This window comes from Phyllostomus hastatus, unplaced genomic scaffold (genome assembly GCF_019186645.2).
Source record: "Phyllostomus hastatus isolate PE091 unplaced genomic scaffold, TTU_PhHast_1.1 phas_contig_17, whole genome shotgun sequence".
Taxonomy (NCBI): Eukaryota; Metazoa; Chordata; class Mammalia; order Chiroptera; family Phyllostomidae; genus Phyllostomus; species Phyllostomus hastatus.
In genome coordinates, this window is record NW_025333664.1 from 8,028,367 (window position 1) to 8,285,125 (window position 256,759).

At 53.0% G+C, this 256,759-nt stretch overlaps 5 protein-coding genes, 2 long non-coding RNA genes and 1 pseudogene across 10 annotated transcripts; 3 read left to right on the forward strand and 5 right to left on the reverse strand.

Moving 5' to 3' along the window:
• Nucleotides 1-7,597: 7,597 nt before the first annotated feature.
• UBE2V1 (ubiquitin conjugating enzyme E2 V1) lies at nt 7,598-33,020 on the forward strand. Of its 2 annotated transcripts, XM_045832667.1 has the most exons (4): nt 7,598-7,683; nt 21,099-21,247; nt 29,888-30,013; nt 31,273-33,020. In XM_045832667.1, exons 1-4 carry the CDS (start codon nt 7,662-7,664, stop codon nt 31,417-31,419), a joined length of 444 nt encoding a protein of 147 aa, XP_045688623.1. In that variant the 5' UTR covers nt 7,598-7,661; the 3' UTR covers nt 31,420-33,020. The 2 variants fall into 2 exon arrangements, with proteins under 2 accessions (XP_045688623.1, XP_045688624.1); XM_045832668.1 differs by lacking the exons at nt 7,598-7,683; nt 21,099-21,247 and adding an exon at nt 21,287-21,433.
• A 53,507-nt stretch (nt 33,021-86,527) lies between these two features.
• Nucleotides 86,528-92,491, reverse strand: SNAI1 (snail family transcriptional repressor 1). Its single transcript, XM_045833344.1, has 3 exons — nt 92,349-92,491; nt 91,122-91,649; nt 86,528-87,502 (listed from the first exon to the last, which is right to left on the reverse strand). The coding sequence occupies exons 1-3, from the start codon at nt 92,428-92,430 to the stop codon at nt 87,318-87,320; spliced, it is 795 nt and encodes a 264-aa protein (XP_045689300.1). The 5' UTR covers nt 92,431-92,491; the 3' UTR covers nt 86,528-87,317.
• Nucleotides 92,492-104,197: 11,706 nt separating this feature from the next.
• Nucleotides 104,198-118,946, reverse strand: RNF114 (ring finger protein 114). The gene is made up of 6 exons (XM_045833537.1): nt 118,791-118,946; nt 114,986-115,136; nt 112,800-112,906; nt 112,321-112,435; nt 107,310-107,417; nt 104,198-105,942 (listed from the first exon to the last, which is right to left on the reverse strand). Exons 1-6 carry the CDS (start codon nt 118,928-118,930, stop codon nt 105,877-105,879), a joined length of 687 nt encoding a protein of 228 aa, XP_045689493.1. The 5' UTR covers nt 118,931-118,946; the 3' UTR covers nt 104,198-105,876.
• An 8,345-nt stretch (nt 118,947-127,291) lies between these two features.
• LOC123815299 lies at nt 127,292-127,608 on the reverse strand (annotated as a pseudogene).
• A 3,915-nt stretch (nt 127,609-131,523) lies between these two features.
• Nucleotides 131,524-142,009, forward strand: SPATA2 (spermatogenesis associated 2). 3 transcript variants are annotated; one of them, XM_045833428.1, is made up of 5 exons: nt 131,524-131,694; nt 135,976-136,164; nt 136,917-137,043; nt 137,159-137,600; nt 138,655-142,009. In XM_045833428.1, exons 4-5 carry the CDS (start codon nt 137,265-137,267, stop codon nt 139,873-139,875), a joined length of 1,557 nt encoding a protein of 518 aa, XP_045689384.1. In that variant the 5' UTR covers nt 131,524-131,694; nt 135,976-136,164; nt 136,917-137,043; nt 137,159-137,264; the 3' UTR covers nt 139,876-142,009. The 3 variants fall into 3 exon arrangements, with proteins under 3 accessions (XP_045689384.1, XP_045689383.1, XP_045689385.1); XM_045833427.1 differs by lacking the exons at nt 135,976-136,164; nt 136,917-137,043; XM_045833429.1 differs by lacking the exons at nt 131,524-131,694; nt 135,976-136,164 and having other exon boundaries at nt 136,849-137,043.
• Nucleotides 142,010-143,633: 1,624 nt separating this feature from the next.
• On the forward strand, nt 143,634-146,727 carry LOC123815191. Its single transcript, XR_006785036.1, has 3 exons — nt 143,634-143,738; nt 144,699-144,766; nt 145,355-146,727. It is a non-coding gene; the product is annotated as an uncharacterized LOC123815191 (long non-coding RNA).
• Nucleotides 146,728-149,927: 3,200 nt separating this feature from the next.
• Nucleotides 149,928-211,527, reverse strand: SLC9A8 (solute carrier family 9 member A8). The gene is made up of 16 exons (XM_045833204.1): nt 211,405-211,527; nt 209,190-209,368; nt 203,452-203,532; nt 189,886-189,944; nt 185,065-185,148; nt 180,510-180,611; nt 179,359-179,393; nt 174,192-174,335; nt 167,997-168,135; nt 166,465-166,570; nt 159,700-159,816; nt 157,320-157,402; nt 154,788-154,899; nt 153,889-154,109; nt 151,710-151,856; nt 149,928-150,769 (listed from the first exon to the last, which is right to left on the reverse strand). Exons 1-16 carry the CDS (start codon nt 211,416-211,418, stop codon nt 150,662-150,664), a joined length of 1,731 nt encoding a protein of 576 aa, XP_045689160.1. The 5' UTR covers nt 211,419-211,527; the 3' UTR covers nt 149,928-150,661.
• A 5,523-nt stretch (nt 211,528-217,050) lies between these two features.
• Nucleotides 217,051-217,979, reverse strand: LOC123815244. The gene is made up of 3 exons (XR_006785044.1): nt 217,905-217,979; nt 217,600-217,813; nt 217,051-217,361 (listed from the first exon to the last, which is right to left on the reverse strand). It is a non-coding gene; the product is annotated as an uncharacterized LOC123815244 (long non-coding RNA).
• Nucleotides 217,980-256,759: the final 38,780 nt, after the last annotated feature.

Below are 256,759 nucleotides of genomic sequence, written 5' to 3' on the forward strand. Positions count from 1 at the left end.
AGCCTACATGACTCATCAGAACTGGGTCTCTGACCTGCTCTTGTTTTTCTCCGAGTTGACATTGGACCAGCTCTGCAGTCTCAGTGGGACAGTCTCCCTTCCCAGTAGTTACAGCAAAAGCCTTAGGGCAGCCTCTCATTGGCCTGGATAGGATCATGTGTCTACCCTTGAACCAATCACTTTGGCAAAGGTGGTAGACTGGTGGAGAAGTGTTGTGATTGGCCAGGGCTGAAACACATCCACCGGGAGTTGCAGAGACCAACACTTCGCAAGCTGCAGAATGTGAGGAGAGAAGGATCGTTCCCAAAAGAAAAACCAAGGTGTTATCAAAGGAAGTCTGCAGTGGAAGCAGAAGACGTCTGAACCTTTTGGAGGGGCCAGATAGGCAGCCTTGGAGCTGCAGGCCTCGGTTTCCCATTCCCAGGCCTGCTAGGAAGATAGGTTTGCTAGGTCCCAGCAACCTGTGTTAGTTCCCCTGAGCCAGCAGAAAACAACAAAAACCCACAGCCTCGCCCCAGAGAGCTGAAGCGCCTTGCCCACAGCTAGTGAGGCAGAGCCAGGCCCCGCACACAGGTTCTCCCTGCTCTCGGATCCCAGGGGCTGGGAAACACTTCCAAAACCAGAAGGATGTGTGCTGTGCATCAGGTCCGAGAGTTCGAGGGCCATTTGTGAGACGGGGTGTTACAAACGAGTACCTATGAGAGCGGGGGGTGGTGGGGGGGGCGGTATCTCCTGAGCACCTACCATGCGCCAGACTGTGAAGAGCTCTCTGCACTGGGACCCATCAGGCAGTCCCTGCAGCTCTGAGAGGGAATACACTTAGCCCGGTTTCCAAATGGGGAAACTGAGGCACAGAGGTCTTGTACCATGCCCAAGGTCACAAAATGGGTAGGTGGCAGGGCCGGAATCTGAGCCTTGATCTGCCCCAGAGCCATGGTGCTCTAACGCCTGCCTGCAGCCCCAGTGGAGGGGCCGGGGCGAGGGACGTGGCCAGTGAGACGTGTCCCCTGTGAGCAAACAACAACCCAGCAGGATGAGAAACAGCAGCTGACACTGATGGCCCAGAGACATCAGGCCCAGCGGCCGGCTGCTACTCACATCAGCTGATTAACGAGAAGCTGGAAATCCAGATTTTTAAATGCTGGCTCCATACCAGCATTTTTTAAACATACCTGATGCGAATAAACATACCTTGGGCGAACAAAACAGGTACGTGTGGGCGGACTTCTGCCTTGGACTTTCCAGCTGGTGCGGGGACGGCCGGTTTTCCGTGGATTTGTGCTGCCCCCTGGTGGTGGAGTGAAGCATGTGGCAGCGCAGGGCAAACAGGGATTTCTAGCTCCGGGGAATGGCCTGCATCGTCCTCTCTGCTCACTTCTTAGAGGGGTCTGGCCGGAGCACCTGCCCCCACCTTCACCCACCCCCACTTTTGATAAACCTAAAATTTCAGGTTCCCCTCTTAAACACTATTTTGTAATAGTAATGGGTATATAAGGCAAAGAATTAGAATCAAACGATACAAAAGGGTCTAGAGCAGAGAGGTCAGCTGACTGCGGCCAGAAGGCCAAATTGGCCCAACCTGTTTTTCTTTGGACCATGAGCCATTTTTTTTTAAGTTGGGGGGGGGAAGATTTCCTAATTCATGAAATTCCAATTTCGGTCCGGATTGCAACCTTGGACTGGCACACAGCTGCACCCGTGCACTTGCATTTGATCTGGCTGCTCGTTCAGTACAGCAGTTGAGAGACCAAATGGCCCACAAAGCCTGAAATATTTACCATCTGGCTCTTCACAGAAGAACGTAACCGACTCCCGGTCTGGAGCGAAGAATAAACTGCTCCCCACTCTCGTTCCCCGAAGCCCCCGGTTCTCCAGAGGCCATCATTTCCACAAGACCCCTGCAAGGCCAGGCCTAGAGGTGTGTCTGTGCCCCCTTCTCTCAAAGCAGGGAGACCATCAGAGACACACAGCCCTGTCCTGCACAGTGCCTTTTCTCACTCGGAGTTTTGGAGGCTGCGCTGTATCAGCGCTTCCTTGCCCTGCGCAGCATTCCGACTTCAGGACAGACCTGCCTCTTTAAACTCACCTCGTTGGATGTCGGGTCGTTTTCGGTCTTGGGCCATATGAACTGTCCCTGCCATGGGCATCGGAGAACCAGTGTCCTTGCCCGCAAGGGCCCGCAGACCTGAGGGGTCCCCCCTGCGGAATGGCTGGGTCGAGGGCAAGTGTTACGTTTCAAGAGCTCGTGCCGCACTCGCTGCCTTCCACCGGGGCCGCGCCCACGTAAACTCGCGCAGCTGTGAAGGGCGCCAGTTCCCTCACACCCTTGCCAGCACGGCGTGTTATCGAGTCTTTTGTTCTTTGCCAATCTGATAGGGGGTTTTAATTTGCATTTCTCTTACTGTATTTCATTGAATCTAAGATGTCGTTGATTATAAAGATACATCCTGATTTCACGGATGTTTGAATGTAAAAATTTGCCCTTTAGAATAGAATCACTGAAATACAATATGTTAAATGAGATGGGGTTTCTTATCTATAATTTCCTTACTCTGTACATGTCCTCTTTCTATTTTGCTTGGGAAGCAGGACAGTAGTGGTTAAAAGTTTGGGATCAAATCCCAGCGCTGCCACTTATAAAGCTTATGACTTTGGGCAAGCCGCCTCACCTTTCTGTCTCAGTTTCCTGCTCCGTAAGATGGGATAATAACAGTACCTACGTCATAGGGTAGTTGTGAAGATTAAATCAATCAATACAAGCAGAACACTATGTTTCTGGAGCATACTAAGTGCTCCATAACTGTTTGCTATGATTATCATTTTTCTTTGGGGTCGTTTATCTTTTTTTCTTAATGAGTTGCAAGGGCTCTTTATAAATGTATGAACCTCGTCCTTCCCCCACCCCCCATCCAGATCTCTGGTCTCTGATTCCTTTTCCCCTCACCACAAAAGTAACAGCTGACACAAAAACTCTGACATTACAGAAATAAAGTGTATGGGAGGAAGCCAATGGAAACAGCCCAGATGCCCGGCAACAGAGGAGTGAGTGAATGAGTGGTACCACGACTCCCTGCCCGCCTACTCCGATCCCTTCCTGGTTGTGTATTTTAGCAACTACATAAAACATTAAATAAAGTATCTCAATGCCATACTTCAGACACACCCCCGGGGGACATAACTCCACGTGTGTGCCATGAGGTGCCACTAGCAAACGTGTCGCACACCCCACCAACCACAGACAGCTCCCCAGGTGTTCCACCCTCTGTCTCCTGGGCGCCCATGCCACCTCCTGCCAGCAGTTCATTGGCTGTGCTTTCTGTAGTTTGTGTTACCAAAGCTACAGCATGAGGCTGGGGTTTTCTTAACCGTAAACTGGAAATACAAACAAAATTACGTAACGTTAGCCACGACCTTGCGACCGCTCCAAGTGTGGTCTGCAGGTCAGCGTCGTCAGCCCCAGGAGCTTGTTAGAAATGGAGGCTCTCAAGATCCCCATCTGGTCTCATAGAACCAGAATCGGCATTTTAAGAAGATTCCTGGTGAGTTCTGTGCACATTAGAGCTTGACAAGTATGCATTGCTCTAAAACATAATACCGTACATTTTGTGAAGCATACTGCATTTTTTAGTATTTTGAATATGCTTCTTCAAACTATCCGTGCCTTGCATATCCCAGAGGTTCCAACACTGCCCTCGAGTTCTCCCACCTCGCTGAGAACAGTGTTTCGGAGTGAACACTGTGGAACAGTCTATACCCACGGGTCTCTTGACTGGAGCACTGAGCTGGCTTCCTGTAACCGCTAGGCATATATACACAACAAAAACGGACCTTTCAGAGCAACCTGCCCTGACCGGGTAGCTCAGTTGGTTAGAGTGTCATCCGATATGCCAAGGTTAAGGGTTGGATGCCCAGTCAGGGCATGTACATGAATCAACCAGTAAGTGCATACATAAGTGGAACAACAAATCAATGTTTCTCTCTATACAATCGATAAATTAAAAAAAGAGCAACTTAAGCAATGAGGCCCTTATTATCTAGGTTTCGTCATGATTGCGACAGCTCTAACCATCACAACCTCATTATAGCAGAGATTTTCAACCAGTGTGTTGCAAGAGGCACACTGGTGTGCCACAAGAACTTTTAAAGCACGCAATACCTGACTCTTTGGTCAGGAGCACTAACCTCTTTTCCTGTCTGGTGTAAAGGAATCAAAATTATACCTTTTTTTTCTCTTTTGTCAGATAAACAAAAAACATATATACTTTTTGGTGCACCACAGAATTTTAGTAATTAGTTTATGTGTGCCATGAGAAAATCGCTGTGTCATAGGAAGTAAGGGGACAAAAAGGCTACTATCAGGGGAGGAAAACTTTCCAAAAATGTCCCCTCCCCAGTTCATTGGCCAGAAATAACTAGGTCACAGGAACACCACGGGATCAATCAATGGCAAAAGGAAATGGCAGGGCCCAGTTCTGGCTTGGATTCACACCTGGCCACTGGACCTTCTGGCCTCCTAAACCAAACTGGGCTACTGTGAGCACAAAGGGACATGGTGACCAGACCGACAATCAGCCGTGCCCAGCACGCCTCTCTCAACTCCCCACCTCCAGTCTTGCTGCCACCCAACCCGGTCTCCCGGAGGCAGCCAGGCAGCACTTGGTGAAAACACAAAGCTGCCCACGTTTTACTTAAAACCTCCCCAAGCTCCAGCTCCCTCACCACAGAGGCAGGTGTCCCAGGACTCAGAGAACTGAATACTAAACCTGATTTTACTCCTTCCTGGTTGCGTGGCTCGGGGAAAGCCATGGAACTCCTCAGAGCCTCAGTTTCTACATCTGACAAATGGAAACGGTAGTAGCTACTTTTCAAGGGGCAATATGGATTAAATGATATAATGGCAGCTAATACTTACATAGCATTCACTCTGTGCCAAGCCCTTTTCTAAATTTTTTAGTTCTATTAACCATTGTAACGTTCCCAACAGTCCGATAAAACCGGACTCTCTAAACCTTATCAACTGAAGTTACCAGCTCAAGCAGACCTGAGCGACGGCTCAGGCACGCTAGAGGAATCTTGCAATGGGGACTGGCTGTGACCTCAGGGGAGGGGGCGGAGCCTCTCCGAGAGAGAGTGTGTGCAAGGGCGACTACAACTCCCAGCAGGCTCCGCGACACCGCAGGACTACCATAACCAGCATGCTCCGGGCCATTCTACTTAATCTATTCTCTCCTGCGAGTTTCTTTGCATGGGAATATGCTTTATTGCCGATTTTGCTTGCCAGAAACTCTCTACGAGAACCAAGGCATCTATGCAAGTAAACATTTATGAGCACCGTGGATCAGAGGCTTGTGTTTTAATCCTCACTTCTCCATCTGCTAGCTCAAAGACTCCCGTTTCTTCCTCTCTAAAATGGGGATATTCCTAGGAGTTGCCACCTTGAGTTGTGAGGATTAAAAGCTGGATATATCTTGGTAAATATCGGCTCTTCTAGTGTCCCCTCTTCCCAATGTGCCAAGCGTTTTAGCAAAGCATCTTTATCTCCACAACCACCCTCTGGGGTTGATTTGCTCAGCCTTTTCAAAAGAAAAAACTAACGCCAGGAGAGGTCCACGTCTCCTGTCTGAAGTCACGCAGCAAAGTGAATGGTAAAGGGGGACTCGAACCCAGAAAATTACCCACCAGAGCAGGGTCCACCTTAGAAGCCTAAGTGCTTTCCCACTTACTCCCTGATGCTATGTAGTGACCTAAAGGCCAGGGCAAATGTTTTGTGTTCTCTTCAAGGTAAACTTGAATCATGCGGTACACGGAATAATGTCAAGGTAATTGTGTGTGGCCAGTGATGGGAAGGAGATGCACGACAGAAACTATCATGGCTGAATTTGACCTCGGTTGTCAAAATCACGGGGTGATGCCGGCCGTGAGGACTGGAGAGTAGGAACAGCACAGTCCAAGGCCTTGAGGAGGGAAGAGAATGTGTCCAAGAGGCCTTGAGAAGGGCCAGTGTAACTGGGGAGATACAGCGAGTCTCAAGAGGTGCAGGCAGTGCCGTGGAGGCGGGGAGAAGGGAAGCACCCAGGGTGCAGATTCAGGGAGGCACTCACAGGGTTGTGCACGGGCAGCGCCGGGGCTTCGGGGCGAAAACCTTCTTAAATTTGGTGTCTTAGACACCTCCCTGGCCCCAGGTGCAGGGTTGTGGATAGGGCAGCCATCCATCCTGGTTGGCCCCGGAGAGTCCTGGTTTCTCCTCGTCGTCCCTACAAGATTATACTAGGCCCGCTGTCATTCTAATGATTGTCCTTGTTGCATGATAATTGTACGATCACTTAATTTGTAGAGTCTGTATTTTCATCCTGAGGGAACAGGGAACCACTGGAAGTTTTAGCAGATGGGCTTTTGAGCAGACTCTGCTACCATGTCGAGGACAGACCATGGAAGCCGGAATAAAAGCTGCCGGGGTCATCTGAGTGGAAGCCAAGGGCGGCCTACCCCAAGCAGGAAGAGGGGATGGAGTTGAGAACGGCTCAGGAAGCAATGCTGTCGGAACAAGGTGATGAGCTGGATGTGCTGCGTACAAGGGCTTCTGGCTTCCTTGTTCCTCTCCACTGAAGGTTCTGGTCCTCGGTCTGCCAGTGTTTCGCTGGGTGACCTTGAAGCAGTCCCTTCCCTTCTCACAGCCTGTCTCCACAACCATATAAGGGCTTCTCAGACCATTTACAGTAAAGGAGGAAATATGCTCTCAGGGCCTGTGATCAAACCGTGTCCACTCTGCCTCCTCATCCCTCAGACCTCCCTCTCATCATTCGGGGCTCCCCTGAAATGTGAACACCTCGGGAGTCTCTCTGAGCACCCCCTGCCGCCCCTTTCCTGGTTTACTCTCTATCCTATCCTAATTATGTATTTTTCCTCTTTGTTTCCTTGCTCTGTCTCCGCCTAGAACACGAACCAGTGAAGAGTGGAAATTTGCTTCTTCAGGGGTATACATCCATCCGCAGCACCTAGCACAGTGCCTGGCACGTAGTAGACGCTTGTTTAATTATTTGTTTGGATGAACAAATGAATTGATGAGTGGATGAATGAACGGTTTCCCTGCCACCTTAATGCCCTCAAATCATTTATCTGCGCCGCTGACAAGCCTCCACTGGCCCGGAAGTATCAGCTCAGGAAGCAAGAACATCTGGCCTGCGTTCAAATTCTGACTCATTTAACTTAACAGCTGAGTTTAAATAAATCGTTTAACCCCTCTCAGCTTCATTTCCCACATTATTCCCGACCTGGTCGAGACGTGGCCAGGATCCAACCAGATAGGAAAATGCCCGAAGCGAAACAGACGCTTTTTTACAGCTTTCTTCCCTTCTATTTCTTTTACAACTGCGCCCCCCCCCCAAGACGGATCACCCCTGCCCCCTCACCAAGCACCTCAATACCTCCTTCGCACCCGAGCTCGGAAGGACAAGCAGGTTGCTGGGCCCTCGCGCACACAAATATTTCCTCTCTCTAAATAGGCAGGGGGGAAAAAAAAACTCTCCCCCGCGTCGGGTCGCGTGGTCTGCGGAGCGGGCGTCAGCGGCGGCGTCTGCGCGTTCGCGCACGCCTGCGCAGAAGGGCCCGGGATCGGGTGGGGGGTGAAGAAGGGGCCGGCCTTCGAGCGACAGCGACGCAAGATGGCAGCCACCACGGGCTCGGGTGAGCGGGGGTGCCGGGGCCGGCGGGCTGAGGGAAGGCGAGCCGGGACCGGGGATCGGGGACTCGCAGAGGCCCTTGCAGCGTGAGCGGGGCCTTGGCGCTGCCTCTGTCCGCCCGGCTCTGCGGCGGCGACCCGGCCGGCCTGAAGTAGGGAGGAGGAGCAGGCTGCGGCCGGAAGCACGGGCGGGGGCCTGAGGGGCCTGTGGGCGGCGCGGCGAGGCCCAGAAGCTCCCTTGGGCGGCGTGAGGGCCCCGCTGAGAGGAAGGGACGGGCCCCGCGGCGCTACTGAGTGGCCTAAACGGGACAGTGGCGAGCCTAGAGGCAGGCTTGAGGAGATCGGGGCCGGCGGCTCTTTGGGGGAGATCGAAGGGTTCCCCACAGGAGAAGGAGGCGCCCCAAAGCTGATGGAAGTCCTCTCCTGGGTGCTGTGGGTGCGGGGGAAGGGGGAGCCTGGGGGTGTCCGTCTGGCTGGGACTTCGAGAAGGCCGTCGGGATGGGTGGGAGGAGGCAGCGAGACCCGGACGGAAGAGCGAGAGGATCCCCCCTTGGCTGCGCGGACGCTTCCAGCGCCAGTCCTGGGGACGGGGTTAAGCCGAGGGGACGTCTGTTTTAATCTGGAAAGGGGAGCCTTAGGAAATCTCCATTATAATTAGAAAAGAACGGGGAGCCTTGGGCTGGCTGCTTCTGGGGCAGGGGGTCCAGGGCGTCTCCCATGACCGGTGAGCGGGGGGCAAAGGGTCTCGGACTCCTGAGGGTGCTGGCCGGTGCGGCCGGTCGTGAAGGGAGTGACCCTGTCGTCCGCAGTCCCCGTTTGAGGACACAGATGCTAGGAGGCAGGCTCCGGTGGGGCGGGAGCGGGGAACCTGCGATACTGGGTGAAAGGCAGGTGAGCTGGCAGCCGCGAGGGTTTCAGAGACGTGTCTGCCAGAGGGGAAGATCCCCTCCTTCGTCGCGTGAGGGGAGCTTGCCCCGGAAGGGTCTGTTTTAGGGAGACCCCTCCGGCCACTGGAAATACGCATGCGGGGTCCGAGGGCCCAGCGCGATGGGACTTTCTGCGCGGCTGCCTGGGGAAGGGAGGCCGGCGAGGAAGCCCCCGCTTCTCCGGGATGGGCGGCGGGACTGAGGGGTCCCCTTGGTGGGGGGAGTCCGCCCGGCCCCTGGTAGGCCAAGAGAAGCAGCGCTTATGTTGAGACTGGGTTCCCTGCTCTGCACCCCTAAGAGGGCCCGGGGATTGGATCCCCCCCTCCCCCAAAGGCCCGTTTCAGACTTAGCATCCCACCGTTGGACCTGGGGTGGTTAACACCCCGAGGAGGCGGGGCGCGGCGGGGGGGGGGTGGCTGGCCGAGGTCCCCAGAGGGGCTGATTCCGGAAGTGCGGGGTTTGGGGGCGCCGGTGTCCCTCTTTTGTTGAGAAGGCTGTGCCCTGGAGTGCCTGCCGATGCGGGTGGCCGAGGACGCCCTCCCAGGTGGGGGCGAGCTCGCAGGGAGGAAGTGACCAGGGCCACTAGCCTGGGTCCTGAAAGCCTCGGCATTCACGGCCGCAGCAGCAGCAGCAGCAGCATTAGCAGCATTAGCAGCAGCACTAGCACTGTTGGGGCTGCCGCCCTGAAAGGAGCGGCTGAGTGGAGGCCGTCTGTCCAGGCTGGTGTTCTCTGGTATCCCAGGGAGCCATCCTTGTCTGGCTGTCGGTGGGAATAGGAGGCAGTGGATTGGGGCCGGGGGGGGGGGGTCGTTCTGACCAGTCTGACCTCCCTCGGGTTGCCTTTTACGCTAGAGCAGAGGGTCTTCCGGGAGGGCAGAGGAGACCACAGGTTCTCCCCAGACTGTGGTTTCAGTGGAAACAGTGCTGAGTCCATTCGTTACCGAGACAGCGCAGGCACTGTCAGAAGAGAGAGGCCGAGGCAGGCCAGGCTGCTGTGGGAGACTTCTCCCCAGAGCGACCCCCCTGCCAGGCTGCTCTGAACTGGGGACGGGAGGTGCAATGTGCCCGTGGCCGCCAGCGTTCTGGCGGCATCACATCCCAGCCCTGTTGCCAGTCACTTAACGCTGGCCACCTGTAGTCCAGAGTGCCAGCGACCTGATCCGAAGCCCCTGAGGCCCTGCCCGTTGGAGAGGGCTTCAGAAGAGCAGTGGTGGCCCGCCGAAGCGGTGTCAGCTGCTCTCTGGTGCAGTCAGCGGAACACTTCTGCACCGTTTAGCAGGGGGCAGGCTCCCAGGGGCCTTAAAGTGGGTCTCCCCACACTCCTCTGCCGGTGCCTTCTGCAGACACTGATAGAGGGCTGCTGCGTCTCACTGTCAACAGTGGGCAAGGCCGGCATGGCCCCTGTCCTTGTGGAGCTCCTCCGTTCGTCAGGGAGAAGGCCGTCGAGGAGCAAATAACAGAGACAATGTCAGACGGCAGTAAATGCTGGGAAGGAGACCCTGCCGTGTGGGAAAGGGTGTCTGGAGAGGTGGTCAGGGAAGACTTCGGAGAGGGCCGTCTGAACTGAGACACCTAATGGGAGGAGCCACTGGCAGGAAGGGCCTCGCGGGCAGGAGAGGGGGGAGACAGTGAGTGCAAAGGCACTGTGGCAGGACCAAGCTGGGCACATTGAAAGAAGAAAATAAAGGCCTTAGTGTGCAAGAGAGGCGTGCTACAGATGATGAGCTGGAGAGACGTGGCTTTGGATTTTGTTCAGTGTGAAGGGAAACCATTGAACTAATGTGTGGTATGAAGTACAGATACTCAGTAAATATTTGTTGAATGAATAAGAGTCTGAGAAAGAGGGAATGACAAGACCTGACCTGCGCACCCAGGCAGTGAAAGCAGCACAGAGCGCTAAGAGGGGAGGCTGAGAGACCTTAATTGGACTGAACTACAGTGAGTGTACCGACATCTTTGCTTTCTAACCCTGGGAAGTCTTTCAGGTGTGGTCAGGGGACCTGAGGCCTTCCTTAGTCAAGTTTAGAACAGGCCCCTCGATTGATCCGCCCCTGGTGGCCAGGAAGCAGCTGTGGAGCCTCTGAGTTCCTGTAAGGGCTGAACTTCGTTTTTCTGGTCACTGCTTTCACTCTTGGCTGCAGCGCCTTCACGCCTCCCTTGCTTCTGCAGGGTGTGATTTCTGCATGTATCCTAGAGGGAGGGTTGTGAAATGTCCACTAGAATCCCTCCCTGTGCCCGTGCTGTGGCAGGTGACCTCCTCCTGCCTTGTCCAGGCTTGCAGGACCTCATACACTGGCTCCTGGCTGCCAGGTCCTTCTCACCCAGCATCCCGCAGGCTTCCCTGGCAGGTAACCGGAACCTGGGTGCTCAAAGAGTAAGCCTCAGCTGGGCATGGCTTTAAATTTGCATGCATTGGCGTGGCCTCATGCACACACGCAACCTACGGAGATCTAACCGTGTGGGCAGTGGAGGTCCCATTCCATCCAAGGGTGTTTCCCAGAGAGAGGCGGAGATGATGGGAACCTGTAGGCTCTTTGTTGGTCTTGCCCCGAAGTGTCTCACTGTGCGTGCATCTTGTTGTGCCTGTGGTAGCCCAGTGCCTTTTGCACAGCTCAAGCCTGGCTTCAAGAAAACTGCTCCATCCAGTGCTCAGCTGAACAGACAGCCATCTGCCCCAGGGGTGGGGAAGGGCTTTGCCGGGTGGTACACCCTATTGCTCCCCTCGGGGACTGCCAAGGTTGATTTTGAGGATCACAATTTTCCCCTTCACGGTGACTTTGAAACCACCCCTTCCCACCAACCACATTCCCTTTCTTCCCTCTTCTCTTTCACGTGAATGTCGCTTACAGTAATTTGATGAAAGTGGAATACAAAATGTATTCCTGGCCCCTTGGTATTCCATTCTGGGTAATGTGAGGTCCACTTCTAAGGAAGCTGTTACTTAGACCTTACACTCAGTAACTCATGCTTGTTGGGCTTGGGGACCCCCACCCCATATCATGTACAAAGTGCATGCAAGCCCTTCAGACTTTTTTCTAAGCTGCACTCCTGAGGCTCGCGGCGGGCTGGACGCTGTGTTACATACGTCATCTCGTTTCTCAGAGCGGCCCCATGAAGCAGGTGACCGTTGTGAGTGTGAGGAAACGGAGGCGCAGAGCCAGTGCCTCACAGAGCCAGGGTACAGAACCAGGACGGTTCTGTTCCAGGACCTGTGCCCTTGGCTGCGTTGTCGCTCTTGCAGCCCCGTCGCCTGTTCTGCAGCTCGGCATCCCGAGTTCCTGCCACCCTCGGCAGGTCTGTTGACATTTCTGCCTCGGCTGATTCTTTCTTTCATGGGCAGGTAGTGATGGCTGTCAAGTAGGATTCCTTCCTCATCCTTGCATTCTTCCCATCACAGCCCAGTAGGTGTGGCCGCACGGCCGGTGCCAGGTCCTCCTGTTCCCCGTCCCCAATGTCGTCCCGCCCAGCCAGAACCGCCTCTCTCTCGCCTAGAGGACTGCAAAAGCCTCCTGCTTCCAGTCTTGCCCTTTTTCAATGGATTGGGCGTAGAGTTAGCTCTGTCCTCTCCTTCGCTTACTGTCCCTGCACACTTCCCACGTCCTGTTCTTCGTTTCCACCCTGTCAGAGGAAATCTGATCTTTGGCCTTGGTGTCCCTCGCAGGAAAAAAAAAAAAAAATCACAGGGTCTTGCATTTTTGTCATCAGGTGTTTGTTGTCACATTATCCGGGCTGTAAAGAATGATTGCCACCGTTTCTTCCCCTTAGATCAGTGGTTCTCAAATGAGTGTGCATCCGAATCACCTGGAGAGTTCATCCGCTCGCTGGGCCCCACCCTTGGAGTTTCAGATCCCTAGCTCTGTGGTGTAGCGCAGTGGCCTGGTGTGAGAATTTGCATTTCTAGCAAGCTCCCAGGTGATTTGTCGGTGTGGGCCTGGGGACCGGTGTGGGCCTGGGGACCGTACTGGAGAACAAGAGAGAAGAAATGTGCTCGTGGCAGGCACTAACTAGGCAGCCAGACTGCACTTGCCAGTTGCTCAGAAATAAAAGTTAACTTCCCCTAACTTTATGTCTGCTTTTCAGGAACAATGAATCCAGATGCATCACCTTCTAGGCCTCCGTATTTTCTAGCCAGACTCCTAACTCAATGCACTGTCTTCCCTGAATAGGCAACCAAACCAGTTTTAGTTAGCAGCTTTCTTTTCAGGAGAAACCTTTGAGGCTCTGCCACTTTTAAATCAATACCTAGGCCAGACCAGGGTTGTGGGAGGGGGGGTATGGGGGAATGGGTGAAGAGGTGAGGGGATTAAGAAGTACAAATAGGTAGTTACAGAATAGCCATGGGGATGTCAAGGACAGTATAGGAACTGGAGTAGCCAGAGAAACCACACAGGACCCATGGACATGAACAGTGGTGTGAGAGGGGGCTGGATGGAAGGAAACAAAGGGGGAAAAGTTGGGACAACTATAATAGCACAGTCAATAAAACATAATTTTTTTAAAAGATGGGCATGCTGTAATAGCTGCTGCTTCGTAGTCATGATTTCCCCAAAACATGTTTCAAAATCCTTTTTGTACCAGAAATATTTTAATATGTTGCTGTGTTTCAGATTACTGCATTAAATGTTATACTATAAATAAATGCATTCTTTAAAAAAAATGCTATACTATGACATGGTGTAAAACCCTATCAAATATTCATGCTTTTTCAACCCAAGTGTCGTACACGTATTCTTTGTAATGTCCTGCAGCTGCTGGCTTTTCTGTTTCTACTCAGCCAGGAGAGTAACTGGATGACTTTTGATGCTGACACAGATCCAGGGAGAATCCTTCTGGAAAGAAGATTTCTCAAGTAACAGGAACTAATGTTTTCTTTAAAAAAAAAATCATGGATTTTTCTGTGGTATTTTAGCACCTTGGTGAAGTTACCTTCACATTTTCATAGTTAACTTTTTAGTGGTTGAAGGCTACTAGCGGCAGTCTGCTTGACCTCCTCTGTGTCGTCACTTGGCGCTGTTTCTCCAGCTGCCTTTTAGGAGTCAGGGTCACAGGTTAACGTTAGGGATCTGAACATTTAGGTTGATTCAGTGGATTGAAGTGCTGTAGGAAGAAAAATATGTTAGAGTGTATTTGATCTGCCACGTTCCTGGGGTTTGGCATACGTGGATTTAATTAATTTACTATATTCAGTGAAGTATTTTGTTAAAATTAATATACCATAGTTTTGAACTTCTACTCTCCATTTGGGATGGGATGAGATCCTCACCTGTGCCTTAATACGCTCACAGGACCTTGGTCTCCGGGATCTCCGAACTCCACCAGTGTTTGGACTCATGCCCCTGGGGTGCCCGTGATGTCCTAGGACTAGGATGTGGTCGGGCCATTTGGAGTACATGCTCTTGCTCTGTAGAAAATATTGACGCATCAACTCTATGTTCAGTTTCTAAATGGTTTGGAATACCAGGAGCATGCTTTCATATGTATTTTATGAAACAAAGTTCATTTTACAGTGAAGAATCCTTGGTTTTATGGTTTGAATGAAAACCCACTTTTCCCTCATTAAAAAGTAAGTTTCCCCAAAAGTCTCGATTGTACTTCATTAAAAAATAAAACTAGAAAAGGTGGAAAGAAAGCTAGTTACCAGTGACAGTCACCTCAAGCCAGAGAACCGTCCCAGTGCCCAGGGCGCTGTGCGCAGTGGGGACGGGGGAGATGCCGTTTGCCCAGGAAGCGTTTGTCGGACACCTTTCTGCGCCAGACAGCCTGCCAGATTCGGGGGGGCGGGGGGTGGGCAGGACTGGGTGAGTCACAGCTGTACTGGAGAAGCGCAGAGCATGAGTCAGACAACACAAAAGGAAGAAAATAGAATTAAAGAAAAAGGACAGCGCAGACACTGTGTGAGGGTAAAGGTGTGTGGGGGGAGGGGGGCTCTGAGAGGACCTCTGCCGGCTGGCTTCTAGTTTCCGATTCGTGTTTCTGCCTGAGATCATTGTATTCCAGCGTTAATATGTGATGTTTCTCAGGCTCTTTCAAATTCAGCTGAGCCTGTTTGATGGTGTTTACAATGTTAGACTTCTGTCAGTAGTACTATGAGTGTCCCTGCTGTGTTCTCAGAAATAAACCAGAGTTAGAATTTTGTGACATGGAGCACCATTCTGAAATAATACGCCTGGCTTGGCGCCGAGTCCCCCCCTCGCTCGTTCAGCAAGCGTTTGAAGTGTGTGCACACTCCGGGCAGAGCACTCATCAAGGTGCTGAAGTCAGCAGTGCACAAAACCGATGAAGTTTTACCCTCCTGAAGTTTGTGTTCAGATTCAACAGACGAATTGCTGTCAAGTGGTAGTGAGCGCTGTGCAGATGGGAAGCAAGACAGGGAACGGAAAGTTACCCCTTCATGAGGATTAAGAGAGCCAGCCAGCTAATTAGAGCTCTGGACGGAGTAATCTAGGGTGAGGGGACAGGAAGTGCATAGGTGGGAAGGCAGCTGGCTCATTCAGAAACTTAAAGAAGGACGGGGTGGCCGGGGAAGGGTGCAGGAAGTGGAGTTGCAGAAGCAGGTGCATCGCTGTAGGGGAGGTTGGGAGTTTGGGTGTGTACTGCTTGCAAGGGGGGTGCCGTGGGGAGGGCTTTGAGTAGGGGAGAGGTGAATCTAACTTACCTCTAAAAGGCTCACTGTGGAGAAGGTAGGCCAGATAGACATAACAGGTATGCTGAGGCGGCGTGGACTGCAATGGTCACAGTGCAGGTGGGGAAGAGGATCATATCTGGGGTGCATTTGGAAATGGGTTGGCTATGGGACATAAGGGAAAGATTTCTTGTTATGACTGCAAGATCTTCGGCTAGAGCGATCTGGTAAACGTACGATACACTGAGATTGAAGAGTGGGAAGGTTTTAGTTTTTGAGTAGTGTAAGGGTTTTTGGAAGTTTCTAAGTTGGAGAGACCTTTTAGGCATCTAAGTGGATTTGCCTAGAAGGCAGTTGTTTGAAAATGTAAATGGGAGCGTCATCAGCTTCCCTGAGCTGAGTGGAAGCACGTGGGTGATAGAGCAGGCAGAGGAGCCCGGTCTGTGGGCCGTGCCCGGAGGCCCGCAGCTGGTGCTGGGAGGTTAGGGAGGTGGAAAGAACCTGGAGCTGAGGAAGAGTTAGAGGAGGGAGCGATCAGGTGCTGCTGAGAGCTCCCCGAGCTCGGAGTGGGGACTGAGGGTTGACTTTAAGATTCTGGCTAGAGGGTACTGCTTGGTGCCCCTGACGAGCAGTTCTGGTGAGTGACCAGGCAGAAAAGCCCGATCGAAGTAGGTGCAGGTAGCATGAGGAATTGCAGGCAAGGAGTCTAGTCAGCCCTTACGAGACTTTTCGCTAAAAAGGAACAAAGAAATAAGATGGTAGCTAGAAGGGCATAGAGGGTCAAGTGAGGGATTTTTTAAATCTTATGATGGGTAATACAGTGCTGATGGGGGTGATTCAGTAGTCTGTGCTAGGGGTTCCCTTCATTCCCTCATCCCGCCACCCACAGGGAGGGGCAGGAAGTACTGAGAGCCTCAGGGTTGCTGGGGCTCTAAGTCATTTGCACAGGCTCACAGCTAGATTGCTAGGAAGTTGTGGAGCAGAGTTGTGAGCCTGTGCTTTTAGTCCTCTGCTGAGAAATTAAAGAATTTTCTCTAAAGTATACTACACTCTGATTCTTATTGGTGAAAAATAACTTAGCCGTTACCCCGACCAACCTTTTTAAAATGGAGTGGTAGATCAGGTATCTTACTGTGGTCATAAAAAGTATTTGAAGATCACCCTGGCCAGTGTGGCTCAGTTGGTTGGAGCATGATCCTGTTAACCAAAAGGCTGCAGGTTCAGCTCCCTCTCAGGGCACATGCCTAGGTTGCAGTTTGGTCCCGAATCCAGGTGCCTGGCTCCCCAACCCCGGCACGCCCGGGAGGCAGGCAGTCAGTGTTTCCTCTCGCATCGATGTTTCCTCTAAAAAACAGTGAAAAAAGTGTCCTCAGGTGAGGGTTTAAAAAAAGTGTCTAAAGACCATTTATGTGAGTATACACTTACATGGAAGCCTGGGTTGACTTTGTATAGTCTTCGTATCAAAGATTCCTGTCTCTTTTGAAATGGAGTTTGTATGCTTTTTTATCCTTTGCTTGTTTTTTTTTAAAATTTTCAACAAATATTTATCTGAAGCCTGTGCAACATAGTAAAAATGGCATCTACCACCACAGTCATTTTAAATCCCTGCCTTAAATCTCTTAATATTCCTTCCGTTTTCTACCTATCTAGGCCAAACAAAGAAGTTTGTTAACTTGTGCTATCAACAGTATTTGCTCTAAGCAAATGCCTCTGGTTTTGGAGATGGTTGGTATTGCAGTAGCACTTTCCTAATACGGCCTCCAGGCCTCCCAGCCCATGGTGAACGGTCCCCAGGAGTTCGGCCGTATCCCTCATTTTACTCAGAGCCTTTGCAGCCCTGCACTGATCACCCTCAGGATGAAGTCCAGTCCTGACTAGTAATGGGGCCCCACCTCTTCAGCTTTCATCAAATTCAGAGGGGTCTGTGAGCCTCTCAGAGGTTGAGCAATATGGTCCTATGATAGATTATGTTTGGCATATATTTTAATAGTCCTTTTTTATTGAACTTGCTGTGTGTACATCTCGTTTCCATAGTGAGACTGCACACTCTGATGGGGAGGCCCCGTTTCTGTTTCTTTCACGGCCCCTCTGAGGTCTGGCACGGTGTGGGGTCATTACCGCACGGAAAGAAGGCGTGTGCATGTGTGTGCGGCAGGGAAGGACTTAGCTATGGAAGCTGTCGTGCTTTGCTGCTGTTCATTTGACCTAACGAGTTAAAAAACACAGTCACTAGGGAATAGCATTTGGTGAGATTCCCACTCTCTGAGAATCCGTGGTGCTTACTGCAGCCCGGGGTCACACAGCGGAAGCCCGGAGCAGGCGAGGGAGCACGGCTGACGGGTGTCTGGGGGAAGAGAGTTCCAGGCAGAGGGGACAGCGAGCTCCCGGGCCCGGAAGTAGGACCTGGCCTGCGGTGTGGTTGACGTGGGTCCTGAGAGAGTTGTTAATGTTTCGTTCACTATGCAAATAACAAGAAGTAGAAATCAGAAAAATGCAGAAAAGGGAAAAAATCACCCATGATCTTTGTACCCGGAGATACCCACTTTTGCCACCTTGGTCCCTGTCCTTTCCAACTTGAACTTAAGATGTCGCTCAGCATCTCGGTTAGCTGACTGGGGCTGCCGGAACCGAATGGCAGGCGGGCGGCTCAGACGGCGCGTTGACTTGCTGGGAGTCCCGGCGCCTCGAAGTCAGAGCCTCCCGAGTGCAGGCGGCTGCCTGCCCCCATCCTCACACCGTCATTCCTCCTGCTGTCTCTTGTGCGTCCCCATTTCCTCTTTTTTAATTTAGTTTTATTATTTGTTGTATTGACTTTATTGGGGCAACATTAGTTAATGAGATCACATAGGTTTCAGGTTGACAGATCTACAGCACAGCATCTGTATGTTAGTTATATTGTATGTTCACCATCCCACATCAGGTCACCATTTATCCCCCCTTCACCTTCTTCTCCTCCCCCAGGCCCCCTCCCCTCTGGCGGTCACCCCGTGCTTTGTCAGTGTCCCTGGGTTTTTCTTTCTTTTCTTTTTTCTTTGCTTAATCCCTTCACCCTTCCCCCCCCACCCCCTCCCCTCTGACAGCCGTCAGTCTGCTTGTTCTGTGTATCCAGGAATCTGTCCAGTTCCGCTTTTTCTAAGGACATCAGTCAGGTCGGGTAGGCGCCACCCGGGGGGTCTCACTTGAACTTAGCACCTCCTGGAAAGCAGTGTTTCCAAGTGCAGTCCCATTCTGCGGCTCGGGGGTCAGGGCTTCAACGGGAATGTGGGGGAGCACAGTGCAGCCGCTGCACCACCGGTGACAGGTGCCTCGGGTGCTCATGGGTCTTCTGTCCGTGTGATTCTGTGCTCCTTGAGCATTCATTTTTGTTAGTTCCGGTTTTTAAATGAACTGATAGTGATGCACGGTGATTTTTTTCCCTAAACCAAATTAGTTAGGATTATTAAAGATTTAGATTTACCACTTTCTGAACCAAAGATGTGGTATTCTCTGGCTTTTTGCTCATGTCATCAGCATCCTTTAGTTTCGTGTTTGTTGGAGGACATTTAATTCAGAATCACTGAAGAATCCAGTTGGCTGTTCTATGGATAGAAATGCCAGTGTTTCCCAGACAGGCCATTCAAGTATGATTTCAGGTTTTTGCTATTTGATATTTTGCTGTTTGATATTTTTTCAATCAACTGATTCTCTTGCTTAACATTTATTTTACTTTATTTATGCCCTCCCCGGAGGACATGCTTCGTGGTTTTAGAGAGGGGGAGAGAAACATGGGTCAGCTGCTGCCTCTTGTATGCAGCCCAGCCAGGGACTGAGCCCGCGCCCCAGGCATGTGCCCTGATCGGGAGTCGAAGCCGCAATCTGGTTTGCAGGACGACGCTCCAGCCCCCTGAGCCACACCAGCCAGGGCCTACGTTTCTTTTAAAAAGGAGAATTTTACCACCAGCATAAATGGGATGTTAGTATATATTACTTGCCCTAAATAAGTTATCCTTAAAAGTAGACACGTAACTGTAAAAGCAAGCATTCACTCCTGTGCCACCTACAGTCCTCCAATGCGTTGCTCAGGCCGAAAGCCTGGGAGCCGTGGTGACGCCTGTTTCTCGCATGCATCACAGGCCGTTTGACCGCAGGTCTTACCCGCCCAGACCTCAGGATACCTGGGACCGTGCTGCTTCTCACTGCCTTCCCTGCCGTCACCGGGTCCCAGCCGGTGTTACCTTTTGCAGGGTCTGACAAGAGCCTCCAGGCTGCTCCCGCCCTCGCCCCCTCACCGTGTCCTTCGCATGGTCGTCAGAGGGACCCCGTCAGAAACAAGTCAGGTCCTGGTACTCCTCTGTTTGGAACTCCAGTGGCTTTTGTGTGTCACTCAGTGACAGCTGGAGTCCCTGATTTCCTGCGGCAGCTCAGTTGGCATCTTCGCCCGTCTTGGGCGCTGTGGGCAAGGTCCTGCTGCGGGGCTCTTGCACTTGCTGTTTCCGCTGCCTGGAACACTTCCCCGCGGCCAGCCATAAGTCAGGCTCCCGGTCTTCGGGTCATCGGTCATGACACCCAGTTGTAACATGACCTTTTGATCACCCTATTTAAAGTTGTAACTCCCCCCGTCATTACTTTCTGCTTCAGAACACCACCGAGATGTGTCTTTTGTGTCAGTTTTTTTGGTCAAGTACGTGTGTCCCACTAGAATGTAAGCTCCAAGGGGGCAAGGCATTTCTGTGCTGTTCACTGCTTCTTCCCCAGTGCCTAGAAAAGTGCCTGATATGTACAGTAGATGCTCAGACAGGTGTTCAAATTGAATCACTAGTAGCGTGCACCCACACTTTGGGAAATACTGAGACATACTGGGAGTGCCTTCCACAGCCTTGAGTCCCTCCAGGGGGTCTTTGTTCACAGTCACACGTGAAGGGCTACTTGCCGTCAAGATTCTAGCCAACTGGGGTTTCGCACTTCAGGCAGAGAAAGCTGGCGGCGTGCCTGGGTCCTGAGGGTTAGCCGGAGGAAACAGGCCCAGTGCCGGGGAGCGGGGGGGGCGGGGGGGCTGCTCCGGAGGCAGCGCTGACTGGAAGAGCAACCCCAGGAGACTTGCCCCGTGCCCTCCCACAGCCGGATCCCCTCTCGGCCCCGGCACCGAGGCTCTGTTCTGGAAGACCCCTGGGAACGGCCCGAGCCTCGGCCTGAACTCGGGAGGAGTGGCTGGAGCCTGTGGGGTGTGGCTGGGTGCTTGCCTTCATGAGCTACTCGTCCGGCTCTGGGATTTGGGGGAAAGAAAGAAATCAGAGAACTGGCTACCTTCTTTTAGGTTTCTCTTCTCACAGAGTAACTTGAAATGTTACCCTCGATGCCTTCGATTGACCCTTAGTTGATCAAGAGGACGTCGTCGTTACTTGGTACAGCCAGGGCGACTCTTCCTCCCCAGGTGGTTTGAGTCACTCCGACAAATGAGCACACGCGTCCCCTCAAAAGTGTGTGTTAAGAACAAAACAGATTGTTCCTTTTCTTCGAAGGCACTTTCGTTAGCCCTTGATATTGATGGTTTTCATCTCAAATTAGTGGACCCAAATTAATCAACATTCCACATGTAAACCTTTACCAAGTTTGTCAAAGCCATTGGGGTGGAGTAGGGTATCTCTCTAGGTTTGGGTACCCCGCCCTGCTCCGGTCACCCCTTCACCTGTAACAGCACCACGTGCTCCTGGCTGGTTGTGCTGGTCAATTACCAGTAGCTTCGGAGAGCAGCGAGTCCGAAGTACGGCGACTCGCGGCAATTATGTGCATGTTAGCATCTTCGTTCCCACGTGGTTGTAATGAGCAAGTAGCTCTAGGTTTACAAGTTCCCCTGGAGTTGCTAGTATCTTGAATTTCTTTCCATTTATTTTAGGAGTAAAAGTCCCTCGCAATTTTCGACTGTTGGAAGAACTCGAAGAAGGCCAGAAAGGAGTAGGAGATGGCACAGTTAGCTGGGGTCTAGAAGATGACGAAGACATGACACTTACCAGATGGACAGGGATGATAATTGGGCCTCCAAGAGTAAGCGTCGAGCTACGGCTATAAATGTCAATGTCTTAAATTCACTGTGCCTCCTTTTAAAAATAGTAGCCTTATGACGGAAAGAGCTCACCAATGGTATATTTTCTGAAATGTGGCTATTCTTTTTTGACCAGTTTCAGTTTATATATTTGAACCTCCTCTGATGCAGTTTAATCCCTCTAAATGGTAAGCAAAAACCTGTTTAGACTCATAGTGTGAATTTACATGACAATGTAGATTACAGTGAGGGTTGAAGTAATTGTACCCTCAGATGTAGTTTAGAACAAACTCTTGGGCTTATCAAATAACAAGGCTCCAGGTACAGCCAACGTTCCCGAACACAGTGTTGAAATAAACCTTGGAAAGCCTTCACGGTTGTGGTTTTTATTCATTGTTCCCAGGTCTACCATGCATCTGTATCCTGAGTTTTTGGGCCCTTGGACGAAGGGTTACTACTTCCTGCCTGGTCCTTTCTGGTCTGCCCCAGGCTCCGTTAGGCCCAGAGGCCGTTGCAAAAAAGAAGACAGTGGAAGGCAACCTCTCTTTTAGAGCTTTGTGTGTGATACGTGAGAGTTCCAGCCTTCATAATGCCAGCTGACCTTTTTTTACGGCACATAGTAACCCCCACAGACCCCCAGAAATGTCATTTAATTCTCAGGAGAACCTCTGGCCAGGTTATCCGTCAGCTGCGTTCCACTGAACTGATAAGGAAACAGGCTCAGGGAGGCGGAATTACTTGCCACGTGGCTTGTAATTCCCAAACCAGGTTTTGCCCCCAGAGACTGTGCTCTTAACCACTCTGCCACGCTGTGTCTCTCCTGTTTATGTTTTGAGTTTCCCTCTGTCCCCGGTATAGAGTTGCCCAGTGTGAAGAAGTGATGTGAGGCGGGAGTGAGGAAGCAGATCCCCACATTGCGACACTTTTTTCGGACACACAGTAGGAGGTTTGGCTTCAGCGCAGCGGGGCCTCTCCCATGTCTGCTTGTGCTTCAGGACGACGGTGTTCATTCTTTGCTCTGCATGCAAGGCCCTTCACCTGCTGGGGGGCAGAGAGTCCCGGCCAGAGCCCAGAAGTGTCGGCGCACAGAGCGTTCGGACAGTCTGACGTTGACCTTGGACGGCCGTGAACACTCGGCAGGTGGCTGGCACTGCCGTGTGGTGTTACTTCTTGACTCATTTTTTAACATTATAGTGTTGTTTGGGGTTTTTTTAAATATTCAATTTGCTTTTACTCATTCCTTGATCTATTTTTAAACCTATGAGAACCAGGATTTTCTGGATTTGTTAAATACTGGGGAAACGCGATCTAGAAAGCTCGTTCCTCCATGGAGATCATTGTTCTTGCTGTCCCTGAAAGTCTGCTGTGTGGTGATGCTTCCTTCACTCCTCTGCTTCTCTTTCTAAGAGTGGTTCAGAATTCTGGAGGGTGAGAACCAGTGTTCCCTGCTCCTCACTCACTCTGCAGAGCTCCTGGAAGTGACTAAGAATGAAAGGGCCGGTTGTGCAGTAGGTTTGTTCGTCAACAGGCCGGTGTTCAGGTTCTAACAACTCGACGGTGAGCCAGTGCAAGATCGTGAACGCACTCAATACCACTGAACTACCGTATCTCCCCGGGAGTAGTGCCCTCCCACGTGCGATGCACACCCATGTTTTTGGCCCAAACTTTCATGGGAAAAAATCCTCTAATTTTTTAATTCAGTATTTTATTTATTTGCATTTAGATACTTGATTTTTGTATTATAAAGGAATTTTTAGCATCTTTTTGAACATATGGTACAAGAAATCTTATGCAGCAAATAATTATAAAACACAGGAACAGATACAAGGTATTTCAGGTACTACCCATGTATAATGCACACCCTTGTTTTTCCCTCAAAAATTGGGGCAACAAAAGTGCATATTACACATGGCAAAATACGGGTGTGCACTTGAACAAAAATAAACAAATAAGTGAACGAGTGAAATAAACCACTAAGGTCTGTTGAAAAGATTCCGTTCTACCAAAAACACGTTCGGTCACCCTGAGTTTTAGTTTCTCTCTTTCCCAAAGTGGCTGACGTTTCATGAGTGACCTCGGTGTGCCAGGTGCTCCCCATACAGCCTTTCAAAACAACAACAGCTTTATTGAGATACAATTCACAGGCTGTAGAATTCGCTTGCCATAGCATACACTTCTCAAATGTACAGTTCAGTGGTTTTTATCATACTCAGAACTGTGCGCCTGTCGCTGATGTCGAGACCTTTTCATTACCCCAGAAGGAAGAACCCCATCCCACTGGCAGTCACTCCCATTCTGCCCCCCGCCCCACCCTTGACGGTCACTGATTTAATTTATCTCTGAATTTGCCTGTTCTGGACATTTCATGTAAATGGAACCATGTAACATGTGGTCTTTTGTGACAGTCTTTTACTCGGTATAATATTGTCAAGGTTCGCCCATTTAATAGCACTTAAATTTTTATGATTGAATAATATTCCGTTATATGGTATACCATATTTTGTTTATCCATTAACTAGTGGATGGACATTAGGATTTTCTCCACGTTTCGACTATTGTGAAAGATGCTGCAAACATTCGTGTACAGATTCTTACATGGACACACGTCTTCCACTCTCTCGGGTGTCCGGACCTAGGGCGGGCTTGCTGGCCCCTTTGGTAGCTCTGTGTTGAGCATGTTAATGAACTGCCCGAGCCGCTTTCCAAAGTGGCCGCACTGCGTTACACTCCCACCAGCAACGCGGCAGGGTTTCAGTTTCTCCGCACCCTCGCCTGCACTTGCTGTCGTCCCTCTTGTCACCCCTGTAGTTTAGATCGCCCCCGCTCCCCAAGGGTAAAAGCAAACTGGTAACAGGAACTTTCTGCTTCTAGGTGCCTCCTGTGGCCAGTCTGTTTAAGACTGGCTTACAAGGTGTATATACGCCGTTACTGAAGCATCCAGATAGAGCACTCGGGTACCTCGTCTCCCTATTATATGTCTGTCACTGTGCGATTCAAGGGAAAATCCATCAACATTGGAAAGGTGTATCTACCACATGATCCTGAAATCCCACTAGGAGTTTACTCAGCTTTTCTTGAATGTGTTCCCCAGAAGCAAGATTATTTTTATGCAGTGTTTTCAATAGTAGCAAAATACCGGAAACCCTCAGGGTCTTTCAAGCTGACGATACTATATACTGTTCAGCTACCCAAATGAAGAAATAAATTTATGTGTGCCGAAGATGGGGTGAGCTCCATGGTGTTTCAGTGAAAAGAGTGAGGTGCACAGCTGTATGCGGAATGTGCTACCACACGTGACAGGGCGCTGCGGGAGGAAGGGAAGAGGTCACACGTGATACACGTGCTCTTGTGTGCTCAGGGTACTTTTGGAGGAAGAGAACACATTGATGATGATGGGTGCCTTCTTCAAAAGAAGAAGGGTGGCTGGGTGGCTGGGGCCAGGATGGTCATGGGACTTCCTTTTTACCATATGTTTCTTTTCTCTTTTTTTAGATTTTATTTATTTACTTTCAGAGAGAGGGGAAGAGAGAGAGAAAGAGAGGGAGAGAAACATCATTGTGAGGGAGAAACATCAATCAATTGCCCCCTGCATGTGCCCCAACCAGGGACCAAACCCACAACCCAGGCGTGTGCCCCAACCCGGAATCCAACTGGTGACCCTTTGTTTCACAGGACCCCGCCCAACCAGCTGAGACACACCAGTCTGGGCTTCCATGTACCTTTTCGTACTCTTTGAGTATGCTTTAATTATATATGTATGCTAGCTATTTGAATGCTTTTTTTTCTTTTTTTGAGAGGAAAGCAAGTTCTCCAAATTCAAACCCACCCAAGTGCCCCTTGCAAAATGTGGGCACATGTTCAGCTGTCCACAGCGTTAGATGTGGAGTAGTTCTCCTCGGACCACAGAGTATTTCTGCTCTAACCTGTGGGCTCTGGGCCTGCTGTGCTGGGGTGACACCGACAGAAACGGGAAGCGAGTGGAAAGGAGCGAGCGCCTTTCTTCTTTATTAGCATCGTGTGGTTGGCTTGACAGTTCAGTCTTCAGCTTGTAGACTGTCGCCGTGGCCCTAGGGTTGAATTAGGGAAGTGAGTAGTCGCTGTGGCCTCTCAGTGGGTCCCCTGGCTCCCTCAGAAGGATGCCCTGCCTGGTGGAGAGAGGGAGAGTTTCTGTGCAGAGCAAGCGGTGTCTAGAGAGCACGTGCGGGGGCTGGCGAGTGAGCTCCAAGCCTGGCTTTCCCTGCTCTGCTGTGGGCCCCGGGGCTGGCGCTCAGCAAACTACATTTTCCTTCGTCAGCTGGCTTCCTGTTAGGGTCACCACTCAGGACGCGGTGGGGGGACCCAAAAGGCGGGAGAGGGGACTTGCTCCTCCTGGTTTGCCGGTTGCTCTGTCTGTGCCATTCTGGTGGCACAGCCCTTCATTCTGGCAGCAGCTACGGGTTCCAGCCTCCAGCTTTTGGGGGCACTCCCAGCACCGACCGCACAGCACCCCCTCCTCAGAGGCCATGAGTCAGCTCCTGAGACCTCCCCTCTGAGCGTTCAGTCTGACCGACCGCAGCCTCTTCCCTTTGTTCCCCCAGCCTTTGGGGTTACCACCTGCTCCCTGCCATTGTTACCCGTGTTCTAGCTCAGGCCCCCTTCGTCAGTCAGTGACACAGATGTAACCCATTCCCTGTACTGACTCCTCTGTTACGGCACCTAGTGTGGTGCCCTTCCCCAGCTTAGCCCCCACTCCGCGTTCCCACATCTTCCCCAGATTCACTGCAAGCAGCGGTTTGGTGCGGCTCCTTTTGCACCTGCCTCTGATCGACCTGCCCGTCTACACCTGAGTCGGCACGGTCTTCTCGGGCCCCACGCAGCTGCACGCTCAGAGCCTGCCCTTCCCTCTAACACGGCGTGCGCCCACGCAAAACACCGTTTTTCTGTAACTGCATAGGGTTCAGACTGGGTAGCAGTTGACATTCAGTTGACCTCATGTCACCATTTTATTGTATATTAATTTAAATTTTGACATTTTCTTTGTGTAAATTTTTTTATCTCATACATTTTTCAAATGAATTTTAATTTATAATGGTTTTACAGAAAAGTTACAAAGGTAATACAGAAAGTTCCCATTCCCCCCTGCACCCTGCCTATTTCCTTTGTTGTTAATATTTTATATTAATGTAGTACATTTGTAAAAACTACAACAAATATCAATACGTTATTCTTAACTAAAGGCCATCATTTATCCAGGTGTTCTCAGTTTTTACTTATGTCTACTTCCATTCCAGAACCCCACACAAGATACTACATTGTATTTTGTCGTCATGCCCTAGATTCCTTGAGGCTGTGACACTTTCAGGTTTTTCTTGTCTTTGTTGCCCTTGACAGTTTTGAGGAGTACTGGTCGGGTGTTTTGTAGAATGTCTCTCCTTTGGAATTTGCCTGATGTTTTTCCTCTTGATTAAGCTGGGATTATCTCATGCATGTAGAGTTTTCAGGTCCAGGAAAAGCTTGTAATCAGCAGGCTCTGGAGCTGTTCTGTCGGGTGGAGGAGCAGCCCGTGTGCACATGAGTGTCCCGGAGCGGGAGGCAGGCCGCTGTGTGTGTCTGGATCGTACGTGTGTTGCAGCTTGCTGGCTGCGCCACCAGCGGTGTCGTGGTAGTGCATGCGTTCGTCCCCGCCTTTGGAAAGGCCACAGAGTGTCTGACGGTGTGAATGTGCCGTGTTTGCGGAGTCAGTCCCTTGCAGGCAGACATTTCGATCGGTTAGTTATTTTCCCGGAGGCTGACGGTGCTCTGCGTTTTTGTGTGCAGGGAGGAGTTGCCTGCGGGGTGCTCCTAGCAGGCGCCCTGCTGGCTGAGCAGGCCTGCCCGCATTCTGGTCGGCACTGCCTGACTGTCCCGTGCAGCTCAGGCCCCGACAGCACTGTGAAGAGGGTTATTTCGTGATCAAATAGTGAATCTTGAGAACTGCGTTCTTTACAGAGACAGAATGTTCTAGCAATTCTCCATCAGGCACATTTCCTTTCTGCCACAAAACCTTTTCACCAGGTCCCTAGAGCACTCAAACAAAGAGGAAAACCGGAGCCCTGTTTTCTAGAAAAACCTTACTTCGGGCTTTTCAGGGACCCCTCAGGGGTCTCTGTGCACGTGACCGGAGGCATTTTTCACTCTGTTTTAACAACGTTTCCAGCGGAACATCAGCGGTCAGAATTCACTGTGTATTTTTTTCTAAGAAGTGAGTCATAGCATGGATGTATTTAAAAATTAGATTTTGGAGCGTCAAAGTGATGGTAAGGTCTGATCTGTGTAGTAGTCAGCATTCTGCTAGTGAGCTGCCCGCCTTCTCACCCGTTTTTATGCTGTTGTTAATAGATGTCAGTGCAATTTTAGCAGCACTGGTAAGCCGCATAACAGACCAGCAGAGGGTACCTGCAGAATGTGGTATCAAAACATTTTAAAGGACTTTGTGATTTTGGCAGTTACCACAGGCTCATCCCCCAGGGACTTTTTTACAGAAGAAATTGTCTTTAAATTGTATGTCGGACAAAGCCACGGAGTGCACACGCAGCACGCACCCAGAAGAGAGCTGGGACCCACGCGCTCGATGGGTGCCTCGTGTGGTTGCTGGTGGAGACCGAGCCGGGTCCTGAGGACAGACCTTCTGTGTTGTCCGTCAGTCGGTCCGTACAGAGAGCACGTCTCCCTTTGCTTCCCACTTGCTTTGTTTACTGAGTAATTTTTTTTCCTTTGAGGAAATTCCTTAGTGGCAACAAGCTGTTTGTTCATTTTAAATTAACATGAAGGGCAACATTCATTCATTCAACAAACATTGAGTACCAGTTCTGTTGAGGCCCCTTCCCTCCTCACTCTGTGTTTGGCGGGAGGAGGTCCGACACCAGACTGGGTGTCAGCCTTCAGGTGGTGGGACGAAGGACACTTGGGAGCTGCGGGAGGGACTGGTGGAGGGGCCCCAAGGAAAGACAACTTGGCAAGTAAGCAGACCAGAGCACCTGGGGGTGGGGGGAGGCGGAAAAACAAAAGGAGAGGAAGGTGGGGGTGCACAGGGTCCGATCGGGGAACTTGGACTTCCTTCTCGGGTCACTGGGAAGCCTTTGGAGGGACGGTTTCCGGGCTGAAAAGGCCGGCCGGGCCGCTGAGTGGAGAACGGAGTGTAGGAGCCAGAGAGAAGGCAGACTTGGGAGGTGCAGATGAGGGTCCCCAGTGGAGGAAAAGGGGTGGGTGTGGGGTCTCTCTTGGGGGTAGAAGGTGAGACTGGTGGTCAGAAGGTGGGGGGTGCAGGAAGAGGGGGTCGTGGCCGGCTGCTAGGTTCCTGCTTTAACTACCTGCGGACGGTGGGGCAGGTGGAGGGCAGGTGGAAAGCCAGATACAAGTTTCGGTTTTGTCGTAGTTGGAAGCCTCTGTTAAGTGGACATGAAGGGTTTCTGTGGACATATTATGAATGTCTTCTGAATCTCAACATACCTTCCAGTTTCATTATTTGGGACAGGTCACTATTTAGACAGGGTTTTCAGGGGTTTAAGTCACATCCTCTGTCGTTTATTTCCCCCGAAGACCGCCAGATGTCGCTGTTTTCTAAGCAGCAGTCATTGGTGCCGCAGGCACTGAGGAAGGGGCCCAGGTGCCAGAGAGGGGAGCCACGGGGGTGGCCCCTGCCTTCGAGGGCGAGGGCGGCCGTCTGGTGGGGAGGCATTGCCACAGTGTGGTCCTCAGACACAAGCGATAACGCGGTGTGATAACAGGACAGCTGTGGACTGGCCTCCTGCCCTGCGCAGTGCTGGGACTGGGAGGTGCTGTCTGCATGGGGCTTTGAAGGCGCTGTGGCAGGCAGTTCAGGTGGGGGCAGGGCGCTGTGGGCAGAAGGAACAGCCTGGCAATGGGGGCACGTTTTGCTGCTCATCGGGCAGTGAAGAGTTCATTAACGTGGGGGATTGGACTTGCCCAGTGTTTCCCAAAAAGGGCATGGCTGGTGTTTGAAGAAGGAAAATATTTCATGTAGGCCCAATGTCCTTGGTGCTCTCCCCCTCACCCCACCCCCACACACTGAATGTCAGTCCCTCGGGTCGTCATAAGGACGGCGGGCTGGGGTGGGGGGTGGCACCTGCCGGCTGAGGTCCCTTGCACAGGGCACAGCCCCGGAGTGGTGAAGGGGGGAGCAGCTCTCGTATCTACACCCCAGCCCCACCTTCTGCTTAGGTTTGAAATTCTCTGAAGAGATGCCTGTTCTGTGCTTTGGACACAGTGACATTGAATGCACTGGCTGAGGACCCTGGTATACATGGACCTTTCGTGTGGCTCCCCTGAGTGGAGGATGCCTCTTGCACACCACCTCAGAATGCAGGGCAGCTCTGCAAAGTCGAGAAATTAACGTAAAAACAAGTCCTTATTGGACTTAATAGTACTGACCTAAAACTTCCACGATGCTAACTTTTTTGCCTTTTCTATTCTCCCAAGGCCAGAATTCACAGACACTAGTGTAGGGACCGATCACCACTGGCTTATCAAATGGGACAGGTGGATCCATGCGGTGGGCGCAGAGGCACCGGTTCAGCAGTCGGGGGTGGCGGGGGCTTCAGGAGGTCTGCCTGAAATGTTGAGTCTTTGTAATTGCCTGACATCTCTGTACCCTTCTCTTCCAGACAATTTATGAAAACCGAATATACAGCCTTAAAATAGAATGTGGACCTAAATACCCAGAAGCACCCCCCTTTGTAAGATTTGTAACAAAAATTAATATGAATGGAGTTAATAGTTCTAATGGAGTGGTAAGTTGTTTTTTCTGCCCCTGCCTGTTCCTCGAGGTTGAAAAACGCTCTGTGCTTTACCTTCAGGGATACTTGGGCCCGATCCCACGTGTTCCTCGGATGATAAATTAAAACGTGCTGCAGTACGCACACGTGCGGATTTGGGGTGGGGGTCTGTCTCCCAGTTGTATTTGACCATCACTCATACAGCACCTGCTCGGGGCCAGCACTGTGCTGGCCACTGGGAGATGGGCGCTCCCTCCGCCCTCTGATACCCGCCGAGGCAGAGACGAGGACCCTGAGGCACAGAGGGGGGCGATCTTGCCCCCCAGGGTCACACTTCTACCTGGTGGGCCTGATTTGTGGGCCACTGGTGTATCATATATATTTTTATATATATTTTTAATCTAATGGCCTGGCTTTTTTAAAACTTCTTTTCACTATCATAAATGGAAACTAGTCTCACTTGTCATAAGGCGGTAATGGCAACAAGAAATACGACAAAACCAAAGCAGAGTTAACTGATTCTTCCTCCTCCTGTTGCCCACCAAAGGCACGGAGTCTGTGAGGCCTGCTGTCTGTTCAGAGGGGAGGTCAGCAGGTGTTCGAGGGCGTGGCTCACGTTTGCATCACGTGAGCCAAGCCTATATTTTGAGGCACTCCAAGGATCGGGGGGGGGGGGGTGGAAAGAATTCTGTTACTGTATGTTCAGAGTTTAATATTATATCTGAGTTCCACCTACAGTCTAGAAGTCAACCCACATTTTTGAGAAATTTCTTTTAGGGCATCTGTGTCGACTTGAAGAAGGATGACTCTGAGGCAGGCCCTTGTCACTAGAGCTTGGGTCCAGGCCACCCAGTGTTTGGTCCTCCAACCACCCTGCACAGCTGTGTCATCCACCACCTGGGCGGGGGGTTGAGAAAGGACGGGCCCTGAGCAGGGTGGCGGCGGCGGTGGCCAGCCCACGGGCAGGTCACTGGTTTAGAGCTGGTTGTGCGGAGTCTTGCCGAGTATCAGGGCCATTTCTCCAGAGGTGGCTTTACTTGCCCACAATTTCCTTCTTCCAAGCAGTGAGGGTCTGGGTCACGGAAAGAGCAAAACAGACTAGACTGGCGGGAGGTGTCTTGCAGGTACTCTGCAAGCCAGGTACCCCTGTGCGATCAGCGTGTTCACCTTGACAGTGCATTCCGCTCAAGTCTGCACTGCGGCGCGACTCCGGCGTTCAGCGTTCTGTCGTTTGAGAGCCTGGCAGTGATCTGTTTCTGTTTGCCTTTGTCTAGGTGGACCCGAGAGCCATATCCGTGCTAGCGAAGTGGCAGAACTCATATAGCATCAAAGTCGTCCTGCAGGAGCTGCGGCGCCTGATGATGTCGAAAGAAAACATGAAACTGCCCCAGCCGCCCGAAGGACAGTGTTACAGCAATTAATCAGAAGAGAAGCCGCAGGCCCGCCCTTCCCCTATTCGATTTAAGCAGTCTTCATTTTCCACAGTAGTAAATTTTCTAGATACGTCTTGTAGACCTCAAAGTACTGGAAAGGAAGCTCCCATTCAAAGGCAATTTATCATAAGATACTGTAAATGATACTAATTTTGTCCATTTGAAATATATAAGTTGTGCTATAACAAATCATCCTGTCCAGTGTAACCACTGTCCACATAGTCGAACTTCTGGGATCAAGAAAGTGTATTTAAATCAATCCCCACCATAATCGGTGGGGCACATCTAACGCAACTGTGAAAAGACACATCACACAATCACCTTGCTGCTGATTACATGGCCTGGGGTCTCTGCCTTCTCCCGGTCCCCTCCCGCCGCCCTCCCCTCCCGGCAACAGCCCTCCAGCTTGGGGCGGCTTCTTAGAGTAGATGTGAAGGTGTCAGGTCACAGCCTGTGGGACTACTGCTGGGTGTGTGGGGGTGCTTCGTCTGCACCCCTGGTTTCTTTTTTTAAGTCTTAAATGATGTCCCCCTTCCAAGCCATCGTCCCTCCCCACTCTCTGCCACCACCCTTGGCCGAAGCATAGATTGTAACCCCCTCTGCTCCCCTCTGAAATTGGCCTTTGGCGAGGAATTCAGGGCTTTCCCCGTATCTTCTCCCCCCTACCCCCACCTTTATATCGAGGGGTGCTGCTTTCTCCTTACTCCTCCTCAAGTCCCTTTCTTCATGGCTCCACCCAACACTATCCGTGACACTCCCTTGCTTTGGCCGGAAGCCATCAGGTGAGGCTGGAAAGAGCCTCTGGCCCGCCTTGCTGCGTTCCGGAAGCACGTGGGTTACTCCACCAGCCTGGGAGATGACCGTCGGGTCCTCCGCCTGCCCCTCTGCTGCCCCATCCGCTGGCGCGTTTTCTTTTAGCTCAGGAAGGCCACAGAAGACACTCGTAAGCACACATGATCCCTCCGGATGAATTTCTTTCTGTCCCTACAATTGCTTTTGCTTTTACAAATTGAAGTTTTACACAGGGCTCTCACTTGGTCATCGTTGCCATCCATTCGGGTCTAGTTTGGAATCTGACAACTGGAACAAAAAGAACCTTGAATTCGGTGCATACTTTGGTTTTGGTGCTGTAGCTTCTCGCGGTCCTCAGCAGGGATTAAGAAAGAACTCGGTGTGCACCGCAGAACCCCAAAATTGGCGGGCTCGATTTCCTGGCTAAACGCTCCGATTCTCCATTTTTCTGTTCAGGACCACTAAGCGCTGACATGTGGGTGCATACGAAATGAAAACAACTCATTGTGTTCTGAAGGGGTTTTTTTTGTTTTGGGGTGTTTTTTTTTGGGGGGTTTTGGATTTTTTTTTTTTTGTAATTTAGTGTTTGTGTAAAACCACCTTTCAAAGCAGCAACTCTCCACTCTGAAAAGCACCTGATGTTTCCATTCATCTTTTTCTGGGGAAAACCTTAGTTGTGAGGATTTAACATCCTGTAAGTAAAGTTTAACATAACAGTATTCCATAAGCAGCCTTTTTATTGTCAGACCATTGCCTGGTTTTAATATAATAAAAAAAAAGTGTGCGTTAATATTTAAGCCGCTGTGCTCTCCTTCCTTCTGGCACGTAACAGGGACAGAATTGGATGTTTCGGATGCTTTGGGCTTGCCGAGGGTGTTCCAGGGCCGGCTCAGCAGACGTGCCCCACACAGGGCCCAAGTCCGCGAACACCAGGCTTTGGAAGCCGAAGGGCAAAGTGGAAGACAGTCTGTAGATATTTATGATGCGAGAAGACAAATGTCCACAATTTTCCATTGATGAAATTCAAAATACAGTGACGGAGCATAACTTCTGTAATGTCGCAGGCCTACTGATGAGAAGAGAAGAGGGGAATTCCTAGGGGAGAAGGTTCTGCCTCGTCAGGATATGGAGTAGCCCCCTATTATCAAATCCGTTGCACGTGTTTGTGTGCAAAACTCGTTCTCCGTTTGAGGGGTCGCCCGGAGGCAGACGGGGCCGGGTTTGTCCGGGGATCGTGGTCTGCCAGCCCTGTCCTGAGAGACTAGTAAACAAACGGAGGGGTGGCGTCCTTCGGTCTAAGGTGCTGTGTGTGACTGTCAGTCTCTAGAAGCTGTTCATTGGCTGGATTTAGTCTATTGGGTGGGAGGGTTTTCACACGTATTTCTGGTCAATGAAAAGAGACTCTGGACCTGCCGAATGACAATTGGTCTGCCATTCACTGTGAGGCGTGGAAACATCTGTGGCTGTTTTTACCCAGGATTTGAACTTCCTGCTGTGGACCCAACCGCCAACAGGCAGGCCTCCGTGTCCCGTGGCAGGAGCCGGGCCATTCCCTGGTGGCCGGCCAGTGGGTCCGGCTCGGTGTCTGGAAGGAGGGAGTCGGGTTGTTGCTCGTAGGCCGCCCTCCAGAGAGCACGGCCTGGGTTTCTGCCCGCGGGCGCGCGCTGAGCCCTCGGGCGTGAATTGCCGCCTTTCAGCCTCCCTGCAAGGGCCCCGGGCCAGGGACATTTGTGGGTTCTTCACCCTCAGTGGACTCTGCAAAGGGAGAATGGACAGAGAGGTTCTAACATCACTTTAAAATGCTGGAAAACCCCAAAGCAAGTTCAGGGCTCTGTCGTTGCTGGTGGGTTTACAGGCGGTCAAGTTCACAGCTGGCGTTTAGGCCTAAACTTGGGGTGGAGGAGAAGCGGGTGGCCTCCGCCGATCGCACTCCAGCCCCGCCTCCGGCCGGTCTGCTCCTGACAGAAGACCCTGCCGCCGTCGCTGCTCCTCGTGGAGCCAGCGGGTGTGTGGGAGCCCCGCCCAGGGACACGCGGTGGGCGCTCGGAGCGCGGCGGCGCCACGTGCGGCGCGGGCGGAAGGTGCGGGGGGAAACAGATCCGCGTCTCACCGAGTGCGCTCTGCCCACCGTGAGAGGCGTCCTCCGTACCACCGAGCGAAAGTGTGCAGGTTATCCGTGCCAGACGCGATTTTAAGGAACATCCCAGCCAGTTCAGGATTGAGATGGGAAAGTGTCCATTTTTAGAGCTGGCAAGAGGCAGGTGTGTTTGCCAGTGGTGACCGGGACGGAGACGGCGGCCGCCCTGGTGGGGAGGCACAGAGACCGCGTCACAGTCCCTGTTCAGAGGAATCTGCCCCTCACACCCCGATGGGCGAATCAGAGCTGCACCCTGTCTCCTTGTTCCTAAACGGAGAGCCCACGGACCTAGAAAGTACTGCGAACTGCAGAAAGGGGACCGAATGAGAGTTCCCTCCAGCTTCTGGCCCCACCCTCTCCAGGTGGGCGGGCGGCGCGACTGCCCTTTCCTCCCACCCACTTTTTTTTTTTAACCTAATTGGGAACGTGGCCTCCACTTTGCTCTTCTCTAGGTGCTTTTCTCCCTCACAGGCCCTCCCGGGGTCCCCGCAGAGCAGCACCCAGGGGACTGCCCTGTGCTGCGGCGCACCCAGTCACTGGGCGTGCCGTCACCCAGGTGGCCAGGCGCTGACTGATGGGCACCCAGGTGGTTTTGCTCACCAGCCTCAGGGCGTGGGTGGGTGTGTGTGCACGTGCACCCATGGGATAAAGTCCTGGAAGTGGACTTCCCCATCCAGGGACAGGGCCATTTTCAATTCTGTCATTTTCAAGTTGCTACAAAGAAGCATCAGCTTGCCCTCCCACCCACATGGTAGGACTGGCCGCTCCCCCCCGCTGTCTGCGTTCACGATTCTTCTCTGCCGGCCATCTCGCAGCTGGGCACGCCGCTTCCTCGTCTTCGTGTGCACGTCTTAAGTGCGAGGCTGGGTATCCTTTCTCACGTTGGAAACCATGTTTTTTCCTCTTAGCTGGGACCCACGGGGCCTGGGTGGTGATGAGGGGAGACCCTGATGGCTGGGAGGCCTCCTGCCGCCCCAGCCACTGCTCAGTAGATGAGGGGTGGGCAGCAGGGCAGTCGGCTGGCTGGTGGGGGGGCACACAGGTGGACTGGCCATGCAGTGTGGCGGTTCCGGGGGAAATCTGGGCATGGGTGGTTGGACAGAAGGACAGACACACACGAGGGAGGGAATCGAGTGAGACCTTTGATCATCTCTCTGCCTCCCTGCACCCAGCGCGGGGACCAGGGTCGCGCAGGCCAACCCCACCCAGCGCGTCACTCAGGTCCTTAACCTGGTCCGTGCCTTCCGGTATCCACTCCACAGGGTTGTTTCAAGGATAATGCAAGGTTTTACGTGACTGGGATCCTCACAGCCCTCGAGACATACCGTCAGTAAACATTAGTTAGCTATTGTTACTATCCCATTCCCGGAAGAGCAGAGGGAAACTCCCCAGGCCTCCCGGCGCTGGCGCTCCGGGTAGTGGCTCAGGCCTGCGCGCCCGCCGCGGGCCGTAAGAGGGCGCTCGCGCGCCGCGGACCCGCCCGGCTCAGCCCAGGCCCACGTAGGCTCTCAGTCCCGCTCGCAGGGCTGGGCGTGGAACAGGCGACAGATGTGGCCTCCAGGCTGGGAGGCACCATCTCTGAACGGGGCGCTCTCTCTCCTGCCTGTGTGCGTTTGGCGCACAGAAACCCGCAGAGGAACCGAGGAGGAGGGCGCATAACCCCACCCCAGCGCCATAGCTGGAGCAGCTCTCCCCCTACCTCGTGCACCGGCGCCACCGGCGCATTTTCCACACATTTTCCACGCAGATCGAGCTGAGGCCCAGGAAGGACGTGGCTAAGGCCCCGCAGCCCAGGTGTGCTGTGCTCCCTCTGGGTGCGGGGGTGGAAAACTCAAAGCCTCAGTGGGGAAGGCCAAAATCCCTCGATTTTTTGAGAGAAGGCCGACATCTTAAGTTAGTAAAAATCCCCCATGTTTACAGTGGCAATGGAGTCAAGTCTTTTTAAAATTTTCCCATCACCGGTTGCCACCCCTGAGCGGTAGCTCCCTTGGAGAAAGGCATTTGGAGACAAACCCATCTCCCTCCTTTTTTCACCTGCCCACCCGGTCCCCCTCCTTCAGGCCCCGCCCTGCAGCTGTCACAGGGAGTTTTTACTCGTGGGTCCGCCATTCACTCTTCAAGGAGCATTTACAGAGTGCTGTGCGCTGACCCCCGTGCTGGGAACAGCACAACACAACACAACACAAACGCCCTACCTTGTTGGAGCTGATCTGTGAGTGGAGAAGATGGACAATAGATGAAGTCAGCCGACAAAGTGACACGTGTAGCCTGTAGCACATACCCAAGGAATGGAACAAGAGGGCAGCCAGCACCGGGCAGGGAGGGCCTCCCTGAGGAGGTGACTTCAAGTGTGTGGAAGCCCTGCTGTGCCCAGGGCCTGGCACCGTAGACAGTTCCAGCTCAGGGAACTGCAAGAGCAAAGGCTCTGGGGTGCAGGCCACATGGTCACATTAAAAGCCCACTACACCCTGGCTGGCGTAGCTCAGTGGATTGAGCGGGGGCTGCGAACCAAAGTGTCGCAGGTTCGATTCCCAGTCAGGGCACATGCCTGGGTTGTAGGCCATGACCCCCAGCAACCACACATTGATCTCTCAATCTCTCTCTCTCTCTCTCAAAATAAATAAATAAAATCTAAAAAAAAAAATAAAGCCCACAGCGCCTGTTGCTTAGTAGGCACTCTGGGAACAGGTGGACAATGAACACGGATGTGCTGTGCTAGGCTGGGGTGGGGAAGCCAATGCCTGATGAGTGAATGAATGAATGAGTGAGTGAGTCCAAAATTTGCCAGAGTCTAGCTGTTGCTGCCCTGGTTTCATCAACTTGATCCCAGGCCTCTCCCGCACGTGTCCCGGGTCACCCCCACGGCCAGCTGGGAATGGCTCTTCCGTCCCACCTCTCGCTGGAAGGGCCCTTTGCAGCCCCAGACATCCCGCCCAGGCTGGCCTGCGCCCCCTTGTCCATGGCCTAGCAACTGGGTCACAGTCCAAGTGGCTTGTGCAGGGGTGCGGGGTGGGCAGGGGGAGCCGAGCCGATAGCAGATTTCCCCGGGCCAGGCTGGGCGGGAGGTCCCAGCATGCCAGGCTTTTCCTCGGAGGCGGGCAGTGATCTGGGGGCTACAGAAGCCCCCACTCCACCCTTGCCCCGGGCTGGAGCCCAGTCTGGAGGAAATGAGATCGTCCCTGAAACGTGGCCCAGTTGGCACAGCCAGTCCCGAGTGACACAGAGAGAGGACACGCCTCAGGACCATCGTGAAAGGGCCGTCAGTTCTTTTAGGCTCTACCTATGTCTCGTCGCACCAGCAGCCCCCACTGTTGACCCCGTGGCCCCCACCAGGGTCTGGCTCTGGGAATGGATGCCGTGTGGCAAGAGGTGGCAGCTCAGCCAGCTCCAGCGTCCCTGGGCAGCACCCCAGCCCAGAGCAGTGGCCTCCCCTCCCCAGGAGATGTGACCTGGCTGCCCGGCCCCAGCCATTCACGGTTTGGGAGTACCTGGTGGGTGCTGAATCTCGTCACCACCACCTGCCCAGGCCGGCCCTGCCCCTCCCCCATTTCACCCCCACCCCCCTCCCACCCCTCTGTGTTGGCTCCAGCACCAAAGCCGTGGAATGTGATTATTTTTCTTCCCAGATAATTCAGGCCAGAAGACTGGGCCAGCCACTTCCGGCCTCGCTGTCCTCACTGCCTTCCTGACCCTTGGCTCCACAAACTTGACACTGTGGTCAGAGGCCTAGAGCCAGACCCAGAAACCCCCTTGCCTGGCCCCTGCTCAGCGCCCAGCTCTGGAATCTGTAAACATTCGGGACCCTCCGCCGCCCGTTCCCACAAACCCCAACTGAGAACACACTGACTCAGGCAGGGCACCCAGTGAGCACCACAGTCCACAGTTTACGGGGCGACTCCAAATCCTAGGGCTCCCCAGAGCTCCCCGTTGACCCAGGGACATGGAGCAGCATCCACACTTCCAGCCTCATTCCTCCAACACACATTTGATGGGTGTCCTTGGGGAAAATTCTACTGATAGCGCCAGTGGCCGAACACCAGCCACGTCCAGGGGCTGGGCCACCGTGTCACGGAAAGTCACTCTGGGCGCCTTCTCTACAACCCTTGGAGGGAGCAACTGTTCTTAACCCCCCTGTGGCAGAGGAGGAAACTGAGGCACAGAGAGGTTAGGCAACTTGCCCAGTGTCACACAGCGAGGAAGTGGCAGAGCCGGGATTGGAACCCTCGCTGCAGGACCCAAGTCCCCACCCTCCAACCACGGGGTCCCTGCCTCTTTGCTCACTGCCTCAGACACCAAGGAAAGGGGTTTGCAGCTGGGTTTTCCCAGCTGCCTTCTCTCACACTTGAGAAGGTTTCACCCTCGCTGGGATTCGGATCACTGCTAAAGTGACAGCTGCCCCCGCGCCCAGCCGTACCCTTCTGCCTGGGCCACAGACACCCTGCTTTACGGTGGGTCCCAAAGAGGGTCCAAGACCCCTGGGAAGGTCATGCCCCCTCCTGCCCTGAGCAACTTCAAAACCCTTCATGTCCTGAGCCCTGCTTGGGTCCCAGGCATTTTCTGGGCATGAAATCTAAGCCTGGGTCCCTCTGTGGGTGCTGAGCTCCTTGCAGGGGGTGGGGGGGGGTGGCCTTATGGGGCCACTGGACAGGCCACAGGACAGGGGCAGGGCTTTGAAAGGATAGGCTGCGAAAGTCTAATTCCCCCTTCAGGACCCAGGGCTGTGTCCCAGGAGAGTGGGACCGGGGCCCACTGGTCTCAGTGGCCACCTGTGGGCCGGGGCCCCGCCAGCCCAGGCCAGCTTCATCGGGTCCCCTGACAACAGCTTCCTCGGAGCCGGGCGACTGTCTTCCAGTTACAGGCAGAGAGACTGAGGCTCGGAGAGGAGCAGCCGCTCACCCGCCACTCAGCACAGAACCGAGTTACAGGCTCTTCCCCCGCCCCCCGACACCTCCCTGTGCCCAGAGGCCACAGCAAGAGCGACTCAGGACCGTCCAGTGGCTGAGGAGTGTCCAGGCCACGGAGACGAGCACTGGCAGTAGCGTGTTTGGAAGGCATCACCGTCAGTGGGTGTCGGGCCCTCAGAACCTTGACCCGGGTGTCCGGGCTGGGCGTGGACCTGGGTGTCTGGGGACAGAGGTGACAACTACAGAACCTGACGTCCTGGTCACCTCAGCCGGATGGCCTCACCCGCCCCTCACCCCCACCGCGTCCCTGGCTGGACCGCCCCCCTGTCCTAAGGGATGGGCGCTGTCCCCTCGCCACCTGTGCCCCACCCTGGACGGCCGCCGAAATCCGAGCTGCTGCCGGTTCACTCCTCCGCTCACGCCTTCACCCGCAGGAGCAAACTCCGTGTGAGGTTCCTGCGGCTGCTGTCACAAACTGCCACCAACCTGGCGGCTTAAAGCAAGACGAACGCATTCTCCCACAGTTCTGGAGAGTTCCGAAATGCAGGCGTCAGCAGGGCCGGCGCCCTCGGAGGGCTCCAGGTGAGAACCAGGGATCCTTGGCGCCCCCAGCTTGCAGGCACCCCCCAGCCTCTGCCTCCATCTGCTCTCAGCCTTCCTGTGTGTGTCCCCGGGGCCTCTCCTTATAAGGACGCCGGTCACCCCAATCCAGCATGATCTCATCTGAACATCCTTAACCGGTGACATCTGCAGATCCCCTATTTCCAAACACGGTCACAGTCCGAGCTTCTGGGGAGACATGAACTTTGTGTGGGGGGGTACTTTCCACTCACTACAAACACCTACTATGTGCTCCAGGCCCCCGAGGACAGAACCGTGGACAAGACGGGGTGGGCTCTGCCCTCGTGGAGCTTGAGCTCAGGGGCGGGCTGGGGAGAGACAGAAAAACAGGTCACCACAGAAACGACAGCGCAGTGAGAGCCACCGAGAAACCTCGGACAAGGGGACACACGCAGCAAGAGGCCTGGCCTCCAGCTGTGCTAAGCGCCAGACCGCCAGCGCCCCGACTGACCGGCTGGCTGCCCCCCCCACCCGGGTCTGTGTGGTGGCTGACTCGGGGCTGTCCTCCCCCTCCATTGGCCCCGCCCCATGAGTCCTGGGGCCTGGGCTCAGAACTCGCCTCCTCCTCGAAGCCCCCCCCAAGGCTGAAGGAGCTCCCGCTGGGTCCCCAGGGTCCCCGAGCGTCCTCCCAGTGTCCGCAGGTGGTAGGATTGTGTTTTTTCATCCTTGGGGATTCTTCACGTCTAATTATTTACACAAAGCAAGCTTTCTGTGGAAAGAAATGCTTTAATTAAAAGCATCGACAGAAAAGTGCAGGGGTGCTCTCCTCTCCCTAAATCCCCCGTCTGGAAACCCTCTCTCTTGGCACGTAGACGCCCTCAGCAGAGTGGCTGGTACGCAGTCGGCATCCCGGCACTGTTGGGGCACGTGGTGGCCGTTGAAAGGCCCTGCAGCAGGGGGACATGACTGAGTCACCACCCTGACCCCCAGCAGCTCACTGAGGTTTAGTCTCTGTGCTGCCCAGTCCCGAGGTGGGGGCAGACAGGCAGTGCTCCATAAGTGCTGGCCGTGGCTGGGGGGTGGCCCGCGGCAGTCCTCCGTCTGTGCCGCTGCCCCGGGGGAGGGAAGCCCTTGTGCCACCAGGGTGCCACCAGGGTGGGACCAGGGTGCAGAGGGTACAGCGGGGGGTGGGGTGGGGGCTGGTGAGACAGCCACTGGGTCTTCTGTCCCCAGCTACAGCCTAGACACCAGGATCTTGGGGCAAAGGGTAAGGGGTCCACTAGTCAATCTGTTGGCATTTAGTGAGTACCTGCTGCGTGCTGGAGGCTGCGTAGCCTGCCCAGCAGTGAATGAGACCAGCCCTGTTCCTCCGTCGAGGAGCTTAAGACATCCGGCCCGAGAGCCAGGGACGAAGGCGGCAGAAGCGCTCAGCGAGTGGCCAGTATTAAATAGGGAGGTCAGGGAGGCCTCCCCAGGGGAGGTGACACTCGACAGGGTCAGGAGGGGAGGGCGGGAGCGTTGGATGTCTGGGAAAAGCAGAGCGAAGGCCTGAGACAGGAGGAACAGGGAGGCACTGGTGTGGCTGGAGCCGAGTGGGGGGGGTGGGAGAGGGGAGGCCGTGTGCACCTGCTTGGGGCCCCTGTGGTCCAGGAAGCACTCTGGCTGTTCTCTGGATGACGTGGGAGCCGTGGAAGGTCTGAGCACAAGACGTCTGTGACGTGACTTGGGCCGAAAGCAAGTTTCCCAGCCCCGGCACTAAGGACAGTGGGGCAGGATCCTTCTCCGTCCCGGGGACTTTCCTGTGCACTAGAAGACACTCAGCAGCACCCCTGGCCTCTGCCTGCCAGGTGCCATAGCACAGCCCCCCGCCCGCTGCAAACCCTAAAATGTCCCCAGACATGGCCACGTGGCCCCCATGGGTGGGGGGTAACATCGCCCTGTGAGCCAGTAAGGAGAAACCGTCAGGGAGCAGCCTGGGAGCGGGGTGACCCATGAGGAGGGGGCCACAATGACCCCCCCAGAGAGGCTGCCAGCGGGGTGTGGGGGGGCTTCACTCTCTGAATCTGCCACTTCTGTGTTTTCTAAGGTTTCTGAACAAGTGTCTCTTTTGCAATCGGGCAGAAAGGGTTTAAAGCTGCTCCCGCTCACCCACAAGAGCAGCTGACGACCTCTGTGCCTCAGTTTCCTTGTGCGTGGCTGCACTGGGGGTGGGACGATAGATACAAGGACACCAACTTCAGAGAGAGCAAGTCAGCAGCGGCTCTCGGAGGAGTAACTATGTCCACCTGGTGGTTCTGCTTCTAGGAGCTGACCCTCTAGAAAATGCTCACCCGAGCTCCCAAAGGCACGGACAAAGGTTGTTCGTCTCATCGTGCTCTGCGTCGGAAGGGAACGTGGGCAGAAACGTGAACGTCCACCAAGGCGAGCCCGGAGCACGCGGCAGGGTCGCTGCCCACGGTGGGACACTGAGCAGCCGTGAAAACAATGCGGCCGCGCTGACAACAGCCAGGTGCTGAACAGTCCATGCTTCGATACTATGTGCAAAACGAAAACAAAATAGGAAAGAAAATGCGGGGGGGGGGGGGCGGTTATTTGTGGCTCCTCACACAGTCCCTGGAAAGTTTCGGAAGACAATCTTCACAGGGGCCAACGAAGAAAACACAAAGAATAACATCGCCACCGCCCCCACTCGAGAAAGAAAACATCAGGGGCAGAACGGGGCCTCCGTGAGCCCTGCTGGCTAACTTCCCTCCCTGCCATTCGGAGCCTGCAATTTACCCTTCCTGTGAGCGTTCTCACTCGGGCTGCTCACGTAGCATCCCTGGAATTTTATTGAGTTTTGCACTTTTTTTTTCCTGTGTGGATTACCTTTCCTCCTCAGGGATGTAAAAAGCAAATTAAAAAGACGTTTTCTTGCATTGTCACCCCTCCAGATTGCTCCTGGAGCCTCGGCTTCCTGGGGAAGGGGGCTGCGCCCCCGGCCTGGACGCCCAGAGGACCCGAGGGAAGCAGAGGAGAGGGAGCTGGGGAGCAGACCAAGACCTGGGCACAAAGGCCTGAGTGCAGCTCGCTGGCTTCTGCAAGCCCAGGGCTTGGAGCCAGCAAGCTGGAGCCAGGCGGCCTCCCGGGCCTCCTCACAGCCGCTTTTGATAAAGCCCCTCTGTGCGCAGGGTGGGGGGGCCCGGCCGGCTGGAGCCAGCTCACATCTGGAGGCCAGCACAGGCCCGGGGCAGCCGTCGCGGCTGACAGCGGCGCCACCCCGAGCCACACGCCCGGCCCTGGGTAAACACGCCTGCGCCCACCCAGCGGCTCACCTTTCGCCCACAAGGCTGCCTTTCTTCTCGGACCCCAGCCGAGGCCACCGTGAACATTCCTCCTGGCACAGGGCAGAGCGGGCACTGACCTCAAGGCTGGGCCTAAATCTGAATCCAGGCAGGCGCTGGGCCTTGTAGAGGGGACTGTGGGAAAGCGCCTACTGTGTGCCGGGCGCTGAACTCTTTGCAGGCTCACTGCTGCCCTGGGAGTGGGTGCAGGTGGTTAAAGGTGTGTGGCCTGGAGCTAGAGGACCTGGGTTCAAATTCCAGTTCCAGCTGTGTGGCCTTGAGCAAGGCACTCAACCTCTCGGAGCCTCAGTTTCCTCATCTATCAAGTGGGGATAATAATAGCCCCTCCCCCAGCAGGTTAAGTAAATATTAAGAAAGTTACCATAAGGTCATTGTTCAGAAGAGTCCCCGGCCTTTAAGTTCTCCATATTGTGACTACCCAGTCACTCGTCCAACGAAGCGGTCCTGAAGGCGTGCTGTGCAGGGCGAGGGGGTTAAGATGGTGAAAATCAGGGCTCGGCCACTGAGGATCTGCGTCCTTGCTCAGCTGGGCGGAGAGAGATGACCAGCGGGGGACCCCTGAGAGCAGAGGGCCCCCACCTTGCCCTGCAGCCTGCTCCCCTGGAACGAGGCTGCTGCCCAGTCTCGCAGGGACATCCAGGGCCCGCCTGGGTGGGAGCGAGGGGGCCGGCCAGGGCTCCACACCCCTTTCCCTGGGAATCACGACCAGGACCAGACTGGGCGCAGCAAACCTGGGTCCTCGTGCCCCGTGACACCATGTGGGCCCTCGGGTTGGTAGGTGGGGCCAGAGACGCAGGCAGGTCTCCTACCTTCGGACCAGGCGCTGTGTGACCAGGAGACCCAACCAACGCTGCCTTTTCCTGGCGTCCTGCTGCTTCCCCGACACCCTGCTTCCTCATTTGCAGGGGCAGGTGGTGGGAACAATGGCCCAGGTGCCGCCTGACCCTCCACTTCCTCGTCTGCAGGAAGGGCAACAGTCTGGGGACCGGTCGTGCCTCCAGTGTTGCGGAGACTCTGTGAGAGAGGCCATGGGAAGGGCTCAGTGCCTGACACAGAGGGCGAGGTCTGAGTGGCAGTCAGGGCGGCTTCCTGGAGGAAGCTGTGGTGCTCCAACCAGGGGAAGTAGCAGGAAGAGGGGGAACGGAGCCCCTGCAGCGCAGGGAGCCGCATCGCTGACTCTTCCAGGAGGCCAACAAGGCCTGCACTCGGCCGTTCCCATTTCACAGATGGAGAAACTGAGGCCCGGGGAATGAAAATCATTTATTCCCGCAGAGGGTAGAAGCCAGAGGCAGAACGTGAACCCAGGAAGCAGTCACGCCTCCCTCGCTCCCTTCCTTGGGTCTTCACCATGTGCTGGATTCACAGAGACGACGCCCAGTGTCAGCCCTCAGGAGCCCACTTCTCGCGTCTCTGTCGCCAGCTTTGAACCACCCCTTGCCCCTTCTCAGCCTCAGTTTCTCTCCTCTGAGCAATGGGCTCAACCTCTACAACCCCTTCTGGCTCAGTGTCCCTGACTCGGGGCAGCGCGGCAGCAGGGGCCTCCCTGCCCCAGTGAGGCAGGACGGGGGTCCTCCACCTGCTGCCACCCCCCCTCCAGTCCCCCGTGAACCTGCTCGCCAGGCTGGAGCCGGCCGCCATCTGGAGCGACGGGCTGTTTATGGAGCCAGGCGGCGGCGGCCCTGGCCCTGACCCGGCCAATCTGGAAACGATTAGCGGCCCAGGCTGGGGAGCATTTGGAGTTCTCATCAGTTGGTCGGGACACCGCCCCCCCCGGGCCCTCACACCCTCCCCCACACCCCCCACACCCCCCGCCACCCGGAGCCGAGGCTGCTCTGGGGGTCTCCAAGGAGCCCCCTTTCTTGCAGGGCACTCCAGCTCGGACCTGCTCCAAGGCCTAGAGCTCTGCAGAGCAGCAGCGGCGAGACGGGGCCACACACAGGCCAGGATGCGGGGGTGGGGGGCGGAGATCTGGGGCCTTCCCAAAGGAAACTGCTTGCAAAGCTGCTTGCTGGAGGGGTTGGTTTTGAATCTACGTACAAGTGCACGGGGAAACGCGTCCCCGGCACGTCCCTCGGACAGCGAAGGTGTCAAGGGCACAGAGTGAGAAGTCGGTGTCCTTCGCCCGCCCCACGCACGCCCCCGCTCCCCCCACCCGAGGAAGTCCAGGGTCTTGGATCTCGCGAGATGGTGTGAGCATCTACACAGCAGCATCTACATGTTCTTGCCACTTTCCACAGGTGGCGGCCACTTCACATTCTGTCCTGCCCCTTCCTTTTTCGCCCCTGGGGGAACCCGCACTTCTGTCACTACCACCGCCAATAATCGCCATGTCGGCAAGAGAGACGGCACAGCAACGGGCTCTCTAGGTCTCACCCTGTGCTGGGCACAGTTCCCAGTGCTTAGTGTGGATTAATTTATTAATCATGGGGTGACGTGATCCCAGTAGGGGGTTCTGTTATTCTCGTCCTCCCCACTTCATACATGGGGAAACCAAGGCAGGGAGTAAGTGTCACGGCGCCTGGCCAGTGCCACACAGCACTGACTGGCAGGGCCAGGACTCAGGCCCAAGCTGTCGGGTGCTCAGGTCTGTGCTCCGAACCTCTGCACCTCCTGCCTCTCCCAGAAGGTTCCAGAAGGTTCTGCTGTCTGGATGCATCCCCGTGGATTTGACGAGCCCTCAGAGACGCACCACTGGGCTGTTCCTGTCTCGTGCTGGTGCCCACTGTGTGGTGAGCACCCTGGCGGGACTCACGCCGCGTGGCCTTGGGGGAAGAGCCTGTCCATCCCCAGGAGGGCCTGGCCAGTCACATACAGGACTAGCCGTCCAAGGGCCCAGGGCCACTGCCTAACTTCCTCCGTGGCAGAGGTGCCGCTGACTCCCGTCCCAGTCCCCTGGGAAGAGGGAGGAAGCGCTCCGCCAACCACATCCTGGGCCTGTGTCCCGGGAAACGCAGGCCCGGCCTGGCCCGCCTGAGCTTCTCTTCTGCACCCAGCCTGCCTGCTGGTGTCCCGTGCTGGGGGGACGGGACTCCAGTCCCCCATCAGGTCTTCCCACCTCCAGCCCCACCCCTGCAGTTCGGGCTCCACGCTGCAGCCAGAGCAAACCTTGTAAAATCTAAATCCAGCCAGGCCTCTCTCTCCCAGCTCAGCCCTATCCTTACCCTCAGGGCCGGGTCCTACCCAACCCCTCTATCCGGGCCAAGCCGTAGGCAAGTCCCCAAACCACCATGCCCACCTCGGCCCCAGGCCTTTGCACCGGCCGGTCCTTCCATCGGGAGCCTCCTCCACAGCCCTCACTGTCCACCTTCTCCTGCTCCTTCCCGCTTGAGCTCACAGCCTTCCCCAAAGCCCCCGGCTGGGTGAGGCAGGTGCCTCCCTGGTCCCCCCTGTCCGGGCCCCCGGGAGTCTTAGCTCGGGTTACTCTCGTCAGATGTCCATCTCCCCTGATAGCAGGTCGACTCCAGGGGGACAGAGATTTTTGCCTGGTTTAGTCACTGCAGGATCCCTAGAGCACAGAGCAAAGTCCGGAGCACAGGAGGTACTCGAGAAACTCCCCTCGACGCACGCATGCAGGAATGAATGCGTGAACGTGTGAGCAAACGAACGAACGAATGGTCAGTGGGGAGCCCAGAGCCGTGGACATAATGGCAGTCCTGAGGCCCGCGGGGGTGGGGGGCGGGGAAGGAGGGGGTACAGCTGAGAGAGGGGGAAACAAAGAAGAGTTTCTAAGGCACCTCATGTGTGGCAGGCCTGTCTCGCTCCTGTGGACGGCGAGGCCCACCGGACAGATGAGAAGCGGGAGCCCCTTCCTTTACCCCACACGCCCATCCCCCAAGTCTCTGCGCCCTGGGCCGGGAGCCGGAGTGACAGCAGAGAGTAAGCAGGGCTGGAGCCTGGTTCTTCGGAGCTGAGGGGGGCAGGCAGCCCAACCGGAAGTGCAGTGGGGTGAACCAGAGTCGGTACCTCAGCTCCCCAGTGACGCCACGCTCCCAGCCAGCGGCTGCGGCGAGTCCTGGCTCCGCCACGACCGCTGGTTGGAAAGGTTGTGTTCTTGCCGCAAACGATGCCTGTCCGTGCCCTGTTCTGGGGGTTCAGTGGCCACGATGAGCTCGCTGTGCACCCGGCCCTCATCTAAGCCCTTTACACAAATGAGCTCATTTAACTCCCACCAGTGCTGTGGGGGGAGAGGGGGCTTTATCACCTCCATCTCACAGATGAGGAAACCGAGGCCCAGAGAAGGTGAGTGACTTGCCCGGGGACACGCAGAGGCAGAGGCAGGAAAGTGACATGAGATTACACGGCGTGAAGTCACTGCTGGAGGGAGGGCGGGGGAGGCGCGGGGAGGCCTGCCACGCTCCGTTTCTCGCTGCTGGTGGGAACACGGGCTCTCGGGCACCGTTTCTCAACTCCTTTTGCAGCCCAGAAGCCACGGAGGCACATTACGTGGGGTGACTAACTGTTGACACGGGACAGGCCTTTGACCCAGCTCTGTCTGACTCGGGGGCCCTCCAGCGGCCCCCCCCCCGGTCTCCCGGCCCTCCTGATTCTCAGTGACGTAGCTGTGGCGGAGTTTGGCAACCCCGCCGCCCGCAGTTGCGACAGCACCTGCCTCTGCCAGCTGGGCTTGCGGAGGGGGAAGCCTGGGGGCCTGCCCCTGCCTCTGCCGGCTGACCCCTCCTCCGGCAGCCCAGCCAAGGTGCCCAGATGCCCTCTCTCCAGCCCCTCCATCCGTACCTTCCCTGAGTTCATTACCACTCTCCTCCCCAGAGCTGGCCGACGGTCGGCACTCAATAAGTGTTTGCTGAATGAACAAGTGAAAAACTGGATACACGAATTGCAACCCCTCCGCCCCTTTCTTCTTTCCTTCCTTCTTCGCAGAGATAGTTATTAAGCACCTACTATGTGCCAGCCACTGTCCTAGGCGACGGAGACACAATGGTGAACGCACCACGATCTCTGTCCTGACATTCAGAGAGGACTCGGGTCCACAAAGCAGTCATCCCACCAGCAAAGTGCAAAGGTGCTGCAGCCGGAAGGGCCGGGAGAGCCATTGCGGGCGAGCGCACCTGCTGGGAGGTGGGGGCTCCTGCACACTCCGCCCGGGCACCTCCCCCGTGCCGGGCCAGGCGGCACACCTGTGCTGTGCCTCCCGGGAAACGGGCGGAGCCATGCGAGTGAGAAGGCACATTAGGAAAGAGGAAACCGTTGGTCAGCAAGCGGGAGCGTCAGGGCCTGACCTCGCCCTCCGGCCCGGAAGCATCCCTGAGGAAGTGACGCCCGTGCAGTGCCCGGAACACGGCGCTGAACCCAAGTGGCCGGGGAAGAAAATTCCGGGCAGGGGCACCCGCCGGGGCGAAGGCAGGAAGGTGACCACATCCCTCGGAAGCTGCAGGCTCTGCACGGGATGCCCCATCTCCGGCCTCGGTTTCTCCTTTGTGAAAAGGAGGCTGTGCCCCAGTGAGGCAGGGATGCTGGAAGCTTCTCCGGGAGGCTTTTAGGGGCTGGGCAAGGCCCTCTGTTTAAATCCTGCAGGTGGCTTTGCCCAGCATAGCCCTCCCACAGCAGGTGCCCAGGGATGTCATGAGCCAGTGGCCTCAGTTTCCTCATCTGTGTGATGGGGAGAACATGGGTGTGGCCACGAAAAAGAAATGAAACACTCCTCACACTTTCATGCTGTCTCTCTCCCCACCCCCTGGTGGTGGCTCCGGCCTCTCCGGGCTCCAGAGTCCTCAAAACTGACACTCCTGGAGGGCTGGGCCAGGGGAGATGAGAGGGTGGACCGAGCGCTTCCCCAGCTGCAGACTTTGAAGCAGGATCCTGAGGTGCCCACAAGGAAATGACAAACAGCCTCACTGACAATGGAAGGAAACTGAGGCACAGCAACGATAATAACACACACCAAAGGCTCACTGAGCTCGCACTCCAGGCCAGGCGCCGCGCCGAGCCCCCTGCGCCAGGGCAGTGCATGTAAGCCTTTCATCAGTCGTCGCGGTGGGAAGCCGACGCTCCGGCCCCCATTGTGTCCGCAAGGAAGTGAGAAGACTCAGAACGGTAAGTCAGGGCCACACCAGCCGCTCATGGGGGAGCCGGGGTGGGAACACAGCTCGAGAACCAGAAGCTGAAACCTGACACTCCGTGGGCTGGGGGGGTCGGGGGGGGCAGAGGATGATGAAGGACCCTGGGAGAGATGGGAGACAAGCCCTCGTCTGGGGACCAAGTTCTGGGGAATAAATAATTGCAAGAGTGAGGGGTCAGGGGTCAGCCTCATGTTCTTCCTGTCTTGGAAGGCGCAGGACAGCTTGGGGAAGCGCCATCCCAGCAACCCGGAATTACCTCTGCTTTTCATTCATTCATTCATTCATTCATTCAACCGATCCGTCAGTCAGCCAACAAGAGACAACACAGAGTGACTCATAATCAGACACGTCCCCGCAAACAGTAAATGTGAATGGGTTAAAGGGGTCTGTTAAAAAACAAAGACTTCTACTAGATCAAACTGCACTCATTTATTTGTGGGACAAATATTTATTAAATGCCTAAAATATCCTAAGTCCTGTTTTAGAGTCTACTGATAGAACTTAAAATAAACATTTCTTGTAAAAAAGGGAAAATAAGGGGGGCAGGTGATGCGGGCAGAGAGACCCGCAGGTGCAGGTCCGGCTGGAGGACGGCAGGGGTGCGCGAGCGTGGCGGGGTGACGTGGGAAATGCCAGGCACCAAGGGCGTACACGGGACGCGGGCTGAGGCCGGCACGCCAGCCCCAAGGGGGGTCACGATGCAGGAGACCCGGGGCCTGTGGGTCAGTGACTGCTCCCTCACTCTCCCGGCAAACCCAGCCCCTACACCCCATGGAGCCGGGATGGGGAGCACCGCCTCCCCCCGACTCTGGGAAGAAGGTCTGCTGGGCGCCAGGCTCCACCAGCGGTGGTTTGCGTGTTTGATGGGCTCACGAAGCCCCGACACCGGTTTAGTGTCCTCGGCACCTTGCAGAAGAGAAGACTGAGCCTCAGAAGAGTAGGTGGCCTGCCTGAGGCCAACAGAGGGTGCGGGGCGGGGTGGCACAGCTGGAGTTTGAACTCAGGGACCCCGGCACTGCAATGGGCCTCCCTGGCGCTGCGTAGCTGTGTCCCGGAAAGTGGCAGTGGACGGAACTCAGCTGGCCGAGTTCTGACCTCGAGGCCTCAGCGCTGTCCCGTCTGAGCCGCCGCGAGGCAGCTCAGGGGCAGAACCGTGATGACTCAGGCACCCCCTTGGGGCGGTGAGGTTCCCGCAGTTCGGAGCAGGCGGTTCTCATCTCGCAGTGACTCCACCGGACAGAGGAGGAAACTGAGGCTCAGAGGGGGAAGTGATTGCGCAACGCCGTGGCCTCGGGCTCTCCTGAGGACCTGGGACTTGGGCTGAGTCTGCTCATTGGATGGTAAGAGTGGAGACTGGGGAGTGGGGGTAAGGGGACAGGGGCAAGGACACACGGACAGGGAGGGACGGTGGGCCTGGAATCCAGGACACGGCCTCCTCCCAGGCTTCTGCCCTTCACCGCGTCCTGGGGAAAGGTGGGGGCCTGGCCCCTGGTCGTCACAGGAAGGGGCCACAAGAAGTGTCCCCATATCTCCCTGCTCAGGTCATGTCCTGGGTCCTGCCCGAACAAACAGGAAATGCCAGGCGGTCCCCTCACCCCCCACCCCAGGGCGTGGGAAGGCTCCCCCTGGATTCCAGTGATTCCAGCACTAGCCCAGCCTCCGGCGGGGATCTGGGCCCTTGCAGGCCTACGTGACCTCGGGCAAGGCCCTTCCCTTCCTGGGACTTCAGACTACCCTCCTGTAGCCATCGGCTCCGGGGCAGACAGAACTCTGCCACCTCCTGGCTGTGTGACGTCAGGCAAGTGTCTGTTCCTCTCTGAAGCCCAGGTGCCTCTTCCGTAAAACGGGGGACAGTGCACAGGGCATGTGATCCACTTGCTGAGCCATTCGCAATCAGCCCAAGCAAGAGTGTGATGGGGAGGGCTGGTCTTTGGGAAGACGTCCTGGCTGCCTTGGACTCAGGACCAGTCTGGGCACCTCAGTTTCCCCATCTGTAAAAGGGGTAGAGCCGCGGCACAGGCTGAATTGCAGGCGCTGAGTGGCAGGAGGAGAACCAGGGGCAGGGGGCAGCAGGAGGAGGTGAAACGAAGTGGGTTCAGTGAGTAAGGCGGAGATTGTGGCCTCCCGGTTCCTCGCATCTCTTTCCCGGTGAGAAATACAGGCCAGAGGAGGGCTGGGTGGGACAGGTGGGCAGGACCGGGCCCTGTCTCTTGGGAGCTTGCAGGGGTTTTGTTTTTGTTTTTAAGATTTTATTTATTTGAGAAGGGAAGGAAACATCAATCGGTTGCGTTTGGTACACACCCTGACCAGGGACTGCACCTGCAGCCCAGGCATGTGCCCTGACTGGGAATCGAACCGGCGACCCTTCCCTTTGTGGGATGACATCCAACCCGACAGGGTGCTTGCAGAGTTCTAATGGGGGGCAGGGTGGGAAGGTGGCTTGGTTCCCTCCTCCTGTTCCTTCCAGGTGGGAAGCGGGTGCTCCCAGGCGCCAGGCCCTCAGTACATAGCCCTCACCCCTCTGAAGACTTGGGCTCCAGGTCCCAGACGCCTCCCAGCCGGCTGTGACTGCGCAGAGGCGTTTGTGCCCGGCAGCTCAGAGAGGCACAGCAACTCACCCCAGGCCACACAGCAGAGCTGCCACTACTTCTTCAAGCCCTCTCTGGAGGCAGCGGGACCCCAAGTGTCAATGGGAAGGAAGCCACCCACCACTTCCCTGCTGGGGGGCAACACGGGCCCCAGGCCCTAAAAGGGCTTGGGGAAGCTACGCCCCACAGAGGGTCCCCTGGCTTTGAAGCACCGGATGTGCAGCAGGCCCGCCCAGCCCCTGGCGCCAGGCCTGTCCTGGGGCAGAAGAACCTGGGAAACGAGCTCAGGTTCCCTCATTCCAGCTCGTAACAGGCACAAAGTTCCCACAGTCCTTAGAAGCCGGGGCTCTTTGTCGTGAAGCGTAATACAAAGTGCAGGGAGGATGAGAGGTGCCGGTGTGAGCTGGTGCCCAGGGCATAGCTCAGGTGGTCGGGGCTGCTGCTGTCGCTGTCACGGCCATAGACCCGTCCCTTACTCCCTCTGCGCATCCGCACAACGGGTGGGAGAGAGCCCTTTATAGAGAGTCCCACCGAGGAGTCTGAGAGTTACCCGCATTAAGCACGTAGTATGTGCCTGGCTCTCTCCTCCACGCCTACTCCGACGCCCAGCACAGTGCCTGGCCCACAGCAGGGGCCCACCACGGCCGAGTCACTGCATTATTGCCGTTGTTAGCCTTGTGCTGACTCTCCCCCTCCCCAGCTGTCTGGGCGACTCACCCACTTCCCACCTCGCTCAACCACACGTTCTTTCTTCATAAAATCGAAGTAACGACGGAGCCTGCCTCTGGAGCTGGGTGAGCAGCCACTCACGCGTTGCACAGATACGTACGGAGTGCCTACGCTTTAGGAGCTGGGGGTCTCAGGTAGGAACCAAACAGGAAAACACCAACAACCCTGCCCTTGTGGAGGCCACCCTGTCAGGGGCGACAGGGTGGACAGGTGTCTCTTATGGTGCGTCGGTCGGCGGCGGGCTGTTGAGCGCGGGCTGTGGCAGTTTCGTAGGGGTGAGGCCGGATCTGAGAGCGAGGTGGAGGGTGGAGGTGGGCCAGCTGGGCCTGTGGGCAGGGGTGGGGTACAGGGAGGGGGCTTTCTGTGCAAGGCCGAAGCCCTGGAGGGTTCTGAGCAAGAAAGACTTGGTTTCACTTAAGTTCTCTGGCCCAGTGTGGACTGTGGGGGGACGAGGGGGAAGGCAGGGCAGCGCGGGAGGTGGGACAGGATGGGGCTGGACCAGGACCCTGGAGGTGGGGAGACACCGTAGGATCCTGGGTCTGTTTCCGTCCTCCAATCTCCCTCAGGTAAATGTTTATCCCTGGCGGGATAAAAATGTGGTGGCTGAGGGAACAGAGCTTCCGAGAGGGGTGGTGGGACCCCCCCAAGAGGCCCTGATGCCTGGAAAGAGCTACTTCACCAGGCCCTTGGCTATGGCCCCATCTAGCACCCCTTTGGCCCGGGCATCCTTGCCAGACCTACCCAGAAGGGGCAGCTGAGGGGCCCGGACCCCAGGCACAGCCCCGGCCCCCAGCCCCGCAGACCGCTGCCAGTGCTCCTGCCCGGACGCAGCTTCTCGCCAGGACACCTGAGCATCGTTGCCGTGATCACTCCGTAAGTAACAAGCTACAGCGATAAGGCACAGAAAGAAAAACCGGCGGCCTGAGGATGCTGAAGGAGCCACCACCACGAGCTCCACTGGGGAGCTGAGGACAGAGTGGGGGCAGGGTAGTCACTGCCTGGGGCCACACAGCAGCGGTGCTGGGGTCCGAACCTCACTCCGCTGCTGCGCTTTGGTTCATCACACAGAACCAGCAGGCTGTCTGCAGAGTCCAGTCAGCCTCCCCCCGCGAGACAAACGGGGAAGCATGCCTGCGCGGGCTCGGGGACGAACCTGCCCCTGGCCACAGACAGACCCCAGAGCGCGTCCAGGAGACGGGGAGGCCCCTTCGCACGCTCCAAGGGGCTCCGGGCCCTGCAGGAAGTGGCCGGCGCGAGGGCAGGCCTGCTGCTTTGATCAGCTTTATGAGCCCTGCTGTTTATGGAGGCCCGGCCCCCAGCCCTGCTACTGGGACTGCGTCTTGTCACCGGCACTCGGGATATGAGCCGTCCCAGGGGGGTCTGCCCGCCGGGGTCTTGGCCCCATTTCCTCCAGCCTGGCCCATGCCCTGCCCCTTGGCCTCCACCCCTGGGAACAAGGTGAGAGGGTCCCCTCGGGCCAGATCCCCTCCTGGAAGGGCCTCCTTGCCGTTGTCGGCAAATGCAGAGCAGGCTGGTCCCCCCGCAGGCCCTTTGCCCGGGCTGTGCTGGCTGCCTGGAGCCCAGTCCCCCAGCTCCCACCAGGCTGCCCCTCCGTGTCACCTCCTCAGAGACGCCCCCGACCTCCCTGTCACCCTCTAGCACAGCCTTCGTCCAGTCCTCCGTTGCCCAGATCATGGGAATATTCTCGCTCATTCTTCCTACTGTGCATTTTGTGACTTCTTCCCAGGACAGGGGCCTCATCTGTTCACTCAGTCCTGCGCGCCCGGTGCCTAGCATGGTTTTAGCACACAACAGGCGCCCAGTCCATGTTTCTTGAGGAAAGAGTAATCAAATCTTTTGGGGGCAGGGGCAGGGATGGGCGGTGAGCAGGCTGAGGCCCCAAGGCACTTCTCCGAGCCCCCAACTCCCACCCCTGAATATGCCTAGAAACTTCACAGGCACAGACGCTGAGCAGAGAGGGGAGCTTCAGCCCCATTTTATGGATGAGGAAACTGAGGCTCAGAGAAGCGATGGGACCTGCTCAGCACCCCCACTGAGCAGAGCTGGGATTCAATCCCACATCCCACTGCACCAGGTCTCATGGTCTCTGCCCCCCCCACTTCTCCCCTCCCCCCATATCCCTCACGCCCCCTCCCGCCTTCCACCTCCCCACACTTCCAGCCCTCTGCCCCCTCTCCCCAGGCCGGGCTCACGCCTGGGATGGCTCCCGACAAGAAGCAGCAGAGACAGGTGTCCGACCAGCCAGGCCAGTTCTGGAGCGTGTGGGGGGCACTCCCCTACCCCGGGGCAATGCCGAGGGAAGACCCCGGACACCTGCTCCCACACCTGCCCCTGCCTCCTCGCCCTCACTCAGGCCCTGCGAGTCCCCGACACCCGCCAGGCCACAAAGGGCGGTTTGTTCTCAGAGCCCCCGGACACCTGCTCCCTCGGGCCCGCCTGTGCTCCGTGACCTGGGGCAGGGGCACCCAGCTCCGGCCGGGGAAGGGGTGGCGGCAGGCGGGAGTTTTCCAGCCCTCTGCGCAGACGTGGTTGGCGCCAGCCTCCCCGTGCGCCCCCACCAGCTGCCGAGGAGCCGCGGGGCCCGGGGGCAGGGGGCATGTGGGCACCTGCTAGGGGCGGGCCGGGTCCCATCTCTCACAGAATTTGCTAGTCTTCCCGGAGGCAGCCTGTGGTCATCCCTTGTTCCAGCTGGAGCCACGGCGGCCCAGGGACAGAAAGGGCAGGGCACTTGCCCGAGGTCACAGCCCAAGCTTGCAGGTTTTTCCTGTTCCTCTAACATGTCCCTCCATGGGCCAAGAGGGTCACAGCAACCTCTGCTGAAAGCCTACTCTGCGACGGCCTTTCCCTGGGTCCCAACCCATTTACAACATCAGGCAGCAGATAGGGGTTCGCCACGCACTGTGCTGGGCGGCGTGAGGTAGACGCCCCAGCCCCGGGAGGGCTGACCTTCCAGAGGGCAGGCAGAGGATAAACAGGCAGAGGAAGAACCCGGCGGGATTACTCAGCTGTGATAAGGATGAGGAGACAGAAGGGACTTTCGGGAGTGAGGTCAGGCTGCTGGCGCTCTGAGGAGGGGACGTGGGAGCTGAGGCGGAGGGCAGAGGAGGAGCTAGCGTGTGCAGAGGAGACAGGGCCTTGGAGGGCGCTGGACCCGGGGCAGCAAAGCCCCGAGGCGTGCGGGCGCCAGGCGTGTGTGAGACACAGCGGGCACGCTCCTCGCACAAACAGTTACTGAGTGCCGGCTGGGTGCCAGGGTCTGACTAGGCGCGGGGCACACAGCGGGACCAAGATGACATAATCACTGCCCTTGTGAGAGTGCCGTTTCGGCCCAAGTGTCCTGACGCCCAGGCCAGACGCAGCAGAGCTGCTTTGAGCCCCACCCCTTCCTCCGGGAAGACCTCCCTCTTGACCCTGGCCTGCGAAGACCTGCCCTACTCTGGGCTCTGTGGACGCCCCCCAACCCCCACCCACGGGTGCCCAGAGCCACTCCTCCGGAGCTGGCGCCCACCTCAGGATGGAGGCGAGGGCTCAGGCGCTGGCAGGATGTTTTATCCATTAAGGTCCCGGCAGACGCCAGGAGACGGGTGGAGCGGAGGTGGGGGTGAGAAACGACTTCTGCAGGCAGGAAAGAGCCTCCCCTGGAGCCCAGGGCTGGCGCTGCCCAGGACGGTCCCAGTCCTCCACCCAGTGTGTCCTCCGCCGGGCCTGGCCACGGGGACACGGAGCCAGGAGAGGCCTGCGACTTCTCTAGGCTGCACGGCGAGCTCCCCGCCTCTGGGCCCGGCCGACAGGCAGAGACCACACTGGAGGCCCTCGGACCGAGCCAGGTCCACAGAGGGACGGAGCAGTCACGTTGGCCTCCGCGGCGTCTGAAACAACTCCCCGCAGATTTCCAACCAAACCCAGACTTCCGGTTTTCTCAGGGCCATGGGCCCACTCTCCTGCAGGACCCTGGCTTCGGCCCACCACAGTCCCCACGAAGCCCTATTGCCCCACCCTTTGCTCACTTGAGTAACCCAGTTAGTATCTGTAGGCACTGGAGGTGTCAGACATTTGCTTAAAACAAGGAAAAGAAAAACAAATGGGGGAATTTTAGGCAGGGGTGAGGGGAAGAAGAATTTGGGCTCCTAAAAGCATCCCCTGGAGGCACTGGAATTTGCAACCCCTGCCTGGCCACTGACCTTTCCAGGCTCCACTGACCCCAGCGCTGTTCTCTGAACGGGGCCCTGCACTTCTCCCAGGAGGTTTCTCGGACCTGGTGCACACATTTTGCAGACACACGAGTTTGTGTTCACAGACACCTAGTACTTTCGTGGGCTCAGATGGTGGGTATGTCACTGCCCGGCTGTGTGATCTTGGGCAAGGGCCTTACCCTTGCTGGGCCAGTTTCCTCATGGGTAAGAAGGGCTGGTGCCAGGCAGAAGGAAAAATGACTTTTACTCTTTAATGTAAAGCCAAGTGCCTGGTATCTGCTGACATCTACAGTCCTTGCCCAGAGATGAGGAGATGGAGGCAGAGGTAAAGCACTTGGCCTAGGGCAACGATTTATCAATCGAAAGAATTTAACACCACCCTGAATGGTGTGACTCAGTGGATTGAGTGTCAACCTGTGAACCAAAGGGTCTCCGGTTCGATTCCCAGTCAGGGCACGTGCCTGGGTTGTGGGCCAGGTCCCTGGTTAGGGGTGTAGAGGCAACCAATCGATGTTTCTCTCTCACGCTGATATTTCTCTCCCTCTCTCCCTCCCTTCCCCTCTCTCTAAAAATAAATAAATAAAATATTTTTTAAAAAAGAAATCCTTAAATTGCTCAAAATGCACAGAGGACTTGTCTGCCACCCCATCTCTCCTGCTAGCAGTCACACTAGCCTCTGGGCTGTTCCTTGGAAACACCAGGTACATTCCAGCCTCAGGGCCCTTGCACTTGCTGTTCCCTCTGCCTGGAATGCTCTTCCTGATCTGCAAACAGCTGTGCGGCTCCCTCCCGCACCTCCTCCAGGTCTCAGCTCAAATGTCACCTTCCCAGTGAGGCCACTCTTGCCCCCAGCCCGCCCCAGCCCCTTGCTGAAGTGCCCACCCCCTCCCCCCTCAGCTCTAGTCTGTGACGTGATCTGCCTTTTGCTGACGCTGTTCTGGCAGCTCTCGCCGCTGCCTCGTGCGCTGTGTCCGTCTGCGGCTGGTCGCCTGCTGCACTCCTGGGGCAGGGATCTTGCTTTATTCACCGTTGTAACTCCAGTGCCTAGAACACTGCCTGGCACATAGTAGGTGCTCAGTAAATAGCTGTCGAGTGAAAAAATGAATAAACCCAATAGTAAGGAATGGAAGGCCCTAGAACCAACCCAAACATACAACAGAGCAGGAACAGTGCCATGGAAAGGACGTGATACACCAGGACAACCGACACAACCCAGCAGAGCCAGACGGACCCTCGAGGCCTCAACAGAACCGGATGGAATGGCCAAGAAACCCCTCTTACAACTGCTCGAGAACCCAGCAGGCACCCCTGGGCGCAGGTGACCCAGAGCTGTATTAGGGCTGGGCGTCTTCCCATGCCACCTCCGAGCCCAGCTCCCCTGGTCTGAGGCCTCTCCCACCCACTCCGCCCCGGTTCCTGTCCGGCCGGACAGGTCAGGCGTGGTTTCTGGTCTGGGCACCGGGGGACTGGCTGCTGTCTGTGGCGATTCCTGCTGAGTCACTGGCCACGGCTCTGGACAGAATCCCATGGGCCTGATCGTGGCGGTGGGGGTCGGCCTTGGCCAAAGGGATGAGACACTGAGTGGGGAGGTGGGGTGTTGGGCTGGCCACAGGCTGCTTCCCCCTCACTAGTGGTTTCCGCGTCACCCCCACGCAGCCCCCAGCATGGCTCTAAAAGGTCCCAGCCCCTCTCCACCAGCTGCTTTCCAGACCTTTCCAAGCACCCTAGCTGGCCTGCTGGTTACAAAGAAGAGGGAGAGGAGACTTCGGGTGTCCTCCTCCAAACAGCCCTCCCCGGGGGAGGGTGACCAGTGAGAAGTCGCCCCTGCCCACCACAGACTTGGGCCTGACCTTGGGAGCCTCGATCTATCTGTAGGGTGGGGTGCTGGCCTGAGGCTTGGCCCCACCTCCAGGCAGTGGCAGGACGGGGACCCTGCCTGTCCGCCTGGCGAGCTGGGAGGTGCTGATCCCATCTGATCATCCGGGCACCTCCCTCTCCCCAGCCCTCACCCCAATCCGTCCCCCCTGAGTCTGCCTGGAATGTGACCGCTTCTCACCCCTCCGTCACCCCTCCACTTGGGACTCTCCAGGAGCTCCCACCTCCCTCGGGGCAAAAGCTGAAGCCGCACCCTGGCCCTAACCCTAACCCGGGCCACCTCGCTCCCTCCCTGAACTCCTCCGGTCTCACGTCCCCTCTTCCGGCCACACTGGTCTTGCAGCTCCTTGATTAGGCACATTCCTGCCTCTGGGCCTTTGTATTTGGTGTTCCCTCTGCCTGAAGCTCTTCCCAGATACTCCCACGGCCCCCTCCCTGACTTTCCCCAATACTTTGCCTGGCATCACTTCCCGGGGGGACACCTTCCTTCAGCCCCCACCCAACGTGGAGGCTGCGCCCTGGGCGTCCCGACTCCCCCAGCTGAGCCTGGCTCCTCCCTCCAGACCCCGCCAGCACGCTCACTGGCGCTGTCTGCCTCCTGGGGCAGGTGACAGCAGCGAGGTCGTCCGCTCTGCGCACTGTTTTGCCCCTATCTGGGGCGGATGAATGAGAGAATGGACGAGCTGGAGGAACTGGGAGGGGGAGGAGGAAGAGCACGCTGTGAAGCTCAGGCAGCCAGGGAGAGCCTCTCGGAGGAGGTGACATTTAAGCTGAAGCCTGAGGCTGAGAAAGAGCCAGTCCCCTGAAATGTCTGAGGCAGAAGAAATAGCAAGTGCAAAGGCCCTGAGGCTGGAATCTGATCAGCAAACTCGAGGCACAGAAAGAAGGTCAAGAAGCTGGGTGTAGTCTGTGTGGTCCGTGTGAGTGCTGGAGGTGGGAGGGACGGATTAGGAAATGTGGGGTTTGAGTTTGCTGCCTGTAGCCCAGGAGGTACAAGAATCCGACTCTGACCACCCGCTCCCCCCCCACCCACCGCTGTCTATGGGACAAATGGTTCTCTGTCTGTCCCACCCAACAGCAGCCGCAACTGGGATCTCAGCTCTCCACTAACACCTCCCCCCAGACTCCCTCCCCTCCCCCACCTCCACCCACATCCCCATCCCGCCTGGTGCTGGCAGCAACGGGAAACTCTGACTCAGGAGTCTGGCTGGCTAGGGGCCTCCCTCCCCCCACGTCCGGGAGACCAGGCAGGAGCCAGCCTTGGCCGACACCAAGGGCCCTCCCACCTGACGTCCGAGGGGCTCGGGCCAGGGGTGTCCTCCCTCAGCTAGGCAGATGCATGCACCACAAGGATTCCTGCCGGCGCCGGCAGCAGCGGGACTGAGTGCGGCAGCACCAGCCACGTAATCTTTCCAGCTGCGTGTGGTGGTTATCCCCACTGTCCGGGGGAGGAACTGAGGTTCGGAGAGCCTGGGACACTCGCCCAAGTCACACAGCGGAACTGGGTGCTGTACAGGCGGTGTCAGTGCTCAGCCGGCAGGTCCAGGGCAGCGGGTGGGGTAGAGCCGAGGGGCCGCTGACCTGACCTTGGACCCCCACACCCCCCAGGAAGGAAAGTGTCCAGCAAACGGGACACAGGGTGCTTCCTGGGGTGCCTGAGCCCCTCCCTGTTTCCTTCATCAGCAACCTTCCGCCCAGCAGCTGGGGACACTCACTTCATCTTGCAGAACACGAAAAGGACATTTTTCCCCACCCTTCCCTGCGGAAGACCCTGGTGGTGCAGAGCGTGGGCTCCATCCACATCCTGACCATCTGGGTTCAAACCCCAGCGCAGCCACTTCCCAGATGCCCAGCCCCGGGCAAGTGTCCTGGCCTGGCCTCGCTGGGTCTCGGGAGCCCCATCTGTCCCGCCTTCCAGGGTTGCTGCATGTGTTGCATGAGTCAGTGCCTTCAGCCTGCGCTCCATAAAGGCTGCTGTGGTTCTGTGCTTGCCAGCCCGCGTCTGTGCCGAGGTCAGCAAAGACGCCGGGGGACCACCACCCCATGCCTGCACTGAAAGCTCATCTGTGACACGGCCCCCCCTCCACAGTCACCCTATCCCTCCTGTTAGAGTTACATGTCCGGGCTAGATTTTGGTCTCTGGAGCCCACTTAACAAGCTGTAGTTATTATTATTTCTGCTGAAAATGCAGTGTGGTTCTGGGAAATTAATGGGCCCACGCTACTTTCTCTTTTGATGAGGTGGTGTCCAAGGTTTTCTGGAAAAACTGTGCACAGTGTTCCCACCCGAGTCCTTCAGTGTCAGCAGGGGCACGGCACTTTGAGGTGGGCGCCCCTTCCGGCTGTGGGCTGCCCAACCCTTCCAGCCCTGGGCCCTGTTGCCCCCCCCCACCCACTGGAGAGGGGATTCTGGGAGTCCTGGGCTCACTTCTGCCCCCAGCTCCACCCAAACAAAGACCATGGGGTCTCGTGGGATTCTCTTAGCAACATTTCATGAGGCCCAGAGAGGTAAACCAGCTTGCCCAAAGTCACACAGCCAGGAAAGAGTGTGGGAGCCACTCAGCCAGGGCTCTAATAGAGAAACACTGGCTTTTACCTCTTTCTCCAGCTTCCTCTGCAGATGGCAACTGGTGAGGCTAAGGACAGCCTGCAGACAGCCTGGTTCTTGCTCTGCCCCCTCCCGTTCCAGCCTGGATTCAAGGAGGTTTGGGATGCAACCGACCCACTTTCACCCCTTACCAGTGTGCCCTGGGCTCATGATTGCCGCTTTCTGAGCCTCAATTTCTTCATCTGCAGAATGGGGGCAATGCAGAGGCTCCCTCATTAGTTTGTTGTGCGAATTCCCCAAGATCGTGCACAGTTTAAAGTGCTTAGCTGGCAGTTCCTCGATAAATTAAATGTGGAATTACCATATGACCCAGCAACTCCAAGGTGTACATTCGAAAGAATTAAAAACAGATGTTCCAACAAAAACTGGTACACAAATGTTCATAGTAGCACTATTCATAAGACAAAACGTGGAAACAAATGTCCATCAGCTGATGAATGAGTGAACAAAATGTGATACGTCCCCACAATAGACGACTATTCGGCAATAAAAAGCAACGGAGCCCTGACACATGCGAGGCCACAGAGGAGCCCATGAAAGAAGCCAGACACAAAAGCCCAGCAGCGCCTGATCCCATTCATGCGAAATCCCCGGCGAAGGCACAGGCACAGATGCAGAAGTAGGTTAGTGGTTTCCAGAGGGTCGGGGGAAGGGAGGGTGGGGAGTGACTGTTTCATGAGCACAGAGTTTCCTCCTGGAGTGATGGAATGTTCTGGAGAGCGATAGTGGTGACGGTTGCACAACACTGTGAACGTAGTAGATGCCACTGAATTGCACACTTGAAGATGGTTAAAATAGCCCTGGCTGAGTGGCTCCGGCTGGCTGGCACGTCATCCCATACACCGAAAGGTTGTGGGTTCGATCCCCGGCGGGGGCACCGATCCATGTTTCCCCCTCACACCAGTGTTTCACTCTCTCTCCCCCTTCCTGGAGTGAGAGCTAAAAACAATTAAAATGGTCAACATGGTCAACTCGGTGTGTATTTTGCCGCCATAGAAAGAAGTGATCGGCGCCGTGTCTGGTGGACAGCAAGGGTCCAGGGTGAGGGAGCCTCGATTATTACCGTTGTTTCGGGGCCACTCGTGGCACCCAGGGCTCGGGACCCCGAGTTGGCTTACGGTGCTTGAATGGAGTCAAGACTACAATCTACAAGACATAGGACCTATTTCCGGGCCACCCATCTAGGGCACGCACCCGAGCTTGGGTCCTTGTGGCCCCATTTCCCGTGCCACACAGCAGCCAATAGGTAACTTTGGGTGACCTTGCCTGGCTGACACTGTGACAGTGGGAAGAGGCAAACAATACATCCCCGCGCACCCAGTAAAGGGAGAGGGTGACACCACGTGAGGAGGAGAGTTCGGAGAAAGAATACAAGAGACTCCTTGAACTGGGGTCATCAGGGAAGGCTCCTGAGAGGAGGTGAGTCAGAGAAGAGTCTGGCTGAATGGAGGGAGGAGCCCGGAGGATCTCTGTTATCTGCACGGCCTTGCACAATCCGCCCTGTCCCACCTCAGCCCCACCAGCTCCCCCCACCTTCCCTGCGTTCCAGCTCTGGCCCCAGGGGCCTTTGCACTTGCTGTCTACTTTGCTGGGAACACTTTCTCTGTTATCTGTCCCAGATGTGCTGCTTCCCCCCATTTGGGTCTCTTCTCAAATGTCACTTCCTCAGGGAGGCCCTCCTGGACTGCCCTGTCTCAAGGGGCCCCCCACCGTCACTCTGCATCACCCTCTTTGTTTCCCATCCTAGTATTTTTTCTACTTGTAGTTGCCTTTTTTTTATGTGTCTATTATCTGCCTTCCCTGTCAGACCACCAGCTTCGGGACTTTTTGTCTGTGTTGTTTTCTGACGTGTCCCCTGCGTTTCATGCCACGCACAGTGCCCAGCACGTGGTCGGTGCTCAAGAAATATCGGTGGAAGTAAAGCACAACTAAAGGAATGTCTCTTTGCAGAGAGGAAGGCTCTCAGCCCAGAGAAGGGCCAAGACTCCTTTCCCAAGGGCCGCAGGTGAGAGGCAGGTGACTTCAGAGGCTCCTCTGAGCCCGGGCTTTGCCCAGGATGACAGTGAGGGGCTTGGCTTGTTGACAGGGGGCTGTGGCACAGGTGGGAAGCCACGTGGCCAAGGGAGCTCTGGTGACCGCAGCCCCACCTGCCTCCCTCTTGCTTGATGCCCCCTCTGCCCACCCAGCTCCCTAGCTCACGTCCTGGCTGTGCCAGCCTCTGGCCCTGGGTGACACAAACGGACTCCCCCCAATAGGTGAGAGCTGGGTCGGCGGCGGAGAGGGGGCAGGAGGGTGTTGGGCAGCCACCAAGCTAGCCTTGCGTTCACGAAATTGCCATCCAGGACGTGAGCAGGGGGTGAGAGCATGCCGGCATCACCGGCCCCCGCCCCCGGCACTGGGGGCCAGGCAGGTGGACACCCTCCTCCGAGTCTCCATTCCCTCCTGGGGCAGCGTGGGTGGTCGCTCTCACCTCACGGGCTGGGTGAGACAGAAGTGGGAGGTGTGACCCGGGAGACCTGCCCGAGACACACTGACACTGAAGAATGATGTGTTGTTTATCCGCACATCAATATAACTGGACCTCCTGGGATTGTGTTGTTGTTGACCTTGTTTTTGTTTTTGTTAAAGCTGGCAACCTTAGCCTGGGGGGAAGTGAGTGTTCATTAATGTTCTCTGAATAAATGAATGGAGCTAAAATATATTAGCTGAAGGAACAAATGAATGAGTGACTGAAGGCCCCTTTGTAAAGGTCTGATGATGATGGTGATGATGGTGATGATTGTCATTGTTTTCTCACATGTGGTTCAAACGTTCCTGCCTCTGAGAGCAGTCTTGTTCCTGGCTCAAGCCTTTGGGAAAAGCTGGGGCTTGCAGCAGGAAGTGACTCACGCAAGGCCCTCTGGGCCCGTTGCCTCTGAGGCCAGTCAACTGCACCCCCGGGCAGCTTCTGTCCTCCACGCAATGATCATAAAACCTGCCCCAGCTTGGCAAGCATGACCTCTCCGAATCTCAGAACAGCCCCACCGGGCTGGGACAGCTGCCCTCCCGTGGTGCCAGTGAGGAAACTGAGGCTCAGAGACACGATGTGCCTCATCCAGGCTGGTGGGGGCACCCCCTGGACTCTGCCCTTCATTCTGGGGCGGCGCTCAGGGCCCAAGAACTGCAGCCGGCAGAGCCCCAGGCTCAGCTGTAACCGATGAGTCCTCTGGCCTGGTGCTCGCCCTCCCAGCCGCTGCTGGACGAGGACCTGAGGAGGCATTACTCAGCCTGGGTTTAACTTCTCGAAGGAAATTCCTCCCCCTGGCAGCCTTCCCGCAAGTCCCCAGCTCTTTGTCCAGGAACTGCCTCCCCGAAGGCACCCTCCCCTCCCGGCAGCGCCAGCAGATGCGGAAAACCAGGCTTGGCTCCCAGCTGGCAGACGGTGGGTGGCGGGCGGGGCTCGGGCCAGACACACCCCACCAACGCAGCCAACTGCGTGTTTCATTCAGTCGTTCAACAAACTTCTATGGGGTGTCTGCTCAGGGCCCGTCGCCGGACCCTTTTGTGTTGGCCATAAGGAAAAGTGAATCAGACGATGCGTGTTTAAAAAGCCCAACACCCAGCAAGCGTCCATGTGGCTATCCTTCTCCTCTGAGCACCTACTGTACACTCGGCACCAGGCACAGCCCCGTCTGGCCTGCCAGGGAGGGGGACCACACCGGGACACCAGAGTGAGGAAGGGACTAGCCAGGGGATGGAACCAGCCGGTGCCCATGGGGCGTGTGCTGCGGAGCCAGGAGCCGTCCCATGTTATCTCGGGAGGACTGCCACTCTTCCTGCTGCACGGGGTGGCGAGAGAGGACCACGACTCTCTCCACCCCAGGGTAGGCACTCGCTTCAGCATCACCCACATTCAGGGAGAAGGAGCAATCACAGAGCACCTACTGAGTCAGCTCCCTTCCCTGGGCGGCCAATCCATGTGTTCATTCCACAGGCATTTACTGAGACCAACCAGAGACCAGGGAGTGGGGACGGAGTGATGAGTAAAAGAAACAAAGCTAAAACTGTATACTGGTCAGAGCACAGAGTCTGGAGCCAGATGCCCGGGTTCAAGTCCAGCTCTGCCACCTGCCGGCTGTGTGACCTTCGGCAAGGAACTTGACCTCTCTGAGGCTCACTTTGGCTTCTGAAAAATTAATAACTATCCACCTCACAGGGCTGTGAGGATTCAATACATTTCTCCATGTCCACTGCCAAGCACAGAGCCTGGTGTGTACTAACAGCTCAATACATAATGAGGTTGTTTTTTTTTAAACTCCATTTCTCAAATGAGTAAACCGAGTCTCAGAAGAGTTATGGCACGTGTCCAGCATGAAAAGCGAGTTGAGTTGAAACTTGAATGTAAATATTCAAAGGAGTGAGAGGGACCCTCCTTCAGGGCCCCATGCTCAGTCCATTCCAGCTGGAGGGGTGCAGATCCCAGCCCCCTCCTACCTCCCAGGCACGACTTTTAACCTTGGTCTTCAAGGCCCTACAAGGACACCTTTGTGCAGTGTCCCACGGACCACCCACATACAAATCTCCACTGGGTGCTCACCTCCCCCAGCCCTGCCCCAGGAGTGCCACCACCCCTGAGTCCATGCAGGGCCCGGGTCTGCGATTGAATTAGCGTCCCTGCCGGCTGCTGCACTGGGACCCCATGCAGCCACCTAGGCCTGGAGCAGGGCTGAGATGGAGATCACACAGGCGGAGGCGAGAGCGCACCCCAGGTGTGGGCTGAGCTGGCAGTCATGTTTCATTCCATGCAGGAGGAAGGGGGTGGGAAGGAAGGAGGAAGGAAGGAAAAGGAAAGGGAAGGGAAAGGAAGAGGGAGAGGAAGGAGAAAAAAGAGAGAGAGAGAAAAAGAGGAAGGGAGGAAAAGAGAGAAAAGAAGAGAGAGGGAAAAAAGGAAGAACCTCGTCGGTCTCAAAGCTTGCCCAAACTGCGTTCGGGGCCAAACCACAGGGCTCTCATTTCTCCCCCGATTCTTCTGCCAGAGGCAGGAAACACTGTCCCTCGGGGCGCTCAGAAATAGCTGAGTTCAAAAACCAGGCTGGGTGAGAGGATTCCAGGCCAGGGTTGGGGCGGGGGAAGGATTTACACCAAAGGGCTCTGTGGAGTCTAGAGGTTCAGCACAGAGCCACTGGCGCCAGTCAGCCTGGGTTCAAATCCCCACTCTGCCCCTTCCTAGCTATGTGGACTCGGCCTCCGTTTCTCACTCACAAAGAAGACTCCATAATGGTACCAGGCACAGCTACACCTTAGGTATCTACATTTCATCATTGTGACTCGTTTTCTATTTTTGCTGGCTCCCCTCTCTTTCAAGGCCCCCCTATTCTGCTCGTTAAGGCAAGCTGCACCCCACACTCCAGGTTTTCTCTCACCCAACTGGCAACCCCAAAAGAAAGTGCCTCCGTCCTCCCTGGTCCAGCAAAAATCCCAGGCTTGCATTTGATTGGCTGAGAGAATGCAGTGCTCTGATTGGTCAGTCCTGGGTCACGTGCTCCACCCTAACCCCTCCAAACCCAGCACCCACAACTGAGGATCAAAGGAGGGGAATGGGCGCTGAGTAGGAACAAACATACATCTGCTATAGGGGCCCACGAGGAACAGAATTTCTTGGGAGAAAGTGGACTTAACACATGTTGGGCACCTAGCATGCGCTGTCTTATTTGCGCAATCCTAGTAAGTCCTGACAATCCCTTTTGGAAAGGTTGCGGGGAGGGAGAGCCAACCTTGCCAAGGCCACCACACCCAGAGCCAGCCGCAGCTCTTACGCCTTCCCCTCCACGCCTGCCCTTTCCCAACCTCAACTTCCAGCAGAAGAAAAGTAGTAGGGGCGATTTACAGGGTGCTTGCCCTAGAATAATAGTTACTCCATTTCCTCATTTCAAACTCTGACCCCATACCCCTCCCCACACCTCCCGAGGCTCCCAGAGGTCCAGGCACTTGCCCAGGGTCACACAGCAGAGAGACAGATGGGAGCCTGCCCCCCGCTTAAGTCCACTTGGGTCCTGGAAGCGAGGCTGGCTCTCACCAATGGGGCGGGGGCAAGGGTGGGGGTGGCTGGTCCCCTGAAAGGTGGTCAGGAGAGCAGGCTGTAGGCACAAGAGGCCTGGGGCTGAAGCTAGCTCTGCCCCTGAAATCCTGTTGGCCCCAGGCGGGCTGAGTGCCTTGGTTCTCTGGGTCTCACTTGCAAAATGGCCCTAAGCCCAGGAGCTGCCCCCTGGGGTTGTCGAGAAGTTCCCATGAGCTAATGCGGGCCACTGAGACTCACTAAACAGCTGTGCTGCGCAGCTCCGGGCCCCGAGGCTGGCCTGCAGCCGGGACTGACCGTGTGGTGAGCCCTTAGACCAGGTTAACTCACCTCATCTTCGTGACCACCTGGGGGGAGGAAGTACTGGTACTATTACCTCCATTTACAGAAGAGAAACTGAGGCACAGAGAGAGGCGACTCGCCCGAGGTCACACAGCCGGAAGGGGGGGAGGGGCAGAGCAGGAGAGTAGCATCCAGGCCAGTCTGGCTCCAGAGCCCAGCTCTCCAGCACCGCCCGGTCACTGCCCAGTGCCCTGCGCACGCCGAGGCTCGCCGCCGCCACTGTCGCTCTCGCTGTCGGCATCTCCCCAGCTTTCCGGAGTCAGGGTCCCCAAGTTGGGAGGTGAGGCAGGCCCAAACTTCTCAGTATCCCATCCCAAAGAGCCGCCCTGTTGTGACACTGCTGGGGAAACAGAGGCACGGAGTGGGTGGGTGTGGTGCCCAAGGCTGCACGGCTCTGGGGTCAGCTCTGGGCTTCTCAGGGCAGCCTCACCGCCCAGCCAGCATTTCCTGGACCACCCCACCCCCAACACACACACTCACACACTCACACACTCACACACACACTCCCCTGTGGGGCAGGGCTGCCTGGCTGCCTCCCCCGGCTCCACGGCTCCACGCTGGCTGAGGGACATTTGTTACTGTGTCAGTTTCGGCTCCCACCCTGATGCGGTGAGGCAGGCAGGGGGCTTCCTGGCGGCTCTGAGGGAGGAATGCGCCCCCCGCCCCCCGCCCCATATGGCCTCCATCCCAGCCCCATCTGCTTCCCATTGCCCGGCGCGGGGCCGCCCGAGCCCGCCCGCAGGGGTGTGAAGTTTATGTGGCTGGGCCTGGAGCTGGTGGTGACAGGGCCACACACGCTCACACAGACACAAACCGGACACCCCCACCAACCCTGATGTGTGTGCACACTCATGCACACACACAACGTCCACCCTCCCATTCGCCCCCAAATACATCCACATTCTCACACCAGACGCCCCCACCTGAACGAACAGACACAGCCCAGAGACCCCCAGCTCTCACACAAACATGCCCCAGAGCCCCCCAACCAAACACACACACATACCCAATCCACTCCCAGAGTGGATCCTCCCCCAAATACCCACTCGCAAACACAGACCCACACAGCCACACCGGGCCGGCCCACCCACTGCCACAAGGCCCGTGCCCTCCCGACAGCCAGCGTCTCCGCAAACACCCCCCCCCCGCCACACCCAGATACGCACCCGCTGATCCAAATGACAAACACAAAGCAGCGACCTCTGCACCGGCCCTGGTCCCGGGGAGGCCACCAGGCACGGAAAGTTCACGCCTCTCTCCCAGAGCCCTGTTCCCACCCCCGCCCCTGGATCTCCTACAGCCCCTGGACCGGCGTCTGACAGTTGCTGTCCTCCCCTCCTGCGGCCCAGAGCAGGGGGCCCGGGGGGCCTGGCGACAGGCAGCCACCGACCAAGGCGTCCAGAGCCTGCCAACTTCAGACCCAGACCCTGGGGACTCTGTCCCAGAGCTCTCTCTGGAACACCCGAGGGCCTTCGCCTGACTCACCTGGGCTCCTGGGCCGTCCCTAGAGAGACCTTGACACTCACCCCCTGCCCCCGCGCCTCCCCCGTGGAATTCAGGGACCCGTGAACGTGGACTGGGAAAGAAAGGCACACCTCGGTCTCAGTGACCCCCGGGTGGAATCTGGCATTCCCTTCCCTTGAAGGCAGATGTGGAAGCAAACCACAGGGCAGTCGCTGGACTGTGACTTTGTCACTCAGAAGTCACAGGCATTTCCACGTCCCCGTATGGTGTCCAGAAATGCATTCATCCTCTCCTCGACTTCAAAATTACCCTGGTTATCAAGCCCACCGCTGGCTGTCATCATTAAATGCATTAACAAGGAGGCATCGCTGTCACCATATGCAGCATCTGATTATTAAATAGTTTAATAAATTGGTTTTCTTTTACACACTTTATACATATAAACCTAAATTTGTAAATGTAACAGGGGCCCGTGGCACAGAAGCAGACGAGCCCCTGGACTAGCCCAGGCACCACGTTATTTCACACATTACTGTTGTTGCACCTTTTCATGGCGAGGACCCAGTGGGCGTGGGTAGCCTGACCAGGGACCTCACAGCTCGGCTGAGCCGGGACTTGAATCCAGAGGCAGACTGGCTCACCCTTGCGCTTCACACTATCTTGTCTGCGAAAAAGCCAGGACTCATGCCCCGCCCCCCCAGGAAGAGGATCCCAGGGTCTCGGAGGCCCCACCACATACACCACCCAGCCTGGGGACCCTGGGAACCTCCAGCCAGCCCGGGGAGGATCCAGCCTGCCTGCAGCCCCAGCCAGAAGGGAGCCAAGCTGTGATTACAATGTGAGAGTTTTCTCACATGTGCCAGTGACTTGCACGGCAGGCTCCCAGCTCCCAGGCTTGCCCGCCCCGCTGGGGCCGCTGCAGCCACACCCAATCAGCCTCTCTCTGCAGGGCCCTGGAGCCCTCTGTCCCCTGTCCCTCTATTTGCCTGCCCCTTGTCTGTCTGTCTTTAGCTTGAGAGTCCCGTTCCCCACCAGCCAGAAATGGAGTCGCCAGCGAGAAGGAGGAGGCCTTCTTCGTCCTTGACCGCCTGGCCAGCTCTGTTCACTCAGGCATACATTCCTTAGCCATTTATTGAGCACCTACTGTGTGCCAGGCGGGAAGCAGAGGCTACAGCTGTGAACAAAGCCCCCATCCTCACTGAGCACACGGGCAGGTGGAAGGCACAGAAAAGAAACAAGAGAACAAAAAGGTATAAAAATGAGAATGTTAATCGGGGCCAGGGGCGCAAAGAGAAAGGCCTGGGTGGGGGTGGTATTCGGATGGCGGGGAGCTCTGAGCAGAGGCGGGAGGAAGTGAGGGAAAGTGCTGTGGGACCGGCGGAAGGATCGGCCCTGCGCTAGGAAGGAAAAGCAAGTCCGAGGTCCCACCGCCCGAGCGCCGCTTCCTGCCTTCCCCGAGTCTGGCGGGGAAAGTGAGCTCCCGCATTCCAAGGCCACCCGCCTTCCCTTCTTCCTTCCACCCTCCCGACTGTCCCTCCCTCTCACTCCTTCCAGCCCAAGGGCCGGGTGTCTCCTCCCACAAGCATCTGTGAGACCGCGTGTTCCCCTTTTTCGAGGGGTTCCCTCTGTTGTCCCCACTGGAATGGCGGTCCTGCCATCCCCCAGCCCTTGACCCAGTGCCCGGCCTGTGCCCACTATGCAGATGGGAAAACTGACTCCAGCCTCCTCACACCGCGTTGCTGGGGCTGGGCACTCAGCCCTGGTAAACTGTCTGTCCTGGGCCCATGCCCTTGACCTGAAGGCCCCCACTTCCAGGCCGCCCTGATTTCAAGCCTGGCTCAGGTTGTACCGCAGGTGGTGGGGACACAGCCCGGATGTGCCCCATCCGGATGTGTCTCCCGAATGTCTCAGCCTCTACTTGGGGCTGTTGAAATCAGAATGTGAATCGTACCCGCCAATGCCTCACTTTGTCGCGGGCTTGCCGTGCGTGGGCCACCAGTGCACCTATCAGCTCACTTAATCCCCTCGCCCTCCCGAGCAGGGTTGGTCCCATTTTATGGAGGAAGCCGTCGAGGCCCAGAGAAGCAGTGCTCCTGGAAGGGCGTGCGGCGGGGCAGTAATGAGCAGGGCCGGCTGCACGGCGCTTCCTGCTCCTCCACCTGCCCGCGGTCAGAGCGGGGGAGGCGGAGGGGGCGGTGCGCGGGGGTGGCGGCCGAGAGCCCGGCTCACGTTTCCGCCCGGCCGCAGCCCCCTCCGCCCCTGGCCGCCGCCGCTGCTGGCGGCCCCCTCATTAAGGCGCCTTGCCTTCCACCTCCGAATTTTCCACGCAGGGTTAGCCTGGCGACGCGCTGTCTGCGGGCCCCATAAAGGCCGCCGTGTGCTGCATTCGTCTCGCTGGGGGCCTGCGGGGGAGGGGCGGCGGCCTGGAGGGGCGCCCGGCCCGCGAGGGGGGCTGCACCCGCCGAGGCCGGCCTGCTCCTTGCAGACAGGGCCCCCTTCCCGGGACGCAGCCTGGAGTATTCCACATTCATAAACATACATTTAAAAAAAAAAAAAAAAAAAAAAACACCAGCCGGCATTTATTGAGCTCTTCTAAAAGTGCCAAGAGAGCTTCAGAACGGCCAGTCCCATGAGACCCCCCCTTGCAAACTCAGTGTGGGAAAGGCTTCTCCGAGCTCCGTTTTGCAGAAGAGGAAACCAGGCTCAGCGAGCTGAAATAAATTGTCCACAGCCACACAGGAGGGGTGGGGCCATTAAAATAAGTCTGAACACAACTCGGGATTCTCTGTGGCGTACCTACTGTGTGTGCCAGGTACTGTCCTGGAGACTGGGATGTGGCAATGAACAGCACACAACTCCCTACCGGCGTGTGGCTGCCAGTGCAGCGGGGGAGCCAGACACGGGCAAATAAACACCTAAAATAAAGTGTCAGAAACACAAAGTAAAGTGTGGGGAAACGTAAAGCAGGGGAGGGGGCTGGGGAGCAACAGCGTGGGCAGGGCTCTGAGAGGGGTGGGGAGGGCATGAAATGGCCCGTGGGAGGGTGGGAAAGGTCTCTTAGACTGGAGCGGCGGGGACATCTAAAGGAAGTCTGTTGCAGCCCCCGCGGGCAGCTCAGCTGGTTAGAGCGTCCGGCCTCCTGACACACCAAAGCTGTGCGTTCCACCTCCCGTCCGGGCACCTACAAAAACTAACCAATGAATGCATGCATGAATAAGTGGAACAACAAATCGATGGTTCTCTCTCTCTCTCTCTCTCTCAAATCAACCCACCAAGAAAAAATTTAAAAAGTAAATAAATAAAGGAAGGCCGTTCCAGGCAGGAGAAACAGCGTGAAGTAAGGCCCTGATGCCCGAGTGTTCTTCGCTAGCCTTTCTTGATCACTTACTGGAGCATGTCTCGGGCATCACTTTACCCACGCCTCCCAACTGCTCTGCCAGTGCCGGACTCTGCACCACTCCCCTTTCCAGTTGAGAAACTTGAGACCCAGAGAGGTGAAGAGGCCTATCCAAGGTCCCTCAGCAGGTCTGTCCCCAAGCCAGGTTTCGAACCAGGGTCTCTTGCATTCATAATGACATGGTACATTGATGTGACATGGGCAAGGCCTGGGCTCATTTCCCATCTTTTAGCACAGTGACTGGCCAGGACAGTGGGGGAGGGACAGGAGGGAGGAAGAACGTCAGTTGGATGCCCAGCCCGCACCGGTGAGCCATGAGCTTCCTCCTGGTGGCTCATCGCTATGTGAAGACGCATGCGATAAAAATGTCTAACTTTTTCCAGCCTGTACTCTGTGCCTTTACATTGCATCTGTGTATCCAGCCCTTATATCAACCACTTTACAGATGGAGAAACCGGGATGCAGGGGGAAGGACCCTTGCCCAAGCGGCAGAGCTGGGATTGGAACCGAACGCTTACACTCGAAGCCACATTCAGGCAAGTACAGTGGTGAAAATGATCGTAATGATACTCCGACCAGTGTTTCCAGACTGGGAGGAGCTACTTAGTTATCCCCATCAGCTGAGCGAGGAAGCTGAAGCTTCAGGAGGAGCAGCGAAAGGCAAAAGTAGAATTCTCCTTGATTAGAGATGTTTCTCTCTCCACACCCCCAGCTGCAGCCTCCTGAGCTGGACAGGCAGGGTCTGGAGTCCGAAACTGAAGATCGGGAGAAACACAAAGCCCTCTTAGACATCAGTAAGAGCATTGATTAGCCCAACAGGAACATGGGTAAAGGAAATGATCAGAAAGAAATCCCTACAGATTAGGAGAAACTGTCTGGAATAGACATAGCTGGTAAAGAACTTGGATCCAGAATATATAAAGAGCTCTCAAAATTCAATAATAAATCAATTAAGAAATGGACAAAAAGCCCTGGCTGGCGTAGCTCAGTGGATTGAGCGTGGGCTGCGAACCGAAGTGTAGCAGGTTCGATTCCCAGTCAGGGTACATGCCTGGGTTGCAGGCCATGACCCCTAGCAACCGCACATTGATGTTTTCTCTCTCTCTCTATCTCCCTCCCTTCCCTCTCTAAAAATAAATAAATAAAATCTTAAAAAAAAAGAAATGGACAAAAGATTTTTATATTGTATATCTTTACTAATTAACATACATGGCCTGTGAGTAAGCACATGGAGAGTGTTCAGCATCATGAATTGTCAGGGAGAATGAAAACAGCCATGAGATCCACTAACCGCCCAGCAGCACGGCTAAGATCTAAGATGCTGGCCATACCAAGTGTCGGCCAGAACGTGGAGGAAGAAGCCGCCGGAACTCTGTGCACCGCTGGCTGGAAGGAGAAACGGTGCAGCCGCTTTGGAAAACAGTTTGACGGCTTCTTACCACCCATCCAACACAGCAACTACACTCCTTTGTGTTTACCCAAGAGATGAGAACGCATGCCCACACACAGAGAAAGTTCCTATGTGCACGAACGGTGACAGCAGCTTCGTCTGGAACTGCCCCAAACCGGAAACAACCCAAGCGTCCATCAGAGGTGAATGGTAGAGCCACCCACGGTCCATCCGTACAACGGAGGGTCACGCAGCAGCAAAAACGAACACACTGCGACACAAGCGATTCCCAGAGTAGTTATGCCGACAGACAGAAGCCAGACCAAAAAAGAAGAACAGACCATATGATTCCATCGACATAAATCCTAGAAAACGCACATTGGTCAGTAGTGACGGAAAGCAGTCATTGGTTGTGGGGTGGGAGGGGAGCGAGGAGGGAGACGGAATCACAAAGAAGGGGCGTAAGGAAGTTTGGGGGAAGGTGGACGTTGTCACTGTCCTCATCGTGCGAGCTTCCCAGGTGTGCGAGTGTACATGTGTCAACACTTACCAGATTTTGGTCTTTATATAGGGTAGTTCATCGTATGTCAATTACACCCTGAGAAAGCTGGTGAACACACCTGTGTGCACATGAGCGCACACACAATGAGATACCGCTGTTCACCTCTTAGGATGGCTAACATGAAAAACCAAAACCACCCTGGCTGGCATAGCTCAGTGGATTGAGCGCAAGCTGCGAACCAAAGCATCACAGGTTCGATTCCCAGTCAGGGCACATGCCTGGATTGCAGGCCACGGCCCCCAGCAACCGCACGTTGATGTTTCTCTCTCTCTCTTTCTCCCTCCCTTCCCTCTCTAAAAATAAAATAAATAAAATCTTAAAAACAAGACAAAACAAACCTGAGGTCACCAAGAGCTGACCAAGACGTGGAGCAACGGGAACTGCCTTGGACGTTTCTGGTGAGGATGCAAAACAGCACGGAGCTCGGGAAAACCATGAGGCAGTTTTTTGTTTTTTGTTTTTTGATCAAGGTCAGCGCATACTCACTATGCAACCCAACAATCTCATCTTAGGTATTTACCCAAAACGAAATCAGACTGCCCTGATTGGTGCGGCTCAGATGCTTGGGCGTCATCCCTCAAAGAGAAAGGTCACAGGTTCGATTCCAGGTCAGGGCACATGCCTGGGGTGTAGGTTTGGTCCCCAGCTGGGTGTGCGCAAGAGGCAATCAATCGATGTTTCCATCCCTCTCTTTCTCCCCCTTCCCCCACTCTAAAAATAAAATAAGTAAAATCTTTTTTAAAAGAAGTCAACGTTATGTTCGCCCAAGAATCTCCATGTTAATGCTTACAGTGGCTTTATTCATAATCCAAAAAAACCCGGAAACATCTCAAGTGTCCGTCGGCTGCTGAGTGGACAGGCAGCTGCGGGACCCGGTTGTGGTGGAGTAGCCGTCGCCCCTCGAAAGGAACACGGTATTGGTACGTTCGGCGATGAGGCCGGATCCCACGGATGCTGCGCTGAGCAGAAGGAGCCGGCTTCTGCGGACTGGAATGTTCTGTTTCTCCTTTCCTGACCTGGCCACTGGCTCACCGGGTGGGCCCACCCTGAAGAAAACCCAGCCGAACACTTCTGATGCATTGATCTCTGTACAATTGTCAGGCTTTCGTTAATAGGTTTAAACAAACAAACAAACAAACAAACAAACAAACAAACAAACAAACCAGCAGCAGCCACAGAGAGTTCAGAAGGAAAAATGTGACGTCAGTCTTCCTCCTGCCCTGAGCCCAGCCCCCGAGTCTTCTCCACAGAGGCCACCAGACACAGGTGCTAACGCACGTCCGTATTTACTCTTGAAACACTCTGGAAGGGCCTCTCCTACAGACAGACATTCTTCCCTGTCCCTTGAGCACCTACTCTCTTTATTTTTATTTTTCTGAAAAGACTTCTGGAGGAGGAAAGGTTAGACAAGAACTATGCAGTCAGACAGGTCTAGGTTCAAATCCCTGCTAGGCCTTGGTCACCTGGGGGGAGCCTCAGGCAAAGGCCTCCGCCCTCTGGGGCCTCACTATCCTCCCCTGTGAAACGGGCATGGGACAGTAATAGCGCACGCACCTCCTGAGGGCTGTTGTGATAACCTTCATTCCTGGGCTCCAGAACTGGTTGCTCCACCTCGGCCAAGACCCTGGAGAGCCTCTGCCCTTCCCCCAGCGGGGCTGAAGAGAGACAGGACGGGCGAAAGGACGCGGCCCTCCCTTTCTCCACGTTCCTCCGTGGCTCCTAGTAGTAGAGTCTCCACCAAGGTCATCTACAGCCTTCCTTAATTCAGCAAATATTTATTGAGGGCCTATTACGTGCTGGGCACTGTCCCAGGTGCTCTTGGGAGGTGCTTGCTGCAGTCTGGTGGAGGAGGCTGTGGCAGGGGAAGGTGGTAGGGCCAGGGAGGGAGTGGAGGAAGCAGGGTATGCAGAGTCCAGGGTCCGTCCACTCGCTGAGCGGTGTGAGGCGCCAGGGCTCAGGCCCCAGGCCCCAGGCCCCAGGGCTGAACATAGAAGCAGGGGAGGCCCAGGGATGCTAGTAGAGGATCTGGAAAGAAGAGAATCGTAAAGAAATATTTTACATCATTCCCTTGCTGTCTCATCTTCCAAAACCGGTCTTGTCAACTGGCACCACCCTCCAGCAGCCCCCTTTCCACCGCTCAAGCCCACATGCAGGAGCACTGGGGTCCTTCCTCCTGTTCAGCCACCCCCCGCCCTGTCGGCCCGTGCACAGAGACATCTCCCACCCATCTTCCTCCCCCCGCCCTCCGGCGGAAGCCATGGCCTGCAGCTGCCTCCTCTCTTGTCTCCCACTTCCTTTCAGTTCCCTTAGTCAGTTTCCCACACACAGCCAGAGGGAAGTCACTCCTCCGCCTAAAATCCCCCGGTGGCTTCCCATGGCTTAGAATAAAATCCAAACACCTGGATGGGGGGGCCCTGCCCCTCCCCCACCCCACCTCCTGCGCACCTTGCTCCCCTGCAGTCGCACTGACCCCCTCGCTGCCCCTTCTTGAGCACGCCAAGCATGTCCCCACCTCAGGACCTTTGCACCTACTGTTCCCGCTGCCTTCATCTTCCTCCTTGCTCTGCAGGGCTAGCTCCTGCTCCTTCAGCATTTCTGGGAGGGTTCCCTGAATATCACCCCCACACTGCTCCCCTTGCTGGACAGTCGGCTCCCTGACAACAGGGACTGGCTTCTCTGTTTGCTGCTGCATCCTAGTGCCTGGAGCAGGGCCCCCCACGCCGTTGGGGCTCCGTGCCCACGGCCAGCGGCAGACAGGATGGAGCAGCAGTCGCAGGGGCTCACAGCTGGGGCTGCAGACCTTCCCAGGACCACCCTTTGCCCAGAGAGACCTAGAGGGCAGAGTCAGGGCTGAGGTCCCTCAGAAGCACCCGGGCCTCTCCTTCCCAAGGCAGTGGGCTGGCGGGCCGGCCAGGAAAAAGCACCCTGGCCTGGGGCGGCGCCGACCCTGGTTCAAATCCCAGTGCCTAAGCAGACACCCAAAGTTCCCCAAGAAAAATCAGAACTCATCTAAATTATACTCTATGTTTGGCAGTTTGTTGTGTGTCAGTTACAGCTTAAGAAAACGGTTGCACGCTCCCACACTTCCCTGCTCTGCTGAAAGATGAAATAAAAACCAATAATAGCAAAGACGCAGTCCAACCCAAACTCCGTCTTGCGTTGCTGAGGCTTCACCCAGCCCGTCCAGGAGCGCGCCCCGCAGAGCTCTTCACAAGGACCCCAAAGTGGACACAACCCAAGTGGCCACCGACTGAAGAGGGGACGCATGCACTGCGGTCTGTCCCCCCAGGATATCCCTGGGATGGAAGATGTTCTCACATGCACAACCATGCAGACGGACCCCCAAAACGTACACCGAGCGTGAGAAGCCTGGCACACGAGCACCCGTGGTGACTTGTGTGGGGCACATACGTGATTCCATGTTTGCAGGAAGTGTCCGGAAGAGGCCAGTCCGTGGAGACAGGAAGCAGGGTCCTGGTTGCCCAGGGGCGAGGGGAAGAGGAAACAGGGTTTCTCTCTCCCGTGATGAAATGATCTGGGATTAGCTGGTGGGGCTGGCGGCACAGCTTTGCGGCACGCGACACCCACGGAGTGCTACCCTGGACGTGGATGAACTGTATGGCATGTGAATTGTATCTCAGTAAGGCCGTTGAGAAACACCTGGTGCCCCCCTACTCCCCCTGCCCCCCCCAGCCCCCCTCTCCCCCTGACCTCACAGCTGTGTGTCCTGGGGAAAGTCCCCGTGCTCTCTGAGCTCAGCGCCAGCCTCACTCACTCGCCAGACCGACCTGCTCTCCGCCAGCGAACAGCCTGCGTGGTAAATATTTACATTCCTGGTGAATAACAGGCCCGTGGGGGCGGGAGAACGGGCCGCCCGTGGACACCGAGGCTGAGATTGGATTTGACCCACCGGCAGTGCCCGGGGTGGACGCCGAGTGATGCCCAGACGTCCTCCCACTGCCCTCAAGGAAGGGACAGCACGGCCGTGATCATCACCTAGGGTGACTCCTTTGGTCCTGCGTCATCATGGCCGAGCCCCGAGAGTGGCTCTTCAGCGAGTGTGTTTCCGTTGCCGAAAAGAGAAAAATGCACGCTCGTCCCAGCACATTCAGAGGGAGGGCACACGACTCCCTCCCCAGGGGGGCAAAGCTGGGAACATTTTGCGCAAACGGGACCACACGATTCTTTTCAGGCAGCTCCGCTAGCTGCTCCCTTCACCTGGCAGCAGGTGTTGGCACCTTTTGAAGTAAACACGTGCACATCTAGTTCATCTGCAAAAATATCGATTGATTCATTGATCGATTGATTGCTCACTGTGGGGAAGCAACGATAACACGGAAGCGGAAAAGGTAAAAAGTGTGATAAAAACACAATGCCCTCCTCCTCACCAGCCCCTGGACCTGCCCCCAGAGCCAGTCACTCCGAACGGCAGTACCTGCCTCACAGATGCTCCCCCTGTCTCCCCTCTTCTTCCTGCGGACAGACCGGCCTTGAGCACTCGGTGGCTCATTCATTTAATCATTCGAGAAATATTTGGAGTGCTTGTCATGCACTCCAGACACTTTTCCTCCTGTGTTCATGTGCTGCACACATGATACATAGTTTAAGGGCCGCACTGACGTTTTCAACAGCCACAGAGCGCTCGGAACAGGCGAGGACACCGGCGGACACGTCCAAGCCCCTCGCGCTGGGCACGTAGGTTGTTTATGGCATTCCACTCTTCTGAGAAGTGCTGGGGGATGTGTTAATGTGCTTGTTATTTTATGATCAGGTCAGAGGTTGAACACGGTTTACTGATGTGTCCAGTGAGACCCAGACAGGGCAGGGAACTCGTCCAGGGTCACGGAGTGCAGCTCTCGGACCCACACAGGAGAGGCAAGTTTCTCTGCAAAAGCCCTGGACATTTTCCTGGGGGTAAGATGAGATTTCTTCGTGGGATGCCTGCCCCAAGCACCACCCGCCCAGAGTAACATGTGGGGTTCACTTCTCCCTGTTTCTGCCTTTTCAGCGCCCTCCCCCCCCCAACGAAAGTGTTATTTCAGGTCATAGCACCAGTTAAATGGAATTGGGTCTGGGAGTACCCCCTGCCCTCCTTCTCTTACCCGCAGAGGGAAGGTGGGCGCCAGACGTCACGGAGAATCTCCCAGCTCCCCCGCGCCCTGGTCACCCTGCACCCCTCGTGGCTCCAGCGGGCACAGCACACCAGACCCCGGGAGTCAGCGGGCCAGCTCAGGTCCCCAGGCTTCCACAAGGGCGAGGAGACACAGATGGCCAGAAACAGAAGGGTTATCCTCTGTGGGACTGGGGTCCAGTTCTCGACCCTTCTGGGGCCTGGAGTTCCCCTATTTGTAAAATGTGCATAATAATAGCCAGTGTTTACTGAGGCTTTCCTCTGTGCCAGGCCCGAGGTCAAACAATTTGTAAACATTCACCCATTCACTCTTCACGACAGCCCTGGGGAGGAGGGGCTGTTCTTCCAATGAAGAAATGGACACTGAGAGGTTGAGCCACTCGCCATGGGTCACACAGCAGGTAGGCGATGGAGCAGACGTGTGAGCCCAAGGGCCTGGCTCCACAACCCAGCTCTCCGCTCCCACGGTGGGACCACCCCTCCTACTTGCATTGCCCGGGGCTGCTGTGAAGATTACATCAGATCAGCTTAACAATAACCCACCACCTTGGGGACCAACTTGAAAATTAAATCAGATTAGATCTGGGCAAAACGGGTAGAGAGCCCTCAGGAAACGTTTACTGCTCATCTTTTCGTTGTGATTAGTATTTGCCCAATGCATGGCGCTTTGCCTCGCTGGTCCCCATTTCGCTCAGTTGCTGAAAAATCCAGGTAAGGTGTCAGCCTGGCCCCCTCCCTCACCCATCACATCCACGAGTTGCCAACACCCCAAGTGTCTCTGACTCCACCCTTCGCTCTGCTCCCTGCCACAGGCCTTGCACTGCCCTCCCCCCTCACCGCCACCCCCGAGCAGCCGCCCAAAGGATCTTCCCAAAGGACAAATCCACTCAAGTCCCTCCCCTGCTCAAACCCTCCCTTGGCTCCCCAGGGCTCTTAGGATAAACCCAAAATCCCCCCTCAGGCCTGCGGGGCCCTGGTTCTAATCCCAGCTGACTCGGCTGGCTCCCGTCCATCCCGGCACGTGCTCACCCTGTACCTTCCGAGATCAGGGGTCAGGGCGGCTTTTGCCTTTGGCCTTCTCTGTTCCAGGAACCATAGGGGCAGAATTCACCTCCCCCTCCACCTGCTGAGGCCCCTCTCCAGGCTGCTTCCAGCCTCTCCCGCAGGGTTTGACAGGTGAGTGAATAATAAAAATCTCCCAGGTGCATTCCACGCCCGAGAAACACTGGCAGCAACCTGGGCTGTAGCCACCTGGGCTGGGTCACATTGTGTCCCCTCAAAAAGAGATGTTCAAGCCCCAACTTCTACAACATGTGAATGTGACCTTATTTGGGAATAGGGTCTCTGTCGGGGATATCAAGTGAGGCTAGGGTGGGGCCTAATCCAATCACCGGGGTCCCTGGGAGAAGAGGAAAGGACACCGAGAAACAGGAAGCAGAACCAGGCTGTGTGCAGATAGGGGCAGAGACGGAAACAATCCAGCTACGCATCACCCAACTGGGGCCGCCCAGAGCAGGTCCAGGCCCGGGGCGGGGGCAGGGGGAGGGGGGGAGGCACGTCTTGCCAGGGAGCTCCTGGTCTGGAAGCCCCGTGTGGTCTGCAGGGACCCCGCAAGCTAGCCCCGCCCCACCTAGGTACCCCCGGGGTCCAGCCCCCACCCCCACATCTCTGCACACCTTCGGCTGCCTACCTGGCTGGGGAAGGGCGTGTGGGGTCCCCAGAAGACTGGTGAGCGGAGAGAACGGGCCCCTCTCCGGGAGAGGTTCTAGGCAAAGCGAGGGCAGTGAAGTCACAGGCTTTGTTGTACTTCAGTTTAAGAGTTTTCACTATACCCATCCCAAAGGTAGAAAGAACGAAATGGCAACAGTAATAAAAGATCCCAGGGCAAACCTGTCTGGCGTGGCTCAGTTGGTTGGGCATCGTCCTGCAAAAAGAAAGGTCACCAGTTCGATTCCCGGTCAGGGCACATGCCTGAGCTGCAGGTGCGGTCTCTGGTCAGGGCGCTGACGAGGGGCAGTCGATTGATATTTCTCTCTTACCTCGATGTCTCTCTCCCTCTTTTTCTCCCTCCCTCCCCTTCCCCCACACAGAGAAGGAAGGGAGGGAGAAAGACAGTGAGGGAGAGAAACATCAACGTACGGTTGCTGGGGGCTGTGGCCTGCAACCCAGGTATGTGGCCTGACTGGGAATCGAACCTGCGACACTTTGGTTCGCAGCCTGCGCTCAGTCCACTGAGCTATGCCAGCCAGAGCATAAAATCTTTAAAAAAAAAAAAAAGCACAGGGAGCCAGAGCCCCGGCGGAGCGGTTGGTGGGAGCACTGTCCCGGTCTGCCAAGATGGCGCTTTCGGTCCCAGCCATTCGGGGCACGTACAAGAATCACAGGAGACAAACCGACAAATGCACACATCGTGAGTGGGACAACAAACTGATGTTTTCTGCTCTCTGTCTCTCCGAAATCAATCAATAATTTTTAAAAATAAATGAAAGAACTCAGGGTTCAAATCCCAACTCTATCCCTTACTTGCTGTGTGGCCCTCGGGAAGTTACGTAACCTCTCTGTGTCTCGGTTCCCTCTCTCTGGAGTCGGTCGTGGAGGTTTAACGAGTTCATCTCAGTGCAGCGCTCAGCTCAGCACTGGGCCTGGCACCTCGGGCGTGCTCCCTCGGCGTGGTGGTCGCACCGTACTTCCTAGGGTCACCCATGCGTGCCTTCATCATCCCCTCAGCAAAGTTTTACTGAGGGTGCGCCTCCCGTGTTCAAGACGTGAGGCACCAGGGACGCGGCCGTGACTGAAGCAGACACAATTGCCACCTGCGTGAGGCTGACGTTCCGGTGGGAGAGTCTCAGCAGAGAAACCGTGAGCAGTGACACGCGTGCTTTGTCCACGGTGATGGTGCCCAGTGCTGCAGGGAGCAACAACAGGGGAGGGACCTGGAATGCAAAGGTTTGGGGGGGCAGGGGAGCTGGCCAAGTGGCCCTCTGGGGGGCCCGTCTTCCTGGCAGAACTGTACGTGCAAAGGCCCTGAGGTGGCAGAAGGGCCCCAGAGGCTGCAGGGAGTGAGCGGTGGGGGAGGGGAAGAGGCGGCGGCCATGGGGCCAGCTCTGCAGGCGCCTGCGGGCCAAGGCGAGGACGACGCTGGCTCTTCCCTCGAGCGAGATTAGAGCCACGTGTGCGTGTTAATATACACGTAATCCACAAGGGCACTCGCAGCCTCCTGCAGGGACAGTGAAGACGTCGTAGTGATAGGGTGTGTGGATCACATTCACTGGAGCCTCCCATCTAATCTCTTCACCCTTTTAAGTGAAAATTAAATAAATTCCCCAAACCTGTGTGAAGTGGACAGTTTGGAAGCTAAAAGGATCAAAGAGGATCCCGATCCCTGCCTACCAGAGTGCGGCCCACCCTGGCTCGAGGGATGCCCGTGAGTGGCTGCCCAGGTCACTAATGGGGCCCAGATGTGCCCAGAGGTGGCCCTGGCCCCAGACCTGCCTGCCTGGACATCGCATGGCCATCAGCTTTACAGCCAATTTGTTTCCTGGACTCGTTTGAAAGAAAAGCCCGGGGGAGGGTCTCATGGCCTCACCCGGCCCTGGGGCTCCCTGTCCCATCTCTCCTCCCAACTCCCCCCACCCCCCACCCCCCTGGCTCTGAGCTGCCCCCTGGGGGACAGCGCTTCCCTACAGTGGAAAGCCAACCAGTAAAAACAGAAGGAACGATGGAATTCGAAAACCCCCTTTTGGCAGCCACCATAGCAGTAACTGATTCAGGCAAAAATCACCAGTGAGGACTAAACCAACGTGGGCGGAAGTTCGAGGAGCAACAGGCTATCCACATGGTCTCGGAATGTCTCCCCACAAGATACGGATTAAGCACAAAGGGGGGAAAGGGGGAACCCTCTCCAGGCGAGGCCTGGCAGACCCCACCTTCACCCAGGGACCCAAGTCGATGTCAGCAGTTACGGTTCACACTGACCTTGCGCTGGGACACGCACCGTTTCCGGGATCCTGCCAAAGGGCATGACCCGAATTTAATCTTGAGGAAGCATCCGGAAAGTGCGATTTGGGGAGCATTCTACAAAATGGCTGGCCTGAATGTCTCAAAAATGTAAAAGTCGCAACGTTCCGAGAAAGGAGTTGTCCTGGAATAAAAGAGCCAGGACGAGAAAAATGCAACCTGTGACCCTCGGTCTCACCCCACCCGCACCCTCCAGCGGCTTTGGAGGGAGGGCATCGCTGGGACAGCGGGGAAGAGTTGACCGTGACTGTGGGTTAGACCCCCGAGTCGCACCAACGCGAAGCTTCCTGATTTTGATCACTGCGCTACGGTCCTATGAAAGTCCTTGACCTTGACTCATGCACGCTCTCTGATGGTTCCGAGGAAAAGAAAACCTGGGTATGTGCCTGAGAAAGTGTTAACGTACTGGAGAATCTGAATGAAAGATTCCAGTTTGTCGTGCTTTTCTTTTAACTGCTCTGCACCATTGAAATTGTTTCGAAATCAAAAGCGTTTAAACAGATCTAAGACACAGTCTCCCTGCTTCCTCTCTCTCATCACCGCCCACCCCATTCCATCTCCTGCGACCGCCCCCAGAATGCTTTCATTAGATTATTGTAAATCTTTCTTGAGTTTCCATAGGCAAATATAAATGAGAATGGATATCATGTGCGTTTCCACCCCTCTTCTTCCCACAAAAGCAGCATGTCCTGCGTGTTACTTTAGTTCGCTTTTTCACTTAGCAGTGTGGTCGTCCCATGTCAAGTTGGGCTGTTGGGTCCTCGCTCTTTGTAACCCCATCTCCTGACCCAGGGGGCCCAGCACCCCCTTCTAATGATCCAATAACTCACCTGCCAGCACTCAGGTGTGCCCAGCACAGTACAGCTGGCCTACCTGCCACCATGCTTCTCACATCCAGTCTTCCCCAAGAACCCACCATGCCAGGGCCAGGCCAGTGGGCTGCTAGCCCGCTTCTCTCCTCCCCCTACCCTCTCGCTCCATCCTCCACCAGGGGCCAGGGAGTCTGTACAGGAGGGAAGCAGGTCTTCACTCTGCCCTCCGGGCTGCACTCGATCCGACTGACCACACAGGCTCTGCAGGATCTGGTGGACTCACTCACCCCACCCGGCCTCCCCGGCCCGCAGGCCTCTGGTCTTTCTCGGGGGGCGGGGGGGAGGCAGCTCTTCCCAGCCTCGGCCTCTGCACTTGCAGCACCCTGCCCTACTGGAACTTTCTCCTCCTTCAGGCTTGCACTGGAATGCCAGCCCTTCTTCCCAGGGCTCTGGCTCTCCAGCCCCGAGCCTGCCTTATCGGAGGGAGCCCCACCCACGGCTCTCCAGCACGTGCTTGCTTTAATTCCATCTCGGCACCGTCACCACGTAGGAAAGCGGCTTGTTTATTTCATCGTTCAGCTTGTTTTCTGTCTCCCAGCTGGAACGTCAGTCAGTTCCGTGAGAGCGGGGATGGTCCATCTGCCTGTGGCTGCAACCCCGGGGCCTAGAACAGAACCTGGCACGCACCGAGCTCATCAAAGCCAGAGGAAGGCACTGTCGTCACCCCATTTTATCGAGGCAGTAACTGGGGGTCCAGGAGAGCCTTGCTCTGGGCACCCTGAGAGTCAGGGGCGTGAGCCAGGCCTACCTGGCTCGCAGAATAGACCCAGTTTTAAATGCTGGTGGTGGTGTGGCGGGGGGGTTCCACCAGGCCAGTCCCTCTGAATAAAGTCATTTATTCATTCACCATCAACGTCAGCACCTACTGTGGGGTGGCTGTGAAGGGCAGCCTGGGGACCGGGGACACAGTAGGCCTTCAGCAAATCGGTGCCGAGCCCCCGCATCCCCCCCAACTCTCTAACTTTCCCCCAACTCTCTAACTTCCCTTCAGGGAGGCCAGCTACAATTTGGCGATTGTTAGAGAACTTTTTTTTTTTTTTTTCTTTTGGGAGGAAAGCTGCAAGTCATTAAGGGCTGCTCACGGCCTGCGGGTCACCATTTCCTGTTTAGAAGAAAGAATCATCTCTCCTTTGGAACATGAAGCTCCCCCCACCCCCAGCCCGACTCCCGGCTCCGGGCTCCGGGACGCCTGCACGCCTGCTCAGCTCCCCGCAGGAAACTGGCACCTTCAGCACCTTTTGTGCTCAAAGAGGACACTCATTTTCTCCTGGCCCCAGGAGGGCCCCCGAGGTGAGGTCACCGCACCAGCCCCGCCAGCCAGGAGTGAATTATCCTGGCCCAGGACGCAAGTGCACTGTCTTCCCTGTCCTGTCCTGGAGCAGGAAGCTGCATGACCCCTACCCTTTGGCCTGGCTTCTCACCCTCCTGGCTCCAGCCAGACAATTTCCTTGCATCAAAGGCCATTTGGTACCCAGCGGCTCGACGGAGGTGTGGGTCCAACAGGGAGGCTGGAGCGGGACCCAGAGCCCTTGGAAACAGGAAGGACATCCTCTGCCCCCCTCCTTGCTCACGGCGTTCTCCCGCGCTGGCTGGGAGAAGCGGCCGATCCCTCTCCCCAAGTCCTGCAGGGCCGGGCAGAGCCCCCAGCCTGGCCAGCTGATGAGACCCAGGCAGCCAGCTCCTTGGCCCGTGGGCCTGCTCACCCTCAAAAGGGGACAATGACAGCAAGGCCACATGCACAGAGTGCAGGAACCCGCACCCACACCCTCACTGTCCAGCCGGCTACAGGTGTTTCCCAGCCTCCGCATCACACAGGACGTGGGGCTCAGAGGAACATCCATTTGCACAAACAAGGTCCCTGACTGGCAAACCCAGGCCTCCAAAGTCACATGACGTTTGCGAGGACGTGATTTAAAGCTGTGTCAGGAACATCTGAGTTCCAAGAAGCCCTGCCCCACTCCCGCCTCCCTCCAAAGGCCCTTTGAAATACCCATTCCCCTAGAAAACCAAGCCTTTCTTATATATAAATTAACCGCTTTATTGAATATCAATAAACTGTACATATAACTATACAAAACGTTTCCGTAGTACAAAATGTTGCTTGCAATATAAATACCAGTGTACCTTTAAAAAATGTAAACATCTTCCCCCTGGGCCCACCTGTCGGGGCCCTGAAAATAGTTCTGGGAGACACATCGGTGGGGCAGAAGCACCCTGGACTTGGGCCCCCGACAAGTGATGGCAATTACTCACATTCCCTTTTGAGAAGCTGTTAAATTGCCTGTGAAACAGGTGCCACCGCGACAAACTGGAGGCCGAAATAGCTGCCCAGGCCCCGGGGCACCCTGGGGTCTAGACGGTCCTCAGCCGGTGGCCGCCCCCGCAGGCCCGTGGGTGCCCCCGGGGGCCGGTTATTGCAGTTACTCGCACCTCCTGGAGAGGTGGCCTGAGGCTTTCTGGGGTGGGGAGGAGCAAGGTCCCCTGAGTGGGGCGGGGGCCTCCCCTCAGTCTGTTGGCTTTTGTCCTGCAGCTCGGAGCGGCCGTATCCAAACAGTTTGGATACACAGGCCCACACAGAAAGGCCCGCTCCAGAAGGCGGGCGGCAGTGGCTGCCAGAGGGGCCGCCCTCCCAGCAGCCGTGCGCAGGACCAGCTGAGGCCCCAGAGCGAACACAACCGGAAGGGGGTCCTCAGCGTCCGTGGGGCCCACAGCGGGGCTCGGAAGGGAATTCCGCGGTGGTGAGGAGGATGCGGGGGTCCCTCCTTCCAGAGCTGGGGGGAGGCTGCTGCATGGGGAGGGTCTGGAGAGGCAGAGGGAGCCCCGGGGGGTCAGCGGGGGCCCCCTGAGCAGCCAGACTCTTGGTGCTTGTGGAGCAGAGACATGCGGGAGAAGGTGCGGGAACAGGTCTTGCACTGGTACTTCTTGACGTCCGAGTGGGTCTGCAGGTGGGCCCGCAGGTTGGAGCGGTCGGCGAAGGCGCGGCTGCAGTGGGAGCAGGAGAAGGGCTTCTCCCCTGGGAAGAGGGAGGGAAGCAGGAGGCCGTCAGGAGGCTGCGGAGTTGCTGGGGACGACAGCTGACGTTTACTGAAATCCCTGCTCCTCCACCCCCGAGGCTGCGGAGCCCTCCTCACCCCCGTGACCCAGGAACCCCGTGACCCAGAAAAGCCAGGCCGTGACCAGTGTGCAAAGGCCTGGTTTTCAACTGGGAGCTCAGGCCAATCAAAGCACTTCACGCTTCTCCCTCAATCCCCGCCTTGCCTCGGTTTAGAGGCGGCGGGACCCAGGCACAGAGACACTGAGCAGCGAGTACAGGGCTGCCCAGGGGGAGCCAAACGGCCTGCCTGCAGGGGCCTCGATTTCTGCCTCCGCCCAGGCCAGCCGCCTCTCAGTTAAGGAGGCTGTGGTGGGGGCTCCTTATCATCACTCCTGAACTGGTTTCATCTGGGAACCAGGCCTGCGAGGAGACTTACAGGCCTTCTCCAGGCTACCCCCTCTCCCCAGGAAGCTGGGCCACTGCTCTGAGCCAAATGGAAGCTGACCACACTCAGAGTAATTTCAAGTCTCCTGTCGGCTCCCCTGTCAGCCTGAGTCCTGCGGGGGCAACGGCCTCCCCTGAACCCATTCCGAGCCTCCAGTCCAGAGGTCTCGGGAACTTTTTCCGTCAGGACTTGTTCAAACCCCTCCCCACCTGTGACCCTCATACCACCTGCCTGGCCAAGACTTTTTCCGTTTGTTTGTTTGTTCTGGGCCAAGATTGTTTTCCGGAAGTCTGATACCCAGGGCTGGGTACACAGTAAGTGCTCAGTAAGTGCTTATACAATGAATAAGTTTTTTCTCAAGGCCTCAGAGAAACCTAACCCATCAATCACCATCAGATTATTGCACTGTTCACCAACTTTTCATAATTCCTGCCCCAACCAAGAGGACAGAGTTTGCAGGCCTAAAACGTTGATGACATATTTTGTTTTGTTTTCCTTAGGAGTGCAGCACTTCCCCCCACAAAAAAAATCAGAATAGTAACTCATTTCACAAATACTTATCAAGCTCCCACTATGTGCTTGGCACTCTTTCATAACATGGAATATTCTTTCCCCCAAACACCATTCTCCTACCCTCCCACTGCTAGGCCCCTGGACCCTGGCCCTCCAGTTAAGTCCCTCCGCTGGAATTCCAGGCAGCCAGGAATGAATGAATCGCAGGAGCCTGCTGGGTGCCTGAGGCGCTGGCACTGGGAAGGAGACGCTCCCGGTTGGCTGCCTGAGGCTGTGTGGAACCACCCATTCACAGGCTCCTCTCCTAAGGCAGTCAGGGGGCTCCCTCGCTGGAGGAGTGGGAAAGGAATGTCGTTGGGTCTCTCATTATTGATCACCCTCTGCATACCAGGCCTGCAGCGTTTGATGATTGCATTCTACGAGGCCCAAGTGAAGCTCTTCTTCACTCACGCACTGCCTCGTGAACAGAGAGCTCACTGTGAGCAGAGCCTGGGAACGGGGTGGAGGCCTGTACTCCCGGGGGGCACAGCCAGCCAGTGCCCTCTGATCGCCTTGGCGAGGGGAAGGAGCCCTGGGCTCCAGCATTATACGCCGAGACTTAGGAAAGGGCCTTCTCTGTGCCTCAGTTTCCTCATCTGTAAGGTGGGGACTATGGCACCTTGCACTGAAGGCTGGAGGCTGGTGGAGTCCCTGCGTTAACACAGGTGAAGGGGAGCCCTGGGCACCGAGGCCCACGCAGCAGCGCTCACTGAACGCCACCTGCATGCTCTGTGTTAGACAGGAGCCTGAACGGCGGGACAGGAGGCCTTGTCGGATGTGATGGGGTGGAGGTTCGTGGGCCCGCAGCAGGCACAGACCCCCGCCCCTCACTGAACCCCCACCCCCAGACGCCTTTATGGTGCTCCTGGCGAGTGTGAAATCGGCACCAGGCCGGCAGGGACAAAGGCCGCCGAGGGGGGCACCGTACATGCGATACTCCCGGGATTAAAGGGGCCTGACACGCTGTGGGCCAGCAGCTGCGGCCCGGAACAGGTGCTGGGCACCGCTGCCCTATATGCACCTGCTCCACCCCGCCAGCCCCCACCCACTGGGGCCACCATTAAGGCACACAATGGGTGTCACTGAGGATGGCAATGGTGAATTTCAACAAGCTTTTTGTGTCGGAGCCATGCCTTTACATTAAAATAATGTCCCATGAGAGGAGAGGGAAGGAGGGCCAGGGGGGCACCCCAGGGTTTCAACCCCCGGCCCCAATGGAACCCCATCAGCTGGGCAGGAACCCAGGACAGCAGAAGCAAGACAGTTGAAGTGTTAAAATCAGTGCCATTTGTGCACCAAGTGAGAGAAACGGGTAGCAATAGTCTGCAAGATGGGGAGGAAGCCGGGCCACTTTGTGGGAGTATTAGCGACACCAATAATGCCTGCAAAATGCATTACTTACAAACCACCCCCGACCCTCGTGGCTCAGAGGTCAGCCCCTGGGCCAGGAAATGCCAGAACTCAGTCTCCAACTGGACAGCTTGACCCCAAAGCTGATAATATGACCCTTGAACCTTCTCCCTCAACAGTCACTCTCTAAAAAGCAGCCCGAAGCTCTGGCCGGGTAGTTCAGTTGGTTGGAGCGTTGCCCTGACACACCCAAGGTGGTGGGTTCGATCCCAGGTCAGAGCACATGCAAGCGTCAACCAATGAATGCACAGGTAAGTGAAGCAACAGATAAAGATCCCTCTCTTTCTCTAAAAAATATATAAGATTTTTAAATAAAAAATAAAGAGCAGCCCCAAACATCAACCCTGACGCTTTGGGATGATGCTCCAACCAACTGAGCTACCCAGTCAGGGCCTAGTGTTCTGTTTCTAAAACACCAAGACATAATCTGTTTTCTGCCAGCTAAGGTGTTCCCAGGGCTGCAGGACAGGATTTGAGTTTATCTACTTCAGGGTGGGGGTGGGGAGAGCAGACCTGAGAACCATCACGATAATAACTTAGGGTAGCTGCCCTATGCAGCACTACCATGCTCTACCTTATATGACTATTCAATCGGGATCCCGAGGTTCAGAGAAGTTAAATCACCTGTTAAAGGCCACACAGCAGGGAAGCAGAACCAACACCAAGACCGTTTGTGTGCAGGCTGATCAGGTGCCAAGCCCAATCCAGAGCTTTCTGTCTTCTTTCTTTCATCTAACCCACACAGAAACCCCCCCACCACCCAGCCAGAGGTATCTCATGCTCAATTTACAGATGAGGAAACTGAGGCTCAGAGTGAAGTATCAGCCCAAGGTTTGAGGAAGTCCTCAAAGCAGCATTCAGAACCAGGTGGGGGGCCTCTAACAACATCCTGCCTGGCCGAGGAGAGGGTAGGCTGGGGGCGTGTGGGGCAGGGAGGGCCCCTTCACACCTGGCTCCAACAGCGAGGTGTTGGTTGCACCTTCCCCATATCCAGCGCCAGCCCATTTGGCCAGGCAACTGAGATTGCAGAGGCGCTTACATTTCAGAGGGCCAGGCCCCTGAACTCCCGAGCTACAAGTTTGAGGACTCGGTTTCTACCATCTGGAAGTGACCGTAAGCCCAGGCTCACAAGAGCTGGCGAAGAAGGCAGTGGGGACCCTGAGGGGGCAGCCAGTCTGCGGGGACACTCACCGGTGTGGGTCCGGACGTGGCCTTGGAGCAGCCAGGGCCTGGAGAAGGCCTTCCCGCAGGTGGCGCAGACGCAGGGCAGCGTGTGGCTTCGGATGTGCATCTTGAGGGCGCCCAGGCTGATGTACTCCTTGTTGCAGTACTTGCAGTTGAAGGCCTTGCGGGACTGGGGGTCCTTGGCCCCTGAGAGCCCGGACAGCTGCTTGGGCAATGGGCCCAAGCCTGGGAAGGCAGCATAACCTTCGGCCTCCAGGGAAGAGGCTGAGGTGGAAGAGAAGGAAGAAGGCGCTGGTGAGGGTGGGCTGGGGGGCTGGGAGCCTTTTCCACTGTCCTCGTCCGACAGGGAGGTCAGCTCCACAGCCTTGGGGATCTCCTGGGGCAGAAGGGAGGCCCAGCCAATTGGCTGGGCCTGGGGTGCCAGGAGAGAGTCCCAGATAAGCGTGGGCAGCGAGGCCGTGGGGTTGAGGACCTCAGGAGGAGGGATGGCCGCCAGCAGGTGGGCCTGGTCGTAGGGCTGCTGGAAGGTAAACTCTGAGGAGAGGCAGAGAGAAAGGCAAGGTCAGGTGTTAGATCAGCCCGTCAACAAACGCTAGCCTGGTGGGGGCCAGGGCTGAATGCGGCAGACACTCGACTCTTATTAGATAAATCAAAGCCTCGAACGGATAGGTTCCTGCCCTCGCAGAGACACCTCCTCACCCAGGTCCTGGTTCTTCCACCTCAGCCTCCAGAACTCAGAGAGAGGATCCCCTCTTTCCAGCCCCAACTCAAGGGGGTCACTCCTCGGAATTCCCCAGGTCCCCAGACTAAAACAAGACCCGGGCCCCCAATCACCCCAGGTCTGAGGCACCACCCGAGTCCCATGCCCCCCCCCCACCATGTACATCTCTTCTCCCACCCCCACCCCCGAATCCTCGGGACTCCGGACTCCTCCCAGCGCCTAACCGGTGTCTCTCCCAAAGAAGCGCCCCGCTCTCATTTCTCACTCGCGGGGTTCTCCCGCCTCTGGGCGGCTGAGAACTGTCCTCAAAGCAAGACCGTCGCCCTCGAAAAGCCCTCCCCCAACCGCCCGATCCACCTGCCGCGGGCTCCTCTACCCCTCCTCCCATTTCCCCGTTCCGAGGCCTTTGACTCGCTTTCGGCCCCTAGTCCTTCTCCCCATGTCCGCTTCCCTAAAGGATCCCCTTCGCCTGTCTCCCCCAAAGCCCCACCCCGGGGGCCACGTCCACTCACCTGGAGAAGAGTCGTGCAGTTCGCTGTAGTTGGGCCTCCGGCGGGAGCAGGCAGACTTCCTGACGAGGAAAGAGCGCGGCATGGTGGCCGAAGCAAGCCGGGGTCGCCGAGCCGCACTGGCGTCGCAAGCACCCTCTCCGGCGAGGCCGAGCCGCAGCGATTTGAGCTGAGTCCGGCCGCCAACTCCTTAAGTATCCAGCCATAGAGGGCGTGGCCTTTGTCACCTCGGAGCCAATCAAGGAGCTCCTTCCCCGAGGGCACGCCCCAAGCAGGTGCGCGAGGGGCGGGCGGGGCTGGCGCCGCGTGGCGCTGGGAGCCGGGCGGGGGCTGCTCCAACGTCCGGCTGTGGGCGCTGTGCTGACCGCTCGGCGGCGAGCTGCTGGGGAGGGGAGGGGCGGGGCTGGGCGCCGGGCGTCGGGAACCCCAGGCTAGGCGGGACCCCCTTAGGGACCCCACGCACCGGCCAGCTCAGCGCCGCACGGTCGCTGCCTCTGGCGCCCCCTGGTGCCGCGCGCACTAGGTAGGGTCTGGGCACCTGACATTCCGAAACCGCCTCCGCCTCAGGCTTTGGGAGGGGGCGGAATTTTTCCTCCGCCCGGCTGGCGCTTCGCAAAGAGCGTGGGATAGAGGAGGAACGAACACTGTACCGGTGGCGGTGGGGGGGGGGGCAATGCGAGGAGCTGGGCATCTTCACGTGGCTCCTCCAGTGTGAGATACCACAGCTTTCTTGCAAAGCTACCAAAATGTATTCGTTCCTTCACTTAGCAAGTGTTTACTGAGCGCCCACCGTGGGCCAGGCACTGGTCTAGGAGCTGTGGACTCAGCCCTGAACAATACACTCGAGGTCTCTACCGAAGGCCAGCTAGCTCACCGTCCCGTAGGGGAGACAGACGAAGTAAACAGACAATTACAATGCAAACGAAAGTGCGCTTTGATGGGGGATAGGGGGAAGCCGCAGGGCGCTGTGACAGTCAAGAAGAGGCAGGTCACCTGACAGGGGGGCAGGGCAACTTCTCAGAAGAAATGCAGAAATACTGAAGGGACAGGCCCGAGGTAAGAATCAGTAACTACTGCAGAGCCATTGAGAGCGGTTCCCAGGGGTGGGGGTGGGGTAGGCAGGCCAGGTGAGGTCAGATATGCTGGGCCTCCAGGCTCTAGAGGCGTTTGGACTTTGCCCCAAGGACACTGGGGAGCCAAGGAAGGATTTTCAGCTCTGGAGGACCTGTTGGAGTTCCATCAAGAAAGATCACTCTGGGCTAGTGGGAGAAAGTAGTAGGGAAGTGTGGTGCCCAGGGGGGTCTTTTCGCCTGTCTGGGGACCATCAATCGTGGTCTAAAGGACCTAACACTGGGCTCCACGGGGAGGGGGGGCGGTGCTGGAACTGACTGATCCAATGGGGGGTGCGCCCAGGGAAGGGACAGTGGACCCTCACCCCTAGCTCTTCTGTGAACCCACTGACTGACTCCAGACCGGGCCATGCCAGGCCTGGGGTAAGGATGGGGGTCTAACTTGGTTCCACCTGTGAATCAAGGACCATGGAAACCTGTAAGTCCCTCCACTCACCACCTAGAATGAAGGCAGGGACCCTTGTCTGGGCCGGTAGGTGCTGGGGATAAAACACTTGTGAACGCAATGAGCATCCTTACCCTGGTTGTAGTGGGTGAGCCCAGGGCAGGGTGGGGGAGACAGGCCACGTGCTGGCATTACAAAGAGCACACTTCCCTCCTGTGTCTACATAGCTGCAATCACGATTTCCCTCCACGTGCAAGCCAGAGCTAGCAAGGCCACGTCCCTCTGCTCAGACCCTTCCATGCTCCCGTCTCACCCCGATTAGAAGCCCAAGCCCTCACCACCACCCTCCACCCTGATCTCACCTCTGCTGACCTTGTCTGGAGCCCCTCCCTCCCTCTCCCCTCCCCTTGCACAGTGATTCCCCCGCCCACTTCTTTCTGTTCCTCAGGTCCCAGCCCTAGGCCCGCACAGGGCCTTGGCACCTGCCCTGCTCCCTGCTCCCTGCTCCCTGCATCTCTCTTCACCTGGCTGGCTCCCTTGCAGGCTCCATTTCAGCACTAATGTCACCAACTGCTTAGCCTCATTAGGAAGGATAGGAATGCAAATGAAAACCACAGTGAGATACGATTTCACAGCCATCAGGGGACAGAAAGTTAAAATTTGGTCAATCGCAAGTGTTGATGAGGATGCGAGGACAGCAGGACCTTTGTTGCATGCTGGGGCGAGTGTCGATGGGCAGGGCCACTTTGGAAAACTCTGGCGTGAGCTAGGGGCAAGTGACTTCCCAGAATTCTCCCAAGCCAACTGTATCCCTGGGCCCCACCCTCACAGACATCCTGATTTAACCCATCTGATAGGGAGGGGGCCTCTGGTATTCGAGTTTTTAAAAGCTCCCCAGGGGATTCTAATAAGCAGCTGAAGTTGAGAACTGATGCCCAGCTCTCAACCCAGAAAAGACAAGAGACACTCCTTGCACCCTTGTTCCTGACAGCAAAAAACTGGAAACAACCCGAATGTTTGTCAACAGTAGAGTGGGTTAATAAATCGTGATACAATCCAGTAATGGAATGCTACATAGCAATAACAATGACCTACCTGCCCTGGCTGGGCAGCTCAGCTGGTTAGAGCATTGTCCTGACATGTCAAGGTTTTGTGTTTGATCCCTGGTCAGGACACCTACAAGGGTCGACCGGTGAATGCATGAATAGTTGGACCAACGTGTTGACGTTTTTCTCTCTCTCTGGCTTTCTAAAATCAGTAAGTTGGAAAATAAATCCTACCACCCCATGTAGCAACAGGGATAAACCTCAAAAGCGTAATTTTACAAACAAGGGTGGGAAGGATGTGGAGGAAGGGCCGCTGATGCGTGGCTGGTGGGGTTGTAAATTGGTGCGGCTACTGTGGAAAACAGTAGGGAGGTTCCTCAAAGAAATGTTTAAAAATTAAAAAACTAGAACCACCACATGACGCAGCGATTCCATTTCTTGTATGTATCTGAAGAAACTGAAAACACTAGTTTGAAAAGATACACGACCCCTTTCTGTTCACTGCAGCATTATTTACAATAGCCAAGATACAGAAGCAACCCAGGTGTCCATGGACAGACGAATGGATAAAGCGGAGGTGGTCCATTTACACGATGGAATATTACTCAGCCGTAAAAAAGAATGAAATCTTGCCATTCGAAACATGCACAGACCTAGAGGGTGTTATGCTAAGTGAAGTAAGTCAGAAAAAGACAAATACCATATGATTTCACTTATGAAATCTAAAAAGCAAAATAAACGAATAAAACAGAAACTCATAACAAAGAATTGGTGGTTGCAGATGAAAGGGGTGGGGGATGGGCAGAAAGGTGAAAGGGGTTAAGAAGTACAAATAGCCAGTCATAAAAACCGTCACGGGAATTTACATCATAGGGAATACGGTCAATAAAAAATATAGTACAGCATAGGGAATATCGTCAATAATATTGTAATAGCTTTGCATAGGCTCAGATGGGTACTGGAGTTATTAGGATGATCACTTTGCAAAGTATGTAAGTGTCTGAACACTATGTTTTACACCTGAAACTAACATAATATTGTATATGTATAATATAGATATAATACTATAATAGAAAAATACATTTGTAAAAAGAAAAAAGAGCCCTGACTGGTGTGGCTCAGTGGATTGAGCACAGGCCTGAGAATCAAACAGTCACCGGTTCGATTCCCAGTCAGGGCACATGCCTGGGTTGCAGGGCAGGTCCCTGGTGGGGGGCACTCGAGAGGCAACCGCACATTGATGTTTCTCCCCCTCTCTTCCTCCCTCCTTTCCCCTCTGTCTAAAAATAAATAAAATCTTTTTTTAAAAAGCACCGAGGAATGAAAAAATAGAAGGAAAACCCATCACATTGTATACTTTAAATGTTATAATTTTATTTGTCAATTATACCTCAACAAAGCTAAAAGAAAAAAACATGTTAAGCAAACTAGTCGAGTCACAAGCGAATGCATACAATCCATTGTATTCACATAAGGTTCAAAGGCAGGCAGACGAAACCCTGTATTGTATGAGAATGTATACGGAGCCGGTAAAACTACCAAGACAAGTCAGGAAATGTTTACTACAAAATTCTAGAGATTGGTTAGCTGCGGGAGGAGGGGCTTCTGGATTCTTGGTCCTGTTCTGTTTCTTAATTGCAAAAAGATCTTTATGATTAGCCTTTAAACTGAACGTAGGCAATTGAATACTTCTGGTATAAATGATATTTTAAACAAAATACAAAATTTAAGTCACTTCCTCGATGGAGCCCGGGCTTGTCACCCATCCTGGCCAAAATAGAACCCCGCCGCTGGCAACAGCACTTTTTAAAATCCTGTCACCCTCTCCAGTTTCTTCAAAGAGCTTAGCAGAGGCTCAATCCAGTCCTTAGTGAACGGTTGATGACTGCCTGTACCTCCTCCTGGCACCCGTAGGGAGTTACCTGGCCTCCCCGGGCCTCAGTTCCCTCAACTGGAACAGGTGGGCCGCTCCCATTTCCTGGAGATGCCCGCCTGGGTGGAGAGCCCAGCGGCCCCTCGTGCTCAGAAACACCATGGCCCGCCCACCTTTGCATTTTCCTTAGGCACCTGAGCCCTGGAGGGGGTGTAAGGGGGTGGGGAGAGACTTTCTTGGATCTGGGCTGTCCTCTCCCTTCTGATTCAATGGCCCCGCTGTCCCTTCTGATTCAATGGCCCCGCTGTCCCTTCTCCTGACCAGTTCCCTCCTTCACGTTGGCGAAGGAGAATTGGAGATGGAAGGCGGCTTTGGGTGAGGCCCCGGGACCGCAGGGGAAGGCGAGGCCGCAAGGTGGTATCAGATCCTCCCGGAAAAGGGCGGGTTCCGCAGCTGGGCCGCTGTGGACCCGCCAGCGCCGAACCTACCTCCCCAGCGCCCTCTGCCGGCCGGGGCGCTCCGCGCCACCGTCTCGGGCCTGTCGCGCGGGGCTGCTCAGTCCTCAACAGGGGTAGGAACTGGTACAGCTGCCTTGGGGGGCAGTTTGGTAATATCTAATATGACAAGGAAAGGCCTCTGGGAGGAAGATACATTTAATTACAGCCCTGCATCTTCCACAGGTGTCCATTCCCCAAAAGTGAAACCAGTAACTTTAAAAAAAATGAGATTTACCAGCAACCAACCAAAAAAGAAAGTCTCTCCCTCCATCCAGGTCTCTAGGTTCCTCCCCAAAGGCAACTATTTTTACCCCTGTGTTGTATGACCTTTCAGAGATGGTCTTTATGGAAACAAGGAGATACATAGTACCTGTATTTAGTAGGCAAATCCCTTCCCTACGTAACACATGCGGGACCCTTCACGCTAGCCTACACCTTGCTTTTTCCTCTCAAGTAACAATATTCAGTGTCTCGAAAAATTGTGCCTTATCAGTACACACACGGCTATCTTTTGCAGGACAGCAGACTTTCATTGTACGGATTACACCATAGTCACACAATTTACCTAACAAGGTGATGGGCATTTAGGGTAGATCGCAATTTTTGGCTGCTACGAACATGGTGGCAATTTCAATGAAAGATCTTGTACATATCGTATATCTTTATACTCTGGCTCAAAGGTATGTTACATGGAATGCTGATAGACTTGTCCAAATGTCCTTCCAAAAGGTGAAGCTGAATTACACTTCATCAGCTGGGAGGTGAGGGACCCTTTAAGAAACTTGGCGGGGGTAAGGTATTGTTCGTTTTATCTTTGCCTATCTGAGAGGGAAAGTGAGGTCTCCGGGTTACAATTTGCATTTCACTTGAGTGGGGTGGAGCGGTTTTTTGTTTGTTTGTTTGCTTGTTTGTTTTCGAAGGTACTCCAAAGCCATTTCTGTTCCTCCACATTCTAAACTACCCTGTCGTTGCCAAGTTGATGAAATTCTTAATTGCTAAGACATCTTTGCCTGTTCGGCTAACTGGCCCCAGTGATCAGATCATGAGTCCTGGAGTGAGCGGATCAGAACCAGAGTTAATCCGGACTGGGGAGAATGCAGTGCCTATGGAAAGTTCAAGGAATGAGTCAATGTTCAACCTCCACCTTTATCCTTGATTTAAAACACAAAAACCTTCTGAGTGTCTCACACTTGCCTGAAAACAAAGAGTGATTCAGCCTTGGGCCTGACCCCACAGGCCCCCTGTGAAGCAATCAGTCACCTTCCCCGGAGACAAATGTTATCAGGGGAATTTTCTGGGTTCTGGTCTGTTGGGCGTGGTCCAGAGCTGGGGGCTCCAACAAAGGGGTACAAGCCCTTTCATTCACATTTGCCGAGCACCTGCATTGTACGAGGTTCTTGCCCTCGAGGCAAGAACCACACGGGGGTGGGGGGACCAGTTAATACATTACGGTGCAGTCATATTGCCCACCTGTCCCAAAGGAGAAAGCTTTATATATGCAATGGCTGTGGAATCTCGTCAAGGCATCAAGTGGTAAAGAACAAGGTGCAAAACAGCAAGCACAATGCGATCCCGTTTGCATAGGAAGAGGGAGGAGTATGTGGATACTTCTCAGAGACAGATACACCTCCGGAGGAGGAAGACGTGAAAACTAGTTGTCTCCGAGGAGAGGATCTGGTGGCCGGGGGGGCAAGGGTGGGAGGGACATTTACGACGTGCCCTTTCCCATGTCTTACATTTTTAAAATTACTATTTGCAAGTATTAACCTCATTCACAGTGTAGCAAAGTTGTCCATCAGAGAGGACTTTTAAAATAGAAGTGTGTAGTCCAGTCAGTGGGATATCTTGCAGCCGTTCAAGTGTCGAAGCCTGTCTGTGGTTCCCACCTCCCACAGGAAAGGCCAGTCTTCGGTGACGCCACCAGGCACCTGCAGGATCTGGCCCCTCGTGGCCCCTCTGAGCTCACCCAGCCCCCACCAAGGCCCTCCAATGGACCCCACCCAACCTGCTCCAGCCTGGGAGACTTTGCATCTGTGTTTCCTCTCCTGAATGCTCTTGCCCCACCCTGGGTCCACAGCTCACTCCCCGTCCCTCCTCCGTTTAATTTTTCTCCCTAGCACACACCACAGTTTGACACAGTGTACGTTTTACTTACTTCGCTGATTGCCCTTTAGAGCAGAGCTCTGCAAACTGCAGCCCACGCCCCCTACGGCCGAATCTGCCTGAGGGTTTTTGTGTGGCTCTTGAGCCAAGAACAGCTTTTACAGATTAATATTTGCAGTCGATTTGAGAGTAGGGCACACTAATTTGGAAACCCAATGACAGCAAAATGTCAGTCTTCAAAAGAGAATCCCATTCTCATTCATAGACCTGTATTAACAAAAATTTATATTTAAATACTATTTTGAATGTTGTCAATAAAGAAAAATGTGATTTGTTTTATATAAATACCCACTGAGGCCCACAAAACCGAAATATCCCCTCTGCTCTAGATGGTCCCACCTGGGTAGGAACTGTAATCCGTCTTGTTCAATGCTGTGACCCAGGCACCCAGAAACAGGCCTGGTGTATAGTAGGTGCTCAATAAAATTAGCTGAATGGATGATCAAACCGACGGACTTTTTAAGTGAAAAAAATACATCAAGTGAGCAGCATACTTAATAGGCTGCCTTTTGTGTGGAAGCAAATAAATAAGACAATATCCCCCACACAGGCCCAGACTGTGCAAGGAGACCGAAGAGCGTGGTTCCTTCTGAGGAAGTGGCAGACGGAAGTGGGAAGGAAACTTCTTTTTCTCCAAACCTTTTTTGAAGAGTATGATTTTTTAAATTTCAGATACCTGTGTCACCATGTCAGATGACATACTTTTTCATGAGAAAGCCCGCCACAACACCGGGGCAGACGTTCATGGCCTCTGAGACTCGGTTTGTTCATCCGGTCAATGGGGTAATAAGGTGGGTGACCAACTGTCCTGGCTCGCTCAGATCGGAGGGTGTTTGGGGACCATCCTGGGCAACCAGAACGAGGTGGTTAAAAGGAAGTTGTCCGGGGCCTACAGGTGGACGTGTGTGAGCTGAAGGGGACGGGCCTAAAACCAGATCTCTGCACCTGCTGGTGTGGCGTCTCTTAGGGGGGCCACCCTGGCACTCCAGGGCTGAGACTGGTCGTTGGGATCGCCCAAAGGTGCGGAGTGTCTCTTCCCCCAAGAATGAATCTCCTGGCACCTGCCACCAGGGACTCGCCACACTATCTCTCGGACTATCTCGCACACTCACTGGGCCTTGGCAGCCTCGCCCCGGACGGGGCTGATAGCTCCCTGCTATCTCTGCCTTCCTGGCAGAGCGCTGGACCCGTGTCTAGGAAAAGCCCCCAGGGCCTCCTCTGTCCCACACCCACCTGGGATGCCTCTAGACCTCCGAGTCTCACCGAGTGTCCTCGGAGCCAAGGGCAAGCGGCAGCCAACTGTTTCCTTAGGTCAAAGTCAGCTGTTTCGAGCACGAAATGAAATCCTGGGGTTTATCGCCCCCGCTCTCACCCTTGCTCCTCAAATCCAGCCTCATGGGCCTTTCTGCCTCCATACACTGCCTTTGTCCTTGCTGTTCCTTCTGCCCCCAACGCCCTTCCCCTCCCCAGATGTTCCTAGAGCTTGTCTCACCTAGAGATGCTACTCTCCTCTCCCTTTCCCACCTCGGTCCCATTGGCCCCTTTGAGCAAGCCCTGCGTGGCAGGCCAGATTATCAGCCCCACTGTACAGATGAGGAAACCGAGGCCCAGAGAGCTGCGGTACTGGTGTGCTTAAGTCACAGTGAACAAGTAAGTCGTGGAGTTCACTGGCCTGGGGGCCGGGCCACGTGCTAGAGCAGACAGCCCCCACTGCCCCGGAGCTCACAGGTGAGGGACCCGGTGAGTCAGGGAGGTCAGCTCCGCACTGACCCCAGGCTGAGGATGGCCCGGGGAGAGGAGGAAACAGTGAGAGGGCGTTCCGGGCAGCAGCGGCCAGTGACCTCCACGGTGAACAAGCCCCCGGGCAGATGAGTGTTCCGGGACACACAGCGCTGACACAGTCCCGAGCCCCTGAAGAGTTTTAGGGGCTGCCCCACGTTTTAAGATCAGAAATGTTCAAATGGAGTTTAACAGGTGTGGTCTCTTAGGTATTTTTATTGAACACAGGAACGCTTTTAAGATACACGCCAGATAAAATACAGATGCCCAATTACATTAGAATTTCAGGTAAACAACAATAAGCTTTCAGTGTTACTAGACTGCACAGGGCAGACTTGTTCTTTCTCAGAAATTCAAGTCTAACTGGGCCTCCTGTATTTTTATTTCTGACTCTGGCAGCCCCCCCACCCCCCCCACCCTTGGGGGCTGGCTCCTCTCAGCACTTCCAGCAACATCTCCCAGCAGGGGGTCATCAGACTGCTTCCCATCTTTTGCTTTTCAGGAACAATAGTTCCACGAAACCCTTGCACAAAGGACTCTGGCCTCGTCCGCAATTGTATCTGGAGGGTGTGTGCCTGAGGTCACTTAGTCACATCTCCACCTGGATGTTTGTGGCCCTGCCTCAGACAGGTTGCCTCAGCGGCTCTGTAGAGCAGAGCAGCGAACCTGGTCTCTCCCAGGCCCCCCCAGCCCCCTTCCTGCCACGCTCCACCGTGCTCTCTCCCCTTCTCTCTCTTTTCTGTGTGTCCCCTGACTCTGCCTGCCTGTGCCTGTTCCTCCCTATTTCTCTCTCAAACTCTCCATTTGACCCAGCAGCTCTGCAAAAATATGCAGATAAGTGGGCAAAGATACACTTGTAAGGATGCTCTAGCATTGTCTGTACCGGTCAAACTTTAACCACCTAAACGCCCACTGATAAATCAAGTACGGTCCACCCTCACCGGGAACATCACGCAGCCATTAACAGTAACTCCACATTGACTTGCAAGAGGTTGATGAACAAATTGTGGAGTGAAAAACACAGGTCACAGGCAGGAAATCAGGCACGTGGCCACTTTAAGTTTCAACCGAAAATGTGGTGACCCCAGCACCTGGAAGGGTTCCACTATTGATGAAGTGGCCATGGGGTTGTCTTAAGGGTTCGATGACGAGCAGTGGTGTTGTTTCTTTATATTTTTCTGCCCTACCTGTTCTTTCTTTTTTTTGTCTTTTCAGATTTTTTCTTTTTAGAGAGGGGAAGGGAGGGAGAAAGGGGGCGGGGAAACACTGACATGGGAAACATCGATGGGTTGCCTCTCAAATGCACCCCAACTGGAGACCGAACCCACATCCTAGGCATGTACCGTGACTGGGAATCGAACTTGAGACCTTTTGGGACAATGCTCCAACTGAGCCACACTGGCTGAGGCCCTCTAGATGGATTTTACAATCAGAAAAGGCATCAATCACTAAAGTCTTGCAACCTTTAAGGTCCAAGCTTGTCCACCTGATTCTAAACCAAGTTGCTGCCCTACCCCAGCTAGAGCAGATTCATTGCAACACACCTTACTTTACTTCCTGAACTAGCCTAAGGATGAGGCTCTCCTAAAAGTTACAGATTCCCAGGCCCCAGCTACAACTATCAACCAGAATTTCCGAGGGGCCTCAGGGTGTATTTTGTAACAAGTGCCTCCCAGGTAGTTCCTGTCTTCAGGTAGAGTTTGGGAAACACTGCATCTAACAACATTGTTGAGTCATCAAACAGCTGCTAGTTGTTTGGGCCGGGCAGGGCGGGGGACACTGGGTGGTCGCAGGAATGGATGAGAAAAACAGTGGTACCATCAGTAGCTCACATGGATTAAGCACATGTTCTGTGCTAGGCCCTGTTCTAATGCTTCACGTGGGTTATTTCACTAGATTCCCACAACCCTGTGAGGAAGACACTTTTATGAACTCCATTTCACTGATGAGGACACTGAGGCACATAGAGATACAAATAACTTGTCTAAGGCCACATGGCTAGCAGTGTGAATGCTGGGGATAGGGGACTGTGCGCTGTGCCTGAGACCATCAGTTTGGGGGGCACCTCTGCTTTGTAACGCTTGGGCAGATCACTCACCGGACGGCCGCCACTCCCTCGTCTGTGTAATGGGAGTGACGCAAGTGCCCCCCCTGCAGGGCTGGGGAAGAGGGTGCAGGAAGCCGGGCTTTTCCTCAGTGCCTGGCTTTGGTCACCTTTCAGGAGTTGAAGGAGGGAGGATTACATCAAGTTTATTTGAGGGTAGGCACCGTGCCAGAACAAGGGGTTAGAAAGATTAGCGTCGCCCTGGCTGGCGTGGCTGAGGGTTGAGCACCGTGTTGCGAAATGAAAGGTTGCTGGTTGGATTCCCACTCAGGGCACGTGCCTGGGTTGTGGGCCTGGTCCCTGGCTGGGGGCCTGAGAGGCAACTGGCAGATGTTTCTCTTAGACATTGATGTTCCTCTCCCTCCCTTCCCATCTCTCTAAAAATCGACTTTAAAAGAATTAGCATCATTGTCATTAATTCTGTCCGCATAACGCCCAGCAAGGCCCCATGTGGGACATTCAGCTGACACCATGGAAGGCCAGGGCGTAACTAGAAGAACGAAGGCAGGAGAGCATCCTGGGATCACGTCTAAGGCCTGAGCAGGTAAGGTGTCCACCTGGCGGCAGCCATCTTGTCAGCCCGCCGGTGTGAGTCTCTCCCCCTCTGCTTCAGGTGTGAGGACTGGGCTCGCCCGCCCGCCTGCCTGCCTGCCGGAGGGGCAGTGGGGCCAGCCCGAGCCCCAGGGAGACACTGCCCCCTTCAGGTTCTCCTTACCACTGCGCCGGCCCCCTCATTCCAGGCAGGAAGCGTGGCAGTGGAAAGTAGTTCCATCGAAAAAGGGTCTTATTTTAGTTCCATTTCAATTCTAGGAACATTTAGTGAGTCTACTCGGGACCGAAGGTGGAGTGAAAGCAGGCACCGCACAGCCTACCAGTTGGATAAATTATGAAATTTATTTATATTTCACCTTTTAAAAGCCAGAACATAACAAATTTCACTTTCTGGAAAGTCATCTTATTAGAAATACATGAAGTGCACTTAATACAAGGAACTCAGTTTCCTGGCACCACCAGTGAGACAGACACATGCTTTCAGTTCCCGCAAATGAAGGTTCTGCTCAAGTCCCCTCTGAACTTAGACCACGATGACCCCAGTTCAGGGAGGTCGGAGTGAACCAACACCTCAAAAACGACAGTGAGGGAGCCGACCTTAGCATCTGGGCCCTCCCAAGAAAGAGCAATCAGAAAAAGTTACTTTGTCCCAAAGGGCCCCCCTCTCTGCCAGTCACCGGAGGGCACCCGCAGTCCGTATCGGCAGGCAGGGAGAGGCCCGCGGCGGCAGCGCGCAGGCCCAAAGCACTGGCCAGGAGAAACTCCCCTATCAGACTAGAGAGGTTGGACACGCGAAAGCGAACCTAAACCCAGAGGCCCCTGGGGCGACCGGAGAGGCTCTGCTCCTGTGGACCCGCCAGCCAGCCCAGCCCGGCGGTCACTCCCATCGCGACACAGGGTGGACTTCCAGCTTCTTGAGCCGCTGCCAAAGGGCGTTTCCAGGAGACAGTTCCCACTAACAACTGCTCGCAGGGGAGGCCGTGCCTCCGACCGCGTCCCGTGGGGTCCCTACAGCCTCTCTGCGAGAAAAGCAGTGCTCGGTGTGACCTAAGGTGACAAACCCAGGACGGGAGAGCTGGCGCCCTCTCGGTCCCCGAACCTCCTCCCCCTCACTCGTGAGAAGACGCCGTTCTGCGCCTCGAGGACGCGGATGTGAGCAGGCTCCCAAGCAGAAAGGTAAACACGACCCAGACATTTGAAAATACTTCATTAGTTTGCAAACCATAAGGAAAAAGCTATGGTCTTCCTGTCTCTCTTAGCTGACCCTCTCCCCCTCGTGTGGAGACATGGAGTTTAACCTAACCTAGACGCACTTACTTCTACTGAGAACACGTGGTCGCGCCCCACCCTGAAAAGGCACAATGCAGGCATTGAAGACCGAACCAGTCCACCCGAGGGCGCGCAGGAGTGGCAGGGAAGGGTCACCAATCAGAACTCCCGGCATCAGACCCCGCGGCCCCAGAGCGTTCCCCCGGCGGGACTTTGGGAAGGAGGGCTGGGAGGGGACTCCAGCTTCCGGCAGCTGCGGCCCAGGACCCACCCACGGGGACTTCCTCGGCGGCGCGGAGGGGCCGCCACTGGTCGGAGGCGCGGTGGCCAGAGCCCGCACACCTCGGGGCCCAGGGGCCGAGACGCTGGTCTCGTTTGTGCTATTCATGACCCACGCAAGGTCCGGCTGGCTCGGAGGACCTGAGAGGTGAACGCTGGGTGAGAGGAACGGGTGTGAGGCGGGACGTGGGGAAGCGGGCGGGGCTCTCTTCCGGAAGAGGAAGCAGGGGCGCCGGAAGCGGCTGCGGAGCAGTGAAAGACACGCGGCAAACAGGGCCGACAGCAGGGGGGAGCCCCAAGGAAAGGAGGACTCTGAACTGGAAACCTGCTTCCCTGTTAGAAGTGGCCCCGTCCTAATGCCAGGGCCCACCTCCAGGTCTGCTGGACATTTAAAGTTTCACACGTAACACGGAATGGAAGCTCTGGAACGCGGGACGGACGGCAGAGGCTCTGCTCACTGGTCGATGATGGAGCGCTGCAGCACCTGGTTTATCATGTCCTCTTCATCGACGTCGTAATCCTAGGGGCAAAGCACAGACACGGCCTCAGCCCGTTGGCAGCGACAGAAATTTACTCTCTGTAGGGGCAGGACGGCCAAGCACGGGGCCCAGAGACGGCTGCCAGCTCCACGGCCGGCCACGCTGGCCACGGGGCTCTGGGCAGGCTGCCCGACCCCGCGGGGCCTCTGCTGCCTCGTCCGGACGGTGCAGGTGCAAACCAGGACGGCTCCCTCGGGCGGGGCTCTGAGGCCCAGCGGGCACCCAGGTGGACCTGGCACAGACCCTGTGCTCCAACGTGGAGTGCGCGGCAGTGAAACCAGCCTGTCTGATCCAGCGAGGCCAGTTTTCTATCCGGTCACGATACTCATCCTTACAGCATTAACGAAGATGAGGGTTATTTTCAAGTTTGAATGTCAGACACTGTATCAGACCGTGAATACATACTCTGTGACAACTGAGGGAAGAGCCGTGCCTTCCTTCTCGGTCCTGCAACACAGCCATTCAGACTGAATACTCTCAAGTTCCAACCTGACACTTACGTGTATTAGTAAGAGGTTACTCCAGGCAGTTGGCCAATCCATCTACCACTAGAATGCCGAGACGACAGTATGCCCCTTGAAACCACACAGCTGTGAGAAGAGACACAAACCCAGCGACTGTGTCTGGCCAGTGGATGTGCTCTGTGTGGCCCGAAGTACTTTAAAGAACAAATGTGTTACATTTCACATGAAACACTGCTTTCCGGCTTCTCGGGGTTGGGGTGGGTGGCAGAGACGGGCAATACTGTGCCCCTATTTCCACATGACAACAAGCAGCTGGAGCTGATGGCAAAACATCGGGCCACACGCATCCAGCCTGAAAATCCTCTGGGGGCCGTTTCCGCTACTTGCCTGGCCCCATGGGCATCTAAGCTTAAGAACCCCAAACCAGGCCCTGGCCGGGTAGCTCAGCTGGTTAGAGCAATGTCCCGATATGCCAAGGTTGTGGGTTTGCTCCCAGGTCAGGGCACATACAAGAATCAATCAATGAACGTATTGATATGTGGAAACAAATCAACGTTTCTCCCTCCATTCCCTAAAATCAATGGGGGAAAAAAAAAAGAGAATTCCAAACCTGGTTCTGTAACAAGCAGAAACTGCATATACCAGAAGAAAGTGGGCAAACACTGGGGGAAGGAAGACAACCCAGGGGCAAGCGGTCGCTGTGTCCCCGTCTGGACGGCTGGCCAGTTCATCTTCTTCAGCACCACTCAGGGCGTCTGTGGCCGCGCACCGGGCTCACGGGCCACACGGCTGCCTTTCCGGGAAACCCGTCGCCTCAGGGACAAAGCTCAGCAGTGGGGCCCGTGGTCCCCCAGGAAAGAGGGAGGGAGGGACGGGTCGCTCACCACAAAAGTGTCGTAAGAAAACTGGTGCCGCCGCTGGATGTGCTCGATGAAGTTGGCGCTGCGGTAGTTGGGGTCTCCCCAGGGCATCGAGGCACAGATCGGACAAACCTGCCAACAAAGCAGCACGTTCTCAGGCGCCTGGCGTCTGTGCCGACGCCCGCCCTCCGTGGCTGGGGCCCAGCCCCTCTCTTCCAGGGCAGCTGTCCTGACACGCCGGTCCAGGGCCAGGTCACTCCCTCGCGTGCACATTCACCCCCCAGGAAACGCTGTCAGTCTCCACGCGTCATCTGACTCGTGAAGCCCGAGAGGGGTGGGTACAGGCTTCGGTCACGATACCGTCCTTTTCTTATCCCCTACCGTGGTCAGAACAATGTGTCAGCTGTCCCGGACACAAAGGAAACCAAGAAATGACAGATGTGCAGTGTCCCAAGGAAGTTAAAACATGGCCTTATGTGATACTCTTCTACAAGTAAATACTCAGATGAGGGGGCTCAGGCTGAAAGCCCTCCGACGAGGGGCTGGCTCGGGCTTTGAAGACTGGGAGGTATCGGGATGGACCACAAAACGTGACAGGCGTCCCAGAAGAGGGGCGGCAGTAGCAAGGAGCAAGGCCAGGAGGCAGCACTGCATGCGGACAGCCGGCCAAGGAGAGTGGCTAGAAGGGGAAATTCACGGAGACGGGCACAGGGAAGCCGGGCGGGGAAGCAGCAAGCACTGGTGGCCCGGCTTCAGAGAGGGAACCCCGTCGTTTACAAGAATGAAGCTGACGAAGCAGGCGGGCAAGAAAGGAATCCAAGAAAGGAATCCGCAGCGGAGGAAGACCCCTTGAGCGGGGGAGCGGGGGAGGCACCCGGAGCTGGAGCACAAGTAGGACAAGGGACAGAGAAGGAGGCGGCTTCCCGAGGGAAGTGCTGAAACCCTGACGGGCTCGGCGTTCTGCAGAGGGGGAGGAGACAGAAGCGAGGGCCAAGGGCTGAAGGAAGAGGGGTTTATACAGAACAATCACAGGGATTTCAAGAAGCCAAAGGTGGGGGGAAAGAGAGAGAAATTAGGCTGTAGTACCAGAAACCAGGTAGTTCAGCAATATCGATCAAAATTATACGTACACTTAACCTCCAACCAAATCGATCCACAGTTAAGAATTTATTTCACAGTCAAACATAAACACAGGCACAGATACATTAAAATTTATGGCAGCCTTTTAAAATTACAATGGAAAACTTCAAACCTATAGAAAATTAGGTAATACTCTGACAAACCAGCCCTTATCCCTAAACACCTAGATTTAAGTTTGCCGTAAGTATTTCAGCAAAAAGGAAGCACTTTAAAATAAAACACATTCCACCTCTATTTCAGTACAGTCCTAAAAATAAGTATGTCCTTCTACAAATACAACACCACTATTCCACCTATCAATAGTAATTCTTTAGTAGCATTTAATATCCCGCCCTCAATCAAATTTCCTGATGTCAATTGGGACTAACCTTTACGTTCATCAATAAGGGACCAACTAAATCATGGGAAAAGTAGTGGAAATTATGAAGCTCGTTAAAAGAGACAGATCTACATGTACTGACGTGGAACAGTGGCCAAAAACATTAGTTACAGCCTCCAAGTAATGAGCTGTCATTCGCACGAAGAGAGGGACACATAAGGGCCATTTCTCCACATCTGCAGACCACTCCGACGCCAGGAGCGCCCCAAAGAGGCATTTTCTGACAGCGTGAAGGGAGGACTGGGTTAGGGGCCGGGGACCAGGCTCCAGTGCTGGCTCGGCCCTGCCTGGCTCCACGACATGCGCGACCCATTTAACCTGGGTGGCACAACGGTCCCTTATTCACGTCTAAAAATGAGTGCAGGAGAGACGGTGGTAGGAAGCAGAGCGTCTCTATCATTTTACTTAGCATCCATTTCAGCTTTCACAATGACCAAAATAGCCGTGCTTCTCTGACTAACTCCAGAACGGAAGACGGGCAGCGACGGCAGGTGCGGGGGGTGTGGGTCTGTCTCCGCACACTTGCCCTCCCAGACAGTAATTAGGTCTCCGGCACCACAACTCAAAGCTCCCGAAGGAGGAGCTCACAACCTGGCTTTGGGGCCCCGTATCTCGCCCGGTGCAGCCACAGAACATGCACTGTGCGTCTATTTTGGAATCACAGGGGCAGTAAGACAGCTGGTGCGATGACCATCCCAGGTCGGCATCCAGCTGGAGAGACTTCCAAGTTCGCTACACAATAAAGATATGTTAGAAAGACGAGTATTAGTATCAAACGATGCGGCTGTTTCTTTCTGAGTAAGAACAGCCGACTCTTTGTGACTGAGCTCCCGAGAGGCTGACCGGCCACCACGGCACGGTGTCTCATTTTATATTGCGTTCATTTCTATTACACCACAGTGGCAAGTGGTGACGTGAAGCATTTATCATATCCAAACATAGAATAAATTGCAGGAACATAAAAAAACCACTGGGAACAACTGAGGGTGTAGCGGGAAGTGAAGAACCAGGGGAAGGGGCTGGAGGGGGTTTGTACAGTTCACTTTTCACACAGTGAACTGACTACAGACAAAGAACAAAATCTAAAAATTGCCAGGAGGTGACAGAAAACAAGGACTTGGGGAGACCAGCTGGGATCACAGAACACGACGCGGCAGGGGTGGAAGCCAGACTCTAGAGGAAGTCAAGGAGAGGGTGAGGGAGCGGCGGCAGCCGCCGGAAGACCGCCAGCCGGAGGGGAGAGAGAGAGACGGAATGCGATGGAGGAGAGCTGGCTCAGACGCTCCTCCCACCAGTCGGACACGAAGACCCGGGTATGTGCAAAGGGAAACAGGAATAGGAGCAGGCAGAGAAGGTGAGAGGAGAAACACGATGAATCTTGATGAGCAGGGAGCCTTTCTCCGGGCCGGGCCCCAGTCCCGCCCCTTTGCTCCGACCTGAGGACAAGAGGCAGAGACGAGTCAGACTTGGAAAGCAGTCGTTTCCTCAGCACAAGAGGGGATGGTAAGGATGAGGCACAGGGGCTGCAAACTCAAGCGCTCACGGGAACTGGGCTGGAAAGGCCCGGGAGTAAAGCAGAGCGGGTACGAGCCCTGCCCGTCCAGAGTGGGGGGGGGGGGGGGGCAGCTGCAAAGCCAGCCGGCTCTTGCCAGAGCTTCTAATTTCTCCAGTGCAGGGTATCAGGATTGGAAATGTTCTGATTTTTAAAGGTGAAGGAAATTAAAATGTGTACAGGCCAGATGCATCCCACAGGCTGCCACTCTGTGACCTCAGAGGCAGATCAGAGAGCTCCTGCGATAGAAACAGGAAGAGAGAAGAAAGGAACGCACACCTGATGCTTTGAATTCCTTAAAAGCAGGATCCAGTGTTATCTGCAGGGAGGGTGAGAACGGCTTCTGGCAGGAACTGAGGCAGAGAACAGCCCCGAGACATTGCCTGCCTTGCAGCAACAGGGTCTTCCTGCAAGCGGGGTGCGCGGTGGGCCCAGCCAGCCCAGTGCCCTAGTACGGGAGCTGAGGGCGCAGACAGAAGAGGTTCCCTGGTGGAGTCTGTTGCAGCACAATGGTAAGAACCCAGGGAGCTCAGAGAAAAAAGTGGCTGTACTGACCAGAATCTGGGCTTGACAAGGAATTTGATAAAGTCAAGAGATTTAAGATATTCCTGAAAAGGCCAGGTGGATCTTAAGATTTCCAACACAAAAATACAGAATGCCACAAGGCCTAATCCCTCAGCAAATGCTCACAAAAATTCTCGTTCGTGCACCACCTTTTACAGCAATGGAGCTGAAGACTGCCCACAGATCTGGGTACACGGTTCTACAGAAGCAGTCTGAGATCAATGGGAAAACTGAAACAAACTATAGAGGAAGCTGTGTTAAGACCTGGAAGGAAGGAAGGAAGGAAGGAAGGACCCTAGTCTGTCAGTCACAGGAAGAGGGACAGGTGACACTGCTGAGACTGACCAAATTCAAGCCCGTCCCACCCCCGCCCCCCAAAAGAAACTAGCTCTGACCAGTGCAGCTCAGCTGGTTGGGTGTCACTGTAAACAAACAAACAAACAAGCAAACAAACGTGTCAGTCTGTGATGATTAAATGTCAAAGGACTGATAAGCACTTCCCTAATGATTTCAGCTTAAATTCGCTTTCTCCACAACTATGAAAAAGCTACTCTCAAAAAGAAAACGGCGGCAGATTTACACAGGAGAAACGTGGTGGACACCAAGGAATCCAAGCTGACGACACCAGCAACGGGACCAACAGACACGGCATGACCCCTGACGTGCCACCAGGAGGACACGTCACTACGGAGCGTCCCTGCGTCTCAGCATGAAGAAGCAGACAAGCCCAATGGGGTAGGGAGAATGAGGGTGATAAATGGTAACAGAAAAAAATGCAATAAGAAATAATTTAAAAACTAGTACCACACTTTGCAATAATATGAGTTAAAAATGATCACAATTATTGTCAATGTTTCTTTAAAAAAAGAAAAGAAGTAGACAAGCCCAAATTGAAGGACATTCTACAAAACAGTTGGCCTGTCCTGGTTAAAAATGTCAAGGTCAGGAAAGACAGAGAAAGGCCGAAGGCCGCAGAGACGTGACAACCGAACCCAACGCAGACCCAGGGTGAGGGGCCGGGAAGACTGGCACGAAGAACATCACAAAATGCTGGGATTTAAATGTGAATCCACAGCAGATGTCAGACGGTCTCACTGCTACCTTTCCTGAGTGTGACAACTAAACACAAAAAATGTAATTTTTTTTAAAAGCAAATGCTCTTGTTCTGAGGAGATGGATGCTAAAGTATTTAGGGGCAAAGGGTGATGACATCTATAACTTAGTCTCTAATGGTCAGCAAAATTTGTTTGTAGAAAGTACAGTGAAGCAAACAAGGTGAAATGTTACTAATCTAAGAATCCAGGTGAAGGATACACAAGAGTGCACTGTACTAATCCTGTAATTTTTCTGTAAGTGTGAATTCCTCCCCATAAACATATTTTTCTACAAGTTCCCCTTACCACAGGCTTGGTGTCCGTGCTATGAGATGACTTGCAGTGCTCCACAAGTCCTTCCTGGTCGAAGTTCTTCTCGGGACAGTAAGGGCACGGAAAGGTGTAGCGGTTTGGGACGTTCCTGGAGGATGAAAAGGCAGAAAAAAAGAACAGCACTTCTGTGAGTACATTCCACGCAACTTCAGCCACCGTACCTCCAAAAAGGAGCCCAGTTCACTGAACGGCTATGACAAGGACCGTGATGACTGCTTCAGCGTCAGGTCAGTGTTCTGGAAATGACTGACCAGCACAGCTGGTACTGATGCGAACACCAGAGAGGCCTGCTCCTTCCACCCCCATAAAGACACGTGCATCAGCTTCAGCCAGCAGAGCGACCACACCTCCGCTTTCTGAAACTCACACAACTCAGCCCTGAACACGCAAAGCGTCCTTTGTCTCTGTACCAAAAGATAACCTCGACCTAAAGGAGTGATTGAGTCATTTACCTGGGCTGAAGGGATGCGTCCTTGGTGGTGGCCTTCACACCTTCCATGATGTAATTCTGGTATTTGGAACAGGTAGCCACGTGGGCCCGGATCTTGGATAGGAAGAACTTGGAGAGGAAGAATCAGAGGCCACAAGTTAGTCAGGACCTTGTACCAGGCTCAACATCATCCCAAAGCAAGGACGGGATGAAAACTAGACCTATGCCACCCGGGCAAACACTCTCACCAGTGCCCTGGCTGTGCTGAATCTCTGACTGTTCGTTGCAGGGTTTCTGTTAAGATCAAGACTGATGTGCCCTGACCTGTGTAGCTCAGTTGCTTGGATATTGTCCGGCAAAGCAAAAGGTCACCGGTTCAATTCCCAGTCAGGACACATGCCTGGGTTGCGGGCTGGGTCCCTGGTCAGGGAGCACATGTGAGAGGCAACCGATTGATGTTCTCATACATCAGTGTTTTTCTCCCTCTCTTTCTCCTTCCCTTCCCCGCCTCTAAGAATAAATAAAATCTTTAAAAAAGGAAAAAAAGACTGATTATTTTACTTGACCAAGTCAGGACATCTGCTTCCACTCTATACTGACTCTCCTAGAGGTCTGTGTTACTCACAATATGCTCTCTGCTCACAGACACATTCCAGAGCCAGGGAAGCCTTTCAAGTTTTACACATTAGCATTTAAACTCATCTCCATATAGCAAGCCAAGAGCTACACTCCAGCCTGTGCAGCAGGGAAAAGTGGCCATGGATACAAAAGGGGTAAAGGCTAGTCACCCCAGTTACAGTACAAGTCGTTAGGTTGTGACGAGTGATCTTTAAAAAGACCCTAAATCTGAATCCTGTTTCTTCTATGAAATCTAGTCTTTGCAACATAGAAAGAGAAAAGAAAACCGACAGAGCGCCTCACCACGGGTGTTCTAGAAAGGAAGAAGACGTGTAAGGAAGGCAGGGAGAGGGGAGATGCAGGGAATAAAAACATTTTTAAAGATATACCGCAATACAATCACTAATCTTGAAAATGGAGAAAATCAAAAGCATACGGAGAAAAGCCCAAACTTCAGTATTTGAGTTCTGTCTGGCTTACCTGGATGCTTCCGTCTCACCTCCAGCTAAAGTACCTGACTTCAAGCTGCCAACCAGAGCTCCCGACTGACAGGGACGGGAAACAGCCCCGTTCGGAGCTGTGCCCACTGTGTACCCCTCGGGCTAAATCACCCCGTGGGAAGGAGACTTTGAGGGGCACCCGTCCCATGGCTATGCGCACCGAGGTGCCGGAGTGACGGAACTGATGCGCTAGGCTGTCTGCCTGTCCCTTAGTGAGAAGAGTTTCAAGGCAAAAAAAGTTGTAGAAATATATATTATGACTCCATTTTGTGAAAATCCTACCTCTGTGTGTGTCAAAGGGCAGAAAATACTTTGCAGCCTTCTAAACTGAACTACTTTAAAGAGGTAATCTCTGGAGCGGGGAACAAACCTACGTTGTTTTATATTTTTGTACCGTGTGGAATTAAGAAAATCATAGTGATGCAAAAACCAATAAACCTATGTGTATCTTTTGGAAAACAAGAAAATATTTTTCTTTTGCAGTTATAATAGATGTTAAAATAAACACACTGGGCTCTAACATGATTATACAAAAGAACATGGGTGCACTTCAAGTGTTAGATCTTGCTATTATAATCAAGTATTTCATATTGACCTTTGTATCATGACTCTTCTCTGTCAAGTGCTAAAAAGTTGATTAAATTTAATATTCGTAATGACCTAGGGTTTTAAATCTCCTCTCAGGCTAACTGTAGCAGGTAACTTTTTTGAATCATTGATTTAGTTTTATATTAAAATATTAAGAAATATTATTCCGTTACTATATTCCAATTAAAATTCTGCATAATGCTTTGAAAAATGGGTCTTTTATAGGAAAAACTGAGATAACTGATTTTTATGATCTTCAAGGTGAAAATATGTAATACGCTAAGTCAACTTAAAACAAAACAAAACAAAAAAACCCCCAGAAAACCCCAAGCCCAGTAAGGTCACAAACGACACCGCGCAGCCACTGCCACAGAGAACGGGCATGCACTCGTGCTACTCGGCGTCCGGTCACGCTCTGACCGCAGACGCCGCGCGGCGACAGCCCTGCGCTTTACCCCATCTCGTCACAGGCAGACTGACTCTCCCGTTTCCCTCCACATACATTTTTACGGCAGCCATGGCAAGAAGTCTCTGTGCTCTCAATCTGCCGCTCGAGCTCCGCGGCTCGCTCGCCCGGCGCCAGAGGGCTGCGGCACACGCCACAGACAGGCTTCTTCGGCTTCAGACATTCCTGCAGGCATGCAGAGCAAAAGCTAGAACAAGACACACAGAGAACCCGAGTCATGCATTGTGCGGACGGGACAACAGCAATGGGTACACTTTTAAAAAGACATCAATGAGTAATGGGTTAAGGACAGCTTACTCCCTACACCTCACTCAAATACTGAGGCCCCCTATGCCAGGAAAATGAGGGTGGGGGAACGGGTCCTGCAAAGAACAGGTAGGCCCAGCGAGAGAAACAAAGGCAGACTACTGGGGTACGACGCAAAAGGAGGTGTGGGCAGTCTTCAGACCTCAGCCCCCAGCCCTGAGGAGTCTCCTGCACTTCGCTTTTCCCTCTGTGGAACGGAGAGAGCAGCGCCCACCTGTAGGGGTGCTGGGAGACCTCGGCACCGTGCCTAGCACACTGGAAATGCACCCCAGGCAAGGGCTGCTACCATTAGAGGAGAATGCAAAGCACGCAGAAAACACAAACACAAGAGCAACTCGCTGGGACCTACGGGCAGGGCGGGAAGACTTCAGAGGCAGCATCTGTGAAAGAACCTTAAAAGATGCAGTTCAGCTGATAGAGAGCAATGGAAGAATATTCCAGACCTTCAGAGTTAAAAACTCATGACGCGTCTGAGGAGATAGAAGCCTACCGCTTTTCCTAATAAGCAGTAGGGACCCAGGTGTTTAAAGCAAAGTATCGACAAGACCAAATCCCAGTGTTAGAAAAATAACTCTGGGATTATCACAGACAACAGAGTTGCTGGTTTAAAAATTGTTTTTAGGCGAGGAAAGACGAGAGGAAACTCAAAGGAGAGACCAGCCAGATGGCTAACAGCAGAGGGTTGCGAGGGCCCCAAGGAGGCAGCAGAGGAGGAGCCCAGGAAATGACGCAGTAGGACTGCTGACTTACAGAGTCTGGAGGAGAAGACAAGAAAGCCGCGGATGGCCAGGTTTCTATCCTCAGCCTAGGCAGGTGGTGATGCCGAGACAGAGTACACAGGAAGAATGGATAACGAGGCATGAAAATACCCAGCTGCCTGTCCCACCTGAGAGACTTAAGGCAGGATTTATAATTAAAGGCTATGTGCACGCTGGATAATTTTTTACTGCCTAAAAATTTTCTTCCTCTTGGTCTTTAAGCTAGATGTCATTCTCCTAGGCAAATTCTAGACCAGGCAGGGAGAAGGGGAGGGGTCTACTGACTCACCACTGAGGGCACAATGTCCAACTGAACTAAGTCCCTGTCCTCGTAATGCTTCTGATCCAGGGTGGGGAAAATCACAGATGTCGTTTCAGTTAGTGATTAAATACACGAAGGGGAGTGAAGCAATGAGATCAGCAGGGGTGGACCACAGAAAGCTTCTTTAAGGAGCTAACATTTGAGCTGAGACCTAAAATAAGGAGAGCGAGACACAGACCCGGACGCAGCGCGCTCCACACGAAGATGACACCAAGTGCAGGGGGGCATCCTAAAGCAGAAAGGAAGACTTCTGGGGCCATGAATCATGCCCAACAAAATAGCCTGCTTTCAGTTTCCATTTCCTATGCATGGGCCTTTTTCTAGTTCGGCTCTCTAGATGCTCCGCCCTCTTCTTTTTTCACAGTGCTATGCAGAAAGTCCCTTCTCCTGGGCACCCAGCCACCTGCCCTTCTCCAGCTGTATTCCACTGCACTGGAAAAGGATATAGTCATTTAAAGCTTGAAATAAAGTTTTATGAAAACCTAATGCTCCATCCAGCCAGAACTTCGGTGATGCTCAAGTTTCCAAGTTACAAAAGTTAGCAAAAACCAACCAGGCAGAACAGAAAGCACTGGGCTGGCACTACAGGGGACTCAAGAGAAGCGCATCCACGTGTTTTCCAATCAACATGGAACTGATGATCACGTGGAACTAGTATGGCGAGCACAGAAAAAAGTCAAGGTTTGAGTCCTAGTACTGCCCCTGACCTCTGACTTAGGAAAGGTTCATCTGGCTCAAGCAAACCTTAACTTTTGCTGGGGCAAGATTCTTTATCATCCGTTACCTCCCCCCTACTCCAGGTCTGATTCCTAATACCCTCCCACCGCACAATGAATTTTCCCACTAGTCTGAACATTTGCTGAACTGTGAACTCTGAGGGCAGAACCACCTCATTTCTTGCTATGCCCCAAGAACCTGGCACACAGTGGGCACACAAACATTTAGTCTGTTGAACGTAAGATTGGAAGATGGATGCTGGCTGTGCTGAGCACTGGGGATGCAGACGGGGCAAAACAGATACGGCTGGAGCTTGTGGGGCCCTAACGTTTACCCTGTGCAAGAAACTGGAGGTAATTTAAATGGGGATGGTGTCAGGGAGGCAACACATCGGGACTTGAAGTCTGAAAAGGATTTGGGGCAGTGGTGAGGGAGGTGCAGATGGGACAGGAAGCATTCCAGGCTAACTGAACTGCAAACAGAACAGCTCAGAGCTAGAAAGAGCTTCATGCCCAGGCTGATGTGGCTCAGTGGACTGAGCGTCGGCCTGCAAACCAAAAGGTGGCAGCTTCCATTCCCAATCAGGGCACATGCTTGGGTTGTGGGCCAGGTACCCCAGCTGGGGTCTTGCGAGAGGCAACCAACCCATGTAATCTCTTGCATATAGCAGTTTCTCACGTTCTCACTGCAAAGTAAATAAATAAAATCTTTGGGGGGGCGGGCACTTGACAAAGCAAACAGCAGTCAACGTGGCTGGGGAGTTTTGCCAGGTGCCAACTGTTCTCTACCTGCCCAACAGATGCCTGTGTCCTTCTGGGAAGAGCTGGACAACGGTGAGCCTCAGTACTCGCACCTGCAAAACGGCTGTAGGTGCCTGTTGTGCCTACTGCCCAGTAAACCGTCCTAAGACCAAAGGCCAAGGCGGTGCCCATGATATGCACTGAGGGTGGCCGTGGAGCAGGTGGCCAAGCTCTGCACAGTTCTTTCAACTTAGGGTGTGTTTGTTTTTGCGTCTGATGGAGCAAGGCTGAGATGCAAAATCCCACCCAACTCAAGAGGCCTACCCCGGCCCAGGGCGGGTACTGACATTTTCGCACACACCTCCTTCAGTCGTCTCAACGTCTATTTGTAAAATGCAGGCGGGCCCGGGAGGCTTAACTGCAAACAGCATGAAACATACCCGCACCCAAGTACACAGGAATGACAACCCCTATCTGCCACCTCTCAACCCCTTTCACAGTGAAGGGCAGATTGGTCGGACTTATATCAAGATCTCCCTTTTGTTCTTTCAGCCTAGCTCAGCGTTTCTGCAACTTGAGCGCACATTAGAATCATTCGGCAGAGCTGGCGACATGACGCCAGACGTACTAGACTTTAGGAGCGACGTACGCACTACTCAAGGGAAACTGTGGCTCTCGAGGGCAGACTTCGGACCCCACCTAACGCTCAGCGGGGTGTGACACCGCCATCACCCCCGGGGAGGAGCTGACAGGCCGCCTGAAACAAAGTGGGAGCTCATCGTTAGGGCGGGATCGTCGGGAGTGAAGGGGGCGGGAGACGAGCGCCCTACAACTTCCACGGGTCGTCAGGAGCCGGGGACGGTCCTACGCAGAGGCCCTTCCAGGTCGCTCCTCTCGCCCCCGCCTGAGACCCTCCCTGTCCCCGGGCCTCTCTCTCCTCGACTCCATTCCCCTCCCAGTCAGGCGCCCCCCCGCCCAGGGCCGGGCTCGCCGCTTACACGTGTCCGCAGAGCACCCGCACCGGCTTCTCGTACACCTCTAAGCACACGGGACACGTGAAGCGGCCGAGGGGATCAGCCGCCGCTGCTGGCCCTGCCACCGGCGTAGCACCCTCACGGTCCGGCTGTTGCGCCGCCATCTTGCAGCCACGGAAAGCGGCGTAACGGCGACGGCCAAGAAGGAGGAGCCCGAGGGGCGGGGCGGAGGCGGCCAGCCAGCGCTCGCGAGGGGCGGGGCGGGGGCGGGGCTAGCGAGCGGGGAGGGTCTCCAGGGGCGTGGATTATGGGCCGTGCACAGGACTGGGGGCGGGGCTAATGGATACGCCACGCCACTTGGCACCCTGAAGGGAGAGAGGCGAGGCAGAGGGGAATCTGGAAAATGTGGAGAACGGATTGTGAGCTCGGCAAAATTGGAGCCGGCTTTCTGCTTAAATTTAAATAGTAAATTTAACTCGTTACTATTACTTAGCATTTAATTATGCACTATTACTTAACATTTCTCTTCAAAACGAGTCGATTTCTTTAGACTTAAAGCAAAGAAAAAATTTAAAGAAAACATAAATAAACTTTAGCAAACACATTTTAAAGGGAGATTGAATAACACCCCTGAGCTACAAGCAGAAAACCAGTATCGCCTATTTCTACAAGGGAGCTGTAAAAATACAATGGAAATAAAATAATATCGTTAGTTCATGCTGAATACTGTTGACGCGGAGAAAAGAGATTAGCCATTATTAGAAAGGTGATGAAGACAGGCTGTCACCACACAGAGCCTTGCTACTGAAAGCGGAAGTAACGGGGAGCACGTCTCCTTCCCTGGATCAACATTGCTTAATATTGTGTTCACGTGCCTCCTGACGCTGGGGTCCAGCTCCCGCTCCATATAAATGGGAGAGCTGAAGCCTGAAGAGATAGACTCAACTCAGTCTCAAAGACAGGAGCAGGCCTACATCCCAGATGTTTTGAATCCCAACTTTCTCCACTTTCTACTGCACCCAATTGATCCTTACACATAGCCCATTTAACGAAAGAGACATCTTTTTCAAAAGGCAGTCTGTGCTGACAATTCTACATGGTTTTCTTAACCTGGAAAGTTTATAATCAATTAAACCTTCCATCTGAAATGCCACCGTAGGCCTCACAGTAAGGAGTCTACATGGGAAAAATAAGCCATGTTGGTTAAACCAGGTTAATTGAATGCAAAGTTGTGCCTTCTTTGTCCCCTTTACACTCATCTGGATTGGTTTTGCTTGACCTGGTGGCAGCAGGAGAATTATTTTTAGCTGTCCACATGGTTGTCTTACAACAAACAACTTGGCATGAAGGCAGCAGCCCAAGGGGGCCAATGTTTATACTCCCTGGTTCTGTTTCCTGTTCCTCTGCTAGGCACTCACTCACCTGATCTCTTCCCCCTTTTTGTAGGGGGCAGGTGGCAGAGGTGTGCTGTGAGTATTTACAAACCTTCCTGTTGCCCTTGTTCCTGATGCCAGATGCTGGGGGGGTGAGGATGGGGGGATGAGCAGGGGACCCCCAGAGCTGAGCTGCAAATCCATTGAGTGCCCCATTTGGGCTCTTGAACTTTCTACTAGTTTATGCACTGAGTCGCAGAGACAAGAGGACAGGAGTGACATATTAATAGTGAACGTTTTTCGGCTGCTTATTATTCCAAGCACTTCACTTGAACAAATCCTCACAGTAACCTATGCCTTCGGTTCTGTTATTATCTCCATTTTACAGCTATGCACATTAAGCACAGAGAGACTGAATTACCTTTTAACACAGATAGAAAATGAGAGTTGGGATTTGACTATCACATGCACTCTGGCTTTGGCTCCTATACTCTTCCGGGTGCCCGTACATCAGAGTCACCTGGAAGGCTTTTCAAAACACCGACTACTGGAACCGACCTCCAGAGTTCCCGATCCAGTACTTCAGTCGGTCTGGGGCGTGGCCTGGAGATTTGCATTTCTAATTGCCGTCCAGGTGAGGCTGATGCTGCAAAACTGGGGGTCATACTTTGAGTGCCACCAGCCTGTACTATCTTTCTTGAACCCCCATCCATGCTGAGACTAGGCCCAATGTGCTACATCCCTTCCTGTTTTTCTGAGACATCCCCAAGGACAATGTGCCCATTATCCTTTTCTCAGCTTGCAAATATATAGCCAGTCCTTCCTCCTCCCCACACCCATACTCGCTGTTTTTCAGCAACAATCGACCTAATAATGTGTGTCAAATGAATGAAACTTCCTCTGCCCATTCCCCCTTAATATTTTTGAGGAAAATATTTCCCACAAGTCTCTTCTCTCCTTTAGTTTTTGGCAGCCTCCCCCAGGTTTGCCCACATGGGCCAGGCTACTCCTGGGGTTCTGTGAGCCTGGAGTGGGGGAATAGGTTCTGCTCAAAGCTTTTGCAAACTTGATTCTTACTGCCAAGGTAGACTCATTCATTCAGACAATGAAGAGTCGCTGTAGGCCTACTGTGTGCCAGGCCCTCTGCAGAGTCCAGGGAAGATTAGATACAGTGCTAAGGAGAAAGATGTGGTAATAGACAGTAAGATAGGTAGGTGGTGACTGATGCTTTAAAAAGTTTTTTTGCCCTGGCTGGTGTGGCTCTGTGGATTGAGCGTCAGCCTACCAACCAGAAGATTGCTGATTCAGTTCCCCAACAGGGCACATGCCTGGGTTGTGGGCCAGCTCCCCAGTTGGGAGCATGCAAGAGGCAAGCAGATGATGTTTCTCTCCCTCTCTTTCTCCTCCCGCCTCTCTCTCTAAAAATAAATAAACTAAAATAAAAGTTTTTCAACTAAATAATCGTCCTCATGAAAGTTGCAGGGAGATTTGCTCTGGTGTGAGTGGTTGAGCCTTGCCAGGCCCACACTCCTTACCCACAGAAACTATGAGACAATCAGTGTGTGCCGCTTAAGCCACTAAGTTGGTGGTCATTGGTTATGCAGCAACTGATGACTAATGCAAACTTTTTAGTGGGTAATTTCCCTAAGTTAAAACACAAAACCAGCTCTGGCCGGGTAGCTCAGTTGGTTAGAGCACATCCTGATGTCCCAAGGTTGGGGGTTTAATCTCTGGTCAGGGCACAAATAAGAATCAACCAATGAATGTATGAATGAGTGGAATAACATCAATGTGTCTTTCCCTCTCTCTCTAAAATCTGGCTGGTATAGCTCAGTGGATTGAGCACAGGCCTGTGAAGCAAAAGGTCGCAGATTCGATTCCCAGTCAGGGCACATGCCTGGGTTGCAGGCCAGGTTCTCAGTAGGGGGCGCACAAGAGGCAACCACACATTGATGTTTCTCATCCTCTTTCTCCTTCCCTTCCCCTCTCTCTAAAAATAAGATAAATAAAATTTTTAAGACAAAAAAAGCAAATTTCCCAGGATTATTTAAAATAAATCAATAAAAAATAAATTAAAAAAATTAAATTCCTCTGTCTCACTAGCCATATTTCTAGGGCTCAACAGCTGCATGTATCTCGTGGCTCCATATCAGAACACCACAGATACAGAACACGTCCATCGCCACAGACAGTTCTGTGGACAGTGCTGCTATAGATCTACTCACATGGGTGGGAACGGTATAGACACACGGATGTCCAGGGCAGCACTGGTTGCAGTAGCAAAGCGATTAAATATACACAATAGATGTAATCACTGGTATGTCAACCCCATGAGGAGAGGAATTTTTCGTCCATTTCGTGTACTGTATCTTTTTGATTTATTTTTTTAATTTTTTAGATATTTTATTTATTTTTAGAGAGGGAAGGGAAGAAGACACACACACACACACCCCCCAATGTGCAGTTGCTGGGGGTCACGGCCTGCAACGTAGGCATGTGCCCTGACTGGGAATCGAACCTGCGATGCCTGGATCGCAGCCCGCGCTCAATCCACTGAGCTATGCCAGCCAGGGCTGTTTACTGTATCTTTAGCTTTTAACACAGTGCCTAGTGTGTGGTAGGTAACTCCAAATATATTTGTTAAATGAATATATGGCTGATATGGAATGATCTTTGAATTATATTTTAATTAAAATGACACCCAGATGCTGGGGGTGTCACTGGTATGTGTTTGTGTATGAGGAGCCGATGTCGGGGGTTTCCCAGGAGGCCCAGCTTTCAGTGTTAAAGCTGGGAAAGTCCCGGGCGCAGAGGCTCAGGACGCTGCTGGGGAGAAGCTGAGAATCTGGCACCAGCGTTTATCATCAGGAAGGGAACCTGGGGGCCTGGGGTCTGGGTTCTGAGCCTGGAGGCAGACTAACTTTCGTTCTCTTCCCCTTTGAGTCGTCTAAACTTTTCCCCTGTTGTATTTTCTGAACTTTTCCACATCACTTTTTAAGTAAAAGTGAAAGAATATTGCATTAGGCCCTGTGGGAGAAGACTCGAGATGATGAGCTATAACTCCAGCCCTCAAGTCATGTACCCCTCACAACCCATCTCTCAGCCTCCGGCCATGTGGGAAACTTATTACAATGCTTATCTAAAGAAAGCAGAATTTACACCATTATATATTACTACACTTACTAATGTATGGGCAAATAATTTTATTTTGATTTCAAACTGGTAAGAACCATGGACGCCAGTAGGGGGCAGAGGAGTTCCTGAGAGACTCATCTGGTCCAACTAGGTGAGCACTGCCTCCCAAACTCTCTCCAGCTCCTGAAGGGTTTACTGTCCCTGCCCTTTATGGCTTGCAGTTCTTGGCCTAGAAATAAAAAATGAAACTAAAAAGGGACATAGCCCTGGATGGCAAGGAGTTTTAGCATGGGTAACACTGACGTGAAATACTCATTCGATCAATAGCTTCTACGTGCCTGGCGTTCTATTGGGATTGGCAGTGAGTGATTTGGACTAACCGGGAAGGCACCGGGGGACGGCCGCGTAGACACGGCAGTTTACCGGCTACTGCGCCAGCTCACTGTTTTCACACAGCATTTCTACAGTGTGTATCACATCAAGAGTCAGCCACATAACGAGGTAAAACAACGATCCAGTATGATCTGACAAGAACTAGAACTGAACGACGAAGATTATCGAGGCCGATTGAAATAAGGATTTCAATCCACTACCGTCAGTGGCAAACTGCAAATATTGGGACTTGAGACATTGGCTAATAACAGAGTGAAGTCATAACAATTAGTAAGACATGAAAAAAAACCCAAGTATCTGTCCTGGCTGGTGTGGCTCAGTGGACTGAGTCCCGGCCCACAAACCGAAAGGTCACAGGTTTGATTTCCAGTCAGGGCACGTGCCTGGGTCACGTGGGCCTGGTTTCGGTCGGGGGCGCGTGAGAGGCAACTGATTGATGTTTCTCTCCCTCTTTCCCCCTCCCTTCCCCTTTCTCTAAACAAAACAGAACAGAACGAAAAAACCCCCTAAGTATCCACATATAGAAGTGGAATTGCTGGGTCATTTGAATTTATTAGAAGCTGCCAAACCAAACCATGTTCCCGATACTGTCCACTGCCTCTAACAGTGTACGCGCTGCTCTGCAACCTCGCCAGCATTTGGTTGTCTGCCACTTCGATTTTAGCCACTGTAGCAGGTGTGCAGTGGGATCTCGGGGCTTTCATTTTATTTTCTGTTTTTAAAAAATATTTTATTTATTTTTCGAGAGAGGGGAAAGGAGGGAGAAAGAGAGGGAGAGGAACATTGATGAGAGAGAGCAACATCAATCGGTTGCCTCTCAAAGACCCTTGACCGGGAGGACCTGGCCCGCAACCCAGACATGTGCCCTGACCGGGAACGTTTATGTCAACCTTTAGGTCCACAGGCTGGCCCTCAATCCACTGAGCCACACCAGGCAGGGCTCGGGCTTTGATTTTCATAACGATGGATGATACTGAGCACGTGTTCATGTGCTCACTGGCCATTGGTATGTCTTCCTTTGGAGAGTGTTCAAGTCTTTTGTTCCTTTTCTTATTAGGTTGTCTTTTTTTATTCTTTAGTTGTAGGAGATGAAATGTTATTTTACACTGAGGCCATTCTTTTTGTAAGTTTTTTTGTTTTGGCATAATTTTAGACTTACAGAAAAGTTGTAAAAATATTTTAAAGAACTCCCAGAGACCCCTCTGGCAAGATCCCCCAATTTCATCACATTTGCCTTATCGTTTCATCTCCCTAAATATGTATGTTCACACACACATGCACACATATATATGCATGCATATATACGCTTTCCCCCAAACATTTGAGAGTAAGTTGTAGACATGGTGCCCCCGTTACTTCTAAATATTTCAGTGTGTGTCTCCTAAAAAGAAAGATATTCTCTTAAAAATCCATACCATTATCAAAATGTTTTTTATTATGGATACATATTTTTTATTGTGGATATATATAATTTGCTGTTTTGACTGTTTAATAGTGTATAAGTCAGTGGTGTTAATTACATTCACAATATTGTGCAATCATCATCACTGTCCCCTAAATTTTTTCACCACCCCAAACAGAAGTTCTGTACCTATTAAACAATCGTTCTTCATTCCCCCTGCTCCTCAGCCCCCTGTGTCATCTTATCTGCTCTCTGTCTCTTCAGATTTGCCAACTACAGACATTTCATGTAAGTCGAGTCCTGTAATGCCTGTCCTTTCTTGGCTGGCTTCTTTTATATAGCACGTTTTCCAGGTTCATCCATGACGTCACATGTGTCAGAACTTCACTTCCTTTTATGGATGAATGTCATTCCAACGCATGGGTATAACCACATTTTGTGTATCCATTCGTCTGTCGATAGATACTTCGGTTGTTTCCACCTTTTGGCTATTGTGAAGAATGCTGCTGTTAACGATGGTGTACAACGTTCTGTCCAGCCCGTTTTCAATTCTTTTGGGTAGATACCTAGGAGAAGGATTGCTAAGTCATATGGAGTCCTACGCTGAACTGTTCAAGGAGCCACCATGCTGTTCTCCACAGCAGCTGTGCCGTTTTGCATTCCCATCAGCAGTGTGCACCGTTTCTAACTTCTCCGCATCCTTGCCAACACGTACTAGCTCACTGAACCTCTCACTCGGTCTTGGGGGTATTTACTCCAATTAATCCTTGATAAGGAAATCAAGCCCCACCTGGGAGAGCATGCCCAAAGTCACACAACCAGAAAGTGGCAGAGCGGGGGTCTGAACTGAGGCCTTTTAGCTTCAGACTCTACTTTGCCTTCCTGCCTTGGAATGACATTGCTTTGTAACAAAGGCAACCCGTGTGTAGCTCTCCCTGGCCCGCCTGAAGGAAAGGACAAAGATGGCTGGTTCCAGACACAGTCCTTTGAAACCCAACACTTTAAGAGACCAATATACTGCACACCAGGAGCTCATAACCTCCGGGTTACTGTTTTCAGGAGCCATTTAGAATCATCCGGATGAGGTGCTGGCTGAGCCTTTGACACTTCCAACCCCATGAGTTGTGTTTCCTAGGAGCTGGCCTGGGCTGGGTGGAATCTGACAATAAACAGCCCTCAGCCTGCTGGGTCACCTTTAGAGTTTCGGTTGTCTCCCTCAGCAGACGGGAAGACTTCGAAGCAGTTGGCAGTTGGGTTTATTTTGAGAGAATAAGAGGGCAGGGCTTGCTTGCTGCTTGTGAAGAAGGCTGATTGTGCCAGCTTTCATTTGAAGACAAGCCTTCCTCGGGGTTACTAACTGCCCCCAGCCCTGCCTCCACCAGCGGGGGGTCAGAATGGATTCTGGGCTTTGAGAACCAGACGGAGTTCTGAGCCCCCAGAAAGTTAATGTTATAAAGCAATGCTCCTCATCATGGACAACCTTAGTTGCAGGCTTACTCCCTTCCAGGAACTGAGTGTTCTTTCTCTGCATTATTGCGTTTAATTAAAAAGGACCATCAATAATAGCTAATGCCTAAATGTATGATGCCAAGTGCGCACCTGAACTATCACATAACCTGTATGGAACTAGGTACTATTGTTACCTTTCTCATCTCACAGATGAACTCAGGCACAGGGAGGTCGTTACCCACAGTAAACACCAAAGTTTAACCCAGGCACGCTGGCCTCAGAGTCCAGCTTCTTAGAGGGGCTTGCCCAACTCAGAGGGCTACTAGATGCTGTCCCAGGGACTTCAACCCAGGTCTGTTGGCTGTAGTGTCATTTCCGTTCCACTGTGCCATGCTTCTAGGGACCTTAAATGCTGATTTCTTACTCACCATAGCCTGTTGCCTCCCAGCACCAAACGCCTGGCCTGGAGAGCAAGGCCTGTGGTCACCATCTTTCTTGCTCACACACCTTCAGTGGCTGTCAGGTGCCACAGGGTCAGAGCCAGACTCAACCTAACATCTGAGGTCCTCAGAGACAGACTGGGCTGATCTCGTCACCCCGATTTCCCAGCTCACCCTGTGCTCATATTTCTAACCAGATAAACTGCTTGTTCCTCATCTGTCCCGAGCGCAGGGGTCAGACCCGGTACTCAGGGCCACAAAGCCCTGGGACACGTTCCTCTGGCAAACACATCCCCCCGCCTCACAGGGTTTATTACACAGAGGGGTTGGGGCTCAGTCCTGTTCAGCTGCTGCCTCCCTCGGGGCTGCAAGGACATTGCTCAGCTCCTCTCTCTTCCCCTTGGCACGGAAGTGTGCCCCCACCCTTTTCTCGATGAATTTCAGGGCCCTCTGGTCCTTTGAGGCCTTGAACAGCTCCATGGCAAGCCGTTCCCAGGGGGCAAAGCCACACGCCTCTCGGATCGTGTCCCACGTGACTCGGTGTGCTTGGTGAGGAACCCGCGGTGGCAGCCGCGCCTCCTCTCGCTCACGTTCTTTATCACCTTGTGGCCCTTGTTGAGGCCCACAGCCATGGGGTGGCAGAGAGCCATGGCCGCTGCTCCTCAGTGGCTGCTGCGGTGGAAGCCAAACTCGGTATTTTACATTGTTATTTCACGTTTGGTATCAATATGGGATCATGATTTCTCTCTCCCTTCCCTCCCCGCTGAGGTATTATAGTCTGATACTATTGTGATTTATGTTCATGTTCATATTGTCCCAGATTTGGCCACTAGGACGTCTCCAACCTGGCTTTTGTGTCCTTTTGACACGTCCCATTGTTCTTGTGGCATTTGCTTACTTTCTGGCTCAATGAGATGGTCCAGGCTCACACTGCAATTTCCCTGCCCCAGCCCCCAGAATCAGTCTTTTCTCCAAGGGGACTTGATTCGTTCTAGTGGAGGAATGGCATTTAGACAGTAGGATCTGGGTGCTCTGGGTGCTACAAGGGGTGTGGGATCACACCCCTTGGGATATTTCCTGTGGGATCTCTTAGCAGACGGAACTAGGAAGTACATTTACACGTGGTGTTTATAACTGAGAAGTTTCGCTTTAAAATCTGGACTTCTAGCTCCTCTTCAGAAACCTAAACATCTGATCATGATCAGCAGGGAAATGGCAACAATCAGCTGAAGCATTGTAGGGGTTCGACAATATTTGTTTTCTCACCAAAGTATTTAGACCACATTAACACTAATGTCTGATACTATGCAACACGAGACTACCCTACTTGAATACCTAGTTACACCCACCTTGCATGCTCAGAGGCTGCTGAGTTTCAATTTTCAGTACTTTCTTTTGCTTGCGTTCTTCCCTCCAGCTGGAAGGAAAGCTGGAGACCCTCACGTGTCCAACTCACTCAAAGCCCAGCTCCAATGTGACTTCTTCCTTGAGACAGTCCCCAGTTTGCCCGGTCACAGGCCCCCCTCTCTAGCCTCTAAGCTATAAATCCTCATAACATTTACCACCTTCAATTCTGAGTTATGGGTTTTTAGTTCATCCTCCTCCTGGTTTATTAACATTCCCTTTCTGATGAGACTGTACACTCCTTGAGGGCAGGGGCTGTGTCTGTTTTGCTCCCAGTGGAGCCCTTTAAATCTAACACCAATAAAAATTTCCATCAGAAACAACTACAATTGAACCTCTTGCTGCATGTAGGGCAGATAATAATGGTAGGAGTGTGAGCGAAACGGGTACAGTTATGTCCTCATGGACGTAATTGACTTCTGGGGGAGAGATAAGGTAGGATCACATAAGATGTATTTGTGGAATGATTTAAAAACAGATCATCTATATTTTCATGATTGTCCCCATATATATGCACCCTTTGAAAACATATAGTATTGACTGATGTTTTGTTTCCCATTTCAAGGTGTGTCTTTCTTTTTTCATTGCTCCTCGTGTCCTGCAGTTATGTGATCCTTTTCAACAGATACATAGGGGTCATTAATATGCATTCATCGTTCCCCTACTGATGGACATTTGGGGCATTTCTGGGTTTTGTTTTTGCATTGCAGACAGTGATGTAATGGGGATCTTCTGTACTTGTTTCTCTGGTAGAGGCCAGGAAATCAAATTGCTGGGTCATAAGATTACTTTTCTTTTTCTTTTTGTTTTATACACATCTGTATCATTGGAATTCATGTGTTACTTTTGTGATTGAAAAAATACATAAAATAGAAAGAAGTAGGTAGATTGTTCGTGTTGTTGGCTCTTAGGAAGCAGAGGTGCCAATCATTACGTGACTGTTATATAATCTGCTAATCATTATGTAAGAAAATCTGAAAAAGATGCTCCTGTGATTTCACATCGCCAACCAGGAAAATCTGGGCTTTTTAACCCTGTCTAAAAGATGAGAGAAATGGCTCTTGTCAGCAAATTTAGGTTTTTTCTTCCCTTTACAATTTTTTTTTATTGATTGATTTTAGAGAGGATGGGATAGAGAATGAGAAACATCAATTTGTTGTTCCATTTATTTATGCATTCATTGGTTGTGTTTTTTTTGTATGTGCCCTGACCAGAGATTGAACCCTCAACCTTGGCATATGGGGATGATGCTTTGACTAACTGAGCTACCTGGCCAGGGCCAGGTATTTTCTGATATGAAATATCACCAAGTCTCAATGACCAGGGTTTCCTACTGGTAAAGCCCTCTTAAAAATCTGTTTCCCTTTTTTCTATCACAGAACCAGACCTGGAAGGGACTTCTTAACAGGCTCACGTAGTCCTGCAACAATTTCCAAAGGACAGTTTTGTGTTGTTGCAAAGGCAGAGAGTTTGGGTGGAGCTGGAACTGCTGTAAACACCTTGTAGGTGATTTAAGAGAGAAGCTTAAACATGAGCTGAGGCTAAAGCACAATGCACAAAGACCTTGCGCGGTGCTCAGACGGCAACAAATAAATACAGTAATCGCTGCTGTTTGAATAGCAAGTTGCTGGTTCTCTAAATGCTTCCCCATGTAGTATATAATTGACTCCTGAGACAGACCCACCGGCTTTAGCTGGGGACACCAAGGCCGAGAGAGAGAATCCTCCAATTAAGAAACATCTGTTGGGCACCTCATGATCAGGCTTGTTCAGAGCTCAGGGAAAACATGGATGTACAAGGAGCCCCAGGTCTTGTGGGGGAGTGATGTTTAACAATATATGTAATCCACTGTGGTAAGAGTTGAGATCAGATCATGAAAGGCAGTGTTGTGGGGAACCAGAGGAAGGCTAGTCTTTACCTGGAGAAATCAGAGAAAGCTTCAGAAAGGATGTGAGGGCAGAGTTGGGGCTAGAAGCCAAGAAAGCGAGGAAAGAATGAGGTGAGGAAAAGGACATTCAGACGGAAGGAACAGCATATAGAGGCACAGAGGCCAGAGGGGTAGAAGAGCATGGTATGTGCCGGGAGCTGAGAGCATGTTTGAGGAAGAGAACTTGGCCCGGAGCGGGCTCTAGTCTTTAATAAATATCTGGGATAAGTTGAGAGCGATAGAACATAAGGTTCAGTTGCAGATCTGTTCAACAGTCTTGAGGACGTACTAGGCATTTTGCAAGCAGTAGGGATTCAGTGAACGGTGAATCATAAAAACTGACTCCTCGTGGTGGGTAGGAGAAGAGACAAACCCATGAAGTGAAGTAGCAAGCCAACAGTATTGAGGCCAATGTAGGCCACACGGGTACCACAGGTGCCTCTTGAGAAGTCACAAAGCGAGGAGGCAGTATCTTGGTCTCCCCCAACGCTGGCTTCTTTTCAAGGAAGTTGGGGACAAAGAGAGGTCATTTCCTTTCACATAACCAGATTTAAAAAGCAAAATGTATCTAGATCTTTATGCCAACTATTGTAATAATCGGTTTCCATATATGAACGCGTCTCACATGACTCCCAAGAGACGGTACTATTATTATTCCATTTTGCAGGTGGAAAAACTGAAGCTCAGAGAGGTAAAGTAACCTGCCCAAGGTCACGCAGCTAGTAAGTGACAAAGGCAAAGCTGGGACCCCTCTCTCAACGACAGCTTGTACCAACAGTCCTCTGTGGGCTGGATTCAGTCTCGCGTGATCCTGGGCATCTCTTGCTCTCTTGAAGCCTCGGTATTTGCTTCCGTAAAAAGGAGGCGAGGGATCCAACTGTCAGCTCCTGCTCAGGGGCAGTCGGGAGCGCAACTCCGGGAGGCGGAGCCCGGGGGTCGCTCAGCCTGCCTATCAGCCCGTAGACTCCGCCGCCAGCTCCCGACCGGTTCCCATGACAACCGACTAGCTGCCATCCTGGGGCGGACAATGTGCGTCACTTCCTGGCCCGTTTACTTCCGGGTCCTAGCCCCAGCCCGACAGTAGCTTTTTAGTTTCCAAAGTGAAATCCCACGGCTTCTGTGCGTGCTCTTCTGTCTCCCGCTTCTTTCTCCGCCGCCCGTGGGTATCGGCCTTTCCCCCGCCCAGCGCGCAGCCGCGACCCGGCCTCTCTTTGGACCCGCCTCCTGGGGACGTCACTTCCAGGCCGATTGTTTCCGGGTCGCCACTGGCCCCGGGGTACAGGTCTCAAACCCCTGCAGCCGGCCGGAGCGGCGAGAGCCCACCGGGGCCCGGCTCCGGCGGCGGCTGCGGCTTCGGCTTCTTCTCGCTTCCGTCGGCCGAGGCGTCCTCGGGGGCAGTGCCGGGGTAGGTGTCCGGCGGCCGCGTCGGAAACGGCCTTTGGGGCTTTCCCGGGCGGAGGGGGCGCCCGACTCCGCCGGACTCGGTGGCCAGGGAGCGGGTCCCTTCGCGGACGGCGGGAGCGATGGGCGGGCCCTCCTTTTCGGCTCCCTTGGGGGGCGCAGTTTCTCCTCAGGATCCCTCCTCCCCCAAGGGCTGCCTCACAGACACCTATGACCGACCATGGGTGGCTCAAGAGGAACACCCCCTCCTCGGCGAGTAACCCAAGAGAAGGATACTCCAATTCCATTGTGAGGCGGTTACGGCGCAGTGGTCCTCAGCCCAGTTTTCGGTGGCTGACCTCGCTGTGTGACCTTGGACAAGTCACTTAATCTTCTGAGCCTCAGTTGCCTAATTCATTAGTTAAATGGGAGTGAACCTGCCTGCTAAGACCGGAGTGGGGATGGAATGAGATTTCTCGCATACAGCAGGCATTCAGTAAATGATAGCTGCTGTTTATTCATTCACGGGCCCGTGGGGAGGGCCCGAGTTTGGGACTAAGGTGATTTTTTTTTTTTTTTTGGTTGGTTGGTTGGTTTTACAACTGACGTGGTCCTTCAAGGTTCTAGGAATTACCAGGCTGGGAATAGCAGCCGCCAGCTTCTGTCCCCTGCAGCGAGGGGAAACAAGCTTCCTTCCGAGCCCCTCGGAGAGGCCGCTGCCACTAGGGAAGCCCAGTTTCAGCACCGCCGAGGTTATTTTCAGAAGGTTGGAAGGCCTTTCTGATTTTCTCTGGAATCTGGTTGGGGTTTGGGGACCCTCTGGTGTTTCACAGCCAGGAGCAGGTGACTTGGGTGTATCTCCGGAGCCTCGGGAATGAATGAATGCAAAGGAGTGAGATGCGGAGGTGGAGGGGGTTGAACTGCTCTCCCCTCGCTGCTGTAGGAGGCTGAGGGAAGTCTGAGCCCGCTGAAGCTAGACCAGGGATCTGTAAACCTGTGGACTGGGGCAGTGCTGGGACCAAAATAGCTCCTACCCCGGGAGGGAGGGGGCGCGCCTTCACATGCAGCTCGGGGAATGTTTCTGCTCGAATGGGCCAGCAGAGGTAAAGCCGAGCTAATGCTTTGCTACCCAGAACCATTTCCGTTCCTTTCGGTGGGGTTTTAAACAGGTAGTTTTCCTTTGAGATGTTTACAAATAATAATTAAAAGTCCTCCGCCTCTCTGACTGCAGTATCTGTCTCTTCATCAATGTGCTTTTCCAAAGGGGCGTAGGTTGTGGGTGCAGGAAGTGCTGACCAGGCCTTTTGGCTAGGGGCACCTGCCTGACTTTGTTAGAGGTGTTCAAGTGCCCTTTTTTTTCCCCTCTTCTTCTCCGCCAGACTGGCACATCTTGGCTTTCCAGCCTTTGGGTTGCCTGGAGAAATTAACAGCTTCTGTCACCGCGCTGTCTGGGCTCCTGTAACCACGCTGTTTTTGCAGCGAGTGTGTTTTTGGTTCTTGCAGAGTGCTGGGACTAAATTGCTGGTTCTGTGCTCAGAAAAGACACCAACTATGACCAGCTCTAATGCACCCTGTATTCTCCGAAAATGTATTCAGGATGGCTGTATTCAGAATGATGTCAGCTGCTCACCGCTGGCCGGTCTCTGGCCTTGGCCCTTGAGCTTACATCACAGAGCTTTGGGCACTGCCAGCCCCAGGGTGTGTGGGAAGATGGGAGTTTTGCACTACAGGAATTTTTGAAACTCCTCTCTGCTCTCGCTGCCATAGGGCGTTCTAGCTTAGTTGGGCCCTTTTCAGTAGAGCTGTCCAGCAGACGGAGGGGGACAGCTTTGCTCTCAAGCAGTGCAGCGCAGAGCGTGAGTCCGAGTTGTGGTATCTGACGGAGTTTCAGATCTCAGATCCACTTCTTCCTAGCCTGGTGACTTGGGACCAGTGACTTGGCCTCTGCGGGCCTCGGTTTCCTCTTCTTTAACCTTGGGCCTGTCCTGTGGATTCTCCTTGAATTTCGTTGAGCCGCAGCAGAGGGCCCTTCTGTACCAGTCCTGTCGTGAAGGCTGCTAATTTTAACAACAAATGGATGTGATAAACAGGACAAAGCACAGGCCTCAGGGTCGGCCAGCTGAGGTTCAGATTGCAGCTCTGACCCTTTGAAACTCAGCTGGGCAGAGCCCTGGTTTTCTCGTGGCATTATGGCGTGGATTAAACGGGATGATGCAGTTAAAGCAGAAAGCCCATGGCTCAGCACAGAGGTTCTTGGTAATTGTTAGTTTCCTTCTCTCCTTTAGCATTTATTTTCTCTCAGCCTTTTCCTCACCTACCTAGGTTGGTTCACAATTCTTCTTAGGTGGATTTCCCATTCTTGACTTGAGAGTTAGGATTTTGAACAGCAACTAGGCTGTTTGGATCCTTTTTCCTTGTTGATTGTTTGCCAGCAACAAACAAGGGTGTGGACTGTGGTGTGATTACGGAGCAGCAGACTCTGAGCTGGAGGGTGGATGATGCTGTAAAAAAAATCGGCTTCCGTGGGCTCAAGGCTGACCTCCTTGGAGAAAACTCACGGCAGTGTTTAGAAGGCCGGATGGCCCCCATTTAAATTGCTCTCAGGTGTACCAGCAAACAGTCCTTGGGGCCACAGGCAGGATGGAAGCTTCTGTTAGACAAATACAAAGTGGTAAATGCATCCGGGTTTTTATTAGCAAGGGCAAGTAATGTCTTCTCTCAGGTTGCAGTACAGTTTTATTTCAGAGAACAGACATAGTTTGATACTAGACAGTAAATTCTTTCAACCAGACTTGGGGGCAGAGCTGTGTCATCTTGACTGCTGTCCCCTGCTGCTCCTGGCACCCCGTATCCGTCCCCACTGCGTCCAGCCCACGGCCTGGCTTGGGGTAGGTGCTGCGTACATCCTTGTTGAACTCAGGAACCTCGGGGTGGTGGGAGGAGCACAGCCTCCAAATCAGAAGCCAGGCTTGGAATCTTGGGTCCGAGTTTTACTAACCCCGAGCTACTTAGAGCGTGCCATGCCCCGGAGCCTCTGTTCCTTGGCTGTCTGGCTGATCTCCCAGGATTCGTGGGGGAGCTACAGAAACTAAGGCATCCTGATTGCTTACATCGTTCATGTCACCTGTTTTACCACACACCTGCTAAGTGCCAGGCTCTGTTCAGCATCGTGATGAACAAGACAGATGTGGTCCTTGCCTTTGTGGGGCTTACTGGGTAATGGGGGAGACATAGAGAAGAAGCTAGTGAATGAATACACAAAGTTGGTAATCTCAGATGGTGATTATCCAGGCTAACTGGATAAGGAGGGACCGGGCAGGTGGGAGTCACTGAGCTGGGGTTGTCGGGGAGGCCTGCTGAGGGATGGCGTTCGAGCTAAGGCCTGAATGAGGGCGAGCCAGCGATGGGGAGCCTCAGAGGAAGAACGTGCGAAAGGAACACGTGCAGAGGTCCTGAGGTAGAAAGGAGCTTGCTGTGTTTGAGGAATGACAAACAGTTCTTGTGGGTGGAACGTAGAGGGAAGGGCAAGACTAGTGTGAGAGGCAGGCACGGGTGTGGCCATGTAGAGCCTTTGACCTTGGTGTGGAGAGATCATTTATTCTGAGTGGATTTATGTTTACCTCTCCAGCTCCTCGGGCACATTTATTCTATTTGTTCCTAAACATTGGGCTTTCTTGGCAGGGCAGTGGGTGGGAGGAGGTGGCCTCTCTGAGTCCCTGGTTCTCCTGCATGTCTCACCCCGCGCTCCCCAAACCTGGAGAAGTCAGACAAATGGCTCATGAAGACGTGGGCAGTTTTACTGTCCTCACGAGTGTCGCCAGGCTGTGGGTCCCTAGGACTTCCTGAGCTGAGCGCAGACCTGCCATGCACTCCACAGGCCCGTCCCATCTCACCGTGGGTTCCTTCTTGGTCCCTTCCGATTTCCCACTGCCGGCAGGAGCCTCTCACTCAGACAGCAGGTACTTCTAAAGCACATACCCTGCTTAGGTTACCTGTGCTTAGGTTACCTACTGACTAATTGGGTCATGATCCCCGCACCCATAGAGCTGTGGTCAGGAAAGGCAGGACAGGTGAGTGTGAAAACGCACGTCCATCACCCACCGAGAGATTTGTCCCACTCTGATGTTACCTTCTGGAGAGAGCCTGGCATCTTGGGGGTATAGCACCTTCAGACACCCTGAAGGGCTGCTTGTCTGTCAAGGACTTCTTTTAGAGCTGGCACTCTGTGAAGAGCTTTGTATGTGATTGCATGCAGTCCTCCCCCCAGTTCTGGACTCTGGGTACTATTACCAACCCCCTTTTTCAGATGAGAGAACGGGAGCCCAGAGAGGCTGAGAAATTTGCCGAAGTAACCTAGAGAAGCAGACCCAGGACTCACACCCAGGAAGCCTGGCTGCGGAACCTGTTTGTCACCGCCGTGCCATGTTGCCTGCCCCCGGCCCTGGCCATACCCCTCAGTGAATACAGTATTACTGGCCCTGGTCGGGCAGCGCAGGTGGCTAGAGCATCGTCCTGATACACCAGGGTTGCAGGTTCAATGCCCAGTCAGGGCACATACAAGAGGCAACCAATTAATGCATAAATAAGTAGCACAACAAATCGATGTTTCTGTTACCTTCCCTTCCCTCTCCCCCTCCTCCACTTCCTCTCCCTTCCTCTCTCTTTCTAAAATCGGTAGATTTAAAAAAATTACTGCCGGATCTGTAAATGTTCTACTAACGGGTGGCCAGGCAGACCGCAAGGGTGTATAAATGCTGTGTCCCGGCTCAGAATGTTCCATCCTCTCCCCGCGGAGCTGGAAGCTGCTGTTAAGGCAAAGGGGGATGCAGGCCATCAGAGGCAGATGAAAGCACTTGCCAGGGGCCTGCAGCCGGCATGCTCTCTTTTTAAAATTGCAAATAGGATCCTGTCCCTCTTCCCCTTGCTTTGAACTCTTCAGGCAGGCGCTCCTTGTGGCTCTTGGAATAAATGTGAAGTTCCTAGGTGCTCTGTGAGGCCTTGGGGAACGAGCCGCCGCATATGCCTGCAGCCTCCCCCCCCCCCCCACCCCAGGCTTCTCGCTTTTCATGGCCAAGCTCCTTCCTTCCGGCCCCAGGAAAGCAGGGTGTGGTGGCTAAAGGCATGGACTTCGGCCGGACCGCCAGGGTCGTTGGAGCAGACTGAGTGCCTTGGCAAGCCGTAGTAAGACTGGTGGTGGTAGCTCAGGGCCTTCCTCCCCGCCGACACCTCTGCACGCTCATCCTTCAGGTCTGTCGCTGGCTCGGGAGGGCTTCTAGCACGTCTCCTTCTCCCCACGTGACCAGGTGAGGCATTCCTCATCGTGTCTTCCACTTGTGAGCTCGGCTGTGAAGTGTGCGATCCGCGCTCAGGAAAGGTGCGAATGAAGAGCAGGGTGAAGCCAGCGTGGCGGTGCCCACTGTGCGTTAGGGTTTGCGCAGCGGCCTTTGCCACGGAGGACTGACGTGCCTCTTGCTCTTCCCCTCCCGCAGCAGTGCGCCGGTCCAGGCGGGCAGCATGTTCGCGCTTCTGCCCATGGCCCGGCGTCTCACCCAGAGGCCGTGGAGGAGATAAGGTAGCCCCTCGTCCCTGGACCGGATGGGGAAGCCCAGTTCAATGGATACAAAATACAAGGATGACTTATTTCGGAAGTATGTGCAGTTCCATGAAGGCAAAGTGGACGCCGCCCCCAGCAAGCAGCGGCCTGGCAATGATGAGTACCTGCGGGTGGCCGCGTCCACCTTGCTCAGCCTGCACAAGGTGGACCCCCTGTATCGATTCCGGCTGATCCAGTTCTACGAGGTGGTGGAGAGCTCCCTGCGTGCGCTGAGCTCGTCTAGCCTGCGGGCTTTGCACTGCGCCTTCAGTGTGCTGGAAACGGTGGGCATCAACCTCTTTCTCTACCCGTGGAAGAAGGAGTTCAGGAGCATCAAGGTAAGGTCCAGGGAAGGGCCCTCCACACTGGTCTGCCTTCCGCTTTCTTGCCCCTTCCAGGCCGCCTCGAGAGGCCTGTGCCACTTTGGTCACACCCCCTGCCTGCAGACCCTCCCAGGTTCCCCCTGCCCTCGAGATAACCACCAGAATTACCCCCATGGCTCCTCACCCTGCCTGTCTGCCCAGTGTCATCTCTTAACGGGTCCCCGCCCATGGCAGCGTACATCTGCAGCCGGGGTTTGGAAGGGCAGGTGGCACCTGGGCTCTTCAGGGCCTGGAGGCCCAGGGCAGAGAGCATGGGTTTGTCCTAAGTGGGCTGGGAGGCAAGGCCGTGCCGGGGTCCGTGTACGTTTTCAGACAATCCTCCAGGCTGGCGTAGGGCAGTAGGCTGTAGGGGGGCGAGAGCAGTCGGGGAGGCCAGTGAGGAGGCTGCCGCAGGGGTGCAGCAGTGACGGAGAGGAGCGAGGAGGTGAGTCTGGGGACGAGGGGGTTCCAAATCTCTCCGAAGGCAGTGATGGCTCAGGGGTTTCCGCCAAACGGCCTTAAGTCTGACAGACAGGGTGGGGTGAAAGTAGGTTTACAGCAGTTTGTCTGGAAAATAGTACAATAGTTAATAAAAAAACAATATAAGCATAAACACCGTGTATCACGTATCTACGACTGTAAAGCTGCTTTTGCCCCACCCGTATTCTTCAGGCCTTTGCAGAAATGCCAGAGAGAAATGTTGCTCAGCGGGCCCCGCCGCCGCCCCAGCCCTCTTTCCTCACTGAGTGCTCCCTGCGCCTCCTCACGGGGAGTGGAGCTGCGGGGCCGGCCTGGCGTAGGGAGCTCGTGGCTTCGTTCCCTCCACTTGCGTCATTCCCACACACCAGTGCGCTGAGCTGTGGGTGAGCCTCTGCCTCGCATAGTGAGAGGACACGGGGGTCATTCCCTTCCCGCTCTGCGGCTCCCGCGCTCCAGTCCAGACTCGGGCGCGCTGCGCTGTGAGTCCGTCTGTCTCCCTGGGTGTCTCAGAGAGAAAGCCCCGCCTCTTTGTCTGCCCCCTTCCTTCCAGACCTACACGGGCCCCTTCGTGTACTACGTCAAGTCCACGTTGCTGGAAGAGGACATCCGGACCATCCTGAATTACATGGGCTACGTGCCTGACTTGGGGACGGCATACAAGCTCACGGAGCTGGTGGAGAGCCTGCAGGTGAAGATGGTCTCCTTTGAACTCTTTCTGGCCAAGGTGGAGTGTGAGCAGATGCTGGAAATCCACTCACAGGTCAAGGACAAGGGCTACTCCGAGCTGGACGTGGTGAGCGAGCGCAAGAACAGTGCAGAGGACGTGCGGGGCTGCTCGGACGCTCTGCGGCGGCGGGCCGAGGGCCGGGATCACCTGCCGGCCTCCGTGGCCCGTGTGGCCCTCCAGAAGTCTGCCAGTGAGCGGGCAGCCAAGGATTACTACAAGCCCCGTGTGACCAAAATCTCGAGGTCGGTGGACGCCTACGACAGCCACTGGGAGAGCCGGAAGCCGCCCCTGAAGACCTCATTGAGCCTGCGGAAAGAGCCCGTGGCGACAGATGTGGGTGACCTCAAGGACGAGATCATGCGCCCGTCCCCGTCGCTCCTGGCCATGTCCAGCTCCCCTCACGGCAGCCCCGATGACCTTCCATCCATCTCCCCCAGCAATGGCCTTGGCCTGCTGCGCGGCACGTACTTCTCGGCCCAGGATGACGTGGACCTGTACACGGACTCGGAGCCCAGGGCCGCGTACCGGAGGCAGGACGCCCTGCGGCAGGACGTGTGGCTGCTCAGAAACGATGCCCACTCCCTCTACAAGCGCTTGGCCCCCGCCAAAGAGTCTGCCCTGTCCAAGTGCCAAAACTGCGGCCTGTCCTGCAGCTCCTCCCTCTGCCAGCGCTGCGACGGCCTGCTCCCCTGTCCCCCCGCCTCCAAGCCCAGCGCCTTCCCCGGCAAGTCCTCCACGCACGACAGCCTGGCCCACGGGCCGTCTCTGAGGGAGAAGTATGCGGGCCAGACTCAGGGCCTGGACCGGCTGGCGCACTTCCACTCCAAGTCCAAGCCCCCCGCCACAGCCACCTCCCGCTGTGGCTTCTGTAACCGCCCCGGTGCCACCAACACCTGCACCCAGTGTTCAAAAGTTTCCTGCGACGCCTGCCTCATCGCCTACCATTATGACCCCTGCTGCAAAAAGAGTGAGCTGCACAAGTTCATACCCAACAACCAGCTGAACTACAAGTCCACCCAGTTCTCCCATCTCGTGTATAGATAGACTGGACCCCGCACCTCCCTGCTCCAAGGGCTACACCACTGATCTTTCTGCTCTCCTGGGGAAGGAGTGTTCACGCGCCGATCCGGGCAGCGGAGACCTGCACTTGACCATGTAGGTGCGGGGATTCGGGTTGGCTGCCCCGTGTGGGAGTTCACTGAGTGACTAACACGTTTCACCCGATGGCTGCTTTGTCACCTGACAAGGGAGAGGGTGGCAGTTCCGTTCAGATTCATCTTTGCTAATCTCTCCACTCCCTTTCTGTTTTTGAAAAGAGGATCTCTATCTCTGGGACTCTCGCCACATCTACCCCTCCCACTGCAAAGCCAACTTGTACTGGGAAGGGCCCCCCAGGTCCCCTCCAAATGCCCACCTGGGACGGCGAGCTAGAGGCCTGTTGGCTTGTGAAATGAGCCCTCCTGCCACACTGGGCCTCTTCCAGTGGCTCATCCCTTCTGCCATCCTCCTCGCACACGCAAGGACCCCCCTGCGCACTCTGCCCCGACTCCCCGCCCCAGGTTTCAAAGGGGAACCGAGTCCAGTGTTAGCTGAGTGTCACCCAGTTGCCATCACAGCTCAGCGGAGCCCATGCCGTGTGCGAACGTGGCTCCCGCGTGTCGGAGCTTGGACCTTCCACAGCAGGGCTGGCTCCCCCATTTCTGTCGTTTGCACATGCCCCTCTTACTGTACTGTAAATAGATATTTTTGAAATTTATTTTTAAATAAATATTCAACTTGCTGTGTGTTTCAAAGTGGTTAAAACATTAATTATGTAGCTATTTATAAAAATACCCTGGGTCCTTTAGTCTTCCAAGGGCGGCCCTCATGCCCTTCCATGCCGTGCCCTCCACCGCCCCAGCCCGAAGGCAGAGCGGAGCGCGTGGGGCAGAGGAGGAGCAGAGACAGCGCCCCGAGTTGGTGGAGAGCCGCTGTCTTCCCTACGATAGATCTCTATACACCTACCTCCAGTGTGCACTACGGGGGTGAGTGCGGGCCGGGAGGTCTGCGCGCCTGCAGACTGTGACGACCTGCCGCCGGGTCGGGAACCTCACCTGCGTGCGGATCCGCAGCCTGGCCTTGGCCGCGCGCCGAGTGTGAGCCTGCACTCCGAACTTCTCGCGTCTCTTCAGAAGGAAACTCCTGCGGGATTCCCGTCACCCCTCCATCTCAGTCACCTTCTCTTCAACTGTTTATAGGACTCTGCAACACCCGTGATCTTTTTGCACTAAAAGTGGGCGGGAGTCGGCGTGCGCCCGTCAGACACGTCTCCCGAGATTCTCAGCTGAGCCGAAGCGCTTCCAAACCCGGAGGCCCCTAAACTCCTCGTGTGAATGACTGGCCCCTGGGTTTTCCCGGTGGGGGCCAGAGCAGGAGTGGGGCGAGAGTTTGAAATAAAACTGCTTCCTTGTGAAAAAATAATATATTCTAGCCATAAGTGTTTGCGATGTACAGAACGGTGTAGGAATTGACCTGTGTAGGAATTGACCTGCGGTGGGTTTTCCGGTGGAAGGAGGTGTTCAGCTCTTGAACAAATTTAAATCCGGCTGAATCCTCAGGCCACTGTGAATTTGCTGGTGTTCTAACTCAGTGGAGCGATTTTAAGGTTTTTCAGATCTATGGCTTTTTTTATATATATCTAGTAGATCACACGTAGATATTCAATGTGTATATAAAGCCGAATTTCAGCCAACTTGACTACCAAGACCACCCCATTCTGGCGCATTTTTCTTCTCTATCCCTTTCCACATTTCCGAAGTGTCAATGCCTGGCCCACTCCCGAGAGCTCTAGTTTTCTAGTTCTCCATTTCCAGACCACGCTAGCACTACAGTTACTACTCTTTTAACCAACCGTGATGCCACGTAACCTACCCAGTGGACGAGAGCAGGAGCGGAAATGTCCTCGGGGAAGAGGCCAGTGTATGTACGTGTCGGCCCGGAAATGCTGGGGTCGCGGGCTGGAGCAGGCAGTGCCCGGACCCTGCTCTCCGTGTGTGTCTTACTGTATGAGCTTGCTGTGAGCGGGAGAGTGAACTAGATGCTAATTTAAACGTGCAGATGTTTTGCATTTGATTTCTATCAAGAGCTGAAATGTTGAGAGATGATTTAAAGAAATAATAAAGTGTCTTCCATTATTTAATAAAGTGTTTGGGGTTTTATGTCCCCCTTCCCTGTTGCTTTGAAGTTTGAGTTGCTTGGGTTCTGGGATTTTTTTTTCCCCTCAAGCCACATTTAGTTCCTTAATTACACTTTCTTTTCCATGAAACTGACAGATAATAAGAGCTGGCATTTGAGTGCTTACTGTGAGCCAGGCACTTTATTTTTTAATTTACTTGTATTTTTTTCATACTTTTCTCCTTTTTTTAAAAAAGGATATTTACTGATTTTAGAGAGAGTGAGGAAGGCAGAGAGAAAAAACTGATTTGTTCTTCCACTTATTTATGCATTCATTGGTTGGTTCTTGGGTGTGCCCTGACCGAGGATTGAACCTGCAACCGTGGAGTGTTGAGACAACGCTGTAACCAGCTCAGCTACCTGGCCAGGGTGTGAACTGGGCACTTGGTGACGCTTGCTATTGTGTAATAGCCTGAGCACTCCCATAAGGTAAGCACTGCTGTGGTCCCCGTCGTACGTACAGCCAGGGAGGTGGGTGTGCGGGATTCAGCCGTGGTGCCCGGGAGAAACAACTGCCTGCCGCTGCTGACTGACAGCCATTAAATAGCTTGGAAGGATGATGTGAAAAAAATTAATTCCACGTTTAATTCTGTCGATCCATTTAAATGCCTCAAGGAGGAAGTCAGTTGAACACTAGCTTGTTTTTAACGCAGAAAGCAGGCGTCAGGCTCAGAGCCTTTGGCAGAATCTGAGCTCGATTTTCAGTTACCTTCTTTTTGGTGTGGGCTGTACTGGCTTTCCATCTACAGCAGTGATACGAGGTTCCTTTAAAAACCTATCTAAAGTGTTTCTAAAAAATAACGATGGACTCAAAAGCAAAATGCATGGCAAAAACGTTAAGGGCGGTACAAGAGCAGCTGTGGTTTGGGACATCCTGGTTTCACGTGCCCGTGATGGTGACGGTGCTGACGGCTGCGCTGGGTTGGGCCCCTCGGGGTGGCTCAGCTGCCGGGGAAGAGACCGATCGGGCTTCTTGATTTCATGCCCTCGCTGGACAAATAAATACCCAGGCCTTGGGCCGGATCAGGGTCCAGGTGCTGGGTTTGGTTTTAGCTACAGCGTGGAAATGGCACCTGTCATCCTGGCTGCAGCAACAGCAGCTTCCTAGAGGTGAACCCCGAGCCTGGGAGAGTGAAGGAAGCCAGACACACGCATCCGAAGCAGAGCGGAGACTTCAAGCAGATTGCTTAATTTGTGTATGTAAATGACAAGCATATTTCAACACCAGCAGGCGCACCAGCTGTACAACGGTAGCTCTGCTGCCAGCTCTGAGCACCAGTCTGCGGCACCCAACGCGCCTGTGCCCGTGTCGGGGATGGGAGCTGTAGCAGGCGACGCAGATCAACCCCGATCCCCATTCACCCCTTCTCTCGGTAGGGGAAGCCCTGAGTGCCAGATGTGTGGCCGTCCAGAATAAAAACTGCCTTAAAAGTTTATTGGTTTTAGAGAGAAGCGTCGCTGGACAGGATAAATGCTGCTTTCTCTTTCTTTTCGCTTAGAATAATGATGTCTTAGAATCCCCGAGTGACTAATTTTTAATCACGAACTCGTTGATTTCAGTATATTTCAAGTGTTTCGGTGTGCACTGTTATTGTTGATGCTCAACTTCCCGTCTTTGGCCAGTAGGAGCCGCCTCAGTCTCCCGAGTCCGTCGGACATGGCCCTGAAATCTCGGATTGCTTCCTCGCGACCTGGTATGACGAGGTGCTTGAGGTTCATCGTGTGGTGTGGGTGTCCTGCCCGAGTCCTGCAGTTGGGTGTTTCTCAGGGTCCCGGGTCCTTGCACAGGGAAACGACATTGGGAGACTAGTCTGAGCGCTCAGGGAGCTGACTGTCGCTGTGCTGTTTCTAGGTGTGTTCAGTGGGCAGAGGTAGGAACAGGTTTGCGTTTCAGAAAAGCAACACACAAGCCCCTGCTTACACTGAAATTGAAATTCAGGACCACAGAGTTTCCATCTTTTCCCCCACACTGAGAATCCTGGTCCTCAAGGACTCCATTGCTAATTTAGCAGGGAAGCCACTGCTAATTTTGATTTTGCCACCCGTGACTAAAGCTAGTCCTGACTGATGTGAGGGCATGGCGGGCCTGGGGTGGCCCTGGGAGAGTGTCAGTTACTCACGGGAGCAGGGGCGAAGGACGAGGCTCGGGGCGTGATGAACTGGTCGCTCGCTGCCCTATTAGGAAATGAAACGTCAGGGGTAGAGGGGAAGCCAGGGTGGGTGACATGTGGTTCAAATGCAGTTCCTCACCTCCCCTCCCCACCCCAGGGGGACTCGGGGTCCTGCTGTTGACCTTTCCAGCCTTTCTCCCCACTCTCCCCACTCTGGTCCGCATCCCTGCGCACCGTCGTTTCCCTGCGTTGTCCGGCGTGGTCTGAGGAGGGCTTCCTGTGCTGCGCCTTCTGCAGCTTGCTCTCCGCCCGTCCCTCGGCTGCCTGAGATTTGTCCGTGTCCATACGTCTATTCTCACCGCGGTATATATTCTACCGCATCATCGTACCAGTTTATCCGTTATCCTAGGACAATCATTTATTTAGCTTGGAAGTATCCAACATCTTGCTGTCACAAATATTCTTGTAGGTGTCTCCCGGTGGGTAAGTGTTTCGGTGTGCACTGTTATTGTTGATGCTCAACTTCCCGTCTTTGGCCAGTAGGAGCCGCCTCAGTCTCCCGAGTCCGTCGGACATGGCCCTGAAATCTCGGATTGCTTCCTCGCGACCTGGTATGACGAGGTGCTTGAGGTTCATCGTGTGGTGTGGGTGTCCTGCCCGAGTCCTGCAGTTGGGTGTTTCTCAGGGTCCCGGGTCCTTGCACAGGGAAACGACATTGGGAGACTAGTCTGAGCGCTCAGGGAGCTAGGGCAGGCCAGGGGTGGGTAAAATTTTCTCTAGGGCAGGCCAGGGGTGGGTAAAATTTTTTTTGTAAATGACCGGACAGTGAATATTTTCAGCTTTAGGAGCTAAGAGCCACCGCCCCCCACCCAAAAGTAAGTACTTATATAATGAGAGAAAACAATTTTCCACAGTATTTAAAATTTCAAAACTTCATTTAATGGACAATGAAGTTTACATGCCATATAGTTTTCATATGTCATGAAATATTCTTCTTCTGAAAATTTTTTTTTCAAGTTTCATCCATTTGAAAATGTTACAAACCATTCCTGGCTCTCTGGCAGCACAGCGGCAGGAGGGGCGGGCCGCCCCCCGGGCAGCGGCCCCCCCAGCCTCGCTCTGTAGGGCGTGAGCCCAGGAGAGGGACGGCTGGGCGAAGGGGGACCGGCATCTGGAACTACTGTCCTTGGCTTTGCCAGGTGCTCGTCCAAGTCACGTCGTCAGCTGGGGCTGTCACCGGAGGACGAGACTGCCCGTTGCCCTTTGCATCAGTCACATGAAATCTCTCCGTGGACCGTGCGGCTCCTCTAGCTCTGGTTTCATTTGTGATCACACTTTGAAAAGTGGCGATAACACACTGTGGGTTCTTGTCATTTCTTCATGAAAGAAATAATATATATCAACAAGATATTTAAAGTTGCCCATCGTCCTTCCACTCAGAACCGAAGTTACACCTGCCGCCTGCCCTTCCAGATTCCCTCCTCCGAGGCTGACGCGCACACGCTGGTGAAGGCGCGTCGGGACTGTTCTCGTTGTAACAGGAAACCCCGCCGGCAGCGGCACGCACAGGAGGAACACGCGTCGTCTCACACGGTGCCCCCTGGAGGGGGTCCACTCCAGGACTGCTGAGCGCACTGGCCCAGCCGGGTCACCGAAAACGCCGGGCCTTCTGTCTCTCTGCTCCGCCGCCCTCCAGCGCTGGGAGGCCTTCCCTCGCGTCTCAGCACGGCCGGGCAGGCCCCGACTCGGTGGTCCGTCATTGTGGGAGGCAGAGGCCAGCCAGTGGGAAGGGGGCGTTTCCCTTCCTTGCGTGTCTCTGTGAGGGCGGGGGAACACTTCCAGAAATTCCCCGAGACGGTGCTTCGCTCTGCCGCCAGAATCGGGTCGATGGCGCATCCCTCCGCCATTCCCAGGCGCGGGGAGTGGGAGGACCAGGAGCGGCTTGGGCTGGGGGTGGGCCTGCTTTCCCCGTGACGCGTGTGGTCGCCCGTCATCCCCCCGAAATGGGTTTTCTTAGCAAAGACGGCAGGGCCCAGGGTAGAAAGTGGTGGTTGGGTGGGTGGCCTACAGATCTGCCCCATTTGGGGGTTCATGGGTATCTGAGGAGTCATGTCTGTACTTTAAAAAGAAATACAAGATTTCTACTACTTTGATTCATTTTTAATCATTTTAGAATCTCAAACACTTAAGGAGAAGACGAAATTCTTCTCTCTAAAGATGGTAAGATGCTACTGGCCTAACATACTGTAAACATCTCCATACCCTTAAATCTTTAATCGCTGGCATTTTATTATTTTTCTCACCAATTCCCCGTCGATGGGCAGAGGCTCTTTGCGGTTTCTCCTCGTTGTAGACATCGCCAGGACGGCCGCCCTCGGGCCGAGTTTCGTGCGCCCTGCTCTTGGGCTCTGAAGGGAAGGGCTGTGTCAAGGCACAGGACGCGTCCTGGCTTTTGAAAGGTGTCCGCACGTTGTCCTCCAGAAAGGTCTTGACCAGCTGGCCCTCCACCAGCAGGTGGTCACTTTGCCACAATATAAACCAACTACGTTTTTGTGGGGTGTTTTTTTTTTGCTTTTTTGCTAAGCAAAGACCTCTTTTCTTCCCCATTTGTGTCAGGGAAATTAGAGTCTTCCTCCTTCTGTCACGTGTGCAGTGGGGTCCCTGAACACCTAACTCCACTGGTGTGAGGAATGGCAGGAACCTGAAAGGAAGGGCGTGTGGCTACCTCTTCCTTCATGCCTGTGCGCTGACCATACTGTTCTCACCCAAAACACACGCCCAGGGCCCTGGCTCGTGTGGCTCGGGGGCGCACCGTCCTGCAAAGCGAAAGGTTGCCGGTTCCATTCCGGGTCAGGGCGCATACAAGAGGCAACCAGTCGATGTTTCTCTCCCTTTCTCCTTCCCTTCCCCTCTCTCTGAAAATAAATAAAACATTAAATGAAACAAAACATATGGCCTGGGGCCTTGAGGAACAACTTAATGATTCTGGCTGCTGCACCAGGGAGGTTTCACATTTGATTTCCTACTTACCAACCAGCGGGAGAAACACAGGCCTGCATTCTGGGGGCACTGGGGCGAGGGGACCTCTCTCTCCTCTCTTCTTGGCCTTTGAAGTTCTAATCCGTGGCAGAGCACTGCTGCTGAGACTCCTCCTCGTGCTTGAATCAGGGGCCAGTCCTAAGACTGTGGCACCCCAAGTTACAGGCAAGGGCCTGTATCTTGACAGCCATGACCTGCTAAGGAGAAGCTGGCCACCACCCTGTCCACCCTGGCTGTCCCCACCAAAGCAGAAGTAGGATCCTGGCAGCGGCCACCCTGCCGAGAACCCTGCCAGATGTGCGGCCTCTGTGGGAATGTGGAACCGAGACCGAGTGAGGCCAAGTCTTGCTGATAGCGCTGCTGCTGTGGGTTCCGAGAAGGGTCCCCACTCACACAAAGGCATCTGCAGGCAAACCACAGCCTGTCTCGGGGGACCTGGGGTGCTGAGGGCCTGCCAGCGCTCCGGGGCCGGCCCTGCCCCTGGGCCTCACTGCAGCCAGGGCCTGGCTAGCACGCCCACTGTGAAAAGAGGTGGCCGGCCTGGGGGTGGGAGTCTTTCTGTTTTGCCTCTGGGCTGAGCGTCTGAGCACCAGACTGTGGCACTGAGCCACCTCCTGCCTGGCCAGGCCACACTTGATCTCTGGAGACCCAGGAAGAGCCAGCTCCATTCCCTGGGAGGCCTCGTACCCTGAGCCTCAAGGTTCCCAGGGGCCCTGCAACAACAGCGCTGCAGAGGGGGCGCCAGGGGTGGGTCCTGGCTGCCGGGGGGCCCCTGCTCCCCAGGCTGGGCACGCCTCCCAAGTTCACTGGCCGGACAGCCAGCTTCCCCAGAGGCACCGGCCTCACACTCCAGTCCTTTCTCTGCGCGCTGTGTGTGGCTCTGCTGTCCCAGTGCCCAGACCCCAAAGAAAATAAGTGCGAGAAGTTAGTTATGCTGGATTTAAAAAAATCTTATAGGCATATATTACCTCAAATAAACTTATTACATATGCTAAAGGTAGACAGCAGGAAGTTTCGATTCTCAGGCAAAGACATTAGAAAAAATCCACCAGAAAAATATATCTTGGTAGACCTTTGCCTGCTGCAAAGGTGACTAGCCAGGCAGACGACTGAGAAACACAGAAACACAGATTACTCCGTTTCCGTGGAAATGCTCTTCCAGGCTGAGCCCTCACTCGACCAGCAGGGGGCAGAAGAGGCCAGCGGGAGACCCAGACTGATGCTGGTACCTGCTGCGGAGGCGCCCCCACCCCCACAGCTAAGCCTTGGGGCCTCCCACCATGCGCCCCACATGCTTGTCTACCAGTGCCACTTTCTGGTCTCAGCTAAAAGTGGCAGGCCACGCAGGACCTGGTGACAAGGGCCAGTCTGAATTGAAAAAACCTGTTTTCACTGCTTACTTTACTCTCTGAACTCCAAAAAAATGTTTTGTTTTTTTTTTCTGTCAAGCTATTGAGTTTGCAATGCAGCTTCCGCCTCCGAGATCAGATCCTGAGTTTTAGGGGAGAAAGTGAACTGCTTGTGAGTTGGGGGTGAGAGACGGTCTGGTCTCAGACCCCGGACCACCCCCCCCCCCCCCCGCCTCACGAGGACAAAGGTCCCCCCTCTTGCTTTTCCACCACAAGGAAACAGGAAATGACGAGACCAGAGCTATGCCCACATCATCCCTCCAGTGGGGTCTCAGGTGGAGCAAAAGGATCCTGTTTCCCTCAAATTACGGAGTTAAGGAGATCACAAAAACAGAAACGACCATATTTTAGCTCTATCAAGTACAAATTTACTTGTCATGCACAAAAAGGAAACTGCGCGCTTCCTGCCTGACCGGCCTTACCCTTCCAGGGAAAGGGAAGGGGTCTGGGGAGGGGCCCGGCCTCGTGGGCTGGACGCACCAGTCCTCAAAGGGCCCCGAGATCTGTCTTTCCTGACACCCAGGGCCACGCTGCTTGAGGCAAGAGGTGGACGTGTACCTGCGGCCAGCCCAGGGTCTGAGCTGGCCCCCTGGGTCCCCACAGAGAGCCAGGGGTGTGCATGTGGTGGATGAAACCACCCAGAGGGCGACACGTCCCAGCTGTAGCTGGGACCCTGAGCCACACGAGGGAACTGCCAACAGCCTGGAGGTGGGCAAAGGCAAGCCGACAGGAGGCCTGCTACAGGGCAGGCGAGGGGCGGGTGTGAGAGTCGGCAACTCCATTTCATCTGGACGGGACCGGCCACTCGCTCGGGACCCCGGTGTGAGAGAGGGAGGGTGCAAGCACTCCGTGAAGGGACTGGGGCCCAGGGGTCACAGTGGCTGCCTGGGGACTGCAGGCGAGGATTGGATGCACTGGCTGGAGTGTGGGGAGGGGCAGCAGGCTCTGCACCCGACTCCATGCGTGGGTGGGCTGGGACCCTGGCATGGGCGACAGGTGGCACCCAAGAGTACAGAACTGGGGGAGGGAGGACGTGCCAATCAGCAGTGGAGGTGGGCGTGGGTAATTGGTGGGCAGGCCGTGTGCAGCCCAGGAAAGGGGGCCTCTGGACAAACAAGGACCCCTAATAGAGGCAATCAAAGTGAGGGAAGCGGCCGCTGGGCTTGCACCACTTGGTTCAAGTGCATGAATTTAAAGGAAATCAGGCAGTGGCTGCTGGCCTGTGTCAGCGCTGGACCTCTAGCTCTTCCCTCTAGGGGGCAGTCTGACCCCACAGAAAAGGCACTCCCCCAGCCCCAGCCCCAGCCCCAGCCCCAGCCCCAGCCCCAGCCCCAGCCCAGCTGCTCCCACAAGGGCTCCAGGGAAGGCCTGTGCAGGCAGGCGCGTGCTGGGTACCAGTGTAAACATTCACAGTATTCCCAGAGAAGGCGGTGGCCGCCTGCCACCAGGGGGACAGCCTGTGAGGTGCCAATCAGAGGTACAGAAGAAAAAGGTCACTCCGTTTTTCTTTCTCAGGATGTACAAGGAACATCACCAAGGGGAGTGTGAGGTTTTCAAGGTTTCTGGGGCTGCCACTCAGGTCAGAATTGCCGCTGCTGAGGCCCACGGCGCCTTGATGATGCGGAGGCAAGTGGCAGCTGGCTCCTCGCCCAGCGGGCTCCCGGGGTCGAGGTGGTGGCAGGAGCTGGGCGTGGCGGACTGCAACCCAGCGCCCCCGGAGGACACCCAGTCAGGGCGGCTTCCACAGCAGGGCTCCTCCTCCTCTCAGGGGCCTCGGCTGGAGAGACGACCGTTTGCCTTGGCTACAGAAGCGAAAGGAAACTTCTGCCTAGACGGGTGTTCCCTCTGACCTGCGAGCTGGGAGCCACATGTCCGGCTCGTGAGGAGTGGAGCGGTGGCGTTTCAGAAGCCAGCTGGCTCCGCGGGCCTGCACAGTCTGAGTGACGAGCGCCTTGGCTGCCCCAGGCTCTCCTCCTCCCCGAAGGGGCCGCCAAATGCAGGTGCCCTGCGGCCCTCGCTGGGCGTCCTTCCTGGGGGCCAGGCAGAGGCGCCGCTCCGTCACAGCAGCTCCTGCTCGTCATCCTCAGAGCCCGAGGGGCCCTGGCGCACCTCCTCGTACCACTTGTTGGTGAGGGTTTTCATCTGTATGCGCCCGTGGTGGAGGTCCTGAGGCAGGAGACACAACCAGGCCAGTGGGTCAGGGGCAGGGGCAGGGTCGAGGAAGGGAGAGGAGCTGCTTTGTACCTTGGGCGGGGGAGGGAGGCAGGGGCCATGGCCACACGCAGTTTCAAAGCGGGAACTAAGTCAGGATTCTTCTTTGTGGGGGTGGAGGACACAGGAGGTGTCACTCAGAAACAGGAGTGGGAGACGGTGGCAGGATGTTAAAAACTGTGGCTCTGGAGTCAGACACTCCTGGGCTCTCCTCCGGCTTTGCCTCATGCTGGCTGTGTGACCTCAGGGGGCTACCTCACCTCTCTGGGCTGCAGCCTTCACTCCCAGCTGTCAAGTGCGAGAACAGCCACCTCTGCTGGGATTGTTGGGAGGATGAACCGGGGCGACTGTGAACACCGTTTGGTGCGGCTCGTAGTGCGAGCGCACACACCGCATCGGGACCGCCGCCAGTGGGAAATGGGGGGCGGCAGCCAGAAGAGCACCCCCCCCAACCCAAAGGCCCGCAGAAGGCAGGGTGACTGGTCGGCAAAGCAGGCCCGAGCTGGCCCCTGAGACTGCCCCCACCCGGTCTGCCACCCAGAGGCCAGCGGTGCCCGGACGATGGAACGAGCGCCTGAGCCTTGGGCCCCTGCCTGCGGCCCTGGAGAGTCTGAAACTCCTCAGCTCAGATTCGGTAGCTGATCAATGTCCCGAGTCTATCATCCAGGAAAAGCAAACTGTTAACAAGTCTATTATTAAACCGGCACTAAATCCGGCAGCGAAGGAAAAACAGCAGATGCGATCCTGGGAAGGAGAGCCAAGCGGGGGCGGCGGCCCAGCCTCCCCTCCCCAGCGCAGCACGTGAGCCCTGCCTCCCTGTCCCCCGTGGCCAGTGCCGGTTCTGAGGGAGGAAGGCAAGGGACCCCCAGCCGTGCGGCGCTGGCCTGTGTCCCACCTCCTGGGTCAGCCGACGTGTGAAGAAGGGGTTCAGGTACTTGGCGTCCAGCCACAGGAAGCCTTTGAGGTCCTGCCGCCTGATGTAGTGGGCTTCATACTCCTCCTCAGTGAGCTCAGACAGGTGCTCGGACTCCACGGTGTTGCCCTGCGGGGAGGCGGGCGGGTGAGGCCGGCAGATGGGCTGGCGTCTCCCTGGCAGCCCGCGCCACCCAGCCCACCTAGCAGCCCTTCACCCCGGCCACCTGCCCGTGTCCCCAGCCCCGCCTGCACTTCCGAATCCGTGCAGTGCGTCTGTGGGCAGCAGGGGGCTTCCCGGGAGCCTGCAGGGAGGCAGGAAGGCTTGTAAAAACAGGACGGATGCCCAGGAATAAACCAGAGCTGGGAACAAATCGGAAGTTCTGGGCCGACGCTGGGCTTGGTCTGTAAGCTTCCAGGAGACTTCCTTCCTTTGCAGGTCAGTGCCGGGGAGTGGTTGGAGAGGGCAGTGGGGGGAGCGGAGACACACAGACCATCCAGGCGGGAACCACGGAGGAATGACGAGATCGCCAGCACAGGGCACAGCAGGCCTGGACGGCGAGTGAGCCTCACGCTCACTGGACCAGCTCGGCCCGGCCCCCGGCCTCTGCAGCCTGCTGGCCTCATGACCGAACTCGGGTGCGCTGCTCTGCTGCGGGAGCTGCTCCGCAGCCACAGTCTGCTGGCTGGGCCTGGGCCGGTTCACAGGCTTGTGAGCCCCCAGAACGCTGGGCCCACTTGCAGAATCCCTGACTCAGGGCGTCTGGGCCGGGGCCCAAGCATGTGCATTCCTAACAAGTTCCTTGTGACGCTGCTGGCCCAGGAGCCCACGCTGGGGACCTCCCGTGGACCGTGAAGAGTGAAGGCTCTGGACTCCGTGTGACCTCGGCTCTGCGACGGGGCCTCTCTGTGCCTCGGTGCTCGCACCTGTGCGAGGGGCATGGCAGGAGCCTCTGCTTCCTGCGGGTCCCCAGGCGACCTGCCACAGTCCGAGGACACCCGAGCACTGTGCCTGCGCCACAGGACACTCCCTGAACGGCCGGTGCTTCCGAGGAGCAAAGGTCCTGCCTCTGCTCGAGGCGGGGGCGGGGGCGGGCGGGGCACGGGGTGGTGTTGGTTCCCCGAGCGTGGCTGCAGCATCAGCGCCTGGCAGCCTGTTAGGTGTGCACGTTCTTTCCGGCCCCACCCTGGACCTGTAGGACTCCAGAGACCTGCACCGATTCTGACACCCACTGACGGGTTTCGGACCCACACTAGAGCTTTTGGTGAAATGGAGGTGGGTGGGCGGGGGTGGGGGAAGGGCTGCTGGGAGGGAGGGAGGGAGGGAGGGAGGGAGGCAGCCCGGCACCGGGTCCTCTGAAGGGTTTGTTCCAGCAGCGCAGCCCAGACCGGGCTTCCCGTGTGCCCTGCAGCACCTCCCTGTGCCCTGTCTCCTGGCTGAGGATTTCTGTGCCACCCGTGACCGAAGTTACTGAGGCAACCAGAAGAAGATGCATTTATGGGAATTCCTGTGTGGGGGGAGTGGGGGAGCTGGTGCAGAAAGGCGGGAGAGGCCTGGGTGGCCTCTGCTCCTGTCAGAGTCCAGCCCGGCACACGGGGCCTGAGGGGGGCACACGGGGCAGGGAAGGCCCGAGCACAGCCAACTCGGGAGGGGCGGCCCGCCGGCAGGCGCAGCTACAGGCAGGGGGGTGGCTCGGAGGAGGCAGAGGGGGGCACCCCAGTCCCTAGTCAGGCCCTTGACTGGCTTCAGCATGAAGCACCTCTCGTGGCCCTCAAAGCCACCTTCCCCCCCTCAGGGCCCACAGGAGGCTCCCGGTGAGTGCTGGGAATCATGTGGTGTTGAAACCTTCCAGTATCCGGCACTGGTGGGGCGGGGTGGTCTCTGGCAGGGGAGGAGTGCTGCTGGGAGAGCCCGATACAGGCCCACGCCCCCTGCCCACGACCTCCGTGGCGTCACCAGACCACAGGGCTGGCAGACAAGCCACCCTAAGAGCCACGATTCAGAACCTCGGTCCGACCTCCTCGTCGGGTTGGGCGGCTGCACCTGTGCGTGCGAAGGCGCCGAGCATCCTCAAATTGTGTCTCGTTTCCCCATTTCCTGGCAGTCAGTGGGCAACAGCCCTCCGCCCGCCCGCCCCGGCCCGGGCCCAGCGAGCACTGACCATCTTCTCGGTCTTGCTGAGGTTGACGTCCTTCCTGTTCCGGCGACGCGCCTTGGCGTCCTCGATGTCCATGAGGCGGATGAGGGGCATGGTGCTGCCGCCCAGCAGCAGGATGGTGAAGAGCACGATGATGATCGTGGTGGTGCCGATGAGCTGCCGCTTCTCCATGGGCTCCAGGTCCAGGTGCAGGCTCAGGGCATAGGGGATGGCGCCCCGCAGGCCTGGGGGGACAGCAGAGGGCGTGAGGGGAGAGGGCGGCGGCGCCCTGGCCCGGTTCCCTGGGGACCCGGGGACTGTCATGGCCAGCCGAACACCCTACCCCACCGCGCTGGCTGGAGAGCACAGGCATGCCGTGAGGCTCTGGGGTGGGAGAGAAGCAGGCTGCGGAGAGGTGGGGCCCGGGGGCATGCTCCCCTCTGCTCCCACTTCACTGCATGGCCGCGCAGATCAAGTGAGCTGCCCCGTGCAGGCTGGGAAGCGCAGCATGCGCACGTATTTATCCAGCCCGACGCTGACATCTAGAAACACGAGGGCTAGTGCACGCAGACCGGGCCCTCCCTGTGCGTGGGCCGGCCCTGTGCTGAGTGCTCTGCACCCTCGGCGCGTTTGTTCTTCACAGGAAACTGTAAACCAGGTCCTGTTACTCTCCACAATCCACTCACGAGACCCAGAGACTACGCCCCCCACGGCCACCCAGCCTACAGGCAGTAGCACCCAGAGTGGTGTGCGCAGTGCCCCCTGCTGCGCAGCTCCTGGCAGCACCGACAGGCTCGGGGCCCCGAGTGACTTCTGGCTCACGAGGCACAAGAAAAAGGGCGCCGACCACACGCGCCCTCTACACGGTGTGCGCCTTCGCGAGAGGCATCTTCCCTCCACGGTTCGTTGGAGGCTGGACTCACCGCTGAACCACATGATGAACATCATCTTCGGGGTGATTTTATGATCCCGGAAGAAGTTCAGAAGGTAGGAGAGAGGGAAAATGTTCACCGCTCTGCCGAACAGCACGAGCACCTGTTAACAGCAACGAACACGCCTTAGACGCAAGGTCCTGGTGCTTCACGTTGACGCTCGTTGCAGCCCACACAGGCCTTGTAGCCCACCCACTGTGAGTAGAGTGCCCCCCTCGGTTTTAACAGGCGTGAATAACACCCACTACTCAGAAACCCGGCTGGGGGCGCTATCTATCCTCCTTGCCTGGTGTCTGCGTGCCTGGGAAAAGGTGAAGTTTGTACACTGCATCTCAGCAGTCAGGGGGAGAGGGCTAACGAGGTGTCGGCGCTGGCTTCAGTGGTGACAGCAGGACAGAACTGAATGCCAAGAAGCCACGCGGACGCACCCGGAGGGTAACTGAAGGGCAGTCTAACTCCTCCACAGGCGCCCCGCCAGGGCACGGGGCTGTGCTCGTGGCTCCCGAAGGGCTAGCTCTGCAGGGACAGACGGGGTGCTCCTGCCTCTCCAGGGGTCCCGCGCCTCCGGGAAGGAGGAGAGGCTGGGAAGGGCCGGCCCATGCGCACGAACGAACACTGCTCCCTGAGCCAGAGGGGCGCGTCCGCCGGTTCTAAAAGGAGGCCGCACAACCCGGCCAGCTGCTTGCCGTGGCTTCTGGTTGCTGACCATCTCCAAAAGCATGTTTGTCTTCGTAAAATACAGCTTTGTGTAGTTTAAATCTTCTCTAAGTGGGTGCTTAGATCTACTTATGAATTTGCTTCCATTTTTTCAGTCTCGAAAAGGATAATAATATACATGTACACAACGCAGGCTCTAAGCTCCTCCTTCCCACCAGCACGAACTGAGGGGGCCTCGGAGCGTGTGCCTCGGATGGCCAAGTTGATGATGGCTCCCAATCACCTCACGTTGGTATGCCAGACAATGTGCTGAGCGTTTTCTACGCGTTATCTTATTAAATTTAGATCCCTGCAATGGTCTTACGAAGCAGGGGGCACTGTCTCCATTTTAGGGGCAAGGAAAGGGAGACACGGAGGGGTCAGGTGACTGGCCCAAACCGAGTCACCGCTCCAGGCCCCCGTCGCTCCTGCCGCCCCTCCCAGCCCACGGCCCACACGGCCTCCTCTGGGCTTCACCCACCGGCACCCGTCCTCCGTCCCCACACTCATGTTTCGGGTTTGACCCAAAGGGCCCCTAGCCCCAGTGCCCACCCTAAAGACTCGTATACTTTCTGAAAAGCCCTGCTGCTGTCCCCTTGTCCTGGAGCCCGAATTCGGAGGACACCAGTGACAGAAGCCACACACTCTTGCTGACTGAGAGGTGTGAGCACCCAGGTGGCCAGGAGAACCAGGTTTTTCCTGAGGGCTCCTCATCTCCTCTGGGGCTCGGGCTCCCTGCACGCCGGACGGGCAGGCCTCCGGGCGTGCCCCCCTGCAGGCGACCATGTGCAGTAACAGGTTCGCCTCCCAAGAGCCATGCTCATGACATGGGGCTTGTAGTAACAGTTGACTGAGGGTGAATTACGGTAATTCAACAATAGTGAAGTAGACTTCTTATGCGCCTTATTACCATAGGACCTAAAAAGACGACAGAGATCGAGTCGGGGATGGAGGATGGATCTGCAGGAGGGCCCACGGAGATGCAGAGCACAGGGGGCCGACCTGGGCACACCAGGCTCATCCCAACGGGTCAGGAGCCACTCACGGCACTCGGATCGGATGCCTGGGGGAGCTGGGCCTTTCTCTCAGATGCCAAACTGTTCTTTTCCCCACAAGGATCTGATTCTGCTGCAAACGATTAAGCTTCTACTTTCCTTTTTTAGAGGCACATTTTAATTCGTCTCCTCCTGCCACCCCCAGAGCGATCAGAACAGTTTCCTGAGCCTTCCTGATGGCGAGCGGGCGGCACCTGGGATGAGTCCCCTGGGTGGCGCTCCAGGGGCACAAGGAAGGAGCTGGTATCCTTACTGGACACACGTGTCCAAGGCCATGCTTCTGCATGGACACGCCTGGGGGAGCCGCCGTGAGAAATGCATGCCCTATAAGCTACCCGGAAAACACAGAAAAGAAAAGGAATCATCCCCAGTTCTATAAGCACTTCGAACACTTGGCTAGATTTTCTTTACATATTTTCTTTTTTCTATGCATATGTTGTTACATGGTTTGCTCAAATCCATATTCAGTTCCAAAATCTGCTTTCATCACCTACCATAAAAATTCATAAGCTTGTACTTTTAAAAGAAGCCTGTAACATTCAAGGCCATTTAAACTTTTGAAAGAAACCAAAACCCTTTTCTGAGGATATTCATTCATTGAGTTCCACCCCTTTACTGTATGTTTATGATTTTTTAACAAAAGAAACCTTAAACAAAAGCGTGTCTATGTAGCTGTTGACTTCAAAGAGCTAACAGTTACATAAATGAATCTGGAACATGTGGTTACTGAGCTGTGAATAAGTAATTAAATAAAAACGAGGAAAATACTTACTATGCACCAGACGACAAAGGAAATTTCAAACTTGTGAGGGAAACTAAAAATGGACAGGCCAAGAAACGCAAACACACATGTTTCTGAAACAAACCAAAGAATGGATTATTCAGCCCCGACTATTTCTTCCAGCACAGACTAAACTGCAAGCAAGCAAGCAAGCAAGCAGGTGTTCACGCGTCAGTCAGGACCCAGCGTTAACACTGGGCTCATTTTCTGGGACATCCTGCAACCGATGCCTGGGGAAGCTTGTCCTGCGATTCTCTCCCCTTCTCTGTCACACAAACGACACGGGCTTGCTCCTCAGAACCTCCCAACTGAAGGAGGCAGCTGCGGAGTACTCATGAGCAAATTAGCCCTCGGTCCACTTGCCGAACGCCCATTAGCAAGGATCCCGACTGCTGGCCAAGTGGCAAGGGGTCAGGGCCAGGGCTGCAGGGGCCGAGTGACTAGTACGAAAGGGCCCTCTGCTGTCTTCCTGGGCGGAGCGGGCCGAGCCAAATGCTGGACCCCACACACTTAATGCCACCGCAGGTTTAGGAGATGGCGCACCCCTGCGGGGTTTGCAGGGAGAGACGCATTTCTGGCCCCCGGCTTCACTCCACAAGTCCGAGCCCAACGTGTACGCTTGCTGTACAAGCAGTGGAGGTGTGTCTTAAGGAAAGGCACCTTGCACGTTTCCAGCACCAGGTCCCCGCTTAAACTGTGACGTCCCCCAGCCAGCCTCGTAGCCGGGCAGAAAAGGCCATTTTTAAATAGTTGAACATCATAAAACAGTGAGGCTGCTTTAAAAGCATTTCGGCCCTGTTTTTTTCCTAAAATGTGTATATTTTTAAAACCAGCCACAAGCTGGACAGTAGATCCACCCCTATCCTTCTTGAATTTTCTTCTGATCCATTAAATATTTTTTGTGATCTTTCCAAATCAGCTCATTTAGAACACACTGAGATCTATGTTGTGCTTTTCTTTGGCAGCATAACTCCTGTAGGCAAAAGTAGGTTTACGCAGGGCAGTTTATTCTTGTAGTATTATTAGTTATAACTGCATTAGTTCCGTGTGAACAACTGTACACCTACCTTTCCCCACCCTGTTTGGGAAGTCATGGCTAATTCAATGAATCCTTTCTCATTGCTTATTTCAACTGTTCCTACTTCTAATACTACAAACAACAGTAAAGGTAATTCTGCACAGGCGACATTCCTGGTGGCAGAACTGTGGGTCAAAGGGCACGAGCCTTGTAAGCTCAGACCTGCCGCAGACCCAGACTCCCCACAGGGATGGCATCAGCACACATGCCACCAGCACGCCTGTTTTCCACACACCTGTGTCGGAAGTGGGTGTTATCAAACCTAAAATGCACGGATCTCTCGGGTACCGAGCAGAAACTGATGGACATTTTGCCTGGCGCCCTTTACCTGGGAGAGCCAGGGCCAGAGCCACTAGCGGTGACAGAGGGGTGCACTGGGGAAAAATGCCGACTGGACCGGCAGAGACAGACTGGGCTTCGGAGTCACGTCTGAGCCCTGCGGCTGCGGGCGAGTCATCTGACGTGTGCGCCCCTCCCCCAGGGAATGAGGGCGCTGGGCAGCCTGCCCCTGCCCCCCCCACGTGTGACAGCTGCAGCTCACGCTTCCGAGTGAGACAAGCCCCGCCGCAGTACCAGGGGAGACGCTGACGGTGGTGGCCAGTGCACAGACACTGGGCACCAGTGTGAAGGGACAGCGTGCGTGGTTCCTTCACACCCAGGAGTAAGCTGGGGAGGAGGTACGTGTGTGGGGTGGTGTGTGTAGGGGGGCCATCCTGGTGTACCCCAGCTCAACAGCAATACCTCCCCAAGTTGTCTCTCAAGGGTCCTGTGGACAGGTGTGGGAAAAGCTGTGACTGCACTTCTCTCTCAGAAATTCACAATGCACGCTAGCTGCCAAGTCTTGCAGTGCAGAACTTGTTAAACTTTACTTACCCCAAGACTTCCCAAACTCTCGTTTTGACTGTGGAGTCTTTATTCCCCTAACTCGCATCAGTACCAGTGCCAAAGGAAAACGTTTTTGGAGATGCCACTTTAACACATTAAAATGCATGAGTCTCAAATGTTCATAATTAGTAGTTCTCATTATTTTTGGTTTTAAAATGGCATGCATCAAGTGTTCCGTTTGTTAGGCATTCGGTTTATGTTGTGGAATTGAAAAGCCGGAGCAACTATGAACAGATAAGGAGGCGTGCCTTCTGGCTCTGAGGGGTCCCTGTGGCTCTGAGGGGTCCCTGTGGCTCTGAGGGGTCCCTGCTGCCTCTTCTGCCAGGAAGACCCTTGGCCCTGAAACAGGGCGGGACGGACGAGCAGCTCCGGGCAGGCCCCGCCCGAGCGCGGCGCAGCGGCACTCACCGCACAGGAAGGCCACGGTCCGCAGGGTTTGCTGCATGAGGATCTGGGTGACCGGGGACAGGTTGTGGTGCGTGTAGTGGGACATCACGATGCCCGAGAACAGGATGGCCATGATGCCTGGAGAGGGACAGAGGGGCCGAGTGACATGGGCAGAAAGGCACCTACCGCGTGGCTCACAAGCGGCACGTCCCACTTCCTGCAGGTCCCTGGAGCCCACAGAGGCAGGTGTTCTAAGAGAAAGGAAAAAAGATCGCACTCCCTGAGGCCTCCCGGAGGCTGCAGAGAAATGCCGTGGGCCCTTCTGTCTGGCGGCCTCATCGCCAGCGGGCAGACCTCGGGCCGAGATCCCCCCGGCCCCCCACCAAGCCTGTTTTCACTTTTTTTTAAGATTTTATTTATTTCCAGAGAGTGGGGAGGAAGAGTGAAAGAGAAGGGAAGAAGCATCAGTGTGTGAGAGAAATGTGGGTTGGTTGCCTTGCCCCCCAGCTGGGGACCTGGCCCGCAACCCAGGCACGTCCCCTGACTGGGAATCGAACCAGTGACCTTTTGGCGCACAGGCTGGTGCTCAGTCCACTGAGCCACACTGGCCAGGGCCAGGGCAGGGTGGCAAGAGTGCTGGTTTTCTCATCTGGGCAGTAGGAGCAGCAGCACCTACTCGTGAACTGTTAGGAGAGCAATGAGGACCAGCCATGCAGAGTGCCCATCACAGGACAGGCGTGGGCCGTCACTGCCGTCCACGGACAGAAGGAGGGGCAGAAGGAGAGCGTAAGAATCTGGGTAGATTTTAATTTGCTTTGTAACACTGTCCTTGATTTTGAGTTCCTCTATAACCACCATGAAATACTCTTACAATATAGACAGATGCGTTATAACACACAGTGCCTCTTCCATAAAGCCCTCCATGAGAGTCCACAGCTTCTGCTGTTTACTAACATTTAAAAAATTATTTACTTATTTCATTTTAGAGAGAGGGGAAGAGAGAGAGAAACATCAATGTGTGGTTGCCTCTCATAGGCCCCCTACTAGGGACCTGGCCTGCAGCCCAGGCCTGTGCCCTGACTGGGAATCGAACCTGTAACCCTTTGGTTCACAGCCCGCGCTCAGTCCACTGAGCCACACCAGCCAGGGCTTGTTTACCAACGTTTTAAGTCTCCACGTTGGGCCGCTGCCCCCATCACGGCTGAAGCACTTTACACAGGTCTCCTCTCTGAGTCTCCCTAGCTAGGGTCTCTATTCCGTGGAAGGAAGCCGACATTTTCATAAAGTTGCTAAATAAGTAAATATATATGAACTGCAAGTCAGACTTTATAAGCAAAATTTTTATTCCTTCTGTTGTTTTGTAGAAATGTGGATTAATCGTGAACTTTTACACTTATGAAAGGGTGAACATTCACAGAACCGCATCAGAGACATTTCAATGGCTGAGCTTCCCGTATACCCAGTACCCTACAAGACACAGGAAGACCCTACCCTCTGGCCCAACGGGCACGTGCTGGCCCGAGTGACGGCAAAAGCCGGGACATTTTATCTCCTGGCCCTCTTAGCAAACAGCACGTTCTCTGCTCTTTCACTTTCCCCTACGGAGGAGGCTGGACAGGGACATTCCAGCAACGCTGCCTGCCCACGAGCCACGCCCGACAAGATGGGAGAAGGGGAAGCAGTGGGCAGGAGGCGCCTGTACTTGCTCCTGCAGAGCACTGAGGAGCCCCTGTAGCTCAGGAGCCAGTCGGAACCACTGCGTTCCGAGGTAAAAACCACGCACACGACAACCAACCTCTGGTGGCTGTCCTGTATGATCCTGCAGGTGACCGACCACCTGGAGAGCTGACCCTTCCGTAAACCATCAAGAAGCAAAGCAAAGGGAGTCGGCGGAGAGACAGATCCTGGGCCTGGAACTCAGTGGAGACGGGAGGAGAACAGGGCAGGACAGACTTCTGCGGTCATGCACTTGGCCTTGTGCGGAGCAGGCCACTGCGGAAAGGGGCTGGCTTCCTGGCTTTCAAGGGGCGTAGCCTCACCAGCCCGGTTTGAGAAGGGTTACCCATTCACGAGCACAGCTGAGGCTCGGGGGTTCTTACCTGGAAGGAAAAGTCACCCTAGAGGAGCCTGAGCCCCATTCAAGTTGCGACACGAACAGCCTTCTCCCCACGTGGCCGTCCTGCCCACAGAGACAGTGTCACGGCCCACAGACCCCGACACGACTCAGCCGCTCCGGAGAGCCAGGGCCAGACAACAGGATCAAAACGGAGTGGGCGAGCGGCCCGCGGGCGAAGAAGGCACAGACGAGCCCGTGCACAATGGGTGGAGGGCGGCCCTGTGCACGGGGCCGCGGGCCGGCCGGCCTCCCTGCTGGTTTTCTGAGAGATGCGAGGTGCCTGTTTCTCATGGGAAATCTGCTAACTTAATGCTGTAACCAATTCCAGTGTTTCAAGTTTTTGTGTGTAGATAAACAAGCTCTATCTGGGGGGCGAAATCAGACCAGATGAAAATGGGTCTTTGTTTGGCCTTTACCCAGGGCTAGTGTGGGGTCAGGGCACCTCTGAGTCCTCGGGGCCAAAGGAAAGAGTCAAGGTCAGCAGTGGGTGCAAAGGCCTGAGGGACAGCTCAAGTGTCTGCCCTCTGCGCTCTCCCTGAGCCGAAGGTGACTTCCCCACCCCCCAGACTTCCCTGGTCCGCTGCAGCTGCCACCTGCACGGGCTGTAAAAACACTAGTGGGTGAAATGGCGCGAGCAGGCCCACTCCTACGGGTGAAAGTGCCCCGTAGGGAAGACTTCCCGACACATTCCTTTTGGATGGAAAAGTCATGTAAGGAGGCAAATAAGAGCGGAGCAAAGCGGCCAGCCTCCTGGAAGGGAGGAAGGAGGGAGGAACTCCATCTCCAGTCCCCGTTAAACCCACCGTTCTGAGTGTAATAAGGAATAGAGAGAAGGGGTTCAAGTCCACAAGGCGGACGTAGCAGGGCAGCATGGTGCGAGTCCCACCGTACCCTGTCTTCCTGCAGGTCAAGTACAGTGTACCTCCTAACGGCTGAGTCAAACCACAGTCAGCTTTCTTTGTCAATCACCCAATACTAAATGTAACTATTTAATTTTGCTCTAAAGCACCCAGGCTCAGAGGTATAAAGAGAATCTCCACCTCCCTAGAGGTTAACTACCATTAACAGTGTGCCATGCATGTTGCCAGTTCCTTTACTCTGCCATTATCAAGTGTGTCTGTCTTTAAAAAGTTAATAAACAGGATCCGACTAGATACATGGCAGGTACTGCTCGCACAGCAGTTTCTGCTGAGGCCTCCGAACGTGCCTCTGCACGAGCAGCAGACTCCCACCTCCTTCCCGGGCCTACAGGACCCTGTGGGCCGGCTCCTCGCCCCTCTGCCCCAGCCACGCGGTCTTTCTGGGGCCTGCCTAGCTCCCTCCCACCCATCTGACACCCTCAGCACCTGCTGCTCCTGCTGCCAAACACCCTTGCGCAGACCCGCCCAGGTCTTAGCTCCACGGCCACCTCTCGGAGGAGACCTTCTGACCCGTCTCACGGTGCGGCCGCCTCCTACAAGCCACTGTCTACGCTACCCTCTTCATATCGTTTCTCGCTGCCTGAGATCACTGGCTTACTGCCTGTCTTCTGCAGGCGGGAACTCCACCTTGTCTTGTTCGCTACCACAGCCCCATTACCAAGGGCAGTTCTCGGCACACGGGGGTCTTTGATAAATACTCACTGAACGGCTGAATGAACAGTAACTTTCTTCAAATTTGACAATATATTTTGGAGTGGCCGGACAAACAGGACGAATCCACGTTTGAGGCGGCTGCACAGGGTGCCGCAGTGGGAGGGGCCGAGACCCACTTCACCGCCCCCACCGCCCCCACCGCCCCCACCGCCCCCACCGCCCCCACCGCCCCCACCGCCCCGCCGGAGAACAGAGCGGGCACCCAGTGTTTTTCTCCCGGGCAGCGCCGCGGAGGGATTCCTCGGATGCAGGCCTGGGCCGGCGGGTGCCGGCAGCGCAGTCCATCTTCGGCCGACACGTTCCCTGCTTTTACAGGAAGTGTCATGTCCCGAAAGCCCCCTCCTCTGGGACTCACCTCGACGGAGTGTGGCTCTGCCCCGGTTCCCCTCCCTCAGCCCAGAGCTGCTCCCCTGGCAGGGGGCAGGGCTGCACATCTGTGGTCCCTCAGAGCCAGAGGGCAGAGCAGCCCTCCAAACCGGCTCACACGCAAAATCGGAATAGGCTGCATCGATAGAATTGGAACGAAGAGTCTGAGAATAGCTAATGCTTCCAAGTAAGAATTAGGGCGACTGTTCAATATGCTGTTGAAACCAGGACACTTTTGTGAGTGAAAGGGGGTGCTGTTAATTTATCGTGTTGGGACAAAAGGGGGGAACTGTACGGTTGCCCTGGTGATGCCACGATTGGGGCCTCTGTCAGGACTCTTACTTGCGCAGCTCCCTCTCGTCCTCGCCACCAGCCTGAGGGTGGCACTTGTGCTACACGAGGTCGTGAGTTTGCTCAGAGTGGCTAAGTCTGCCCTCGGAGGTACATGGCCACCGGGAGGGGTGGGGCTGGGATCCACACCCGGGTCAGCACGGTGCCCTCAAGCACTGCGCTCTAAGCACAGGATTTGGGTAGAAGACTGGGGCGGAAAGAATGCCCTGCTTGGTGGTCACCGGAACCACTCCCTGTCAGCCCTTCGAGAGAGTCAGGCAACGCAGAGCACGGAGGGGAAGGAGGAGAGACAGAGACAGCTGCCTTCCCGTTCCCGCAGGCGCACAGCACGCCAGGGTCACCTGCCCTCCTCTGGAAACTGGGCGGCGGGTGTCCCAAAGGCCCAGAGGGGGGCCGTGTGCTCTGGGCCCTCACGTGCTGTCTCCGGCCCCACTAGTGAGAACTGCAGAGGTCCTCGCGGAAACGGAAGCCCTACCAACAGAAAACACTGCTTCTCTGAGGCACAGGCTAGAAAAATGCCCCCTTGTTTTAACCACAAACCCCAAATGGACGTTCGAAACGTATCTCTGCCACCAGGCACCTGATGTTCAGCTCACGGGGTGGGGAGCACTTTAGAAAAACAGGTAAAACAGCGAGGCCAGAGCCAAGTGACTCACAGGTAGTGTTTGTGTGAGTGCCACAACTCAGGGGTGGTGAGAGAGGAAAGTTGGCGGCAGGTAGTGGGACGAAACTTCCCAAGAAAACTGGCTTGGGGTTAAAAACAAAAACAAAAACAAAAACAAAAATCCCTGATGTTTCCAACGAGCTCCCCAGCGGAAACGGCCAGCGTCCTCCCAGCTGTCTCCTCGGCAGGGTCTGCTCGCAGGGCACCCGCATGCGGTTCCAGAACGTGATCTGTGGGAAACCTCTGTTCAGTGGGGTCATTCAACACCCGTGGGGGCTTGCGCTTTGCCCGTGAGGAAATAATTGCTACGCAAACTGCTGCCTCGCCATAAACAACTAGAGAACTTGTAAAAGACATCAAATAAAATGGTCTTCCGACACTGGGTGCTGGGCAGGGTGGGACTGCCATTCCCAATAGAGGGAAACAAAGGAGGCAGCCACTCCCACCCCAGGCCCCCGCCCAGCTCACCACCTGGACGGAGCCCCCAGGCCGAGGCGCAGAGAGGGGAACCCCGAACCCAGCCCAGCAGTCTCAGTCCGGTTGAGAGGGGAGACCGAGAGCTGGAGGACACAGAGCAGCAGAACACCAGCGCGGAGACACTACACAGACAACAGAAAGAGAGCTCCGTGAGCTGTGACCGAGTCCCCTTGGACCTCGGACAGAATCCACTCTGCACACGCGTGGGCGAGACTCCACGCGGCTGGAAGAGAATCGCTAAAAAGGAGTAGGCTGAGCAGTTCCCAAGGCACACGCGAGGCCGGGAATAACTCGCGTCCCCTCAGGCCGGAGTGGAGTCACCTCCTAACACACGGGACGTGAGGCAGAGCCCTCAGGAGGGCAGCGCATTCACTCCTCGTGCTCCTCTGGGCCTGCCCCGACAAAGCTTACAAGTAAACCTCAAAAGGATCGACTCTGGGAAACTTAGGCATATGGCAAAGAAAATCCCAAACTCTACCTAATAAGCAACAACATAATCGGGTCCACAAGGCCTGGTATCCAATAAAAAACTAACGGGCAAGCAAACGGCAGCAGTATATGACGAATAAACTGGAGGAACTTAACCGACAGAAACAGACTAGAATCAACAGAGACGATGGAATTAGCAAACGAGGACGTTAAAATCGCTGTTATAACTATGTTCCGTGTGCTCCAGAATGCAGAGACAATGATGAATATGATACACGCAAAACATGATGTTGCCTGGAAATGTTACTTCAACTAAAAGAAATAAGACACCAGCGGCTGCACACTGTATGGCTTCACTTCGGTGACGTTCTGGAAAAAAAACACCGTAGTGGCCGGATGCAGCTCCGTGGGTTCCAGGGCCCGGGGAGGGCCCCCGGCAGCCCGACCCCATCCTCGGGGGAAGGACCTCTGGAGCCCTTGTTCCGGAAAGGAGGCAAGCCCGAGGTGACGCCGTGACTGCTGCCTCGGGACGGCGGTAAAGCGAGAGGGGACTGGGGCCACCCGAGGCCCTGGGTGCAGCCAGGACTGCATCCAGGTGCATCTCTCGGGCCCAGGAGAGTCCCGTGGTTGCTGAAGCTCTTCTGAGTCGTGACTGCCTCTCGTGACTGCGCGTGACCCGGCTGACCACCTCTCCCACCGGGCAGGGGACCGCGCCCCCGCCCAGCGCTTCCACGCTCTCGTGCACTTACCCGAGAGGGAGATTCCTTCCGCGAGCCCGTACGGAAGATACGCAAAAATGATCATCATGCCGAACTCCAAGGAAGGCGTTTTCCTCAGGTCAATGTGCTTGAGCACGTAGATGACAGTTGTCAAGGAAAAAGAACACGGGGCCGTGGACGGGAGGTCTAGCGAGGGCACAAAACGCTGCCTTCCAAACCCGTTATGTTAAACAACGGACACAAGATTCTGGAATATTCTGAGCTAACTAGTGAAAATCTGTCATCGCAGATTTTTTTTTTCCCTTCGCAGGGAGACTGTAGTTTTAAGAAAGGGACCCTGACAAAACTAAGAAATGTAAATTCCGAGACACATGGGGAGGGGAAATTAAAATCGACCTCAGTCAGCTCCTTTAAGAACGCTGGCTGGAAGGCGGGCAACGTGCCAGGGCCGTGGGCGGCAGAGCGGGGGGCTGCAGACGGACTGGGGACAGCCCGCGCTGCCGGGTCCCTTCCGGGGCCTTGTGACACTTTCGCCTCCTCCTGCCCCATCATGAGCTAATGGGGTTTCCAGGCTCGGGTTCAATGTCCCATGGGAGGGCCGCCTGTCCTACGCCCGGGGCCGTCCAAACTCCTGCTCCTGAAACGGAGAGTCTCCTGCGTCTCCCAGCATCGTCCCCGTGCCCACGGGGGCACCTGGCTTCAGCAGCAGGTGCTCCCCGCCCCTTGTGAGGAAAAGAGAAATATGGAGGGAGGCATTAAGCTGGTGAACGTTTTCTGTTTTGTTCTGTTTATCGGTGCAAGATGAGAAGCTGTCACCCAAGTCAGCAGAGCATCCAGGCTTCTGGACAAGAGAGGCGACGGGAAAACTCCACGGGGTGACAGACAAACACACCTGTCCCCGGCGAGAGAGGCTCCTCCGGCCATCTGGGGGACAGCCTGCTTGCTCGGGGGGCCGGGCGGCCGTCTCCCCGAGACGCAGGCTCAGGCCGGCCCCGAAATGGCCGGGCGCCTGTCTTCCCATCACGACCCGACTGGGACGAATGTTCCAGAGCAATGAGGGTGTCGCCGGCCTTCACGGGCCTCTCTCCTTCTCCTTCTTCTTCTGCACGCGAGAAAATCAGTGCACGTAACTGAGACGAGCTCTCTTTGAAAGCCTCTTTTCTGGCCCTTCCGGATAAACACTTCCAGATTTCCTCAACTCAGCATTTTCAAATGAAATTAATTCCCAGTTTTCTGAATGTGGAAAGTGAGACAGCAGAAAACGAAAATCATCTGAATGCAGTTTTCGTACTCCAGGAACTCAGAGGCCTCCCGAATCCGATCTGATATCCAGCACGATTTTGCAGCTTTACAGTGACATTCTCAATCTCACGTGTTAAATTTAAAAATCTCTGAGTTTAAATTAAAGTGCTACTGGAGCCAACACTAGGCGTAAAAGTCCTCCATCACACGCCACCTCAGACTAGCCCTGGTGCCCCCAGGGGGCCGGAGGAAAAGGCTGGAGACGGAGGTGTGGAGCACACTCCCCTCCTCCGTGCCCGTTCGTCACATGCAAAGGATATTAATGCAGAGATTAAGCCCGTGAGAGTGCCGAGCGCGGCCGAGCCAAAGAACATTTTGAGGAAGTAGCCAAGGGCTTGTAAAAATGTTTGCCACCCACTGACATCTGACATATTTTTTCTTGTTAAACCTTCAGCTGTGCTAGGAAATAAAAGAAAACAGAAGGAAGTTAAAACGTTATAGACAAAAGTTATTAGAAATTAATTTAGAATGCAAAGCTTTGTCCTGGATTGCCCTCCCATTCCTCTGTCCCATCATTCGGTGCGGCACACGTGTTTGTCCACCTGTTCCGTCCCGGGCGCAGTGCCAGTGCCCAGGGGTTCCGAGGTGAGGGCCAGGCCCCTGCCCGCGAGGAGCTGCCCAGTCTAAGGTGATGGAACGCATGACCATCTGGGGTGAGGGCGCAGGGCTACGGCAGCACCACGGTTCTGCGTGGCGTGTGGTTTAGAGCTAGGCTACAAAACAATGAGGGAAAAGCCCTGGGCAGAGGGAACAGCATGCACAGAGGCAGGGAACCGAGAACACAAGCACATTCTGGGAACATTCGAGTACACAGGTTAGTATGGATAAAACACATACACAGGATGGGCGGGCGCAGCTGGCGGGGGAGACAGAGGCGAGGGGTAAGGCCAGAGCAGCAGGCAGCTCGGGGCCTGCGAAAGGCGTTTGGTGAGCCAGGCTCAGGGCTGCTCCTCCCCCTCGGAGGCCCTGGGAGTGTTTCCAGCATGGGGGGCCGGGGCGGCGGGTCCTGCAGTAAAACTTGAAACTGAGCCTGGGGCGTACAGTCCGGCTGGAATGGAGCCGCCTAAAGAAAACCCGCCACTGGGTGGAGCCAGAGAGGGTGGAGTTAGGAGGCAGAAGGGGGAAGAACTGGAAGGGCTTTCCTTTCACTGTAACAGAACAAAGTAAACCTGTCAGAAGCCATTAAATTCAGTGGTTGGTTTCACCCACAAAGGGAAAACCATTACACCGTTACGATGGGGTTGCTCTCATTACGCACCCTTCTCCTGCAGTCAGATCCTGCCTTGGGCTGTTTCCTACATCCATCCGCTTCTCCCCCTTCCTGCCCTCCAGTGTGTCCCTGAGTTTATGCCTCGCTGGTCTCTACAGACCTCCCTGTCCTCCCAGGACCACCCATTCTCCATCCGGTGGCCTGAGTCAGCCCCAGAAAATGAATGCACCTCTGACCAGGTCATCGGCCTGTTCACAACCCATCGACAGCTTCCCTGCTGCTTTGCCGGAGGACGCCTAGTCGTCTTAGCTTGACCTTGTTACTGGCACTGGGGTTCTTGGGTTTCCCAAAACAGTAATCAAGAGGAAACCCCAGAGGAACTTCCAGACAGATTTTATGAAGCTCACGCTCGAGCACAAGGGAGGCAGCCCAGAAGAAAGGACGGTCCTCTGCACTGGCTGGGGGGCTGGCTCTGCTCAGCTGCTCTTACAAGCCGGGGACAAAGCAGGCTTGGTCGGGAAGACAGGCTTTTGGAAAAGGTGGGCTTGCACATTTTCCACTTCAGGGTGGGGTGACCCTCTTCCTGCTGCGTTGCCCGGTCACTGCGTTCACACCCGCTCTGTGGGGGTGGGATGGCGGGACCCTGGGAAGGCTGCACAGAGTGAAACCCTGATCAGCCGCGCACGCGGGTGAGTGGTTTAAGCAGGCAGTTACAGGGAGGTGCAATCAGCTCCTTCTGTGTTTGGGGTAGGGAGTGCAGGGGCAGAGACATTATTGCATTCCTTCTGGTCACCTGGTCTGAGCTTGGCTTCCTGGCCACCCGGTATTGCCCGTTTCCGGGCTCAGGTCCCTGTGCAGTTTCAACCTGACTCCTGTCCCTGCCACACCCCTCGATCCCCTCTCCTCGATCAGGGTGGGCCAGAGTCACGGGCACCTCCTTGCAGTCACTTCGCATTTGTCCCTAGCCCCAGCTCACTTGCCAGTTTGTGTCTCGGAACCCAGGGTCAGGTAACTTCCTCAGGGACACCTGCCCTGGGCCCTCTGCGCAGACCGGCCATTTCTCAGGCCCCCCGCTGCCGCCTTCTCCAGAGCAGCTGAGAACTAATGAACCGGCGCACGGGCACCAATCCTGTTCAGCTGCCCCACGTCCAGGGCCTCCGGCAGCGTCCAGCACCCAGAAGACACCCAATAAACTGTTGCTGAGTCGGTAAACAAAGCGAAGAAGTGTCAGCAGTAATACTCAGCTTCATTACTCAGCATTACACTAACTGGTGTAATTATAAAGCCAGATAATCTCTGACAAAAGAGTAGCTAGATCAAACAACCTCAGGGAGCCTTTCGTGGGGATGCACTGCGCAATGTAACACACGTTTCTGCCACGTCCTGCAAGGAAAACATCTTTTTTCACCCAAGCGCTCTCCAAACTCGCCTCAATGCACCACCGCCCCCATCCCCTCTCTTTCCGAGGAGACCACCGGTTCCCATCCCGCTGCCTCGGGGAATGCTGGGATCCAGCGAGGCTCTTACCGGGACAGTGCTTTCGAGGGCTGAGATCGCCCAGCGTCCCCGAAGGGTCTGTGGACACGCACACAGTGTCTGGCCCCCGGCCCAGGCAGCTCCCTCAGCCGGTACACCCACCGGCCAGGACGGCTGCTTTCTTTCTGTGTGGAGGAGGCTTAGGCCACTCTGAACTCAGGACGGATGGAAGCAGAATCTGGACTCTTTCTGGCCTGGTAATTGTCTACATTGTATTTTTTTCAGGTCACGTTTCGCACACCTTACGAACATAAAACAATGCTGCCTCAGAATCCAGTTCTTGAGCTTAAACTGTAGCTCAAAAGGTTCGTGCCGAACAAAAGGTTCCCTCCACAGTAGTTATTTGAAGAACAAATTGTCATAGCAACAAATCAAAGCTAAAAATAATTTAATTAAAGTTAATGAAGAAATAGAAGATACTTAGCTTTCTGGCACTTCTGAAAGTGAAAACATGAAAAAAGGAGTAATTCATGCTCATATTCAGTTGCAAAGAAAAATGAGTCAGATCACTTTGAAGATGATCATTTACGAAATATACCTGTAAAACAAGGCATGATTCTACCTTGTAGTCGAGGACAGTGGGCAACAGCTCCCCCCTGTGATGCCAAAAACAGGGACAGGCCGGCCCTGCCCCCTGCTCCCCCACGTCTCTCTTCTATCTGAAAACGCCCACCGACTCCCGAGGCTGCCCCCCAGAAGCCTCCGGCGAACCCTGCAGCGTGGCGGTGTTCCGCCTGCACGGCTGTGTGCACTTCTCCGAGAGCATCTTTCTCTCGCCTCGGATTGAGTTTGTCGAGTCCAGCTGGTCTCTGAGCAGTGTCCGGGCCACAGAGGTCCCGCACCCAGTGCTCATGGAGGACGGCCAGCCTACAGCGTGTCTGAGAGCCAGGGAGGTGGGCTGCAGCTGAGGTCGGGGACGCCCCGCCCACCCTGGGAGGCCCCGCCCACCCACGTCCCTGCAGTGGGGGAAACCACATGGGCATGTGTCCACAGACCCAGTCCGGGGAGCTGCTGGCACAGGTGCCCCTGCCGCCTTCGAAAGTACTTCGCCGGGAAGAACCTTTGGCTACTTTTAACGAATGATTCCATGGTTTCTCATTTTAAAAAGAGAGTATCTCCTAGTCTTTGGCCTTCTTTTTTTTTTTTTTTTGTGGCAGACCTGGAAAAGCTCGGAAAAGGTCCTACTTCTGACGGATTTAAAAAAAATAATAATAAATTAGAGACAAAGCAATTGAGTTTAGCTCCTAATGTATGAAAATAACTCATGATGTCACCTCCAATTTGGGCACAATTCCTTATCACAAACATTCAATATATGCAGCCAAGATATGAGATCGAAGTCAAAACCGGAAAGCTAAGAAGCTTTCAGAATAGATCCTAAGAAAAAATATAGCCGTCCGATTTCTTAAAGGTCTTACGGCAAGATATGTGAGAATTTCCTAGTACAGCTACAGAAAACTCTGTTAAGAGATATGTGGAAAAGCCAGCAACAGGGTGAAATGATGTTGCAGAAGATTATTTCACCACCTCTGTTCCGTGGAGAAGCTGCAGTGTGGGGTATGAGCTCATCTAAGTAAGATAAATGTACACTTCCACCCAACTGTTAACTGTAATTATCTCTGGGTAATAATGCATGTAATTTTTCTTTCTTCCTTTCTTCTTGTGTGTGTTCTAAATGTCGTATGAATTATGTATGTATTATTTTTAGAATAACAAAAGTATTTTAAAGTTTCTCTTGTTTAGGTTCGCTAAGCGCTTCTTCTTGCAGTTAAGCAACCTGGGGTAAGTTCTCCCTGCAGAAGCAGCATGAAAACAGAGCCGACAGACACACAGTAGCGGGGCAGGTGCAGGAGGGCAGAGGGTCTCGCGTCGCCTGCTGTCGGATGCTCATTGCAGAGCCCCACACCGCTGCTCAGTCCTCAGATCCAGGCATAGGAGGAGGAGGAGGCGTTACCGCCCTCACAGCCACCGAGACTGCCGAGAAGCCTGCGGCTCAGGAGGTGAGGGAGCCGACCCAGGGCCACACAGCTGCGAGTGGTGGCACAGGAAGGTGGGACAGGTGGTAGTAAACCAGGCAGGGAGGAGGAGGGAGACACGTCTCACCCTCTGGCTCAGCAGCCCCGAGCCTGGTCCGGTGGGATTGCCGGGTCTTCCGACCACCACAAGCAGGGACAGTGCAGGGGGAGGGGGTCCTGAGGCTCTCCTGGGAAAGGGAGCCTCGGTCACACTTTCACCAACTACGATGAAGAGCCTTTACCAACCGGAAGAAAGCCTTTGCAGCTGTACATTATTCCCGAGGTTTAGAAGGGGAAGGAGGAGCCTGGAAACTGACTAAGGTATTTAACCCCTGAACCCCGATAGCTGGTGCACTCAGATTGGCCGGGTGCCCACGTGTAGCCTCGACTCAAGCGTATAAAGCGATCTCACTAACAAACTTGCTAACAACTTTATTTCCCCCACGCCCGGGGGCACTCAGACTGGCCGGGGCCTGCCTGCAGGTCGGCACTCACACCTGGCTCACACATACACCTGCCGTCCCATTCCCACCACATGTGTTGCCTCTCGCTTGCATCCTTCCCTTGCGAGCGAGGCAAGCACTGAGGAATAGGCTTGGGGGGGCGGGGCGGGGGCGGGCCCTGACCCCGGATCTCTCCCCGGTACCAGCATCACCAGGACTTGGGCCCAAGTCAGCCTGACTCCAAAGTCTGGGCTCTTTCCACTATAAAACATCCTTTCAGTCCAGTGTACGAATTACGAATGTCGTCTATGGTAAAGCTTTTAAGAAAATGCTAACCACCACAGAATGTTATGCTTAGCAAGGAAGCTTGCGACAAAGGAAACAAGTCAGGATTCAGATCACAGAAATTCTACTCTCCATCAGAACCCTGACTGGCTCCCAGAATTCTCTTGGCTCATCAAATCGCACGCTGTACAGGGTTCTTTTCTCCAACTGCTGTGGCTGCTGGTACCTTTTCTGGTTTTTGGCAAAACTGTTTGGCTCTCTTGCCCACACCGGCCAGTGAACACCACAAAACGCAGAGTTCAAGGATAAACACATTTGAAATTATCTTGAATTCTGTTTCTTTCCCCAGAGACATCTTACGATTCACCTTTCATCGCTCCTATCCCATCAACAAGGGCAGTGACGCGGATGCACGTTTGAAAGAGACCCGCAGTTTCCAAAGTGGCTTCCACCCAGCGGCAACTTAAGAAAGGACGCCGCCACCCCCCCCCCGCTATCCTCCTCTCCAGCGGGGAGAAGGGAGGCGACCTGCGGCAGCTCCCCAGTGGGGAGCAGGGCCCCATCGGCAGCGGTCTGCAGCACGCGGTCCACACACTCACCCCTCAACAGGCTGCTCAGTCACCGTCTGGGGAAACTGTGAAAAACCCAAGTTCTTAGCACCCACCTCAGACCAGTCGCTGGCTCAGAAGCCCTGGGGTGGGGCCTGGGGATGCCACATCTAATAAGACCCCCCGGCGATGCAGACGAGAAGCCGCACTCCCGACTACTGCTACCAGGTCGGTCACAAGAGGCGGACCACCCCAGACCTTGACAGTATCCCCGGGGCACGTCCTCGCTGGTCAGGACAGAAAGGGGCAGGCGAGCCGGTCACCCAGGGGACAGCAACTGCACACACAGCTGCATGGGAACCTCTGTCCTTCTGTGCCAAGGCCCTGCCGTTCTGTCCCCCGGGGAGGGCACACTCACTTGGTCAGGACAATGGACACGGCGTCGTTGAGGATGCTCTCCCCGAAAACCAGCATGTTGAGCACCGGGTCCACGTGGAGTGCGTTGAAAATAGCGATGGTGGCCACCGGGTCGACGGCAGAAATCAGGGAGCCGAACGCAAAACTGTAACGAAGGGAACAGGAGGGGCAATGCTGTAACGCTCCTCACTTGGTCCACGCATTAAAGCGTTAGAACCGGGGACCGTGTTTGATTGATGTGACGTAACAGCACACCCACGGTGGCTGACGCAGTAACAGGGGCTGCCGTGTTTTTTCTTCTTACGACATCACATCGGCGGACGGACGCCGAGGGTGGAGCAGTGAAGTGGCCACTCGAAAAGGGGTTGTCAGGAACGGCTTGGCTGTCTGCTCTGCACATCGAGACTCCGCGGGGCAGCGGCGGAGGGAAGACTTCGGCTCACAGGCATGAGACTCCCCAGCTCGTTGGTCGGAGCGGTGGGGAGCACGGCGGCTCAGAGGCCGCCCCCAAGTGACCCCTGGGCTGCTGCGTCTGAATCCTGCTCTGCCCCTTGCCTCGGCCCGGGACCAGCCCCAGCCTCCGCTCACACGTGTAACATCTAAAAAGTGCCAGGAGCAGCAGCGCTAGCGTGCTTCAGGAGATGGGCGGCTTGGCTGGCAGACACCCACCCCAGAGCTGCCTCCTGCCGGCCGGCGGCCCTCATCCACGGCGCCCACAAAGGTCTCGTGACCTCCAACGAAGATGCGTCAGCGGCCCGCTGTGCTTCAGGCGCCGAGGCTAATGCTAACAGCAGACCTGTCTGTGCACGGACCAGGCCCCAGGTGCTGTGCGAAGCACGTGACATGGAGCAGCTCAATAATCCACCCGGTGACCGTAGGAGACGTACCACTATTGCCCGGTGACACACAGGACACTGAGCTTGTCTGAGGCTGGGCGGCTAACAAGCGGCAGAGGCAGGATTCAAACACAGTCCATCCGGCTCAGAGTCGGTGCCTCTGCTTAACCACGACACCGGATACAGCAATATCCAGGGGCTGAGACCAACCCAGAAAATGACATGTTTTACACAGGACATCAGGGCGATAGAGAAAGAGTAACCTGGAAGGGGGGAGGCATGCGCGATCAGATGGGTGGTCAGGAAAGGCCTCGCTGAAGAAATGACACTTATCTGAACAAGGACCTGGACAGTCGGCAGGTGGCCGGGCCAACATCTGGGGGCCGTGGCAACAGCCAGCTGTCCCTGCAAGCCTTCTGCCCCCTCAAACCGCCAAGGCCTTCGTCCTGCGTCGGCAGCATGGGCAGGCCCGCCCCTCCCACAACACAAGGCCCAGCACGGAGCCCCAGTGCCAGGGCCCTGCGTGAGAGCCGTCAGCCAGAGACGCCACCGCTGCGTCCCACCCTCACCAGCTCGCAGTCTGGGAGGGAAGGGGGAGCCTCCCGGCCTGCGGACGGAGTGTGCTCTGTCCACTCCGCCATCCCCAGCGGCCCTCCGTGGCCACTGGACTCTGGGCTCAGGGAGGGGAGCGCTGGCGGGAGGAGGTGCCGGCTGCCTCACCAGGCACGGCTCTCTTCGGGAATCAGCACCCTGGCCTTCGGATTTCCGGGGCAGCTCCCTGCGGGTTCGATTCCTGTGAGTTCACACAGGGGAGCCGGCTCGCCTCAAGGAGGGTCTCCGGATCCCGAGCTGAGGACCAGACCCAGAGGGTCTCAGCTCAGACCCCAGTTCCCACTGTCCCTGTCCTCACAGAAGTTGTGACACGCATCGTGAGCTGTCCCTTCACCTGCCTCTCGCCTCCCCTGTGAGCACCAGGGGTGTGGGCCCTGCGTTTCAGCCATGGGTATACTCCCAGGATGGGTGCTGAGCATGGCGCAGAGAGCTCGGTGGAAGGCAGACAGGCTGGAGGGAGGGAGGGAGGGAGGGAGGGGAGGCTGGGTAACGAATGACCACCAACCTGGGAGACCCCGTTTGGCTGGCGGCTGCCTGTGAGGCCCTTGTGCTGCATCCCAGACACAAGACCTTCCACTCTCCCTTCTTTCATTCCCTCCCTCGTCACTCATTCATGGCAGCTTCGCAGGGGCCTCGAAGGAAGCTGACTGTCTAAAAAGTGTATTCTGAGGTGGGGGGGAGGCAGGGGTGTGGGGACAGCCCTGGGAACCCCTGTGCCTTGTGCTGACTTTGCTCCGCCAGCCGAGGGCCCCTCCTCCCATCCCCCAGTGCCACATGGCAGAGCAGACAGCCACGGCTCTCCCTGCTCAAACACCCATGCGCCCTGGTTTTGGTAGCAGCACCCCAATTTTCCTTGGAGGTGCCACTTCCTACTCTCCATCCATGCAGTTGTGTGGGACTCTAGGGCTGGGCAGGGGACCCGAGCTTGGTCAACGTGGGTCACCAGCAGGCATCTGAGCAGGCCATGGGGAATTAGTTTGGCCATCTGGCAAGGATGGCTGAAGGGTGACATGATCCCGGAGCCATCGGCCGGTGCTGCCACGTGGGGCAGATGTGCCTGAGGAGGAAGCCAGTCAGGGAGGAGCGGAGCTGCGTCCGGGAAGATTCCTGACACTGCAGGCCCCGGACGGCCGTCACGCCAGAAGCCATCACTCTGGGGACACTTCAGTTCTATGAACCAACTTCCGTCTTCGAAAAGCCACTTTGCGCTGGGTTTCCGATGCACTGAGAGGAGCCTGCCTGACGCCCTTTGCCACCGTCCCCGGGGCCTCCTGAACTGACTGCCGGTCAGACGCAGGAGCCAGAAGGCGGACTGATGAGTGGGTAGAGCGAGGGAGAGACGGAGGACCCACGCGAGAGCAGACATAGCGGAACGGTAACTACAGACTCAGGGTGGCGCTCACGTGGCCACTTGGCTGTCCGTTCCAGGTTTCTCAAGAAAGGGTTGGGGGGAAAGGCCTTGCATAAATTACACAGCACGTGGTCGGGGGTCTCAGCTGGGGTGGAGCACTTCCCTGGAAAGTCTGAATGGGAGCTGCCTGCGTCACCAGCAGCCCTGAAACCGAGGGGTCATGTGACTTGCCGCCAGCTGCTCACTTCACACCTCCACGCCCCAGTTTTCACAAGGCCCGAAGCCAGAAGTTCACCTTAAAAATGTGTTTTCTTGATTCCATCATCTTAAGGAACGGTAACATCAAGAACACAAAAAGAGCCCTGGCCAGTGGGGCTCAGTTGGGCGGGGCATCATCCCGCAGACCGAAAGGTCGGGGGTTCGATTTCCGGCCGGGCACACGCCTTGGTTGCGGATTCGGACTGGGGCTCCTGCGGAAGGCAACTGATTGATGTTTCTCTCTCTCTCCCCCTTCCCCCCTCCACTCAATGAGCATGTCTTCAGACGAGATAAAAACAACAAAAAAGAGAAAAAAAAGGAAACAGTCTAGGATGCTGAAATAATTCGGGGTGTATCTGGGAGTAAAATACCTCTCCAGCAGAAATGTCTCTAAAATAAAATGCAAGAAAGTTTTGGTTTCTTTTCTTCTTTTTTTTTTCTTACATGTTTTCTTTAGTGCCGATGTCTGTGGGTTCCAAATTTCTGTGGGTCACAGACATTTGACCTGCATGGTGTTTTTGAAAAACTGAACAAGTTGTCAACATTTAAAAACCAGAAGATTCCCTATTAAAATCTAAAAACCTGTCCTCTTTTGAAAAAAATGTAAAACAATATCTAGTGATTCCGGGGCATAAAGGTAACTAGCAGGCGGCACTGGGGAGCGGCTGCCCCAGCAGACAGGCCGTGCTCTCTGGTTCACGGTCCCCCCTCGAGTGCACCTGGCCAGCGCCCCCGTGACGTGACGTGCCGTGCCGAGCTCTGCCAGGCCCTGCAGCTGTGCGGTGTGCCACTGCTGGCTGGTTTCCCCAGCACACTCCCCACCCGTGGGACAGTCACTTTCCAACAGGAAACAACGCCCGGCTGTCACTCCACTGGTGTCAGGAACGGTTCTCTCACTCCTCCCGCCTCGACACCCCAACCACCGGTTCCTTTCAGTTCCACAGGAATTTGCCGGGCACGTTCTGTATTTCCTCTTGGTTGCCCCCAATCAGGTTGAAGGACGGGAGGCCTTGACCCCTTCCTTTACTTGGACTTGCTTTGGGCACTTCTTTTCACTGGTAAAATTCCTACAAAATGCAGGGCACCCGTTCTGGCTTATTTCCAGCTCCTTCTGGGACAGGAATGTGACTTTTGCTACTTGTTTATATATCAAAACTATCTTTCAGCCAAAGCTCTGACATTCATGCCCCTGGGAGGAAAATGAGATTGGACTTAATGTTATCGGAGACACATTTCCCAGGGAAAGGGCTCTGAGATTCTAGTCCCCAGGGTGCTGCTGAACATGAAAGCTCTGGCAGGCCGGATGGGAGCGACCGGGGCAGAGCGCTTGGGCTGCCTCCTCACTCCCCAGCCCTGTGGCAGGAAGGACCAGCGCTGACGCTGACGCTGACGGGCTGCATCCTCCTCGCTGGATTCTTCAGGGAGGAGACCAGGCTGACCTCTGTCCCAGCACCAGATCTGGAGACTTCTGAGAGACAGCTGCCTAGGCTGCTTCTCACTAAGCCAGTTATGGAGATTCCTGGACTGGCTTCCACGCAGCAGCCCTGAGAGCTCGCTGGAGTAGCTTCAGAAGGAGGAGGACACCCATAGGAGAGCCGGTGGCCCTGCCTGCTCCTCACACCATACCCCGCCCCCAGACTGGGAAGGAATCCCAGAATAGAGATTCATACCTCACTCCCCCCATCCCCAACCCATTTCAAAGTTTATACAGTTGTACTTTTCACTGTGGCCATTGACAAGGACTTAGAAATCAGCCGAAAAGGGTTCTTACTAATAAATCAATGGTGCAGTGTGTGGTGTTGGGGGGCGGCAGTTAATTTTCCCCCCAAACCCAGGGAGCTGGGTTAACCCCTGAGTTACTCCCTCCAAAGCTTCAACTATAGTAATCGTTTCAATCAGCAATGTTCTGACCAGAGATCTTGAAAATTTCCTCCATCTAGTTTTGATTCATTTCAGAGACTCGCATTAATTCAGAATAGATTCTACAGAGAAATCAGCAGCAAAACAAAAAGAGAGAAAGAATAGAGAGGTACCACACCCAGGAATCAATGTCTCAAAATGTCCCCGGTCCCAAAAGTAGTCACATGGGTGTTCGAGTGTGAAAGATTTACCTGTCTGTCATGTTGAGTTTAGAGATTACATCAGCCTGCAAAACAAAACACACAAACACAGAGACACAAAAAAATCCCCCTGGAGAACAGCCAAAAAGATTAAAATGTCCATTAGTGCTAGTCCACATACTGATAAGGACATTCATCTTCCGCCCTCAAAACACTTGAAAAAACATTTTAAACTCCTCTAACTTTTAGTTTAAACATGCATCTGATCATCATACAGCAGAAGCATGGAAAAAAATGCTACGTGTTTCAGGCCAAATTAACTACAACTTTCTTTCCCAAAGTTTACTCATATCTGGTACTAGAAGCCGGGCAGTGAAGAAGGCTGCAGGGCAGACGGGTTCACCCTGGAGCCGCCGAGGCGGCGGTGGAGGAGAAAGTCAGACGGGACGGGCCTCAGAGCCCTCGGCGGTCAGGAGAAAAGACAGCAGACGCGCTGTCGGACCCCCGCAGGAGAGACCTGCCCCCCGCCCCGCTGCCTGACCCTCAAACTGACGTAACAGAACTGGGGCAGGCACACTTGCCGCCACGGGCCACACAGAAAAAGGACTGCTGTGCGCGGATGTGCATAAGGCAAAACCACGAACACTGCCCCCCCCCCGCTGGGGGTGGGGGGCTGATTTAAATGGATTCGAACAATCTGAACCCCAGGCACAGAACACCCAACTGGTGACCCTGGGGCTGGTGTAGCGCTGGTGGGAAGTCCAGAGCATGTAAGTGTTCAGGGGGACACGTTAGAACTGAGTGAACACGTTCAGAATCATCTTTGGTTTTTAAAACGCAAATTTTAATTTTAAAAAAGGAGCATTTAACCCCGATTCAGTGTGTATAACAACACAACCGATAGTGTTGTAGCCTGAGGATCTCGATGATACATGTTCTGCTTTATTCTTAGGTATTTCAACTTAAGACAATATTGGTTTGTGAGAGCAAATCAATGCTGTACTTTTGAGGATCACGGAAAAGATCCGCTCAGTTCCAGACACCGAAGCCCTCGAGGACACGGAGAGACAACTTCGGCACCACTGTGCCGTGCCTCCTGGGAGCCTGGACTCCTTCCAGGGGCACGGGGACCCCCGCCCGCCTCCCTGCACCAGTGCTGAGAAGGTAAGACTGTCCAAGTTTTCCAAAGACAGTTTTCTTACCTGGCCCAGAAAATAAATCCCTCCGCCTACCACAAAGGCGGAAATTGCTGTACCAAACACAGAAAACAAGATGATGGAACCAATATTCTGGAAGAAGTTACCCTGTTTGAAAGAGCAGAAACGAGAGGAACAATTAGAAAAGCCGCTCCAGCCGAGGAAGGCAGAGCCCCCACACCTGGCGCTCCTCAGGTGCTTGATTCTCTGGGGCGGCGCCGCCACCCGCCCCGTTTGGCAAGCCGGACGCCGGGGAGCCTGCCCGCACGCCCGCATCTGATGCGGAGCCCGGTCCCGCGGCTTCCGCCTCCCCCAAGCCGCTCCCATCCCCCCGCACCACCACCACTTCTCTCCATCGTCACCGCCAGGCGCCACCTTCTCCCCCAGGACAACAACAGCTGTAACAGGTCTCAACCGCTCCGACCCTTGCCCTCCACTCTCCAAGGGCTTCCAGAATGATCTCTGCAGAAGACAAATCTGATTGCGCTGCCTTAACTCTGACCCCACCCCACCCCACCCCACTCAAAATGCAGCTAAAACCCAACCGAAGCCCGGATGGTCGACCCCTGGGAAGGCCTCTGACCGGGTCCCACTTTGTTTTCTGGGCGCCAGTCACACCGGTGGCTTTCTGTTCCTCACGCACTGGGGCTCCCTGGTTTGAAGCCCCTCTCCTTCTCTGTGCGCCCCCCCTACTTCCCTTCGCTCGGTGAACCTCCCTCACCCTGAGATCTCGGGGCACTTCCACCGTTCCCGAGGGAGGCCTCTCTGATCCCTGGGCCAAGCCACGTCCTGTTCTGCGCTCCCAGTGCGCAATGACCCTCTCCCGGCAGCACTTGACATGCGGCGGAACATTTACATTTAGGTGTGAAACTACTTGGTGTCCGTCCTCCCCACGAGGCCGCAGGCTCGGTGGGGGCGGCGACCACACCTGCTTGTGTACAACGTCGCCGACGTGAGGCCCGTCAGAGGCCAGACGCCCGGTGAACAGGCACCAAAGGAATTAATTAATCGGGTTTCACGTCTGATCAGAGTGCAAGGTTTATACAGTTGTCATTTTTCATTTCACTAAGAAAAGGCACGCCACTACAGAGAGTGTCAAAACAGCAGATTATGCTGCCAGAAACCCCTCTTTGCTGCCCAGGCCTTTTAAACAATTTTATTTCGCTCTGTCGGCACCATCATCAAGTAGAAATAGGACAGATAAGATGTATTTCCCTCTGTACTCCATGGCGTTTAGGAGAAAATATTTGAGTCCAAGTAGCGTGATGACATCTTTCAAATTTCCATAAAATTAAGAAGATCGGCTGTTTCTGGGAACCCTGTGGACCCACTCGGGAACAACACCAGGAACCCTGACGGCCCCTCGACTGTGAGCGTGGACGAGGGACCCCAGCTTTTCGCCCGGGAGCTGGCGAGCCACAGACGACAGGAGCTGCCGTTTGAAAGCTCACTTCAAAAGGGCGTCCTCAGCTCGACCCTGGCTGACCACAAACCCTGCCCCCTGCAGGGGGTTTCTGAGCTTCATTCACTGCAACTCTGAGTCGGCCGCCCATGGTCTCACACTCAGTGACTTGGTCTGGCACGTCGATCCTTAGCCGCAAAGAACTTGAACTTAACTCAAGCCAAACACAATGATTTGTTTTTTTTCCTAAATAAACGGCTTTCATTGATGAGTCTTTCTTTGCAAAAAGCGGCTTTATTTTGTTAGTCTTTTAAAACAGACACAAGTAAGTCTTGGCCTGTTTATAGGGAGCTAATTCTGATAAAACATATGTAGGTGGTTAATGGTAATCTGGATGTTGGAAATTTACCCAAGTTCATGTTATCACACGATAAGAACTTCCCTTTGCTAAACAGAGTGAATTCATCTGCCTCTGACATAATGAATGCCCTATTGTTTGTATGACATTAATACTGTAAAAAGCCGATGCCTGGCTACCTAATGCATATCAACCTAGAGTAGCCTCACTGAACTTTCTATTCCAAATTTACACGAGCAAATATAGCAATATTAAGATAAAACACTTAAAGATGGCTTCCTGTCTCCTTTGGGGGAGGGTACAAAGTGGGCAGAGTCTCTGAATTCACATTTCCAAATCACATTAGTCCCTTTCACATAAATTATCACACTTTTCTGCTGGAAAGCCATCTTCAAAGAAATGATTTTCATTTTATTTTTTCTTAAGATTTTATTAATTTACATTTTAGAGACTAGGGAAGGGAGGGAGAAAGAGGAGAGAAAAATTAATGTGCAAGAAACCTCGATAGGTTTCCTCTCCCACTCCCCTCACCAGGGACCTGGCCCGAAACCCAGACTTGGGCCCCAGCCAGGAGTCGAACCGGTGCCCTTTCAGTTTGCAGGACAATGCACAGCCCACCGAGCCATACCATTCAGGGCAAAGAAAAGACTTTTAAAGAAATTATTATTTTCCTCAAATTTTGGACAAGTTTATTCCCCCTCCCTCCAAAAAGTCAGAAAATAAAACTTTCCATGCTCTTATATGATCATCAAAGTGTTGTTTTTAAGTCAAAATCCAATCCACTTCCTCAACTTTGTTTTAAAATATGTTCATAATCTGCCCTGGCTCGTGTGGCTCAGTGGATTGAGCTCTGGCCTGCGAACCAAAGGGTCTCTGGTTAGATTCCCAGTCAGGGCACATGCCTGGGTTGTGGGCCAGGTCCCCAGTGGAAGGAGCTTGAGAGGCAACCACACATTAATGTTTCCCTTCCTCTCTTTCTTCCTCCCTTCCCTCTCTCTAAAAATAAATTAAGAACAGAATTGTGGCTTTTATCTCCCTCAAGATTCTTCTTGAAGGAATAAAAATAAATACATAAAATAAAATATTTTAAAAATCTGTTGGTAATTCTTTAAGAATTATTTACAAAATGAAAGAATAGAAGACACTGACCTTCGATTCCTTCTTGCTTGTTTTTTTTTTAACAATTACCTGATGTCAGTAACAGTTTATAAGACTTGGGAATTTTTTTTCTACATTAAACTTTCTTTTCACATTTTCTGTGAATAGATGTACAATAAAATAACAACTTTAAAATAAATCTGGACTGAACATCTTAAAATACTTTTGGTTTAGTACCCAGGTGAAAAATTAAAAATTAATTTATACATTTTAACAAAAACTCTTGAAAAATTTAACATCCAAGTTTTATTATGTTATTCTTCATTTTGCTACTAGTAATATTAATATTAGTGATAAATATTATTATTTACAAGAAACGCTATGATTTATTTAATGTGGTGGGTGGTGCTTTGTATACATTTTTTCATCTAGTGTAAATTTGCAAGCCACCTGAGAAGTAGGGTTTTGGTGGGGTTTTTTGTGTTTTTAATTTCTACAGTTCCCAAAAGGAATCCATAGGGGGCAGCACATGATTAGATCTAGGTCTCTGGCTCCAAAGTCCAGCCTCTTTCCTCTCTCCAAGGGTAGGCCAAACCTCAGTTCTTCCAACCTTCATATTTTTTTTTATCATATTTACAAACTAATTTTTGTATTATTAACATTTTCAATGGAATCATCTACTTTAAAACTTAAATACATTGATATTTAAAGAAAACACAGGCCAAGAAAAACACCCATGTATACACATAAAACTGGCTTAAAAGTGAACAGCTAGGCCTGGCTGGCATAGCTCAGTGGATTGAGCACGGGCTGCAAACCAAAGTGTAGCAGGTTCAATTCCCAGCCAGAGTACATGCCTGGGTTGCAGGCCATAACCCCCAGCAACTGCACATTGATTTTTTTCTCTCTCTCTCTATCTCCCTCCCTTCCCTCTCTAGAAGTAAATAAATAAAATCTTAAAAAAAAAAAAAAAAGTAAGTGAACAGCTCCCGCCTGGGCAGAGGAGTCTGCTGGCATCTGGAGGTCAGAGACCAGAAGTGACAGAGCAAAGCAGGGACTGTGCGGGGGCCAGTGATGCTGCTCCTCGGGCTGGAGCTGGGGAGCTAAGACTGGGAGGAACCACCGTGGGACTGGGGAAATGTGCCAGAAGGAGCCAAAAGATGAGGCAGAAGGATGCGGCTCCATCCCGTGTGGAGCAGCTGGGCCGGGGAGCAGGGGTACAGGTGGAGACTGGCAGAGGGGGGGAATTCCAGCGGGGAGCTGAGGCCCAGGGCGGGGCACCGAGGGGAGACACTGAACGAGGAACGGGCCTAAGGCGGCCGAGGGCCCCTCGAGGTGAGCTGGGAGACTCCAAAGGCCCAGGGCACACGTCCCTGTCCACCCAGGACACAGTCTTTGCTTCCAACACGTGTCGGTCTGCGTCCCACGAGAAGAGTCAATGTGCCGTCTGTGCAGCTCTGGAAATCTCTCTGGCCGTCTTCCTGGCGAAGCGCCCTCTGCGGACAGCACTCGTCCGATAAACCGCCCTGCCTGAGACTGTGCGCGCAGCCCGCTGACCGTGTCTGCTCCTGCCCGCAGGGCAGGCCGCCCGTCCAGCTTCTCCCACGCACGCCCAGGGTGCGCACACGGAGACACGGCTGCTAAGTCAGCGCTCGGGCTTTCAAGGAGCCTGCCTTACCCACGCGGAAGCCATCCAGCCTTACCTTGTGCAATGAATATCCCGACTCAAATATAATAGGTGGAAGCAGCAGAAGGAAGAACATATTCGGACGGAACATTTCTTCTTCCTGTAAATATTCAATGGGTACTTTCAGAGGCAATTAAGAAATACACCCATCAGTAAAGAGTCAAAGCAATTCTTCTCTTAGGCCTAGCCCAGTGGAAACATATCATGTTTTAAAAACTGCATGATAAAAACACCAAGCAGGAAAACAGATACCCCCCCAAAAAAAAATAAAACATGCATTTTAAAATGTAGGATAAGTGAGTTTAAAAGATGACCAGAAAAAGAAAAAGCAGAATGAATTGCTTCTAAACAAAGTCGTATGCTTTTTTATCCTTTACTAAGGCAAGAAAATTAATTTTAATATAGAAAACACTTCAAACAGAACACTTTCAAAAATAAGCCCACAGATTGGAATCCTCCAGGACAAAGGTGCTGGCGATCCCTAACACACTCCACCTGGAGGAGGGGCAAACCCTACGCGTGTTTGCGAGAGCCCCACCTTCTCTCTGCTGCCACAGGCAAGGCTGCCCTTTTCCTCGACCAGACTGTGGTGAGGGAGCCCCCACCTGCCGCTCTCATGACTCAGGACGCAGGACCTGGCTGTAAAGCCAGTCCCTCAACAGGCTTTCAGGTTCAAATGTGAAGTACAGTTCTGAAAGGCACTTCCAGGCAGAGCCCTCTTTGGCGGGATGAAATAACCCTCTGATTGTTGGTGGGTTGGGGGAAAATACACTCTGGTCCTCAAGCCAAAAGAGACTGCATGTAATACATGTAAATTCTGCAAAATCAGGCCTTTTTTCATGTGAAAATTTCTAAGCAACAATCTTGACAGCCTGATTTCTTATCAAAAGCCATATTCAAAAGAAAGACTAAATGTTTTCTTACAAATGTACAGCTGTTACCATAAAGACTAAAACAGCATTTAAGAAAGGCTCAAAATAGAAGTAAATGATGACTTCTAATTAAGTCTTAAAATAACTGTGGGTGCAACCAGCTCGTGACTCAGACTGGGGCTGTGGGGCAAGGAACGGGCTGATCTCCGTGTTTCGTGGGGCAACCAATTCTCAGGATCCGGGCAGTGTGGCCACTGCGCTGGTCTTCTCGGGGTTTCACAGACTGAACCTCTGCTGGGAGAAAGGAGAACCCAGCGACAACGGATTGCGTAGTGTCCTCCAGCCCCAGGTCATGTCCACCTGGAACCTCAGAACGTGACCTCATTTGCAGATCAGGTCTTTGCAGGTGTAATTCAGGGAAGAACCCCCATGAGATCATACCGAATGAGGGTGGACCCCACACCCAAGGGGAGTGTCCTCGTTAGGGACAGGACAGGACACACCCACGCACAGCGAAGGCCGTGTGAAGATGAAGTGAGGCCGGACACAGCCGAGGAATCCCCGGGACCAGACGCTGCCCCCAGAAGCTGGAAGAGGCTGGAAGAGGCAATGAGGGATTCTCCCCAGGAGCCTGGATTCACTCCCTCCCCCGTCAACACCTTGATTTCTGATTCTAGACTCCAGAAATATGAGAGAATAGTTCTTTTTTTAAAGTTTTTTCTCCCTAATTATATATGTTTAGAGAGAAGGGAAAGGAGGGAGAAAGAGAGGGAGAGAAGAAACATCAATGTGTGGTTGCTTCCCACTGGAGCCCTGGCCCACAACCCAGCCGTGTCCCCTGACTGGGAATCGAACAGGCGACCCTTTGGTTCACAGCCCATGCTCAATCCACTGAGCTACACCAGCCAGGGCTAAATTTCTGTTCTTTTAATTCACCCAATCTGTGGCACTCTGTTACAGCGGCCACAGGAAATGCACCCACTACCTTACGATGAAGAGCATTACAAAAAGGTCCCCGGTTCCTTTTGGCAGCGTTTCCCCCAGAGAACAGTCTGAGGTCATTTTCGGTGGCACCTGAGGAGTGCGCATCACATACCGCTGACCATGCGGACAGGGAAAGTCCGCCCCTTTGGGCTCTTTCCCAACCCCAGTGCGGCTAGAGACACCGCGTCTGGCGCTGCGGCCTGCACGGCCTCCCTCCTGCGTGCTGGTCTCCCTTCTCGACAGCGAGAACGGGCTTGCCTCGGAGGCCGCAGCAGGCCCATGTGCTCCTTTGTTTTTATGTGTGTGTTTATAAAGGCAGTATTGTTATGTTTCCTTTAAAATAAATGCACATATGGTGTGCCAATGTTCGTTGCAGTATTATTTTTTTAACAGCTAAAAGGTGGAGACAACCCCAGGGTCCACCGACAGATGAATGGACACACACGGTGTGGTAGAAACCTGCATGGAATATTATTCAGCCGTAAAAAGAAAGGCGGTTCTGATATATGCTACAACATGGATGGACCTTAGAAACAATGTGCTAAGTAACATGAGCAGACACAAAAGGCCAAATACTGTATGATTTCACTTATGTGGGGTACCTAGAATACATAAATTCACAAAAACAGAAAGTAGACGAGGGGTTCTATAAAAATAAAAAGAAAATACTAAAAATAGAAAGTAAAATAAGAGGGGGAGCCCTGGCTGGTGTGGCTCAGTGGATTGAGTGCCAGCCTGCGGACTCAAAGGTTGCCGGTTCGATTCCCAGTCAGGGCACGTCCCTGCCAGGCCAGGTCCCTAGCTAGGGGTGTGGGAGGGGCAGCTGATTGATGTTTCTCCTGCACATCAATGTTCCTCTCCCTCTCTTCCTCCCTCCTTCCCCCTCTCTCTGAAAATAAACAAAATTTTTTTTAAAAAGCAGGTGGGGAGGATGGAAAGTTGTTTAATGGATAGAGTTTCTACCTGGGATGATAGAAAAGTTCTGGAGACAGTAGTGATGATTATACAACACTGTGGGTATACTTAGTGCTACTGCATCGTGTACGTAATGCTACTGAATTGTACACTTAAACATGGCTAAAGTGATACATTCTATGTTTTGTATATTTTACCACAATAAAGCTTTAAAAAACTGCTACAAACATGCATATAAATAAAAAAGTAAGTTGACTCAAAGAAATCTACGAAGCATTAGGACAATACAGGCAGAAGGCAGGCCCAGTGAGACAGTGTGAAAACAGAACTTCTTGGGGAAAAAACACCAAGCTCCTTCTTCCTATCTCCAGCTGCTCCCTGCAGCACCCTGCAGCACCCAAACAGCTGTCCTGCTTCCCACTTCGGCTTTCCACAAACACCTGCTCTTCCAGGAAGCCTGCCCCAACTACCCCCGCTGGAAACCTCGCCCTTTTCCGAGGTCAGCCACTGGCTGCCCAGATGGCTCCTTGGGCAGTTGATTACATTCACCACCGGCACGGGCTCACTTGTCTGTGCTATTGAACGTACCACCGTTATTTTAACTTGAAAACTAAATTCAGTAACGCTGAAGCACATAAAACTAGAAGGGAAAGGTAACCTCCCTTCCCCTGCTCCCACCACTCAGGGCAGGGGTTACCAGGGCAGGGGTCACCAGGGGGGCAGCTCCCCATCAGCACCTTGGACCTCTGCTGGGCAGAACATGGGCTGTTGTCCCAAGAGGTGCTTTTCCAAGAGAAGCTAGAAGTTCAGATTTTTAAGTGAAAGTTCCAGAATTGTATATAGATTAATAATATTTTAAAATCAAACAATTTTTAATTGTTTTCAAATCAATTCTATTTTTGATCAACTGATTTTAAATCAAACGAAACAAGATGCATTAGGTGAGCTTCTCTGCATGTCAGGTTATAGCAGCCCTGGGAGCGGAGAGAGGGTTCTAGTCTGCGCCCCACGGCCGAGACGGCCCAAGACGGCCCGAGACGGCCCACGGTCACGTTCAGCTGCGGGACAGCAGAGGTGAACCGTCCACAGTGTGTTCCCGCGGCGCCTGCCCAGGCTCGGCCCCAGCTGGTGGGAGAGCTGTAACGTTAGGAACTGAATATACATTTGAGAATTCATTTAATACATACAATATTGCCTGAATATTATTTATAACAGTTTAAAACGGTGTTTTAGGTCAGATTATATGGTTTTATAAATTTTACACCCTGCAGGTTAATAGGCAAACTAATCTGGGGGAAGGGGCTCCAATGTGATAAATTTTAACCAACTAATTCTTTACTATTTTGAAACAGACCTTATTTCCATTCACAAGTTCAATTTTGTAACACACCTGCTAATCTCTCTACACAATGTGGACGCTCGGATTTAAGTGGAAATTCCGGTCTCAGTGAGTCCTCATGTCACAAGACGAGGCTCCGGCTCCCACCACCGCCGTGTGCGCCCAAAGCCACGGGCGTCCGCAAACCGGGCCTGGCACGGTGCGGCGGGGACAGGGGACACGGGGCTCCACTCAGCCTCTTCTAGTTCTGGGACGCTGGACATGCCCGGCCTCCCTGAGCATCACTGTCCTCGTCTGTGACAGTGGGGTGACAGTCCACCTGCCGCGGACGTCGAGAGGGCAGCAGGAGCTGCGGTGTACAAAGCGCTCCATGTGCTCTACAGGGCTGGACAGACACGTTCCCTTCTTCCCAGTGGTGAGAATGGACCAGGGAGCAACAAGCATTGTTTAATATTTGACGCCAACTGGAGCCTTTCCCGAGGGTCACGGCAATGTGCGTGACACGGAGTGTGCCCACGTTAACTGACCGAAACTGTGAGATTTATGCTTTAAAAAGAACTCGGACGTAAAGGTATCAGCCCTCATCTAACAGAATGTGAAATAAACTAATGGCATAAAGTGAACTTCACTGATAAGAAAGCTACCATGACCACCGGTGTTACTAAAATGAAGAACAGCCAATAAAAATTGTAATTGTGTTAAAAGAAGAACAGTTGGGCAAACCTACCTTCCAATTTGCCAGTTTTTTAAACTCTATAATTTTTATAACTGCTCCCATGAGAATACCTAGAAAAGAAAATGTAAGTTTAACATAAATTTAAGGTACAAGGAAGAATACTCAGGTTTATTATTCTAGAGAAGCTGAATATCATTATGTCTCTAAATGGCTTTTATGGGTTCCTGCAAGTTTTATGCCTGAAAACGTACAAATGGAAATTAATGTGAAGTTGTATGAGTTACAGGGGCTTCTCACTTGCATTTCAGGCAAACATACTATAATGAAAATCATAAAAATCTGGGGCAGGGGGAAGAAAAGCTTTACAAAATAGGACCCAAGAACAGTCTGCCTGACATAGAAGATTCAGCACCTTTCGTTCTTTCTACGTCCACCCGTTTTCAATGTGGAACGGGAGAAATCTTACCAGTTAAGCCTGCCCCTTATTCCTACCCTTTAGAAAATGGGCCCGAGATCCCCTTCTCAGACTCGGACGGCTGCTCAGTGTACGGTGTTCAGTTGGCGATAAAACCACAATGCTGAAAATAACCTGCAGTGAAAACTCGGTGAAATCCCTGGGAAAAAACAGACCACCTAAGTGCAGGCACGTTTCTCTCTAGCTGATAGGCCCATTACTCGCTCATAAAGAACCTATCAAATACAGTTCTCCAAGAAGCATCATCATGGACTCAATTTAGGATTGCTGTGTTACTCGCTAGACAGAAGATTCTTAACCCTGCCGGCTCATCAGCGTCACCGTGGGAACTTTCCATAAAACGAAGACACCGGAGGGGAACTCCAGAATTACTGAACCACCGTCTCGGCAGGGACAAGGCAGGCCGGAAGCCCGCTGTCAGGGACACTGACGGACAGGGGGAAGGAGCTCTCCTCAGTCAGCGACACAAGGCTGGAGACACACACCTCACTGGGAGGGGCGGGGAGATGACACTGAACCACGGAGGGTTACCAGGAAAAGCAGCCGCACTCACCCTAATTCCCACGGGGAAGGAGGGACTCGGGGTGAAAACAGGAGATGAGCAATTTTAACCTCTAGACTATTTGAATTGTTGTATGTTATTAAGGCCATAGTGAAACTACTTTGTGGAGACCTAGGCAAAGGGACCTGAGCTACTACAGAGGGAGGCTGTGGCCGCACCCGCGGGACCGGACTGGACCCTCACCTGCCGGATGCAGGGAAGCACAGACCCCGCCTCCTCTCCAGCCAGAGTTCCCCGACTGCTTCTTTTTCCTTGCCTGTTCAAACTGTGTGTGCATTTTAAGGAGTTGTATACAATTTTTATTCAGTGAATAGTTCATGAGAACTTTGTGAAATGTTACAAAAAAGACAGGTCCCTTCTGATGAGACCCCGCTCCCCACTCTCATGTTAGTTCTCTCTCTTCCTGCCCCGAGGTAGCCAGCCATCCTGACATGTTTGCGGAATATTTCACCAGACCCTTCTCTGTCCCCTTAGAGACTTATGTTTAACCACGCGGTCCTGGGGGAGGGGGAGTGTGTACATATGAGGCACACCTGTGTGTATTTATATAAAATTTATGGTGCTGTAATGTATCTCCCTACCATTTGCTATTCTGCTCAGTGTTAAGTCTCGATCTACGTGTAATAATAGATCAGAGATTACTGTATGGCGCTCTGCCTCATTCCTTTTAACAGCTCGACAGCACAGCATAAAAATGCCACAGACTGAATAGATATTTCTCCAAAGAAGATACAGACATGGCCAAAAAGCACATGAAAAGATGCTTAACAACGTTAGTCATCAGGGAAATGCAATTCAAAACCACAATAAGATACTTCTTCACACATGCACGAGGATGGCTCTGATACAAAAACGTGAACAACAAGTGCTGGCAAGGCTGCGGAGGAGACACCGGAGCCCCTGTACGCCGCTGGCGGGAAGGGGCAGGGGTGCAGTCCCTGTGGGAACACAGTTGGGCAGTTCCTCGGAAAGCTAGACCGAGTCACTGGGAGACTCGGGAACTGCACCAAGACGACAGGAGACATACTTTCCTACAGAAACTTGTGTGGGGATGCTCATTAACAGCGCTGCTCCTAACAGCCCAGAGGTGGACACAGCCCGAACGTCCACGGACGGATGAACGGCTTGAACGACGCGGTCTGCCCACACCAGGGGACACTGCCCACCCCAGGGGACACTGCCCATACCAGGGGACACTGCCCAGCACTGGACAGAACAAAGCACTGGGTCACGCGGCATGTGACGGACCTTGAAAACGCGGATGTGAACGAAGCCAGACACAAAAGACTATTTGATGATCCACGTACGTGAAATATCCAGAATAGGCAGACCGACAGGGACAGAAATGGTTGCCTAGGGTTGAGGAGTAGGGCGTGAGGGGCGAGAGCTTCCTTTTTGGGGTCATGACAATGTTCTGAAGTTGATTATTGTAAGGACTGCACAATCCTGTGACTATCCTAAAAACGACTGAATTGCGTATTTAAAATAGACAACCTGTATGGTACGTGAATACATCCCAATAAAGCTGTTACTGAAAAATGGCCACAGGTTGCACGATTCCATTTATATGAAATGTGCAGAATGGGCAACTCTACAGACACAGGAAGCCGATCAGCAGCTGCCAGGGGGAGGGGGCAGGGGGCCCCGGGGAGTGACTGCTCGCGGGTAGAGGGCTTCTTTCTGAAGTGATGAAAATGCTCTGGAATTAGACCGTGGTGGTGGCCGCGCCACCCCGTGACCATACAGAAAAGCAGTGAATTGTGCACTTGGAAATTGTGAAGTTTATGGTATGCAAATTATATTTTAATTTTTTTAAGTCGCATTTTTAAAAAATGATTCCACCAACAATGGCTGTCTCCAAGTGTCCACTGCTAACAGGGTGCTGCAGTGAACACGCCTGCGCACGCCTCTGGTGTAAGAGTGTTGCCCGGGGCGGGGGGGGTGGGTCCAGAGACAATGAACAGCAGGAGCTTTTTTTTACCTCTAAAAGGTTGCCCGATTGCCCTCTGCAGTGACCCCGCTGCTTTCCACCAGAGCAACCCCACATCCTCACCAAGCCCGCATAATCATCAGGCTTTAACATTCCTGCCAATACGGTGGGCACGAAACTGTACTTGAAGGTTTCAATTTGCATCGGCAGCCACTCTGCCTCAGTCATCATTCCTGAGCACTGGGGAAGCTGAACCTCTTTTCATGGTTTCAGATTTCACTTTAAAAGCTAGTGGTTTTCTTTGCTCTACTAAAACCTCCACTTTCTTTTTCCCTTGTGAATGTATACCAAACCTTCATACCACGATTAACACTCGTAATCACATACAAAGCAGTAACATTTGAAAATCAGTAATCATTCTGGTGCCTAAGCTCGTTTTCATGTCACTATTTATGAGGCACGGTCCCCAGGCCTTGGTCACACAGTGCGCTTCCCCTGAGAGTCCGTACATGGAAAATCGTGCGTGTACATGTGCTTGCACACAGAAGATCCCCTTTAAGACAAGCAGTCGTGTGGCATCCACCATTCTAACTTACACCGTGTCCCAGAAACCAGTCCCCACCACGCACACAGAGCTCCCGCTCCTTGTTCTGCTGGGGGCCGCAGGGCCTTCCTCTGCGGCGAGGTGCCACCCCCCGCCCCCACGCCCCCGCCCGTCCCCTAGCCCTGCCCTTGGGTGTGTTCCACGCTGGTGCTCTCACCGGTGTCGTCTGAGCAGACACTTCGCTCCACGTGTGGGTGGGTACCTACAGGAAAACCTCCCGAAACGGGGGTCGCTGGGCCCAAGGACAGGCAGTTTTAATTTTGTAGAGAGCTTACCAGCTGCCTTCTGTGGCAGACGCTGTGAGGCCAGCCGGGTCCCCTTGACTGGTCTGTGCGACCTGCCGTGAGTGGGGGCTAAGTGCTCACAGCCCTCCCCCTTGTCCAGAAAACCGCCCTTAGCTGCCCAGAGGCTCCTCATGGTGGACGCTGTGCCCCCTCTGCCCCCACGGCCAATGGTAACCGAGGGGGGCACAGGTGTCCAGCCCCTGGCTCTAAGGAGGGGCCAGCTCTGCTGTCAGCTCTTGCCGCAGAGCCCTCCTACCAAGGCTCAGGCTGGGCTTGCCCTGAGATCCCACCCACGTTCGGCTCTTTCTCCTTCCCTAGTCCGGTGTACTCCCTTCCTCACAGATCAATCCTGAAGAGCACCCCTTAATAAATGACACGTCCTCAAACCTGTCGCAGGCTCTGCTTTTCAGGAGCCGACCTAAGACAGTTGGTTCCAGGAGTGGAGTGGTCACAGGGAGCCAACTCGAAATACAAGGCTCAGGAGCAGGCCGGCAATGAGGACCCCGGCACCAGCAGGGAAGTACCGAGAGACCCTCACCTGGGCGGCAGTGCCATCACTTAGACTTGCCCTTGTGGCGGACAGGGCCGGGACACTGGTGGCTCGTGGGGTGCCTCTGCTGTCGGAGAGGCGGGGAGAAATAGTGCCCACGAGGGCAGCGGAACTGTGTGGTTGTCGTTGAATGCCACTGATGCACTGAAGGAGAAAATGACGGGCTCAGACAATTCAACTGAAAGTAAAAGGCAGGACTCGGAGGGCCTCCTTGGCAGCGTTTAAACAGACCCTTCGTCTCCTGCAGCTGGGGGGCTTCTAGAGCTGGAGACCAGGTACAGAACTTAACAGTAAGAGTGGCAGATGTTCAAGAAAGCAGAACTCAAGGCAACTCTCCGACGCCTGCCTCTCAGGGCCCCCGGCCATGCAGAAATGGGACTCGGAGACGTGGATCAGGGGTGTCGGGGAGACACACATGAACACCTTCAACCTTCAGATTCCCGAGAACCTTCTGGGCCTGCAGAAGTCGCGCCCACCTCCCCGTGGGACTGCGGAGCTCCCCAGACTATTTCAAGATTACACAGAAGTCCCAAATGAGGTAAGTGCCTCATGTGACTCACGCTTTCTGTCATATGTAATAGCCCCAAAGGACCTAGGCATGTGGGCATTCCACAGGACAACACCCTGGGCTGCTACCCGCTGACATCATGGGGATCTGGTTACACAAGTAAGAAGTGGTGAGTAGGTGTCTCGGTAAGACACACGCCTCAGATGATACAAAGTGTCAGGAGCCTGCCCGTCTGTGAAGTTTTCAGGGGTGCAGCGGCTGGAGTGTGCCAGGACACTCCCTCCAAGCACAGGACAAGATCTGCACGCTCCGCCTCCTCCTATGCCTGAGAAAGAAGCACAATGCTTGGTAGGTCTCCTCTAGGCTGTGGAGGCAGCGAAGTCCACACTTGAGAAAACTCCGACTGTGTACTGCGCCTGCGGAAGGCTGATGGTTCTGGGGAGGCCCGGAAGAAATGGCCCTGTGGCAGGTCCAGCTGCAGTTCGAGCAGCTTCTGCCACGCGATCTGGCAGACCCCGGGGTGCTGGAAGCATCTGTGGTAGCAAGGGGTGCCGTGCGACGCCCCCGCAAGCCCCAGCAGGAGGGTGGCTCGGCACAGACCCCGAAGGCTCCGGAGCGAGGCCATGCCATTTGCGGCAGAGAACTATGCACCACTCAGAAACTCCCGAGGAGAAAACCAACAGGTCCTGGCGTGTCCCCTTCAGGCCCTCGTACAGACGGAGCATCTGCACACGGGACAGCAAGTGCTCGAGTGGCCAGAACGGTCCCTCCTATGCTGGGTTGCCCTACCCACCCAGTTGCAAGGCCAGGTGGGCCCAGCAGCAGTCTGCTTTAAGACGACAGTGTCCCATCAGAGATGAGGCTCGTGTGGGTCAGAGGGCACAAGTACATTGCACAAACGGGCGACCCAGTCCCCCCAGCCATCCACAGCTGTGACAGCAGCTCCTCTCCCTCAGCTCCGGACATGTGGCCACACTGGGAGTTCTTTTCTTTAAAAAAAAATGTATTTCATTGATTATGCTATTACAGTTGTCCCCCTACTTTATTCCCTTCCGCCTTGCATGCTCCCCTCCTTATTTCATGTCCACGGGTCGTACATGTAAGTTCTTTGGCTTCTATATTTCATATATTTCATATACTATTCTTAACCTCCCCCTGTCCATTTTATACCTACTATTTATGCTTCTTACTCCCTGTACCTTCCCCCCCCCTCCCCACTGATAACCCTCCATGTGATCTCCATTTCTGTGATTCTGTTCCTGTTCTAGTTGTTTGCGTCGTTTGCTTTTGTGTTTGTTTTAGGTTCGGTTGTTGATAGTTGTGAGTTTGTTATCATTTTACTGTTCATAGTTTTGATCATCTTTTTCTTATATAAATACCTTCAACATTTCGTATAATAAGAACTTGGTAATGATGAACTCCTTTAACTTGACCTTATCCGGGAAGCACTTGATCTGCCCTTCCATTCTAAATGATAGCTTTACTGGATAGAGCAATCTTGGATGAAGGTCCTTGCCTTTCGTGACTTCAAATACTTCTTTCCAGCCCCTTCTTGCATGCAAGGTTTCTTCTGCGAAATCAGCTGATAGTATTATGTGAACTCCTTTGTAGGAGTAACTGTCTCCTTTTCTCTTGCTGCTTTGAAGATTCTCTCCTTATCTTTAATCTTGGCTAATGTAATTATGATACGCCTTGGTGTGTTCCTTCTTGGGTCCAACATCTTTGGGACTCTCTGAGCTTCCTGGACTTCCTGGAAGTCTGTTTCTTTTGCCAGATTGGGGAAGTTCTCCTTCATTAATTTTTCCAGTAAGTTTTCAATTTCTTGTTCTTCCTCCTCTCCTTCTGGAACCCCCATGGTTCAGATGTTGTCCCAGAGGTTCCTGAGCCTCTCCTCTATTTTTGCAGTCTTGTTTCTTCATTCTGATCCAGTTAAATGTTTATTTCTTCCTTCTGGTCCGAACTGTTGATCTGAGTCCCAGTTTCCTTCCTGTCACTGTTGGTTCCTTGTTCATTTTCCTTTATTTCATTTTTCATAGGTTTCACTTTTTCCTCTATTTTGCAACCATATTCAATCATTTCTGAGTGTCCTGATTACCACTGTTTTGAACTTTGCATCTGATAGGTTGGCTATCTCTTCGTCGCTTACTTGTATTTTTTCTGGAGCTTTGATCTATTCTTTCATTTGGGCCATTTTTTTTTTTGTCTCATTACAACTCTTACACAGTGATGGGTAGAGCCTTAGGTGGTCACCAGGGTGGGGCCACCCACGTCACTGCGTTGTGACGCTGTACGTAGGGGAGGAGTCTAAAAAGGAACAATGCCGCTTCCTGGACTCTTGGCTGGCTTTCAGGTACTCCCCCCACCTCCCCCCGCCACCTACAAGCAAAATGGGCCCTTCTGGTGCTGATTCCCGGGTGAATGGGTGTGTGTACGTTCTAGGACCCTGTGGGAATCTCCCACGAAGTCTCCTGTGAGGCTGGGGGTTTCTCCCTGCACCTCAACCCCCACAGGTGTTTTCAGTCAGAAGTTTTGAGGCTTTATTTCCCCGACCTGGAGCCCTGGGTTGTGCAGTCTGTCTCGCTTCCCAGTTGTCCCTCCTGGTTTATCTGCGTGAGAATGTGGGACCCCTCCACTCTGCCAGCTGCCACTTCGCCTGGTCCATGAGCCGCAGCCTTGCCTCGCGTCCTCTCTGCCGGGCTGCCCGGCTCCGCCCCTCCTACCGGTCTGGATGAATGTTTCTGCTTTAACTCCTTGGTTGTTGGGCCTCCATACAGTTCGATTTTCTGGCAGTTCTTGTTGTTTTCTGTTTCTAAATTTGTTGTTGTTCTTCTTTTGGTTGCGGGAGGAGACACAGTGTGTCTACCTACGTGTCCATCTTGGCCGGAAGTCCAGGAGTTCTTTATCCTGGACTTCCAATCCATGGACCAATGGATTACTCACCCAGCCTCTGGCCTCGGCCGCTTCTGCATGTGTGCAAGGGGCTCAGGAACCCCATAGCCATGACGGCAGGTGGAAGCTATGCAGCGCCTAACAACATGCACTCCCTCTTAGCTCCTGCCACTGTTGAATGTGTCCTGGACGGCCACGGACTCCAACTCAGCAGTCAGTGTGGTGCCATCCCTTGAGACCAGCAGATGCGTGCCGGCAACTCGATGACATCAGACCCTTCCATCCTGGAAAGGACAGCAATTCATTCCGCCTGAGACTGACACGCATGCTGCCTGTCTTTGGCTAGCACCACTGCCCGTGGGCCCAGAGGGTCTGACCCACCCAAGTGGGGCACTGTGTAGCCACACATCAACCCGAGAGACTCACTTTATGGCAAAGGTGGTGCAGCACTGGGCATGTGACCATGGACTCCATGCAGTTCTACACCATGCACCACACCATCCAGAAGCTGCCAGCCAGCCAGAGTGCTAAGGTGGCCTTTAAAGATGGCGCTGAGATGGCACCAGCTTGGTGATGACAACCTGTGAGGGAAGAAGCTTTCGTCCAGGACGCAGCACACTCCTTACGTACGCGGCCATCACAAGGTGCAACATCCCCACCAGGTGAGCAGGGGGGAGCACAGTGCATGATGTATGGGAGTGGCCCCACTCAGCCTCACCCACGGGGACTCACGTGGGAGTGGGGATTTCTACCTGGGGGATTTCTGCTTCCTTAGCCTGAAACTTTAGGCTCAACGAGTGGAAAGGACATTTCTGCCAGGGTTCACGCAGTAAGAGTTACAGTGGCTGCTTCCCAGTCACTTTGGGCTCTCTGTGCCAACAGACCGGCAGGCCCAGAAAGGGGCTGCCACACTGACCCTGACCCTCAGCAGGACATACCTCTCCTACTACGTAATGGGGCAACATGAAATAGAATTACTTATGCAATACTTTTCAACCATAAGTGATTTACTGAAAATACTTTATTGTCAGTGCGTCTTGTCAGCTGTAGTTATAGAATCGAGTCGTAGTACAATGAGGTAACTGAATCCAGTCCTTGACTGTGTGACTTGTAGTCAAGCCGACACTACTCCAAAGATGCTCTAAAAGTCAGAAGACCTGCCAGTAAGATGGGAAACCGGGCCTCAGGGCTGTGTGTCTGTCTGCTTTCTGGGGAAGGGCTGTTTAAATGTTTTGTTTTTAAACTAGCTTATTTCTTCAAAGGAATGCATTCCTTATCACCTGCAGAGAACATGTACAAGGTGTAATAGGACATTTATAGAAATCAGCTCCAATATAGCAAGTTTCAGAATGCAATTCATTAGCAGCCTTTTTTCTTTTAGAATTTAGACTCCCTCCCTATTTTGGCATATCTGGACGATGTACGCATAAAACACAGCTTAGCGATGACAAAATGCTGGGACAAGAGAAGAGGACTGCAAGCCTAGGAAAGTCAGAGCAAGGCTCCAGGCAAAGGCAGGACGTTGTTACATGCGGAGCACATATTTAGTTAACAGCAGGAAAACAGCAACGCGATGTTCCGAGAATCAACGATCACCCCTGATCCACGTTTCCAGAAACACAGAGGCTAGAAGTCTGTGCCAGCACTCTTCCTTCCAACGCGACAGCCTGGGCAGTCCTGTCTGCTGCAGTCACACGGTCAATCTGACAGCTGGTTTCAGCCCCGACCTCTAAGGCAGCGCCTCTCCTACCAGCACACGCAGGTCTGCTCCTTCCCCAACAAACCGAAGCATCTGCGACGCAGGGAGAGCTGCCCATGGGACGCTACGTCGTCGCAGCGACGTCAGACTCTTAAGAGTCTAAAAAGCAACGGAAGCTATTACAGTTAGGAGTCTCCCTTTAAGTTTCCTTAAAAATATTTTTTTATAACTTAAGTACAGTTAGGGTGTAATTACTGTATTTGCTTTTTTCCAGAATTACCTTTAGTCAGTAACTCCGGAACTGAGTGGTTTTTCATCATCTTCCACTCAAAATCCCAAATGACAAAAAGAGCACTACTCTTATAAAAAAAAATTGAAATCCTTTCGTCAAAACAAGAGGGAAGGATTGTAACTAAAAGCACAAACATAGTTAAGAAGGTTCTGTGTGTCCTATTCACTCCATGATCCAATCAAATCTAGCTGTAAGTTAAAATGCAGGTTTTCTATCTGCAGTATTCAGGCGAAACCTAGGCACTGGAAAGTCAAATTTCCAGCCCTTACTGGGCTTTCCTGCTCTAAAATACAGTGTGATTGTGAAAAAGAATCTACTCTCATTTTTGCTTTTTACAAGAGGACAGCAGGCAATACAATAATTTCATTTTCTTTGCTTATAAATTTCAGACCCAAATCTATAAGCACTGAATCAGTACTATATGGCCAATGAAAATAAATGCATGAGCTTAAGAAAAACATAGAAAGAATAGTAAGAAGAAAAAACACAAAAAATGATATAAACTCAAACCAAGTAAAGTCATCTAATCAATACGTATATGTCTACAAATGGTTTAGAAGAGAATGAAGCATGATAAAAATAGTTGAGATGGTCAATAAAAAAGATTTCTCTTTTTCTGTACAGCTGTTTAAATGTGCAAAAAAATTACTTTTTAAGAAGAGGCCCAAACTACAGAATTCCATAAGTATAGGAAGTATCTGAAAGCTTTGAACACAGGCCAAGAAAGTACCTTTAGAACTGGGAGTCTGTTGATACTATATTTTTATGAAGAATGAGAAGAGTCCCCTGATTCACTTGAAAACACAATAAAATATAAAAGAGAAAATGGTTTTTACGGTGCAGATACGTCCTTTTCTATACCAACAATTTATTAGGAACTCTGAATGCTGAACTATCGCATAAAAGGCCACTCCTGCCCCTGGACGACGGAGGACTCTGTAACTTCGGGCTGGAAGAGGTCGGCTGGGGAAATGCATCCCCGGGAGAGCGAAAACCCCACTTTCTCTGGCAGCTTCATCAAGATTCTTTTTTGGCACAAAAGTCAGAAATTCTTGAAGTGGTGAATGTCTCCCTATTTTGTTACGCTTCGCTGTAGTGGCACAAAGTTCTCCTTCGGTTCACGAACACACAGCTTTACGGGACGCAGGACCGCTTCGAGAGCTCTGTCAGCTTTTCTGAGCTCCAACCACGTGTCCCCAAGCGTAATGAAAGCCACTTTCTGACCCCGGCACTCTTCCCGGACGTGCCTGCAGCGTTCCATTCACCTAAGTTAGCAAATAATTACCGAGAGCAAGACTTACTTCCCGTCGCCCCGCCCCAGGCCTGGCTGCACAGGCCACAGTCACTTCTGTCGCATCAGTGAAGAGATGAATCCTGTGGACGCAGAGCCCTGGCTGACTCCCGACCACACTCGCACCCCTGTTCCCCATTCTGGGGCGGCCATGTGGTCGGAGTGCATGCACAGCTCCTGGTGGAACCGGGTGGAACAGGAGGCCACCCCCCCCCCACTTGCTCCTGTAAAGATGGTAAGCCCGAAGCTCTGAAGGTTCACCCAGTGGAGAGAGCCTGCCCAAGAGTGAGGCCGAAACAGAGGGAAACACTGTCGAAAATGAAGACAAACCGAGCCCGGGAGACGCGACGCAGCCGAGTCTGGAGCTGGCACCACCTGTGAATTTTCCTTTTTTCTCTCATTTTTTTTGGGAGTTCTATGAGCCAATGAGTGTGCAGCTCGACCCCCACCAATTTATTTTCTTTGAGTCAATTTGAATGGATTTTGTTCCCTGAATGGAAAGAGCCCAATCGCATTATCAGTTAAGATGTTTTTGGCTGCAAGTACAAGAACCCCTGGCTGAAAATGGTTTATCATCTCATTGGACAGGCAGCTCTGAGACAGGCAGCTATCGATTCAACGAAACGAAAGTGCGGTTGGGGATCTGGGCTTCCTGTCTGCCGCCCTGGCCATCCTCGGTGTCTGGTGTCCGTCTGGGAGCCGCAGTGGACGCAAGGTGGCTCCCGGGGCTTCGGGCACCGCATCCTCAGGCAGCAGCATCAGAGAGAGGGGGATCGCCCTTTCATTCAGAGGAGAGGAGTTTTCCCAAACCCACCCCCGAGCGGCCTTCCCTTGGGCTCACCGCCAGACAGGTCTGGATTTCACACTGCTTTGCTGCCTCTGCACCTCTTGGGCAAAGGAGAATGCGATTATTATGATGGTGAAGACCAACCTTAACTTGGAGGCAAGACACCTCATCAAAATGAGGGTTCTACTTTCAAGGAAGAAGGAGAAAACGTGGCTTTGGGGTAGGCAACCGGCAATGCATGCCGTGAGTCCCAGCACCAGCACTGGTGGTCCCTGACCCGCAGTTACCCAGACATTCAAGAGACAGCGAAGAGCCTGACGTTCCAAATCCAGTAATAAGAACCAACCACCACCTTAGTTCCCCCACACACAACTCCTCAGTACGCACCAACTATGTCTATTACTCTTGAGAAACTATGGAAACTGACTGCAAGACTGCAAATTCCTTGGAATGGCTCTGTAAAGGCTTTACTGAGTGCCCCGGAATAACAGGCATTGGCTGTTACTTTCAGCATGCCCGACATCGGGAAAGGAACGTCCACGAATGACCCTCCCACCCTCAGAGCTCTCGGGCTATGTGTCAGCTACGGCTGTTAGGGTCTGCAGGATGTGCGGCTGGAGAGCCTGCTAGACAGAGAACAGGAACCCTTTTGAGCAAAACTGGTTTCCAACTCTTTCCCGAAGATCGATACGACACAGTGGTGCTTCTCCCTTAAAATACAGCGTCACCGGGGTCCTGAGGCTTAAATGAGACGATGGTATGAGAGCGCAGAGGCCAGAAGTCCAGGAAAGGCACAGGAGGGCTGAACCAGGGCAGTAGGAACGCCGCGGTGGCAGTGCGGGGTGGGGGGGTGTGGAGGAGAGTGAACAGTCTGAGCGTTCATTTCCAAAGCCAATCCAAACAACAGCTATGTTGTGAAAGAATTACTAAATACACTAAACAAGATCTACAAGGCAAATAAAATTAACTTAAAGCATCGGTGGTGATATGAAACAATTAAACATCATCAGCAGGCAAGTGGAAACTAGTAAGAGTAACTACAGTATAATAATGTGATGAGAGCTTTAGCTGACCTTGGTTAAACCTTATTTTCTACGCCTTAAGCATCCCCACCCACGTTTTCATCTTGATCTTAACACTTACTGAAAATAAGGTGTCTGCCTCTTCCTCCACTTAACCACTTCAATGAACTTGCCTGTGAGTTCACACCTGTTATTACACCAGTGTATTCACTCTAAATAGCGGCTAATTATTTTAAGAGTTAATTGCCACAGGAAACAAAGGAGAAATGTGAGGCAGAATGAAATGCTCTCTGAAGACCTCAGATCTGACTCTGACATCGCAGTGAGCCATTTCTCTTTCCCGAACTGTGAAGCGAGAGCCCCTCTTGGCTGTAAAATTCAGTGACGCTGTGAATTCAAGTGTCAGTTCCTGGGCTTAGTTAAGCTGGGTGTCTGTGTAGCCTAGCAGCGGAGGTCAATGCACCTCGATGTGTTCCAGAAGTAGAAAAGGCCTTCGAACTGTACAGAGGGGCGTCCATGTGACCTTCATGAGGTCATGACCCCTCTCTGAGCCAGTGTCCTCACCGGTAAAATGGGATCAGAACACCCTCATGGCAGGTTGCAGCGAGGATTAAACGAGATCAGGTATGTACCACGTCTCTTATGGTCCCTGGCAGGAGGTGGTACTACAAAAGTGATAGCTATTGCTACTGCTTTTATTGTAAAATCACCAATAAGCACTTACCTAGAGAAACAACAGCAACGCTCTCTGGCAAGAAATGTAATCTGTATCGAATCAGTAAGTGCACCAATATGATGCAGATAGCTGTGGGAAAAACAAGACATTGTTAAAACAGCACATTTGTAAGTCATAAACACCAAGTTCAAGGCAACAGTTACTCGAGGGCTGCCAGGGAAACGGACAGCTGCCAGTGACACCGGAAACGTCAGTAGTATTTTCAGTCTCTTATTTCTGAAGCTGGACACAGACTCATGGTGTTGACAGCATTTCTCCACACTTCCGTACATCTGAGAGAATCAGACATCTACTTTTTTTCTAAGCCGCTAAACCTTACACAATGATTTAAAATTATTCGAACTCCCCTGATTCTGAGAAGTGGTCCTCGAGTTTTTTGAAGTTGCCATCAACTGCAAAAGTCTGAGTGGAGAGGAGGAAGTCAGTGAAATCACTCTCACGCACCTGTAACTACAACAGAATGTGCTGACACAGAGTATTTTGCCACCAGGTGACTGGTTCTCTCTTAACACAGAAGAAAACGGGGGTGTTTTATAAACACAATAAAGTAAATACTTTGGTTCTAAGAATGTCAGAGACCTAAAGATGGGGCAACTGCTCTCCAGCCGGGTACAGGGGCTCCCCCTGGTTGAGTGCTCCCCACCAGTCAGGCCTGCACTGAGCACTTCCAACCGCTGCCTCATTTGGCCCCCAGCACCCCTCTGAACTCGCTATCGTCACCATTAACCCCTTTGGTTCTAGACGGGAAACCTGAGGCACTTCACTGGGAGGTGCCGCAGGGTTGGGGCTGGAGTCCAGTCCGGTGCCCCGAGCCTTGGGTGCCCCCGCCTCCCTGCTGGCTGCCTTCATTCCTCAGTCGGCCGAATAAAGAGAATGCCTGACTTTCCTCACAGAGGTGACGTCATGGCAGAGAAGGAAATAAAAGACTGGCCCTGGCTGGCATATAGCTCAGTGGATTGAGCGCAGGCTGCGAACCAAAGCACCGCAGGTTCAATTCCCAGTCAGGGCACATGCCTGGGTTGCAGGCCATGACCCCCAGCAACCGCACATTGATGTTTCTCTCTCTCTCTCTCTCTTTCTCCCTCCCTTCCCTCTCTAAAAATAAATAAAATCTTTAAAAAATTATTTAAAAAAATGTATGCATTTAATAAGTGGCAGAGTGGACACTCAAAAGGAAATACTCTGCTTTTAATAAAAAAGAAAGAAAGAAAGAAAGAAAGAAAGAAAGAAAGAAAGAAAGAAAGAAAGAAAGAAAGAAAGAAAGAAAGAAAGAAAAGACTAGAAAACTATCTGAAAGGAGTATTTCTGGACCCTCCCCCAATGGCAACCTGTTATGTAAATAATTCCTCACTGTAAGTTCATGGTCCAATGTCAACGTGCACGTTTTTTTTTCATCAGGCAGCGGGTGGTTCGCCGTCTCCCCAGTCACAGTGCTGCCTTCATGACACTTTACAAAGAAACGTTTACACAATCTGCCCAGCTGTTAAATGGCCACCCTCAGAGCTGCGCTGCCAAATTAAGATATCTTCAGTCCCATCAAAAAGCACCAGGTGCCCAGAGAAAGGAAACGGTTGTGCATATAGAAATGTTTTCCTCCTTTCGTTCTGTGCTCTAAACTATCGATCTGCGGTGTTATTTTATCGTAAACAGTTCACCTAGTTAGGAAAATCCTACACTGAATACTAAGAGCAAGAAAAGAGTCCCAATGCCCGATCGTAACAAGTGACCAAAGAGCATGCGTGCCGTTGAGAAAGGCAGGTGTAGGAGCCCGCAGGGAGACAGATAATAATTAGGGGGTTGAATCAGTTTCTGCTCTTTCTCTGCACCTAACTGAATAAAAAAATTAATTTAAAAATGTATTCTCATCAGTCAAACAACTGTTTGCATCCTTCAGAGCAGAGGGGAAATTATCGAGAGAGAGAGCTAAATATAAGGCTCAAGGAACAACGGCCTTCAGCCATTAAAAAGAATGAGGTCTGAAAAAACAACCCGCAGAAGGGCAGAACATATCTGTAAATCAGACATCTAGATACGGAAAGAACTCTTACAACTCAACAACAAAAGGAAAAACAACACAACATAAAATGAGCAAAGGACCTGAATAGACATTTCTCCAAAGAAAGATAAATGACCGATAAGCACATGAAAAGATGCTCGACATCATTAGTCATTAGATAAACGCAAATCAAAGTCGCAGTGAGATCGGACCCCACGCCCACTAGGATGGCTATAATTAAGGAGACCAAACAGCGAGGATAATAACAGGCGTGGGTAAGGATGTAAAGCAGTCGGAACACTTGGGCCTTGCTGGCAGGGAAAGTCTGGCAGTTCCTGAGAAAGTTACAGAGAGCAGCCATTTAACCCAGTAATTCCACTCCTAAGTATACGTCCAAGAGAAATAAACACTCATGTCCACACAAAAACGTGTACACAAAGGTTCGCAGCAGCCCTACTCACAGTAGTCAACAGGAGGAAACGACACAAATGCGCATCAGCTGGTGAATGGATAAACCCTATGTGGTTACACCCTTACAGTGGAATATTACTGAGCTGTACAAAGGAATACAATTCTACCACATGCTGAAACACGGGTGAACTTTGCAGACGTGATGCTAAGTGAAAGAGGCCAAATACAGATCACATGTTGTATGATTCCATTTGTATCAAGTATTTTGAGTAGGCAAAATTCTTAGAGACCAAAAGCAGAATTGTGCTTACCAGCGACAGGGGAGGGGGCGAATGGGGAGTGGATGTTTTTAATGGGCACTGGGTTTCCTTTTGGGGTCGTAAAAAGGTTCTGGAACTACGCTGTGAATGTAGGAAATGCCACTGAAGGGGTAAATTTTATGTTCTGTTTATTTTTACCACATACACATCCTTTAAAAAGAAGAAGAGGATGAAGTCTACAAAACACACTAATGCAGAAAGATCTCCAAGTCATTCTGTGAGGGGAAAAAGCAAGCGATAGGACCCCATTTATCGTAAAATAAGCCCCAAGCCCTGTGTGCCTGCACGAGGGTACGTGCTTATGACCACACGAGTGCATATATGCAAACCCAAGTCCACGTTCCCACGGCGCTTCGGGGGAAAAGAGCAAACAGCAGCAAAAACTTCCGTGTGGTATGGAGGGTATGCATCCCACAAGCGAACGCGCTTCCAACTCTTCATGCCTGACGCAATAATTATGTAAACTATATTAAAACACAGACATTTCGGTTTTAATAACGCCAGTCAATTTAATGGCCCATAAAATGTCTGTCAAGTGACGCTGACTGCTAACTCCAGTGGAAGTCGGTAACGGTGACTCACCACTATTTCTGCGGAGTCGAAGATCGGCAAGGGTTAAGTACCAGTGAACTGATTCAAAGCTCCTAAAAATACAAAATAAAAAAATCCCTTCTCCACAAAGAGGAACACAATGTAATTCCTTCATATCCTTATGGACACAAGAGTCACAATTTCTACTGACGTAACTAACAGCAAACAAAAGCGGCAAAGGTGCTCTACGTGCTCTACGTCAGTTCCAGAAGCCTACCACGAACTGTGGACTAATAACCTCCCTCAGTTCACCAGGGCTCGTGCACTCAGTGGGTTAGCAAGTTATCTATTAACAGTACTTTGTTTTTTACTTTACCAGATTTACATCTAATCAGGAAACATGTTATCTAATATATAAGAAACATGTTATCTTTATAACACACAAGAGGAAAAATGCCTTCAAGTGTACTTAAAAAGAAGCATTCTAGTCTGCTAAAAGCGACCCACGCGGAAAAAGCGGAGATACCAACCCATGAACTGCCAAGAATCTGGTTCTGGGAAGACGGGGCCCGCAGGACGTCAGCGCAACCCCAGAGTCTGGGCTCAGGACGTGTTTGAAGGGAAGACAACCCAAGAGAAACACACAGCCCTGTGAAATGCAGGCCGGTCCTTCTGGCCCCAGACATGCATGAACGCTGGGCAGGATTTTGCCTGGATGAAAAAGTACCTCATAAAAACCTGTTTTGTGGTCTTTGGCACAAAATAATCTTCAATGCTACACACCCTAAAAATTACTTTAGAAGTAACTTATGCTTCTCGCCCTCTTGTGAAAAAAGTGATTACAAAACAAGTTGTTTTTTTTTTTCCAGGCCAGGCTTTTAAATCCTCTAACATACCAAGCTGATGACAATGTAAACAGATTAATGCTGCAGGATTTTAGGAACTAAAGATTTCCTGATCAACAGAGGAACTGTTTTTCTTCTCTGTATTCAGCTACTATAACAAAAGGAAAAGAAAACAAGAGCCCTTGATTGTTGAAGCAATCCTCAAAAAATACAATTCAACTATATTTACAGGGTAAAAAATTACCTGGGCATACTAAATCTACACGGGACATGGTGCACTGGGGCATTTGCTGGCGGGATGTAAAAGGGTGCAGCCTCTGTGGGAAAGTCTGGCAGCTGGTGAGAAAGTTCCAGAGAGAATACCCAGTTAACCCAGCAATTCCACTCCTCGGTACCTACTGTCTATCCAAGAGAAATAAAAAGGTACGTTCACACAGAAGCGTGTGCACGGATGTTCACAGCAGAACCATTCACAACAGTCAAAAAAGGTGGAAACACCACAAACGTGCACCAGCTGATGAATGGATGAACACAATGTGACACATTCTCACAATGGGATATATGCCGCCCAACAAAGGAATACAGTTCTAACACACGCTACAACATGGGTGAACCTTGAAGACATGTTGCGATGGGAAAAAAGCCAGATGTAACAGGGTTTTGGTTTGGTTTGGTCTGGTTTAAATCTATGAGAGACGAGGATGAGCCTCAGGACTTCACTGGATCATTAAGATGGACTGCAAGAGTCTGAACGTCAGTGTGAAAGATGTGACGCTTTTCCTCAAAAAAGCCTTACTAGACATCAGAGAAACGCACTGCACCTTTCAATCCGGTTGCACCTTTCCCTGTTCTGAAACGATCTAATTGGAAATATGACTAACCATCATTAAAGGACAGTGGAGAAATGTACACGTGCCAGCTTCACTTTTCAAACGAGAGCTTGGGCTTGGGTCAAATGCTAAGCTATTTCTTCTGTAGTCAGCTAATCCAAAGTGGTTGTGCAGTTTCAATGGGAGTTTTCGCGTTTGTTTAACACACTTCTCTACTGCAGTCTCTGGGAGGTACTGAAGTTACTACCTTTAGTCTAAAATTCTTGACTGCTGTCTGGTAACCTGGATATTAGCCTCTAGTCTCCCAAATCCCAGGTCAATTGCTTAACCTCTCTGGGCCTGCATTTCCTCACCCATTAAAGGAAGAGGGTGAACAAAGTGAGATTTAGAGTTTGAGAGACTGAATCTGTTTGACGCCCCCTACCTCCCGTCGCCGCTACCACACACACGCACACACACACACACACACACGCACACATTCTCACGAGCAGAGTTTGAAGTCCATTAAACTGGAAGATGTTCAAGGTTCCTTCTAGGTCAAAAATTCTTCCAATTCTTTCTTCCAACAGACATCTAAGATACTGCACCGAGGGCTCTTCTGGATTGCTAAGCTCTGGTGTTATAAAGAAAAGAAGTACCCTGCTATAATGATACGCACTGGTCGGTGCCCCTCGCTGTCTGAAATGAAAACCAATTGGAGGGTGTGACCCAGTCAACAGTGATTTAGACGGGCTGACCACAGCCAGCGCCCACCGACACTCAGCGAGGCCGACGATGGCGCCTCTGCATTCACCTAGGACGAGGAGGCTGAAGAAGATCGTCATGCCGCTCGACTGCTCCTCCTGCTGCGCCTGCTCCCCCGTCTGCACAGGTAGGATGGGCTTGGCCGGGGTCGGGAGCACCAGTTTTGTGGTGACAACCAGGGTGGTGTGGAGGGTGACATTGAAACTTTCGTGAGTTGTGTTGAGGAACCTGTTGGCGGACACACAAAAAAAGCAGAATGAGATCAAGGCAAAAAGGGCCCCAGAGCATCAACACACAAAGCCAGAAAGAGAATTTGACACAGAGCTTTATAGGAGTCACAAGTCTTGTGACTAACAGGCAGGCTTTGGAGAACCTGACTGAGAAGATGCCGGCCTGCTGCCGCAGGAGGGGACCAGTGCCCTCAGGTGCTTCTGAACTCGGCCACTTAGAGCACAGGAACGAGGGGGAATCAGGGGCAGCTTAGAAAGGGCATGCTGCCTGTCCCCTGGCCTTTATGCAGGATTCAAATGGAGGCAGGGGTCAGGGGGAGTTTAAGGGGTGGAGGGATTGAACAGAAAGGGTAAATGACTCATGGACAATGAACAACAGTGTGGTGATTGCAGGGGAAAGGGTATAAGGGGACTGAATGGTAATGGAAAAAAATACAGTAATTTTTTTATTAAAAAAATAAATGGAGGCCAACTGGAGTCTCATCACTTCCAAGGTCCAACTTTATAAGGCCCAACATTATTTACTTGGCGCCTTTATTTCTCCAGTTTACATTCTTTTCCTGAAATTGGCTCCACAAGTCGAAGAAGCTACCTGAATTTGCGATCGTTGATCTGGTACTTCACAAAATCCTTCTCAGATTTCAAGAAGCTCAGTGTAACCTCCTCTGTAATACCCCTCTCCAGCCCACCACTTATGTTCCTCACAGCTCTCCTCACCTGTTGGGACTGTACACTAGTGCAATACTGGTAACAGTCATTGTATTGTGAGTTTTAACAGCTAATGTTTATTGAGGCCTGCTCCATTCCAGGGAAACATACAACCTTTCATTTAATAGGCACAACATGCCTGAGGTGGATACCCCTACTTTCCCTTTTATACCCACAAACAACAGTGACTCAGAGACGTTGTGTAACTTGGCCAATGGCTCAGTCCGCGGCAGAACAGAGCTTTGAAGGCAAACTTGAGATCACTGGTGCATATCACTTCTTTTGTTCTGTGCTTCTGCAGCAGTTTAGAGTCTGGGCCAGAGGTAAGGTCACTAAATGAAATGACCACGCAGCCAAGACGCACATCCAAAAAGTTGTCAGGTGAGGGAGCCAAATTTCAACCACCGGGTTCCCTGTGAACTTTCACATATTCATTCCATAAACATAGGGCGTCTGTAACACGAATAGGCTGGGCCCGGCAGGTATGGAGATGGGCGAAGAGCGGTCCTTCCGCATAAGTACCTGCAGGACCCGCCCCCCTGGCCGCCCCCGTGTCATCTTGTATGGCCAGCCCCCTTGCTCTCTACAACTCCAGCCACCCTGCCTGCCTTTCTGTCCCTCAAAGGCACGAATGCCTTTCTTGCTTCTGGCCTCTTGCACTTGTTGTGTCCTCTCCCATCCCTCCTTCTGTTCATTAAGGTTTCAGCTGGCACTATCACTCCTTCCTGAGTAGACTTCCCCCACCCTAACACTATTCCATTTCCTTCAGAGCATCTGATATCATCTTGTCTATTTATGGTCTCCTTCTACTATAAAGGAAGTTCCCAGAGAGCAGCTCCTGGTCTGCCTCCATTACTCCTAGGCACCCAGGACCTGAAATATAGTGGGCCGCCAGCAGTTAATGAATGAATGAAACTGAGTGGACACAGATGCGAAAAATGATCGTTACAGTGGAGGAGGAAACTGGCTAACCAGGGGACGGGGTTGGGGGACTTCCTGGAGGAGGAGGCGGAGCGTTCCATTATTGTCAGATGACCGAAAGCTGGAAAAGGGAAATTTGGGTTGCGGTTGCCGCAAGACAGCTTTCGAGGCCTGCGCTGGTAGGCCGATCCCCAGCCCGAAAGTCTGACCTCCAGGAGGCTGCAAGGCCGGGCTGGGCCCAGGCCCGTCCCTCCCGCCCTCCTTGCAGGGGCCGGCATGGTCAGTCCTGGCCAACCAGCACAAGGAGCTCCGCCTTCCGGGGGCCAGAAGGCGGCCTGAGGCGCTAGCTGTCACCCACTGCGGCCCAGCCCCGCCGCCTCCGCTGCCCGAGAAAATCCCACTCACTCCTCTCCCGCCATCTTCGCCCCAATCCTGCCGATCCTCCAAGACCACCGAGTTCCGACCCGCGGGGCTAGCAGGGCCCGCTTTTTGCTTCCGGCTTCCGCTGAAGCCGCCGGCCGGCCAAGGAGCGGGGGGCGGGACCTCGGCCGCGGGAGGGCGGCCCTTCAGTCCCTTTGTCTCTATAGCCCGAGGGTGGGAGGATGCCTCTTGGAGGATCTTCCCGGAGGCACTTACAGGACTAGGGGAGCTTTTGGGCCCACGAGGTTTCGGCAGCCCCCCACCGAGCGGGGACGTTTTGCGGGAAACTCCTGTGAGGTCACTGCGATTCACCCTAGCTGAGTGTTGGGAAAGAAACGTCTAGCCTCGGCTGGGCAGAGGGACCCGAGGGTTTCACTTCCCCAGCCTGAGCCTCGGTTTTCCTCAGCTGTAAAGAGGACTGGCCACCTGGGCTTTGCAGAGCTGTGCAGTATCTGCCTATAAACATTCACCGGCTTCTGACTGTGTGCCCAGCGTTCAAACGGCTGGTGTTATCCAGGGATGGGTCACTGATGAATTTGGTCAATGACGCCTGTATGTACCTAGCAGTGGCCTGTGGGGTTGGGGGTACCGCAAGGAGCAAGGTGAGGTTGGAGGTGTAAGAGGACCCCCCTCAGGAGAGCTGGACCGTACTGTAAGGGCTTTAGGCCTTTGCATTGGAGGCCACCTCTGCTGCTACCTCCTTCCCTGTCCAAGCCATCTTATCTCGTCACATCTGCAAAGCTGCCGAAACCTCTCTGTCCCTGCCATTGTTCCCCTGGTTTTCCACACCGTGGCCCCCGTGAACTTTTAAAACTTGGGTACTCCTCTGCTCAAAACCTCCACTGGCTTCCAATCTTGATCAGAGAAAAAAAACTTGGCATGCTGACAGGACTCAACCCGGCCCCATTTCCCCCTGTGAGTGGGATCCCCTCTCTCCCTCCAGCACCCTAGCACTGTGGTCACGGTGGCTTTCTCGGGGTGCCTGAAACACACGGGGAGCACTGCCCCCTCTGGCCTGGCTGATCCTTTTGTCTAGAATACAATCGTGCACCGCAAAACAATGTTCCTCCCTCCCACGGAGGCTACACCCGTCTGGGTTTGGGTAAGTGCACTCTGTGATGTTTGTACAAGGATGAAATCGCCTAGTGACGCATTCTTCGGAATGTATCCCCATCCTTAAGTGGTGCGTTGTCCTTTGGCTCCCACCTTTCCCACTTTCGGGCTTTTTATTTAATCCTTAACTTATCCATTCTTCCTTCCCCAACCATTCTGTTTAAAATCCAAGGCCCCTCCCCTTTCCTGAGTTATTTTTCTCCATAACACCAAACATACTGTTTTACTTATACATTTGTTTATCGTCCTTCCGTGAGCATGTAAACTTCCAGAGTGCAGAGGGTTTTGTTTTGCTCTCTGTTTTATCTCCAGCTCCTAGGATAGTACACATACCTGACACATAGTAGGTACTCAATAGTAAATGATCACTGAATGAATAAAGACATTAGTTAACTCTAGATGTGTTCAGAAACAGGAAGTTTTGGGAAAGAGGGGTGCTGCAACCCTGCTTTTATTAGGATCCCTTTGACAATAGAGAGTTGTGGGGAGCAGGGGCGCGCAGGGGGGAGGCGTGGAAACAAGGATGGAAGCCTTCATACCTGCTGGGAGGTCTTTCCAGTAATCTGGGTAAGAGCGGGTTGTAGTTTGGACTAAGGTGATGCCATGGACATGGTAGGAATGATTGGACTCTGGATGCAAACGGAAGACAAGGTTTGCTGATGGACTGTGGCGTGGGAAAGAAAGAGAGAAGTCAAGGTTGACGTCAAGCTTTTGGTCCTGGGTGGAAAAGAGATCTGTCTGGCTCCAACCCAGAGCTCACTGCCTCTCCGAGACCTTAAAGTTTACTGAGTCCTTCCGTGGGTGTGACGCCAGCCTATTGTTTCCTTAATTCCTTACATTTCTTGGAGGCAGATACTATCATAACCCCAGAGCAGAAGCCCAGAGAGGTCAGCCACTTGCCTGAAGTCATGCAGCTGGCAAAAGGCGAGGCTGTGATTCAGGCCAAGTCTGTGCTTTTAGCCTGTACCCACTGCTCCTCTTCACTGTCGGAATTTCTCCGGCTGTAAAATGGGACTAAACTGCCTCTTTTCCTCTGCTATCCCAAACAGAGCCTGGTGGAAATGAAGTGGCTTCTAGGCATTGAGAGCTGGGTTCTCTCAGAGCCACACTTACTAACTGCGGGTGTGAGGTTGTCACTTTTCTATCGGGCCCAGAAAACCTCAGCTAGCTGGAGGTGAGCCCCTATGGGCTGGGGTAAGGCCCCTTGCATCAGACTGCAGGCTGTGGGCCAGTCAGGATGGGAGCAGGGCCCCGAGTCACCGACGGGTGTCTCATTTTATCTGCCATCACCCCCACTGCCCTCGCCACAGATCCTGCTATCAGGCCCACATCCGGGCTTTGTGGCAATCACGGACCTGCTGCCAACCAGGAGTCCAAATAACACCTGCTCTCAGGCTTATGAACAGATCCCAGGCCCTTCTCACCTGTTCCTGGGAGTGAATCTAAAATCCCCGGTCATTGACCCCAGGAAGGCAAATAAAGTCTTGGGCAAATAAAGCCATTTCCTGGGCTCCTGTGTGCTGTTAGGCTGCTGGCACAGGGCATGGCAGGCTTTGGTGCCAGACAGTCCTGGCTCCCTACGCCAACTCAGTACCTGTGGGCTCCGTGACCCTGGACCCTACAGCACCTGAAGAACCTTAGGGCCAATCATTGCTGTGACAAAAGCCTTTGGAATGCTATTATAAGATTAGAGAAAAGACTCTACCTTTGTTCCCTGTTTCCACTGCCCTCTTCCCCTAATCTTGCCATTCAGATCTCAGTTTAAATGTCACCTCCTCAGGGAGGCCCTCCCTGACCACTTAGTCTGAAGCAGGGGTTGGAAACCTTTCTTGTAAAGAGCCAGACAGTAAATATTTCAGTCTGATCTCTATCACAACAACTCCATTCTGCCTGACAGTGGGAAGGACACAGTAGATGATTTAAATGGGTGTGGCTGTGTTCCAATAAAACTGTATGGATACTGAAATTCGAATTATCATTTTCACATGTCACCAAATATTCTTTTGATTTTTTTTTCAACTATTGAAGAATGGGGAAACCATTCTTAGCTAGAGGCCGTGTAAAAGAAGGTGGAGGGCTAGATTGGCCCACCAGGGGCAGCCGACCTTAGTCTAACCTTAAAACAAGAATTTTTGAGGTATTTATCATTATCAGACCTCTTCCCCCTTCTTCCCTCCATCCTTCCCTTCTTTCCTTCCTTCTTTGCTAAGTCTATCGTCCATTCTCCCCTCTAGGATGTAAGTCCCTGAAAGCAGACGGTTTGTCATGCTCCTTTCTTTTTTCTGTTCTTTATCTCTTTTAGTGTTTCTTGAATATTTATTCTGTGCCAGGCAGTGTTCCAAGGACATTATGCTCTGTAATTTATTTAATGCTTACAAAAGCCCCATGAGTTACTCTGATTAGCCCAGTTTTTCAGATGGGGAAGCGGACGTCTTCCTCATGACTCCTTTCCCCGGAGCTTAGAAAACGCTGAAGCTGTCAGCAAAACAGGGGCACCCACAAAGACTTTTTAGTGACCTTGATATGTCCAATATGTTTGTAACGGGAATCAGAGTGGTTACCGTGTGTACCAGTCTAATCAGAGACGCAGAGCCAGCAGGAGGAGTATGTTAAGAGATTTATTGTAAAAAAAAACTGGCCTAAAACAACACGGATTATTTATTATCTTAGAGTTCTTCTGTAGGTTAGAAGTGTTATGGGCGTAAAATCGAGACGCCAGCAGGGCTGCCTGTGTGCCTCCTGGAAGCTCGAGGAAAGAATGTCCTTTCTCGCCTTTTCCAGCTGCTAGAGGCGTCTGCACCCAGTGGCTTGTGGTCCTGTCTTCTCTCTGCAAAGCCAGCGATGGCATCACTTCAGCCTGTGCTCTGGTCGTCACACCTCCCCTGACTCGGACTTTCCTGCCTTCTTCTTTCCTTTGTGAGGAGACTTGGGACTCCACTGAGCCCATCTGGTGTTCTAGAATGACCTCCCCATCTCAAGGTCAACTGAGACTCCCCCTCGTCATGTAATAGAACACATTCACAGGGTTCATGGGTTAGCATGTAGACATCTTTGGGGGGCCATTTCTCTGCCTTCTACACTGTGGGAGAAATCAGTTCTGTGTTGGCCTTCCCTTCATTGCGTTTTGCCATTTAGCATTGTTTCGTATGGATTTGCATATGAAACAATATGGGGAAGAGTTGGGCATAATTTTTAATGTTTTAATTTGGTCCTGGCCACTTAGCAGGTAATAGGCCCTGAAATTACTGGGCAGAAATGAAAGATCTGAGTTTGTTGAATTCAGGGGAGTCAGGTGCAAAAGATACATCTGAGAGAGTTTGCGGGGAAAAAAAAAAAAATACAGATTCCAGCCCCGCCTGGTGAGGCTCAGTTGGTTGAATGCCATCCCACAAAGCAAAATGTCACCAATCTGATTCCTGGTCAGGGCCCCTGCCTGGGTTGTGGGTTTGGTCCCTGGTTGGGGCACATATGAGAGGCAACCGATTGATGATTTCTCTCTCACATCGATGTCTCTCTCCTTCCCTTCTCCTCTCTCTAAAAATAAGTAAATAAAATCTTTTAAAAACAAACAAACACAGCATCTTTGTAAAAAATACAGATTCCAGCCCTATCACAGACCTACTGGATCTCCAGGGTGGGGCCTAGGAACCTGAAGTTTGGGGGCTTTCCAGTTCCCTAGCAGACCCTGTTGGTGACCGCTCATAACCCCTCTGAGGGTCCTCCTGCTGACTCAGAGCTTCTGGTCCGCACAGGACAAGCCAGCTGTGCTGGGGTGTTGACGGCCCCGGAACAGGCCTGGACCAACAACTGGCGGAAGTTGAAGGATGAGCTACCTCTGCCCCCTTGCCCCTTGGATGGAGCAACTCCGAGGTGCATGTTCTAAACAGTTGCCCAGAGTTCCAGCTGCCCATAAGAGTGAGCCCCTTGACACCACATACGTATAGGAAACAGAAACCCAGCACAAGACAGAAGCAACTGGAATTTCCAGATGGCGGTGAAGGGAGATCCCAGGATGACAGCTGCGCACCAGAGGGGGTACCCGGTGAAGATTCCGGCAGGTCCGGAGGCCCCAGGGAGATCTCTCCGAAAAGGTAAGTAAATACCATTTCTGATGTGCTGGGAGGTGTTGAGAGGACCGTTGGGCCATTGGCAAAATGTTCGAAGTTGAACTGAAAACAAATCCTGAGAAAATGAGGTCTGCCAGGGGCGGGGGAGGCCAGCCAGGCAATGATTAACTCGAGGAACATTATGAAGCTGCGCCGGAAAGCAAAGGACATCGTAGTTTACCACCCAGCTCAGCTGTGAATGACATTTACATAGTGACAACTATGTCAACAATAAATATCGATCTCACCAAAATTACAACCATCTTGGGAGGATGGGGCAGGCGGGAAGGGCGTGTGTACATGCTAGGGTCAAGGGTAGGGGAGGGGAGGGGGCAGAACCCTCGCATCCTATAGTGGGAAGGAAGATTATACCGAAAACGGGAAGGTTTAGAGATGGAAATAGAAGCCTGTTATTTAGGGAAATGGAGTTAAATATCAAACAACCAGTTAAAAGAGGTCAAAGTGGGTGTCTCTGGGAAGGGGAGGTGGAAAGAGAGAATGAAGTGGAGATTTCTGTTTTTAGAAAATTTGACTCATTGAGTTATGTGTATGTACAACCTTGATACAAATAAAACCTACAGCCAAAAAAAAAAAAAACCACACACAACTACATAAAGGACAGGAAAAAACATACATGAAAATGTTGTTTTGATAATGGTTGTCTCTGAATTGCGGGTCGTGGGTATTCTTTTTCCTTTTCTTGTTATTGAAATGTTTTCTCTCCTGAAAATGATATACAGCAAGAAATGAGACAAAATAGGACATGTTTTAAAGGGGGAAAGAAAAAAAGGCATGCCCAGGGGCAGCCTGGAAATGAGTGTTTCTGTGTGTCGCCAGGTCTCGAGGTGGGGACAGTGGGAAGAAGACAAAGGTGAAGGGGTGGAGGGCGGGGGAGGAAGCGTTGACAGAGCTCGGTGACTCATGAAACAGGGAGGTGAGGCGGCGTCAAAGACGAAAATACCCAATAGCCATGGCCTTGACTTCCTGTTTTTTAAGATGACAAGCTGGCGTAGTTTTTGACAGGTGACTGGCGGTTGCTGGGTGTTCCCCATGACAGGCAGCGCAGCCCAGGGCTTTGTTCATGGTTTCTGCCGCTTCTGCCCTTACTTGCGGTTCAAGCGTTCACCCATCCCGTTCTTCCCCTGCTCAGAAGCGTCCCATGGCGCCCCATCTTACTGTGGACGAAACCCAGACTCCTCTGAGTGCCCCGCCGGCCCACTCCCGTCCGCCCCCTGCCCTGCAGGGGTCTCGCACCTTCTCTGGTACCTTTCCTACCGCGGCCCAGCTCCCGGGGCTCCCGGCGCTGCTCCCCCGCCTTCTCCCAGAACAGGCGAGCTTGTCCCTACCTCAGGGCCTTTGGGTGTCTCACACTTTAGTTAATAATTGCATTGAACAAATCCTCACGTGGATCTGTGAGTGCTTCAAAGTCGCAGGCACGAGCGTTTCGCTCTTGATCCTCCAGCACGTCCCTCGGACAGTAAACAGACGTCACGTCCAGGCAGGTACCAGGTACCGAGCACCCGGCCGTATGCGGAAGAGGCTGCGCACACTGACCTCGGTATTTGGGTGTGTCTCTTGTTTTCCGTAAATAAGTTCTTCCCGGACACTTGTACCTAGAGACCTTTGCAGGCCTGTCCTATAAAAATACAAAGTCAGCCACATGTCGCTTTAAATGTTCATTTTAAAGAAAGCGCTTTACGGCTTCTCGGTGGCGTGTATCCCAATCACCAGCATCATCCCTCTCGCTGAGCGCTTTTATTGATTCTCCTGGGTCAGACATACCGGCTGTGGAGGACACTGTCAGTTTTCTTACCTCATGCAAAGACCAACAGGGAAGTTCCCCCGTCTTTCCAAGTAGGGGAAAATTACAAAAATCCTAAATGCAGGCCCGAAAATTAGTCACTCTCATCTGCGGATTTCATCCCAGGAAAGGGCCGGAGCGCTGCCTTGGCAACGGAGTGTGGAGGTTAAGGCCATCGGCCTGGAAGCCGGATTCCCTGCGTCTGAATCCCAGCTTAGCTACCTATCGCTGTGCGACCTTGGCTAAATCACTCCGCCTCTCTCTGTCTCAGTTTCTCCACCTGTAAAATGGGGTTAATAATACAACTTATCACTCAGAACTGTTGTTAGGATAAAATGAATTAATAAATAGCGAGCAACTATCATATGTAAGTACTCAATAAACCTTAGCTATTGCTGTTGAATTAAAATATATAATGAATGTGCTGTAGCATTTAAATATGTGCCTATGCAGTGATAAAAAGTCTATGAGATAATTTATAAAATATTCTAAAATTATGACTGCTTTTCTGTACTGTATGAATTTTTTTAATAATTATAAGCCAATATTACTTTTGTAATTAGAAAAAATTTTAAGTTAATTCCATCTGGGGTTGGGAGCTTAATAAACAACTCTGTCCTCAATGAATTGTTTGCCTGTCCTCACCTTCGTGTGTTTGAGGACTGCTTTTGCCTGGGGAATTCTTGCCAAAACACAAAGCCACCTGTGTTTGCTCAAGTCCTGTCCTTGTGAATCAGGGCGAGCCTGTGAAAGGCCGGGTGGGTCCCCCTTCCCCTGCCCTACTCTGGGAGGCAGGAAAGTAGATACTGACCCACCCACCCCCTGGTTCATTTGGCTGTTCATTTCCCCCACAGTCATTCAACAAGGTTTGCGAGACAAACATGGCCCATCCAACCAGCAGAAATCCACACATCCATCTCGAAGATAGAAGCAGACTCATATCTGTTACCCTGGAAAGATGTCTGTAATTTAATTGTTTTTAAAAAAAGATTTTATTTATTTATTTTTAGAGAAAGGAGAAGGGAGGGAGAAAGAGAGGGAGAGAAACATCTATGTGCGAAAGATACACAGATCAGTTGTCACTGGCACACTCCCAGCTGGAGACCTGGCCCCAAACCCAGGCATGTGCCCTGACTGGGAATTGACCCAATGACCTTTCTGTTTGCAGGCCGGCACCCAATCCATTGAGCCACACCTGCCAGAGCTAGAAAATAAGTATTGAATTCTAAAAATAAGTATTACCATGGAAAGATGTTTGTGATCATACCGCTCAGTTAAAACAAACAAACTAACTACATTTATTCTAAACATAAGTATTGAATACCTAACCACTCTGTTCAAGGCCCAGGGGACACAGCAGTGATAAGCAGAGAAAAACCCTGCCCTCGGAGAGCTGACATTCCAGAAGAAGAGACAGACAGTGCAAAGAAAACAAAGTAAATTAATTCAGACAATGAAAAATGCTGTAACGCAAGAGATGGGGTGGAGGTGGAACCATGTAGATGGGGTGGTCCCAGAAGGCCTCTCAAGGAGGTGGCACTTGAGGATGTACAGTGTGATCCCAGTTTTGTAAAAATATTCTTCTGTGTTTGTCTGTTTATCATAAGCTAGAGAATAAGGAGTCCTCACCAGACTGTTTGCACTTTAACTCCAGATGCTTCTGGAGTTCTTTTCTATGCACTAGTCTGGGCAAAATTCTTGGCTAAGCAAGGTCCTGCCGTCAGAGGACTGTCTCCTTCTCTGATTTCCCCCTCGCTCAGGTTAGGCTGGACTCTGAACTCATCAATGCAAGGAACAGAAGCTCAAAGTAGTCTAAAGGAAAATTGGGTCACGTGAGGTAAAGTCTAGTGATACAGCTGGTTTAGGCACGGCTAGATCCAGGAGCTCAACAGTGCCAGTAGGCCTCTGCCCTTCTTCATCTCCCATTTCTGCTTTCCCTTCTGTTGGCCTCAGTCTCAGGCAGGCTCTTCCCATGTGGTGACCAAGATGGTTGCCAGCAGCTCCCCGATTGTGGTCCTCCCAGCTCAGCAATCCTAGGGAGAAGAGAAAAATGAGAGAAGAGAGCACCCCTTCCCCTGGGAAGACCAGTCAAGTTCTAGAGCTGCCAGTCATTGGTCCAGTTTGAGTCACATGTTTTCCCTGAACCAATCAAATTGGCCTGAGGGGTGTGGCCATTCAGGTGAAGATAATGCATTCACTCCCGGAGCCAGAAGGGAGAGTCTCCCTCACGTGAACCGCATCTGCTGAGGAGGGGGAGAGGCCATCCAACCCTACCGGAAGGCTAAAAAAAGAAGAAAAGCATGATCGGCACAGGTTAAACATTAACTGTTTGCCACACAATAATGACGCTGGATAGGAACACTTATTTCCGTTTTACAGAGTCGAATTGAAGGCCAGCAACTTTTGTAAGGCCAGAGAGCTCATAAGTGGAGAAACTGTTCACTGAAGTCTGTCTGATGCCAAAACGCCTAAATGATGATGATGGTGATTATAGTAATGAGAACTACTATTTGTTGAGCACCTACTGCGTGCTATGCTTTGTAAGCATGATCGCGTTTCATTCTCCCCGAGACCCTTGAGGCAGGTGCGGTGGGCAGCACAGTTGACTCCTTGACATCCATTCCAACCCACTCACAGGCCTGGAACCCAGTTAGTCTAAGCCAATCATAGGAATTACATCCTCTTGCCAGAGATTGGTTCAGGAATGGGCATGTGATCCAAATGTAGCCAATGAGAAGTGAGGAGACTGTTGCCAGGATAGTTGTTCCTCACTGTCCCAGGAGAGGGTCAGGGAGTGACCCTTTTTGCCTACAGGACATGAAAGCAGATGCCTGTAGCCCTGATTGCTCTTGGCAGTCGTCCTACATGCATGAGGGGAACCAGCCTTGGGATGAAGCAACACTGGGCAACAGAACAGGGATGGAAAGAACCTGGGGCCTTGATGATGTCACAAACCTGCCAGCTCCACCACTGTCCCGAGGGGAGGCAGGCTAGCCCATTCTAGTTAAGCCAGTTTGTGTCTTACTAGCTTCTTCTTTTTAGCAAAAAGCACTCTAATGAACTCAGTATGGATATTTTAAATCTTTATTTCACAGATAAGGAAACTGAGGCTCAGAGACATCAAGTGAGTTGCCTAAAATCACACAGCGAGCAGGGCTTGTCTGATTACAAACTCATGAACAGTACAGTTCCCACACAGGAATAACCTTCCTCTGCTAGATGCTTTTTAAGCACAGTGAAGTCGAAGCTTTGTAACTACCCTTCGAAGTAAGTGCTTTTATCATCCCCATTTTGTAGGTCACAGCATCCACAGGGGAAGGGAGGCTGTTTAGCAGAGAGACTTTGGAATCCGAGGATTGCTTGCAGGCTCACAACTCATACATAACGAAGGACAGACAATTGGCAGGTGGAAGCGGTGGGTTGGGGAGTGTGGAATTCCTGGGGGTCACGAAAAGCCAGGATCTCATTTCAATCCTGCTGAAGGGTTGAGCCAGGAAGATTGGCGGAAAGAGCCCCAGAAACTTATGGGTCCTCCCTCAGGATTTACTTTTAATTCATTTTAAATTTCAGTAAGGAAAAAAAAAATTCCACTAGGGACTACATTACCATTTTAGAAAAAATGTTGGAAACATAGGCGTGTAATAAGATAACGTAATTCAGAAATATTACCAATACTTCAGCTGTATAATTATTGGCAATTATGCTTGGTGTTTTCCTATAAACAGAGTAGCTGGGAAAGCCTCTCTGAGGAGGTGGCCTGTGAGCTGAGGCCTGAAGGGTGAGAGGGAGCCTCATGGGAAGAGAGTTCCAGGCGGAGGGAACAGCACATGGGAAGACCCTGAGGTGGGGGTGCAGTTGGCTGAGTGAGGGCACGGGAGAATGGCCAGTGGGGTTCATGAGAAACAGGGGAGTGGGGGGTGGAAGGAGGTGAGGTCAGGGAGGCAGATGCTGGTCAGATCACGCAGGAGGAAGCGGGTTCGAGGCCAGGGAGCTGCTCGTGTGCCCAGCACCCAGGAGGTGAGCCAGTGATATAAGCAGGTTTATTAACCAGCATCAGGCTCCAGGGAGGAAGACAGCGTGGGCGGCACCGCCAGTCGGGCCCGGTGTATTTGCACCGAGTACCCACCCTGTGCCAGGCCCCGCCCGGGGTTCTGGCTTCCAGGGCATTTGCTTTGAAGATCAGAAATTCAGGGGCAGCCAAGGCTATAAAGAGGCATTTTTCCAAAGAGGACACATGACTGGCCATCACATAGATGGAAAGGGCCTCAAGGTCCCTCCAAAGCAGGCCATTCAAGTTCAAACACTTCGAGACGTTTCACAGCCGCGGACTGACCGCAATTTGAAAATCAGAAAACACCGAAGGACAGAAGACTGGTTAACAGCTCAGGCTCCAGAAGCAGCCTCTCTGAGCCCACGCCGTGATGCCATGCTCTGCCGTTCCGGAGTGGGTTGAGGCCAGCTACTTCCCCTCTCCGGCCTCTACGTCTCTGTCTGTCAAAGGAGAATGGTGATTGTCTTTACCTCAAAGTGTCTTGCAGGGTTGGTTCCACGAGTCAGTTCGCGTTCAACTGTGAGAAAGCGCCTGGCATACAGTGAATGCCACGTGTGAGGGTGGTGTTGCCCATGGCGAGGAAGTGGGGAGCGGGAACCCTCACACACGGCCGTTTGACCGCTGAAACGCACTTGCCCCGCGGCCAGCAGCCCCACTCCCTCCTGCGCACCCTGGGGAGCTCTGGCAGGGGCCAGGTGGGTGCGGTGGCTTCGCCCACAATGGGCCGCAAGTGAAATCGATGGGATACACGTTAATAAGTGAGTGGGTAAATAAACGGTGACCTATTCCCTTAAAGGAATACCAGTGAGCAGTAAAAGTGAATAAACTAGATCTAAATAGGTCTTAAGAATATAATGTTGAGTGAGTGAGAAGAGAAAGTTTCAGAAGTAACTCTTAGTATGATACCGTTTATGTAAACATTAATGCCATAAGGCAATGTTTGTGTGTGTGTATATATATATACACAAAATATATATACACGTATTATATATATATAAAAATGAGAGAGAGAGAAAGCTCCTGACCACCCTCTCAACTGTGGGCTTTTGGGAGAAAGGACCTTGTATGACTTCTTCATTGTCGTGGCCCCATACCAGGCCCTACAGACCGACCTATCTTATCCCGATCCCCTCTAATATGGCTTCCTGTACTGTAAAAGCTAGAAAGTGAAAACAAAGCAAAACAAAACACATTTCCCAGACTCCTTTGCAGCAGGAGTGACTCATGTGGCCCAGGTTCCCCTGGAGAGCCTTCGAGGCAAAAACAAGTTGCAGGATGGCCAGTGAGGGCACCTGCTGGCGAGCACAGTGGTGGGGTACCTGGTCCTTCTGGGGAGCAGCAGGGGAGTTCTAGCGGCCAGTCCTTAGTGCCCTCAGTGCTGGGCAGTGGTGGCAGCAACAGCAGTGACATGTGTGTTGGAACAGGTCAACAGTGAAGGTGGGTATTTCCCCTGGCTTTGATACTCCTGCCTACACCGTTGTGGTTGTTTAGCATCTGGGGGACTACCTAATACCTTTACTAAACCCCTTTCTGATTAAGGTGGTCTAGCTGATTTTACTGTCTGCAATTTAGATCGCTTTGCCCAAGCCCTCAATAAATATCTGTTGTGTGACTGACTGACTGACTGACTGAATGAATGAATGAATGAATGGTGACCTTTTAGGAACCTTCCTGTTCCCACTGCTTTTATCCCCAAGGAGTAATGTCACAGGCCCTGCGTGAGTACTGCTCTTGCAAAGGTCAGGGACAGGAAGACAATGTGAAATGTCTTATCACTGGCAGGACAGAACACAGAGTCCTTGTGGAGGGAACGGAGTCCAAGGAGGGGACCGAGGCTAACTCCCTGGGTGGGCAGGGGAGCGGGCCGGAGCCTTGGAATGAATGGGTTCGGGGGGAAATTGATGTACGAGAGAGGGCGCAGGCAGGGCAGACCCCTGAGTCGTCCCGGGGCCAGCTGGGGGCCGGAGTGCAGTCGTTCTCTTATTGGGACCCTTTCTGCTGTGCTTACCGGTAGGTTGGTGCAGGCACTGCTTACCAGCTGAAAAGTAGGTTGAGGAAAATATGACTATGAGGCAAATATTTTCAAAGAATGCTTGCCAGGAAGCACTGGTGGGGGAATCTGGAAGTGAGACAGGAAGAGGGAAAAAGCCAATCCAAGGTGAGTTACTAAGCAGGTTATCACTCTGGGCAACTGGGGCTCAACCCCACCCCAGAACTCCAGGGCACGGAGTAAAACACACCTCAGAACTGTCCACCCAAAGGGCAAGGGAGTAGTGGGTGTTTATCTACCAGCTCCTGGTGGTCACTGGTTAAGGGCTGTTCCTGCAGGAGGGTGAACTTATAGGGATGGAGGAGTCACAAGGTGGAAGGTGTCCTACCCTTTGGAGCCACATGCCATCCTGGCTCCTCCATCGCAACAGAGACATCCATGGTCCAGGGTAGCTCCCCAACACCACGTCTATTATTTCAGCCAGCACGAAGGGAATGGCGAAAGGAAGGGCATCGTCCCTTCCTGGTGAAGGGCAGGACCCTGTGGCACCTGCGGATATTTGGGGCAGAGCTTTTTCTTGCCTGTCACTGAATCACATGCCTCCCGCTGGCAGCAGCGAAGCCTGGGACGCCAGCTAAGCACTACAGAAGACAACCACTATTGCTGTTGTTGCCTCTTCTTTGAAAAGCCTTGTAAGGATATTTATAAGATGCACATAAATGCTGGGTACCGATGCCACCCTGCACTGGACTTTGGAATCAACACAGTAGGGTTTAAGTCTTTATTTTCATGCCTTCCAAGGCTGTGTCACTTTGGATAAATTACTTAACCTCTCGGAGTCATCTGTCAGGATAAGGATAAAGGTATATTACTCAGGCAAGGACTAGGCAAATCGAATGAGACAATGAGCATAAAGCTGAAGCACAATGTCCAGCCCAAAGAAACGCTCAATAAATGGTCACTTTATTGATTAAAAGAATGTGTATGGTGAGTAAGAACATGAGCTCAGAGATCAGACAGACCTGGGGTCAAATATAGAATCTTCTACGTCCTAGCCGGGCAAATAAATGAGTTACCCTTTGTGCGCTTCAGTCCCCTCCTCTGTGGAACGGGAGCAGGAGCGGTCCCAGCCCCCTAAGCGGTTTTGAGATTCCGAGGCATGGCCGACACCCTGAAAGCAGGCAAGCAAAATGAGTTATTATTAGGTTCCTGTTCCCACTTTGCGCTTCTGGGGGACGGGGCAGGGTCAAAAGGCCGTTGCCGCAAACCTAACGTACAAAGGAGTCGTGCATGAGAGAAGTAGTGCTGTGAGATGCGGTTACACCAAGTTCAAGAACAGGAAAATGTCATTGGTGCTGGGGATCTGGGTAATGGTGACCCCTGTGAAGGGTCATAGAGACCGGAAGGGGGCAGCTAGGTGATTGGCATCATTCTGTTCTTGGCCTAGGGGCTGGTTACCCCAGTGTGCCGTCTTTGTTGAAAAGAAAATCTGTGGAGTTGTCATTTATGTGTGTGCTTTTCCATATGTATGTTACACTTCATGAGAAAGTTCCCTCCCCAAAGGATCTGTGGTCTATTTGGAAGCCAGCAGTGGCCGAGGGGCCAGAGGACACAAATGGGGGGTGTTTTCCCTTGCCAGCCACCACAGTTTCTGTTTCAGCTCGGGGTACAGGCACCAGCTTCCCCTCCAAATACTCCACGCGTTGCTCACAAAATTCCCCTTTCCTCTGTGAGGCTGCCCGATAACCACATCCGGGCCAGTGCGGTGCCAGGCAGCTTGACCGCCTACGCAATCAGTTCCTGGACAGGAAGCGTCAATAAGCCACCTCGAACAGCAATAGCAGCCTCGTCTTGTTCATGTCACAAGTGGGGTTGATGCTGTTTCATTCTCGATCTCATTAATGCAGACACTTTCCGGCATTCAAGCACTCACTAGGTAAGTAGCTCTAGGTGAGAATCGTGGCTGGTACAAAGCTGCTTCATTCATTCACTGAATAGTCATGGAGCCCCGACCAGGCACTGTGCTGGGTGCCTCTGGAGATGCCTCCGTGCAGAAACCAGACATGGTCCCGGCTCTGCAGGAGCTGACTTACTCGTGGAGGCGGGTGGACGAGCAATAAACAGGTGAACACGCAGTATGTTAGGTGGTGACAGGTGCCATGGAGAAAAATGAAGCAGAGATGGGGATATGGAGTATAAGACATGTCTGGAGCTTTGCAGTTTTTCACAGAGTGTTCAGGGCGTGCCTCCCTGAGAAGGTGACATTTAAGCAAAGACTTGAACAAGAAGAGGGAGGGGGCCCCTTGAGAGCGTGAGGAGAGAACGGTCCAGCCAGGGAAGCGTGGGGAGTGGAGGTCAGAGAAGCTTCAGGGAACCAGTTCTCTGCCATGTCCCTGGCATAAAACACAAAGGCAAGGAATCCTTCCGGGTTAAAGGAAACTAAAGAGACATAATAACTACATGCAAAACATGGCCTTGAGCTGGATCCTGTACTAGAGGGGGAACGTGCTGTAAAGGACATTGTGGCAACGATTGCCAAGCTAAAAAAATGGATGGTATTGTACCAAGGTGAGTTTCCTGTATTTGGTAACTGGAGTGTAGTCACACAGAATAATGTCCTGTTCTTAGGAAATGCGGGATGTTGAAATGTGAAGGGGCAGACGAGGCATGATGTGTGCAATCTATTCTCAAATGTTGCAGCAAATAAATAGTAATAAGAATGATTAAGTAAATACATTCACACAAAGAAAAGATGATAAAACAAACATGGTAAAATATTAAACGTTGGTGAGTCTGGGTCAAAGGTATACTGGAATTCTCGAATGATTCTTGCAGTGTTTCTATACATTTCAAACGATCTTGCTCCACACAGCAGGTACTCCATATTAGCATTTAAAACTGTTTTGCATCCTGTAGCTGTGGTTGCTTCTGGGGTGGCGTGGTGAGTGAGGAAAGAAACAGAGGAAGAGAAACTCACCTTTCACCTTTTTTTGGAAGTATGACCTAGACAAGTAAATAAGTATGAAGTGAAAAAGAACAGAAGTTCATGTATTAGACACACACTCTAGGCCCTGTGTGAAGCCACTTAACGTGTCTGAGAAAATTCTCATTTATTTTTCTCAAGTATTCCCATTGCAGGGAGGGGGAAACTGAGGCTCGGAGAAGGGAGGTGATTTGCCCAAGGCAGAGCCGGAACTGGGAACATTAATCCAATCAGTCTCTTTTCAGAGACCTCAAAATCATTTGAGCAGGATCTTTGCCTTTAAGGAGACAAGATTTCTCAAAACCGTGTTCATTATTTAAAGGGGAGAAAAACCCATTAAGCTCTTAGCTATGCAGGTGCAGGTTGTCCATTATGAACATTAATCTGGGGTGTAGCTATTTGACCAGTTAGTCATCCAACAGATGTTTACTGAAAAGCCTTCCTGGGCCCCAGGCAGATTTACCCGTAGTGGGAGGGTTAGCAGTTCCAGAGTATTCCGGGGCTGCGGAGGGTCAGCTAGGGTACCATCGGGAAGCGTTTCTCTGTAAATTGCCTAGAGCTCAGAAGAAGGGGTGCTGACTCTCCAAGTGTCCAATAATTTGAGATGAGGTATTATCTGCCTTGTCCATGAACACCCCCTTTCTTCCTATTTCATATTTGTAATTTTGCATTCTTTTTCTGAAACTGCGGGAACTTTGGAGCCCATATCCACTGAGAGGCAAAGAGGGCGCTCCAAGCCCGGTGAGACTGAGCACGCACAGCACGGGATGCTCCTCTGGGGAAGCAGAGGCACCGTGGCCGGCCCCGATCTGTCACTCAGGAAGTCCCAGGGCTGTCTTTCACCCTTTCCTCATGGCGGCCTCCGAAACTCCTTTTTGACCAGTCATTGACATTGTTATTACCTGTTTTCCTGCTGTCCCCAAAGTGCCCTGGGTAGCTGTCTGTAGCACGAGTGTGACGATACTAGGTAATGTGACGAGTGCTTCCCATGGGCCGGGCAGCCTTCCAAGGCCCTTACGGAAGGAAGGCATCTCTTTTAAGCCTTAGAGCATCCCTGCTGGGGACATACCATCACTATCTCCATTTTACAGATGCAGACACTGAGGCACAGGAAGGTTAAGCACTTTGCTAAGGTCACAGAACTGGCATGTGGAGGAAGCAGGAGTCAAACCTGGGCAGTGGGTCCATGGTCCCCCAATACTATGAGTCTGTGGCTCATACCTTCTCCAGATCCTGATTTTCCTTTGGGGACCCACTTGACCCCTGCAGACCCTGTGATTTGGGTAGGGCGGCCCACACTCTCTGGCTTTTTGGGTGAGTCATGTCATCCAATCCTGGCCCATCAGAACCACAAATTGTCCAGGCCGTAGTGATTAATTCAATAGTGACCCCAGCCCGGTCAGTAAGGACCCTCCCTCAATCCTTTACTAAAATCATGCTGAAGAAAGTACTCCTTAGGGTGACTGGGATGGTAAGAGCTGCCAAGACCACCTTTGTCACTTGTTTGAATGACAAAGGCAACACAAACAAATCTGAGCTAAGAGACTGAGCACAACTGAGCTCCTGGATCCAGCCATGCCTGAAATACCCATAGATTTTTCCATTATGTGAACTAATGTATTCTAGCTGCCTCCCTACCCCCCTTTTTCTTTCTTGGCTCAAGCTAGTTAAGCACCTACTAGGAGTAAATGTTCAAACATTGATGTGGTTTAGGTCATGGTCACAGTCCATCCCCTTACTTTTCTCCTTCTTTTTCTTCTCCTTCTCCTCTGTCTTCTCTCCCCCCTTCCTCCTCCTTCTCCTCCTCCTTCTTCAACGTTCTTTAACAGCTTTACTGAGATTAAAACTCACATACTATATAATTCACCCATTTAAATTATTCAATTCAGTGGCTTTTGGACTTCTGTCCAAGATGGAGGCATAGGTGGATGCACCATACCTCCACGCACAACCAAGATTAGAACAACAATTTAGAGGCAGAATAACACCCATTAATGACAGAGAATTTATCTGAATGGAAGTTGGACAGCCAAGAAGTTGAAGTAGACCCGTTCATCCAGGCCAGTAGGAGCGGCGGAGAGGAGCAGCTGGGCGCGGGTCGCAGTGTGGGTCGCGGAGAGGAGAGCAGAGAAAGTTGGGCGCATAAGGCAACCGGGGGTGTGTAAGGCATCTGGGACGCGCAAGATGGCAGCGGGTGGACCCTGAGTACACAAGCGGCAGCTGGCAGACCCAGTGAGGCAGTGATTGTGGAGCAGGGCAGAGCGCGCAACCAAGGATCCCAGAGAAGGGACTAAGGTCCCAGGAAGAACGGAGCTACTGCCATTGTTCCCTCTCGACCCCGCCCCCACGTACGTCACAGTCTAGCGACTGGGGTGCCCAGCCCTGGTGAACACCTAAGGCTCCGCCCCTCACCTTAACAGCAGCAACCAGACCAAGAACAAAAAAAAAGAGAGAGAGAGAGAGACATGTCTCAAACAGAAGAACAGATCAGTGCCCCAGGACTCATCATTTTAAGCGACCGAGAGATAGCCAATCTATCAGATGCACAGTTCAAAACACTGGTGATCAGGAAGCTCACAGAATTGGTTGATTTTGGGCGAAAATTAGATAAAAAAATGCAGGTTGCCATAAAAGAAATGAAGGAAAATGCATAGAGAACCAATAGTAATGGGAAAGAAACTGGGACTCAAAACAATAGAGTGAACCAGAAGGAAGAAAAAAACAACCAAACAGGAAAGAATGGAGAAATAAGAATTCAAAAAAAAACAAGGAGAAGCTTAGGAACCCCCAGAACATCTTTAAACATTCCAACATCCGAATTATAGGGGTGCCAGAAGGGGAAGAAGAAAAGCAACAGATTGAACATGTGTTTGAACAAATAATAAAGTAGAACTTCCCCATTCTGGCAAAGGAAATAGACTTCCAGGAAGTCCAGGAAGCTCAGAGAGTCCCAAAGAAGTTGGACCCAAGAAGAAACACACCAAGGCACATCAGAATTACATTAGCCAAGGTAAAAATGAAGGAGAGAATCCTAGAAGCAGCAAGAGATAAGGGGACAGTCACCTACAAAGGAGTTCCCATCAGACTGTCAGCTGATTTCTCAAAAGAGACCTTGCAGGCAAGAAGGGTCTGGAAAGAAGTATTCCAAGTCATGAAAGACAAGGACCTACATCCCAGATTGCTCTATCCAGCAAAGCTTTCATTTAGAATGGAAGGGCAGAGAAAGTGCTTCTCAGATAAGGTCAAGTTCAAGGAGTTCATCATCACCAAGCCCTTATTTTATGAAATGTTAAAGGGACTTATCTAAGAAAAGAAGATGAAAAAAAAATGTATAGTAAAAGGACAGCAAACTCACAATTATTAACAACCACACCTAAAGCAAAACCAAAAGAAACTAAGCAAACAACTAGAACAGGAACAGAACCAGAGAAATGGAGATCACATGGAGGGTTATCAGTTGGGGAGTGGGAGAAGGAGAGAGGGGGAAAAGGTACGGAGAATAAGTAGCATAGGTTGTAGGTAGGAAATAGACAGGGGGAGGGTAAGAATAGTATGAGAAATGTAGAAGCTGAAGAACTTATGACACAGGGACATGAACTAAAGGGCAGGGGGAAGTGGGTGGGAGAGGGTGTACAGGGTGGAAGGGAGTGAAGGGGGAAATGGGACAACTGTAATAGCATAATCAATGAAATATATTTTAAAAAAGAAGCCAAAAAAAGTATTCAGTTCAGTGGCTTTTCATACATATTCAGAGTTGTGTGACCATCTCCAATTTTAGAATATTTTCATCACCCTTGAAAGAAGCCTTGTACCATCATTGTTCACTCTCCGCTCAACCCCTGACCCCTCTCCTTGCAGCCCTCGGCCACCACTAGTCCACTTTCTGTCTGTAGATTTGCCTCATCTGGACAGGTCATATGAGCGTGATGGTGTCATTTGTGCTTGTGTGGGTCTTTCACTCAGAATGTTCTCCGGGGTCATCCATATTGTAGCCTGTATCACTATTTCACTCCCTTGTATTGCTGAATAATATTCCATCACACGGATAGAACACATTTTATGTATCCATCAGTTGTTGAACGTTTGGGCGGTTTCTATGTTTGGGCGGTTTCTATGTTTGGCCGTAATAAATAATGCTGCTGTGAACCTAGTGTACCTGTTTTTGTGTGGACATAACGTTTTCCGAGTGAGGGTGTATACCTGGGCGTGGAATTGCTGGGTGATAAGATAATGCCCTTTAACATTTAGAGGAACCGCCCAGTTGCATTCCAGAGTGGCCGCACCATTTTACAATCCCACCGGCAACACACCCCGTTTGCTCTGTGGTGAGGACGACACAGCAGTCATGCACGTGAGGTCTGGGGTGAGCCCGAGTTCCGGCCTCAGACCTCACCTGTGAAATGGGGAGAGTCAGCAAAACGCGTTTCCCTCATAGAGTTCTTCTGAGGATGGAAGAGAATGCAGCTGCCACAGACAGGACACGCGCAATCAGAGGTGGCCGTAGACCTGGCTATAATGTGACTCACTTCTTTCCAATTGAACAAAACTTGCCCGAACATCTGTATGCGATGCACTGTGGTATCACACGTATTAATGCTCCCTTGACTTCCACGTTGGCATTCCTTCACCCTGTGAAACTCTTGGTGGGTTGGTGGTCAAATCCGTGACGATCAGCTGACATTTGGGAACCCACAGTGTGAATCAGGGGTGTGACGGGATCTGCTGATGAATGACACATTCGCTGAGAGAGAAAACTTGTGCCCAGCTTACAGCCGGAGAGTGTGGAAACCCCATGACTGAGCCGTGGTCCTCAGGAATGGGTGGGGGCGGGGAGGTAGGGGGAGGAGTGGGAGGGAACTGGATGAAAGTCAGTTTCCTAAAGAATCCTGCCATCTTCCGAGGCGCATGCTTCCTCACCCTCTTCCTACGGGACCCGTCAGTCAAAGTAAAGCACTTGCATTTTCTGGAACAAGCAATGCTCCCCAGATCTTTGTACGCGCTGTTTCCTCTGCCTCTGTCTCCCTGTTCTCCCTGTCACCTGGCATGGCCTAGTTCATCCTCGAGGTTTCGGCTCAGAGGGCAACCTCTGCAGGAAGCTTCCTGCAGTGGGGATGTTTTATCTTGCCTGTGTGACGTTTATTTCCTCTGGATCAGAAAACAGCATCTGCGTTTTCCTTTGGGGAACCATTCCCTCCTCGATTCTTATCCACGGGGTTCAGGGATGGGCCCCTGGCTTTATTGGTGAGCCTGGCCAATCAGCATATTCCATCCCACTGGCCACAGTGATTGGCTCCTGGATGGGCGTGTCATTCCAGAGAGGCCAGTGGGACTCATTCCTGGGACTTTGGTTGGAATTGTTGGGAAAGAAGATTCCCTTTTCCACTGGGGTTGCCAATGGCAAGAATAAAGCAAGCTTGGAGTGGCTGCTGGCCATCTTTGCCACCGTGTGCAAAAAGCCTGTCTTAAAGTAAATCCAAAACAAAGAGAGATACATTTTTTGACATTTGAGCTCCTGGATTCAGTCATGCCTGAAGGTAGTTTTACACAATTCTCACAAAGCAGTCCCCTTACTCCTCTTTGTTTATTTGACCAGCGTGGTGGATATTCTATCACAACCTAAACACACACGACTAGTACACCTCAACCCCGTACATGCCCTGGGCTGGGGTGGGTGCCCCTGTTTGGGACCTCACACAGCCCCTATTCCTGCATTTTCATTGCGCTTACTAGATCTTATCATCATGATCTCGTGGGTCCTTAAAGTCGAGGAGCAGTAGCACCTTGTTTACTGCCATATCTGTAGCACCTAGCCATGCCTGGCGCATAATAGCACTTCAATAAATTCGATTTTCATTGCTTCTTAAACAATTACAAATGAGTTCATGAGAGCATCTGTGCAAATACACACAAAACAATTGTATAACTTTTCTCTGGGTCCATATGGAAATGCACAAAAAGAGACTGGGAAGATAACCGCCTTTGCATCACAGTGTCAGTTACCTTGTATCGTAGTAGTTACAATAAAAATGTACCTATGTATCAGTCATTATTAAAAATTAATGTCAAACAGAGCTCTGGCTGGCGTAGCTCAGTGGATTGAGCTTGGGCTGTGAACCAAAGTGTCGCAGGTTCGATTCCCAGCCAGGGTACATGCCTGGGTTGCAGGCCATAACCCCCAGCAACTGCACATTGATGTTTCTCTCTCTCTCTATCTCCCTCCCTTCCCTCTCTAAAAATAAATAAATAAAATCTTAAAAAAACAAATTAATGTCAAACAGCTTAACAAAGCAGCACACGCTCTTCACAATTCAAAAAGTACAGTTAAAAGTGAGCTACCTTGCCTCTCCTGATAAATATTTGTTGTGTGAAGAAATAAAAACCGTAAGTATAAAAGCTGCTGAGTGATTGAATAAGAAAAGTTTCACTCAGAGAGACCTAAGTTCAAGGCGGCCCCCTCCCCTCTGTCCCCACCCTCAGCAGCCCAGCTGGTTTCCCCGCAGGCCTGGGCCTTGGGCCACGGTTTTCTTTCCTTCTGGGGTGGGCCCCTATCTGGGAGTCCTTTCTCCAGTGAGCCTCGGAGGATGAGTCACAGGATTTTGCTTTCACAACGCGTACCCAGTGACCGAAGCGTCACCTCCTGTTCCTCGAGTGGGCGGGCTCTGTGCAGACTCCCCAGAGTGTGGCCCCCAGGTGTGACAGTGTGGGGAGTCTGTTGGCCCGGACAGTGGGCTCGAGGTCCAGTCCTGCCGATCCGCCCGTGGGGCCTCTCCCACCCATGAAACGAAGGAGGTGTGGAGCAGACACTGGTGGCTGCCGTTCTAATAACTGTCCCGCCTCTTCTTTCTTGCTTACAGGACGTCCACTGTGGGGAGTGGGTGCGGTAAGATGGCCATCTGTTTCAGGCAAGGTTGGGCCTCTCCTCAACCCCAATATGTCTGTGTCCAAGTGAGCGCGCGCACACACACACACACACACACACACACACGCGCACACACACCCCTACATTGTCTAAGTGAATCACAATCACTCCCAAACATCCACTTGCCCGCAATGCGTTTAGGCATAGAACACTCTTCTCACTTTCTATGTGGTTCAGGCAAGTTATTTCATCTCTTTGTGCCTTGGTTTCTTCTTTAAAATGGGAATGGTTCTTCCATTGCCAGTGTTTGCCACGGGCCTTAAAAATAACCCAGCGAAAGGGCCCGACCTATAGTAGGAGTTAGGGTAATGGTTCTTAGACAAACAACTGTTGGCTTAACGCTCCCTTTGAGGGCACCCGTGGTCTCAGTGAGCGACAATGACATTATTAGCTTGATTTGCTAATCCAGTTAATCCTATCTGGAAGGTGTATGAATTATCACACCCGAGGAGAAACACCGCAAGGACGGAGGATGTGGGCTGTGACCTACAGAGAGTGGCTGCGGTCTGGAAAGTCGTCTCATGGGAGATTCAGAGGTGACGGCCCCTTCCTTTCGGGCTCAGACACAGTGTCCCTGGGGTGAGGCCGGGGCCTCTGTGCACGAGGGCCCCAGTGGATTTTATGTTGTCAGCTAAACAGTCTGGGAGTTACCAGTTGGGGAGATTAATTCTAATCCCTGATTTTGCCCGTCACCATCCGGGCAAATCCTCCCACTTCCACAGCCCTGGTTTCCTTGTCTGTAAAGTGAGGATGTCGCCAACCTCCGGAGTTCATACCATGCGTTAACAGTGGTGCCCAACTGGGGGTGATTTTTTCGCCCCAGAGAACATGTGGCAATGCCTACACATTTTTCGGTGGTTATAACTGGGCAGGGGCTGAAAGAAGGGTGCAGTGGGCTTTCAGTGGGCAGAGGCCAGGGGTGCTGCTAAATGTCCTACACTGCACAGGATGGACCCCATTACGGAGAATGATCTGGCCCCAGATGTCATCAGTGCCAAGACCGAAAAATCCAGGTTAAAGATATGAATGTGTTATGTGTTCCTTCCTATCCAAGGAAGTCAAGGATACCTATCTATTGCCTCAGCATAAAGTTGCCCATGATGTAAGAGTTAAGTGGGGGCATGTGGAGAAGGTTCGAGAGCCAAAGAGAGCTACACTGTTCTGCGTGAGGGTGGTGGGGGTAGTGGCAGTGGTGCCAGAATCTCTGTGGGTGACCCCTGGGGAGAAGCCAACTGCCTGGCCCTAGCCACCCCATTGGTCAGATGATAGTCCTATGGCCACACCTAGTGTCAAGGGAGCCTGGGAAATGTAGTCTTTATTCTGGGTGCCCGTGTGCCGAACTACACTTGGGGTTTCTATTGCCCATGAAGAAGAAGAAAATGGATTGAGGGGATGGGTAACTGGCAGCGTGTGCTCCAATCGGCTACCATGTCTTGAGCTCCAGCTGTGTCCCAGACGCTTCACATCCTCTGCCCATTTCATCCTCACAACGCTGACAGCAGATAAGAGTTACGATCCCCATCTTTCGGAAGCCAAGGCTTGGAGGAGACAAGGGACTTCCCCAGAGTTACGGTGCTCGAAGTGTCCGTGCAAGATTCCAGCTCTGGTTTCTGCAGGCCACCCTGCCCGCGCTGGGTGGGGGGACTCCGAGACCGAGGGGGCCACCCCGTTGTCTCCTCAGATGAGCAACTGTTTGTTTGGTCCGCCTGACATTGGTGCCTTCTTCCGAGTGCAGAGCCCCTGGTTTCCTGTGGGGGGCGTAGAAGATGCCATCAGCGCCCGGGCTGTTGTCAGAACCTTCAATGCGCCCTGGCCTGACCCTTCTGTCTTTGTTCGAGGACTTTCTTAGGTCACTGGGGCCCAGTTGGTTCTTGCATGCTGCAAGTTCTGGGCAATTCAATCTTCTAAGAGCAGCTCTCAGATGACTGACAGGAACTGGCAGATACATCCGTCGGTAGCCCCAGCCCTGAGAAGGGGTAGGCAACTCAGGTGCGTGTTCTACACTGGCTCCCAGAGTCCCCCAGTGGGATTAAGCTGTGGTGGTAGCTTGCTTGATTACACATTCTCTATGCACTGCCTTCCCTTTTTCCCCCCGTCTCATTCCTGGGATCATCTCCCAAATAATCTACTTGCACCTCCAGTCCTTGTCTTGGGGTCCTTTTCTGGGGGAGCCCAAGATAAAGGGTAAAACCATCCTCCCCTCTCTCCGGTGTCTTTCTGTGTGGTTCAAGTGGGACGATCCCGTGCCAGCTCCAGGGTTGGCACATGACTCGCATCCGACCAATCACACCACGGTCACTCCGTGACTGGTTCCTGTGACTGGTTCAGAGACTGCCATGTGACCCCAAGCTGGGCCAATGACAGCTTCTTCCCAGATTTCTGCTGGACAATTGAGAAAGAGAACATTTTTCTGCCATGGCCCCTAAACTTTAGGCCGTTGGCTTGGGGGCCCGCGTTCTCTGAGACCGAAGTCACCTCAGAGGACAGCGGCGCTGAGATGAGAAACAGAAATCGGACCCTGACGGCTTTCTGAGCATCCCCGGTTCCAGGGCAGCGCGTAAATAATTTTATGTGTCATTGTTAGGCCGAGGCATGCTGAGCTCTCCGGCTCCCCACAGGCGGGGCCACTTCCCATGTATTGCCCCCCTACCTGGCCCCGCACGGCTGCAGGGTTTGCAGTCTCTGGGTCTGGCTGGGAAGCGGTTCTTGCCTGAGTGTTCCAAGTTGCTGTAGCAACACTGTGGAGCAAGGAGTTACCCAAGTTGAACGTCGGCACTCATTGAGAAACAAACTGCTTTCATTTCAACTCCGGAGTCATTAAGAAAGAATGGAAGGTATTTCCCCTGGTCTTTGCCAAGCAGCTAGCTGGGACTTTGTGATGGGAAGGTCTGAGTTTGTTTGACCTCTAGGCAGAATGAACGGGCCTTTCCCCACCCACCCCCCAAGGTTGCAGAGTCTCAGATTGGGGTGGGCAAGAGCACGTACCCTGGGAGACCCGGAGGAACCAGCTCTTGGAAGAGCCCCCCGTGACTCAGTGACTATCTTAGGGGACCAGGCCTGGGAATTTGCCCTTCAGACATGCTTCCCCAAAAGTTGAGTCTTTATTTGTAAACGGCAGAAAACCCAATTGAGACTGGATTATGCAAAAGAGGAGATTTATTGGCTTAAGTAACTGACCCCTGCCCCTTCTCCCCGCAGACTTAACTAACTGGAGAGTTCTGGCTTTGGGCCTGGCTGGATCCGCGGGCCCCAGCGAGGGTGCCCGGCACCGTGACTTGCCGTCTCTCGGTCTCGCTCTTCAGTGAGGTGGCTCCCTTCTTGGCCTCTATTTAACAAAACGGCAATCCTGCAGTCTGCCCGGTACGGTGGTCCCCCTCTTCCACAGGGGACATGTTCTAAGACCCCCCCAGTGAACGCCTGAAAGTGTGGGTTGTGCCAAACCCTGTCTATACTCTGTGTGTTTCCCGTGCGTACGTACTTTTTCACTTAAAAGAAGCAGTTAATGGATGGTACAAGATTTTATTACGATACTCAGAATAGTGCGTAATCTAAAACTTATAAATTGTTTATTTCTGGAATTTTCCATTTAATATTTTTGGACCACAGTGGACTGCAGGTAACTGAAACCGAGGAAAACAAACCACAGATAAGGGGGGACTGGCGGCTCTGTAAGTCTGCTGAGAAAGAGGGAGTCATTTCCTGGAAACTCTGTTGAAGTTCCAGCATTTACTCTGATTCGACTAACTCAGGTCATGGCCCGTCTCTGAACTGACCACTGTCACTCAGGGAGGGCAGTGCTCTGATTGTCCAGGCCTGGTCACACACGTGCTGGGGAAGGGACAGCCCCAGCTGAACTTCGGGGACTGCACGTGGGCAAGGTGAAGTTCCCCTAATAAATGCTGGGTGCTGTGAGTGAACAGGGGGGATGCAGGCTGGATGGGCAAAGACAGGTGGCGTCCAGTGTAGAACACCAGATTTAGGCCGTAAATCTTAGGGGTTCTGAGCTACTCGGCATCCTTTTGGGGTCCAAGTTGTTCTTTGGTCCAGATCAAAAGGGACAACCAAGATCCCCACTCGAGAGACCACCAAGGCAGGAGCAGACTCCATTGATTGCTTAATTCCCCCTCTCCCTTGCCAACGGAGCCTAACTTGGGGGGGCTAGAACATCATGCCAGCCCCAGAGCATGAATTCTGATTGGTACAAGCCAGTCATGGTGATCTGTCCCCCTTTGTCTTCATCTTGGGGTAACACGGGACCCAGCCCTGGCCAACTGGGCAGCCGGGATAGTCTGCTGAGGGCTTCTGGGAAGTAGCCTCCCTGTTCAAAGAAAGAGATTCCTCCCCCAGCCCCTTTCCTTTTACACACACATCCTTCCATCCTTTGGACACTGTTCTAGGATGTGACATTTGGAGCTACAGCAGTCATTTTGAGACCATGAGGAAAAGGCCAAGGGAATCCTCAAGAAGCAAATATTGAGGGGCCAAAACACCCAATTTTACCTATTGATTTATTGTTACCTGAGATAATAAGTGTCCTAGTCAGTGAAGGCCCTCCTCACTGAGTCTCCGATCACCTGCAGCCTGAAGAACCCTGACGAACCCACTCCAGGCTGGGAGAGTTGGAGGCGGGGAGGGCAGGACAAAAATGGCTGCCCCTTCTCCCAGATTGTTCTGGTTCCAGAGCTGGTTCGGCCTGTTCTAGTTTGCTCCCTGAATGTTCTAGAATGAAGCTCTTGCACCTGGTAAACATTAATAATTTGTCCGAACCCTACCACTATGGGCTGAGTTTTGTAAACTTCCTTGTAAGTCTGGAAGTTGCCTGAAGCCCTGGGCAAGCATTTACAACACAGAGCAAGAGCGAGCTGGGGGCTGGGGGTTGGGGGGGGAGTGGGCGGAGTCTGGTCTCTAACGTTTTTTATCTTTGTTTTTTTCAATGTTGTATTTGTTCATGCTATCAAACCTACAGAAAAGTTGGGCAAATAAAAAAAAGGACAAAAAAACACCTACATATACACCTATGTACCTTTTACCAGATCTGTTGTTAACACTTTATGTTATCACTCTGTGTTTGTGTGTTTCATTTTTGAACCATTTGAACATAAGTAACATATGTCGTGGCCCCTTACTATTAAAAAATTCAGTGTGCATTTGTTAATAGGAATATTATCTTAACCCTGGCAAAGTTACCAACCTTAGCACCCTTAACATAGTCTATAATTTCTATCATGGTATTCCATCTTTGTTAATTAATCCAATAAAAGATCCCACAGGTTTTTCCTCCTCAGATACAGGATCCAGTTGAGGCTCAGACGTTGCACTTAGCTGTCATGGGTCTCTTTAGTCCCCTATAATCTGGAACATGTCACCGCCTCTCCTTGTCTTTTATGACATGGACATGGTTGAGTGATACACTCTCCACACACACTCCTGGTCTCTCTTTTTTTTTTTTTTTAAACAGTGTCCCTTAACTTGAATTTGTCTCTCATTTCCTCATGATCAGATTCAGCCTAGGCATTCTCAGCCTGGCCACCGACTTTGATTCTAATAGAACCTGGCCGTATAATCCTGAGCAGGTTATACCTTCTCTTTGAGGCCCAGTTCCCCTATCTGTAACACAAACAAATGGGCTTAAACGAATGCCCTTTCATTAGCTAAGAGCTGGATCGTGTGCCCGTTCTGGATCAATCATCGCTGAAGGGGACAGGTTACTCTTCCTGTTTAAGGTGGGTCGTTATTTATCTGCTAGCACTGGAGAGCAACCCACTCTCCAAAATCAAGGGGTTTCCACCCCTTAGCTGAGCCCTGGATCAAAGTTCTTTGGAGCGTAATGCTTGTGGGAAATAAGGGAGGACGCTAAGCTGGTCAAGGGAGCCTCAGGCTGGAGTGCAAATTTGACAAGGTCTTTATCAATTCAATGGGGCGCTTTAGAGCCCAGACTGTTGGCTATAGGAGCCCCGTGCTGGGCAGAAAGAGCCAGCTCCCTACCCCCACACTGTGCTCAGTCATTGGCTGGGGGCTGTTCGGGAAGACCGTGGCCTTGGCTTGAAGGTTGAGACACATCCCAAAGATGCCGTGGCTGGAGGCTGTCAGCCAACTGCACTTGTCACAGGAGAGTAGCAAGTTCTTCCCTGAAGCTGTGCCCCTCCTGGGCTGCCGGGTGTCTGGCCTGTCTGTGCCCAAAGAGGTCAGCCTTGAGGTTCACATATTCATTTCTGCCCGGACCAGCACTGGGTTGGACAGAGTGAGTCAGAAAACCAAGCGAGAGATTAGACTCAGTTCAGAACTTCGGTTTCATGAAAAAAAAAAATTTTTCCCCATACAGAATATTTTCATTATAGTAAAATTAGAACTTGCACCTATACACAAAGAAGATAAAAATTACTCATAATTTTTCCACCACTGAAGAAGTGACATTAAAAAGACCGTAATAGCTAATGTTTATGGAGGGGTGGTTGCACGCCAGGTTCTGTGACCACAACTGGTATTCGTTACCTCGTTGAACCCCAGCACTGCTGCTGGAGGCGCGGAGTCCCTCCGTGCCTCAGTTTGCTCCTCTGCCTAATGGGAAGATATAGTACATTCAAAGAGTTTATCCATGTGATGTGCTTGGAACATTACCTGGCCCCAATAAATGCTTCATAGACGGTAACTATCATCTCCATTACATGTTCTCATTTCTTCATCCACAATTCAGACATTTTTTTAAAAAGTTATGAAAACCAACAGTTTCTAAAAAGCCTGGCACCCAGACTCCTCTGGGAGAAAACCTCGGCCTTTTCCGAGGCTCTTGATTGTCTTATCGAACCCACTTCCTGTGACTATTCATATGTTTCGCTTCAATGTGTTTATAGTGGCGTATATACCACAGCACTTTTCTGAAATCCGAACATTTCTAAATTTTGAAACCCCGATTTCTGATAAGGGACTCTGGACTTCTGCCAGCAGACCTCAGGAAGTCCGAGGGATGGGTGCCATTAAAGTCCTTATCTTATTAAAGAGGAAGCTGAAGCTCCCAGCCCTTACAGGGTTTGCCCAGGGCCACCTAGCTTCGAGGTGGGAGAGGAAGGGTGTGAACCGAAGTGATTCCAGAGCTTCTGCTGTGGGGGAATTTTCGTCTTAAAATAGTTCCCTTCATGGCAAGATTTTCCGGAGCCTTGAATCTGCTAACGTGCCCTGTAAATCTCTGGGAGGAGGTTGGGAAAATGCGGCATTCCCCAGACCCCGGAGCTGTGGATGTCAAGGTCGTTTTTCAGAGGGAGTTTCCCGGTCGGGGCTCAAGCAGAGGCCCCTCGGAGGAGATAAGGAGCTCCGGGCAGGGCAGACCAGGAGCGTGAGAGGGACAAACTAAACACCTGCAGGTGAGGATGCCCTTGGCAACTCCCACCCTGTCACCAGTTGACTTCCTGTGACTTTGAAAAAAATCCTACCTCCCGACTTGTAAAACAAATAACAAAACCATCTTTGAGGTCCCTTCGCTCGCCAGCAGCCCTTTCTCCGAAGGAAGCAGGCGGGTGGACACACTGGAAGTAGACGTTCAGAAAACTTCAAAGGGGTGCAGCTCAGCTGTGCCTGTTTCCAGGAAACCCTTTGAAATGTGGGGCTGGGCCGGCTGAGCTGCTGGGTGGTGGGGACAAATGCAGGCAGGCAGAATCCTCACTGCCCCTCCAGCTCTGTAAGGCTGAGTCCCACCCACGTCACCTTCCAGCCTTTTAGAGACCAGCCTTGTCGACAGCCTCTCTTTTCTCACTGTCCCAACAACCTCCCTGAGGCTGTTTCAGCAAGGGCCAGGCTTGCCAGATTAAATTCACTTATTTCATGCCCTCAAAAGAAATGTAAAACTCAGTGATTCCACTGGCTTTTGAAGCTGTGCTCTCTAATTTTTGAAATGGTGAGAACTGATCTGAGATCAGCGGCATTCAAGGAGAATAAAAATATCCAGAAAACACAAGGCTCCCCATCACCATGCCCAGTTTTGCTCCTTCTAGGAGAATTTTAGACGCATGTCAGCAGATACTGTTACATCTGAGGAGATGCTTTTGGCTACAAGTGAACAATGATAGCCAACCTGCAAGTGTATGACGGACTTACAAGATGTACGCATGCAGAGAGTTTCAAAGTCCATTTAAGAGAGCAATGATGTTATCAAGGACCCAGATTCTTCCTCTATCTCCTCTGCTTTCCTTGACCTCTGGCCCGGCACCTGTGTGTCTTAATAATGGGTGAGGCAGGAGCGTGGGCAGGAGGCCACTCCCATGCCAGGACAGCAGGCAGTGACTTACTTTATTGTGCGTAGAAGACGTGACTGCCGTGGTGACAGCCACTATCAGGGGTGTGTCAAACTCATGTTCACCGGGGGCCACATCAACCTCGTGTGGTTGCCTTCAAAGGGCCAAAGGTAATCTCAGCTCCTTAACAGTTAAGGAGTAGTTACATGTATACAGCCCTAAAATTATTTCAGCCCTTTGAAGGCAACCGCAAGGCTGACGTGGCCCCCGGTGAACATGAGTTTGACTTCCCTGCAAAACTCAACTGAATGGATTCCCCAGCTTAGCTTCTCTTTAGTTATCCCCCCACCCCCCAAAAATGCCCTGGTTCCCCAATGCCACCTGAAGCCAGGGCAGGGGATGTGGAGAATTGATGGCCTTGGCGATTGCAATTCAAACACCTTATCTTTGCTGATAACAGTTACACAGTCACGAGAGTCTGTGAACGCGTGGTAAGGGCCGGGCAGCTGCAGGGCCCCGGACTCCTGTTCATTCTCTTCGCAGTGGAGCTACGTCCGGGTTTAAGGAAAGCAGGACCGGACTGGGTGGTGGAGCAGATGTAAAAAGTGGGTGTAAGAGAGAACTTGAGAACAATTTGAAGGAGCTTCTGGGCTCGAGCAACCAGGTGTTCGGTGGGGGAGAAAAAAGGGTTCTGGGGCGTCCGGGATCGAATGTTCACTTCCAGCCACATTGAGTTTGAGATTTCGGTTAGACATCAATGAGTAACAGCTGGACCCACGGGACAGGCGTTTATTATCTCCAGACTTCTTGACAAGCAAATCACGCATTTGCAGGTTGTTTTTTTGTACTTACAGCCAGAAGTATCCCAACAGAGACAACATATGCATACACATGTGTTTGTGTGTGTATATTTGTATATAGGTATCTATTCATTTATCTATCTGTGGTGCCTGCATTTAGGGCGTGGGAGACTTGGGCCTGTGGAATGCAGGTAGGGGAGAACCTGAAAGACTTTTTCTGGAAACTTCTACTTTGTTTAAAAAAAGGAAACGGAGGCTCGGATGTAACTTGCCTTGGGTCAGTGGTGGACAGAGCTGCCCTTCGGAAGGAGGCTGGCCCGGCTTCAGAGTCCGAACTGCTTCTGTCCCAACAGCCTCGCCCCTAAGGGAGCTGGGAGGGGAAATGCGTTCTTCCAGGGGAAATTTGCGTCTCCTCGCCTGCCTCTCCTGGGCTGGCTCCTCAGCAGGCTCACTGCGGCGGCCGTGTCTCCTGTGGCTGAACATCAATAACTACCTGCAGGGATTCCTGTTTGTGGCTGGGAAACGCGCTCTGCACTCTCCTTCCCCCTGTCACGGAAACCACAAAGCCTAGGGCTGCAGCTGCAGCGAAAACGGTTCCGGAGTGTGGCCAGACCTCCCGCCTGTCCCAGATGGACAGACTTCTCCTGCCTGCCCTGACCTAAGGATTAGGGCTGCCTGGGATGCCGGTGGGAGAAGCCTGGTTCTCCCACTGCTGGTGGAGCTCTGTGTTCCTGGGAGAGCCACTTACTTTGTCTGTGCCTCGGTTTCCTCGTCTGCAAAGTAATATTAAAAATGGTAGCTGCATCACAGGGGGTTCATGAAGGCTCAGCGAGTCGGCGGATGGCAAGTACGGGGTTCGCTGTCCACCTGGCTCACCACGGGTCCGTCTGCCTCACTCCTGCTGCGCACACTCCCGCCCCCTGCAGGGTCTCAGTGCACGCGTCCCCACTGCGCGGGGTTGCTCTGCCCTTCCCTCTTTGCCTAATTAACGGCTATTGGCCCTTCAGATCCTCCAGCACACAACTGTAACTTTCGTGACGGCTCTCCCCGGGGACCCTGACACCCAGCACGCTCGTGTGTGGAGTACAGTCAGTGTCCTCTCAGTATTCAGTGTTTGTTCAGAGGGTGAGCGCACGGCCAAGTGAATACACGAAGTACCTGGTCAGTCCGTTAGTGCTTCTTCCTCCAACGGATGCTCCGCGTAAATCAGGCTCAGCACCTACCTCGTATCTGTGTGAGAATCAAAAGTGTTCTCATTTAAAATATTGAGAGTGGCACTGGATTAGGATTCCTGTTAACGCCATTTTATGTTATTGTCATGATTATTCTTTCCGGCACAGGCTCCGGTGGGCGCAGGCTTTCTGGGTGCCGCGGGGATCGGGTGCTCCTCCTGGCCCAGCAGAGCCCCAGCCAGACGGCTGGGTCCCTGTGCCCATCCAAGCAGCCTCAGCCCTTCCCCAGAGGCACGGATGGGTCTCACCCTCAGGAAAGAGAATTCTCGGCTTCCAGTACAGCTTCTGCAACTCGGCTTCCGTCTCTTTTTTTAAAAAATATATTTTATTGATTATGCTATTACAGTTGTACCATTTCCCCCCTTCACTCCCTTCCACCCTGTACACCCTCTCCCACCCACTTCCCTCCGCTTTAGTTCATGTCCATGTGTCATGCTTATAAGTTCTTCAGCTTCTACATTTCTCATACTATTCTTACCCTCCCCCTGTCTATTTCCTACCTACAACCTATGCTACTTATTCTCCATACCTTTTCCCCCTCTCTCCTCCTCCCACTCCCCAACTGATAACCCTCCATGTGATCTCCATTTCTCTGGTTCTGTTCCTGTTCTAGTTGTTTGCTTAGTTTCTTTTGGTTTTGCTTTAGGTGTGGTTGTTAATAATTGTGTTTGCTGTCCTTTTACTATACATGTTTTTTTTTTATCTTCTTTTCTTAGATAAGTCCCTTTAACATTTCATAAAATAAGGGCTTGGTGATGATGAACTCCTTGAACTTGACCTTATCTGAGAAGCACTTTCTCTGCCCTTCCATTCTAAATGAAAGCTTTGCTGGATAGAGTAATCTGGGATGTAGGTCCTTGTCTTTCATGACTTGGAATACTTCTTTCCAGCCCCTTCTTGCCTGTAAGGTCTCTTTTGAGAAATCAACTGACAGTCTGATGGGAACTCCTTTGTAGGTGACTGTCCCCTTATCTCTTGCTGCTTCTAGGATTCTCTCCTTCATTTTTGCCTTGGCTAATGCAATTCTGATGTGCCTTGGTGTGTTTCTTCTTGGGTCCAACTTCTTTGGGACTCTCTGAGCTTCCTGGATTTCCTGGAAGTCTATTTCCTTTGCCAGATTAGGGAAGTTCTCCTTTATTATTTGTTCAAATACGTGTTCAATCTGTTGCTCTACCTCTTCCCCTTCTGGTACCCCTATGATTCGGATGTTGGAACGTTTAAAGATGTCCTGGAGGTTCCTAAGCTTCTCCTCATTTTTTTGAATTCTTATTTCTCCATTCTTTCCTGTTTGGTTGTTTCTTTCTTCCTTCTGGTCCACTCTATTGTTTTGAGTCCCAGTTTCCTTCCCATCACTATTGGTTCTCCGTGCATCTTCCTTCATTTCTTTTATGGTAACCTGCATTTTTTCATCTAATTTGTGCCCAAAATCAACCAATTCTGTGAGCTTCCTGATCACCAGTGTTTTGAACTGGGCATCTGATAGGTTGGCTATCTCTTGGTCACTCAAAAGGATGAGTTCTGGGGCACTGATTTGTTCTTCTGTTTGAGCCTTTTTTTTTGGGGGGGGGGTCTGGTTGCTCCTGTTATGGTGAGGGGCAGAGCCTTAGGTGTTCACCAGGGCTGGGCACCCCAGTCGCTAGATTGTGACGTTGCATGTGGGAGCGGGGTCGACAGGGAACAATGGTGGTAGCTCCGTTCTCCTTGGGACCTCAGTCCCTTCCCTGGGATCCTTGGTTGCATGCTCTGCCCTGCTCCACAATCACTGCCTCACTGGGTCTGCCAGCTGCCACTTGCGTACTCAGGGTCCACCCACTGTGATCTTGCTCGCCCCAGATGCCTTACACGCTCCCAGTTGTCTTATGCGCCCAACTCTCCCTGTTCTCCGAACGCCGCGCCCTGTGCCTGGCTGCTCCTCTCCGCCCCTCCTACCGGTCTGGATAAACGGGTCCACTTCAACTTCTTGGCTGTCCAACTTCCATTCAGATAAATTTTCTGTCAGTTCTGGGTGTTATTCTGCCTCTAAATTGTTGTTGTTCCAATCTTGGTTGTGCGTGGAGGTACGGTGCGTCCACCTATGCCTCCATCTTGCCAGAAGTCGGCTTCAGTCTCTTTGTACACCACCTCACACATCTGCCAAGTGTCACAGACACGTCCTGTGGTTGCTGCCCAGTCTGTGGTAACCCTTCTTTGTGAAGCAGGTGTGGGTGCCCCAGGAAGCTGTGGTTAGAGCTCTGCAACCCTGCCCTGCAGCCAAAGGGCTCTGATGAAAGGACACAATGAGATCCTCTCTGCAGAGGATTTGGGATGACCACCTAATGATTGTTGTGGGCTGTTGCTTAAAGGCAGGGGTTGGGAGCTCAGGGGCTGTGAGGAGGGCCTGTTTGGCCGTGGGCTTGGGAAAGAGGGGAGAGAAAGGAAACAGAGATGAAGGAATCTGTGGTCAGAGTGAAAGGGCGGCAAAAAACATGAATGTTGCAATTTCTGGTGCCCTTTCGAATGACAGTTCCAGGAATGTCTGAAGCCACGGCCACTTCCTGCCCTCGAGTTTGATACGATAACATCAAGAATGCTGGGTGGTACAGTTCGCACCTATTGTCTTTGCTCTTCCGGTCTTGGTTCTCGTCTTCCAGAAACAGCTCTTTGATGCTCCCGAGGGAACCCTGTCCTACTCTCTCCCACTGTCTGGCCGTGCGTGGTGTTCAGCAAAGCTGACCCCGTCCCCACCTGGCTCCCTGCCAGCCTAGTCACAGCATTTTATCCCCTGAGAGTGGGAAGGACTGGCTCAGAAACGGACCCCGTTAGAGCCCATGGGACTTCTTTCTGGGGAGTTTTGTTGACAGCAGCCAGAAGACAGATGCTCTTGGCCCTGTAGTTGCTGAGACGGCGGAGCCACCGGTGCCGTCTGGTCCCCAGGAGGAAGGCTCGCTGCTGAGCCAGAGGGAACGTGCCTGGGACGTCGTCTGAGCCCTTGCACCCAGGGATGCTCCAAGCCGACTCTCCCAGTCTTCCCAGTGAAGTGAGCCAATCAACTTCTTTTTTCCCCCTGCTTCAACCAATTTGAGTTGGGCTTCTGTCGCTTACGCTACTCATTGATCCTCCTCGCAGTGAGATCCCCCTTTTCCCTTATGGGGTCTGTCCCTTTCGATTTCGAGGTCTGGGACTAGAGTTAAGGATTTAGTCTCTATTCTGACGATCACACCCCTGCTCAGTTCCCAATGATTCTGCAGGTTCCGCGTTTCTGGCCTTACTTCCTTTTCCTGCCTTTCTCTTTTGAGAACTTGCCTGAGAAAAAGAGAAGTGAGACCCCCCATTCATCAAGTGATTACAGTTTTAATCATCACAGCTGTCCCATGTAGAAAATACTATAATTTGCAGAAGTGAGATGGTGATCAATGACAGTAGGGCTGTACAGATAAGGACAATGCAGGCCCGAGTCACTGGTGAGGCGCCTGGCCCAGTATCATCTACCTAGTAAATAGCTGGGCTGGGATTTGAACCCTGATCTATATAACTTCAGAGCTGGCCTTTAACCACCACCTCTGCTGCTCAGCTACAAAAACAAGCCCATGCACAACCACCTGCTTCAATGATATGTATCAAAAGTCCCCAGGTTTATGCTCTTTGACCTACACAATCCAGGCCTGGGTGTTTATCTTAAGAAATTGAAGTTGTATTTTGCAACATTGAAAGTGAAAAACTGGAGACAATGTAAATGTCCCCGAATGGAGATTAGATAAAGTATACAATAAATCTGATAAATCATGCAAGGAAAAGCTGTTTATATTGCAGGTCATGGTGAAGGTCATAGGCTCTAAAATAAGATGGTCTTGAGTTGAAATTCTGACTCTGCTATTTACTAAGTGTATGCTCTTAGTTTACCTGACCGCTATGAGCTCTGCTTTCCTCTCCTGTAAAATGGGCATAACAATGGTCCCTACCAAAAAGAGTGCTTAGGGATATTAAATGAGTTAAAACATAAAGCGCTTAAAAATATCACACAAGTGGTAATGAATGTGGGCTTTGGAACTAGGTTCTCTGGGTGAGGGTCCTATCCCTGCTGTTTACTTAACCTCCCTGTGCCTTTTCTTTCCTCATCTGTAAAACGGGCTTAAGACTAGGATTAGCTCTGACTGGTGTGGCTCAGTGGGTTGGGTGTCATCCCACAGACCAAAAGATTGCTGGTTCAATTCCTGGTCAGGTCACATGCCTGGGTCGTGGGCCAGGTCCCCAATGGGGGGCCTGCGAGAGGCAACTGATCAACGTTTCCCTCTCACATTGATGTTTCTCTCCCTCCCTATCTCCCTCCCTTTCCCTCTCTCTACAAATTAATAAATAAAATCTTTAAAAAAAAGAATGGGATTATTGTGATCAATCAATACATACATACAAATAAAGTGCTTAAGGGCTGAGTTGCGACAGAGACACTGTGGCCCACAAAGCCTAGGATACTTATTTACTAAGTGGCTCCTTACCCAGAAGGTTTGTGGCCCCCTGCCTTTTTGATTCTTATAGCATCGTTATCCCCTTCGTACTAACGGGAGGACTGGGAGGTTATGCCACCCCCAGAGCCCCACAGCGGGAAGAGCTTGTCTTAGAACGCAGGTGTCCTGGCCTCGGAGCTCGGGGCCTGAGCCCTGGGCTGGGGCCCTCCTCACAAGCCAACTCTGGGCCACCTACATGGCTCGCCAGCGCTGTCACGGTGGAGGCCGGTCCCGCGTGAGAGCCGGCAGTGTCTCCTCAGATGGCCTCACGGGGCACCTTGCCAGGCCCTTTCTTCTCCCTCCGGAGTCCAGTCCGCCTCACACAGGCCACTCTGTGAGGCTGTGGGCAGGAGGCCTCTCTCGCCAGCAGTGTTCGGTTACCCCAGTGACATTCAATTGTTCCTGAGACAGGAGGCCCATTTTTGGCAGCTCCCAGACCTGGATTCCAGGAAGCTCTGCCTGACTCCTTTGCTGTTTGTTTCCAAGCAGCCGGTCTGCCTGTATCACTTTCCACTGGGTTGCGTAAGCCCGCCTGCTGCCCGCTCGCTCTCTCAGTCGCTCTCTCGCTGTCATTTCCACGGCACTCTGAGCTCCCCGCCGGTGAGGGAGGAAGACGTGGGGAAGAGGCGAGATGAAGGGCATGTCAGCAGGCGTCCACTGCTGCCCACGAAGGCCCAAAGGGCAGCTTGGCCAGGCCCCGAGGTGTCCGGGGATGGGTGTCCTACCCTAGACCTAGGCACCCAGGGTCTCAGCCCTGACAAGAGATCCCTGAAAGGAGGACAGTTCAGCCCTGTGGATGTAGGACCCCTGTCGGCGTCCACACCGGCACCCCACCCTTGACCCCCTCCGCAGGGTAGTTTGGCAGGGGCTAGGAAAACTGAAATTGGACACAACTCCGGGGGCAACTGCCTGCGTTAAAATCCTGCCTTTGCCCTGTGCTGGCTGTGTGACTTTGGGAACATTCCTGAATCTCTCTGTGCCTCAGTTTCTGCATTTGGACTATGGGGAGAATCATAAAACCTCCTTTATTAGGCTGTAATAAGAATGGAAGCATTGTAAATGGCTTAGTACCATTCCTGGCACATCATGAGAGCTCAGTAAGTACAAGTGATGATGATGATTATATTATAATAATTACTACTAGTGTTAATATGCAGCAGAGAGAAAAGGTCATATACGTGTCCAAGAAGATATAAATAGTAATATTCATTGCAGCACTATTTTTAATAGCATTGGATTGAAAGCCGCCTCAATATCTCTCTACAGTAGAGGATGGCAAAGCAAACTATGGCATATCCACACTATGGAATTCCGTGCAGCCGTGATAAAGCATGAGGCAGATCTAACTGGCCTGATAGAAAAAGGCTTCCAAAATGTAGTGTCTGGTGAAAAGTATGCCAGAAGCAGGAGACAAAGCCCACAAAGCATGAAAATGTATGTAAAACACAAAAATGCAAAACACTCGACGAGCAACGTGCATGGCTCTGGTCTGACACAGATGTCACGTTTAAATGTAAATTCATTAAAGCGAAATAAAATTCAAAATCCAGCCCTTCGGTGGCATCAGCCACGTGTGGTGAGTGGCTGGTGGGCTGGGCAGGGCGGATACAAAGTGTCTTCGTCGCTGTGGAAACTTCTGCTGGACGGTGCCGGTCCAGATGGGCAGCAAAGCCAAACAATGAAAGCAATGACCTCGGCATGGAGGGAGCAAGGATCGCAGAACAGCATTTATTCTTTGAACAGATATTTAGTGGGCACTTACTCGGTTGCAGGCACGACCGTCACTCTGTGGCCACAATCGTGAATAAAACGGGCACGAATCCCTGTCCTCCTGGTGGGCTGCGTCCCGTGGGCGGTGGCCGTGTCGCGTGGGAACGGGTGCTTCGGGGAGGAGCAGAGCAGGGGGCCGTGCATGCAGAGTGTTGGCAGATGGCACAGGGTGGTGATTCAAGACGTGTTTTTCACGTACCTGCATTTTTTTTTTTAAATGAGGAGACTGCCTTACTTGTGTCATTAAAAATTTATGGAAGGAAATAGAAGCACCTCCGCCCTGGAGAGAGGAAACCTGGAATCTCGCCCTGGTTCCGTCCCTAACGTGTGCCTTAACCTTTCTGCTGTCCCATTTCTTGGTCCCAGTGTGCATTAGACAAAGGCTCTGTCCTGTGGTTGGATGCTTCCCCAAGTGCCCGCCCCCCTGTCCGGGAAGCCCAGGAATCACTGGAGCCCTTGGGAGGTGTCAACATGTAAAGAGTCTGCAGGAATTACAACAAACCAAGGAGGGGGGCGGATTTAAGGGGAGGAGAGTGGGTGGTGGACCCCCCTCACAGTCAGCAGAGGCTGGAATTTCCAGCAAACTTTGCCGGAGGGCTCCCTGTGCACCCAGGTCAAACCAACACCGAATTCCTGAGAAACCCCTGTGAGCTGCCGTGCAGACACTTTGTAACAATAGTTAGTATCGGTTCCGTGCGTTGCCCAGCATGGAAGAACTCGTTTAATCCGCATGACAGCGCTATGGCGGTGGGTACAATTTATCAAGCCCATTTTACAGATGAAAAAAATAGAGGTTCCAACAGACGAAGTAACGGGTTATTATAAGGGCGGAGAGCCTGGGCTTCAACTCAGAGGCCAGCCCCCAGAGCCCCAGGTCTTCGCACAGCGCTTCAGTGGCTGCCGTTCACACTCAGCCACAACGTGAACAGAAGACACAAATGCTTCTCTTTGTTTAAAGCAGTCCACGCGTGTGTTCTGGGTGCCCAGACCCAGGGAGGATTCATTGTGATTGAGGATGTTGGGGTTTCTTGCTTCTGCCCTAGCCAGCCGCTCCCCAGAAGCCCCAAGACTCCTCAGTCAGACCAAAACCTGCCGGACTCCCAGCTCGTTCAATGTAAGAGCCTCCCTAGGATGAACAAGGCCTCTGGTGCTGGCCACCGCCCACTTCACTTCTGACCTCCTTCCTCCCACGCCCTCTCACCCCCCCTCCAGCCACAGTCGCCTGTCTAGCTGCTCCACCTTGATGGCTTGGCACCTCCCCTGGTGCTTATGAGAGCTAGAGCCTTGGCAATGGAAGCTTCCTGGTGGACCTGAGAAATGAGCCGAGCCTGGCAGGGTGTGTAGGTGTATGTGAGCCTCAGTGAGTGGGAAAGGGAGGGGAGGTTTCAGGGAACAGGTGTGAGAGAGAGAGAGAGAGAGAGAGTGACAGAGAGGGAGAGGGAGAAAGGATGAGAGAGAGAATGTCTCATCAAGGGACATAACGAAAGCCAGTGACACCCTGCCTGGTGTGGCTCAGTTGCTGGGGTGTTGTCCTGCATAGTCAAAGGTCGATTTCCGGTTGGGGCGCATGCTTAGGTTGTGGGTTCACTCCTCAGTCAGGGTGCGGCCTGGCACATTGTAAGGGTGTTTGGATGATTATTGGTTTTTTGAGGGCAATAGGGAGCTATGGAAGAGTGTTGAGTAAAGGAAGAACACATTTGGATTTGCTGTTCCCGCTTTGGCTCTTGTGTATAGCCACTACTTAGCTAGAGGGGACCCTCAGCCTCAGCCCCATCACAAATTCATCCGATAATGTTTTTTAAAAATTACTTCTTTTTCCTTCTCAAGGTGTGTGTATGTTCAGAGCAATTTTATGTTTACAACAAAATTGAGAGGCCGTATAGAGATTTCACCTGCACAGCCTCCCCCATTATCAACATCATTCACCAGAATGGTGGGGTGGTGGTTTGCTTGTTTGCTTGGGTTTTTCTTTTTTCTTTTCTTTTCTTTTCTTTTCTTTTTTCTTTTCTTTTCTTTTCTTTTCTTTTCTTTTCTTTTCTTTTCTTTTCTTTTCTTTTCTTTTCCTTTCCTTTCCTTTCTTTTCCTTTCCTTTCTCTTCTCTTCTCTTCTTTTCTTTTTTTCTTTTCCTTTCCTTTCTTTTTCTTTCTCTTCTTTTCTTTTCGTTTCCTTTCTTTTCTTTTTCTCTCAAGCATGAACCTATGGTGACACATCATTATCACCCAAAGCCTATAATTCATCTCAGGGTTGTACAGCCACTCTTGGTTGCCCATTCTATAGATTTAGACAAAAGTATAATGGAATATAGCCATCATTACGATATATTACGGAGTGCTTCACTAAAAATCCTCCAAGCTCTGCCTGTTCATGTCTCCCTCCACTCCTCGCCACCCCTGACAACCTCCGATCTTTATGGCTCCACGGTTTTGCCTTTTCCGGAATATCATCTCAACGGACTCAGATTTTCTCTCACTGCCTTCAGATCAGCTTCTTTTACTTGGTTGCGTGCTTTTAAGGTGTCCGCCGTTTGGCTCTCATGACTGACGCTGCTGTGAATACTCATGCACAAGTTTGTTTATGTATGGACACGTATTTTCAGTTCTCTTGAGTACATCCCTAGGAGTGGAACTTCTGGGTCATATGGCAACTCTGTATTTAACCGCTGGAGGAGCGGCTGGACTGCTTCCCACTTTACAATCCCACGAGCAAGCAATGCATGAGGGTTTCAGTTTTTTCATGCACTTTTGTTTTCTGAGTCCCACAACTCCATGGTCATATACACACAGAAAGAGGTGAAGAAAGGCGAGGATAGTATAACAAGATGGGGTTGAAGAAGAAGGCTGGTGCCTGATAATACCGGGCTTTAGCCCTCAGTAAGGTATTGAGTTGTATTGCAAAAGGGCATGAACTGATTTGCATGTGTGTGTATGCATGCATTTTCATTGTCCTTACATTTAAATCCCTAGCTGGGTGGTAATTCCTATGGGTCCTCACCCTGCAACAGGTACCTACTGTTTTATTTCCCTACGTGTTCATTTGGTTTCTTTTTGCATACATAAGCAAAGACAAACACACACTCTCGTTCTCTGTTTTTATACGAGGTCGGTACTATCACACTTACTTTTGCACATCACAGTGCGCGTGCGCCTGAGAGGCTTTTCCACGTCAGCATGTCCTTCTTTTCCACCCTTCTCTTCCACGTAGCGTCCTGCTACTCTGCGCATCACCATTTACTTCCTTAGTCTCCTCCTAATGATCAAGGGGCTTGTTTAAAAGAATTTTTTTTTTTTTGCTATTATGACCCATGCTTTCAATAAACAATTCCATACACATGTCATCTCACACTTAAGTAGGTTTCTTTTGAGGACAAATTTCCAGAAATAGATCAAAAAGGTATATGCATTTATCCTTTTGATAGATTTTTGCCACATGGCCTCTAGAAAGGTTGGGACAACGTGGACCCCTCCAGAAATCACAAAGGTGCCCATTGTTTCAAGTTCTTATCACCCAGCCTGTTAACAAGCTTCTAGAACTTTGCCAGTGTGATGCATAGGTGGGACATGCTGGTTCCTGTAGTCTCCATTTGCATTTATTAGAACGAGGGAGTCTGAGCAGCGCTCCGTCTGCCTAGCAGCCGTCTGATTTTCCGTTTGCGAACTGTCTGCTTACATCCCTTGTTCATTTTTCTACTGGGTTGTTGTCCATTTTCCTTATCTGTCTCTAAGAGCTCTTCTTACCCGAGGAAGAGTAGCTCTTTGTGGGGTGCGTTACAAGAATTTTCCCCCGGTTTGTCATTGGTGTTCTGACTCTGCACATGGTAGTTCTTTTCCTCCCCCAGCCCTGCTTCCCCATTCTCTTTTTGTCATAAACATTTTTTTTAATGTAGTCAAATATATCAATCTTTTATGGCTGCTGGACTTTGGATCCTAGAAAGTCCTCTTTCATATCTTCTTCTAACTTCATTGTATGTTTTACAGTACAGCCCAGTGTCCTACTTTGTGCCTCATTCTGTGGCTTGCTGTTAACTGCCGCATAGTCTGCCACCACCTCCCTGATAAAACCACATTTTATTAACCCGTTCCTCTCTTAGTGGAATTTAGGTAGCTTGTCATTTGTCCCTGTTATACTCAGTGCTGCAGTGCACACCCCTGTGACCACCTCCTTCTGCTCGCTTGCCAGAATTTCCCCGGAGCGCATATACAGGCGTGGAATTTCTGTCAGTCTCCGAATGTTACATAGCCTCCGATTCTGGTCTTAATTTGCATCTTCCTGCTTAATCCTAAAACTGGGCTTTTTTTTTTTTTTTCACGTGCTCACGGGCCCTCTGGGTTTTCTCTTCTCACAGAAATGCATTTTCAACCCCCTTAGTCCCTTTCCACGGGGGTGGTTGTCATTTTTCTCTTGCGGGTCTGCGAGAGTTCTTTATAAATTATGGATAGAATTCCTTTGTTACATTAGTCGTGTCTTCTCTGGGCTTGTCACGTGTCTTTTCCTTCTGTGGGGTCTTTTGCCATAGAGGAGTATTCCATTTTGATATAGAGCTATATGTTACTATTTTCCTTTGTATTTTGTGCCTGGTTTAGGAAATCCCGTTCTCTCCAAAGTCATGAAGCTATTCTCTCTATGTTCCTTTAATCCTTTTAGAATTTTTGAAGAAAAACGATTTTTGGGGATCTAAAACAGTGCGGAAGGAGGCAGAGATGCCTTATGCTCATTGAAATGGGGGAGGGGCTAAGAAAACTGGGGAAGAGAAAGAGAGCCACACCCCTGCCACCCCGTGCCTCTGGCTCGCTCGGGGCAATATGACATTTGCTGTCATGTCAGGTGGGCCGACTGATTACTGCTGGGCTCTGGGATGCTGAGCCCCCAGACCCCAGCGCTCTCTCTGTCACTGCCTTTGATCAGCACTCCTCACTCCCACCTGTGGCCCTGGGGCTTCCCTGCAGCCCCAGCTCCCCTCCTTGGCCCCCATTACTCCAGTCAGAGTAAGGCGGCTGGTTCAAAGCCCTGCCCTGAGACCCAGGGGATGCATAAAGGGGGCGGGGGGAGAAGAGAAGAAACAGCAGTTTTTCCTTGCTGAGACCATGAGACGGGACAATATCTGATTCCTCCGGGCACCTGCTGCAACACCACGTCCTTGGCTAATTGGCTTTCCCTGGTGCCCACAGAGGCGGCCCTCCCTCCCATCAGTGGGTGATGGACGGAGTCCTGGCTGTCTCTTGGGAGTTGGGTGTTTTCTCACCTCAGCAGCGAGTGGAGTGAGCCCAGCTCTGGAACGTCAGCCTTGCGCTCAGGAGCTGAGCTAGGTGGGAGCAGCCCTGGGCTTGGATATGGGAGTTGTCTTACCTACTCAAGGGAACTTTCTAGCAACTTCCCAGTCCAGGGCTGTTTTATTTTTAAAGACTCCACCCATATCCTATTAAGCATAACAAAATATAGCACTGTGGCCTAATAGATACAATTAGATATAATCTTGTGAGTTCAGAGGCAGTTGACTAGTTGTTGACCGGATAATGTATCTCTAAACATTTTAATTAGACATGGATTAGTTTCAATTTGTGCGGCTTCCGTTTTATATTTTGGAGTCAATTTTATTTTTCAGGCCTCAAGTATGTTTATGTGCACTTGACATACTTGGAGACTCTGGGCCCTGGTCTCCAGTGTCCTTTGCTAAAACTGTCGTCCGGCCCCCAGTTTTCTTTTCGAAGACCAGGTCTGCCAGCCCCCTCTGGTCCGCAGACTCTCCAAGCACCTCCCGGTGCATGAAATCACCAACTGCTTCCAAATCCTCTTCCTGCATGTGACATCCAGGGATATTTACAGAGGTCCTTTGTCCTCTCGGCAGAATCAAGGCGTGTTTGCTGGCCACCCC

Coding starts and splice junctions, on each gene's coding strand:
- UBE2V1 (XM_045832667.1), top strand. CDS start 7,662: ATGGCAGCCACCACGGGCTCGG. Junction 7,684..21,098: donor GGCAGCCACCACGGGCTCGG/GTGAGCGGGGGT, acceptor CATTTATTTTAG/GAGTAAAAGTCCCTCGCAAT. Junction 30,014..31,272: donor TTAATAGTTCTAATGGAGTG/GTAAGTTGTTTT, acceptor GCCTTTGTCTAG/GTGGACCCGAGAGCCATATC.
- SNAI1 (XM_045833344.1), bottom strand. CDS start 92,430: ATGCCGCGCTCTTTCCTCGTCAGGAAGTCTGCCTGCTCCCGCCGGAGG. Junction 91,650..92,348: donor ACTGCACGACTCTTCTCCAG/GTGAGTGGACGT, acceptor GCCTCTCCTCAG/AGTTTACCTTCCAGCAGCCC. Junction 87,503..91,121: donor CCACGTCCGGACCCACACCG/GTGAGTGTCCCC, acceptor CCCTCTTCCCAG/GGGAGAAGCCCTTCTCCTGC.
- SPATA2 (XM_045833428.1), top strand. CDS start 137,265: ATGGGGAAGCCCAGTTCAATGGATACAAAATACAAGGATGACTTATTT. Junction 137,601..138,654: donor AGGAGTTCAGGAGCATCAAG/GTAAGGTCCAGG, acceptor CCTTCCTTCCAG/ACCTACACGGGCCCCTTCGT.
- RNF114 (XM_045833537.1), bottom strand. CDS start 118,930: ATGGCGGCGCAACAGCCGGACCGTGAGGGTGCTACGCCGGTGGCAGGG. Junction 112,436..112,799: donor GACGCATCCCTTCAGCCCAG/GTAAATGACTCA, acceptor TTCATCCTCCAG/GAACGTCCCAAACCGCTACA. Junction 105,943..107,309: donor TTTCTTACGACACTTTTGTG/GTGAGCGACCCG, acceptor CTTTGCCCCTAG/GATTACGACGTCGATGAAGA.
- SLC9A8 (XM_045833204.1), bottom strand. Junction 166,571..167,996: donor CGGGCTTAATCTCTGCATTA/ATATCCTTTGCA, acceptor ACTGTCATCTAC/GTGCTCAAGCACATTGACCT. Junction 151,857..153,888: donor TCAGCAAGACCGAGAAGATG/GTCAGTGCTCGC, acceptor GCCTCCCCGCAG/GGCAACACCGTGGAGTCCGA.